A 288358-nucleotide genomic window follows, 5' to 3' on the forward strand; every position below is an offset into this window, starting at 1 on the left:
TTTGATATTTATAAAAAAGATATATTTAATATTAAATATTTTGATATTAAAAAAAAGATGTATTTACTATTAAATATTTTGATATTAAAAAAAAAAGATGTTTATTTTTTTATGTTATTTTAAAAATATTGTTACCAAATATTATTAAATATAATTTAGGTTCATTTAAGAATTAATTTGATTTTAAATATAATTAAAATTGGTTTATTTTAAAATTGAATTAATAGTAAAATAATTCTACTTTGGATTTCAAATATTATAAGGCACAAATTTTATATTATGTTTAAAATATTGAACGTTATCTTCAAAGGTTATATGTTCCCATTATCAAACCTAAATATCAATGAAATTTTTAGTAAAGGAATGAACGCCATTTTTGTATTCCAATGATTACATGAGTGTATTTGGAAAATGTGGAGTCATAAACTAGGAAGGCCTCACTTTATAACCAAACTAAACTTAGAAATTTTATCAACTTAGCAACTTTAGCAAAAGAAAACTCCAATTGAACTTTAGGGAAATATAATGGAAAATTACATGGCTAAATAACTACATGTGTTTTTAATCGTCTTTCATGATGTGTTTTATCTAATAATGGATTAGTTGGGGAACTTCCTAGTTGGCCAAAGAGGAATGTTAATAGGGGTAGGGAGTTGAGTTTTTCTTTCTACTGACTTATCTCAAGTGTGATTATTTTGATGTGATATCTATGATGAGATCTAGTTCTTTATGTAAGCTCATGTATTGTGATTTTTTTGATGTAACCTTCGAGGTTTGATTTACAATCTATTTGTAATTCTAGTTTCTCATATAGAACTATTGAGATTATGGTGATTCTATAAGTTGTACTTTTATGAGCTTAGGGTATGTAATCTATGTGTATGTTTGGAAGTGGCCTGCAATGGGGGTCAAATCCCTAAAGAGGATCCCTAGGTAACTCATTGTAATTTGTATTAATAAGTGATAACATTCTCATTAATGGGGTTAAAATGAATTAGCAAGAGTCCAGTTTGATACATTGGCCATGCCTCAAGCGCTAGTACAAGCTATGATGGGAGTAGAGAGGATGCTTGGTTGTGACCTTACTTTATTGGTATGCCTTGTTATTTCCACATATAGTCACTATGGGATCGATGTCCTACTTGTCTTGTTGCCTCTGGGAATAGATGTTACCTAGTGTACTTGTACCTTTGAGATAGAATTCTTTCAAGATCTTGAGACTTGGATTCTTGTTGTGACTTTTGGATTGATATTTTTTTGGGACTTGATATTATCTTCTCAACATGGTGGGAGTGGGGCCACTTAGGTTCTATGAGGTTGGGTGGTAATGAATCTTTTTCTATTCCAATCTATTAGCTGAACAATGATGTTGGATGTACCTTTGTTGTATATGTTTCATTATTTCTACCTAATGACTATGTTGTATATACATACTTTGATATTTTGTACTTTAGTTGTTGAAATCATACAGATGATGTATCTTATCATGATGTATATTCTTTTAGCATTTCATACCCTGTGACATGTGTGGTGTATGAGTATGCACCTTTTGTACTTATATCTTTTTGTGAGAATTGTTATTCCTATGACATGGACCTTTTTAATTATTAAATTTAAACTTAATAAAACTTACTTATGTGATTCAATATTAAGGAACCCTTGAGAGATGTAACTATATTACTTTTCTCATGCACGTATGTGATTTGTATTTGAGTTATTGCTTCTGCATTATTATCTCTTGTATGTTTTTAAACTTTAACAAAAAATGTTTAGCAAACTTAGCATCTTTATAGGTTAATTTCTCTTGGGTTCCCTAGCGGAGCGTTACACGTTTAATTTGAACATAATTGATCAATAAATTAATTCTATTTTCATTATTAATTTTTAAGGTATTTAGATATGCACTAGATAAATTTTCCTCTATTCCCTTTCCCTAATGAAATAAAATTTAATATGATGCATAGATATTATAATTCTTGTATATTTTAGATCTTAATATGAAGCAAGCCCATTCATTGCATACTTTCTTGTGGACTATTTTCATTGTTTTTACATATGATGTTGGTGTGAATATCTAATTTTCAGCTCTTACAAAAATAATTTTATATATTTCATGGAAAAATTTGTAATCATAGCACAATCTAAAGGAAAATAATAGGCATGCACACATTATAATACAAAATATAAGTTTATAGCCAATTTATATTAAATTTGATATGCACATAAAGATTGAAAAGTCATTATTTATAGCTAGTCACATTTTTTCATTTTGTTTTAAATCATATTACCCTTGTATGCACTCTTAAAATGCATTTATAACCTCCAAATTAAACCTTTTATTCTCATAAAATTGGGGACACTATTTTCCAAATCTTATAGACTCATGGTCCTCATTTTAAATCAAATAGGTAGGTAGGTATAACGTTGGAGCACTTATGCATTCTAAGGTTAAGAAAAAAAACTTTTCTTATAGCCATTTCAAGCTCTTAAGTTGTATTTGTTTACTTACCTTTTGAAACTTCTCTCTCTCTCTTCCCTCCCCCCACCCTATCTTACATTAAGTTTTATAACCTTAATTTATAGAAAGTTCAATGACTTTTCTTTCATAGCTATCTCCCCCTCTCTTTCACTCTCTCTAGAGTCCCAACATTGAGTTTTATGATCTTAAATTATGGAAAGTTCAATGTAACTATATTATAGTTTAGACACATTTTGAATTTCTTGGTCACCTTAGTTTAATGATGTCATGAATCTTGTAATGCCTCCCTAGAAACATGATTTAAGACATATTTTGGGATAGTAGGTTCTTATGCATTATGATTATGATAAGAGGTTAGATGATACTTTACATCACGTGTTTTATACTCCCACTGATACATTTTATATGTTTTCAAATATGGATTAGGAAGTATAGATTTTTGTATGGACTTCTAACCCCACTAACTCACCTAACACCTATATTATGGTTGATATGTTTCTATATGCATGTTGTGTTAGTTGGTGATGTGGGCATGTGTAGGAATATATATTAAAAGCCTCAAAAGTATCAATTGATTTAGAGATGGAATCATGATCCATTTAGGCACCCTAAACCTAGAAGCCCTACCAGGGAGTCAACTACCCAATTGAGGACTTAGGGACTTTTATTCTCATTTGGTTTAATGATGTTTTACTTATACCTTTATTGTGGATTTTTTTGTATCGGTAGCCTCATCATATATATAGGTTTAACCGAGCATATATGGGTGCACACATGTTGGTTGAGGGTGAGATTGAAAGGTGTATGGTTCAAAGTTTGAATCTATTAAACATTTTAATTCCTTTTATTTATCTTCTTTATTTACTCTTCCACTTTTTGTTAATAAGAAGTTGCAATATAATCATGCAAGAGAGCACATCCAACCAATAATCATAAACACATATACATATGTCTACACATATACATGTGTGCGTGCGTGTGTGTGTGTGTGTGTGTGTGTGTGTGTGTGTGTGTGTGTGTCTATGTATATATCTTCCACCTTTTGTTATTAAGAGGTTGCAATATAATCATGCAGGAAAGCGCATCCAACCAATAATCATAAACACATATACACACCTTTTGATCTCACCCTCAACCAACCCACCCATGTATCTCTTCATGAATCATAACATGTAAAGTAGATTTTAACCCATGTTTTATTAAAAACATGATATAGTAAAAGGTCTCTAGAATTGAATCTTTGACCTCTTGAGGAGGATCATAGAGACTTAACCATTGTGGCATGAGAATCCTTTGAATAATTACATCTTTACAATCTAGATAACCTAGTAATAGTTAGGAATTTACATTAAATAAAATTATTGATTAAGGTTTGATTTATTTAATCAAACATTAGCAAGACAACTACAATGGATGCAACCATTTGTAAACCAAAATTTCTCCCTATAAATGCAGGGCTTCCTAACAAATAGAGATATAGAATGACGAAGGCCAAAGCTATAGTCCAAACATATAGAAAGCAAAATAGGAAGAAAATTAGCACACATTTGGAGAAAACTAGAGAGAGAGGAAGGCTAAATCATAACAAAATAGGGAACATGGAAAGGCACAACCCAAACAACAAAAGTCACCACCCTGCACTTGCACCAGGGAATCAAGTAGGTATTATTACCCTATTTTATCTTGATTATGCTATAACAAAGGATAGGAAATATTAAATCTGTTGGTAATTTGGCTAAGTAGATAGGTTAGAGTTTTCATTTATGGAAACATATACCTTGTATGAAGAAGGTTTTATGTGCAGAAGAAGATTCTACAGTTAGACTTGAAAATTATCTAAGTACAAGATAGTTTATTTGGTAGAACAAAGAGAGTTTTGATATTTACAGATGATAGAAGCATTATTGGCACATGCACAATTAGGTATGAATAATATAGAGTGTCAAGATGACATGTGTAAGTGTACGAGTCATTATGGTTAGTGCGAAAGAAGATATGCTAGTTTTACCAATTGCAACAATATACAAACAAGAACATAGCATAACAAAAAATGGGTAATTATGAATTAAGGAAGTATTTTTTTTACAAAATAACTACTTGACTAATTAGGGATGACATTCTAGATGTTAATGTTGAGATATGATTGAAAAGATCATTTCTAAAAGAGATTATTGAAAGAGAGAGATTGTTGAATCAAAAAATGTGTTTCAATCATTATTTTGTCACTAATCTCAAACCTGCTATTTATTGGTAAGAAAATTGCTTATAAGATTCAAGTACTATCACTTAGTTGATTGATGAAGAGGATTTGATCAATAAAATGTAATAATAGCACCTAGAGGAAAGGTTGATTTATGATTATGTAATGAAGTACAAGGATCAATTTTTGAATTAATAGCAACCAAAATAAGGGGGCTGGCCCACAATAGAAATTGGTCAACTACCAATGGATTACCATCAAAACTAAACTAACCCCTATTGCTGCTAGAAACAAAAACAAGGTTTGCTACCATAATTAAGAGAGCATCAGCAGGCTTAAACGAAATACCTGCTATCAAACTTAAGAGTCTGAATAAAAATATTAACAAAGGCATAACAAACTTGCAAACTAATAAGTCTGGTAACGAGAAGATTAACAACATAAAAAGAAAAAGGAGGGTCCTCCCCAAGAGGATGTTCACCCAGTCTTACTAGGAAGTCAAATAGTATCTAAGAGTCCTCCTTAGGTAGGTCCAGATTAGCATCCTTGAGCAAGCACAGAGTGGTAGCCACTGCATGTGTCACTTTAACCGTGAACTTGGTCAATAAGCACATTCTCTACTCCAACACATGAATTCTCTCCCATGCCTCATTACCAACCTTAAGCAGACCACACAAATGGACATCAATACTAGTCTTTGTGGTATCATATACAAATAGGGGGTTTGTAGCATTTTCAGAAACAACCTTAATAGGGGAGGAGATCATTATGAGGGAAGGCATCCTATCCACTGTATCAGGGAACTGGTCCTTTTTTAGGTCCACATACTCCAACTCAACTATCACCAAAACATGTGACACATCCTTATTCTCCTTTCCATCACCCAAATCCAACCTAGAGGAGTCTAAACCTCCTCCTCCACCTTCTCCATACCTCCCACCCCAAAGTTAACCACTTTTTCTTTCATCCTCCACTTGGGTCAGCCTGAATCTTTTGAATCTAACTCCTCCTTTTGTGAGGCTCCCTCCTTCAACTTCCTCTTAGCATTAGATTTTGCTAACCTCCCTGACCTCCTCCTACCCCCTCTCCCCTCATTCTTTGACTCCACCACCACCTTCTCCTTCCCTTTATCCTACCTTTCTCTCTTCCCCATGGGGGAGGGATTCACTAGGGACCCACTAGGTGAAGGTTATGAGGTAGGGGCTTGGGGACCCGTAATCCTAAGGGGAACAATTTGGGGCTGGGGGTTTGAATGGATAGGAATATGAATTTCCACAATCCTAGGGGGGCTAGGCAAGGTGGAATTGGTACAACCTAAAAATTAAACCATGGTGTAAAACTATAAAATTAACCCCCTTTTTCATTTTTTCTTTCACATCAACAATAGTATCCTCTAATTCATGTAGCAGGAAGAAAGGAAGCGAAATAAAATCACAGTTGCAAAAATGATTAAGGAGAAGAAAGTGATAGTAGTAGAAAACTCCATACATTCCTTCTAGGGTAAGATATTTCATCAAAACCAAACAAACCTCATTCCATGGGTCAAGAAGCTTTTCCTATATAAAATCACCTCTATGCCGAATTGGTTCCTCACCGTCCACAAAGAAATGTTGCGGGCTTGCATCATCTGTCACCCTCATCACCTTCTGCCATTTCCTACCCCTCATGACCAATTCCATCACTAGAGAAATCACCTCCTTTGAAATATGAAATGAGATACTATTTATGGTAACTCTACAGTTCTCCTAGGAGTTAACAAATTGCATGGAGAAATTCTCATTGTGCCCATTAAGTGCCTCCGTAAACAAGACAAAATCACCTTCCTTATGTATGTACCACACTAGAGGCTTCCTCATATTTTCATTAGCTAAGACAATGATGACATGATGTAAAGATAATCTACTTAAGGTTACAGAAGAATAAGTTACATAAAGACTATCTGCTAAGCTTGACCGAGCTGTTAGTAGGTGCCAAGCAAAGTTAGTGCAAGCCAAGAAAAAAATTAGTTGGATCCAAGTAAAAGAAAATTCTAATGTATGTTGAGTAGAAAAATAGATATTGAGTAAAGTTTAATGGATGTCGAGCACCAGTAAACTTTAGTTGATGCCAAGTGATTACACAGTTGATGCTAAGCAACACAGTATGTGTTGAGCATTAGAAGATTGATAATGTCGATCTGCTACATTATTTAAAAGATCAAAGATTCAGTGAATTTGAGCTGACAAGTTATTTTTCTTAAAGCTTGCCAACTAGGTGGAAAATAAGGTTGATGAGCTAGTGGCACAGAATTTTAGGTAAACCATTTCTAGAAGAATTCAAATGGATTCTAGGAGAAGTTTCTAGAAGAAAGATGGAATATGAGGTAGACACATTGTATCCTACCTAATCAGTCTAAACCCTAAAATGGATTACGAAAAATAAAGTGGCAAAGTATCTTAATTTCATATAAAAAGGAATGTCTGGTCATGAAGTAAAGTGTGAGGTAAAAAGGGTCAGAGAAGATAAGGAAATAATAGAGTAAAGAAGGAAGATAGGAAGTCAAGGACTCTACTTCATCAAGTGATAAGAAAAAATCAAGGAATGGACTTCACAATACACTAAGGTGCGCAAGTGTGTATAACATGAAGGTGTGGCACATAACGTGCAAGTGCATAGATTATCATAGTGTCTTCATTATCAGCAACAATAGAGATCTCACCTAAGCTGGTAACCTTCACTTTCAAAGGAATCACACGTAAGTTTTGATTCATAAATTTTCATTGAAGATCAAACATACAAAGGTTGGACACATGAACCAGAACAGGTTCCTCAACTTATGCAACTATTAATGACAAGATTCAACACATGTACTTTGGGAGTTCAGATAGAAGAAGTAGAAGGAGTTCAAAGCTATGAAAATTATTGGCTATAAAGAGGGTTTAAATTATTTTTAAAAGGGAAAAATAAGTACACAAGAGTGCTCCTAGACGTCATCTAAGAAAAACCTAGAAATCATTTTCAAAATAGAGAACTTTGATTTTTTGGTGAATTGAGCACCTTGCACAATTCCTTGAAGGTGTGCAAGTGCACAATTTAAAGATTTGGTGAATGAATTGTCTCTTAAGGTGTGTAGGTGCACATATTTAAAACATCTAGAGCCCTCCTGAGGTCTCAAACATTACCATGGCTTCATTTTCTTCTGTAGTAGCTAAGATCACATTGAAACCCTTGAATTTCAAGTTCCAAGGAATGCCCAAGAAGTCACACTTCATGATTTCCATAGGGAAATGAGGGTAAAGTATGAAGATTTATACTTATTATATCCTCAATAAATCACCTCTACTATCCAAATGTTCAAAGGGAAACATCCACACATCATTTTGGTTGAAGGTCAACAAGACCCATATGATGGAAACTGGAAAATTGTAAAGTTACAAAAATTTCTAACTCTTGGAAAAATTGTGAAGTTAGAAAAAATTCTAACTCTGGAAAATTGTGAAATTAGAAAAATTTCTAACTCTAGAAAAATTGTGAAGTTAGAAAAAATTCCAACTCTGGAAAATAGTGAAGTTGAAAAAAAAATCTAACTCTCGAAAATTGACACTTAGAAGATTTTTTGGATTTTTGGGTCTTTTCACCAAGGTGTGCAAGGTGTGCTACTCCAAAGTTGTGCTAGAAATTTTGGAGAAGTCAAAGGTGCACTGATAGTAACTACCAATTCCAAATTTAGCACTTTCCATGCACTGAAAATTAATTTCGACTGTAGTTTAACTCCTAGAAACATTCAGAGAAGGTCAAGCTTCCATTTTAAAAACTTCTAGTGACTCCTAGATCCTCTTACACTTTCCCTCTTTTTATCTACTATTTCTTTCTTTATTTTTAAGACATGTAAAGGCTCATGCACCCATTAATTGATAAAAATAAGGGTGGAGTCCTAATTAGCACCATTTAGAGAGTCAGTTTGTACAAAATTAGATTTGTTTTATTAGTTTTAAGCATATATTTGCATGAATATCTCTCACTGAGAGCACAAATTGAGGAGATTATTTCTTATAAATTCAAGAATGTAACATGTATTCTGGGTCATTATTTTGATGCAATAATATATGCTTTTGGTGCTCTCATTTTAAGTGTAGTTATTCTTGTCGAAGTGTGTTATTTTTGTGAATTCTTTTTCATGATAATAATTGAGCCAATAGTTTGGTTGTGTTGATTTGATCATGTGATATTTTTAGTTCTGGTGTTTTTTGCATGTTGATGAATTCCACTAATGTATAGAGTTGGAGAAGGAATCACCCTATTGTTCCTACATAGCTTCTCATCTCACATGAGCGCACTTTCTATGGCCTTGCAATTTGATAAGAAGTGAAACATCTTTCAGTTTTACTAAGTTTCCATTGACAATTTCATTACTGGATTTGAGGAAGCATTTCTCCTACTTTCATTGGTTTCCTACTCGATATTTTCAATGATTTAACTTGTAGACGTGTTGTTACTGTGGTTTATGTCCATTAGGAATTTCCCTTTCGTGCTATTTATTTTCATCTCTTGTTAACTTATCTTCATTATTTTCTTTGCTAACCCTTGGTTAAATTAGGGATTCATATAGTTACATTGGTAGATTGCATTCATTAAAAAAAATAAAAAATACCAAAAGCATATCTTTTTTTTGTGGTTAATTTTGAAATAGAAAGCAGATTGATCATCCTATCCGAAATTGGTTTGAACCAACAAAGGACTCTTTGTGAACAAACACATTTATCCTCAATTGAACAGATTCTAGTAGGTTACAAGATCACCTAGAACCTTCGAGTTGATCCTAGATTAGCTTTTCAAGAGAGGAGTTTTAAAGGATTCCTATCATTAAGCATCATGCAAAATGACAACTCAACAAAGTTGAGTCACCCAAGGAAGTGAGGTATGGATTCAAAGGTAGATGTTTAGCATGTAATGAAGTTGGTCATATGATGAGAAAGTTTATATGTAAGCCATTCAAACTTATTTCTAATTTTTATTGTTATAATTGTCATGGTTTTGTTCATAGAGAAGTTGATTCTAAGAAACCTAAATTTGACAGTAATAATAGCAATAGTAGAATGTTTAGAGGTACTAACCCTATAGGAGAAAGAAGGAGATCAAATAAAAGAACTAATAGAAGAAGAGGAAACATTGTGTGTTAAAAATATAACAACCTTGGAAACATTACCAAAAATTGTAGAGCACCACTAAACCATCCTGGACCTAATTATAGAAATAGTGCACCAGCATGTCGACTATGCAACAACTTTGGTAATATAGCAAGATTTTGTAGAATGGATATGAAGAACATCAAGAGAATCCAAATTTCAGAAGGAACAACAATAGAAATGTTAGAAGGGATGATAGTAGCAACAATAATCAAAAAATGAGTTGAGAGAACATATGGAAGAATTCAAAGATAGATTTGTCAAAGCAAAAGATCTATCAAATTCAGACATATTATTGGAAGAATAGTCAGTTGATGTACCTAAAGGAAGACTAAAGTTAGTAATTATTTGTGATTCATCTTATTTAAATTGAGTATATTTAATAAATTAAATTAGCATCAAAAAGGCAAAAAAGATAGAAGACGAAGAGTTAACATTTGCACAGTTAGTATGAAGTAGTTAATGATGAGTTAAAGTTATGGTTAAAAGCACATGTCATTTGGAGATCATATGTGTATGTTCAAAAGAAAACTAGTTTACCAATAATCAATAACAAATTTTCATGAATTGTGTACTTGCAAAATAAATGTGGAGATCATTTTGGTAAGATTTAAGGATTGTGAATGAGGTCCTATGTATCATTCGATCATGTGAAGAGTTAAAGAGTGGTAAAGAGAGAATTGACAACAATTGAAAGGAACTTGAATTAGATTTGTAGTGTAAAGTGCAGAAAGACCTAGCTACATAAAATTGAGGTATTTATCATTTGCACAATTGAAATTCTAAGGTTTTAATTGAAAACATGGCTACACTAATAGTTTGTGATGTGAATGAATGCCCTACATACAAGTTTAAGAAACATCCTTATGTATCTTTGGAAGATGACCCATTAGGAGCATTTTCATGAGTTTCATCAAAAAATTTACACACAACTTCTAAGATATTAGAGCTTATATCCACTATAAGTTTGAGAGTATTAGTGACAATGATATCCACAAGGAATTGAGTTTGGTTTGTAATAATCACTCATCCCTAAAACAAGGTTATGAACACCTATATGAGATAGACATTATTAGCCATGTTTTTGCACTAAGTTTGACAACCATGAATGGACAAGGATGATTCTCAATCGTATTAATGAGAATATGTTTTGGGTAGGAGATATACTAGTAATGATAGACAATGATATGATTCATAAGTCGACGGGCCTTCACAATGAGGGTTGTAACCCTATGAATGAGAAGAATGTGTAAAAGTTAGTGGAAACTACATTGAAAACTAAATCTAATGGAAGAAACATGAGACTTGACCTAATTAAAGAAAGTTATGTCAGAGTGTTGAGTAAAATTATTGAGTAAAGATGAATTATAGTTATAGAATGAATTATGTGTCTGTTGGATTTATTCATGCAACTTACTATTGACACAAAAGTCTACCTTGCTTGATATATGAACCTCAAGCAACCTTTTGTAACATGAAAAAAAACCTCCAAGTGTCAAACTTGCTCTTTGAGGTTGAATCTTCGGAGAAGATCGACTTTTTTGCAATTAGGATGCATCTAAACTACTTCTTTGAAGGAAAGGGGAGAAGGATTGCATGAAATTAAATTGCTGAAAGCAAAAGGGGGTGATGTACTAGATTGAAACTTGGTTACAATCTCTACCTATAGATGTACATAACCTTAATAAAAGTCCCCAAACTACACAAATCTTAACTCTAAATCACCCTTCAAAGATTCATGTGCACATTAAAACAAATGAGACATTGCAAGGAAAGAGATATTCACAATGCAACACCCATGAGAAAAGTAAACAACATATATATTTAAAAGATAAAATAGAAACATTCAACACAAGGGAAAACATGCATAAGATAGTCAAATGGTAAGAAGAGGAAACATGGGTTTCTATTAATCCAAGGAAAAACAAGAAATTTACAATTATAGAGCACAATGCACCTATAAACGAACCAAAGAAGAACCCAAAAAAAAATTAAAAACTTTCCTTTATAGATCAAGCATAACTCAAATGAAGCATTCAAGTTATAACCCCAACAAGGCTAGAGTTAAGAGTTGTAGAGAAGAACCAATGAATATTAGAATAAATTTTGATCATGAAATGCAACTTATTGTTGGAAGTGAAAAGAAAGAATAAAAGAAAATGCACCTAGTTGTAAAGGATTAAATCTAATAAATCAGATCCTTCGAAGAAATAAGAGGCATGGTAATATATTGGCATTGTAGAACAAGGCCTGAGTAGTTTCTTAGCATTAAAGAACTAGCCTTCAAGATGTGTGTTGGACATAAGAGATCAAATCACACTACTGTCAAAAAATGTAGGAAGGGATAACCTATAGTATTAACCCACCTATGTAAACTATAGAGTTTACTTGTGTGGAAAAGATCAGATCTTTCCCAAAAGTGGTGGACCATTAACGTAGATTTTTTCAATTAAATTGGATGCCCCAGATGCTGGAAAAATATACCAATGAATTATTAATACATAATCGTTGATGAAGAAACCTTTTAATCTAACAATTGACATATTTCCCAATGCATAGTGGAAGAAACAAAAAACTCTTTTGTTATTTCATAGGCTGACCAAAATGACCTCAATGAAATAGTGCAATGGGATAACACACAACTTGGAAAAAGAAGAGACTGAGCTACTTGGCCAAAGAAGATACCAAGCCAACAACCAAGCTATCCAACAAAAGAATAGACCAAGCCACTCAACCAAAGAACACTATGGAAAATACTCAACTTAATTGCCAATTGATGTGTTAACCCACCAAAAAATCTAGCCCATTGAAGATCTCTCAGATCGATTATATGTGACGGGTTGAATGGGGGCAAAAATAGCCAACATTCTTGGCAACTCAAAGGGGATGCTTTCTTGCTAAGCATAGATTAGTGGCATTAAGAAATCCATTGAGAATGGAGTCACCAAAAGAGATCAATGCGCTATCCCATGTGTAACTTCACAAAATTTTGCAATGAGTAAAAAAGGTTATGAGGAAGAGAACAACTGTGCACATGCACGTCTTATAAAGCTAAAACACCTACTCTACTATATACGAGTATTTACAAATAATAAAATCAAATAAAACCATTAATTGGGTTGTTGACATAGTTTCCCTTTCTTACAAGATGATTTTTTGTTTCATGTGTATGGGCAACTAAGAAGATCAACAAGCATGACAAGAATATTGTTGTATTTTGGAACACTTTCCCAATGCTGAAAACATTGAAGCCCTCTAGAATTGGGGCATTATCTTGTTGAGCAATACTTACTCATTTTCTCTTGTGAAAATATTGCACATGCTCTTGAATGAACATGGTTGGGGGTAACATGCATTGTTGCAGAGCAAGATGCCTGATGGGGCATCCTCTTGATGGTACTAAGTCAAATTAATCAACCTTGAGTGTCTTGTTCTCTACAACACTTGTATAGGCCAACTAGGGTTGGATCTGATGATATGGTTGGTAGTGCGCTCTCCACTTCATGTTGCAAAAGGGGAGGAGTGCTCTTCCTGAGGCTAGCAATTTTTTTCTTTGGGGGCTCTTGCACTTCAATTTCTTGTAAATGGGAAAGCTTTAGCCTTATCTCTTATTCTTCTACAACAAGCTTTTTGTCAAGGTCCTCCTCAAATTGGGCCACCCTCACTTTCCACTGTGAAGAGTAGACATGGGGCATAAAATCACTTTTATTGTCATAATGCAAAGGACAAAAAAAGTCATCTCTATGAAGTGGGTCCATGCTGAAGCATTTAAACAAAAGACTTCATAGAAAGTTTGAAGAAACATAAAAGATCAAAAAGATCTTTAAACATATTAGCACTTGGTCTATTGAAACTATTACATGCATAAAGGTCACCATAGTGTTCGATGAATTCCTCCAAAGGTTGATTGCACCAAGAAAAACACCTAATTTCTCAATGAATAGAGATCAAATGACTAACCAATAGACTTATGTAGCTAAATCTATCTATCCCATGGGCATGCCAAAAACTATTGACACAAAATTCTTCACTCTTTTTTTGAAATATGACCCTCAAGAAACCTTGTGTAACATGGAAGCAACCTCCAATTATGGGACTTGTTCTCTGAGGTTGAATTTTCAGAGAAGGCTTGCTTCCTTACAATCAGGATGCATCTAAACTACTGCTTTGAGGAAAAAGGGAGAAGGATTGCATGAAATTAAATTGTTGAAAGGGAAAGGGGGTGATGCACTAGATTGAAACTTGGTTACAATCTCTACCTATAGATGCACATAACATTAATAAAAGGCTTCAAACTACATAGATCTTAACTCTAATTCACCCTTCAAAGATTCATATATAGGTTAGAACAAAATAGACATTACAAGGAAAGAGATATTCAAAATGCAACACCCATGAGAAGACTAGCACAAAATAAATCTTGTGACATGGATTTCTATTAATCTAAGGAAAAACAAGAAATTTACAATCATAGAGCACAATGCTACTGTAAAAGAACCAAAAAAACCTAGAAAAATAGTTATAAACTTTCTTTTATAGATCAAGCATAACTCAAATGAAGCATTGAAGTTCAAACCCCAACAAGACTGGTGTTAAGAGTTGCAGAGAAGCAATAATGAATATCATAATAAAATTGTTGGAAGTGACAAGAAAGAATAAAAGAAAATGCACCCACCTATAAAAGATCAAATTTGATAAATCAAATCCTTACAAGAAATAAAGGGGCATGGGAATACATTGGCATTGTAAAATAAGTCCCAAGAAGTCAGTCAGCATTAGAGAACTAGGCTTGAAGATGTGTGTTGGATGCAAGAGATAAAATTACACTACTATCAAAAAATGTGGGAAATGATAACATATAGTATTAACCCACTTGCATAAACTATAGAGTTCACTTGCATGGAAAAGATTAGATCTGCCCCAAAAGTGGTGGACCGTTGATCTAGATCTTTCCAGTTAAAATGGATGGACCAAATGCTATAAAATCTCCTAATAAATGATTAAATTAACACAATCATTGATGAAGAAACCTTTTAAGTTGATATTTGACACATTTCCCAATGCATAGTGGAAGAAACAACAAACAATTTTTCTATTTCATAGGCCAACTACAATGACCTCAACAAAATAGCACTATGGTATAACACACACCCTAGAAAAAGAAGAGACTAGCTACTCATCCAAAGAAGAGAAGGAGCCAATAACTGAGCTACTTGGAAGGATAATAGACCAAGCCACTCAACCAAAGAGAACTATGGAAAACATACAAGTTAACTACCAATCAACATTTTAACCTACCAAAAATTCTAGCCCATTGAAGATCTCTCTAATTGGTTATATATGATGGGTTAAATGAAGGCATAAATAGCCAACACTTACCTAATGGTAGTAAAGAGAGAGAAAGTAAATATGTGTTAAATCTTTAAGTAGAAAATCTTGGATAACAGTGAAAGGTTTAAGAAGACTAAGAATGCAACATTTAGATTTGAGTATTTAATTATATATCTATTCTTTCAAGTTATGAAGAATTTTCCTAGTATGCTTGATTATGAGTGGAATGGAAACAAATGCACCAAGAACATGACCACTCATCATTAGGGAAAATAATTAGAACAAAGGATAATAGAGGAAATCTCTACAATGATGAAAAATTTTCAAACTAAAATGAAGCATAGATATAGAATACCACCATCACTAGTTGAGAGATATAAGAATTACATTCGCTTCATGGTAGAGATAGATGTCACATGCATGTAAGTAGTTGAGCTAAGAGTCAAATTCATTGACCCTATGGGCTATGAAATAATTGAAGAATTAATATAAGGATATGCAAAGATAATCCTTAAGTCAGTAAAAGATGAAGCATATCCTAGATGGGGGACTTATTAAGTGAAAATGAAGGAAGTGCATATTGAGCTATATAGAAAGGATATCAAAAGGAAAGTTGATAAGAAAATTGAATCCATTATGAAGGAAACATGTATGACAATAGATAAAAATTCTTAGTTGTACCACCACTAGTAGTTGTAGGATCAATAGAGGGTGTTACAGTGGTAGGACCATCTACACAAATTCCTAGTGCACCATATGTCATAGTCTCACAAGTACAACCTACCATTGTACAAAAAAAAATGAAGAAGAGGATGTCAACATTGTGAAGGTAGAGACAACCACTCCTCCTAGCACCAAAAATCCTACAAGACTTAAAAAGGTTTAAAAGGAGAAAATAGAACCTCCAAAATAGCATAATAGAGTAAAGGAGATGACTACATGACTAGAAAAGAGAAGAAAAACTCTTGTTCAAAGAAGAAAAACACATTTAGTTGTATATGAATCAGAATCATCAGATGAGGAAATAGGGGAAAAGGAAGCTGGAGTGAAAAAGGTAGAAACAAGACACCTATAGGTAGGAAGGCCTAGAAGCCAATAATTGAGACATTAAATGAAGTAATCATCAACAAAGGAATTTTTGCACAAATTAACAAGTTTTATGATTTTTATAGAAGTTTTGAAAGATTTGAGTTAGAAAATTTTGTGATAAAGAATTTGATTATTAATGATAAAAAATTTGCATATATACAAGGTCTTATTCCAACAGATTTGTATAAAAGGCTTATCAACATAGAATAGAGAGTTGCAGAAGAAGACAAGAAGATAAGAGAGAATCATCTCAGAAAATTTTTTGAATTTAAAGATAACAATAATTTGTAAGGCTTGATGAGTAACCTTTCATCTTTCTTACAAAATAAGACAATGCCCATACTAGTCATGGGAGGAAATTGTGAAGAAGTCAATAAGGAAATAGAGGCAACAATTGTGAAAATGATGATAGATCAAGAAAAGGAGAAGGATACAGTCATGATAGAGGCATCTCTTACTCCACAAATAAAAATTTCTAAAGATACTACGCATATTGAAAACACTAAGGTAACTCTTGATACATCAGAAGATCCTTTTAAGGATTATGGTACAAATATTATGAACAATTTGGTTGATTATACCAGTTGTGACAAGGCAGAGGAAGATAGGAAGAAAGAAGAAGAAAAAAAAAGAATTAGAAGAAAAGAAATTGGAGGAAGAACAAAATAAGATATAAGAGAAATAAAAGAAAATGTCATAATATGAGAGGAGAAAAAGAGAAGAGGAAAATAGAAAGAGAGAAGAATAAAAGAAGAAAAAGAAAGACAAGGAAGAGAAGAAAGAGAAAGAGGAAGAAGAGAAGAAAAAGAAGGAAGAGGAAGAAAAGAAAGAGAAAAAGGAAGAAGAAAAGAAAAAGGAAGAGGAAGAGAAGAACAAGAAAGACTCTAACAAAAGTATTGGACAGAATGTAGAGTACAATTCCTTCACAAGTAACAGAATGGGATTTGTGGCTAAGAGCCAAGGGAGTAGTGAAATCCTTTGATAAAGAGTTCACTAATATTTTTGACAAAGCATCAATTCAAGCACAAGAAAAGCATGATGCACAAATTTTTGACACTATTTGTCAAAATATTAGAAATGATTTGGGAGCTCTTGATGAATGTAGCAAGGAGCTAAGGAAATGTGAGCAAGAAGGAAAGACATTATATGCAAAGTGTTCTTTGATATCCAAGATCACTCAAGATAGTGATGAGGAGTTGAAGAAGAAACACGAAGAGATCCAAGCTTTAGTTGATTGATTCAACAAACCAATCAAAAGATTGAAGATATTGAAGTCAAGATTGGCAAACATATGGTGAGATAAGGCTCATTGAGATGAACAAGGAAAAATTGCAAAAAGATTCTCACTTTTTAGAGAAAACTTATCTTTGAAAATAAAAACAATAGAGCAGAAAATTGAAGAATGTCTTAAGGCTAAGACATCATTTGAGAAATTTGTTTACTTAGACTTAAATGCAATTGAGATTGCAATCTATGGACTTTGTGCCCCTCTCATCATATCTGAAGGAGTCTGAGATTCATGGGGGGAAGAACTTCAAGAATCTAAAGGCAAGTTTTGATGCTTGTATGATATGACTATTAGCCTAATGTAGAGGTATACAACCAAAAATTTGACTTGTATATAAGTTTTGACACCTTTTTTATGTCAAAGGGGGGTTAATATAAGAATATTGTATAAAGTATAATGGAAGGGGGAGTAATAGAGAAACTAAATAATAGTATGATGTAGAGAATAGTAATCATGCAAAGTATTACAGTTAAAATGTAATAGAAGAAATAAGGAAAGATGGTTATAAAATATGATGATCCACAAATTTTGAAGTTTTGTGGATTTTGTAAAGGCCAAGTTTTTGTAAAGTTTTTTATCAACATTTTGGGACTTAGCCAATTTTCCCATATGTTGCCATCAATCCCAAAGGGGAAGATATTTGAAAATTTGAGTAAGTAGATAAGTTATATCTTTCATCTATGGAAACATATACCTTTTATGAAGAAGGCATTATGTGTAGTAGAAGATTCTATAGTTAGACTTGAAAATTGTCTAAGTATAAGATTGTTTATCTAGTAGAACATAGATAGTTTTGATATTTGTGAATGACAGAAACATTATTGGAACATGTGAAGTTAGGTATGGATAGTAAAGAGCACTAGGATGATATGTGTAAGTGTGCAAGTTAGTACAATCAGTATGGAAGAAAATATGACAATTATACTAGTTGTGGCAGTATGAAGACAGGAATGAAGCATAACAAAAAAAAAGGGGTAATTATGAGTCAAAGAATTATTTTATTTACAAAATAATTACTTGACTAATTAGGGATGATATCATAGATTTTAACCCTAAAAAAGCAAGAATTAATTTTGTATCTAGCCAAGCGTGTGAAATCTTGAAGGCTAACTTGACAATGTTTTGAGAATTACAAAGGTATAAAGGCATATTACAATATGTGAAGTAAAGTGTGCTTCTTAGGAAGACCATGTGAGATTTACGTAATGTGAATTATGATGTATGATTAGAGGATTATGAATTATGTGATGAGCAAAAGAGGAAAATGTAAGATATTAAAGATATTAGCATTGTAAAGAGGTTTTGTAATTATCTCTTGTATTGAAGAACTTTATTGAATATTGCATGTAAGCACAGTGGGCTCTTCTTGCATACATTTTTTATATGTACCAACTCCTAGCAAGGTTTAGGCTTATAACAAGGTAATGGAGAGCTCTCCCTCATGTAGGAAACTAGGTTATGGTGTGGCCTTATGGCTTCTTCAAGTACCCTAAGATGGAGTCAAGAGAGGGCTCTACACCTTTGTATGAAGTTCACTCAAAAACATGAACTAGGTACTCAAAAAAGCACAACTAGGTCTCTAAGCACAATACCACTAAACACTAGGGGTTTTCTTGAAATGGGAACCCATATGTTCAAAGGGGAATGGAAAGGTTCCTAAACATCTTAGAAACTCAACTTGATTGGTTAGAACAACCTAACTTATGCCCAATAGCCTCAAATAGAAAAGCTAGCTTTTAGGCCTAGAAGCCCCAATTAGCCCTACTAAAGAGGAAATGAGAACTTGATTTGAAATTGTCCCAAAAGACCTGGAAAAAAAATTGATATTCTGACACCCTTTTGGAAGGGGCTTCAGACTCCAAGGTTTTAGACTCCCAACTAACCAAATGACCACCAAACCAAAAACGTAGCAATTAGCCTTATTAGGCCTAATTGATTAGGTTTGTGAAGGAAGTGCAAATTAGGGTATTGATTAGGCTTAGCCACCAACTTAGGAACTAGGAGGGATCTATTAGAGATCATATTTCACCATTAGAAAGGTTTTATCCATCCCCTAAGTTCCTTTGACACTTCAATGTTTGTTGTCCTAAACTAAACACAAAGAGATGTTTGGCCTAGGGATGGTTTGTAAAGATAACTTTTTCCCCATCTCCCATCCTTCTCAAGTCTTATAGTACATCCTCCTAACTTTAATTTTCTTGAGTAGCATGAGATTCACATGGTGGAAATGGAAGTTAGGGCATTTTTTTCCAAAACTTGTCAATGAAACAAAGGTTTTGGTGCACCTAAGGAAGATGTTGAACATCTTTTGATATTGATAACTTCAATCCTTAAAACCACTTGCATTATTCTCCTAAGACATCCAAGATTCAAATTCAAATAATCATTTTCCTCTTCCAACCTGTACTAGTCTGGACACTCACGTGTTATAGAAAATTATAAGGAAAATGGGAGATTTTATTGATTTAAAATTGCAAAAGTACATATTATATTCCCTTTTATGTCTTCCACCTGCTTGAAAGGGCTATATGAAGACATTTCCCAACTAATTCAATCAATCTTCAAAGTTTTTGATTGTTGGGGAGTGATTAAGTGAAAGTTGTTAAATGTAATTAGAAATGGTCAAGCCTTTACCAAGTAGTCAGTGATTTTTTTTTGAGGTCACTCAAGCAGCAAAGATAGTTTCCCATATGTGTCAAGTGTTTAGTGATAACCAAGTTTAGAGATAGTATTGATTGAGTTGGGTCAGTTAGCATAGGAATGCCGACATAAACTTTGTACTAATAGAGTTGGATCTGTTAAAACAAATTGACCATCTATGTTAACCAAGTACACATGTTTGGAAGCCTAAGAACACACCTACCCTATCCTACGACTAAGATGTGCCTAATGACCATACAAAAAAACCCATGGTTTATAAAACACCAATGGTGACTAAGCCTTACAAGTAGGCTTATTTAAAACTAGAAAACTACTTATACTCATTACAAATGACTCTTAAGAATGAATGCCCTTGAGTGGAATTCATGAAGATTTTTTGAGTAGTAGATTCTTTGAGAGTGGAGGAATGGGTGATCTTGCACCATACTCCCTTGTTTTAAGAACTCAATTCCCACTTGAGGATAGTTGTTGAATAAAATTTTCATGCTTGGAAATGCATTCTTCACTTATCCATTTAGTATCTATATCAGAAAGACCCTTCCACTTGACCAAGTAGTCTATGTAGGTCTTCTTTCCTATGTTCTTGACCACCTTAGAATCAAAAATCTTCTCCAATTGTAGTGGTTAGATACGTGGCAAGTCTTTGATCCATTCTACCTACATCACATCATCAATATCTTGCATCACATCATTAGTTCCTATATCACTTTTGAAAGGGGTGAGATCACATACATTGAAAATAGGAGAAATTGAAATGGTTGGGGGCAATGAGATTTCATGTGCATTTTCCCCAAATTTATGCAATATCTGACAGGGTCCAATCTTTCTTATCTATAACTTGGTATGTACCTTGGGAAGCCTTTCTTTGTTGAGATATTCCCACACTTTATCTCATTCCTTGAAATAAATATCTCTTTTCTTTTTTTCTACTTGTTTTTTGTACCTTGTAGTATTCTGACTTAAAGTGTCTTTAACTTGATCATGAATCTACTCGATCAATACTGAGAATTCTTCACCTTGTGCACTAAATTTTAAGTCATTTGGTAAATCTCTTAATTCCATGACTCCTCTAGGATGAAGTTCATAGTTTACTTGGAATGGTGCCTCCCCTATTGACCTATTTGCTAAGTCATTGAAGGAAAATCCTACTTGAGGGACAATAGCAATCCATGTCTATCGATATTGTTTAGTTAGACACCTTAGAAGATTTCCTAAAAGTCTATTTACTACTTCAGTCTACCCATCTATTTGTGGACGGTAGGTAGAACTAAAAGGTAGATTTGTGCTCAACTTTTTATATAGGGTCCTCCAAAAATGACCTTGGAATTTAATATCTTTGTCTAAGATAATGGATGTTGACAATCCATGGATCCTGACCAATTCCTTGAAAAATAGGATAGAAAAATGTAAAGCATCATTAGATGTTTTTCAAGGAACAAAAGGAGTCATTCTACTAAATCTTTCCATAATAACAATAATGTTATCAAAACCTTGTCTAGTTCTTGGGAGACCTAAGCCAAAATTCATACTCACACTATCTCATGGCTTTGTTGGAACTGGTAAGGGTTGGTAAAGACCTTGGTTTTTTTTTTTACTCCCTTGGCTCTTTGGCAAATTGTGCAAGTTTCAACAAACTTTCTAACATTAGAAGGTAGTTTTGGCCAATGGTAGTTTCTCCTTAGGAATTCTGGAGTCTTGTCAATCCCAAAGTGACCTAATGTACCACAATGCTTCTCTATGATCATATTTTCCCTCATGGAGCATCTTGGATTGTAAAGTTGTCATCCTTTGAATAAGAGGCCATTCTAAAATAAATATTGAGAATATATAGTGTTATAGGAATCAAATAAAGTAGAGAAAACCTTATGGATGTCACCAAAATCTAGATCATCTTTGTATAGGTGTTTAAGGGCATTAATCCCCATGCTCACTTGTACTTCTTCCACCAAAGTGACTCTCCTGTTGAGAGCATCTACTACCTTGTTTGCAATGCCTTTCTTGTGTTTAATAGAGAATGTAAAGGTTTGGAGTTTCTCAACCCATTTCATATGTTTGCAACTCAACTTGTATTGGTTTTTTAGGAAGTGTAGTGCATGATTGTCTATATAGACAATGAACTCCTTAGGAAGCAAGTAGTGCCTCCATTTCTTAAGAGCCTGAAGCATAGCGTAAAGTTATATGTCATATATGTATTGTATTTATTCTTGACATCATTGAGTTTTTTAGAGAAGAAGGCCACTAGTCTTCTCTCTTGATTAAGGACTGCTCCTATTGCAAGGTTGTTAGCATCAGTCTCTACTATGAGCAACTTGTTGAAGGTAAGTAGTGCCAAGATTGGATATTGTGCTACTCTTCCCTTCAAATACTTAGAACTTTCATCTCCTTGTGTAGTCCATTGAAACCTTTTCTTCTTACCTCCTTTGATGGTATCCAATAAAGGTGTATAGATAGGATTGAAGATTTTGACAAATTTTTTGTAAAATGTTGCCAATCTATGGAAACTCCTAACTTCCCCTACTATCCTAGGTGTTGGCCAATTGATGATAGCTTCTACTTTTTCAGGATCCATTTTCAAAGCGCTCTTCAAGATGACAAAGCCCAAGAATGTCAATTATATCTGCATAAATGCACTTTTTCAAGATTTATTGCTAAATTATTTTCATGTAGCCTTTGAAGGACGTGTTCCAAATGCTTCATATGTTCTTCCTTCATTCTTTTGAAGATCAGTATGTCATCTATATAGACCACTACAAATTTAACTATGAATTCATGAAGCACTTCATTCATTAGCCTCACGAAGGTGCTAGGGGCATTGCTTAGACCAAATCACATGATAAGTCATTCATATAATCCTTCAATGGTTTTAAATGTTGTTTTCCACTCATCTCCAGGCTTGATCCTTATCTAATGATAGCCTAATTTAAGGTCTATTTTAGAAAAGTACCATGCTCCTCCAAGTTGGTCTAGTAGATATTCAATCCTGGGTATAGGGAACCTATACCTTAATGTTATTGTGTTTATTACCCTAGGTTTAATACAAAGTGTCCATTTTCCATCCTTTTTAGGGGTCAATATACTAGGGACTACACAAGGGCTTAGACTATTTTGTATGAGTCCTTTTTCCAACAAATCACTGATTCTTCTGGACACCTTTGCATTTTGATCAGGGGTGAGTTTGTATGTATCCTTTTTGGGGAGAGAAGAACTTGGTATGAAGTCTATTTGATGTGAGATGTCCCTCAATAGTGGGAGTTCATTTGGTGTGTCCCTTGCAAGTATTCCTTTATACTTCTATAGTAGACCATCTACTTCCTTAGGCACTTCTTTAGTGATTGCTTTCATCTTAGGTTTGAGAACTAGGGCATACCATATCTGAGAGTCTTGGATGGTGTTCATCATTTCTTGTTCTCCTTCCATAATGACTAACTTCTCTTTAGGTTTCTCTTGTTGAGGGCCAAGCTTAGGGAGAAGGTTGTATATATAACCATCTTTAGTGATTTTCTAGTTATTTTTGATACCATTATGTTTGGCCTTAAGGTCATACTATCACAAACAACCTAGCGAAAGGTGAAAAATTTCCATGTCTACAATATCACAAAGGATTCTATCCTTGTAGTCTTTTATTGAAAAATCTACCCAAGCCTATTCATTTATAAGGGATTTTTGGAGGGCGGGGGCCCTAGCTCGGTTGGCTAAATCTTCCCTATTACAGGGGGCTGGTTACGGGTTCTAGTCTCCCCCGTCCCTGTGGTATCTGTGGGCGTGTTGTGCCAACGCTATCGATCACATTAAAAAAAGTTTACCCGACGCACTGCAGTTTATAGGGGGGGTCGTGCTGCACCTGATTCCTGCAGTCTAATCAAAAAATAAATAAAAGGAATTTTTGTCCTTTTATCAACAAAGATATATAGGAGGGATGCGGGTGGGGTATTTTCTCTAGATCTAGTTTATCTACCATTTATTTAGATACAAGATTTTGAGTAGAACTAGAATCAATAACTACCTTGTATACCTTTCCATGGCTTTTTCAGTTGGTCTTGAAGAGAGTCTTTCTTTGAGGAGGCTCCACTAGCATGGGTGCTTTAATCAACATCCTCTTCATCATGAGAGTATCCCCTTCTTCACTAGAATAGTCTCTTACACTTTCATCATCATCATCTTCCTGGACAAAATTTTTTATTTTCTATCCTTGGTTATTTTGCTTCTCAAGACACTTGTTTGTATAGTGGCCCATCTATTTAAAATTATAGCATTTGATTTGCGTGTTGTTTCTTCCACCATTTTCACCTTTGCCATTACCTATCCTTCCTCTATATCTACCTCTTGAACTACTTTCTCCTTGGGTGTTCTCCTCATTGGAATCTCATTGTAGTCTATTGCTTTGTATTCCTCTTACTCCATAGTTTCCTCTTCCTATGTCATTCTTTCCTTTGTTTCTACCACTTTGTTCAGTCCTCCTTTTGAACTTCTCTTCAACCTTAAGTAGAAATTGGTAGCATTGGTTTACTATGGTAGGATTTGTAAAACTTAGTTCATCTTGAACGAAAATCCCTTGTCCTTGCATGTATCTAGTAAGTTTCACACTTTCAAGTTCAACCAGTTTAGGCTTCATTACTAACTTTTGAAATTCTTTGGTATAGTTAGAGATGTCCATCTCTTTCTATCTCAAACTCATTCCCTTCTTATGAAATTTAACTTCATAATCCTTAGGGACATAGGTCTCTCTGAGTAGGATCACCATCTTCTTCCATGTGGTGACTAGATTCTTGTTACTCCTCACCCTATCATCTTGAGTGAATTTTCACCATGTAAGTGTATAGCCTTTGAGCCTTGACTTGTAAATATTCACCCTTTGGTTCTCAAGGATGTCTTCATAGTCAAATAAATTGGTTAGGGCATCTACCTAATCCATTGCAGCCTTTGGGTCCATCTTCCCATTATATGTAGGCAAATAAAGCTTAGCATCTATGGTTCTCCTCTCCATAGATTTTAGAGTCCTCACAAGCAACCTCTAGTCAATAAGAAATTCTTCTTCCTCCTACTTAAGGGGTTCTTTGTCACTCCCTTGTCTAAATTCTTTAGAATTTTAACCACTATTGTTACGAAGCTCTTCCTTAAGATTATCCATCTCTTGCCTCATTAACTGCATCTCCTTGTTCCTTTGTGCATCTTGCCTCAATTTTTGGGTCTATAAGGTATTTCACTATCTCTGCATTGGTCATCCTTGTTGATAACACTCCTTCATGTTCTCCTTCCATAGTGTTAATAGATCTTTTACCTTAAGGGATCTTAGGTTGCTCTAATACCACTTGTTGCAGAGATCTCCCTTATGCAGGAAACTAGGATGTGGTATGGAATTATGGCTTCTTTAAGTACCCCAAGATGGATTCAAGAGAGGGTTCTACACCTTTGTATGAATTTCACTCAAAAACATGAACTAGGTACTCAAAAGACCAAAACTAGGTCTCTAAGCACAATACCACTCAACACTATGGATTTTCTTGAAATGGGAACCCATATGTTCAATGGGGAATGGAAAGGTTCCTAAACATCTAAGAAACTCAACTTGATGGGTTATAATAGCCTAACTTACACCCAATAGCCTCAAATAGCAAAACTAGATTTTAGGCCTAGGAGCTCCAATTAGCCCTACCAAAGAGGAAATGAGAAATTGGTTTGAAATTGTCCCAAAAGACCTAGAAAAAAAATTTGATATTTTTACACCCTTTTGGAAGTGACTTTAGACTCCAAGGTTTCAAAGTCCCAACTAACCTGATGACCACCAAACCAAAAATGCAGCAATTAGCCTTGTTGCGCCTAATTAATTGGGTTTGTGAAGGAAGTACAAATTGGGCTATCGATCAGGTTTAGCTACCAACTGCAAAACTAGGAGGGATCAATTAGAGATCATATTCCACCACTAGAAAGGTTTTATCCATCCCATGAGTGCATCTGACACTTCAATGCATGTTGTCCTCAACCAAACACATAGAGATGTTTGGCCTAGGGCTAGTTTGTAAAATTACATAACTTGTTCCCCATCTCCCATCCTTTTGAGATCTTATAGTACATCCTCCTAACTTTCATTTTTCTAAGTTGCATGAGATTCGTAGAATGGAAATGCAAGTTAGGGCATTTTTTTTCTGAAACTTGTCAATGAAACAAGGGTTTTGGTGCACTCGAGGAAGACTGTTGAATATCTTTTGATAATTATCACTTCAATCCTTCAAACCACTCCCATTCTTCTCCTAAGACATCGAAGATTTAGATTCAAATAATCATTTTCCTCTACCAATCTGTAGTAGTCCACACACTCACATGTTACAACAAATTATAAGGAAAAATGAGAGATTTTATTGATTTTAAATTGTAAAAGTACATATTATATTCCCTTCTATGTCTTCCACCTACCTGAAAGGGATATATGAAGACCTTTCCCAACTAATCCAACCAATTATCAAAGGTTGTGACCATTAAGGAGTGATTATGTGATTTTTTAAAATGTAATAAAAAACTATCAAGCCTTTAGTGAGTAGTTAGTGATAACTGAGATCATTTGGGCATTAAAGATAGTTTCCTATATGTGTCACACATTCAGTGATAACTGAGTTCAAAGATATTATTGACCAAGTTGGGTTAGTTAACAAAGGAACAACATAAACTCTATCCTAACCAAGTTGGGTCAATTTTTAAAAAAAAGGATCCTCTGTGTTAACCAAGTACACATGTTTAGAAGCCTAAGAACACACCTATCCTATTCTAAGACTAAGATGTGCCTAATGACCATAGTTAAAAACCCATGGTTTATAAAACACCAATGGTGACTAGGCTTTACAAGTAGGCTTATTTAAAACTAGAAAACTATTGCTACTCATTACAAATGACTCTTAGGAATGAATGCCCTTGAGTAAAACTCATGAAGAGTTTTGAGTAGTAGATGCTTTGGAGAGTGTAGGAATAGGTGCTCAAGCACCACAAGGTGTAAGTCCTCTAACAAAGATTGAGACACTATATGCATGTAATAGACTCCTAACAAGGTCAATATCTTTAACCTGATACTTTTGATTAGTGGATCATTCTGTGGGTTCCATCCCCATCAAGGTTTTCCCTTGGCCAAGGTTTCCCTGGTTAACAAAGTATGGTATTATGAGGTCTCTTATTGCATGGCTATGTTTATTGTTTCGTATAATTAGTTTGCTTTCATATGTAAGCTATAAGGAAATTATTAATATCCAATTTTGAGGTAAATTTTGTAGAGTATTGATTCATCCCCCCCACCCCCATCCTCAATATTCCCATTTTCTAACAAAATCAATATACTATTGTAGATAATGCAAATATATATCTTTGTATGTTGTGAATGAATTGTGCACAAGTGTTTCCATGGTTGTTTATGATGGAGTTTCGGGTATGGAATTCATGTTTAGAAAAGAATTCTAGGATTTGAATTCCTTGATTAGAAATGTTTGTGGGGTTTTCAACCTGGAATCTCATCCTAGATGGTATAGGAAAAATATCCTCTATCTTAAGTGGTCTCAGAATTAAATTCATAGCCTTCTTTTTATATATTTTTATTTCTTTAGAATGAATGCATAGGAAGACTGCACATATGCGTAGTTATACTAGGCATATGCATTGTAGTACCTTTCCCATTTGATTTCTATAATTCATCCCGATGGATGCAGCCTTGTTGATATTTCTTTGTGAAATGATCATGATTGGGACCATGAGTGGTCTACAACCTTGAGGTGATTAGATTTATGTTATTGTATCAATTTCTTTTATTATGCTTATGGATGATTTATGATATTATGATGTGTTAGATGGTTTCGCTGAGGTTTGTGTCAATGGTTACCTGGATTCGTGAGGTATCATGAGGTTGTTCCACGATTACCATGAGTTGTGTGCAAAGATTGCACTATGTATTATTATCCTGATACACTAGAGTAAATTCTTGTAGCAATGGTTAGTAATGTAATTGACCATGTTTTCTTATGTGTTTTAAGTGCCTTTTCATGTTGTTGAAACAACCATTATTAAATGCTTAAATAATTAGAAATGAATTGTCCATGTTATATTACTATGTTGTTCAATTGATCATATCTACATGATGATGCCTTTTGTTTGATATGCCAATATGTTTATGATGATATTTGGTTATATGGTATTTGGACTTATCCTCTTATTATGTTTATATGTTGGATTTAATGCTATGGTTATTTACTTAATTTTTTTTTTGTGATGGTTTATGTGAAAGTGAGTGATGTAAATGGATTATTTTAGTATAATTAAATAAATGGTTAAATTAGGTTATTTAATACATTTACCGCTTAGGCTATATTATTATATGCAATTGCACTTGATTGTGTGGCTTAGTGTGTAGGATTTATGTCCTTGGCAATGGCACATGGAATTAGTGATTCAACTATCCATATTTAACCAATGTCATCCATGTTTGGTCAATGTATCCTATTTAAATATTTAAATTAAATCCTCTAGTGATTTAATAAATCTAGACTCATTTGAATTATGTGATTAGACTTGTGAACATGTATGTGCATTTAGAGGTTCGTATCATCGTGAAAGTTATTAAGGAATTATACAGTTTTGGTTTAAGAGAATTTTGGGGTTTATCTTATTTAATTTAATTCCTAGCTACTTTTCCATAGTTGAATTCCAATTACATGGAATAGCCTATTTTTGTTTAGGTAGATTTAGGGTTTAACTAGATGAGCTAGTTATTTACCCTCTCAATAAGTGAATAAGTATCCAAAAAGGAATTTTATTTCTCACTTCTCACTTTTGAATTAGAATGTTTGAGAGTAAAACCAAAAATCCTCTTCATGAGAAATTACTCTTCTATTTCTTATGGGAGCTACAGGCATGGGATTGTCATGAGATTAGTCTCGTTGGATCTAGCTTAGGGAGACCTTGGAATGCCACGATTTTTTACTACTTCTATGGCATTTTTATTTTATGGTTCAAATTCTTGTTTTGCCCCTTTTGGTAACAAGGTAGGGCTCTCCCGTTTTAATGTTTTAGCTCCATTTCTACTTTTATTTTTGGTAGCAATTTGTTAGGAGGTTGAGAACTAGTGTTTCCCTCCATTTTTGTATGCTAGCTCTACCTAGTTGGGTGGGTATGAGCATTTCCCTATTTTTTGGGATGGGGATTTGGGGCTTTGCACCGTTATGCTAGCCATTTTTGCATACGGACTCCAAACCAAAATTTTATTTGATAGTTTTGGCTTTTATGCCCTAAAACCATATGGGTTTTAATTTCAAAGGTTTTTGAGTTTTGAGGTTTTTACCTTGATTTGTGTGTTGCCCAATTTTCTTAAATTTTCTTGACATGGTGTTGGTCATGGACTTAGATTATTCATAGGATGTCAATCTAACCATTGTTGCATTCTTTATGTTTGCATTAGGATGCATGTCACATATGTACTCCTGACTTTGTATTCAGTTGAGTGATTTTATACCTAGTGTTGTTGTTTTTGATCGAACCCTTGTTATTTTGTGGACACTAGGATTCATGTAGAATCCATAATCTTGGATTGAGGCTGGTTGATTGAGTTCATGATGTATGATTTTATTATTTATTGGGATTTGTGTAGAATTCATACTCTCGAGCTTGTATTTGTTTGAGTGTTATTTTGCTTGTGTTCTTATCCAGCCCTTATTTTATGATCTTCCTGATGGTGGTGCACCACATATGAACACGTGCATGTGCATTTTTCAAGTGACTTGCAAGGCTCGGTCTCTCATTTGTATTTTGCTAAGTATGTTCATTTGGGTTTGGGTTGGGAATATGCATGCCTATGGGCACTCATCATTGGATAAGTATGGGTAGGGTAGGGTAGCTTGGAGGAGGGGCTTCTCTCTTGTGGCCTAGTGACTATTACCTAGTGGGTTGGCATGAAGAAGTTCTAACTAGTGATAACTAAGTAAATTACTAGGTAATAAATTTAAGATAAAAAATGTGTAAGCACCTGATTAAGTTCAAAGATACAATGCAAGAACCTTTTGTTGGAAAGTTGAACTGCATGACATTTCGCTTGGGCTTCCTTATGTCAAGTGACTCCCCTCCCATGAGTCCCTACATAGTTACCCATTGAGTGTCTGACTAGGACCTATTGTATTTGCATGGTCTTGTGATCTTGGTTTCAGTCATCTTTACCGTCTGGCATGAGTGTTAGCCATGGATGTTGTTTTGTTGTGTTTGTGGTTGGATTATTATCTCCATCAACACAACAAGAGTGAACCTAAGGGTTTCACATGGTTGGGAGATATAGCTACCTATACCACTACCAGGGACTGGTTTACAGAGACAGTATATTTCTAGTTAAGACTCACTTGGTACTTTGGGTTTCCAAAGTATGTTTCCTTGTGATTTATGCTTTCATTGGAATGTTTGGATATCATGTTTAGATGATGTTATTTTCATTGGTGCATTCCTTTATTATGATGTTGTAGCATATGGTTAGATGATGTGATTCACTGCTAGTTGGAGTATCTATGCTTTATTGGATTAGCATGTTAGATCTTCTTGTTCTTATGATGTTAGTTACTTTTGTAGTAGTAATGCCCTCATAAGACATCTCCAACTATCTAGTTGACAATTTTGGATGTTACGCATGGGGGATGGCTAGGGCCTTTGAGGTCTCATAATGCTATTATGGTTGGGAGGAACTACACATGAGTTTTAGTTGTGTTGGTGCTTAGATGCATATGTTTTCCTTCTTATGATGTTTGGTTTATGAACCATATATGTAAATTGCAATGTTTTTTTTCACATGTTCTTTCATATGTTGTTATAGTTTGGATGGATAGACGTTTTCTCCTTCTTGTTGCATGGTGTCTTGCATTTCATGTGTTCAAGTCTCCAAGTCTTGATTATAGTGGATCTAGTACTCCCTGGTGTGGAGGTTCTAACTCTTTTTCTCTTTTGATTTTTCATCAAGTTATTTCTTTTCAATCCTAGATGATAGTGGTTTAGCATTGGGCAATCGTAGAAGAGTATCACATTCCTTAAGGAGAAAGATTGTATGACACTAGAAAGTATCACACCATAGTAGTGCAAAATATCATACAATACTAGTGAAGTATCGCATGGCCATATTGAGAAGTATCACCTAGCTATAGTGAAAAGTATCGCCTGGCTATAGTGATAAATATCGCCTAGCTATTATAATGTGTCACCTAGTTTTCTTACAAAAAAAATACTCAGGCAAATAGTAGGTATCTTTGGACTTTTTGGTTGAGAGTTGATTGGTGTTTTGAGTACCCTTTAGAGCTGCACTCCTTCCTAGTTTAGAAGATGTTCTATGGGGTTTAAAATATATCATTTAAGTATAAGATTCTAAGAAATTTTATGGCTTCAGGATTTTAGACTTAGCCAAATTTTAGGAGTCAGCATTTAACTTTCAGCATGGTGTCTAGTAGATGAGTGGATGTAAATTTGAACCATCATATTCTACATGATTATTGTTGGTCTCCATTTGTGATTCATGATTATGATATGTTTAGTGGATATGGACTTGTATGTCTAACCATGCTAGGAGCTTTTCCCTTGGGTTTGGAAGTGAACATTTCCTTAGTATATTCTCATGATTCGTGTGGTCTTGGTTTGTGAGTTGCAATTTAAAGCTTGGAGATCTTTGGAAGTACTAGTGTAGGTGAACATTTGAGTCTACCCATTTTCCCTATTCTCATCACCTTGTCCTAGTGTTTCATTATTGCACTTGGTTACTTTATGTTGTTTTTAAGTACTTTTCTTAAGAAAAAAATTATTTAGTGCATGTTTTATCCTTGTGTTCGAAGGATCTTCAGGTGGGGCATTACATGCGCATCCCTACATTAAACCCTTTATGTCCACCTGTCAGTATAAATGTGTCACTCTACCTGATGAATGCACAATTATATTGAACAAATGTGAAGTTATGCTTGATGTTGTTGGAAATGTAAGAGAGTAATTGAGAGGCTAGGGGTGAATCAGTTACCATGAAACTAAATCCTTATCCCTTAGATGTCAATAAAAACTTCCACTGATTATGCAATATTGGATAGTTTGGTTAACATTAGAATTTTAATGTTACTTGGTTAATAAAGTAATCTTAAGACTATTAATATTTTTTAACCTTTAGAAACATAGTAGCAAAAACATAAAGCATAAGAAAAAAACATGAACACAGATGACACCAAGATTTAACGTAGAAACCCAATTTGGGAAAAATCGCCTTGTAACTAGTCACAATGATTTTCACTCTTCTGAAGTAAGCCTTGTTAGGAGCCAACCCTATTAAAGGTTACAAAACATACAATTAAGTATGACCATGTTGGTGGATTTAGATCACCCTATTAGGAGTATCCTAGTTAGAGGTCTTCAAACACTTCAATCTTAAAATGTCGCCTTGTTAGAGGATTTACAAAATCATTATTGATTCAACTCTGTTAAGAGATTTCTTTACTGTTACAAATTTTAGAAAGAAACAACAATTTGACCTAATTTATGAAGCAACTTTCTTTGCAAATTCAGATATTTGTTCTAGCTTGACCTTTGGATCCTTCCTGGTCAAATGTTCTTTGCAGTTTATCTTCCACACTTTCTTTCTCTTCCTTTGCCTGCACTCACATATCCATCTTATTTCTTATTCCACTTGTTACATTCTATCTTCATAACTTGACCTTTCTTATATATCATAAGCTAGGAAAAGTTGGCTTGAATACCCTTTCAAAACATCAACAAACATCCAAATAATCAACCTCACTTAATAAAATATTTGATAATTACATTCTATTGTCAGTCGATCAATACTAGGATTGAATGTTTGGTTGAGACTGTGACTCCTTCAATGCCTAACCACTCGGCCATTACTGCAAGTAGGAATCCTTTCATTAACTGACTACTCAGTTAATACTAAGATATACAAAGTTAATACTAAAAACTCTATATTCTCTTGGTTAATACTAACATTTGTGTAAACATCAATGACAATATACAATTGAAGAATTGTTTCCAACAAACTCCCTCTTTGGCATTGATGGCAACACAACATGTCAACATAAATTGATAGAAGTATGAGCAATTGAATAATATCCTTAGTTTCATTTTGATTCTCATCCATGATAACTCCTCTAATATTCTTCTTGGATTTGTCTTTGTTGCTTTCTTGATAATACTTTTCTATATTTTCTCCCTCTTAGTTGTGCATTCCATTATATGAATATCAAGACTTTCCCTCTTTCTCATTAATACTGAACTTCTCACAATCTTCCGTGTTAACACTAAAATCTCCCTCTTTGAACTCAATTGCCAAAGGATTCAATCTTTAAAGTCACTATGTACCTTTTCTATTTATTCATATGCAATATGCTTTGTATTACACTGCATCAACTTGATTGATCTTCAGTTGAGCTTGGTTGATGCCTCACTAACTTTTTCTTTAGTGAGCATTAGATTGGGGAATGACCCCTAGTTTACCTCTTAGATACATAAATTCATCCTTAGGTAAAGCCTTAGTAAATACATCTACTATCTACTCCTTGTTGTTCACATATTCCAATCTCACCTCTTTTTCTTGAACCAATTCCCTTAGGAAATTATTTTTTATTGCAATGTGTTTTTTCTTTGTGTGCATCACTGGATCTTTTGATATATTGATTACACTTGTATTATCATAAAAGATAACCACTTGTTCCATGATTTCTTATTTCATTCTTGACATCAATTACTTGATCAACATTATTTTAGAGCAATTAATTGTTGCAACAACGTACTCTACTTCTGTCATTAATTGAAAAATACAATTTTGCTTCTTTCTTGTCCAAGACACTAGCCTCTTTCCAAGAAAAAATGCCCCTCCACTAGTAGTTTTCCTGTCATCAATACTTCCTTCCCAAACTACATTAGTAAAGACTCTCAATTCAATATTTCCTCCTTTCTTATACCATGACCCATATTATTTAATTCCTTATAGATATCTCAAAATTCTTTTGGCTGCCATCATGTGCTTTTCTTTGGGATTATCAAAAAGTCTTGCAACTATGCTAACTGCCAATGCAATATCAGGTCTGGTGTGAACCACATATTGAAGTTTACCAACCATTGATTTGTAAGTAATTTAATTTACCTCCTTTGAATCATCATTTTTTGAGAGCTTATGTCCAGTAGATATAAGTGTTCTAACTGATTTGAAATCTTCCATTCCAAATATTTTCAATGTTTCCCTAATGTATTTTGGTTGAGCGATGTATATTCCATCCTTCATCTAATGAACTTGTAGACCCACAAAGAATTTAATCTCTCCAAACATAGACATTTCAAATTCTTTCCTCATTCCTTCAACAAATTCCTTGCATAAAATTTCATATCCACCAAATATGATATCATCCAAAAATATTTTTGCAAGCAATATCTTGCTCAATGGTTCTTCCTTAATATAAAAATTTCTATTATTATTTGTCTTTTCAAAACCAATTTTTACCAAATATTCATGTAGTCTTTTATACCACGCTTCAGGAGCTTGCTTTAATCCATATAAAGCTTTATGAAGTCTACATACCATGTTTCTTTGGCTTGGATCAATGAGACCTTTAGGTTGTCCAATGTGCACTTCTTCTTCTATAGTGCCTACCCTAGTTTGCATTTTTGTTATCATTGTCGAACTCTTTTAGGCCAATTTTATGCTTGATTATTAGTAGTGTTGTTTTGAGATTATTAGATATTATTTTACATTTAGTTGATTATATGATGATATTACTTGGTACTCTATATTTCATGTATGCATGATGATTATTCAGTGATTTTAGTAATTGATGATGATTAGTTAGATGGATTATTATGTGTCTTCTTATGGATACTTACCCCATACTGCATGTGTATGGTGTGTGTGTGTGTGTGTGTGTGTGTGTGTGTGTGTGTGTGTGTGTTTTCTTTATGTATGGTGTTTCTGATGTGGTTAATGAAGGGAGTTGTAGTCACCTACTAGTCGGGATCTACATGATGCACCACTTCCTGCCATTGCCTGTTTAGCTTAGAATATTGTGTTTGTACATGTGTGAATTTTATGCAAGTTGTAGGTACTGGGTATCAACTTCCCTGAATTGCTAGGATGAGCATACCCTATTGCATTATCTCAAAGGTAAGAGAAAGGAGATAAATTCTTGAGTCCAAATCCTAAACCTTTAAGTCATTTGCCCTAGAAAATCAGGACAAGTATCTGAGTTGACTACCCTCTGAATGCATCGAATGATGTTAATTCGTGATTATAACCCTTTAGTTTGATTTTGTATGTAGTTTTCTATGATGGGTTTTCGTATTTTATTTTATGAGTCTTTGGTGAAATTTTTTATTAATTAAGTCTAATTAAAAAATTAAATTAATGATTTAATTTAATGGAAAATTACTATGATATTTTGATATTTAATTATATTTAATTATTTTGGAGAATTAATTAAATATAAAGATAAAAGTTATAAGTTTAAATTTTAGAACGTGATAATATTAATTTAATTTAATAATAATGTATTTAGAGTTCATTTTTAAATAAATGTTAAATACTATTATTATTTAAGTTTAAAAATATTTTATCTAGTAATGTTTCGAAAATAAATTAAAACATAAAAATGAATTAATTTATGAAAAAGTTTTAAGTTCGCATGGTGCGTACATGAGATTAAAATATTAAAAATTGATTTAAAAGATAAAAATAAGTGAATTTAATAAATATATTTAATTGCATAAAGTGCGCATGAGATTAAAATTGAATAAACTAATTAAAAAGAAGTCAAGTGAAAATTAAATAAAGTAATATAATAGTTCATTAAACATGCATGGAAAAGAAAGAGAAAAGATAAAGGAAAGATAAAGAAAAGTTAATAGGAGTTCGAGTCTAGTGAGCAAAGAGTTCTCTCGGGTGAACGCACAATTGGTGCCCCGATTTTAGGAGAGAACTCCATATCACAATTTGTAAGTTCATTTTTGAAGGACCGCAAATTTTGCAGAAGGAAGGAATTTTCGAAAAGGAGAAGATTTTGAGAGTAGGAATTTCCCAAAAATTTTCTTGGACATAACGACTAGCATCAGTGTCCAGGTAGACGCTTGTGATTTTCGCATATTTTAAATATGCTCTTTTCTTTCTTGTCTTCATTGTGCTTGTTAAATGAATTTTTGGATAATTCCTATGACAAATTTATCATATTATGATTTTCTAGTACGTGTGTTAAATCTTTTGTGCATGGGAAGTTTTAAATGATCAATATAATATGTCTTTCCATAGATTTTGAATTTGGAAAAAAGAACAGGGTAGGATTGTGCAATAAATTTGAAGATTTCATTCAAAAAATTTGACCGATTGGTCGTGTTACCTCTATCAGATCAAACAAGGATTTTGCATTTAAAAAATAAGCCGGGAAGGGTTGAAAGTCAAAGAGAAAATATTCTTTAAAAAAATTTGTGGTTTCTTGGTATTTACTCTATCAGATTTAATGCTAGATTTTGAATAAATAAATAAATAAATAATTTATTTTTTTAAAGATTGTTTTAATAAATTTTGATGTTTATCAAATTTTATTTGGAAATGTTTTTTTATAAATAAAAACACTATTAAAAAAAAAAATTCAAATAATATATAATAATTGGAGGATAGGGTTTTTAACCCCACCTCCCCCTACCTTCCATGTGCGGCCACTACTACTATTGCAGGACTACAATAGCGATAGTACTGCGTAGTGTCGTGGCCACAGGCCTACGACAAGTGTAGTAGGCTACGACCCTTTGTTTACAGTTGGTGGGCTATAAACATTTTATTTTTAAAAAAATTAAAAGTTTTAATTTTATTAAAATTAAATTTAAATAAAGTTTTAAATATTATTATTATAATTTTTTTAATATTATTTTTTATTTAAAAAATTTATTAAAAGTTTTTAATTTATAATAATTAATTAATGTTATTTAAATAGTTATTAATTTATTTAAAATAAATTTATAATAATTAATTAAATGTTATATAAATAGATATTAGATCATTTAAAATAAATTTAATTTAATTTATTATGAACATTAGTTAGATAGGAGATCTTTTTAAATTGGTAGAAGATTATTTAAATTTTGACTCTAGTAGAATTACCATTATTTTATCGAAAAACAATAAGAATTTATCTTAGCAAATTTAAATGAATATATATAATTTATGCTTAGAATATTTTAGAAAATTGATTTCAAATATTATGGGAGTAATTCTTTAATTTATTTGAACAATTACATGGGTTAACCTATAGGGTAAACGGAGAATCTTTGTTCTTGAAACATACTCTGAAATGAAAAATGAAACCTTATATTTAATCCAACCATGTACTTTTGTAACAAACCAAAACATGAAACTTACACTTTGTATTTGTATGTTGTCTGTTTTGGGGTTTTTGGGGTTTTTCCTAGAGTGTTGACCAGTTTAGGACGTTTACCAAAGGCTTGGAAGTTATGTGATTGTGATGTTATGATGTTTGATCTTGATCTTTTAAAACCCAACCATGGTAATGTGATGGTATGCTCTATGATATGTTTGTATTTACTATTTGTTATTGCTTTCCAGTGTTCTTGTGTGACACAGAGGTGAATGTATAACCTATTTGACTTAACCATTTTTGAGTCCTCAATCAATTATATTTGGGTTTCTTTCTAGTTGTTATAATAGGACTAAAGTGTTTGCTTTGTTCTTGGTGATGTCATGTTATGACTTGTTTGACTTAACCATTATGATTCTTCAATCAGTATTATTTTTGGGATGCTTTCCAATTGCTCATAGAGAACTGATGTGATTATTGTGAATTATTTTTTGATGTTTTCCAATCACTTGTATAGGATTGAGGTGATTTTATATGATTCTTTAATTTATACTTTTATGAGCCTAGGGTAGGTTATCTATATGTAATGTTGGGAAGTAGCTTGTAATGGGGATCGGGGCTCTAAGTGGTTCCCAGAGTAACCCATTGTAAATTGTTTAATAAGTGAAAACACTACACTAAATGGAAATAAAATGAACCTAATAACAGTCTTTGTATGTTCTTGCCCATGCCTTGAGTGCTAGTACAAACTAGGATGGGAGTAGAGAGAACGCTTGGTTGCAACCTTGCATCCGTAGTATGCCTTATCAGTACGAGAGGATATTAGTGGCCACATAGGGATCACTAGGGGCTCGACATTCTGAGAGACTACCAGGGTATCTCTAGAATGACTTGTGTGATGACACTTGCTCGCTTACATAGTAGGTTTCCTACATATTTTGTGTGCCTCTAGGTATAGATGTTGACCTATCTTGGAACCTTTGAGTTAGAATGCTTTAGGATTTCTTGGACTTAGAGAGTACTTTTGGTATTTCGTTTGATATCTTGTTTGGGACTTGAGACTATCTCCTCAGCACGGTGGGAGTGGGCCATTTAGGTTCCATGCGGTCGAGTGGTAGTGTTTTTTACTCTTACCATTGAGATCTATCTGTAGTCACCATGGCTGGAGTTTCCTTGTCTACATTTCCTTTCATTCTATGTTTATATCTTATGATGGATGTCATTTATGATGGATGGATATATCATGTATGGTGGATGATTTCATTTATTTTATTGTACTTTGTATCATGGATCCAAGAAAGATAATATAATCTATTTTTATAAATGTATATTCTTTTAGCCTTTCATACCCTGTGACATGTACAATGGATGATTGTGCATTCCGAATTTCATTTTCCAAGAGGTATTGGGAAAAAATGTATATTGTTTAAATGGACTTTGGACTTTTAATTATTCTTTCATGTGGATGTGGTATTTGTTAGACTTAGTAATAATTAAATTTAAATGTAACTCAACATCTTGGGATCCTTAAGGATTGTAACATGTTATGCATGTTTATAGTTGATTTTATGTTATTTCTTCTGCTACTATGTGTTTGATGTGTCTGATTTAACTTTCTTGTTTTAAGAAAAAATGTTTGGCAAACTTAGTAAAACTTTAAGTTAATTCTTTTGGATCCCTTGGCGAGGTGTTACATCTTCTAAGACTCTATTCAAGAAAGCTAATTTGACATCCATCTGATACACTTTGAATCCCTTTTGTACTCCATATTCTAGAAGTATTCTAACTCCTTCAAGTCTTTCAACAAGGGAAAATGTTTCTCCATAATCAATACCTCCTTCTTGAGCATAACATTTGCATACTAGTCTTGCCTTGTTCCTTGTCACTTCTCCTTTCTCATTCAACTTATTTCTTAATATCTATTTTGTATCAATCACATTGTTATCCTTGGGTCTAGGAACAAGAGACAAGGTTTTATTCTTTTGTATTTGCTCGATCTCTTCATTCATTTCTTCTATCCAATTTTAATTTTCTAGAGCATGTTTTAAAGATCTAGGCTCAAATTCACTATGTAAACATATACCTTTTAGATTTTTCCTTGTCAATATGCCTTATGTATCTCCTCCAATTATTTGATTAGGTGCATGATGCCTTCTTACATATTTGGAAATTCTTGTATCTTTCTTTCTTGATTCTGAACTTGGTTCACTTGGTTCTCCAAGATCTTCATCCTTTTGCTCGGACTCCTCTAGCTGATTTGGTTGTTGCTCGAGTGCTTCTATTTTTCACTCAAGTTACACTACTTGTGACTTGGGTTGCACTATCTATGGTTGCAACTTGGGTTGAACTATCTATGACTTGGGTGCCTTTGTTTGTGAGTCGAGCTAAACTGCCAATGAATTGTTAGGTGCACTTGGTTGCTAATTAGCTTCAACCTTCTATGATAAAGTGTCAGGTTCTTCTTCATATAGATAAAATTTCTATAATCTTCACGCTCTTTGCTACTCTGTTCTTCATTTCTTTCTACAAACTTGTTAATCTTTACATGGTCACTCTCTATGACTTTGTGAGTAGAAAGATTCAGACATTTGTATACCTTTCTTTTAATTGAGTATCCTAGGAATATCCCTTCATCACTTTTTGCATCAAACTTTCCTTTCCTTACATCTTTTAAGATATAATATTTCTTCCAAATACTCTGAGATAACCAACATTAGGTTTGTAACCATATCATAATTCATAAGGTGTTTTGTTTGTGCCTTTCTTCAATTGAACTTGGTTCAGTATATGAATTTTTGTGTTGATTTCTTCTCTCTAGTATTTTGGTGCAACATTATTTTCTATCATTAGGGTCCTTGTACATTCCATGATGGATCTATTCCTTCTTTTTTCTATTCCATTTTTCTCTAGAGTTCTAGGTGCAGATACATGTCTTTTGATTTCTCTTTCATTGCAGAACTCATTGAATTCATTTGAGATGAATTCTCTTCCTCTATCTGATCTTAGGCATTTCAGATTCTTTCTTGTTTCTTTCTCAACTCGATCCAAATACCATTTAAACTTTTGAAAAGCATCAGACTTATCCTTCAAAAACATTATAGTCATCATTCTAGAATAATCATCAACAAATAGAAAGAAATATATATCTCCACAGTAGCTTGCCACACCTATTGGCCCACAAAGATCTATGTGAACTAGTTGCAAAACTTCTTCAGAATTGTAGGACCTACTTTTGAAACTTATTTTATTCATTTTCCTAATTTAACATAGTTTTCACATGCCATCTTAGATTTCTTTAGGAAAGGTATGCCTCTTACTCTTTTGTTCTTTCTTATGGTGATCAAGTTATTAAAGTTAACATGACACATTCTTCTACGACATAATCAACTTTCTTCTATCTGAGCTAGCAATCATGTACTTTTAGTGAGATCTAGGTAATGCAAAATTCCTTTTGTCTGATTACTTGTTTCAACTAGTTTTCGTTTTCCATCTAATAGTTTACCTTTTCCATTCATTAATTCAAATTCGAATCCTATATTGTTCAATTGTGCTACACTGAGAAGATTATGTCTTAATCCTTAAACCTAATATGCATTCTCACATTTGATTCAATTATTAATGCTATGATTCCTTTTCCTTTAACATAACATGGTTCATTGTTTTCAAATATAACACTTTCACCATCACAGTGTTCCAAATATTCAAATTTAGCTTTGTCACTAGTCATGTGATGAGAACAACCACTATCTATGATCCATGTGTCATTTTTTCTAACATGAGAGATAAGTTCCATCTTTTCATTTTCCTCATCATCAAATTCGTCTTTAACAACAACATAAACTACTTCATTTTTGTCATTATCACTATCAAAATCTTTTACAATGTAACATGATTTCTTACCTATGCCTTGTTAGTCCTTGTAGCTTTCAAATTCTTTCTTGCCTTTGAAACTTTTCTCATCTTTATCTTCCTTGTTTGGACACCTTGCAGCAATGTGACCAACTCCTTCACATAAGAAACAAATTAATGGAATTTTACCTCTGAATTTTCCTTTTCCTTTTGCTGCTCTTTTTTCTAGAAGATCTTCAATGACTTCAAGATCCTCATCTGATTCTTCTTCTTCTTCACTGTTAATTTGTTTTCTTTTTGTGTTCCCTCCTTTTCTACCAAGGGTTAGTTTTTGATGCAGTGCAATGCAAGAGGATCCCTAATGTAGATGTAAATAATAAGACAAGATCTGATACCAATTCACAACTCTTTATTCATAAAATAGCTGATTACATGCAATGTGTCAGGTTGTAAGGCCTTCTCGATTATGGCCAAATATAAAGAAATTACAATAGTTATTCAAGATCCCTCAAGATCCAACTCAAATCCTAGCTAGCCCAGATCTATAACACAACAACAATCTAGTAGAAACCTCCAAGATCTCAACTTGTTCTCACAAGCCACCAAGCAACCTCCTTGTTTCTAAACTGCAATCACTAGCTCTTCTCATAATTCGTTATCTTAGCTACTCCTCTATGATGATATAGAATTCTCCAAAGAATGTTCCACAATAATCCTCCAATGATCCATACTTATCCCATCATCTCATCATAATTCCCACTAATTATTTCTAAATCAACATAAAATTCCTTATATAGCTAGCTAAGCCACAAGTCGACTAGTCGAGCAATTAATTACAATATAGGTCCACCTTGGAAGAGTAAACCAAAACTATAAAAAAAAATGAAAAAAACTAAATACAAAGTTATCTTTAGGTCCAGAAATAACCCAATAACATGTCCCTATCTTAACAAGATCCCATTCCTCATAAGAAATTGTGCAAGATGAAAACTCCACACGTTTCCACGAAAATTGTCTAAAAATTGGTGTTCAAGGATAACTATGATATCTCCTAGCTCAGATTGAATCAGAATGTGTGATTTAAACTAAAGGAATCAATTTAGGTCCTCTAAAACCCCATAATTTTGCAAACTCGTATTCACTAAGAATAAGTGCATATCCATCCCAAAAGTCACGTACAAAAACCTATTGTGAAAACTAACAAAAATTGATACTCTAGGAGAATTGTCATATCTCCTAATTCATAATGGCTCTTAACCAGAGATATTACTCTAGGCCCTCTTAAATCCCTGAAACTTTTATCATCTAACTCATTTCTCATAATTAGTTACCCAGCCTGCACCAGCCACCTAGAAACCAAAAAACATAGCTCCAACAGCAAGGTAAAATGGCTATAACTTTAACATGATAACTCCAGTCTCTATGCACACATAGGAAAAGGTTCCCCAATGTGTCTCCAACACATCTCTAACCATGAAAAGTATAACTCCACCAAAATCCAAGCTAGATGCTCCTGCATTAGTTTTGTTTTGAATGCAGATTCAAGATTGTTAGAAGAAGGAGCATAGTTATCAAAGTTATCCAACTCAAAAGAAACCAATCTTCCCACAAGAGTATATAGGACTAAATCATGTGTTGTATTAAATATCATTTCTTGAATAGCTAAAACTCTAATAGCATAAATAGGAAGAAGAGTTCTTAGTACCTTGTTGATTATTGTTTCATCATCAATTTTACCTCCTGCAGCTTTGATTGCAATTATACTTTCTTTTGTACCCTCTCATTGTATTGGGTAATGTTCTCACCTTCTTTTATTTTTAATTGATCAAATTTACCTCTTAAAATTTTTCCTTAGCTCTTTTCACATTTTTTTCACTTTCAAAGATTTTCTTCATATTTTTCCACATGTCAAATGCAGCAGGACAATTGTTGACTTCATCAAATTCAGAATAGTTCAAAGATGATGCAATATCCATCATCACAATATTGTGATCATTTGCTTCATTTATTTACTCCACAATCATAGACTTTGGTGGTGACACATATTTTTTCTCCAAGTAGAACACACCAACATCACTAATGCTTGATATATGTAGCTTCATCAATTCCTGCCATGCTAAAAGGTATTCCCTATTGAGCTTAGGGATCTCCCTTCTGTAAGACATCTTGATCTTTGGCTTAGGTCCTTAAAACATTTTTTTGTAAGCACCAACTACTCTAATACCAATTGTTACAAATGTAAGAGAGTAACTAAGAGGGGAGGGGTGAATAAGTTACCACCAAAACAAATCCTTGTTCGTTAGATGTCAATACAAACTTTCACTGATCATGCAATATTGGATAACTCGGTTAACAAAGAAATCTTAAGATTATTAATTTGCTTGTAATCTTTAGTAACTTAGTTGCAAAAACATAAAGCATAAGCAAATAACATGAACACAAATGACACCAATATTTAATGTGGAAACCCAATTTAGGAAAAACCACCTTGCAATTAGTCACAATAATTTTAACTCTTCTCAAGTGAGCCCTGTCAGGAGCCAACCCTATTAAAGGTTACAAAACATGTCTTAAAATGGAAGCACTTCCATGTTAAGAGTTTTTACCCCTCCAAGTAAGTGGTTTGGGGTCATGTCAAGTGCATTGAAAGAGTCTTTTCATGGTTCTGGTTGTTTCCCCCCTGTTATGCTTCACTCTCCTTGTTTCTAGCCTCTTTTTGACAACTTTCTCTGTTAAACTGATGACTTTGACTTTTTAGGTCAAGGATGATTTGAAGGGTCAAGGATGACCTCAACCCTAACCTAGGGTAGATTTAACCTTGTCCCTAATCCCAAGTCCAATCTTCAAGTTCCACGAGTTTTGGGATATTGGGCTTTGAAAAGTTTCATTTTCTAGCTTCTCAGTCAGTTGTTTAAGGTTTTGAAATGGTAGACTTTTTAATTTCATTTAATCTAGGTCCATTTCTAGGGGTTAAGCTTAATTGGGACTTAATGCTCCTATGTCATCCTTCTCTAGAAGTTTGTGCCTTAGATCTCTATATAAAGAAGTCTTCTTCCTTCAATTTGACATCTATCTACTATCCATAAGAACACATGAGAAGACAATATATTGGATGATCCATTATTTCAAGTAAGATCAAGAAAGCATTTTCAAGGAAGCATCTAAGCCTTTGTCTCTATTCAATTTTTCATTGAACATCAAGGATTGAAGCATTGGAGCCTTTGAAGGGATTTGGTTCAAGCATTCAAGATTCATAATTCAAAACCCTAGATCTAACCATCATGGTGGTGTGGCCTTCCTTCAAGATCCTTTTTTCATCTTCTAGATCTATTTATTCTTCTCTCAAGATGGATTCCAAGCATATAATCATGGAGGTTTTGATTCGCATCCATTAATGTTATGTTCAAGCTTTCATATCAATATACTTGTTTACATTTCAAATACAATTGTATATCTATTGACTATCATAGCTTCATTTTTAGATTTATTTCTACTTCTTGCTAGCATTCCTTATTTCAATTCCATTATTAACGTTGATTCCAAACTGAGGTTTAACCAAGGCAAACCCCTCATCCAAAAAACAAAACCCTTTTTTCTTGTAGGTACAGGTACAAGACAATAAATTAAAGTGCAAATTTGGATACCCTTTTCGCCAAACTTGCGGGATCCATGAACAAAAATTTTATCAGAGAAGTGAAAATCAAGGTCGACTTTTGCGGTATAATTGTGCCCCAATCCAAAACAGGTTGCAAAATTCCCCTAAACTATACACAAACATTAGAAATCAATATTTTCCAAATTCACCCTACTTTGAGGTTAGTATTTGTCTTTTATTTATTCAAGGATTCAAATACTTATTTTCTATAGTAGATTATAGGATTTTCTCCTTTATTCATATTCTCCATTATTTGATTAATTTGTGCATTGATCACTTCCTTGTGTTTAATCAATTTGGATCCTTCCTTTTGGGAATTTGGGTTAAGGATAGGTCCTATATTCCCCCTTCACACACATTTCTTTCTATCATCCATATTTTCCTCTATTCATTTAGGTGAATATCATTTTTCACCTTATTCAACTGTTAAGTATGACCCTATTAGAGGATTTAGATCACCCTGTTAGGAGTGGCCTAGTTGGAGGTCTTCAAACACTTCAATCTTGAAATGTCACCTTGTTAGAGGATTTACAAAATGATTGTTAAGTCAACTCTATTAAGAGATTTCCTTATTGCTACAATGGTTAGAAGGAAACAACAATTTGACCTAATCTATGAAGCAACTATCTTTGCAAATTCAGATCATTGTTCTGGCTTGACCTTTGGATCCTTCCTGATAAGATATTCTTTGAAATTTATCTTCCACACTTTCTTGCTTTGCCTTTGCCTTTGCTCACATATCCATCTTATTTCTTATTCCACTTGTTACATTCTATCTTCACAACTTGAACTTTCTTATATATCATAAGCTAGGAAAAGTCAGCTTGAATATCCTTTCAAAACATCAACAAACATCCAAATAGTCAACCTCAATTTATAAAATATTTGACAATTACATTCAGTTGTCACCTAGTCAATACTAGGATTGAACACTTGGTTGACACTATGACTCCTTTGATGCCCAACCACTCAATAAATACTACAAGCCTTCAATGCCTGACCACTCAGTCAATATTGCAAGCTTTCAATGTAGTTTGACCACTCGATCAATACTATAAGCCTTCGATGCCCGATCACTCAGTCAATATTGCAAACCTTTGATGCCCAACCACTTGGTCAATACTGCAAGACTTTGATGCACAACCACTCAGTCAATACTGCAAGTAGGAATCCTTTCATTAACCAACTGCTCGGTTAATACTAAGATATACAAGGCTAATACTAAAAACTCTATATTTCTTAGTTAATATTGACATTTGTGTAAACATCAATGACAATATACAATTGAAGAATTGTTTCCAATAGATGTGTGTGTGGAAAAATGGATTAGATGTGTGGTTATATGAAATAATGTGTAGTTATATTGAACAAATGTGTAGTTCTACTTGACAAATGCGCATTAGAATGGAATGGATGTGCGATTATAGTATATATATGCGCACTTTTACCATTTTCTTGGTTTTGTGGCCCACTGTTCGATATCTTGTAGTCAAATTTCCTTGTTGGTTGATGTTATTGGCTTTGTTCTGTTACGTGAATTTTTTGAGATGCCTTGACTTGTGTAACTCTACATGGCTTGTATATTGGATTTGGACTAGTGTAGGAAACCCTAGGTGAGTGGCTCACCATAGGTGCAAGGGCCCAAAAGTGGTTGTTGGAGGAATCTATGCCTAGAGACCAGTGCCCTATGCAAGTTGGCTCTACAAATGAGTTGGATAATAAATGATAACATAATAAATGAATGGAATGGGCATGGGTTTCACACATTAATCAAGATTAAGTTTGAGTATTGTTCAACTACTCGAAGAGGGGACAGTCTATGCAGATCATGGTTCCTAACTCAAGGTAAGGATCCCAATATTACTAGTCCATGCATATCCCATTGGAGTACTCGAGGAAAGGACATTTTGTGTGGTAGGATGGTCCTTGGCTCAGGGGGATGATCCCAACATTGTTGAAATGTATGATGACACTCATCTAGATGAAGTTAAACCCCTCACTCTACTCTTGTCTCTAGTTGTCCATTTTCTTGGTGATTTTTATTTTGGGTTGTATGCTTTGTGTGGCCTTATGTTACCTTGTACTTGATTTTGGGTATAAGACTTAGACTACCTTAGAGGCTAGGTGGATCATGGTTTTGTCTCCTAGCTCGGGAGAGTGGTTCCTTAGAGTTCCACACAGTTGGGTGGCAAAACTTTTGAGGTTTGCATGTGGTCCAGTATGGGAGTTTTATGAAGATGCTTAGGAAGATGTTTAGGAGGATGCTTATGATGTTTCTTTGAGGATGTCTTCAAATTAAAATGTACTTGATGTATTTTAATTGACAAAAAATGTAAATCTTAAAAAAAGTAATTTGTTATTGTATTTGAAAGCAATGTAAAAGGGTTGGGTAGATAGGAAAAAAGGGTTTTAATGGGAGTTATCGATATGGTTGTTGTCTCCTTTTCTTGGAAATTTTTTAATGATCTATGTGCACTTAATCTTTTGGAAAAGTTGGAAAGTGTTATGTGTCAAGTATTTATTAAGAAATGTGTTCCACTTTGTAATATGATCCTTCCTTTTCAAGTGTCATTTGTTATATAATTATGTTTTAGAGATAGGACATTCTTAGATTATTCAAACTTAAATACTTAAAGGAAAAGAATCTAGGAACTTATTTGTTAGGGAACCTGGTAGGGCTCTTACACTTATTATCAAAGTGAACTTACCAAGTAAAAGATGTTTAAAAAAATTATTAACCTAAACTTTGCCACATTAAGGCTTATCCTTTTAGGTTCCCTAGATGGGCATTACACATCAGCTAGTTTCAACTAAACCTGCATATATCTAGACATATTCTCAATACCCCTTCTCAATTTATATCTCTATTTCTCATCCTAGAACCTTTGTCTTTATTTTGTAGAGGTCCATGTTCACAAGTTATGGACTAGTTGACTAGGTTGTGCTATGGCTCCCAAGTCTCATGGATTCCACCTATTTGAACCATAGATCCTTCCTATTCTTCAGATGCAGCCATCCTCCATACATAATGCACTTTCAAAAATGTGGAAAACACTACATAATTTGGCAAAAAAAAAAAATGATCTTTCATGTTTTGTAACCCTTATAAATCCACACAAAAATCGTAAAAAACAAGAGCTCTAAAAGAGCTTGAGTTCCTACCTTGTGTAAGGATCATAATTTAAATGAAACACGTCTTAGTTGTAATTTAATAATCACAAATTATTTTTGAATATAGTAGGTTGTGTGCATGTGTAAATTGTGCCCTTACAAAATAATTTTTAAATTAAAAGAGATTATATCAATAATATATTAAAAATAAAATTATTTGTATAAATATATAATTTTTCTTTGTTAATATATTTTTGAGATTATAAATTTGATAAGAATTGCTAATGGTATGAAAATTACTTGTTGAATTCTTTGATTCTTGTGTGGAGGTTCAACATTCAAGTTTTTCTAATGATATTTTAGTATGGAAATATATGTTAAATAGAGCCTTGACATACATGTCATTTTGAACATTGTAAGAATATTAAAACTGTAGAATCATTACCTTATTTACAAAAAATAAACCTTAAAAATCAAAATAGAAATATGATTATATATAAATTTAATGATTGGTATAATCAACCCATTAGAAATAAATATATCCATAAGTTCAAGGACAACACTCTAAAGGAAGAATGTCAAGTTAAAAGATTGCAAATTAATTTAAAAATAAAATTGAGCTTGAATAATAAATTTTATTATGAGAATATTTAGACATAGACAAATGAAAACATGACTATCCTAGCAGGGCTTATTTTTTTTTGATAATTTGAATATAGTAAAAATAATTAAATAGATTAGTTTAAGAGAGTTAAAATTAAGATTTTAAATCATGTCTTATTATTACAATATACTGCTTATTTCAAGTATATTTGACTAACTTTTATTCAAATAAGTTTACCAAAATAAATCCAAATGCTAATTAAAATTTTACCAATATATATATATATATATATATATATATATATATATATATAGAGAGAGAGAGAGAGAGAGAGAGAGAGAGACCATTAACTTTATTGTTTTTATTATATATTGATATTAGTGATTCCATCCATAAATAACAAATTGTTTACATTTAATAAATATATAGCAATTTTCACAATTTCTATTATAATATATTTCTTGTCCATAAAATAGGAAAACAAAAAGGTTTGTTGCTTTCATTTTACTTGAGTCCATAATACTAGTGTCACAAAAAAAAAGAAATGTGTACATAATAATTAATATTTGTATATCACAATGTAAATGATAAAAGCAAATCTTAAATCTATTTCTCCCTAATTCAAGAGAGTTCTTTTTCATTCATCTACAAAAATCTCACCTTTACATGTATGTAAAATACAGTGAAAAAGAAATGAGTCCAAGAACTGGGGATTTCTCAAAAGAATAAATTACCAAAAAAATTGAAAGCCCAACACACATATATCTTTATATTGTAGGCATAAAAACAAATTTATCAATGCATCTTTTGTTGCTTTATTTGCTCCTCTCAAAATTTAACAGTTTTTTCCTAATTACAAATTAGGTTTGAAATGATATCATTAAGAAACTAGGAGAATATCATATAAGAACAAACCCAAATAAAAATAAAAATTCTGAGTAATTTCTAAATGACTTAACTTAAAAAATAGATCTTCAATTAAAAGTTCAAGGGTTGTTTTCTTTCAATTTTCTTCGCCCAATTAATTTAATTTTGTAATTCTATAGGTTGTAAGCTTGCTAGTTTGAGCATTAGAATTGGTCCCTGTGGAAAATTATTTATGGTTAGTCAAGGCACTCATTAGATTTGTTGTCATTGACGTGGCGGGAGGAATCTAACAGTGGTATTAGCACTTGTATGTGCACCTTTGATTTCAGAATATCTAGTTTTGTTCTGTTGCAAGTTTTGGTCATGGAGGGAGGATTCTACAAAATTTGTGCCAAGCTATTCTGTTATGCTTATGCAATGATGTTTCTGATTCGCTGAAGGAGTAAGACATGAATTTTAGATTTCTTCTCAAATTTCATTGCTAGTGTTGGGGGGGGGATTGAGAATGGCAAGTAGTGAATGGATTAACGGATATTTGGAGGCAATCCATAGTTGGATTTGCAGAGGAGAGTAAACTTACTCTAACGCTACTTGAGAGGGGATCTTTCAATCCTACTAAATACTTTGTCTAGGAAGAGTGGGTTTCGATTGCACAGAGTTATCTAGAAGTTGTGTCATTCTTTCTACTTGAAGCTTCTAGAACTTTGCACTTACAGGAATTTTGATATTTTTGAATTTAAAAATTGACAAAACCCCAACTAAATTGAAATCAACCAATGAGAAAATTGAAATATGTTCTATGAAATTAATTTTTGAATAAAAGAAGTTGAAACTTTAGATCTTAGTTTTTTCGCTTCTCACAAATTAATTGCACGTGCGAATTGGGAACATTAGTTCCCTACCTTCTATAAGACAGGGTCTAATAATATAATTTTTTACATTTCTTTATTTATCTTTAAAAAAAACATATTTATCTTTTAATACATTATGTATAGAAATTAGGTCACATTCTCCCATGAGCCTCACAAGAATTGATTCATTATATATCACAATTCCATTTGTAGTTGGCATGGCATCTTACTCAACACCTTTTAAGTCTAGCATCACAATGATCACTTGGAAACCCTAGGAGCCATGTATGATGCCGGGTGGGGGACACATGTTGCTTTCCTATCTACCCATGCCCAACTTTAAACACCCCTCAAGTTTATTGCCCGGATGGCCATCCAACTTGATGCCCTTTTCTGCAGGCCGTCGGATGACCGATCGAGTGAACCTATCGTTATCCTCCTTATTTTAATATGTCGTTGAACAAATGGGGAGCCGAACACCCCATTTGTTAAGCTGTCCATTTTGATCGTGGTGGTGACCGACTACCGGCTCGGTTGGCCTCCGGTAACCGACGCTATCGGTGGAATTAGGTGTATTAATACGCGAGCATCTTTGTTCGCCTAAGGGCAGAACTATCCGTAGATCTTAAAACTGCATCCCTAGACCGTCAGATTAGAGAATAAAAGGAACAATTGTTGTCGGGCTGTTTTGCTTTAGCCGGCCTTGATCTTCTACCTACAAATTATTTTTTGGTCGTTCATCAATCTTGGTCTCATGGTTGATTTAAAGCCTACGTTGAAGTTAAATTTGATGGACTATTCTATTGAGAGCAATATTTGAAGGCCCATCTATCATAGATTCTCGTAGGATGTATACTCTACAAGTCTTTCCATTATAAGGAAATCTTGAGGACATAACTCTATTAGAATACGTAGTAGTAAAGGGTCTAAATATCAAATTGAGCCTATATTGAACCATTGAATTTTTTTTAATGCAATAGGGAAAATATAGAAAATAGGGAAAATGTTATTTAAGTGATATTGTTATTTTAAAAAAAAATTAAAGTTTGATATATAAATTCTTTTTTCGAATATTTTAGATTAAATGTTATGATTCAACATTAGAATATAAAAGTGGGAGAAGAGGGGGAAAAAACATAGGTAAACAATCATATATAATATGTAGAAATTTATGAATTTATGACAATGAATAGTTAATTTGTTTTTGATAAAATAAAATAAAATCAAAAAACTAGGGGGTTGGCCTTTTACAACAGTGGTGGAACAACCATCAAAAACTTACAGACAACCAGCACAAAACCAACTGGCAACTAGCACATAACCAAATAGTCCCATAAACGGTTCATATCGAAAACATCATAAATAGTATACTAAAATATCGAGTTACTAGTATTCCTACTTTTCAAACCATCAGAGTTTAAGTTAACAAACTGCATGTAGGTGGTCATCACATCATACCACCTACAGCCCATAAACAAGTTCAACATAAAAAAAACAAAAACCATCAACAACAAATGGGGAGAGACTAGAAGAGTACTAAAAAAACAACAAAAACCAAAAAAGCCATTAACTAGCCTCCTTTTTCTTTCCCTTCCTAGCCATGAGAACCTTGACCTAGTCATCAGCGAGGAAGTTTTAAAGGAGCTTTGTGTCCTCCTTTCCAAGGTTCTCCTCCTCCGAGTTATTAGCTAACAGCTGAAGAGTGGCAGTCGCCGCATGCATCACTTTGAGAGTGAACTTGGAGAAAAGGTTGAATCCCTCTTCCACCGCCATGCACCTATCCATTAGAGCCTTGTGTTCCTTGAGGGTAACAAGTTCATTCTCCTTGGTTTCTAGCTTTAGGGTCTTGCTACAATTCTCTAGGGGGTTCCACTCAACATGCACATCAGAAATATTAGCATGGTCCTTCTGGCTCTCCTAGCCCTCTTTACCAACTGGGGAGGAAATAGTGTTAGGGGAGACATTGGTGATACTAGGGTGTTCCTAGTTAATAGTGGAGGGCAAGGTGACGATGGCAGAGACATGTGTGGGGTTGGGGGAGGGGTCCTTAGTAGTGTTGTTTTCCTGAAAGTCCCAGGTACCATCAATGGTATCATCCTATTTCTCGACATATTTTTATGTCTCCTCTTTCCTCTTATCCATACCATCCCCTGAATTCTTGTCACTCTCCTCATAGTTGGTATCATCCTCCTCCTCTTCTTAAGAGTGACTAGCCATTTGTTTGTACCAACTAGGGTCTTAGCAATTCTTCCTGACCTTCTTCTACCCCCACAAATTTCCTCATCAGAGTCACCAATTTCAACCTCCACCCTCTTGTCCATTTTAATTCTTTTAGTGGGCTCAGCTCAAGAGTCAAATTTAATTTTTTTCCTTCCCTTAGCAGGGATTTGGCTAGGCAAGGGTTGAGGTGTGGGGCCTTGGCTACCACTAGTAAATTCCAAATGGTAATCACATGAGGAGGGCAGAGGGCCAGGTGAACTTGGAAGAGGCAGAAATGAGCCCTTTGTGGAGAATGGTGAAATTTGCCCCTTTTTTCTTCTTTTCTCTAACATCAATGGCAATGTCCTCAATGACATGCAATAGGAAGAAAGGAATACTAACAAATTCCCTATAAAATGGTTAAGTAGGGGGAAACGATAAAATTAATACACTATGCCTACCCTGTAGTGTCAAATACTTCATTATCATCAAACAGACATCATCCTAGGGCTCCAGAAGTTTGTCTCTCCTAAATCCTCCCAGGTACCGGTCAAGTGCCTCATTCTCTCTGAAGAAATTGGACATGCTCACCTCATCCACCACCTTCGTAATTTTCTACCATTTCCTTCCCTTGATCTCTAAACTCATCGCCATAGCAATAGATTCTACGTTCACCTGAAAAGAAATGTCATTAATGGTCACCCACCTATCCTTCCAGGTAGCAACAAACCATTGCGAACAATTTTCATCGTACCCTGCCATGGCCTGCATGTAATCCAAGTGGCTTGCCTATTTGAGAAGTCATTCAATTTTGTGGGCTCCAACCTATTTAGGTCCCCACCCATGGCAGCTTTCCCCTCAACCAAATCTCCTTCCACAATCTTATCCATTTTCATTTGCACCCAAAAAATCACCAAGGTAGGCCTAAAAATAGAACAACCAGTGGATAAAAGCTTTCATTTTTTGTTCTTCATGAGCCTATGAATACAATGTACAAGCCAGTTGGTGGTATCATTAGGGGGAGTGTGAGGATTCCACATGTAATACCATAATGATCTAGCCCTGGTATTAATGTGAACTTTTCCCTTAATCATGCCATAACACCACACAATCATGGCATTAATTTTAAAGCCTGTATCATTTATTAATTCATCTTTTCTGTGCCTTTTCATGATGCAATCAATATTATTTCCCTTTGCGAGCCATTTTGTCAATATTATGGCAACCTTAGCTATAAAATTGTCCATTTTCCAAAGTTGGAGAGTCATTCAACCTGATTTAGCAGGGCCTTTTCCCTGCAAATGAGGGAACGCACATTCTTGGGTAGTGATTCCATACCCCTCTAGCTTTTAATGTTCATGAAATCAAAACCACACCTAGCCAAGGCATCTTCCATTGCATTGCCTTCCCTATAAGTGTGTTGTAAATCATAATGATCAAGTTTCATAAGATAATGTCATGTGTCCTCCAGGATGCGATTTAGTGTCCATCTAGGTTGAGCCCATTTTTGAACCAAATGAATGATGAGTTTAGAGCCCCCCTCAATGGAAAGTCTTTTGACTTTCATTTCCACTGCAATTTTTAGCCCCCATGGTAATGTGGTGGCTTCTGCCACATTGTTGGTTCCTTGACCCAAACTTCCTAAGTAGGCAACCAACACATCGCCATTTTTGTCTCGCAGCACACCTGCTGCAGCTGCAAGCCCCTTAAGTGTTGCCCCATCAAAGTTCAGTTTGGTAATGAGGCCAGTAGGGGGGTTCCAACACGTATTTCTTCTCGCAAGCATCTTTGAGTTGTCAAAATTATGAAAATTGGGAAGAATATTGCATCTCTCAGCAATATCCTCCTCTTTCCTACTCATGGGTTCCTATGGCCGCAATCTGACTTTAGCTACCATAACATTCTCAGTTATGATCTTTCCTAGAATCTCTCCCACTATCTCCTCACCCCTCTCCTCCTCACGAAAGATAATTTTTTAATTTTGTCTTGAAGAAAATGATACTTTGGTTTTCTCTACAAGGTTTCAAGATTGAAAATTGTTGCTAAATTTAAGTGGAAATTCCCCTTATCAATGTAGAGAATAATTGATAACTTAATGATTAGAAATAATATAAAAGAATTAATAAAAAAATGTTGAGGTTTGATGATGAGATTATTTGAATTCTTGAATTCCCATTGAAGGGAAGACATTGATTTTCATTAGAGTTTCAATATTAAAAAACGTTGCTTTATTTAAATAGAATTCCCTCTTATCAATGTAGAATATGGATAACTTGATGATTAGAAATAATAAGAAAGTATTTAAAAATGAAATGTCAAGGCTTTATAATGAGGGATTATTTAGATTCTCGAATTTTGACGAAGAGAAGGCATGCAAGAATATGTTTAATCATGTAATCAAGATTGAAAGTTAGAATCACATAATTAATATGGTTCGAAGAATATTCAAAAGGTCAATTTATTATTTGCGAAAATATAACTTGTTGAGAGATCATTAATATAGGACTTATGTAGTTCAAAGAAGGCTTCAAGGAATGTCAATTTAAACATCATAAAAATGACATATATAACTTTGAAGGTCAAATAATAATTATGATCTTGTTCTCAAAGAAATCCATGAGAGGCCTAATATGTGATATTTTAAACATTAAAAACTAAATGAATTTGCTTCTACATAAAGTTCTTTTTTTTTTTTAATTATAAATTATTATTTTTGTCTTTTGTTAGACTATTATGCAATAAATGATCATTGATTTAATGGGCCTTCAATGAATTCAAAACATTTTTCATAATTATTGATGAAATAAATCTAAATAGTTTTAGCATTAAATTGGATGAAATATTTTTTGTTGTAGATTTTTATAATAATTTTCCTCTCCACTCACACCTAAAAGAAGGCACCTATATGCTCTCTCTTTTGTAATTGATCAATTCATCTTATGGAGATGGTTATGTGATAGTGAGTCGAGCAAATGAGTAGTTTAAATTAGATCTGTCTCCTCGTCAAGTCAAATTTTCAAGATGCAATAAAAATTATTATATCACTTTGAAATTTGGGATTATGTTTTGGATTCACTTTGGTATCCATCTTCTCGATTGTATGGTTATTTCTCAAGTAGTTCTAAAGCATTTCTTTCTTGGTCCTTTTTTTTGTCAAATCAATGTCAACTATCTTAACCTTGTTCTTTTTGTTTTTTCTAAGATAAAACCACCTAGACTATTGGGATATGCAGCCCAACGATCAAACTAATTGTCAAGCTTCTCATGGCTCTTCACATAATGGTTGTTGTGAATGTATAAATAGATGTGTGCAGTCATGTATTGTATTAGATTGTTAATTACATTAATAGATTAAATCGTTGCTTGAGTGTTGACTCAGGTTAGATTTTCCAAACCATGATAAATATTTGTGTACTTTTATTTCATCTTCTTTATTTATTTTTATCTCATTTCTTTGCTCGCTTAAAATTAAAACTAGTATTAGAGACTAGGTGAGGCTAGAACAGAGATGGAAGAAGGTGAAGTTGATTTTATCATCAATGAATTTCTCGAGAATTTAGGCTTGATAGAGAGTGAGGTTGTGCTTCAAAGAGAAAAAAGGATCTTCCATGTGCATTGGTGAGATGATTGGGAAGACAAGTCAAAAGCTGAAGCAAAAGAAGATTTTAAAGCTCTTAAATATGAGCCTAATCATTCCTTGAGCGCATGGGTGATGGTGAATGCACAACATAAGAAACTTTTCATGAAAGAATTATGAAAGAGAGTAAAGGAGGGCAATATTAATGAATTTTTAAAACACTTGGTGTTGACCTTTTATGATATGGCTTCTTATGTCTAGCTTCAGAATAGATGTTCCAAATACTTTTGTATTCAAAGTACACAAGATGTTATAGTTGGAACATTGTACTTATGTATCTAGAGAATGAAAGTATCAAATAGATGAAAAGATCACTATAAAAGAAGGCAAAAGGAAAAAAAATACTCATTATAGAAGAAGGTGAAAGTGAAGGAAAAGAGGAAGGGGAAACTCATTGAAGGGGGAGACAATAACGATGCAACATGTTGGAATTCACATGGCTCATGATGGACCAAAGGTATCCCTTCCAAACATGGGATGTCTAAACAAACTCCCAGCCACACAAATGCAAATTATAGTGGATGAATCAATCTAGTTTGGAGATGACTTGGAATCCATGAATGTGGATAGTCTTCCACATGCTCTCATGTTTGAGAGTAACAAAGATCATTATCTCCTAGTAGGAGGGAAGCCTACAATTAAGTAATAGAGAATGACACCTTATATGGTTGCTAAAGAAGGTCAACACATTTGACTGTTGGACACATTGCCAAATGATGTTATGAACATAACTATGCAGGACATGAATGAAATAAAAACTATTATTTTACCACATCTTGTCTTGGTGGGGTTTGGCTTTTTCATTGGATGAGAAACCTTAGTAGAATTTTGTAGCTAAATTTGCAAAATAAATTGAGAATCTTGCTGAAAGAAAGTCATGTATAACTTTCCAATCATATTTCCATTGTCTATCAAGCAATATGTGACAACTACTTATGTTCACAATATCACACAACACTTGATCCACATACTTCCCTATTCAAAAATTAACAACACATTGATCCCTCACTTCTCAAGCATGTTCATCTTGTAATCAATTGATCCTATAAGGAAAATGATGTATCACTCTCATCAAACCAAGTTTATGAATTATCTCCCCAATAACTAGGTTATCATTACTACCACTATCCAAAATCACATTCTAGCATTTACCTTAATACTTGCATCAAGTCTTGAACAAATTTCTCCTCTGACAAGGTTCCAACACTTTCTTACCAGGCAATACTCGCTGAACCAACAATTTCTCCTCCACCTCGAGCTCTTGTATCGAGTTCTCATTCTCATTCACCATTGTAGTTCTTTTATCATCGACCTTCTTGCTAGGATAGGGAAATTCAAAAGCTCTATTCTCTTCTTCTCCATAATTATAGCAAGTACCCTTAAATCCACCTCTACCCATTCTTCTCCTTAGTTCAATAGGTTTCAATTCATCCTTAGCAATTGGTTTATCCTTTACTAAGTGTTCCTTCTAAACCTTCCCTTGGGAGGTACCTTGATGTCTTCCCTTCAACTTATCTTCTTCATTCAGAGCATACTAATAAGAATCCTCAACCAAATCAATCTTCAACATGTCAATCTCATCTTGAATATTAAATCAGAAACCATTAATATACCTAGCCACCTTTTCCTTAGAAATTTTTCTATGTCCAGATCAAGTTCCTAACTTGTAAAACTCCTTGGTATAATCCTTCATAGTCATATCCTTTTGTTTCATATTATGCACCCTCTTAAACAAATAAAGTTCATAATCATCAGGAATGAACTTAGCCTTCAATATTTTCACCATCAATCTCCATCAAGTGATCTTGATTTCACCTTCTTCTTCTCTATCTCTTTGCAATTCCTTCCACCATAAAAAAACATGTCCTTTTAGCTTAGTTTGTGCCAACCTCACTCTAAGTGGATCCCCAATATCCTTTGACTCAAAGTAGTCTTCCAACTCGCCAATCCAATCAATCAAGTCCTCGACATTTAGAGTACCTAAGAAATAAGAATCTTCCATCTTATGCTTTAGTTTCAACCAAGCTCCAAATCTATCTAACTGTCTAGTTCTTTCTTCCACATATCTCTCCACCTAATCATCTCTATCTTCACCTCTAGATCCTACAACCTCAAAGTCTTCAATAGCTTCTTCATAACCATCTTCTATTCCCAAGTTCCTCGATGCACTAGTTATAGCTCTCATGACCTCGACAACCATATCTTTCTTCATTAACTCCATCCCAAATCTAAAATCTACTCTAACCTTCTCTGAAATATTAGATTCTACTGCATCATACAGATCTCCAATTGCCCTAGGGTCTAATCTTCCTAGAGGCATATTCCAAGATCTTCAAAAATCCCTTTGCAATAAAAACAACTCGATCACCTTGTGACAAACCTGAGTTGTTTGCAAGTCAAATCGTAATCTGACACCTCAAATGAGAAACAAGGAAGAGTTTTGCAAGTCCATGAACATGGATCTATAATTATAATCCCATGGAATCTCTACAACCGCATGCTAAAAATCACCAACCAAATAAAACCTTGTTCTAATATGCCTAGCACAACACCCACTAGGTTGGAGGGTCTGAAAATAGACTTTCCAACCAAGTTGCTAAATAATCTTAGTGAAAGCACAACATAATATTTGACAAGAATTCAACTTTTATATTCATTAACAACTAATTACATATAATGTGTCATATTGTAAGGCCTTCCTAGTTACAGCCAAATACATAAGCAATTGTAGCAACAGTTCTACAAGATCTTGTTGAGTTGTTGTTTTGCATGATGCTTAACAACATGAATCCTTTCGAACTCCTCTCTTGAAAAGCTAATCTAGGATCAACTCCAAGGTTCCAAGTGATCTTGTGACCTACTAGAATCTGGTCAATTGAAGATAAATGTGTATGTTCATGAGGAGGCTTTTACTGGTTCAAATGATTTTGGATAAGATGTTTGATTTGATGTTAGAAAAGTAACCACAAAAGAGATATATTTTGGTTTTTTTTATGATGAATGAACTTTATGGATGGAACTAAATGAATTCCTATTTTAACCAAGTGTTATCAAAGCAAATAACAAAGATAAGGTAATGAGAGATTAAAGAAAACAACCTGAAAGGGAAATTCCTAACGAACATAAACCACAGTAACAACACATTTGTGAGTTAAATCATTGAAAAGATTGAGTAGGAAGCCAATGAAAATAGAAGAAATGCTTCCTCAATTCCATTGGTGTAATCGTCGATGGGAATCAATAATAACCAAAAGATTTTTCACTTCTCATCAAATAACAAGGCCATGGAAAGTGCGTTCATATGAGACAAGAAGCTATGCAGGAATAATAGGTGATCTTTTCTCCAACTCGGTACATCAATGGAATTTTTTAACATGAGGTAAACACTAGAACTAAAAGATCACACAATCATAACAACACAATAAAACCATTGGCTCCATTATTATTCATGAACATGCATTCACAAAAATAACACACTCCACCAAGAATAACTACACTCAGAATGAGAGCACCAACAACATATATTATTACATCAAAATAATAGCCTAGAGTATATATTACATCCATATAAATATAAGAAAACATCTTCTCCTTTTGTGTTGAGAATGAGAGCTCTTAAAATACAAACACATGCTAAAAACTAATAAAACAAATATAATTATATACAAATTGACTCTCTAAATGGTGCTAAGTAGGTCTCCACCCTTGTTTATATTAATTAATGGGTGCATGAGTCTTTACATGACTTAAAATAATAAAAGGAGAAGGTGATAAGAAGAAGGAAGCTGCAAGAGGATATGAGAGTCACTAGAAACTCTAGAAATGGAAGCTTGACCTTCTCTGGGTGTTTCTAGGAGTTTAACTATCATCAAAATGTGTATTTGGTGTATGAAATGCTCTAAATTAGGAATTGGTAGTTAACCATTAGTGCATTGTTACTTCTTCAAAATTATAGGCACACATCTATGAATAGTGCTCCTACACACTTGTACACCTACACACCTTGATGAAAAGTTCCAAAAATCTAAAAAAATTCCAAGAGTTAAAATTGAATTTCCAACATCTAGGTTTTCTTCCCCTTTATCCCACAATGATGTCTGGATGTTTTCTCTTGAATTTCTCTATGATCTCCATTACTTGGGTAGCTTCTAGAAAGTCCAAAGCTCCATATTTATCTTTAACTTTTTACCAATAATTGCTAACCTCCATACAAGTTTCTGCAAAATCCTCAAGTCTAATGTCCAGTTCCAACAATGCCTCTTCAGTATTAAATGCTTGCCTAATATCTTCATCTGGTGAACCATCCTTGAAAGTTATTTGGAATTGTTCAACTAATGATTGCACTGAATTGAGCTTGGTTTTTGACTCATCTTCAAAAATGTCAAGGCAGGCAATGTTGTAATACCTCTCAACTTCCAAAATTTGCTCTTGAGTCCAATCTCTTAATCTCTGAATATCCTCATGTAGTCCCTCCATGACTTTATTACCAATAGCTATCTTCTCCATCCAATCATCGAGCTTTTCAAGCTCTTCCACTATATATACATCCATGAGTGTATGATATCTTTGACCTTTTATTGATGTCAAAATCTATATGTCTTTTTCCTAGGTATGTACATCATCCATCAACCCAAAATACTAGTTCATTATGGACCCTAGTTTATCTACGCTTGACTAAATATAGTGTAATAGGTTCAAATTGCCCTGTATTATTTGTACACCCTTTTTCTTAAAATTTTCATGCCATTTTTGGCATGCTTCCCAATATGAATCCATCGATATAGTCCCCTTCTCTTTTCTCTCTAGTGTTGCAACAAGAGTGATCTCTAGATTATCCAGGTCTCATCTTAGTTCATGTGTCTGAACACCTCTTTTATGTCTGTAGTGATCAATAATTTGGTATTATCTACCATGGGCCTTGCTAATAGGACCTCCTTGATTTGATAATCATTAGGAGTCAAATCCTTAGTATCAACATGTGGAGGAGGGATGGCTATGTATGCAAGTAAGTCCTAATCTTGGCTCTTCATAATGAAGGCCAATGGTCATGAATGACCCGTAGGTAGCTCAGGCTTCTTGATGGCTTTTTTTAGCACATCCATTCCCTCCTCAACAATTACATCCACTTACCTCTTTTGTCAAACCATGACCTCCCTCTTCAACCAAGCAGGTGTAGTACCCATTGGAGATATATATTTGATTGAAGAGGGGGTTTGCACTATAGGTCCCTTTCCCTTATTAGTCCTCTCTAGAGTCTTTTCTTGTTGAGAGTGATCGCTAGTTTGAGTCTTTCTACCTACTTGGGCTAAAGTCCCAGCCTTAGTATCATGAGGAGTTTTTTGAGGTTAGTCATGTATTTTCCCCTCCTCCAATACTTCATCAGCTTGCAATTGTTGGGGTCTTCTTCCTCCATTGCCCATTCTTTTAAGACTGTAATGGGAGAAAGTGATGTTGTTGAGCTTTTATTTAGGAATGACAAATCCTGAGATGGTAGTGTTGGTAGGTCTAGAGGTTGTTGAGGTAGAGGTGGTAATTGGTTCCATTCCTCTCCTAGGGATTGACTCATAGGAGTATCCCATATCTTCTCTCCTACCATCTCAGTTCCCACCAACATGAAATCAAAATTAGAGAGGTCAAAGACATTTTTTTATTGACCCTCCATGTCTGTGATCCACTATTGTTGCTCATCCTATGAGGTAGTGACCTGAATAGGTTCTTTTGGAATAAATGGTAGCATTGTAGTGGAGCTTCTTCTTCTTGCCTCTTCTATGGCCCTAGTTTAGTGAGTCCTCTAACTCAAGGGGAAATATTCAATTTGTTCCCCTTATTCTTCTTCTACTTCAACTTTAGGAATAGTTTCAGGCACCTATCGGAGAGGAGTATTTTTTTTCTTCAATCTTCTATTAGGAATCCCTCCCATAGTGGGCTCAACCCTAGCCTATTTAGGATCTGAGGAGTAGGCTTCTTCCTCTTGAAATTCTAGTAGCACCCTCTATTCTTCCTCTTCTCCTTCCAATTCTTGTTCCTATCCTAGTGGATCCACTTGCTTAGTCTCTTGGACTTGAACTATTGGCTCATCTTGAGGCTCTGCTTGTTCAGGATTTTGTTGAGGTTGTTGAGGCAGTTGGGCCTGAGTTGTTTATTTCTTACCCTTTTCCCCTCTCTTTATTTTCACTCCTCTATCCACTTGAAAATACTTGATTTCCCACTCATGTTAATGAACCATTTTTGACCTCATTGGGGATTGAGCCAAGAAAGTTGGCACTGTAACTTTTACACCTTTGCCTTTGATAGGTTATGTTTTGGCTTGTAGAGAAACAACCTATGGAATTGGATCAAGTTTGAAAGGCTTCTTGATCCATTCCTTTGTTAGTTGGACTATGTAGCAAGCTCCATTATTAAAGTCTACATTATCATCCCTACCAATCTCTGCATTCATGATCAACTTGTTGTAGATTTTTTCATGATTGTATAAGGATTCAAGACATCTTCAGTGTCTTTCTTAAGAGCCTTGAGCAGGAACTTCATTTTCAAAGCCTTTTCTACCAGATATAGAGTCATTCTACAATTATCCCTTATTCAAATATTATAGTCATCTATTTTATTCATCTAGTGGTCCTCCAATGCATCTCCATGTATGAACTGCTTCCCTACCAAATGCATGACCATCCCTATGTTGTCAAAATAAGTGTGAGGGGAGTTGTACTCTTCTAAAAGATATCGATCTCATTTCGAATCAAAGATCATGATGTCTTGCCTATCCAATGGAAATCTTGGGAGCTTCTTTGGATTAACCATGGTACCAACAACCCTTAGGTAGGTGAATGTTTTAAACTAGATGTAGTAGGCATTGATCTCTATGATTCTGGTTGCTTCCTCTACTGATATCATTTTGGCATAATCACCCTCTATGAATTGGATGATTGTGAATATATAGTTGTCATTCACTATCATGTACTATTTGTTATGATCTGAGAGTTTCTTCTTCACCAGTTGAGGATATACCACATAGGGCCATGCATTAGCATCTTGCATGCTACCTTTTTTGTAAATTCCTAGGTAGTTGGCTATTTTGGCCACTAATAATTACACCAAATATGATGTCATGTAGAATTTGGGGTTGGCCTTAATAGTTACTAGTTGCTCATCTAGGTTATCACTCAACATTGTGGCCCAGTTAATTAGTATCTTAGTCATTCAGATGGTTTCTATGAAATGGATCATCTAGATATTGAGATGTCCAACTGTTGGTAGACCCATGACTTTGCTTAAAAGCATGATGGTGTATCCCACGTCATCCTTCATGTATCCCTAGGTCATGCCTACTTTCTCGACTCTATGGCCCATTGGTGTTCTATCAATAAAAAATGATGATTATATTATCTCTTTGGCTTCCTTCTCATGTTCCTGATACCATCTTTCTACTCCTTCATAAGATATATGTACATTGTAATCAACTCTAGGAAAGTGGAACACTTTCTCAATGTTTCAAGGTTAAAGGTCTAGGATTATCTCACCTGTGACACTCTTGACAACCTTCTCTTCAGTGACAATTTTCAGCAAGAGCCATGATGAGTTTTGAAGATTATATAGAAGTAGGATGTGACAATGCATTGACTAACCTTGATCGGATGAGTGCTGACACCATTGCAGATCTTTCTCTTGACTTGTTGCAGATGGTGAGGAAGGCATTCTAGTTAATGTATCCAAGCTTGGTGTCTCTAATGTTGGAATGTCCATCTTCTAAGCAAGATTTCCTTGGTGTACCTTGATATTTGAACACTACAGATTTGGGAGCAAGCTTTTTTGCAAGTGAGAATGATGAAGATGTTATTTTACCTACACAAGAACTTACACATTAGTCCAGAAAGCTAAAATTTAACCTAAACACAAACCCTAATCTATCAAAAGCCTAGCAAAATTGACCCAAAATAGTCATAAATGGTCAATTTTCCCCCAGAAATCCTTGGAATGAAAAATAGTGCACCTAGCGCACCTTGATAGGTGTTCTAAGTGCACAAGGGTGCACACATGCACACCTTTGATAGGTGTTCTAAGTGCACAAGGGTGCACACATGCACACCTTTATGGGGTGTCATGTGTGCACCTTATGATACATTGCAAAGTGTGAAAACATGTGTGCATGTGTGTACCTTGGGGAGGTGTGCATATGCGCACCTTTCCTTAAGTTTATCTTTGCTTTGATTAAGTTTAGGTCCAAAAGCTTGAAAAAAGGTGTGCACATGTGCACCTTGGATAGGTGTGTATGTGCACACCTTTTCAAGACTTAGTGTTCTTTTTAAGGTTTTGTTATGATTTTCTAAAGGTGACTAACACCTTCTTGGGTGTTCTAACCTTTGTGATAAAGGTACGCTCTAATACCACTTGATAAAGGTATGCTCTAACGAAGGGCCACACCACCCTACCAACTTATAACAAAAAATGCCACTAGCTCTTCTTCAACTTTATCCAAGATCCAAGTGTAAACTGCCTTACGTTCGATGCTTTGTCTACACACTCACAACTCCATCACAATCCTACTATAAACTGCCTCACATTTGGCTCTCTGTCCACAAACTCAGGAAAACTCACTCTTCACTTCCTCCTTCTCTTTCACACCTTCTAACTTTCCAAGCTTTCCAAGCTTCACCTTCCACAACTTTCACCTTTCCAAGCTTTCCTTCCAAAGCTTTCACCTTCCATAGCTTCTCCTTCTCGAGCTTTCACCTTCTTCTCAAGCTTCTACTTCTCAAGCTTCTCCTTCTTGAGCTTGATTAGAAATGCTCATATGCCTTGCTTAAATAGGCACTTACCACCCAAATGCATGACTTATCCACAACCTTCTAGAACTCCACCTACACAATATTCACAACCTTCTACAACTTCCATAACCTTCTAGAATTCTTCCCACACACCTCAATAAATGGAATGACAACCATTTTTTTTTTTCTATTATGCCACCTATGCACCTCGAAAATAGAAATCTGTTTTTCCTTTCTTTTCTCCTTTTTCCCCTTTTTTATTTTTTTAATGATTTCTCCTCTAATTTTCGTCACTTTCTCTCTCCTCTAGATTTTTTTATTTTTATTTTTTTTTCAATTTTTTTCAATAATTTTCCCATGCAAGATGCTCCTGCATCAAATTCCCCTGATAGATAGAAAAGTGTGTCCCACACTTTGATGCCAAAAAGAAAAATCTACAACCATCTTCATCTTCACCAAAGGCTTCCACCTCAATAGGGACAAGAAGACCACCATGCAAATCCTCCACATATGCATCACTCTATTAAACACCAGAATCTCAACCATCCAATCAACATGCTCATTCCCAGGAACAAACTAAACATAATGCTTCATCAACAAATCCTCATTCACATCAGCAACTAGTGAATCCATGCCAGCAATAACAAACTCTACATTAGTAGCCACATGTAGATCTCCATCAACACATGCCAAACTCTCAACACTAGCAACCTCATTGCTCACAACAAGATGCTCTGTAATACATAAATCACCTCCAACAACTGGATCATCCATGACCAAGTGCTCTACAACAGTCAAGTCACAACCAACATCAACTAGATCATCCACAACCAAATGCTCTGCAGTCTCCATGACAGACTCAACCAATTGATCATGAAAACCAACCTCTGTCCCAATATCAACAAGGTTATAAATATCTTTAGCAACAACCTCTAGTTGCTCTATAGGTTCTATATCAGACTCCACAAACTAATCAGCAAAACCAACCTCTTCCACCTTGACCTTCTTAGCTTGATCAGCCAATCTAGCATCCAATCGAGCAAACATCTTAGAAAAATTCTATATCATGGATTTTCGCAATCATCTTAGGGTCCAATCCTCTTGGAGCCATCTCCCAAGATCTTCATAAACCCTCTGCAACAAATCCTTCCCACGCTCCTTGTGACAACCTCAAATTGTTTGCAAGTTAGATTGCAACCTACCACCTTGCACGAACAATTAGGAACCACATCACAAGTCCAGGACAACAGATCTGCAATCCACAAGCCCTTTATGATCATACCTCTAAAAGATTAGTCTTCCATCTCTGCATCCATCGATCAATCTGCATGTCCTCCCAAGATCCTGGTGCAAACTGCCTCAGCTGGTGATCTGTTTACATGCTTAAGAACTCTTGCTCTAATAAACTTCACCCAACCAAGGTCCTGGTACAAACTGCCTCACACTTCAGCAATCTATTTGTACACTCAGGAACTCTTGCTCTGATACCACTTGATAAAGGTATGCTCTTATACCACTTGATAAAGGTACACTCTGATACCACTGACGAAGGGCCACACCACCCTACCAACTTATAACAAAAAATGCCACTAGCTCTTCTTCAACTTTATCCAAGATCCAACTGTAAACTGCCTCACATTTGACGCTCTGTCTACACACTCACAACTCCATCACAATCCTGTTGTAAATTGCCTCACATTCGGTGCTCTGTCCACAAACTCAAGAAAACTCACTCTTCACTTCCTCCTTCTCTTTCACACCTTCTAACTTTGCAAGCTTTCCAAGCTTCACCTTCCATAACTTTCACCTTTCCAAGCTTTCCTTCCAAAGCTTTCACCTTCCACAGCTTCTCCTTCTTGAGCTTTCACCTTCCTCTCAAGCTTCTACTTCTCAAGCTTCTCCTTCTCGAGCTTGATTAGAAATGCTCATATGCCTTGCTTAAATAGGCACTTACCACCCAAATGCATGACTTATCCACAACCTTCTAGAAGTCCACCTACACAATATCCACAATCTTCTACAACTTCCATAACCTTCTAGAATTCTTCCCACACACCTCGATAAATGGAATGACAACCATTTATTTTTATTTTTATTTTTTTTCTATTATGCCACCTATGCACCTCGAAAATAGAAATCCCCTTTTCCTTTATTTTCTCCTTTTTCCCCTTTTTTATTTTTTTTATGATTTCTCCTCTAATTTTCGTCACTTTCTCTCTCCTCCAAATTTTTTTGTTCTTTTTTTTTTCAATTTTTTCAATAATTTTCCCATGCAAGATGCTCCTACATCACTTTGTGTGCACCTTCTTGGGTGTTCTAACCTTTTTTTATGTGTTGGTTTGTGATTTGCAGGAAGTGGGAGCAAAATTGATGATATGTAGAGGTGTGGGAATTGATCAAGTGTAGAGGAGAATAGAGATAAGAGGAGAGCTCTGGGGGCTTATATAGACCCTGGACCCCTAGGTGCACACCTTCATAGGCATGCACCCTCTAGAGGTGCACACATGTGCACATCTCTGGAGGGAGATGAGTGTGCATTGGCACACTAAGCACACCTGCACACCTTGACTAGGCACACATGTGTGCTAGTACACTAGTGCACACTTTTTCACTAAAAACACTTAAAATCTCACTTTTCTCTCCAATTCTAACACTCTGGACTTGCCTAGTTAGAGACAAAGGCTTGACCTAGACTCTTAAAGAGTCCCAAAATGATTGAGGCCCCAGACTAGGGTTCTAGGAGACAAAAAATTACTAGGGGGTCCCCATTTCTAGGAGAAATGGGGTGTGCATTATGAAACCACAATAGATATCACAAGATTCAAACAAACCCTAGCTAGCCCATATATGTAACACCACATAAATCTAGAAGAAACTCCAAGAAATATCTGAACTTGCACTCGCAAGCCACCAAGAAACCTTCTTGTTTCCTAAGCCCACACTTAGCTACTACCTCTACTAAACTTTACTCCTCTTAGCTATTCATCTCTAGCTAACTCACTACCTTTCCTAACTTGACTCCCTACAACACTACCCCAAACCCTTCTTTATACTTACATGGCCACAATTTTTCCTATTGCAAATAGAAATTCCTAGAACTAAAAAAAAATGCCATATTCCTTAAGTTAGCTTACAACCATCATTAAATATACATAGGAGATAGAACCAAGACCACAATAGGTCCTCACATCCCATAATTGACCCACATCATGATCAAATACATCACAAATGAAATGCACAAGTTCTCTAGTCAAATAAGAAAGAACACCCAGTTGGTGAACCAAGACATTGAGCAACAACATAAACAACTGAGTATGTCCAGTATACACTGAGAACTAATGAGCATAACTCATCTACTAAGCAAAAAATTCATTGAGCATGAGTTCCACTGAGAAAAAAACCAAGGAAGCACTATCTGGATCATCGAGTCTATTTGGCCACCGACTTCATTGGTGAAGCCACATATTCTAACTAAGAACCATCACTAAGTGATCGAGCATCACCGAATTTCAATCAAATTCACCAACTCCAAGATCAAAAACCACTCTGACATACATGATTTCCAACTACCCCTAGATGCGCCTATATCAAGTGCTAAAAATTCTCTTGAACCATAGAAAATGGATGTGAAAGAGATGATTGTGAAAAAAGACTCATTGTCAGAAAGCCAATAGAGAGGGATTCAAGGATGAAATAGATTGATAGATAAAATAGGTGATAGGAACTTGCAATTATAATCATAAAATCAGAAGATAAAGAAAGAGAATGGAGATCTAAAAAATAATACGAAAAGTGAAAAGTGAATCCATGCAAGACTTATAAAACTTGAACAAAGCATGCAAAAAATTGATGAACAATTGAAGATTGAGAAAAATAGGTGACATTATCGGCTTAAGATATATCAACAACAAAAAAATGAAGAAAAGAGAATCTTCTAAACAATAAAGTTTTGAAGAATCAAGTGATATGAGAGGTAAGAAACCCAACAAGCCCACTTGCTACAATTGTGGGAAATATGGTCACATTGCAAATGTCTGTAAAAATAAAAAGGTGAGTACTCCTAGAAGCACATCATTCAATGGTTACTATTATAATTGAAAAAAATTTGGACATAAATCCTATGAGTGAATATCTAAAACTAATAGTAGAATATATGAGAAAACTTCATATGGATATTGTTACAAATGTAATCACTATGGACACAAAGATGAAGACTATAGAACCAAAACACTAGTAACTAGGAAATTGGTATAATATAGGAAGAAGGAAGATAATGATCTTGTTAAATGTTATCAATGTGGGAATTATGAAATTTGACTACTTAGTGTAGAATAGGATTGTGCAGCCTTGGAAACCATTTGGACTACCATCTTATATTTGTACAAAGTCTAGACATTTTGCCTACAACTGTAGATATCAATTTGCTACTAAAAATGCTTAAGATGTTAAAAGAAATAAAATTGTGAATCAACAAAAATTTTAAGAAGAAATGAAGAAGATATGGTAAAGAATGAAAATGATGCAACAGTAATGGAGGACCTTGTGTCAAATGGCATAGATAATTCATCTACCAACTAAGCAAGTAACTATATAGGGACATAAAATTACATTGAAGTATTAGACAAGTTCCTCTAATCAAATATGAATAGAAATATTTAAGAGCATAAATAGATACAATAATAATTAGCTCAAATCCTTCATAAACACTTGTCAAAAAATAGTCATACTGAGAAAAGAAACTACAAAGGACAAGTTTGAGTGAATTGCAAACCCTAGTTATGTGAAATCCTTCAATAAGAAAAAGAAAATACTAAGAAATTTTAGTAAGCAATAGATCAAAAGAGGATGAACCAGAATATCACCTAAGTTCTCTAAAATTGGCATATATAAACAAAGATGGAGCATTATCAAGAATACCAGGCAGAGTTATTTTAATAGAAGATGTCAAATCATTTATTCAATGCAAGAAGATTGAAAATTGACAATGAATAAACAAGAATATCCTATAAGGAAATATACAAAGAAGAAGGAATGTTGAGTGATGGGTTTGGGCATCTAAAAACAAAAGGATTGACACACATTGTATACATGCCTAAGAACTTTCAAGTTGAATGGATCAAATGTGTGTCGAGTAGAATACATGGAAACTTTATTTGGATAGAAGGATATAGAAAAATAGAGATCACCAATGAAACCATTCATGAAGTCATAGGTTTATTAGCTCATAAAAGAAAATGGATAAAAGAATTGTATTCTAAAATAGAAAGTGAAGGCCTAGGCAAATACACACAAGATTGATAGACTTTTGTTGTGACAACTATCTTGGATAGAGAGATAAAATTTGCATCGATGGTCATTGGTTACAAGGTCTACCAAGAAGATCAATTGGATAATATACCAGGTGGAGTAGTACAGGTTTCCTATGAAATTTTTACTGAAGGAGACATATATGATTTAGTGGAGATTCTCAAGAATCAACTGATGATGAATCTAAGGAAAATTAAGAAACAAGGACTAAGGTATGCAGCATTATTGGTATGTATATTATTCTATATAAAAAACTAATTTCTAGGTATTGGTAGAGTAAATTGGATAGCAGGTGAATCGGTCATTCATTGAATGAGCATGTATATTGAGCCATTAGGAAGAAGCTATGAGACAATAATTTGGTACTACTCCAAAGAATTTCAAGCTAGAATGTATGGAAGGTGTCATATACCACCTCATATAGTAGAAAAATATAAGAAAGATATATGTTTTCTGGTTAGCACATATTCATGCATAGTAAAAGTAGTCGTGCCACACACATCATGGTTACAAACATTTAGATATGAAGCTAAAGAGGATGAATTAATGACAAATATATAACAATTATTAGAAAAATCTAATGACACAAGAGCTAATTGGTATGGAACTTATGAAAGGATACATAAACGAATAATATCTAAGGAAAATAAATTAAATCAAGAAAGTTGTCATAGATAAAATCAACTACAATACTAAATACATATTCCAAGATTAATAATAAGTGATCAAAACAAAAGGGAGTTACCAATAAGGAAGAATAACAAGTATCAATAAGGTAGGCAAGATTCATAATAACACAATCATCAACAAGAAGATGAAAAAGAAGCCAAACCATAGAAGAAGAAAACACATGGGTATGAAGAAAGAAAGGTATTCTTGAACATGAACCTAAAAAGTCAAGACTAAATATTCCTATAAATAAAAATGACTTAGTAGAATTTATAAGAGAACATGGAACTATTGAGCACATACATGAAATCTAATATAAGAGATTGTTAGAAGAGGATACAAAAATCATTGAAGATGCAATTATGTTTTCTTTTCACAAATTTAAAATATTTCCAAGTCTAATACAATAGAATATCATCAAGGAAATATTTGACAAAATCAAAGAAGGATGGGATAAAGTTGCATAAAAAGAGAGACAAAGAAAATAGCGAACCTCAATCTTTACAAAGCCAAAATTGAATATAGAAGAAGTGGACTCACTAATGAAGAAGAAAAAGAACATATTTTCTATAAAGTATAGGGTAGAAAGGATAGTGGAAGGATTCCAAGAAGTGGAAAATGAAGGTTTGAAAATATGGAAAATAATTTTGATGCAAAGAAACAAGAATCAAATGAGTCAACATAAATTGGTGACATATATGAGTTAAATGAGTAGTTGGAACAAGGTGGGAATATTGACCTAACTTAAGAAGAAAGGCCTATAAGAATTGATAAAGAATTGAAAATCTAATGAGGATATTGGTGACAAGCAAGAGGAATAATCAAAAGAAAACTATACTCCATAAATTGTAACAAAAATAGAGTAGGAAAATTACGCTATTGATATGACATCTTCTATCAGTACAATATAGGAAATATTAGTAGTTGAAGAGTATACATGAAAGGATAAGGTACAAAATGTAGAATCTAAGGAAATGCAAGTTGTAAGAACTTTATATCATATGACAATAAGGACACCATCACATATCAAAAGGAAAAGAGATTTATATATTGAAGAAGGAGAAGAAAATACGAATGGAAAACTTGAATTTAAAATATTGAAGGAAGATATTACAAAGTTGGGTTATGATGATAAGATCATCTTAGCAAAAAGACTCAAAGAAAGAATAATAACAAAGAGATGATTGAAAGAGAAAAGGAGGAAGAAGATTGTGAAGAAGACTAGAAGAGCATTTTAAGCTTATTACTAGGAATCAAAATTGATGAGACAGAATCAAGTATAAAATAACTACAAACATATGTAGATACTATAAGAAATGATTATAATCTCAAAGAATAATTAAAGGAAAAGCTACAAAAAGAATCACATGCATATAGAAGGATGGAAGTGCTAGAAGATACTATAGGGACACTATTAGAGAAGTTGGAAGCAATAAAATGATTATTGATTGAAGCACCATGAATTACAAAGAAATTATTTATATAAGGAAGAAAATCTATTGAAGAATCATGTTTGATATCTATTAATATAGATTGATTCAAAGACAAATAGAATCTACAATAGGTTAGTTAAATACTTTGGAAAAAGATAATAATGAAGATATTACAAGAAATATTATTTTAGCAAAAATCTATATCACTGTCATTAGCAAATTAAAGGAGAAGTAGAATAAAATTTTAACAAACATCATGAGAAAACATTAGGCACTGAGAATTACAGTCATGATCACCTTTGGCATTTAAATCAAAGGGGGAGAAGTTGTGAGGAGTATAAAGGAAAAGAGAAACAAATAAGATGTAAATGATAGGGAATATACTCAAATACTTTCCCTGATCTCTATTAGGACCTCTCAAGGCTCCACTCTAGGCCTTCCTAGGGTTTAGCCCAAGACCCCACACTAGGAGAATTCTTACTCCACTCCTCCTTCCTATCCAAGGATCTCTCTACCAACTTACTACTTCAACCAACCTCTTCACTATTATGCAAAGACTAGTAGCATCAAGGCCTCATTCTACTCACCATGGCTTCACCATTGTTATGATAGGGAGGAGGAATTCTTGACAAGTCCATCATCTAACTAAGTAGGAAGTCTTTTTTTTCACAAATTCCATAAGTTTTTTTACCTATCTCTTTAGACCCTTGTTCTAGGTCTAGTAGCCTTTTTGCCCCCAATTAGGTCTCCTATTTGATCTTTTTGAAAATAACTCAAAAAAAATCCTTAACACAACTCCAAAAAAACTAGGGTTCTCGATACCCTTTTGGGAGAACTAAAATATTTTCAAGGTTTTAGGTGCCCAACCTATCTATACACCCTATTTCCACTACTAGGCCTATTTTTAAGGGTTTTACCCTTATATTGACTACCTATTCTTGTAAAGGTTAAAAGTATCCATAATAGGTTTCATCTTCTTCCCAAATCTTTCTCCTAGGACCTTTAGATAGTTTCATCCATGCTCAAGTTCTTGATTGGTACAAACCAATCAATATACTCCTCCATACAAGTTTTGTAATATTCAAAATACCTGGTCAGGTATGTCAACACTCACCTAGAGCTTGATACCAAAAATAGCCACCCACTTCATCTGGAATCTAAAATTTATATAAATAGTATTTATAGTACCCTACTTGATTCCAAAATATCGTAATGGTTCAACCAGTAGGAATCAAATAGGATCCATAATTTGTCTATCTACCTTGTACAAGATAATGAACTGGTCACTATGAAAGGAATTATTAAACGTCCATCAAAACTCAAGAAATTGTAAGAAAATTAAACACCTAGAAAATATATAACGAATCATATCTAACCATTCCTAAAAGAATCCCAACTCAATCCATTGTCATTATGGATTCCAAGGTTACAAGGTGACTATGACAATATTTACTATTAAAAATATTTGCTTCAAAAGCCAAATCTATACACAATGAACTCCAACCCTTAAATATGGTTTGAAATAAGCTTATATATCTCTAGTGCTCATATACCAAGTGTTTTTAGTGACCTCCAACCAATTCTAGGTGAGTTGCACAAATTATTGTCAATGTTGTCATGACAACTTTTGCAATTTTACATTTTGATGGATTTGAAACTCATGACCACTTCTATTGGGCCTAGTATTATCCTAGTAGTACTTTTTAGCTATTTTCAAGAACCCTCCTACTCCCATTGGATTCAATATCAACATTTGACCTATTTTGACCAACCTAAGCAACTATTGCGATAACATGTCAACCTTGACAACTTTTAGGTAAAACTTGTGCCTATGACTATTTGATCTCCTAATGACCTAATCACTCACACTTGGGACTATCTATTAGCCCTTATTAACTTGTGGTTTTGTGAGGCCACTACAATCAAAAATTTGACATAGGATCAAACCAAGACCCTATGTGCTCCTGCACAATTCTCCCCTAGCAACGAAGAAGTTAAGTCACTGTTGGAGTCAAGATTTCCATGCTTATTCCTAAATTCTTGAAGTCACCTTTTGTTACCCAAGTAGATTATGATTCAAGTTCGTGCTTCCATTTGATTAGGTGCTCCGTGTAGATACCATGTTTATCTTTTTCTTAACTCTGGAATCTATATCCTTTCAGCTTGAGGTTTGATTTGTGCTACCTTGAACTTCTTCACATCATCTTCTACCTCTATGTTATTCTCTCCTCCTTTTATCTTTCCTTTATATTTTATGATGTCTTTTACATTGAAAATATGGGAAATTGATAGTTCTTTTTGAAGGTCTATCTTGTAGGCATTATGCCCATATTTGGCTAGGACCTTGCATGGTCCCACTCTTCTCATTTGTAACTTACTTGGAAAGCCTTTTTGGAGTCTAGCTTTATTGAGGTGCACCATCACCCAATCACTTACTTCAAACTATAGTTCCTTCCTCCTTTCTTCTACCTTGGACTAAGCTTTTGGTTAGCTTCCATCAATGTTTTCTTGACTTGTTTGTGTACTTCCTTCATAGACTGTGAAAAGTCATCTGCATGTCCACTAATTCCTTATTGGTTCTTTGATTCTTCGAGCTCACAAACCCCTCTAGGATGGATGTCATATACCACTTCAAATGGGATTTTTCTAGTGGTCATATTCATATTATCATTGTAAGAAAACTCTACTTGATGGATTACTTGGTCACACACTTGACCATATTCTTTGGTCAAACACCTAAGAAGGTTCCAAATTACCCTATTTATTACCTTAGTTTGACCATTTGTTTGTAGATGGTAGGTTGAACCAAAAGCCAAGTTTGTCCCTAATCTTTTAAATAAGGTCTTGTAGAAATGACCATGAGATTTGGCATCCCTATTTGAGACTATAGCATTGGCAAGCCATGAATTTTGACTATTTCCTTGAAGAAGACGTGGGAAATATAGCTAGCATCTTGTGTTGTTTTGCAGGGTATAAAGTGACTTATTTTAATAAACCTTTCCACTACTATAGACACATTGTCAAAACAACTAGATGTCATTGTAAACCCACTATAAAATCCATACTTAAGCATTCTCATGGTCTAATAGGAATTTGTAAAGGTTGGTACAACCAAGCATTTGAGGATGCACCTTTAGCTTTTTGGAAAACCACATACTGGTCCACATACCTTCTAATTTCCTTTTGCATCTTGGGCCAATAATAGAACCTTTGAAAAATTTCTAATATTTTTTCAAACATAATTTCCACTTAGGCTCCCATTATTCTTCTCCTGAATGAGTTTTTCTCTCATGGAACCCTTGGGTACACACAACTAATTGTCCCTAAAAAAAAAACCATTCTACAAAGTATGATTAGCATAATCACTATGAAAATAATTCTTTAATTCAAGGCATACCTTATAGGCTTCTACAAAGTCCCCATCTCCTTCATCTCGTTCTTTGAATCCTTCAATCCCTATGCTTTGAAGTTGAATCCCTTAGAGAGTGAGTAGTATTCTACTAAGTGCATCTTCCACTTTGTTACTCTACCCCTTTTTGTGCTTAATGGTGAATGTGTATGGTTGGAGAGATTCCATCAATTTTATGTGTCTAAGACTCAAATTTTCTTGTGTTTTGATGAAGCTTAGGGCGTGGTTGTCTGTATAGACTAAAAAATCTTTTGGCAAGAGATAATGCCTCTAATTTATTGTAGGAGGAATACCTTGACTTGGCCTCATTAAATTTTTTGCTATAAAATTCTACTAGTTTTCCCTCTTGATTTAAGACTACCCCCACAACTATGTTATGAGCATCACATCCCATAATAAATAGTTTATCAAAACTAGGTAATAGAAAGATAGGTTGTGTAGCCACTTTGTGCTTCAACTTCTAAAAACCTTACTATCCTCTTTGTTCCATTTAAATTTACTATTATTTCTACCTTTTATAGTGTCCAAGATGGGTGGACATATCTCACTCAAATTCCTAATGATTTTTCTATAAAATTGAGCCAATCCATGGAAACTCCTTACTTGAGTCCCTATTTTAGAAGTTGGCCAGTTGATGATAGCTTCCACCTTACTTGGGTTCATCTTCAAATAATTTTGTGTTACAATAGAACCTAGATATCTTCAATAAGAATGAGATCACCTATAGGATCGAGTCCATAGTTGAATGAGATCACATGTTTTGTGGAATAGCCACAAAATATAACTTCTTCCCTTTTAGCATTAAGTTCACCATTAATGTTATCCTTAATAATGTAACACTTGCTTCCAAATACTTTAAAATATTTGACATTAAGTGAGTATCCATTCCATAATTCAAAAGGTGTGGAGTTTGTACCTTTCTTGACTTGTACTCAGTTCAAGGTATAGACAGCTACATTGGTAGCTTCTCTCCTATCTTTCAAAGCAACATTCTTCTCCAGCATCAATGTTCTAGCACAATCCATTTTATATATATATATATATATATATATATATATATATATATATATATATATATATATATTCCTCCTTTCAACAATCCCATTTTGTGGAGGGATCCTAGGTGTAGAAGTTTATCTCTTGATTCCTCTATCATTACAAAAAAAATCAATCTTGTTTGATGTAAAATCTCCACCTCTATTAGATCTTAGACATTTCAAGCTCTTGCCCATTTCCTTTTCAACTTTTTCTAGATGCCACTCAAACATTTGAAAAGCATCATATTTTTCTTTTAAAAACATCACTACATTCCTGAGTAATCACCAACAAATAGGATAATGTACTTGTCACTTTTGTAGCTTTGCACATTAATTGGTCCAGATAAATCAATATGAACTAATTCAATAATTTCTTTTGAAACATGAGTCTTACTTTGAAAACTATACTTTGGCATCTTGCCTAACTAACATCATTTGCAAATTATGTTATCAAGTTTCTTTAGTTTTGGCAAACATCTGACTCTTTTCATCTTATCAATACTAACCAAATTATCAAAATTTACATTACCTAACCTCTTATGCCATAGCTAGACAGCATCAAATTGTACAACAAGACAAGTAGCATCATTCATATCAAGATAAAATAGATTAACTCTAGTATAATCTCCATTTCCAATTAGATTTCCCTCAATTTCATAGATCTTATCTTTTATGTTATCAAATTCAACTTTACAAGCTGAACTATTCAATTGTGACACACTCAACAAATTATAGTTAAGTCCATCTACATAGTAACCATTTTCACACATGATCTTATCTATCAATCTTATTGATCATTTTCCTTTAATCAAATAGTGTACATCATTACCAAATCTAACAATATTTCCATTGTAATACTTAAGGGTAATGAACCTACTTTTGTCTTTAGTCATGTAATGTGAACATCCACTGTCAATGATCCATCTATCATTTTATTTCATATAAGATATCAATGCAATTGCATCATCTTCATCAGAATCATTATTCATAGTAACATAGACAACCACATCATCATGATCTTCAGATTCATCATTGGATTCTTCTTTAGAAATGTAACAAGCCTTATTTCCCTTATTTATTTGGTCTTTGTTATTGTCATCTTTTATACATCTACATTTTCCTTCATTCTTTTTGTTTGACTTATCAAGATATGTTGTTGCAATATGACCAACCTCATGACAATTAAAGCATATGATAGGTAACTTACCTTTGTATTTTCCTTTGTCTCTATGAAACTTCTTAGTCAACTATACTTCCAATTCTTCTAGCTCTTCATCATCTATATCACTATCATTAGCAATAGGTTTGACCTTTTTCTTTTTCTTATCTTTAGGCTCTTTTAGTGTTAGCTTAGATTTAAAAGTAGATTCAACATTTTTAGATTTGAAATTATCAAAATTTGAAAGTTCAAAAGCAGCGAGTCTACCAACTAGTCCTTTTGTGATCAAATTGCTACTAGGGGTACACCTTAATTTTTGTATAGAAGAGACTCTAATAGCATAGATAGGCAATAGGGTTCTCAATACTTTATTGATCATGATATCATCTTCAATCTTTCCATCTAATCCTAAATAGCATTAACAATATCTTTGATCCTTGCAGAATACTAGACTATAGTCTCACCCTCTTGCATTCTCATTTCATCAAAATTTCCTCTAAGGCTTTGAGCTTTAGCTCTCAACACATCATTTTCTCCTCCATAGATCACTTGTAGGGCATCCCACATATTTTTATCACTATCACATCCTTTGATGTCATTAAACTCTAAGTACCTTAGGGAAGATGCAATCTCTAACATTGCCTAATTGTGTTCTTTCTTTTGTTTCAATTAATCAGCAATTGGGGCTCTAGTTGGATCAACATACTCGGTGGTGATAGTTGACTGTATATAATCTCCAAGACCTCCTAGATGTAGCTTCATCAAAATTTTCTATGTCGGAAAGTTTTCCTTGTTCAACTTGGGCAACTCCTTTCTATACATCTTGATCTTTAGCTTTAAGTACCTTCAAACTTTCTGTTCATAAGCACTTGGTGCTCTAGTACCAATTGTTGAAATACTTTGGAATAACTAAGAGGGGGGTGAGGATGAAAATAATTAGATGGTGAGCATTGGAAAGGGAGGGAAGAGTGGTTTTCAAAATTCAAATCCTGAGAAGGACAAGATTCCTCTGGATTATTGGAATTGGATCCTTGGCTTGGAGCACGAGTCACAGAAGGAGGGATCTTTCAATACAAGTGATCAATCAGAGAAAGATGATGGGGACCCAGATGATCCCCCCAAGGTGGTGGTCAAGATTCTTTTAGGTCCCAAAGTGGGTCTACCTGGCCCTACTAAATGGTCGTCTCTTTTTGGGGTCAAGCCTATAGGTAAGTCCTCTTTTTTGACTATTAAGATTCTACCCAAGACAAAGAAAGGTTCTTGTGCCATTGCCATTTTGAATGAGCTCATGGATCATAGTATTAAATCCATGGCTTCCACCCTAGTTGGTAAATTCTTAGGGCCAAGGCCAAATATTGACATTATGAGATCATTCATCAAGAAGAAATGGGCCCTCAAAGGTCAAGTTTTAGTCATAGCCATGGCTAAGGGCTTTATGTCCTTTGATTTCACATGTTTAGAAGATCTTTCTAACATTTTGAGTGAGGGACCGTGGGTTGTTGGTCAATCCACTCTGGTTCTCCAGAAGTGGTCATCAAAGTTGAATCTGAACGACGCTTTCAATGTGCAAGCCCCTGTCTAGGTTAGGTTACTTGAGCAACTCCTAGAATTCTTGAATGAGGATGTCTTTGTGGGGATGGCCAGCTCTTTTGGGGAGCTTCTCTCCATAGATCCAATTACTACCTCTAAAATACATCTCACTTATGCCTGTATCTGCATTGAGGTAAGGGAAGGCATTGATATGCTAGAACCTGTGGCATTTCATTCCAAATTAGGAGTGCATGTTCAAAAACTGATCTATAAGACCATGCCATTCACATGTTTCCTTTGTTTAAAATTAGGGCATAAGGCAAATCAATGTCCTAGGGCAGAAAGAAAAAAAGTAATCCAACCAGTACTACTATCAAGGGGAAGAAAATGATCTAGAAATAGAAAGCTTCAAAGCTTTCTAAGAACTAGAATGACATTGTGGAAAAGAAAAAAGCCCTTTCAACAGGAAGGAGAGCAACATTGAAGGCAATAAAGGACCTATAGTCTCTGATAAGGAAAAGAGGAATGACTCTAGCTAGGAAGGAGACCAGAGAAAGGATAGAGATATAGGACCTAACCGATGTTCAGGGCCAAGCCACTGAGGCCATAGTTGAGGCTGGAAACTCCTTGTGGACTAAGGAAAAGCAGGATGTTAGCAGGTCAAAGACCCCCTGGATGGAGACTTTGTCGAATACTATTTCAAGAACCCTAATTTTTGGTGGCCCCCAAGGATGGAAAAACTCAATCTAAGTGATGGAATAATTGATGAGGGGATTAGTCGAGCCAGTAATGAACAAGCTCTACCTATTGTTCCCCTAGTGAATTTGTCTATCTCCAAAGGGGTGGGGATGAAGCTTTTAGAACTTATCAACAATTCTTCCCTAGAACAGATTTCAAAATAGGAGGAATGGATTAATAGTTTCTCTCAAGATGGTAAAGGTAACTAAAGTGTGGTTAAAAAGAAGAAGAATCAAAATCAAGAGCATCCTCCCCTGTCTCCAACGATGACCAGAAGCAGAGTCAAGGTTGATGTTGGGGTAAAGTTCAAGTCTCTAGGTAGGAGAAGCCTAGATCAATCATTGTAGGACAAGACCAAAAAGAACTTGGCAAATGGGAGCTAGAGAACCATCAAGGAATACTCTGGAAAAAAGAAATGAAGATCATATCTTGGAACATTAGGGGCCTAAATGGCACCCATAAGAAGGAGATATTTAGGAATATGATTAGAGACCAAAGACCTAATTTTTTACTAATCTAAGAAACTAAAATGTGAAAAGATGTGGCCGGTAAGTTGTCTTTTAGTAGAAACATGAGTAGTGAGGCTACAGATTCAGAGGGAGCTGTAGGGACGGTGTTGATGATCTACAATTACAAGGCTTTTTAGATTTCTTCTATTTATAATGAAGGTAGTGCCCTCCTTTGTAAGGTCTCCCATGTTCATAGTGGTGACTCTTGGTTTATTTTAAATCTATACACTCCCAATACTAAAAGAGATAGAAGGATTTTTTGGGCTAAGATCATTGATGTTATACAAAACTGCAACATAAAAAAGGGGTTATTATGGGGGATTTCAACTCCCCCGTTACTAATGATGAAAAAGCTAGAGGGTTGGCCCCAGATTAGGAAAGTAAATTATGCCTCTCAAATTTTATTAATAATCTGGCTTTCATGGATGTTGACCTCTCAGGGGTAGTTTCACTTGGTCTAACAGGAGAGTGGGTGGGGATTGCATCCAGGTCTAACTCGACAGAGCCCTAATTTCCCCTAATTAGCTACAAACCCACTCTTGTAGACTTTCCCTTCTCCCTAGGGTTGGTTCAAATCACTCGCCCATCTCACTTTCCTTTAGTTCCCTAATGGTCAAACATAATTTTCCTTTTCATTTTGAGAAGATGTGGACTTCCCATTTGGAGCTGGAAGCCAAGATTACTTCTTGGTGGAACATTGAAGTGGAAGGTACTGCAATGTTTAGGATAGCCCAAAAATTGAAGAATGTGAAAAGAAACATTAGAGTTTGGAATAAGTCAGACTTTAAGCATATATTCTAGGAGAAGGATGAGAAGTTAGACCAACTCTGTACTGTCCAGGAAGAGATTTAGTTGTAAGGATATAACGACCTGAATAGGTTTGAAGAAAGGTCAATTCTATTTTATCTACATAATATCATTAGTAGGGAAGAACATTTTTGGAAGCAAAGATCTAGAGTTAATTGGCTCAAAGATGGGGACCAAAATACCAAGTTTTTCCATTTATCCACCTTAAAGCACCAGGCTCATAACAGGATTTCAAGCATCAAAAGGGGGTAGACCTTGGTTACTAAGGACAATGAGATTGTAGATGAAGCTATGAATTTCTTCTCCTCCCTTCTTTCTAAGGATCATTCTCTCTGCTTGATAGATCAAGAGGACATCTTAAATGTTATTCCCTCGCTATTGTAGGATCATCATAATTCAATGCTAAAGGCTATTCCTTCTCTGTAAGAAATTTATCAAGCCCTTTCTTCTCTTCCTAGTGATAAAGCTCCTAGCCCAGATGGTTTTTCAACTTTCTTTTTCTAGATATACTGGGAGGTAGTCAAAAGGGATGTTGTGAAGGCTGTACAAGAATTTTTTGGAGCCAGGAACCTCTTGAAAGAACTCAATGTTACCTTTCTGGTGCTTGTTCTAAAAATCTTAGGGGCTAACTCAGACCCATCAGCCTTTGCAATTCTTTTTATAAAATCATCTTGAAAGTTTTGACTATTAGGCTCCTTAGTGTCTTTCATTTGATTATCTCCCCATAGCAAACTAGTTTTGTCCCAGGGAGATAGATTCTTGACTCTATTATTATGGTCCACAAGGTGATTCATTCTTTGGAAGCTGGGAAGAGAGAAGGATTTCTACTTAAATTGGACCTATCTAAAGCTCATGATAGGGTGGACTATAATTTCCTATTGTCTATCCTTTAGGCTTTTGCCTTTGATGCCCAAGTTTGTAAACTTATCCTTCAGCTTGTCTCAACCCCCTCTTTGTCTATTTTGGTCAATGGTTCCCCCTTGAATTTTTTTTTTCTCTCTAGAGGTTTGAGATAGGGCAACCCTTTATCTGCTATTCTTTTCATCATTATGGTGGAGTGCTTGGCGAGGTTAATTCTAAGGAAAAGATAGGATGGGAATCTACATGGCTTCAAGCCTTCTTTTGGGCAAACCTCTTTCACCCATTATCAATTTTTAGATGATACTATTCTAGGTCGAGATGCCTTGGTCTAGGAGGCCAAAGTGCTTAAAGGCTTGCTTAATTCTTGCATGAGTGGTTTAGGCTAGGCTATTAACTGGGATAAAAGCTTAGTCTACTTTATCAATACACCTTTGGAGAGATAGAGGAAAATTGCTCACATACTGGGATATGGTGTTGGGTCTTTTCTAGCAAACTATTTTGGTATGCCATTGGGGTCCAAACCTCCAGAATCCTTCTGGAATGGTATCATTGATAGATTCAACAAGAAGTTAGCTGTTTGGAAAGAAACCACCCTCAGTCAAGTAGGTATATGTACTTTTGTGAAATCTATTCTTCAAAATCTCCCTACTTATGCCTTCGACCTCTTTAGGATCTCGGTCAAGCATGCTAACAAAATGGAGAAGATTCAAAGAGACTTCTTATGGATAGGTGTTGAAGATAATAAGAGATATCATCTTGTTGCTTGGGATCATGTCTACCTTTCTAAATGCTATGGTGGTCTTGGCATTAGAAAAATCAAACATCTCAATAATGCCCTATTAGCCAAGTAGATATGGTGTATTTTTTAGAGCTTAGGAGAATGGAGGGACATAATAGTGAAGAAATATATAAGAAGGCAATCCCTCAATTTTTTGCTTAGTGAGGCTGAGATACCTCAAGGATCTTACATATGGAATCGAATTTTAAAGGAAATTTTTTGGGCCAAGTCTAAGGCAAAATGGAAAGTAGGCAATGGTGAAAACATCTTTTTAAGGTAGGATAATTGGCTATGCCAAGGACCTCTTCTTGACCACCCCAATTATGGGAGATGGGCAGAAATATGTATAAGAAGATTTGGTCTGAAAGTTAGCGACTACATAGCTGGTCAAGGATGGCAAGACCTATCCTTAGTCTCCTAGGATCTTAAACCTTTGATGATTACTCTGAATGCAATGATCCTTAATAACAAGAGAGATGAAGTCATTTGGGAAGATAACTCAAATGGGTAATACTCTATTACTTCAAGTTAATTCTCAATGTGGGACAGATTAGAGAAACCCATCTGGGCTAAGGCCTGGATTCCTAGTCTTACTCCAAAAATTAACATATTATTTTGGCTACTTCTCCAAGACAAAGTGCTTACCTTAGATAACTTGGTAAAGAGAGGTCAAATTATCCCTAACAGGTGTAGCCTTTGTAAACAAGATTCAAAAATAGTTAATTGCCTCTTTATTCATTGTCCCTACTCTTCTGAGGTCTGGAATCTTTTGACCAAGGACTATGGGGTCAATTGGTGCATCCTAGCTAACTTCCAAGAGTTCTTTAGACAATGGAGTAGTGTGCACATTGGAATGAAGACTTAGATGTTATGCTCCTGGTCTTTTCCACATTTATGTTAGGGAATATGGAAAGAGAAAAATAATCGTATCTTCAAAGACAGGGAATCCCTTGCTTTTATTATTGCCGAAAAAATAGAAGGATTAATGAAGGAGAATTTTGCAACCAAAAAGGGAGGAGATATAGAAGAAGGAGGAAACAACATAGAAAAGAAAAATGGCAAGGATAGGAAAAGATAAGAGGCTAGGTGGCTTCTTTCCCCTAAAGAATGGCATAAAGCCAACTTCGACGGGGTAGCCAAAGGGAATCTAGGTCCTATTAGCTATGGAGGAATCATAAGAAATAGTCATGGGGGTGGCATTGTGGCTTTTTCTTACCCTCTTGGGACTCAGTCAAATAATTTTACTGAGGCTAATGTAGCTTGTCACATTTTTAAATTGGCCCTAGCTTCTGGGATCGACAACCTTTGGCTAGAGGGGGATTCTTTAAATATTATCAATTATTTAACTAGTCAATCATTTCCCTCTTGGAATATTGTGAATGTGGTTGAGAAGACTAGAACTAACCTGGGAAAATTTAAAAAGGTTCATATAAGCCATGTGTATAGGGAGGCCAACTCAGCCATGGACTAGTTTGCAACCGAAGTGGTAATAAAAAACACAGTGATGATATGGCATAACGATGAAAGCTTTCTAGGGGCTGTGAAAGAATTAATATTTCTGGAATGTATCCAAGGAAGTATGAAGGGAATCAAATTATAATTTTGGAAATATTTTTAAGATTGCACATTAGACTAGGTGTAAATGAGAATCATGTGAAGTTATTAATTTTCCATCATAACAAGTACATGTGGCACACTTTATGGATCAATTTGCCTTCTACCATTTTATTCACTGAATGTAAAACTTTTTTTGGGGTTTGAAAATAGAAGGAAGCTGAAGTTTGTGAGAGAATAGGAAGCAGGTGCAATTTTTTCAAACCAGAGGACATTATGGTTGGGGAGAGAAGTAGGAAGGAGCCAATGGGGGAGGCAAAAAATTGGAAGAATAACTCAAAGGTATGGCATAAGCTGGAGAAGGGTAGCATTATGAGATTCATGAAAAAACTCCATGGTTTTGATAATTAGGTCACCAAGACAATGGTGAAATCCTAGAAGGAAAAACAAGTTAAAATCAATGGGGTTACACATCAAGTTAATGTGGAACTAATTGCCCAAGTTGTGGAGCTCTCCTTGGAGGGGATAAATTTCTTCAAAGACAAGAAAATATTGGCCAACATAGTCAAGGACTTTGTGAAGGATGAGAATGAAAGGAAGAAACTCATGAAGAATAAGATATACTATGAAATGGAGTCCATTAAAAAGCTTTGGAGGTATGCCTTAAGGGTTATTATCGAATATATATCCTTGGATACTAGATTCAATAGGGTCAAAACTCATCATTTTGTTTTGTTAAATCACTTTAGGCATGGAATAAAGATTTCTTTTTCTTTTTATCTTTTCACCTCCATGAGCAATGGCATTGAGGGTTTTCAAAAGAAACCCACTCCTAACCAATCCCTTCATGAGGGGTTGCTCCTTCTAGTATATGAGTACTTAAAGACTCAGACCAGGGTAAAATCCCTTGGCAAAGCTGGGAATACTTCTGAGGAAACTAAGAGCTCAGATTCTGAGGAAGTTTAGAGCATAAATTTAGAAGATGAGGAAACTTCCCCCTCTAAAGGCAAGAAATTTCTAGGAAGTTTCTAGGAAGGGGAGAAAGTCTCTCCCTCTGCTAGCATTGCTCCCAATAGAAAAAGCATAGGGGTTTTACCCCTAACACCCCCAAGATTGAGGAACAAGAGGAGGAGGAACATAGCGTTGAAGAAGAGGATATGGAATTGGAGAAAGAGGTGAAGGGGGAGGATAGTGAGAAGGTTGAGGAGGACATGATAGTTACATCAGGGAACCCCAAGAAAAGGAAGGCTGAGGAGGCTTCATTGTTGGAAGAAACAAAAGACTAGACTCCTTTGTTCTTAGGCCCTATCCCTTCTATTTCATCGCCACAGGGGAAGATAATTTCTCTGGTGGAAGATAGTGGGGAGGTGGTTTTGAAAGACAGAAGGGGGTCGTGGAGAAATTTTAACTCTAAATATGTGAAGATGGGGATAGTCAAAGAGATGATGAACCCCCAAGTAATGGAGGAAAAAGATGGTAAAGTCCATTTTGATGAACTTCTTGACTTAGCTCTTGTTGCAATCTTTGCCAATGCGAGAGAATATGGGCTCAACCTACTCAACAATGCTAAAAATAGCATGATAGATAATTTTCACTCTATCAAATGGCTATTTCATGAGATAGAAGAGCTCAAGGAGAAAATGAGCCAAAAGGATGGCCACATGAGAAGCAGCAACCAAGAACACCATGCTGACTAGGAGGATCATATCTCAATGTTTGAAAAAAAGAGTTCTAAGGATGGAGACTTCTAATTAGAACCTAGCTAATTAGGTGATTGCAACTTTGAACACCCTAAATGATAATATCAATGGTTTGGGTGATTCTCTAAAGGAAGTTGGCTTTGGCGAGGAAAAAGAAGATAAGGCTAGTATGGACTGTGGAAAAACTAAGGAAGAAAAGAAGGAGATTAGGGGATTGGCAAATGATCAGAACCAAGACCAAGTGGGTGTGGACAATCGGAGGGCCAATGAAGCTACAGAGACTCTGTAGGTTCTAGATAGGGAGAACTAATAGTATTAATTTTCATTTTTTGTTTCGTCCTTATCTAAGGTTACTAGTTTTTATTTCCTAGCTGCAGGCTTATCTTTTGGTTATAGCTTTTTGGAAGTAGATGCATACTAGCTGGACTTTACTTTTTATTTATATTTCTAATATTATGTAAAACATTTGGGTTTTAGGATCCCTATAAAACTTATTTTACTTAATCAAAAACTAAGAGGGGGGTGAATCAGTTATCCAAGGTCCAAATGTACAAATAAAACTTTTCAGTATTGCAAATTATCCTTATGCATGCATTGACCATTCAATACATTAAACATATACATATTCTTGTCATATGTCAAAATAAATTTGCAGAAATGTAAACATACAAAACCGCAAAATCAATCACACATTTTGAGATAAGGATTTTACATGGAAACCCAATTCAATAAAAACCACTAGTAATATGCTACCAAATTTCACTCTTTTGAAGTGAGTTCTATGAGGAGCCAACGTTGTTAAAGGTCACAAAACACACTATTAAATGTGACCTAGTTAAAGGATTTTAGTCACCCTATTAGGAGTGAGCCCCATTAGAGGACTTTAGAACATTCCATTAGAATGTCAACTTGTTAAAGAATTTACTAATGACTGCAACCTTAGTCCAAAAGATTTGTCTAGATTGATACAATGATTAGAAAGTAGCAGTAGGACTTGATCTAATAATAAAACACAACTCACTTGTAGATTATGATCTACAGTTTAGTCCTCCATTCTACTTAACATTCATATCCTTCATCTTTGATTTCTTGTTCACCTTTCAGGCATTCAACCTCTTAAGCCTTCTTGCTTTGCATGCCAATTGCAAATTCTTCTCTTTAGCCACCATATGAAGCAATACCCTAAACTTCTTGTCTTCCTTAGGTTCTTGCACATGATAACTGTTCCTTCTTGTTTTCTATCTCTATAAATAGAGAATTTAGGTCTTTTTTCACTTAACCACAATCGTCCCTTCTAGAAAATTCTTCTACAATCCTCTTTAAATTCACCTCAAACAATTTATCTTGAATTTTGTGCCACCAACTCATCATAGAAATCTTCCACATGGTTCACACAATTCAAGAAATAAACTTTGTTGGCTCAAATTTGTTAAATATTTGATTAAACTCTTTTTACTATCACTCAACATCCATACTACTCACTTAGCAATAACAGTCTTCTAATGATTAGCCAACACTGAGTTTCTCAGCATCAACTAAGTCTTCCTTGCTTGATCACTATTTTCATTTCCTTGATGCTCGACACTAACTATATTTTTATGATGCTTAGCACATACTAAATTTTGCTTGGGCTAAACTAAGTTTTCTCAGCCAGGCTTAACAAACACTTTTTATGAAAATACTTCTTCTAGGCTTAGCTAAAGTAACCATTCACTTTAGTCTTAAGTAGATCAACAATACATAATATCATCAATGTCTTGCTTCATCTTAGTGCACCTTTTATACACCAAATAACTCAATCTTTCTCTAAGTTCTCTTATTATCCTTTCTTTTCAAATCCTCTTCATCAATCAAATAAATGATAGCATTTAGCCCAAAGTAAGAAATTGTCTCACCAACAAGTAGTAGGTTTGACATCAGTGAAAAATAATGATTTTTCCATGACAGTTGTATCAATATTCTTCACTTAAAAAATCTAATTTCAGCAACCTAATTATACCAATTAATTCTCCAATTCTTTTATCTCTTAACTCACTAGTGTCCTAGCTATGCATTTCTAGCTTTCTTGCAAGGTAAGGAAAAAAATCCAATGAACCTTCCATAATCATCAGAGTGCTTGCCACAAGCTTGACATAAGCTTTCCTAGAAATTTTGGGCTTTGTTTCACAAACCCACTTCACTGAACTTCAAATTCCCTTTATTAGGCCTAGTAGCCCTAAGAGCCCCCAATTAGGCCTCCTATCAAGGTTTACAAGCAATAAACCTCAAAAATTGAAAACAACCTACCAACCTATGTAGTTAACTAGATACCCTTTTCAAAGAGATTTAAGATTTTGTGGATTTCAAACTGTCAACTTGTCCGTGTACATGACTTAATCAAGAAATACCCTATTTTTAAGGGTTTCTAAGGGTTTGCTTACAACATTGAAGAATTTGACTTCAATGGACTATCAAATGAACTTGTATGATCACCATAATAGACACAAGGTATCCTCATGCCTTTTTCTTCATCTCCATCACTTGGACTGGCACAAACCAATCCACACTCCTCTAGCCAAATCTCTACAACAACATGTGATTCCTAGTCGGGTACACCAGACTCACCTAGGACATGCTTGGAAATATAAAAAACCAACTTTTGTGCACCCCAAAATAAATATATATACTATATAAAGAGTTCTCTTCTTGATTCCAAAGGGCCATGGTGATTTGACTGGTGGAATTCTAGAAAGAGTCATTTCTCTTGTAGCTACTCAAAACAGGTTAGTAACTGTACACCAGCAAAATGATTTTGAAACACTTATCTACACAACACTTCAAGAATCCAAATTGATGCTAAGCAACCTACAATCCATACTCTAACTAATCACAAAGAAAATTAATTCCAATAACCTTTCTTCATTATGATTTGGTGGTAACCACTCTTAAGATCAATCTTGGAAAAATATTTAGCACCTCCTAGACAATCCATCAAATCTTTCGTTCTAGGGATATGAAACCTATACCTTATGGTTATCATATTGATGGCTCTAGAGCCTATACATAACCTTCATTTACCTCCCTTTTTAGGTGCTAACACTATTGGAACATCACATGTGTAAATACTCTTTTTAACCAAACCTTGATCTAACAACTCTTGGAGTTGCCTAGCAATCTCCTTTTTTAGTTCTAGAGCCATCTTGTACAGGGATAACTTTAAGAAACCCCTCACGAGAAAAATATGTAAAATGCTGGCGAATTCAACATTTTATATGCATGAAAAATTTCTAATTGATGGCAATTTTTTCATTCGAGGCAAGGGAGAAATTTATTTTCTATTGGCAAAATTTCCCTTTCCGTATCAAAATTTAATAATAACTATGGCAAATTTTTATTTTATTTTTTGGTAAGCAAATAAATGTAGGTGATTTTTTTTGTTGGTCATAAATATTTTTATAATGTAAAAGGCAAATTAATTATTTCATATAACACAAAATATTAATATAATTGGATAATATGTCAGTTTCCAAAGAGATATTATTTATTTTTTTGGTGAATTTATAGTCACAAGTGGTCCATGGCCCACATGCCAAGTGTACATTATACAATGTACTTGTAGTATGCTAATCCATTAAGATTCAATTAATAATGTGCCCTTTTTTATTGCCAACTTGGCCGTCATGACTTTTAATGTTGTCATTTTATGGTGAAAGGAATTAATTTGGACCATTGATGCAATATAGATCAATGGCTTTAGCTCTATTTTGGGCCCAATTTTAAATGGCATACCATAAAATCTAAATCTTCTCGAAATTAGGATGCGTGTCCCAAAGACCAAAACATAAAATAGTTGGCTAAACGGGGATAGTTAGAGACATATGTCAATAAAATGGTAGGTGATGCTCAACCCGAGGGAAAATATTATCTTATTTTAAGGGCGAAATAATATTGTCCAATAAGAAGACATTATGGAAACATTGGTGAAAATTTTAAAATATTTGTGTTTTAAATGTAAATTACATTGGCGATTGGGCCGGGATTAAGGACCAATTATGTGTAAACTAATAAGCGATTAGTGTTGGATTTTAACCCAAATTATTTAATATCTCGGTGACATGATTGACCCCATATGTAGGTTTTATTAGCCAAATCATGATTTCCCAAAGAGACAGAATAGCCAATTGGGGAAGATTCGCCACTAAAAAAATCACTGATCTTGTAAGAAACCTTGTTTGGTAATGAATCCCCTAGCACAAAGTCTATTCGATGACTAACTACCTTTTGTGGAGGAAGTGTATAATTTGTACCATCAGTGATGATGTCCTTGAACTGATCTATGCGTGTACCTCCTTCGGTAAGGTGGTTTGTTTCTTTGCTTCTTCCTCCTTAGGGTTTCAACATAATTGCAAACCCAACCTCTTGTTCCTCTTCAAAATAATTTAAAAACTATTCCTACTCATAAGTAGGAGGTTTTGATATGTGGTTATATCCATGCCTCCTTCAAGAAGTGATTGAATCTTATATATCACCCCGTCCTTCTTGAATATGTACAAACTATTCTTCCCATGATAGATAACACCCTTGTTGTATTTCCATGGTCTACCTAGAAGTAGATAAAAAGCATCCATGGATAACACATCATGAAGTATTTTTTCTCGATATTTTCCTATTGAAAAGTCTACCCAAACTTGTTCATTTACCAAAACATTGTGGCCTTTATTCAACCATGTAACTCTATAAGGATCAGCATGTGGAGCTCTTACCAATTAAATTTTTTGGGAAAATTCCTCTAATATGATATTATCAGTTGATCCTAAATCCACTATTACCTTAAAAACTTTACCTTTTATCTTTTGTTTGACTCTAAAAAGCACTCTCCTTTGTTTGGGTTCTTCTTTGCTTGGTTCCTTAAGCAAAACTCTTTTAAACATCAGGCTTTCCCCTTTCTCTAAATCAAGACACATCTTGACTAATGCTGCTATTCTAGTCCTCTTGAACATAGTTCATCTTTCATTCACCTTTTGAAGATGATACTTTCTTAGGACATATGTAAGTAGGATGCCCTAGTTATCCACAATGATAATATTTCATGCTAACATGAAACTCTATTGTAAGTGTTTGATCTGCCTTTATCTCTATCATTATAATTCCTTCCTCTACTGTAACTACCTCTATTACCACCATCATTGCTTGGTTCACTAGATTTTGTATCCCCTTGTGATCTAATGTCACTGGTTATACCTCCATATCCACCTCTATAGGTACCTCTAGCATCTCTTCCTTTGCCTTTGCCTTTAGTATGAGAATCTTGTTTCTTCTTATTCCTCTCTTCCACCTTGAGAGCTAGTTGGAAGCATCTTTGTATAGTAGTGTAGGTCCATAGACTTAGATCTTCTTGGATACCCCATCTCAATCCTCCTAGATACCTATCCACCTTGACTACTTCATCTTCTTATATCTTGGATCTTAGGAATAACTTCTATAATTCTTTAATATAAGAGGCTACATCCATATCCTTTTGTTTTAGACATTTTGTCTTCTTGTGTAGTGGGATTTCATAATCCTCTAGTAGATAGTTCTCCTTGAACTTGCTCACCATTTCCTTCCAATCAGTTATAGGTTTCTTGTTGTCTTTCTCCCTCTCTTCTTGGAGAAACTTCCACCAAGTTAGGGTTGGTCCCCTTAACCTAGATTTTGCAACTTTCACCTTCTATGCTTCAGTAATCCCTTCACAATCAAAGTGATTTTCCATGCCTTCTACCCATTACATCACTAAATAAAGATCCATCTTACCCATGAACAAGGGTACTCCTTTACAAGATTTTCCACTTAGAACTTTAATGGCTTTAAGAAAAGGTTCTTCCTAGATTGGAGGACTAGGTTTAGATTCTACATTTTCTTCAGCAACTTATTTGCCCTTGCCTTCACCAATGTCTAGTTTTTCCTTCATCTTGCTAGTTGTTTATACTAATTCATCAAGTTCACCCTTCGTATCCTCTAAGGCTTTCTCCAAGAGTCTATTCTTCTCCATTTGTTCTCTCCCTTATTTTTCCAACTGAACATTTTTCACCATGGTGGTTACTCCCACTGATTCACCTTCAAATTCAGACATAAACTATGCCTTATCCTAGACCTTTTTAAGGCTCTGATACCAATTTGATGTAACGGGTTCCAAGTCCCTTATTATAGGCCTCAGTGCCCAAACTATCCAAGGCTTCTTCCAAGCCTATAGGGTTACTACTTGACCTTGTTCCCAAGAGGATCTCCCTCAATTATCCCCTTCTAGAAGACCTAATTACACCAATTAATACTCCACTTCTTTTCTCTCTTAACTCACCTAGTTGCCTAGCTAGGAATTTCTTTCTTTCTTGAAAGGTAAGGCACAAACACCAATGAAACTTCCAATAACTATTAAGTTCTTCCACATGCTTGACATAAACTTCCCTAGCAATTTTGGGCTTTGTCTCACAAACCCACTTCACCAAACTTCAAATTCTTTTATTAAGCCTAGTAGCCCTAAGAGTCCCCAATTAGGTCTCACATCAAGGTTTACAAGAAATAAAATTTAAGAATTGAAAAAAACCTACTAACCTATCTAGTGAACTAGATATCCTTTTCAAAGAGCTTTAATATTTTGTGGGTTTTAGAATGTTATCGTATCCTTACATGACTTAAGCAGAAATACCCTATTTTTAAGGGTTTCTAAGGGTTTGCTTACAACATCAAAGAATTTAGCTTCAATTTCCTATCAAATGAACTTTTTTGATCACCAAAATAGACACAATGCATCCTTACACCTTGTTCTTCATCTCCATCACTTGGACTACACAAACTAATCCACACTCCTCTAGCCAAAGCTCTAAAACAACATGTAATTCCTATTCAGGTACACCAGAATCGCCTAGGGCATGCTTGGAAATATTTATTAAAATAATATTGTGCACCCAAAAATGAATACATACACTATATACAATGTGTTGTTCTTGATTCCAAAGGGCCATGGTTATTTGACAGGTAGAATTCAAGAAAGAGTCATTTCTCCTGTAGCAACTCAAAATAGGGCAATAACTATACACCAACAAAATGATTTTGAAACACTTATCTACACAACACTTCAAGAATCCAAATTTATATTGAACAAACTAAATTCCATACTCTAAATAATCATGAAGCAAAGTCAATCCAATCAATCCATTTATGTGGGATTTGTGGCCAAATAAGATGACTGTAATGTAAAATGCTCAAAAATTTCTAATCTCTCAACTTGAATTCATACAACTGGAACACCAATCCTTCTCCTAGGCATGTGATGGTGCTATATAGTGTTTGTGTACATTTGGAAACCTTCTGTATAGACCCAACAATATAAAAATGAAAGTTCATTCAGTTTTGGTAAAAAGTTGTCAAATGCAACTTTTGCAAATTGCAAAATTGCTTGAGCAACTTTTGCAACTTTTTCCTATGACCATGTATGGGTTCAAAAGCTCTACATGTGAGTTCCAAATGGTCCAAAACTAACTTCTAGGACCACTTTACAACATTAGAGTTTTTTATCAACTCTTGGTCAACCCTTGACCTATTCAAGCCATTTTAAGCAAAAATTAGCAACCTAAAGACTCTTCATTCACTCACCTATCTACTTACCCCTAATCACACCCTTGGAAATTTATATTTACCCTTATTTACTAATGGTTGGATAGAACCATCTACAAGCTAAAATGCTTTAGGACTTTAACCTAGATCTTGGGTGCTTCTGCACCAAATGCCCTTCTCTATTTGGCTTCCTCCTTATTAGGCTCCCTAATTAGCACTCTCCTAAACATAAGGTTCTCTCCACTCTCTGAATCAAGGTTCACTTCAGGAGACTTAAACTAATAGTTTCCTCTTGCACATAAGAAACCTTCTTGTCACCTTGTGAAGATGATGCTTTTTTAGGACATCTATAATATGCAGGGTAGCCAAATTAATTGATAACAATTATAGCATTTCATGTTTGCAAAATGTGAACCTCTTCCAAAGCCCACAAATCGACCTCTTCCCCCACTATTGGAGCTTCTATTCCTATTGTAGTTTCTTCTCCACTTGAATCACTACTCTATTCAATTAGTTTGGATTCTCCTTGGTTCCTATTTTCATTACCTTTGTCACCATATCCACCCTTATGACTTCCTCTTGAATCTCTTCCCCTGTCTTTACGTCTTGAGCTTGCATACTATTTATTTTTTCGCTTCTCCTCCACCTTAAGAGCCAATTAGAAAAAAATATGGATATTAGTAGGGACCCATAAACCAATCTCTTCTTGGATGCTCCATCTCAAACCACCCAAGTATTTTTCCACCACAATAGTCTCTTCTTCTTGAACTTTGGATCTCAAGCACAGCTTTTAAAATTCCTCTATTTAGAAGACAACATCCATGTCTTTATGTCTCGGGCTTCATCTCATTTTGTGTAATTGGATCCCAAAATCCTTTGGAAATTAATTATTCTTAATCTTAGCCAACATATCCTTCTAATTAGCTATTGGTCTCTTTTCTTCCTTTTCCCTTTCTTCTTGTAGAAAATTCCACCAAGTAAGGGTTGGTCCCATCAATTTGGCTTTGGCAACCTTGACCTTTTGAGCTTCAGTGACTCCTTCACACTCAAAATGGTTCTCCATTCCCTCTATCTATTCTATCTCCAACTCCAAATCCATCTTGCCATTAAATAAGGGTATCCCCTCAAGAGCTTTTCCACCCAATGCCTTGATTGTTGATCTTAGATTGGTTTTGAAAATTGAGTGTCAACACACTTAAGTCATTTACTTAGTTCATGTCAAACTAGTAATGCATGTCGAGTATAATATGTAAATACAAGACTATGTCAAGTTGCAATGAGTGTCGAGTCACTCATGTGTTGAGCAATTCAAGTGCCAAGTGAACAGTAGATGTTGAGCAGTTCAAGTGCTGAGTTAGAATCAGAATTACAATATGTGTCGAGCATCAGTAACTTCAAGTGCCAAGTAACATAGATTGGACATTTTTTTTGTGATTACACAAACAACTATGTAAACCATTTTCAAGCCAAACTAAGGTTAGATTTCAATTCTTTAAAGATAAGGATGAATCTATTTGTAGAATCCCTATGTATTTGCATGCAGCCAATCAAAAAATAGGAAGGATTAAGTGGAAAAAAAGGTTGAATCTCAGTCGTAGATTTATACCTAACCCTAATCCACCAAAGTCTTTATAAGGAAGATGAAGCCCCAACAATTATAAGGAATCGAAAGAGTGAAAGAGATCATGTTTTCGATTACAGTAAACGCAGGTTTTGAAGGGACCCTGAAACCCTTTCACATCCTCAAAAAGGAAAAAGCAATACAACCATCAAGAAAAGAGTCCTTAAACCTACTAGAAGCAATACCAAAATCAGGTTTTACAAGGACCTGAAACCACATACAAAGTTTAAATAAAGTACCCAAGTTTTACATGGACCTAGAACCTCCAATTTAGTTTAAAACTTAAAACCAGAAAATAGGACCAAACACAGGAACCAGATGTAACAACCAGCAAAAAGGACTAGAATAGGAACCCAACCAGAAAAGTAGACCCAAAGAAACTATTGTAGTTTTGTGATCATCTTAACTATCTCCTTACCAATCTTAGCCATATCCTGGATAGAGTTAGTAGCTAAAGAAGTAGCAACAATCAAACCTTTCTTCCTCAAACTTTGTCTTGTCCTCGTGCTAGGGCCCTTCGAAGATATGGTTCCTTCATTTTCTCTTTTTCCCAGGCTCGCTGCCATAGCACAGATGCTTGAAGTAACCTGCTCCATTTTTGTTCCACTTTCCTTGATAAGCATTCTAAGATTCTGCTCATAATCCTTAATTTTTTTTGGGATGTCTCCCATTTGCTCCTCCAAGTGTTTGATAGCCCAATCACCCTCCTGGTTATGTTGCAAGGTTTCAACTTTCTTCTTCAACCCCATTATTTCATTATAAATCCAAGAATCAACTTGGAGGAAAGAATCAGCTTAAGTTTGGCAAAATGTAGGAAGGAGAGCTTGGTTTCCCTTTCTGAGGAGTCACCCACATCTTTAGCAGTGGTATGTGGTAGGGACCCAACTTTATCAATTTGTTCTTCCCCATCCAACGACTCCTCCTCTCCAGTCTCCACAGGGTCATGTTGACTATGTACCTCCTTATCTTGTCCCTTAGTCTCCTTTGCAGGAGTAGAAGCCTTCCCCATGTTTTCCTCCTCACTCATAATGGAAAGACCATCAATTAAATTATCTTTATCTTTATCACCTCCCCTAAACACAGTCTTAGTACCCTCATTATCAAACTTGCTCTGTTCTGAGTTATCCACAGTTGTTTCTTCCTCTCTCCCTTTCTCATTTTTGCCTTTCATTTCTAGATAGCCTTCCAGCTTAGAGCTAAACTCCCCAACATCTATCCCTTCCTCTTCCTTTGGGACTTCCTTTTCTAAGCCTTCAGTACTCTCCACCTCAGTATTCTCTTCAACAATTTATCTTCCAGAGCTAGAGGGTTTTAGTTTGTCCTTATCTTTCCCTTTAACATTCTCATCAATTTTACATTTTATGGACTAAGAATCCTTATGTTTTCCAGTGGAGGGAGACGAAGCAATGGATTTATTTTTACAAAAACCCTCTATGAGCAATATCAGACCTTCATGTAAAATGGGTCATGACTCTTTCTTTCTATGGGCATGCAAGCTTTGAACCAAAGAGAAGTGCAAATAGAAAGGGAAGGAAATTTTGTCCTTATACCTAAAATGGTTAAGAAAGACAAAGTGGAATTTGTGCACCCTTTTATTCCTACCATCAAAGATAAAGTACTCATGAATATAGCCAAGCACATCACACCAAATACCTTTAATCTGTTGCACATCAAAGAAGTCTCCATCCTTCTCCAATTGCATCTCCTCTTCATCTGTCTTCAAGAATTTTTTGTCGGCCGCATTGGAGATACTGGTCTATTTCAAGAATTTAATACCTTTCATAGGGAGCCCAATAACCTCGGCTATGAATTCCTCATTAAGCTTCACAGTGACTTCATGGAGAGTAACTTTGTCATTGACCCAATTTTTGAAGAAGGTGATGGTGACATGGGGTTTGAATCCATGCAACCGCTCTAGAAAACTGACCACCTTACCTTTTTGGAGAATCTTCCAAACATCCTACCTAGCCTTCCAGTCATCACATTTTTTTCGCTCGTGGTTCCTTAGTACACCCCCCATTTTATAGAGCAAGCAAAAAACCAGAGACACCCAGATACTGATAGCAGAAAGGTTGAAATAAGACCAATTTTTTATGACTCGAGATTGAGGTCTCCTTTTCGATGATACGTGCAGAGAGCACATAACCTTCACATGAATGTACCTCCTCGAGGAAGGTAATCTAAAAATCGTAAGGCCACTCCCACAAATCATTAAATTTCTAATCCAAGCAAATATTTCCCACTTTGGAATGAATAGCATCATAATTAATAATCACTTTAAGATCCACATACTTGTTTAACTCACCAAGCCACCTCACCTTATGCCCCATTTGAACTGCATGATTGGCTATCCAATTAGCGGCCCCATTGGCTTCTCCATATGTATGGGAAATGACCACTTTTCAAATTTTTGAAATAAGGTTTTGATTTCCATAACCGTAGCCTCTATAGACCATGAGATAGAATTTTTATTATTTAGGGTATTAATAATATTTAGAGAATCACCTTCCAACCATAATTTGGAATACCCCAAATCAATAGCTAATTTAATGGTATAGAGGGTTGCAGTAGCTTCAGAAATATGGCTATTCGAGTGACCAATAGGGAATACTATAGCATCAATAACATTTCCCACGTGATCTCTAAGAACACTCCACATCCTGCTCTTCATGAGTTTCCCTTAGCAGCTACATCAAAGTTCCCTTTGATCCATCCATTAGGAGGAACAAACCATTTTATGATCGATCTAGGATTATCAATTTTCAACTTAGATCCTTGAGATCATAAAGGGTTATCAAGTTGGAAGGTTTGACCAGACTTCCTCTTGGATTTAAAATTCTTCTTGAAGGCTCTGATGATATTCTGACCTAGCACCCATCCTAGAAGATCTTTATTTCTGAATATCCTATTATTTATTTCTTTCTAGATGCCCCACCAAAGGTGAGGGAGGGTTAATTTCCAAAGAAATTGAGCATCAGGATCCTTTGAGGGGTAGCTCCAACTTTTGAAAGAAAGATCCACATTATTTTGATGGACCCATGTCATACCCCAAAAATTCAAAATCTTAGTCCAGACTTCCTAGGTATAGGAACAACTCAAAAATATATGATCTCTATCTTCAAGTCCATTTTTGCATAAAGTACACTTATTAACCACATTTATACCTCTTTTTTGCAAGTTGTCAAGGGTCAAAAAAAAATTTTGGAGAAGAATCCAAAAGAATATGTTAATTTTGGGTATGAGACCCTTAATCCAAACATGTGACCCAAAAGGTTGATTACCCTTATCCTTTGAAGCAAAGATAGAAGAGACTTTAAATTGACCACTAGGAAAGCATGCCAGATAATCTCATCCTCAAGATAAGGTTAAAGAGAGACAGCATTTAGGGATAGTTGGATGTTACTAAAACCTTGATCAACATCTATTAAATTCACCCAAGAATCATTCTGCCAATAATGACTTACTAGAAAGCCAAATCTTTGCTTGCATCGGTCAACTAAGGCCTTGTCATGAAAGTCTCCAATCAAAGGATGGTCCTTAAGCTAGATATCCTCCCAAAATTTCACCTTTAGCCCATTAGCAATTTTCCAAGAGCATCCTTTTTCTAAAGTTTTCTTGGTCCCAAGAACAGCTCCCCATATGGAGGAAGAATGGATAACATTAGGAGAGGTGAAGAAATCAGGAAGGGATTCAACATTGAAGAGATACTTATGTTTCCATATGGTACTCCACTCTTTTCCATCATGGTAAACTCTCCACCCCTGTTTGGCTAAAAGGGCTTTATTCATACTTCTGATTTTCCATATTCCCAATCCCCCTTCACTTCGAGGTTTACAAACTTGATCCCAAGTAATTAAAGGCATTCTCCTTTTTTCCTTAGAGCCAATCCAGAAGAAATTTCTTTGAATTTTATCAATTGACTCAACAAATTTAAAAGGAATTATGAAAAGACTTAGAGCATAAGTAGGTATGCTTTGGAGACAAGCTTTGAGAAGAGTTAACTTACCAGCCTGGCTTAAAAGATTTCCTTTCCATCCCGCTAGTTTCTTGCTGAATTTGTTTATAAGATCTTCCCAAAAAGCATCAGGGACCTTCAAGCCTAGGGGAAGCCCCAAGTAAGAGGATGGGAGAGATCCTATAGAACATCCCATGATCTTAGCAATTTTAAATTGTCTATGAAAGAGATCATGTTATAGGAGGTAACTAGGGGTGAATAATCAAATTTGTTCACAGAGCATTCAAGGTGACTTGGTAGTGAGAGTGAATTGCAGAATCAATTGGAGATGAAAAAATAATAGAAGGTTACAACAATTGTTATATCATATCAAAGAGGACCAATAAGGACACTATATGGATTTGATCTTTATTCGGGCAACCATAGCCAATCACAAGATCTATGTTGAAACATCCTAACAGGTGATTTTAGTTAAATCTCCTAGGTGGAGTAGTTCTAACAGGCTATAGTAAATCCTTTAACAAGGTGACATTCCAAGTGGATGTTCTCAACTCCTTTAACTAGGCACACTTCTAACAAGGTGTTGAAATCCTCTAACAAGGTGGGACTTAACAGTCTTTGTGAGCCTTTAACAAGGTAGGCCTTTCATAGGGCGGATCATGTTTCATGGTCAAACCATTGTAACCTTAATTGGCTACACTTTATTGCTACAGTAGTAAATATTTTTAGGTGTCATCACCACCCCAATTTTACCTTCTCATTTGGAGGGTTTCTGGGTAATCATATCCAGTGTTAAGTGTGTGTGTTTGTTTATATGTTTACATGATTTAGATGTATGTGCTCTACATGTTATTTTCAAGTTCATATATTACATGCATCTAATGAATGGTGAAAGTTTTAATAGCTTAAGTTTGAACTTTTGATTCACCCCCCCTCTTAGAAGTACATGTTTCCCATTTTTAATTCCAACATTGATAGCCTTAAGAAATGGTTCTTCTTGAAGAAGAGAGTTAGGTCTAAGGATTACATCATCTTCATCCACTGCCTTACACTTGTCCTTACCATCTTCTAATTTCTCCTTCACCTTGTCAGTTGTCTCTACAACTTCATCTAGTTTAGTCCTCATAGCTTCTAGGACTTCCTCTAAAAGTTTATTTCTCTCCTCTCTTTTTTTCACTTCCTTGGCTAGTTCTTCATTTGTCACCATGGTGGTTTCTCCCACTGATTCTGACATATACATATTTGATAAGCAAGATCCTCAAATACTTTCCATAATCTCTATTATAACCTCTTAAGGATCCCCTCTAGGCCTTCCTAGGGTTCACTCCAACACCCCACACTAGGAGGATTCTTACTCCACTCCTCCTTCCTCTCCAAGGATCTCTCTACCAACTTATGACTTCAAGGCTTTACCATTGTTTTAGATTAAGGTAAAAGCAGGTTTTGAAGGGGCCCCGAAACCCATTACATCAAAGAGAAAGATAAACCAATAAGCACAACCAAGTTTTAAAAGGACCTGAAACCAGCCAAACAACTAAACCAGGTTTTGCAGGGACCTGAAACCAGCAGATATGACCAGTAAAATTAACCAAAAACTATGGAATCTGAAAGAACAAACAGACTGGAGCAAAGCAGCTAGGAAGGCTATCCAAACCAGATACTAGAAAACTAGAGACAAGACCATAACACCAACCCAGAAGAACCAATCAGCATAAGGGAACAAAAGATTATCCTTTCAAAATGAGGTTACCCTTACGTGATTGAAGGGTCATATCTAAAGGGGGAGCAGAAGGATTAGTCTTCTTCCCTTTAACCGCAATCCAACCATCCTCAAACTTTGATGCCTCGGTCACCCAATCCTCAGAGGATAAAGACCCATGGAACCCAGGGGATGCAGAGGCCTTAGCAAACACCCTATGAGAGACAGATGACAACTGACCCCTAGGAGGGTCAACCGAAGCAGGGGGAGAGACCAAATCCTTAACCACTAGCTTGGAAAGAACACTGCCCACAGCCACAGAATCCATAGAATGACGCCAAAGAAACCTCCGCAACCACTAGCAAAAAAGGAACACTAGCCTCAACCTTTGAAACCGCAGGAGCAACTGAGGATTGTTTCACTGTATAATGCTCAGAGGAGGCCCTAGTCCACCAAGAGGGGGAACGCCTGGGTTTGGATTTCCCAGCTACACAACGAGCAGCAACGTGACCCGTCAAGTGGCATTTCCTGCAACGAAAATAGATTCCCTCAAAATCCAACATTTGAGACCAAGACCCCCTTGGGGAATCCAAATAGAACACCTCAGGAAGACCTTTAGAAACATCCAAGTCAAAAAGGAAGCGAGCACAGGTCGAGTGGAAAATATTCGAAGTGTCAGCATCCACATATAAGAAATCCCCAATAGCATTCCCAATAGATTCAAAATCTGAATCCTGCCAAAGATGAATCGGAAGATTAGGGAGCCGAACCCAGATAGGGTACTTATTAAAGGATTTCGAGAGAGGATCAAAATCCATATGCCACGGTTTGGCCATAAGTGGAAATCTGCCCTGCCAAGAGAAATTATTGTGACATAAAATAATCTTCTTGTCATTAGAATCTTGAAACTTAGCTATAAAAAAACCTTTAGCACACGGAAATATGTGAACATTATAATCAATCAGTGGCAACTAGTTCTTGGAGATCCAGCCATGTAGATCAGCAAGGGAGGGCCAATAGCCATGGAAGCAAAAAATTGCAGCAAAAGAAGAAAGGTCATCTACCGTTTGGAAAATGTCTTCAACTGAATCTGGATCCAAAGGGACCCTAATAGGCTTTAAAGACCATTGTTATTATAAGAGGGGGGCTTATTCACAAGTCCACCTAACCAAGTAGGAAGTATTTTTCTTCACAAAATCCATTAGTTTCTTATCAATCTCTTCAAACCCTTGTTTTAGAGCTAGTAGGCTTTTGCTTCCAACTAAGTCTCCTATTTGATCTTTTTGCAAATAACTCAAAAAAATATCCTTAAAAAAGCTCCAAACAAACTAGGGTTCATAATACCCTTTTGGGAGAACTAAAATATTTTTAAGGTTTTAGGTGCCCAACCTATCCATACACCCTATTTCCATTATTAAGCTTATCTTTATGTGTTTCACCCATATACTGACTACATGTTCTTGCAAGGGTTCAAAGTATCCATAATAGGTTTCATCTTTTGCTCAAATATTTCTCCTAATATCTTTAGATAATTTCCATGCTTAAGTTCTTGATTGACACAAACCAATCAATTTATTCCTCCATCCAAGCTCTGCAATAGTCAAAACACCTAGTCAACTATGTCAACACTCACCTAGGGCTTGATACCAAAAATAGCTAGACACTCCATATGGACTCTAAAATTCATATATACATAATATTTATAGTGTCCTACTTGATTCCAAAAGGCCATAATGGTTCAACTAATAGAAATCAAATAGGAGCCATAATTTGTCTATCTACCTTGTCTAGGATAGTGAGCTGGTCATTCTGAAGAGATTTATTGAATGTCTATCAAAATTCAAGTACTTATAAAACAATTACACATAAAGAGACTATATTAAAAACCCTATCTAATCATTCCAAAAATAATTCCACGTCAATCCATTATCATGTGGATGTTGGGGTTGCAAGGTGACTATGATAGTATTCACTGGTAAAATTATTTGCTTCAAAAGCCAAATTTGTACACAATGAACTCCAATCCTTCAATATGGTTTTAAATGAGTTTATATAGATCTAGTACCCATGGACCAACTATTTTCACTAACCTCCAACTAATTCTTGGTGAGTTGCACAAATTGTTGTCAATGTTGTCATGACAACTTTGCAAAGTTTGTAATTTTAAATTTTGATGGATTTGAAACTCATGACCACTTCTACTAGGCCTAGTTTGGTCCCAATAGTAAATTTTAACTATTTTTTAGCACCCTCCTACTACTAGAGTAAAATTCAATTTTTGATCCATTTTGACCTACCTGGGCAATTATTGCAATGACATGTCAACCTTGACAACTTTTAAGCAAAACTTGTGCTTAGGACTATTTGATCTCTTAATAACCTAATCTCACACACTTAGGAATATATAGTAGCCCTTATTCACTTGTGGTTTGACCAAGACCATTACAAGAGAAAATTTGACATAAGGTTAGACCAATACCCTGGGTACTCCTGCACCAATCAACAATGGGGAGGAATATAAAAGGAGAGAACTAGTTTTAAAAAAGTGAATAGATCAGTAAAGAGACATAAGGGAGAAGCTAGATTGGGGGAATAGTAAACATGATGATGAGGGCATCATGATTTGTATGAAAAATTAAGGTTTTTCCATCAAACCCAAAGGGGAAGATTGTTACTTAACAAAATCATTTTTAATCACAATTTGTTAGAGGCACTATGATTTTCATTCTAAGATTGTCATTGCTGGAAAATAATGCCAAGACATAATGAAGTCACTATAAAACACTACAATAATTACAAAAAAATAAAAGGAGTGATCAAAATGAAGGTAAGCAATCATGTAGGGGTAGGAAATAAAAGATAAATTAGAGGTATAATTGTCATAAGTAAGATTCATTGAATCAAGATAGATGACCAAGGAAAAGGAAACATATCATAAAATCATGAGAAGCAGTTTACAAAAATAAGTAAAAGAACTTAATTAAGCACTAAAGTCAAGGAGAAGTCAAAAATTGAGAATAAAGTTTTTTAGAGTTGATATGCAAAGTCAAAATGACCTATGGAATATTCATGAAGAAGCCTTATGGAACCCTAATTAGATCAATCACGAAATAAGCATGAAATCAAGTTGACAAAAATTACAAAAGAGATCATGGAATAGGACCATATATATGGTGATAAGAAAAAAAGTATCTATGTATGAGGAGAAGTGAACTATATGGTTATCAAAAGGGGGAAGAAGTCTATAAAGAATATAATGGTGTAGAGTAGAAAATGGTCATAAATGATCTGGTTTAAGAAATGAGTTAAAACACAATGTCTGGTGAGAATCAAGTACCTACGATATCAATATTCAATTTCTAGAAAAACTTGCAAAAACTCAAAAGAGTTGTATCCAAATCAAAATCCATCATATTATTCAAAAATGCAAGAATATATACAATGATGGAACATCAAAAGTAACCATAGCCATGAATTTGAAATGTATATGTGGCTATAATAAAAACAACAATATTTAACTAAAACTATTCAAAACCAAGTGTTTATTTACCCCCAACTTGTCGCAGTCATAACTTTTGACCTAGAGCTTGGAATTAAAAATTGTTTAAACTATTGGAAAGAAGAACTAAAAATCTAAATTCACTCCTTGGAACAGCAAGCCTTTGGCTACCCAATTCTAGGGACTAATGAAAGTTTCAACTTGATATTTTGAGCAGAAGACCTCTAAAAAAAGCTAGTTAAAAAGATCTAGAAAAACTTTTTTTTTAAATACAAAAAATTTTCAAACTATTATTCATTTTGGATAATCTGGATCAATAAAGGACCTATCAAGATTTAGAGGAAGATGAGTATAGGTCAATTTTTCTTTTTATCCTTAAAATTTTACCAACAAGATTGTGAATCCTTTAATTGGGTAGTCTTTGACATGACTTAGAATTTTCTTTAGGAACTTATTGTAGATCCCTTAAGCAGGTGAACATTGTATAAGTGGGATAAGATTAGTTAGCAAAGTAGTCTTTGATAGGACTTTCAATATTCTCAACAAGTTATTAGTCACTCCTAATAGAGTGAAGTCATTTAGGGGATGACATTAATGTGAGCTCCTAATTAGTCATGTTATTACTACAGTGTTGAGTTATTGGTATCATCACCACCACAATTTTTCCCTCTGACCAAGGGTTTTCCACAAACCAAATATTGTGTTATGTGATTTATGTGTTTGTTTTTGTTTGCAGGTTATTTGTTATTAGTTATCATCACAAATAACTATCGGTAAGACTATTGGTAAAATAAAGAATATAGACATAAGCAATTTAATAACTACTAGTTTATGTTAAGAAAGTTGAATAAATGTAAACATTGCATGGTACTGATTCACCTATCCCCATCCCCAATACCCTACTTGAATTTTTCCAACAATCTTTTTCTTGTGTGTGGATATTAGGAAGGACTTTACTTATTATAAGATAAAATCTATGATGAGCTAAATCACCTTTATACTAACTCTATGTGTGTGTGTGTGTGTGAATGATTCAAGTGTGAATGGGTTCCTATAGCCAAACTAGTTCCTTTCCTACAATAATGGATTAAATGCATAGTCATTTATATTAAAGATGAACTTATGAAATGTTATATGCAATAAATGAAATGTATGTTTGTGCTACTAACTCTTGATTGTAAGACCAAGTCAATCAAGCTCAAGGATAACCAATATTATAGAGATCCCTAGACTTGTTCATTAACCACGAAGAAGAGTGTAGAGTTGATCATCATAAATAAGTAAAGTTTGATCATTCCTTGTTGGGACTAAGTCAACAAAGGACTATTATGATGGAAATAAAATATATCTGGTGAAGACCTATACTTTGTGTAATGTATTTATTGAAGAAAACTTGTTCTTTTGGTTGATGAAATATCTCAATGTGATTATAATGGAGCCAACTATCATAACTTATCTAGTCATGGATGTGTAATAATTTAGGATTTAGTTAGGATTTTTTGTTATAAATAATTTTCTAAATAATTATCTTAGTTATCATGAAATAGACATAAGTTAATATATTGTGATGTTTCTAGAAATACAGTTGTGTAGTTTTAGTTTAGCATGTATGATATGAATTTTAGTTGTGAATAAAAAGGATATGTTTAAACTCCAGTAGCTTGCACGGATTATTTTGGTTTGCTCACACAAGGGGGATCACTTGTTGAGAAAATATCTGCATTCCTTACTTTTGTAGAAGTTATTTAGTCCTATGTTGTTCCTATAGCCATTAGGTAAAATCAACTACAATCATTCTCACAACCAAGGTAGATAGAGTAGATCCCTATCTAAATGTTGAAATTTATTTGGGTAACTTAGCAATGGTTTAGGATTTGAATTCTTGATAGATTAGATTTATTTCTAGTACTTTCTTCTAAAGAGTTATTTCTTTACTTTCAGTAGAATAGTGATGGAAACCATGGTAACTTAGTACATATACTTTGTTGTACCATTTCAAGACTACATCCCTTGGTTTGATATATAAATGAATCTATAAGTACAATTAATGACTTCTTAATGGATTTCCAATCTATAAGTATGGTAAAAATTATCCTAGTTATTAGTTTGATCAAGCGGGAAAGCATTTGTGTGTCTTTGTAGGGGATGGTGTCAATCTAGGTAACCATTTAAGTCATCTTCCAATTTTTAAACCATCTCTTATAAAAAATTAGTACATCCTCTATTTTTGAAAAAGATATTTCAAGCACCTCTATTTATTTCTATGAATAGAAGAGGAAGATTAAGAGATTCCTTTGAGAGCTTTGTTCATGAAGATAGTGATAACCAAGTAAAAATTGCTTATGCTCCCCAATTAGAAGAAGAGAATCCTTTTGTTGATGTTTCTCAAGATCTACCAACAACCCCATCCTCATGCTTAGAGGAAGACCCATTTGGTTTCCACATATTTGAAGAACCTCAAGACCTTGATCCATTTTCTAAAGTACTAGCAAAGTTAAATTTGGGCCAAAAATATCAACCTCCCAACTAGGGACAAGCTAACTATAACAAGGATTTAGTAGTATATAGGGGTCCCCCAAGAGGTCCACCTATGCATCCAATGGAATACCCACCTCCATTTTTTCCTTTTCCAATCATAGACCAACATGACAACAACAACCTCAAGAATATTCCAACTTCAACCCTTCCAAATTTCTATGGACTTGTCACATAGGACCCTAACACATTTTTGTTTGAGTTTGATATTCTCTATAGATGTTATGGCTATACCATTGATTTCCATAGGCTCAAATTGTTCCATGCCACTATTAAGGACTCATCCCTTCGGTGGTTCATGGAATTAGGAGGAGATAGTGTTCATAACTAGAATGAAATAAAGATAACCCTCTTAGGCCAATACAAAGAGTACTATTGAGGAAATTATTTAAGAGGAGATAATATTGTTAAGATGATACAAGGAGGATGAGATCCAAGAGGACTATGTTTCAAGGTTCTTGTTTAGTCTACAAAAAAAAATACACAGCATGAACTGAATGAGGAGTCCTAGAAGTTTTTATTTCATAGAGGAATTCATGAGGGGAGAGCTAAGGGACTAGACCTAATGGAAGGAAGGAATATTATGTAGATAGGATGGGATAACATTAAGAAAAAATGCCTAAAATATTGTAGGGTTGTTGTGAAGAAGGGTGGAGGGTAGAGAACTAATGCAACAAATACTAGTGGGTCAGAAGTATCTAGAACATAAATCATACACTTATTATCTGACTTCAAGCAAGAAATCATCAATAACATGGAAACTCAACTAGACACCATATAGGCAAAGAAGAAACATGATGAATTTGAATCCATGTTGGAAAAATTCTACTTATTCTACAAATGACAGAAGAGGTATTGCAAGTGCAAACAAGTGGCCAACTTGGAATCTTGCGAAATATCAACTGAATTCAATTAGTTTCAAGGGGATGATGACCAACTTTATTACATCACTCAAAGAAGTCCATGGCCACAAAGAAAAGGTATGCCTCAAATTTGTCTAGTCCATTTTATTTTGGTAATTAGTGGAAACCTCAATATAATCCTAATTATTAAAACTCGTCTTAGAACAATAACCCTACCCAATGGACTAACCAACAAAATCAATGACAACAATCCCAACCTAGTTGGAAGCAAGCACAATGAAATGGAAACTCCCTCAAAACCAATGGCAACAACCTCAAAAATAATGACAACAACCTCAAAATAAACAAAAATCTCCACAAGGTAACTAAAATAGTTAAAACAATGGAGGTTAGATTAGCATTGGCTTAACTAGTAGTTTGGCACCTTGCAACAACCTCAACAACAAGATTTATTTCCACCTAACCAACCTCCTCTAGCCAATACAACCCCACCTAAGTCAACTCAACTTTCGGCTCAACCTACTCCTAATTCTTATAATAAACCACTGTAACAATAAGTTTATTCCTCAGACATGAACCAATAGCCTACTTGTGTAATAAATGTCCATGACATTCACTTGAGCTCTGATACCACTTTACCTACTCCATCAAACCCCATTATAACCAAGATAACTAATGAAGAAGAACTAAATGAGGGTATACATGGGATAAGTGCACAAAGATGAGTCTCAATTCCATGGAAGTCCACGTACTGAGATCATGCTCTTCTAGAAACAAGCACCCATTTTTTAAAAATGGGCACCTATTTTTTTAAAATTGGGTGCCTATTTTTTATTTTCAAAAAATAGATGCCTGTTTTTGGGGAAAAAAAAAATTTGATTTTTTTTTAAAAATGGGCACACGTTTTTTATTTGGGTACTCATTTTTTTAAAAATAAAAAATTTAAATTTTTAAAAATAGGCACCCATTTTTTTAAAATAAAAAATGGGTATTGTTTTTTAAAAATTCAAAAAAAATAATTATTTGGGGATTTAAAATGTGTTTTAAACATTGAAAATACTTTTTCAAAATAGGTGTCCATTTCTTACAACATGCAGCGGAATTGTTTTCTCCTACCTCAGACTTTGGTTTAGTATAGGCTTGGTGAGACCAAGCCTATGCCTTAACCTCTCAAGATTTGGCTAAGGCATTGAACTGACAAATTCAAGCCTTGCCATGATTTTTGGAGGGTCTTCCTGATCAATTATTTTTACAAAACAAAAACCCATTAGAGTTCTCACTGTTCTGATTTTAGAAATATAAATTTTATAGTGTTATGATGTTATTTACTATTTTTACAATATTTCTTAATCAAAGATGTTACCTAAACATAAAATAGCGAAGTTCATTAAAACTTTAATAATTTTTTAATTTTATGGTTTTTGTTAAATTAATTTATATCTCATCAATCTACATACAATTCTTTTGAAGTTTAAAACAAAGATTTTTTTTTAAAGTAAAATAATGATCAAATAATGTTGTCTGTACATGAGAGGTTTTAAAATTTACCTTTATAGTCAATTAAAAATTAATAATAATAAAATTAAAAAATTAAAATTAAAAATTAAGGAAAAATGTTTTCATCAACCTTTGGTGTGTTAGGTAACTTCATTTAAAAGTATTTACAAAAAATCATTTATTTGTGTCAAATTATGGTGTTCGTACATGAGTGTGATATGGTACTGAAAAAGACATTTTGAAAAGATGGTTTTTAAATATCCATACCCAAAAAACTCTATCAGATGGGTACACATAAATTTCATATTCAAAAAGTAGATTCCAAGCACTACAATCTTTATTTCTAAATTTTTTTAATATTCAATCTCTAAATTCCTCAAATTTTGACATCAATTGACAAGAAATTTCAAAAAATAGGAAAAGCACTTCAACTTTTTGCTCAAAAGTGAGACCCAACTTCTTGCACTTACCCCATGTTGAACTCCCTCAAATCCCTACTTTATAAAACCTCCAACCACTACTCCACCATTCTCTCAAAGGCTTAATCAAGAGGTGGTTCAAACTCATGATGAATCTTCCACTAAACTACTTGACCAACTAAAACAAATATCTATCAATATTCCTCTATTTAAAAGCTATCAAAGAATTACCTATCTATATCAAATCCATTAGTGATGCATGCATTAATAAACCTGGTAGAAAGACAAAGGACCCCTAAACTATGCATGTCCTAGAACAATTGTTTGAACTCATACTTGAAAAAGTATCCACCCCTAAAAACTTTGAACCTAAAATTCAAATTTTCCATAGCCTTTATCAATGGGGTGTAAGTCAAAAATTATTTGATAGACTTGGGGGTAGTTATAAATGTAATCACTAAGAAGATAATGATACAATTGGACATTGGTAATCTAATATAAACTACCACCATCTTACAACTAGCAGTAGTTCAACAATAAAACCTAATGGAATGGTTGAGGATGTGGTTGTTACCTTAGAATCATGACAATAACCAATTGACTTTGTGATCCTTTCACAAAAATCTTTCTTAGGGGGATACCTAGTTATTTTGGGGAGATCGTGGTTAGCTATCATTGATGCCTTTATAGCTTGTAGATAAGGAAAGATGACAATATCATATGCATTTTCCATTAAAAAGTTAGCCTTGCATTCTCCTTCATAACCACAAGCCTTTTGGATAGACATTGTTGATGATGAAATCAAAGCCCACAAAATTAGCCATCTTATGATGATTAACAAAGATGCCTTTGTGGAAATCCAAGGAGAAGATGAGATCTTGAATGCCATACTTTCAAATGACTATGGTCAGAGTTTTTAAGCTTGTGATGAAACTCAATACCCTTTGCAAACTATATTACAACCCAGTTCCTCATACAATTTTCTTGCAGCCAAAGAATATCAACACACATTATTTCCACATGAGATTCAATCAAGCCCTTTTCTAATATAGCTATGATAGATCAAACTAAAAAGGTTGAGATTAAATTAAGTATAGAACTAAATATCAATAAGCACCTCACTCATTCCCAACAACTCAACCTACTTGACTTATTAAAGGAAAATCAAAAAGATTTTGCATTGCATTATACTAATATGAAAGGCTTGGATCCAAAACTATGTACCCATAGGATCTAGATCAGTCCAAATTATAAACCTATAAGATAGTCATAGAGAAGAATAAACCCTATGCTTAAATATATTATAGAACTACAAAAGCTCTTAAATGTTCACTTTATCTATCTTATTTCTAATGGTTAGTGAGTCTAACCCTTAGTTATAGTGCCCAAAAAAGGAGGAAAGTGGAGGGCTTGCATAAATTATAGGGAGATCAATGTTGCAACAAAAAAATCACTTTGTATTTCCCTTTATTGATCAAGTGTTGGAAAATCTAGCTGGAGAGAAATACTTCCCCTTTTCGGATGGATTCAATGGATACAACCAAATAAAGATTGCACTAGAAGACCAAGACAAACCAATATTCCCTTATCCATGGGGAACATTTTCTTATTCAATCCTCTCATTTGGTCTTTGTAATGCACTAACCATAGTTCAAAGGGTTATAATTAGTATCTTTTCAGACATATCTACTAATTGCACATAAATCTATATGGACAACTTCACTACTTATGGTACTACATTTTAAGAGGCACACAATAATCTAGAAAATATGTTGCAGATATGTCAAGAGCAAAAATTATCCCTCAATAGTAGATAATGTTACATGATGATGGAAGAAGAGGTGGTATTGGGTCATTTCATATCTGCACTAGGTATTCAAGTGGATCCTTCTAAGGTAAAAGTCATCACTACCCTGCCTACACTAGGAAAGAAAAAATATGTAGGAAGCTTCCTAGATCATGTAGGGTATTATAGAAGGTTTTTCAAAGATTTGAGTCAAATAGCATCTCCTTTGTAACCTTGCTCTAGAAAGAAGTAGAGTTCAATTGGACCACTAAGTGTGACCAATCTTTTATATAGGTGAAAGAGATTCTAACTAAGGCACTAGTATTGAGAGAGTTAAATTTGCCACTCGCATCCCACATACATAGAGATGCCTTAGCTTATGCTATTGGGGAAATACTAGGACAAAAAGAAGGGATAGTTTAGAACACAATCTACTTTATCAATAAAACCCTTCAAGGTTTTGAATTGAATTACATGGTCATAAAGAAAGAACTGCTTGCAGTCATCTATGCATTGAATAAATTTAGCACTATATCACTAGGTATGAAATATTTTTCCATATTGGTCATGCAACCATTAAGTACCTCATGGAAAAAATAATAATCACATGATGGTTAGCATGTTGGCTACTTCTCATGCAAGAATTTGACATCACTATAGTTAACAAACCAAGAAAAGAAAATGTTGTCCTTGAAGGTTGCAAGTACCTGATGATCTTATAACTATTGATGATAGCTTTCTAGATGAACATCACTTTTCTATATCAGTGCACAATCCATAGTATGGTGACATGGCTAACTATTTTCCTATTGGTAAAACTCCAATCTATTTATCTCCTAGAGAAAGAAGGTTTTTAACAAAGAAGAGTTTCAATGTCTCATGGATAATAGGTTGGATGTTTTACACATGACCATATTAGGTGATAATAAGGTGTGTCTAAGAGGATGAGACCTATGATATACTACATGCTTTCCATGATGAGCCTTGTGGTGGTCACTTTGCATCCAAAAGAACTGCACTCAAAATTCTTAATAATGGATATTACTAGCCAATATTACATAAAGATGCAGCTAGGTATACAAAAAAGTGAGATCGTTTTCAAATAATGGGGAAGCCTAAAAGGTCAGATTAGATGCCCCTATATCCTCAAGTAGCATGGTCACTCCTTTTGATAAATGAGACCTAGATTTGTAGGACCAATTGAACAATCCTCAAATGATGAGTCCTACATCTTTATTTGTACAAATTATGTTACTAAATGAGTAGAAGCTAGGCCTATGAAGAATGCAAGGGACAAAAAGGTAGAGGAAATTTTTTATGAATCAATCTTCACAAGATTTTACATTCCTAGGGAGATTGTGACTGACCAAGGAACCCAATTCACCTCCTCACTAATGGATTCACTAGTCAAAGAATACAACATTGGGCATGGTAGGTCATCACCACACCACCATGGAAAATCCAAAAGTGGCAATAGGGAAATTCAAGAAATTTGAACAAAAATAGTAGCCATTCACAAGAAGGATTGGGAAACTAGGCTTCCCAAAGCTATAAGGGCATATAGGATCACATGGAAAACTTCTACAAGGTTTAACCCATTTGAGTTATTTTTCATGCTAATTGAATTTGGACACAAAACTTTGAGGATGATACTTGAATTGAGTATTTATTTGAATCATACATAATGGGATAGGATCAAACAACTTAGTGGGTTGAACGAATACCAAAAATTAGCTTTGCATAATATAGAAATAATCTAAAAGAAGAGAAAGCATTAGCATGATAATTTCATTAAAGATAATAAAAATTAAAGTTGGTGACTAGGCGTTGCTCTATGATTTAAGATATTAGAACACCCCTAGAAAATTCCAAATACTATGGTTAAGCCCATATGAAGTAATATCATTATGACACAATGGTGTTGTACAACTTTTGACCATCAATCCAGTATGCTTCAATCTACGAGTGAATGTGAATCATCTAAAGTTATATAGAAAGCCATAAAGTTGTGTAGAGTTCTTACAATAATTCCAATCAACAAACTCTAGCATTCTTTATATAGCCAAAGATGCTAACCATCTATCCAATATTCATTCATCTAAAATTTATTTCCAAGTAATGCATAAGAAATCTTTCACATCATGTGAAAGATATTTTCTTGGCAATAAATTTTGATCACAATATTTTCTCTCTTTCACAATTCCACCTAATTGACGACCACTCCAACACATACAAGCACAAAAATAGTTTAATTACTCATATCTAATGACATTTGAGAAGTTTCACATAACATAACTCTTATTTATTACATGTATTGTTTTATAATTTTACTTTCATATGAATCATTGTGCATTTATTTTTTTCTTTCTTATTCGATAATTTGCACAATAGAGGATCCTATTGTCCTTTAAGTTGTTGGGGAGTGGGGGGTATGGGGGGTGTTCTCAGTCCATTCAAACTTCTTATTGATTATATGTCACAAGTTTGAAATCCTATGTGGATCATAAGTATTTGTTATGTATGTACCATCTTAAATTGGAAGCACCTCAATTTAATGATGATTTAGCACCCATTTAAGGTGAGGCCATCGTTCATTTGCATCTTTTTTCCTTTCTTCCCTCTTTTGTTCTTCCTCTTAGGTGAGATTGGGGTAAAACCTAATAGATCTTCTTTAAATCTAGTATTTTTATGGCATAAAGCTCGAGATAGGATCTTTCCTCCTAGGTCCTCCCTTTCCTTCAATTAATTACTTGGAATGTACTCTCTAGGATTTGAGGCCTATTTTGGGATCCTAAGGGAATCTTTTGGGTTCTAGACTCTAGTCATCAGGGACATAGTGCATCCTTGATTATGTCATACTCTAGGTCCTTTTCTTGGGTCTTGAGCTCAATGTAGTTTTGGGGTATTAATTCATAAGTGGGCTGGCCTATGAGAGTTAGTCAATCTTAAACCCTTTATAAACCCTTCCATTTTCTCCATTTCATCAGCATGATATCTCATCACTCACATTTTCAAGCATCCAAGCATTTTATGATTAAGCACTTGCACTCAAGCTCTTAAGCATTCTTCAAGCAATCAAGACATCAAAGCAATTTTTCCATTGAAGATTAAGGATTCATGCATCCAAGCTATTGAAATTTTTTATGCTTCATATTTTATTGCATTTTCAAGATTCAAGATCTCCCTTCATACATTCAAGATCATGTGTTTCATCTTTTACATTCATCTACATTCATAAGGTGGATTTTAAGCATATTCATTCATGAAGGTTTTAGTTTCACTTTGACTTTCTTTCTAGGGTTTTTGAAGTTGAGTCAAAGTTATTGCATTTGCATGCTTGATTACATTCCAAATTAAAGAGCATATTCATATATTTACATTGTTTCATGTTAGATCTATCACTACTACTTGGTAAAATTCTATATTTATTTCAATTCAAGGTTAATTCCTAAACTGGGGTTTGACTAAGGCAAACATCCCCAATAAAAAATTTAAAAACTCTTTATTTTGTAGGTCTTGGACCTTAGATTAGCAAATAGGTTGCAGATATGGATACCCTATTTGACTTTCTTTGGAATTACAAAATCAAAATCAACATCGCACTCATTCCTTCAAGGCTAACTAGGTCACCCATGATGCTTCAACAATGACAAAGTCACCCTTGATCATCCAAATTGGACCTGACATATCACCAAATGATTTTTAGGTTTCATTTGGAATGTTATTTTTAGCTTAGATCTTGGGTTACAACATCTTCTAACATTGTTTGACAATACATTTTCTAGTTTATATTTTGTAAGGTATATCATCTTCCCCTTTTTCATTTCAATGCTTTACATTTCAACATTACATTATTTATCATCTTTCTTAAACCTCTTAAGGTGGAGGTGAGAGGGATATAAACCCAAGTTATTCATCCTATTGCATTTAGGTTTGCATTTATACTTTCTTTTGTTTCAATCAAACTTAATCCAAGGGGTGGATCTTGGTCTTCCCCCTTCATTAATGTATTGGTTGATCTACTTCCATTTTCCAACCCTATAATGCCATGTGTGATAATTTTTTGAGTATCTTGAAATGATTGATGTGACATAATAAACGTTATGGATCTAGTGAATATAGTGTAAGAGATTTCCATGAATAAATGAGAATGGATTACCTTTTTAACATGTTGTGAGAATGGATTGACTTTTAACCTATTGTTTTTTTCAAAGCAAACTAGAAGAGACTTGTAGAGTGTCTTATCTACTAAATGTTCTTCACTATAATTAACACCCATTTATTATTAAAATATATTCTTGTTAATTTTTCCAAGTTTTGAGTTGGTTGTGAAGTGAATTTCTTAGAAACTGGAACTTTTTTTACCATAATAGGAGACGGCCTGATTCATCATGAGCCTAAAGTTCACAATGTGATACTAGTAGACCTAATACTAACCAAAGTTCAAAGAAAAGGGGTGGTTCAATTATTTATAGAACCTCAATGGATATGATGAGGAATTCTCTTTTTAATTCCTTAATACATTTTACAATGGAAGAGCAAAATAAAGGGATTAAGGGTGGAATTCAATGAAGAGATAATTTCAAAAGTTACAAGGCAGCCTTAGGAAGGGAAGGGTTTCCCTAAAGATCAAGATCATTTTACTACAAGAGCTTAATTTTTATTGCACAAGAGCTCAATTTTTATTGCACACAGACTTACCATTGGAGGTTGACAGAAAGTAGGGGCATGAATGAACCTCATTAATAGTACCCTAAATGAAATTTACCACCTACATTATCCAATATCTAAATTGTAAAGTTAGAATTAATTATTTTCATGCAGTACATTCAAACTTCTAAGTCATCTGAGGCACAATTAAAGGCTAGTGAATCTTCCAAATTTTCTACACAATTTGTTACTCAGGCAAGAAAATCAAGTAAAGAAACATACACCTAATTCTATGTCCCATAACTATTTAATAATTTTGTTGGTAGAAAGAGTTTTAAGGGATGAATTCATTTCTCTTGATCATTTTGTTCAAGAAAACATAGGTCCATGAGGGGTTGTCTTGGGTCAAAGGGTTTACACATCAGAGGGTGCTAAGAAAGTAATATAAGACTCTTCGCCCTTTACTAAACTTATGGAAAAAAATCCTGATGATACCTCTCCTCATATGATTAAAAAACCCAAAAATTAGTTTGCTAGCTTATCCTCTTCCAACAACAAAATAAATTTCCTATTGATGAAAAATAGAAAACCCCATAGCTAATGGTCAAAACTATGGCTTCTAGTATAAATGAGAAGGGAAAGTCTATGGCTAGAGAAGAACCTTTAGAGGAAATATATATTTTGAATACCAAAGCTCCTCTTGAAAGAAAAGAAATGCAAGAAAAATCTCTTATAACCTCACATGAGAAAAAGCACCCCACAAAAAGAACTAAGAAAGACCTTGCCTCCAAAACTAAAATTGTATAACCATACAACAAAGTGATAGAATTAATCAAAAGACTTCTAATGAAACTCCTGCTCAACAAGTACCATTTTTTGATGTTAAGTTGTTTGGGTCCATAGAAGAAAGAATGACAATAAGATGAAGAATTGAGAGAGAGAACAAGGGATGTTCCAATGGATGACAATGTTGTGCAGGATGGTCCATCTAGTCCTATGGGTGAAAAACAAGGAAGTGGGGATATATTCATGGAAGATAAATATGGAGAAAGGGATTTCTCTCATCCTAGAACTAAGGAGGAGGGAGGTTCAATATCTATTAATGACCATAATGTTGAAGAAAAGGAGGAAACCCTTTAGGAGGAATCCCCTAAAGTTGATTTTGTGAATATCATTGAAGAAGATATCCATGAAGTTGAAAGGGAACTATTGATAATGTTGAAAAAACATCCTAGATATAGCTAGATTAGATCAACTAGTTGAAGTTTCTTGGTGGCTAGGGGAAGTAAATATATAAACAACTATAATAATTTGGATAGGGGGACCATTTGATCAATGAAGGCATGATTAGGAGCCTTTAAATAATGATGAAGACATATAGGTGCCTATTGAAAATCAAGGTCATTTTCTAACACCTGAGTTATCTACCACTCTAACCACAAGATTAAGTCTTTATCAAGACATGTTATTGCATAAAGATTTCTTAGAAGCAAAGAAGAGATGATTTCAAAAGTTAATTGATGATCAATACAAGAATTGAGGGAGAAAGAGGAGGTAGTAGAAATTCTAAAGGAGAAGATCACACATATCACCTCTATTCTACCTGAGTTAATGAAATTTCAATCACTAGCAAGGGTATATACTTTATACTTAAGGGAACAATTTCTTAGTTTGAAAGTAATCAGTATACCATAAGGACTTAATCCTTCTTTTGAGACTTCCCATGAATTTTACATTGAACCCTTAAGGGAAGAAGCCTACATGAAATATGGACATATGGAAGTAAATGAAGGACAATATGTTTTGGGGGAAATAAAGAAGAGATGGAATCATTTAAGTGTCAACTTGAAAATATTTGAGCCACATTCCCCATAGAATTATATATTGACTTCTCACATACCTCCTTCATATGTCATCCTCAACAGATCTAGGCACTATTACTAGATACCCCTGAAGTTTCAACAATCACTCCTAATGTGGCATTTACTCAGCATGGAATATGATGAAAAAATTCTAACATGGAAGAAGAAGTTGAATGCTAGGAAAATCTATAGAAAAATAAGGGATATTGCTAAAGCTTGGCTAAAGGAGGGGCAAGGCAGAGTTCCACATCCAACTTCAAAATGAATGCCAAAATTAGGAATTTTTTAGTTGCTTGAGGAATATAAAGACACTAATTCAAGGGAAATGATGAGGCTATTTTATGGCCTAATATGGTAAAAAAAAAATTCAAATTTTGATGGTTTAGGACTAATTTTTTAACTATACTTTTTGTTGGAAGCTTTTTGGAAAATTGAGATACTAAAAGGGGGGTGAATCAAGATCTATAAAACTTTTGACCTAAAAATCAACTTGATTGTATTCACCATGTTTATTAAAAATCTCCTCCTTCCAATCTTTGGTATGAACTATTATCTAATATATCTTTATTCTTTCTTTCATTGCTTCATTATGTCACTAACTTTATTGCTTCACAAATTTTTCTTGTGGCCTCGAAAACCTAACTCCTTCGCACAATACTTCCCCTCCTTGCTCTTCTTATACATACACACTTCACATCTCTCATCTCATATGAAATAGGGTTTGGGTCTTCCTTTTTAAATATATTTGTAGAGTCTTCTAGATGTTTCTTTTTTTTCCTCTTCATCTCATTGGTTGTCCTCCCTTCATAGGGATCGTTGATCCATGTCAAAATGTGTGACAACCATTGTAACAAACTCTATGATCATTAAATGTTATTTACATGTTGGCTCAAAATGATTTACATCAAATTGTGTACTATTTAAAGCATTTTTGTTCACTTTTGTTTTACTCGACACATACTATCTCTAATGCTCGGGCGTAACTATTCTTCATGATGTTACTCAACCTTGACTAACTCAGATCCTTCTATATGACTTTCCATCTATATACTTTGTCTTCTTGACATTTACTGAACTCAACTTATATAGAAATACTCAGTGACTAAAGACTTTCTTGACTCTAATAGAGCTTGACATACACATGATTATTTACAAGTCTTTATGTAACTTAGCCTATATAGAGTAACTCGATCATAATGATGATTGACTGACTCTGCCTTATATATGACTAAGTGTTTGACACTAATAGATAAAAAAAACTTAGAGAGACTGAAAATCTCCCCCTTTGACATTAGTGGCAAAAAAACTTTGTCATGATAACATCTTTACATACCCTTATGCCTAAGACTCGGTCCTTATAGGACTTCAAATCCTTCTTTTACAACACAATATACAATACATATTTTACATGACTTAAAATAGTCTGATGTAGCTTGTTATACCTTTGTTCTAACTTCATTTTTATCCAATTGGTGCATTTGACCCCCCTTGATTATTTCTTGCTTATCTATCCCCTTTTCACTTTTCTTTCTTTCTTATCTATCCCCCTTGATTTTCACACTTATGTATGATGTTGGGGTTATGTAGGTGGAAACAAACCATATTTTTTAATGAATGATTTATGAGTTTAAATGATCATGGAAAGAGCATGATCCCATGTAGTTATTTTTTTATTCCAAAACATAAATCTTGATCTCCAAATTTGCAGCTAAGTCAATTAGGCTATCAACAATAGAAAGATTGTGATCTCTTTGAACTATATCCTTTTTTGAAGCCAACTCTCATTGCATAACCTCCAAGTGAGGTATCAACATTGACTGGATGGAGATAAGCTTCACCCGCATTCTGCTATTACCTTTTCATTTGCTTCAATATCCCCAATATTGAATTTTTCAACTATTTTCACTAACTAAGAGATAATGAGGGCCTATTCATCAATGTTATGTATATTAAAAGTATCGAAAAATATGTCCTTGATATCATGAAACACTTTCCTTTGTTGCTTCTCTCTCCTCATCTCTTCTTGATTTTTCTTTCTTGTGAGAATGTCATACAAGATGTCAATTTGCTCCAATGTGAGATTCTTTAAATCTAAATCTTGTATCTCAATAATTTCTTCCAAGGTAATAGTAGTACCTCAAGAACTTTCCTTCTTCTTCTTTCATTTTCCCTTCTTTGGAGTGTTGTTGCTCGACATAAGTAGAGTCAGAGTACGCGAGGGAGTTTCACCACTTGGTCTAACTTGTATTTCAGTGCAACAAACATCAATAATAGCACTCCACATGATTTTATCTAAAGGGTCTTGCACTTTTTGTGTAGAATTGGTCATTGTTGTGATTAGAGTGTTAGCTGGTACACTCAGCTTGAACTGTGAAACTACAATCTTTTTTTTCCTCCTCACCTTTTTGTACAGTCTCCTTATTTCACTCTTTTGGAGGGCCCAAGACATGTGTTCTTGCTTGATCCATAATATAATGTTCTAAATTTGATTCCTTTTCTTGTTCCTTCTCCTCTCTTGTCTCTTTGGTGTCTATAACCAAAGTTTTTGTTCGTGAGGCCTATTGGAGTTGTTGCCCAATCTTTTTTTTTTCAATAAAATCAACAACTTGGACTTGTGTTGTTTCTTCTATCTTAGGGTAGTTCTTTGTTTGTTGTATGATAGAAATGTCTAGTGTGGTAGCATGAATAGAAGATATATTTCCTTGTAGTCTTGACACACCTAAATCTTCTTCATCATTGTGATCATCTTCAATTGTTACAGTGCCCACTTCCTTCTTCTACTTATCTCTTGCTATTGTTAGTCCAAAAATTCCATAGTAATTCATTCTGTTGTACAACAACCTCAATTTTATTTTATAAAATCATGAATTTTCTATATTCAAGAACAAATCTATTCCTGTACTTCTCCAAAAATGTTGTCTTTTGCTTATTTTTTAGCTCAGGCATGATACTGACTATTCTCTTATTTTCTTTTCAATTATAGTTGCCTATTGCCACTTACCATCAATTCTACTATACAAATCACTGGGAATCTTTCTTCCTATCTCTAAAGCTATCAACTTGAACTTAGCGATCATGTCTAATATGGCTTCCTCTACTCTCGACTTATCTATGACACTCATTGTATCATACTTTACGAATCTAAAGTTTGACAATCCTACAGAGTTTATGATATTGTTACATACCTCATCAATAATTTTAGGATGTGTATGCACAATGACTCGATGGTGACCAGGTTCATTAGATTCAGTTCTCTTTGCATCTTCCTCTTCAACATCTTTCATCTTTCTTCTCTTTGGCTATTCTTTAGTGGCTAGCAACTTTATCTTGAATGCAATTGTACCACTTGAACCTTTACTAGGCTTGATAATCTTTACAACACCTTTCTTTTTCTATGGCTCGGCACTAATTATTGTCGTTGCTCTGGTTCTCAATCTCAATGGTGCAGGAGGAGAGAGGGGCTTAGATGCTACCTTGTTTTCTTCTTTATTCACCTTAGGCTCAATGATTTTTATTATTTTGGTCTTCTTTACTAGTGGGGTGACAAGTTCTAGGGCTCTGCCCTATTTCTTTTCACTTTCTTCCTCTTCCTCTTCATCAATATCATTGTCTTGATCCTCTCCAAGACCTTGTGTTAGCATTAAAGGTTCTTTACATTTCATTTGTGTGCCTATTTTTCCTTCTAGATCTTCAATAATTTTCTTTCTCTTTTTATCAATACAAGAAATTTTAATATCTATAGTTATTCTAGCTTTTGCTTTGACCCTTGCATCAACTTCTTCATTAAGTAGTGTAGTAATCGTTATACTTGCATAATCAATTTCATAACCAAAAGGTTTAAGCCAAGCTACCCTTAGCTTAACTACCTATACATATTGATATGTGTAATTAGTATCAACTAGAAAATATACGTCATTATAAAGATTTTCAACTAAAGATGTTGGAATCCTTAATCTCTTTCTCATTATCTACTTGAATTCTTCAAAATATCCATCTAGAACATTCTCAAAAATTTATCCCAAATTTGTAATATACCCATTGATTTGCCTAGTAGTAAGTTTGGCTTGTTCCTATACAACATTTTCAATAGTAGGAAAGTAATTATGAACATAAAAGAAAGTACAAATGATCAATAATCCAAACTTAGACATTGAATTCTTTTCTTTCCTATTTGATACCAAGTTATCTACTAGTTGTTGTAATGCCCCAAAATTGGCTCATTGCCATGATCACCAATTCTGGTCTATTCTGATAAGTTCCAAAGTTGTATTCTACTAGGCAACTCTTATTTTGATTTTTGCTACTTGACCTAAGTATTAAATGCAGAAAACCCTAAATCTACATTAATTAGGCTATTTATTTAATTCCTAAGTATTGACTCGAATTAGTCACATTAAACTTATTTGATTAATATTTGATTTAATTTGAAGTGTTTTTACTTTAATTAAACTAAAGTATATCCTAAGGCTAATTTACTAAGGAATTAAAAATGTTTAATTTAATAATTATGCTCACTTTAATTAATTGAATGAGATAATTCAATTAAATGAAAGAGGCATTTATGAGGTCATATCTCACTTTATTAAATTAAATAATATCTTCAAAATCTTCTCTTCAATTTTAAAATGGAAACTCTAAGCGAACTACCTCTTGAATTGGAAGCAATCTGGTTAAGAAAAATGTTAACTTATCTGAAATGCTTCATGGTATGTCATTATTGCGGATGACTTGTTTAGGAGAGGCCTTAAACAAATACTTCTTAGGTGTTTAGAACCTAAAGAGTCCAAATGTGCATTAATTGACATTCATGAGGGCATTTGCTAATCCCAATCAAATGACTTGACACTAGCTTGCAAACTCATTAGAGCTAGTTGCTATTGACCTAAAATGGAGCAAGAAGCAATCAAGTATGCCAAGTCCTACATTGTGGCCATTTCAACAATGGGCCTTTGACTCAGTGGGTCAAATTCACCCAACTTCTTCTAATGGACATAAGTTCATTATTATAGCTACAAACTACTTCACAAAGTGGGTAGAGGCAGTACCTCTCACAATAGAAAATGGAAAAATTGTAGCTCTTTTTACCACAAACTACATCATATGCAGGTATGGTGTACCATCCTCCATCATTACTGACAATAGAGGATAGTTCAAAAACAAAGACCTCAAGGAACTATGCTAAAGATTCAAAATCACACAACATTGGTCTTCTATCTATTACCCCCAAGGTAATGGTTAGGCAGAGACATCTAATAAGGTGATCCTCAAGATCCTCCATCACACAATCAACAAATCTGGGAGGGACTGGCACCTCCAGATTAATCCAACTTTATGGGCATACAGAACAAGCATCATAACTCCAATGGGTACAACACCCTTTGCTTTGGTTTATGGAGCAGATGTTGTGCTTCCAATAGAGGTTGAGATTCCTACCTTGAGAATCTCTATGAAAGGCCTTATTATTGATGAAGATTATAGAATAGCTTGGCTTTAAGAGCTAGTGCTACTAGATGAACGTCGATGAGTGGCATGTGATCATTTGTGAGCTTATAGTAGCGAATGTCAAGAAGCTACAATAGAAAAGTTAGGCCACATGACTTCCAACTGGGTGATCTCATCCTAAGAGAGAATCCTAAGAGTCAACAACAACGAGTCCAAAAAGGAAAGTTTGAACCAAACTGGCTTAGTCCTTACATAATCACTACAGTGTATAGATCTGGTGCTTACCAGCTTTCTAGGGAGAAGTGCTCAAAGGACCTATCAACACTCTCCACCTAAAGTGGTTTTATAGTTGATTTGATCTCACAAGCTCTTTATACATATCTAAAAGTCCTGAAAAAAATCATTACCATGGTGAAAACCTAGAAATAGGCACCTTGGTAATACAAAAAAAATTGAAAAATAAGAAAAGTGTTATTGGTGAAAACCTAGAAACGGGCATCATGGTAGCAAAAAAAAATGAAAGCCCTGACAAAAGGTGAAAACCTGGCAAATAGGTGCCTCTTATTCCCAATGCTCCATCTTGTAGCGCATCTTATGGCTCCCTATACAATTGCTTTCCTGCTTTTCCTACTTTTTTCTCATGTATCCATGGATTGAGTCTTATCATAACTCAAGGGCACCTCCCTTTAGTGTCAATAGAATCTCTTATATTAGTCACCAGTCATTCTGGCTCTTTCTGCCTACTATCACTAGTGTCACTCTTTTTGAGATCCTCCTCATAGAATCTCTTTCGTGACAATCACCAGTTGTTTTGACTATGTCTGCCTACTGTTGCTAGTGTCACTCTTATCGAGATTCTCCTCATAGAATCTCTTGCGTTAGGCACCATTCATTCTAAATGTGTTTGCCTACTCTCACCAGTGTCACTCTTTTCGAGATTCTCCTCATAGAATCTCTTTTGTGATAGTCACCAATTGTTTTAACTATGTCTACCTACCATCGCTAGTGTCACTCTTTTTGAGATTCTCTTGATAGAATCTTTTTTGCGATAGTCACTAGTTGTTTCAACTATGTTTGCCTCCTATCGCTAGTGTCACTCTTTTTGAGATTCTCATCATAGAATTTCTTTCATGACAATCGCTAGTTGTTTCAACTACATCTGCCTACAATTGCTTGTGTCATGTTTCAAGATCCCTTTATGGAAGATCTCTCTTGCATTAGTCACTAGTCATTCTGGCTGTGTCTATCTACTGTTGCTCAGTCCTCTTTAGGTTCATCTTGAAGATTCCTCTCTGACCTTAGTCACCATTCATTCTAACTGTGTTTGCTTACTGTTGTCACCCTATTGAAGAGATTTCTTTCATCTATATTCTAGACATTGACACTTGACATCAATCCCAAAAACATTGAACTCAAAATGATATGCCTGTCTGGATATGTTGAGCATTTTCTTTGTTTGTTTTGTTTTCACTTTATCATGTCTCCTCCAAAAACTCGATGATGTCATTTCTAACTAGAGACGTAATGAATGGGGGCATGATCTTTTCTTTTCTTTCTATTTGTGGTTTAGTTCCAATAAGTTGAAACATTCATTTAAAAGGAGTGTCCACTATAAGAGCCTCCATCTTGTATTGGATGGTCAGGTGTACCTCGACTACTTTTATATGGATACATCAATAACATTGGTTCTTCTCCTTGTTTGTTGGAGTGAACTCTTCATGCTATAGTAACTATTGATACTTGTCCTGTTAAGTGAACGTATGGGTCACTGTGAGTATGTCTAGCACACTTTTGTCTCAGGTTACCAATGCAAGGGTCGTTGTAGATAGAATACTCCTTGATTAATTAGCATAAGAGGGATCTCTTTTGTGTTTGGTGTGTTTGCCATGCAAGAAACATTCTAGTCATCCTAGTGTTTATGTTTTGATGCTTATGTTAACTTGCTACATTAAAAGGGACAAATGTTTTGGTCATTCTAACTTCTTGTGCCTCGAATGCTTACATTTCATCCTGACAAAACTAGAATAGAAGTCCTAGTCATATTCTCATGATTGCAATTTCAATGAGACTTGTATGACATCTAGGGTTTTTTGGCTATACGCTCAGTGATGATAATTGTCGAGGCTTGGTAACCAAACCTAGGGTTACATCTAGTTTAAGGTTGCATTTAGCATAGGATTGCATTACTTGGTTCATCATATGATTTAATTGCAAATCTAATTTCATCTCCTGTGATGAGGGATTGTTGGACTCTTCAACGTATTATGATTCTTCATGGCTACACAAGCATTTGATTCTTTGGTTCATCCTCTTGCACTCCTTGATGAGATACTTGTCACTGTCAAACAAAACATGAAATGCTACGTGAGGTGTCAATCTATTTACCTATGCATTTCATTCATGAATCCATAAAGTCATTTCATCTACATAAATAACTCAAATGAAACATGCACTCATACATCAACATCATATTTTGCATATCACAATCACAACATAAAAACATCTCATGTAAATCAAATTAAAAGACAGACACTGACAATGACATGAACACAATAATACTCAGCTCAAAATCTCATATATATATTGGTGTCAAAAGAATATGTCAGTACAAAAATGAGTGCTACTCAAGTGCTATCAATCAAAATGGTACAAAATGGTGCTGACACACCAATCAATACATAGCTAGGATCACAAAAATTAGAGGCAAGAGCATCAAATCTAACTTTTTCTAGCACCCTCACCTCCTGAAGGAGGAGTTGGTGGCAGCATATCTAGTCTCATTGGTGGATGAGCACCCCTAGATGCTCGAGCATACTGAGAAAATTGTGACACTTGCTGAGCCTCATCAGGCACCACTGTGGAGTATGTTGTGAAATAGTAGGCTGCTCAAGTTGCCTAAAGTCTAACCTCATCCTACAACATCTCTACCCTTCGCTCCGCTGCTTGCACTTGCTCTCATAGCCTCTGGATCTCATGATCTCACTCAGTAATTTGTGTGTCCCTCACCACCACTTGTATCTACAACTCTCCCAACTGTTAGGAGGCATGTCTAATATACTCTCTCACCCTCCTTAAGGCATCCTAGGGCCCAGTAGTAGGCTACTCCTACATCTCCTCATCTAACATCTATGGCTACTGCTCTGTAGGTGTTTGCTCCTCTGTCTGCTGTCTCTTTCGCTGACCCTGCTCCACACCACTACCACTAGCACCTGGATCAAATCCCATCTGGCATGGGGGAATTTGCACCTATCACACTCTATGCCACACCTACTCTAGTGGACCTTGTGTTGGCTGTTGTTATGCTGGTTGCTAAACTGGAGCCTATACAGGTGCCTACTGTGGTCCCTAGGGCATCAGAGGTGCCATCCCCAATGGATCCATGAACCATGGGAAGGAATGGCTAATAAAATATGCCTGGTACGCAAGCGTCATCCCTACATTTTCTATGTTTGGGAGGTAGTCCCACTATGTTGCAACTAAGTTGCTCACATCAATCATAGATCTCTCGAGATCTAACCTCGTTGACCATCCTCTCCCCAAGTCCTAGGCTAACCTGGCATAGGAGCAATACTCCTATGAAATGTTATGCGACCACTTGTATTGTCACCACACCCGAGTGATAGGAAACCTCTCTATAATATGTGTGGCTTGGCCTAATAGTGGTCGCGAGGAAAACATCCAACTAAGCTCTCGAGGAGCGTCATCCCAATCCTTTGTCTCTCTCTAGAGTCACCATACAATGGAGAATAGGTCATCAAGACACATCCTCCAATACTCCATCACTCAAGCCTGGCTAGGTAAGTTTCCCCTTGTATCTACATATATAGGGCTCCATTGGCTCATGTTCATCCTCAAAAATGGGTCGTGTAAATGGCAAGTGCTCCCATGCCCAGTTTTGTAAAACATATACCCCAATGGCCATACTCTTTCGCTTGTGGTATACTATCTCATGCATCTCGTAGAATATGTGGGTGAGCATGCATTGGCCCCATCCAAATCGTTTAGGAGAGTCGAGCATCCTGTGCAACATAATACCCCACTCGCACTCTAATCTGTGATGTCCTCTATCAGGTACTAGGAAGCAACTGATGAATATGGCCAACACCGATACCAACCTATGAGTGGTCCCGTATGTATGGATGAGCTCATCCCATGTGATGGCTCGCCCTATTGCTAAATCCCTCTAGAATATGGCCCTCAATGACTCTATACTAGCTCAGGGCACTATGTCGTACACCACTCGCGATCCATGGAAAGGCATCCACAGTATCCTATAAATGTACTTAGGGGTGATAGTCATCTCTCCCTATTACAGGTGGAAGGTGTTTGTCTCTGAATGGAAATGCTCCAACAATGTCATCAAAAGGCCATGATTCACTAGCACTACTGGGATCCGACATAGATATGCTAAACCCAATTTGTCAATGTGGGTCATGCCTACATCATCGAGACTCCACAACAGAACTTCGTAAGCTGGATAATGTGACCTAAATGTGATGTCATCGAAGACAACTTGTACACACGAGCAACAACAACATGTAAATAGTTAGTAGTTTCTTGACAAGTCAGAAAGACAAAAAAACAAATGTAAATTTTGGATAAAAAAATGAAAAATGCAACTTTTAAATTCATTTCATAGACTAGAATTTTGTGCAGACATTCATGTTCTCACACGAGAAAACAAGTCCTCACACGAGAGAACAAGATCTCGCACGAGAAGCGACGAGCACCCAATAATCCCATGCATCTCACACAAAAGGTGGGTATCTCCCATGTGAGATTCCCCCCGATGTGTGTGAAGAAACACTGGACTAGTGGATCTTTGTGTAGAGAGAGACCCGTCTCACACAAGGACCAAAACCCCTACGTGAGAACTGATTGACCTACTCTAAAAAATATGCAAAAAAATCCTAAAAACACCTCAAAATGCATGCAAAATTAAATGTGAAGCAAGTTTGTTGACTACTCACCAAAGGTCCATAGTTCACCAACCGGTTGTGTCGTTGGGAATGTGCAAAATAATGTGTACACACAGGAACTACCATCTCTCTCTCTCTCTCTCAGAGCTCCCTTCTCCACTAAAGACAAAATGCACAAATGATTTGAAAATGACCCTTTGGGCCCTTATATAGGTTTTGACCTAATTTTTCAAAGTGCTCCAATTTGCACAAAAATCACCCCTAGCTAATTTGACCATTCTGAATCCATTTTCGGGATCAAATTCAAAATCTGACACACCTAAGCAGCTAAAAAATGTATTTTAAAATATTAGGACTGACATAATCAAATGCTTGTGTAGTCCAAATTCTTTTGATACTTTGTGAATCTTGGAACCCTTTCAACTTATAATTTCTTCAAATTTTTATTACCAATTTCAAAAAAGTCAACTTTGGTAAAATTTGATCAACTTTTGGTCAAACTTGGTCTTCTAGACCTCAAAATCATGCTGAATTGACTCCAAATTTTCTTCTGATCATTTTGCTCTCTTTTATATTCTACTGACTCTTCACATCCTTCAGTATCTCTCTATACTGCTTTACATCATATTTCTAGTTTGTCGTCTTTTGATTTCGCTCCCGAGGGGGCAAGATAATTACATCATTGAATCTAAATTTTGACTCAATCTAAATCTTCATTGCTTGGGGCATCTTGTTCCCATCTTATGTCCCTATCACTCAGGGGATCTCATCACTAAGGGCATTTTGTTCCCCTCTATCTGATATCATCTTTTCATCAGCAAATCACACCTTATAGCAGTTCTTATTAAAGTTCAATGGACAAGTATCGAGATAGTCTAAACCTCGACTCTTGATGATCAAGCCTTGTTCTGAGGATGGTTCTATGACTCATGATTGGATCCTACTATCAGCTTAGGTATCTAGGTGTTCTATCTGGATCCTTAAAGGTTAGGCTTCATTCTAGAGAAAAAAATTTAAATGCTTATCGATTCAAGTATCTAGATGTTCCATCTGGATCCCTTAGGATTAAGCTATGTTCTAGAGATAATCCTTAAAAGCTTATCAATCTTAGGTATCTAAGTGTTCTATCTGAATCCTTAAATGTTAGGCTTCATTCTAGAGAAAACCTTTTAAATGCTTATCAATTTAGGTATCTAGGTGTTCTGATTGGATTCCTTAAGATTAAACTCTATTATGGAGATAATCTTTAAAAGCTTATCAATTGGTCTCTGTGTCATCAAGTTTGGAACCAATCTCATTTCTTGATCTTTGCATCATGCTTTCTGATTTTCTTTAAATTCAATGTGTTGCTCACACATTCATTCAAAGAGGGGAAAAATGTAATACCCCAAAATTGGCTCATTTCCATGATCACCAATTTTGGTCTATTCTGATAAGTTCCAAAGTCCTATTCTACTAGGTAACTCTTATTCTAATTTTCACTACTTGACCTAAGTATCAAATACAAAAAACCCTAAATCTACATTAATAAGGCTATCTATTTAATTCCTAAGTATTGACGTGAATTAGTCACATTAAACCTATTTGATTAATATTTGATTTAATTTGAAGTGTTTGTACTTTAATTAAATTAAATTATATCCTAAGGCTAATGTACTAAGGAATTAAAAATATTTAATTTAATAATTATGCTCACTTTAATTGATTGAATGAGATTATTCAATAAAATGAAAAAGGCATTTATGAGGTCATATCTCACTTTATTAAATTAAATAATATCTTCAAAATCTTCTCTTCAGTTTTAAAATGGAAACTCTGAGTGAACTACCTCTTGAATTGGAAGCAATCTAGTTAACTTGTTCTCACACCCATAAAAAGTTCAGTTAACTACTCGTCACACTCAAATCTGAAATAGTTAACTTCACTTGCACAAGGAAGTTTCCATTTTAACTAAATCTTCTTTCCAATCTTAACTATTCATCCAAATTGATCCTGACCGTCGATCAATTCCTAGATTCTATTTAAGGGGCTCTCAAACCCTCATTACAAAGGTTAGATTTTGATGATATTGAATTGTTGTCGAACTAAATACTATTTTCATAGCTCTCATATGTGCTTTTGCTTAGTATTTTAATGGCATCTAGATTAATAATGTATACATCTAGCTTAGTTTATTTTATTGTTTAATAGAATAAATTGCACATCATATAGGTTACTTGCATATTCATACTTTGCAAAAATCCTTCATTCTAGAAAGGTTTGGTTGCCTGCATCTCGTTCTAAGAGCACATAGGCAAAATCCTTCTAGTTAGAAGGCAACAGGTCGTATTGTCAGGCCTCTTGGATAAACAACTCCATGTTTATTCCAAGACAAATCCACATGCAATGACCATGTTGAAGTGTAGGTGAAAGATCTGAGGCCTCATTTTCACATATACAGTTGCAACCTTTGTAGCTCGACAAGATCATATTCATGATCTTTCATCATAATTTTCCATGTCTAATCAATAGCCATGCACGACACACTATTCAGTCGACTTGAGTGATAAAATATATGAGAGATTATTCTCACTGTGAACTCAATTAATGAATTAGTGATGTTTGAAATAGACAAGCCATGTCCATTCCATTCTTCTTTTATGTTTGCCTCAATTTCATCTTTGCTTTGGCAATGCATGGTCTTCTTGCCAAATGTTGGGTATCTAGTGACATCATGAATCATCTTCTTTGTAATTGTGGTCATCCCTTTCTCTAGCCACAACTCCATATCATGAATTTAGCTAGACACAACCTTGATCCATTCAATTTTGAAATTTCTTAGAAAATATAGGGCACACATCAACCCTCTTTTCTAAAAAATCTTGTACTCATCCTTTAGTACTCCTTCATCACAACATTTATTATATGCCACATGAATTTCATAATCTCTAACTTCACCAATTTTACACATATAAAAACTTTGTACATCATGAATCATAATAACCATAGGTGGTATCGACGATGACATGCCCATTAAATCTCCTTTCATAGCAATTTCAAGTATAGCATAGTATTTAGGTGGAGGACAAGTGTCACTCTTTACCAACTAAGCATTGCTTACCTCTTCTCCTTAATTCTTCATTGCTAATGGTGATGATGCCATTTTCATGTTTAGGGTGTTTTTTCTTTCTGAACAACTTGACACAATTGAAAATCAATACTCAATCACACTTCCACTACTGATTCACTTTCAATTGGCTTAAAAACTACTTTAAAAGTTTCTCAAGTTGCTCTGTGCTCTTGAAATACAGATGCAAAGTGTATAAAATGCCTTCAAATTCTCAATATATACCTTCATTCATTCAAATTAAGGTCCTCATAAATGTTGTATCCTTTGTTAGGTGGAATCCATCTATCTCGGTTGTTGCTACATTTTAAACTCGATATCCTTTATATAATTTGGTCAATATCATCTAAATTAGCCTATAGACTAGTTTGGTTCTTGGGGTCATTGGTCCATATTGCAATGATCGGTCAGTACAAACAAATTTATTGATGCTCTACACTTAGTAATGTGAATGATTCCATTGTTCTCTTCTTTCCATAAATCTATTCTAATGCATCTTTTCTCATGTAGATATGAACTTTGGCACATTTTATGCTAGGAACCGATGTTAAATAAGTCATTAAATATATAGTTCCTTACATACCTTTCTTAATTAGTTTGAAGTGATGTGATCACCTTCTCCATTGGATTGGGTGATCTTAACTTCGTTTATTCCGTTGCTTCTAGCTTTAACCTTTTTCTTCAAAGTTTGATTCATCACCTTCTTTATTTGTTCAACTTCCACTTTGGCTTTACCTTTGATGTGTCCATTGTTTGGTACTAGTGCTTGGGTTCTGTAGTTCTTGCTCACATATCCAACCTTGTGATAACTAAAACAAACTTTCTAAGGTACATTGTCTTGGTTTTTGGTTGTCCAGTTAGACTTTTCCTTTGATCTGCATTCATATGCTCTATGTCCATACTTTTGACAATTGTAGAAATATCCCTTGAATTTAGGCACAGTATATGTATTTCTCATCTTTGATCTACATTCATGTAGTTGTTGACCTTGCTTCTTGTAATAAAAATGATTACCAATAAACTTAGGTTTAGGGTTTTGCATACCATTCTTGTTTCTACAAATGTTTCTAGTACGTCCAAGTTTACCACAATAATAACATGTAGTTTTACTTTTGATTTTGCATTCCTTGGCTCTCCACTCTTGGATGATTCTACTTCTTCAGTAGCTGAATGTTTCTTTGTTTTACCTAATCCATGGGTATTACTAGATGACCTAGGTGATCTTATCAATTCTTCAAAATAATTTATTTCTTTACCGAGCATGTTCATCCTTTCCATAAGTTCTTTCTTAGATCTTAATTCATTCCTTAGTTGGTCACACTATGATCTCATGTTTTTTATCTCCATGTCTTTCATGTTCAGTTCCTAATTTGCAAGCATAAGTTGATTCATCATGTCTAGCTGAGTGTTTGTAATCTTTTGTACATCATATGACCTTTCTTTAAGTCTAATGGCCATTTTTCTTTTGTCTTCTTTGACCATAATGTTGTGTTCTTCAACTTTCTTCTTCTGCTCAGTCACTTCACATATTCTTACTGACTGGATTTCATGTTCTCTTTTCAATTCTCTAACTTCTTCATTCAAAATATTGTTCTTCTCCAATAGATTTGCAATGGATACATCACTTTCACTAGAACTTCCATCATCAAGCAATCTTTGTGTATCAACTTCTTGATAAAGTGTATCATTATGTTGAATGGCCATATCCTTTCTCTTTCTTAGGGATTTACCTAGTTCTTCTCTTGCTTCTTCAAGTTGTTATAGTATGAGCTAGATATCAATAATTTGATTGTCCATAATCTTTCCCAATTTGTAAGCCACCTTCTCCAAGATTTGAACTCTTAAGCTGTTAGACTTCTTGAAGAGAACTAAGCTCTGATACCAATTGTTGAAAGTTTATTGGGAAACTAAGATACTAAGAGGGGAGTGAATCAAAATCTATAAAACTTTTGACCTTTGAAACAACTTGACTATATTCACCATGTTACCCATATCATATCTAGATTATGAATAACATAACTTGAAGTATCAAACATTAAAATTAATCTAACTATGTATCACATCCATGAAATGTAAACACATAACACAAAATATTTTGGTAATCCAAAAAACCTCCAAGGTGAAGATAAAACTAGGGTGGGGATGACACCCACAAACCTTCACTACTGTAGTAACAACATTAGCCTATTAGGACTATAAATTTGATCATTTTTTATGATCTACCCTATGAGGGGTCTGGCTTGTTAAGAGCTTTATAAGACTATTATGTATACCTTGATTAAAGGATTTAACACTCACAATGAAGTAAGGACTTTGTTAAGAGATTTACAAAGGCCTATTAGGATCACTTTGTTAAGAGATTTACCCTGATTCAATTTGCCAAAACTGATTTAGTACCTGATCCTTCTGTTTGTACTTACAATGTTGATTACATATCTCCTCCTTCCAATCTTTGATTTGATCTCTTATATGATATATCTTTATTATGTCCTTTGTTGCTTCATGATGTCACCAACTCTATTGCTTCACAACTTTCTCTTGCAACCTCCAAAACCTATCTTCTTCGCATAATACTTCGCTTCCTTGCTCTTCTTTTGCATACACACTTCACATCTTTCATCTCATATGGAATAGGGTTTGGGTCTGCCTTTTTAAAGACATATGTAGAATCTTCTAAATGTTTCCCTTTTTGCCTCTTCATCCGATTAGTTGTCCTCACTTCATATGTATCGGTGATTGATGTCAAAATGCTAGACAACCATTGTAACAAACTCTATGATCATTAAATGTTATTTGCATGTCAGCTCAAAATGATTTACCTCAAAATTTATACCATTTTAGACATTTTTTTTCACTCTGTGTTACTCAGTACAAATTGTCTCTAATGCTTGGTTATAACTCTTCTTCCTACTATTACTCAACCTTGACTAACTTGACTCCTTCTATATGACTCGACATCGATATACTTTGTTTGCTTGACATTTACTAAACTCGACTTATATGGAAATACTTGGCAACCAAAGACTTGCTTTGCTCCTATAGAACTCGACATGCACATGATTATTTACAAGTCTTTACATGAATCAACCTATATAGAGTAATTCAGTTAAAGTGATGACTGACTGACTCTACCTTATATATGACTAAGAATTTGATAGAAATAGACAACAAAACTTAGAGAGACCAACAACTTTCATAAGACTCTCTTAAAGATATTATAGGTCAAAAATATTAAGTATATGTTTTTTTTTGTATGGATATTAGGAATAACTTTACTTATTATAAGATAGAATCTTTGATGAACAAATCACCTTTATAGTATACTTGTGTTTGAGAATGATTGAAGTGCGAATGGTTTCTTGCAACCAAATATGTTCCTTTCCTACAAGAATGGTTTGAATCCATAGTCGTTTATATTAAAGACAAACTTATGGAATATTATGTGTCATAAATGAGATGTGTACTTGTGCTACTAACTCTCAATTGTCATGGAGATCCTTGGACTTATTCAATAACTTCCAAGAAGAGTCGCTAATTGAATACCATGAATAAGATAAGTTTGATCATTAGTTGTTGTGAATAAGTTGGAAAAGGGCTATTACAATGGAGATAAAATCTAGTTGGTGAAGACCTATATTTATTGTCATGTATTTAATGAAATCTTGTTCTTTTGGTTAATGAAATGTCTCAACATGGTTGTAATAGAACCAACTATTGTAACTTATCTAGTTGTGGATGTCTAGTAGTTTAGGAGTGAGAATTTTTTTGTTATGAATAAGTTTCTAAAGACTTCTTTTAGTAATAGTGAAATAGAAAGAAGTCAATGAAATAGGATTTTACAACAACAAAAATGTGTAATTTTAGTTTAACATGTATGATCTTAATTTTAGTTGTGAATAAAAAGGATATGTTTGAACTCCAATAGTTTGCATAGTTTATTTAGGTTCGATCACTCAAGGGGGCCCAATTAGTGAGTGAATATTCTCATTCCTCACTTTTGTAGATGTTATTCAGTCCTCTATTATTCCTATAGGCAAAGCAAGAAAAGTAGATCCCAATCTAAATGCTGTTGGGGTAACTTATAATAGTTTAGGCTTTGAATGCCTAATAGAGTAGAGTTATTTTCCAGAACTTTGTTATAAATATTTATTTGTTTATTTTTAGTAGAATATTGATGGAAACCATGGTAACTCAGTGCATATACTTTGTTGTACTATTTCTACATCCTTGGTTTTGATGGATAAATGAACTTATAAGTCCAGTTAATGATTGCTTAATAGATGTCCAATCTATCAGTATGGAAGAAATTATCCTAGTTATTAGATTGATTAAGTAGGCGAGTAGTTAGAAATAGTTCTTGGGAGGGTGGGTAAAATTACATCCTAGATCCCACTAAGGAGACACAAGAAACCAATTCAACCTAACTTGGATTAAGTGTTGGAATTTTCTATTATTGGACTTGGTAAAGGGGTCACCTTGGAGACCTAGGTCTAAAAGGTCATTTCTATTAATAAATTCAAAGAGATAATTCATGCTTTCATCATAATCTAAAAACCCGCCTTGCTAATTTGAAGAGTATAAAGGGGAAATAAATATCTAGAAATCATATAGAGAGAGCACTGTCATTCTCTGATATAAGGGAATAAATTTTCTCCCAAACGTGAGCATAACCTTCTTTAGAATTTGGGGCATACATGTTAAATAAATGCTAGGAAAATGTGTTCATATTTTACACAAAATGACTAGAAAGTTGTGTGAAAAAATAAATAACCTTGCCCTCCAAAATTCCTAGATTCCATAGCATGGCTGCTCTCCTTGAAGCACCATTAGCTTAAATGTAGTAGAAAGAAACCTCTAGCCATAATCTATGCACCTCTCTCTCAAAATTTTGGAACATCATTATAACCTCATGAATCAACAAGATATCCACCTTAAGGTCTTTTATGAACTATTTTAAAGAAAATTTCTTGTGGGAACTATTTAAGCCCCTCAAGTTCCATGAGAGGAACTTCATTTTTAACTATGTTAAGAAGCCTCTAGCTTTAATTGTCTACCATTAGAAATTTCTCTTACCATTACTTTCATCTTGAGAGTCCTCTCTAACGACATCACAATCAATTCCCACATACACCCTTTACCTCCTCTAATTTTCATCTTTGAGATTGTCACCCCCTTGTTAGTATCCATAGGAGATGATGGGGTAGATTTGAAGCCTTGTAAAAGAATGATAGAATTTGTTGCCTTCATGGCTAGGTCATCAATGGTGAAGGTGATTGATTAGTAGGCCTAGCATGAGTGTTCTTCTTGAGGTAGAAAAAGTGTCGTCTCCCCATATTTTTAATTGTTGTCCCTATAAGGATTTCCTCCATTGGTACCTTAACAAATTCCTTGATCATTAAAGGGGGAGGTCCCCAAAACCAGAAGTGGGTAATTATAATTCCTTTTGTATCATCTTCTATTATGTAGAATCTCGCTATCTTCCAAAGTCACCTCATCACTACAAGTGGAGGCAACCTAGGGAATTGTCTTTTCCTTCGGTTTAGGGATTTTCATAATATTTAATATTCCCTCTATAAACTTGTAGTCTTCATGTACCATATCATTCTGGAAATGAGCAACCATCAAACTATTGTCAACCATTATCCCTTAGTTTTCTTGAGACATATCTCATGGAATAGTATTTATTGAGGTGGTCATTCCATTTTTTGAATCCTCCTCCTTACCTGTTGTAGGGCAATCAACTTTTCCCTTTTACTTTGGGTCCTTTGGAGGTGGAAATTTACTGTTAAAGACCATATTACCATGTTTAGCACATCTCTAGAAATATAAAGAATCATTCTCATACATAATGGCCTGAGTCCATTTGGCCCACTTGGATTTAAGAGAAATGAAACATAGGAGGGTTTTATTAACAACCACATTAACACAAAAGCACACATAAATTAACCTAGACTTTTGTAGCATGACATTGTCAATAGAGACATAGTGTCCAAAGGAGTTGCCAATCCACCTAGAGATCGACTAATCTTAAAATTCCAAAGGGAGACCAGGAAGGTGAACACAAACTGGTGCTAGGCAGTTGAGTTTAGCACTAGGGTTAAAAACCAATTTTCACTTAGATAACACCAAAGAGTGCTTCCCATAGCTCTCAGTTCCCAGGATAACATAAATGAAGTCCTCTTCTATGGTGAAATTAAATAAAAATAGTCCTCCATGCATTGCTAAAATGTTGATACTACCTTTAAGTTTCCATCTAGATTTCACCTAGCATCTCACCATGTCAATAGTAGTCTTATAAACCAAGAACCTCCAAAATAAGGATAAATGCAGGAAGGCAACAATTTTATCCATAACCCTATTCAGTAAGTTAATTTTTAATCCTTCCTCACCTTGATACACTCGAGGCTGAATGAACTCCAACATATTGGTGGGTTGGCCTATCAATGCATTTTTCCAAGCTTAATTTTGGGATTTTGGGTTATGATGCATATGATTCTTAACTCCTTCAATGGGGTTACCTTCATTAGTAATTGTGGGCACCTATGCAATCATTGCTACACTTTCCCCATTTTGACGAGGAATACAAGGATCTTGGGCATAAGCACTTGTGCCCAAGACAAACACTAAATCAAAGCAAATAGTTACCACTGATGCTGGAGGAGGGTCGGGATGAGATCAACCCTCCCCTAGTGATCCCACCATGTTTAACAATAGAAATTTGATTTTTTTTGGAAGGAAGAGAGTTGAAGAGCTTGTTATTTAATGCCTTGAAGATAAATATTGATTTCTATAGGTAATTATTTACAAAATGTAGATGGTAACAATTCTTTCATGTGCTCAAGATAAATATTTATATGCACAGGTAATGTTTCTTTGACTTGAACTAAAAAATGTTTTGTTGGAAGATGAAATAAAAGATAGTTTGTGGCTAATAACACATGAATTTTTTTGATTTTCATAATATGTTAACCCAAAGAAAACTTTTCTTGTAGATTGTTGTTTGATAAAAATGCAAATGATTGTAATGAATGAAGCATGTTGGTGAAATTAAAGCAACAACATACCGAGGCACTTCAATAAAATCATAGTAAGATATGTCCAATTAAATTGAGGCCCTAACATGCAATCTTGATGTTAAAATTAAAAGTGCGATAAAGTGACACAACCCAAAGTTAACTTTCTCAAACAAAAATTAGAAGTTAAAATAGAAAATGAAAAAGATATTTTCAATTTTAAAATATTAGGGATATGTTGTAAAGGCCATAAAAAATGTATTGGGTATGATAAATAATGTTTTCATCTTCATTATGTTCCATGTTGATAAAAGATTGTAATCTTGTTATAAGTGGAACTTGTTCAATATATTTAGTATCATTGACCATGTGAAGAGAAGAAAAAGAATGGATACATTCTCACATGGTCCAAGTTTCAAGAGGATCTTAGACAATATTACAATAATTTGTATGGACAACTACTTCAACTATATCAATAGACTTATCTAGATAGGTGTTAGTGAAGGAGGAGAAGGAGAAAAGATTGAAGAGGAAGAGGAAGGCGAAGTAGTAGTAGATGAAGTGCCCAAGACAATAACATATTGGTGCGTACTATCAATATTTGGAGAGATGAAAAACTTTTTACTATCCAAAATAATTTGAGATTAGGTCGTTCATTTAGTATCTAAGAACCAACCTCCATTCATCACCTCTTCTTGAAGGTATACCAACATATTATTAGGGAAAAAGAACAACATCAACAAATTGTACTCTCTAGTTTTAAGGAGAACAATGAAAAGACAAAATAGAATGAGGCAACAAGTTGATTAGTGCATACTTTTTCAACACAGACAAAGTTACACGAGATTGAAAGGAGGACATACTCATTTAGAAAAAGCATTGAAAGGTTGTGGATGATGATAACCACAAAGTATTGAATCACACGAAAGAATGCCACTAGTGAAGATGTAACATAATGATTCAAAAACATTCCTTCATAATTATCCAAATACTATCATCATTGGAGATAATGCTAGTTTTAAGGGGCAGTGCACACTACATAATTAACCTATATTATGTATAAGGATATGTGTAGTTGACTTGTGACTAACGTAACCCTTAAGTTACATGCTCACTTATATAGTTTTATATAGTTAGTAATGTCACTTTGAGTGACATCCATATGTACGAGATACTGCATATTTGAATCCTAAAAACAATATCACGACTCGTGGAAAATATCTCCTACTTATCAAATTTAAAGGTTTGTTATGTTAAAGTAAGTTATTATTCTCAAGTGTAACTAAAGGCCTATTATATTCTTCTATTATACACTGAAAAATCACCTAGAGTAAATGACCACTATTATGAATTACAACCTAAAAGACAAAAAGTCATTGACTCAAAATTCAAGGAGGGGAGTGTGTGTGATAGATGCTAGAGATTGATTTGCCAATGCATTAGAAGTTTAATACACACTCAGATGAAGTCTTTGGCCCGTAGATTGACTATTTATGCTCATGTGCTCCTAATATTTACTAGTAGGGTCTAAGCTTGCATACAATAACTCATTGAACTAATTAGGTAGTCCATGAATTGGTAGAATTCACTTGTATTTTGTGAGTGTGAAGTTCTCCTTGGTTAGATCCGTAACATGACGACTTCATAGTTATAAGTGAAGGATAAAAAACATTTAACCTTGTGATGACATGTGCTATGTAATTGTCCTAGATTCCTTTTATCCTTTTTTTACAAATTGAATTTGAGATGTGCTTACTGAATCCTAGGTTATTTCAAATAAAAGAATAGATGTCTTCCACCACAAGAACCAAGCACACAACTGTGCACTAGCTTGACTCACAACAACAAACGAGGAATTGACAAGATTTGTTTATAATTAAAATTTCAAACTTGAAAGGATTTAGACTTGCGAGTATGTAAGTAGCTTGCATCAAATCTACACTCACAAGTCTAATTGGTCTAAATATGAAAATTAATAATAAAATGTTTAACATGTTATCTTTGACCTATGTTTCATGAGCACTGTTTCACAAGAATCTGTCTCCCCAGAGAATAAATGGTACACTTAATGTATCTAGGCAATGTCCATGGATTTGAGTCTTCTCACAAGATCGCCCATTCTAGTGCCACTCCAACTCAATTGTACTTAACCATAAGTTTCCTCCAAAATTAAACCGAATATATGATAATAACATAAACCAAAACCATATTAAAATATATTAATTAATTAATTATTATATTTAAAATACCAATCAGAACAAACCCATAAACAAAAATTAAAAAATGCTATAAATATATAATTATCACAATTACCTAACCCAGGAAAATCAAGGATCCCTACGTACATGTTAAATGGTGCAATTCTGCAATTATTTGTTGTAATTATTATTTTACTTATTGTCATTTATGTGAACAACAATACAATTAGCATAAAATATTACAAAATCTCAAGCTCATTGGACAAAAAGGGACGAGCAGGAACAAAAATATATTTTCTTCCTCGCGGATTTGAAAGAGCACTTCAAATTAAAATACTGTCCACTTTTTAACTTGCCCCTATTACAAACCATACACGTTGTAGTTTTGCTTTGTTCTCTCTGCTTGGACTGATTATCATGATACAAATGTAGTGGATGGGTACTTTATGTATCCTTTCTTTGAGAAGTTTGAATGTGAAGAAGTAAAATCTTCGGTTTTCTTTTTACTAATGCATTTGTAGGATCAATTTTTCTTGCAGAAGCTTCTTTCATGACGTTCCAATTGGCTTGTATGAAAGAAATCTTTCAAGAAGAAATTTCCAAGTAACCGTTGATTTGTTGGTGTGCGAAGATTGTCAAGTGGAAAGACATTGACATCTGGAGCGTTATCATTTCCAGTTGCAGCATGCGAACAGGGCTGATCTGCTATGTGTATAAAGAATCTGCTGCACATTTCATAGGAGTAAAAAAAAATGCAGATTTTGCTATGAAAATGCTGTTCAAAATAGAGTGCAGATTGTTTAAGCCCGTGGGTTTTTAGCATTCTCCATTTTTTTCCCTTTTTGATTCAAAGTGAAATCCCATTATCCCAGTAGGAGGAGGCGGGATGGGGGCGTCTAACAATACTGCTAGCAGCACCACAAGCTTTCTGAATGATCAGCTGTCTAAGAAGACATCTATATTTGGACTGAGATTGTGGGTTCTGATTGGGATTGGCGTTGGAGCATTCATAGTTCTGATTCTGTTTGTGCTGTCCTTGTGGCTGACATCAAGGAAGAAGTCATCCAAGAGGCTACCGGAAAAGCTCCCATCTGCATTGATCCCCATGATTTCTAAAGAGATTCAGGAGGTGAGGATTGTTCCTTTGGGTGCAAGAGGAGGAGGAGGTGCTGTTGCCTCTTGTGGGAGGAATGATTCAAGTGATAGAGACATGGAGAAGGCTGTTCTCATTGGATATGGACACCATTCAAAGGCTTCCTCTCACAGCTCTGAGACTGAGTTGGGGGCTAATGGCGGAAAACCTATTGAAAAACAGTCGCTGTTAGATGAGAGAAATGCCAACAGGCCACAAATGGGAGTTGAAGGAGCAATGCATGAAATAGGGTTTGCTACGGAGAGGGACCAACAACAACAACATCATCATCATCATCGTAATGGGGCTACACCATTTAGGGGTATGCATAATGAAGGAGATAGACATGGGTTGATGTTATCGGATAAGGGTTCTAATGCCAGTGGGGAGACTGCTAGATCAGCTGAATCACCTGCTACTTCTAGTTCTGTGCCTGAAGTATCACATCTTGGCTGGGGTCACTGGTACACCCTCAGAGACCTCGAGATTGCAACAAATTGTTTTCAAGATGAGAATGTTATTGGGGAAGGAGGTTATGGGATTGTCTACAAAGGCACATTGCCAAATGGAAACAGCATAGCTGTTAAAAACCTTCTGAATAACAAGTAAGTGGGATTTTCAGGAACACAACGGTATAGGTTTGAATGCTAGATCTTACTATTTGTTCTGAAATAGAGTAGTATTGTCATTCTTTTGGCAGGGGTCAGGCTGAAAAGGAGTTCAGAGTGGAAGTTGAAGCAATTGGACGAGTCAGGCACAAAAATCTTGTTCGTCTAAATGGGTATTGTGCTGAGGGTGCTCACAGGTATGGTGGGTCTGTAATGTGAAGCATTTACTGATTAGATACATTTCATTTTAGAATCGAGATTTCTAGATGTTAGGTACAATGAATGACCTTTGCAGTATGCATTTGAGTTTTCTGGTGTTATATGAGGAATGTGATTTGACAAAAACTCACAGGATGCTTGTGTACGAGTTCGTTGACAATGGCAACTTGGAACAGTGGCTTCACGGAGATGTAGGGCCTTCCAGTCCTCTCACATGGGAGATCCGACTGAAAATTATTCTTGGAACAGCCAAAGGGTAACCAATCATAATTGTTCTCTCTTAACTTACTAGTTAGTAGTATTAGCTACTATTATGCACGTCAGCATTAGGCTTCCTTTATGTAGCAGTGCATGTTGACAAGAAGGTGGGAATCTAGCTGATTTTGGATCATGAATGTTGTTGCAGGCTAGCATATTTACACGAGGGGTTAGAGCCCAAGGTTGTTCATAGAGACGTTAAATCAAGCAATATTCTTCTGGACAGGCAATGGAATGCCAAGGTATCTGACTTTGGACTGGCCAAGCTTTTGGGATCTGAGAAGAGCTATGTCACAACAAGGGTAATGGGGACCTTTGGGTGAGTAGTACTAGTGTTTACAATCCTGCTTTGTGGCTAATTTTAGAGTCAAAAGTCATGTCTTTGCAATTGGGTTCTAAAATCATGAAGAATACTTTCATTCGGAAGATTTGAAACATAGAAAATCAAGTGCCCTTTCAAAAAGGAATCATGCCCTCAGACCAATGGAAAAACTTCGATTGAGATGTTGATCGTATGAGATGTCTATTGTTAGCTTCCCTTATATGCTACAGGTAGTTTTGAGGAATTTGATACTATTGGTAGAAAATTCATGGAGGTTTGTCTATTTTTTTCAGGTATGTGGCACCTGAGTATGCCAGCACAGGAATGCTGAATGAGAGAAGCGATGTGTACAGTTTTGGGGTACTCATCATGGAGATCATATCTGGAAGAAGCCCTGTTGATTATGGGAGACCTGCTGGGGAGGTAACAAAATTGACAATGCCCATTTGCTCCTCTGTTTCTGACTTTTTTCCATTTTCTGAATTTGCATCAGCAAGTGTTCTCAGTTAGCAGAATGAATGATTTTAATGACGTCCACAAGACCACACAGTCTAAGGGACCAATGGAACGCAGGACTAAGCAATTTTCACAATCCTTTCCATTTCCAATCTTCTGCTATGTATCTTAATCTAAAATCTACCAGTTTGGTTGATCTTGTCAAACTTCAAATAAGCTATGTATGCTGTCCACTTTTAGGATGACATCAAAGAGAGAGCATATATATTAAATAAATACTACTTCAAAATTAAAAACTCTACTCTTCTTTATACTCCTTTTAGATATTTTCACATGTTCACCACGTTGGGTTCTATATGTCATTGAAATCGTCCCATGTTTTTAATGGTTCATTGTACCCATGCTAGCTGTTTTTGCAGTACCAGTCAGCAATATTGATTGTTAATAGATGTCTAATGTTTATTTCATTCTTTCTATTTTTACAGGTAAATCTGGTAGAGTGGTTGAAAATGATGGTGGGAAGCAGAAGGTCAGAGGAAGTAGTAGATCCATTAATGGAAGAAAAGCCCTCAGCCAGGGCTTTGAAACGGGCGTTACTGGTATCCCTCCGCTGTGTGGATCCTGATGCTAACAAGAGGCCCAAGATGGGTCATGTTATCCACATGCTAGAGGCAGATGAGTTCCCCTTTCGAGATGTATGTATACATTTCTGTCTTATGTTGCTGGTTAAAAAGTCACCTACTGTCAAATATAAATTACAAATTTTTCAATGATGGACCATAGAGTGTGATCTAAAACGTCTATGAAACAGTCTTGAAACAATTGCAATAACACAAATTTTGTACTTTGTATGGCCAGGATCGGCGAATTGGACGTGAGGCTGCTGCAAAGGCTCGTCGTGAGAATGTGGCTGCAAACTCAAAACCAAATGGCAAAGGCACAGATGAAAGTGATGGTGAATCAGGCAGCCCCAGTCACAAGACTAGGTGGAGATAGTTTTATCAGGATCCATGGGATTTTCATTGTCTTGTGTACTTCAGTGTGGTAGATAACTACTATATATACAAGCATATATACGATTTTTCTTGTTAGATTGGCAAGACCTGTAATATATGACTGACCTCCATTGGGGTTCATTTTGATGTTATTTCCTGGCAGAGATTTTTATGCCTTCGTTTTATCCACAAGAATATATTCATTTTTTTCTCTCACAAATGTCAGAGATCGTGTTGCATTGTTGAGCACTACAAACATTATGTTTTCTGAACGGTGTTACACTTTTCCTTTTGAGAGGAAGACCTCATAATGGTTATTTCTGCAACAGATAATCAAGGCTGTAAAATAGGCCTTTTTAAAAAAAAATTCCGTGGTGCGCTTTCTGTGGGACAAATTAATTTGTCTCCGGAATGGGTTCCTTGAGAAGTGGTTTCATTGAAATTCAATAATGTCACCAGGTCTGATATATTGGGATAATTATGACTGTTTACTTTTTAAATTTTAGTTGGTAACAAGCATTTTGAATTTGCTTTACGGATTGCTCTATATTACGATAGAAATGAGCCACTTATCCAGGAAACTTTTAATGGCCCTTTTTACTGTCTTTCCCAACCATTCAGAGTACAAGTTATTAATATAAGTGGGACTTTTGCATGTGAGGAATAATTCGTAGCCATTATATATTGTCCTTTGGCAAATACCAATGCGAAAGAGGGCTATTCCATGATCAGGAATGGGCCCCTGAATTTAGGAATTGAGCTCCCACCTGTGTCGCGCCCCTGAAACCAAATAAAAGCTTTTCAGAGAGTAAACAACTCTTATCCCAGGCTCAACGGCTAGGCAATATCAATGAGCAAAATATCTTGATCATGGTGGTTGTCTTATGAATATGCAAGCTCGTTCAGAAGCTGATGTGGATCTGGGCTGTGCTGTCTAAGTTACTTTTTTGTTTTAATTTGATGTTGGATAAGGAAGTCTGATTGAAAATTTTAACAAAATAATGATATTGTAATTGTATCAGGAGAGGGTTTTAAAGTCAAAAAAAAATGATCCATCTTTATGAGTAGAGGTTGACATAAATCCAGAAACTAATGTGAAACGGGTTAAGCTTATGTTTTTAACTTAACATGAATAATGGATAAGGGAGTGTGATTGGAAATTTATCAAAATAATGATATTGTATCAGGATTCAGTTGGGAGGGTTTTTACTTTAAATGAATCAGGAAACTGATATGAAATGGATTAAGCTGTTAAGATTTATATGATGGATGTGATTGAAAATGTATTCAGTTGAGAGGGTTTCAAAGTCAATATGAATTGATCCATATCTCATGAATAGAGGCTAACATGAAAACTATAAGATTGAAACCTGATTCTCTCTAGCACAAAAAATTAAATCTTGAATGTGTATTAAAAATCTATATTAAAACCTAGGCCGCTTAAAAATATCTCTTTTTCCTAATTTACAAAACCAAAGCTCACTTGGATCAAGAATCTCAAAATCTCTCCCCCGAACTAATCAATTTACCAGAACCCTTGAGCCTCACTTGCATCGATCATTACAAAATTTTCACATATAACTATTTTATATACGCTGTGAAGATAAATTCTCGATTTTCTTCAAGAACGCTCCGAAATCAACTCATAAATGAATCCCAAAAAGAAATATATTTTTCACATCTTTCCAGCAGAGGGGCCATAAATGATTTTGTCATGTGCCGAGCTCAGGTAAACAAAGCTGGCGCACGCATTGATCATTTCCCCTGCTTTATTTTCTTTAAGTTACACTGGGGTTAGGGTTTGCAGACATTTGCATTGAGAAATAGGAAAACAGATTCATTAGCTCCTGACAAGATCATTTTACAAAATCTCTCCAACGGTTCTCGGAGACCTGAAACGCCGTTTGTCTCTCGGCATTCACTCGCCCATTAAAGCTCAAAATCTATCAGCATATTTTATTGGATTCCCAACGTCTTTCAGCTTCACTCCATTTTTCATCATAATTGGGTTTACACATTTGCTCCGCTTTTTCTTTAAAAAAACAGAAGCTTTCAGACTGTTGTAGTATGTATTGAATGATTAGTGTCACCATGCACGAAAATCTTGAGAATCTTTTGACTGGTAAGTGGGGCAATTGAGCGGGACCAGGGCCCGCTTTTGCACCTCATCCGATGAACCCAAATGGTGGAAAAAAACCCCCGATTCGTTGGAGAATGCCGATTACCTAAATCAGCGGTGATGTATTCCCAAGTCAAAAGCCTGAAATACATGACGATGAATTGACTCCCTTTACTAGCCGTTGTGCAGTACAGCTGTAAATGAGGCAGAATCACAGACAAAAATGGAATTTTTAAGTTTTTGTCTGTATGGTAGATTGTAACAAGACGAGCAGATTATAGATACACATCAAAATTAACAGTTGTCGTAGATTGAATAATCATAAATCTCATCTCAGTTAACAGTCTTCATAGATTAAACAATTATGAACCTCATCAGTCAAAATCATCTAGCATCAAACCTGCCCCAAATGCTAAGTACTCTAGAATCCGACGGTTCTAGAAAAAAAATTTGATATGTTTTTGGCCAATTTTTCAAGATTCCAGTTGGATCTTGCCGTCAAAACTACGAAGAGTTTATCGTGTACAGACAATCGAGAGCTGTTTAGGACGGCATTCGACTTGAGAGGCAATTCATTAAAGCTTGATTCCGTCATCGTCGGGGACTGTACTTAATTTCTTGTTTTTCATTTTGTCGAAGTTAAAGGTAGGTTTTTTTTGGGGTGATAACGAAGTTTGACATTTAGACAAACATTGGGTTATAAGTCAATGGGATCTCAAATATTCTATTAAGGAAATAGTTCTTTTTGCATATTTTAATATATAAATAATAATAATAGTTATTAGTATATTAGAGAGAGGGATTGAAGTGAAGTGGATATGTAGGATTATGTTGATTGGATATTGTATAAGTGTATGTTAAAGGAGTTGATTTCTAAGGATTGTTGCAAATGTTATGTACTAAGTATTGTCATGTGTTTTCTAAATGATTATATATATATATATATATATATATATAATTTTACACACATCAGATATATGTAACTTCAATTTAGTCTAATGAGTTTATTCAACTAAAGCTAACAAACATCAACACTCCCTCTTAGTCAAGGGAGGATAAACACAAGACATATTACATCATTGGTAATATTAGGAATGACAAATTTTAAGGATATCTTTGGTCAGAAGATATGCATCATTGTGATATAACGTTTGATATCATGAGTATTGGCCTACAAAACATTAACATATAATATTCACCAATTACTGTGAGTAATGGTCTATAGAATATCAACACATGATATTCACCATTTTGAAATCATGAGTATTGACCTCTAAAATATCAACATATAATATTCACCATGTACTCAATAAGGTTTGATATCACATATGATATTATGATATTGGCCTCTAGAATATCAACATATGATATTCACCAAATACTCTTTGAGTAATGACCTCAAAATGTCGAGATGTGAGATATTCACCAAGTATTGTGAGTAATGACTTTATCTAGAACATAAAGTCGTGTTCAATATTCACCAAGTATTTTGTGTAATGGTCCTCCAAAACATCAATTTGCATAACATTCACCATGTGCTCAAAATGTTTATAAGGTATGTGCACACACATTCTCATAATGTGTACCATATAAACAACCATCATGCAAAGTATAATCTATCATGATCTACATAGACATCACAAGATATCGATCATAATAGAAAATAAATTTATTGTAAGATTGTCACCTTTCAATAAATTTTGTAAATACAAGTGATAATCATTTGGAATCGTCACTTCCTCATGATATACACAAGGGGTAGGCCCATTAAATTATGTTGTCATGCACATGATACCAAATGTTTACATGAAGTCAAAACTCCCATATGATTCTGATATGATCAAGATCTTCAAAGATCAACTAAAACATATCTTCTATCCTCTCCTTTAGACGAATATGTCAAACTCCCTTTGAACATCAATCTTTTGAGCTCCTTTACCTTTGAAGAATTGTCAGACTCTCTCTAAATCGATCTTCCTTTTCTTACAAAAACATCCTTAGAGGAAAAAATCAAGGCAAATAGCTCTTATAGTATGCATTGAAAATAAAAAAGTGTGTATGTGAGTGTGTGTGTGCGTGAGAGAGAGAAAAAGAGAGTACAATAATACTCAAGTATCATAAGTAGTTTTGCATAATTATATAAGATCATTAAAATACAAATAAATATCTAATTTAAATATATACCTTAATCATAATGCATTTATTCAATCCTTTATATATATATATATATATATATATATATATATATATATATATATATATATATATATATATATCATCTTCTGGATATTTTCTTCAATCTATATTTTAATTTACATCTTATCGTATATATAATGACACTTAATATTTATATAAGAAAAAGCTATATATATATATATATATATATATATATATATATACATATATATATACATATATATATATATATATATACATATATATATATATACATATATATATATATATACATATATATATATATATATACATATATACATATACATATATATATATATATACATATATACATATATATATATACATATGTATATATACATATACATGTATATATACATACATACATGTATACATACATGTATATATATATATATATGTATATGTATATGTATATGTATATGTATATGTATATATATATGTATATATATATATATATATATATATATATATATATATATATATATATATATATATATATATATATCCTCGTGAAAGAATCTCATATATTGTAAAATAATGTGAACAAATAGAACTCAAAATATACTCACATTAGTGCATCAATGTATTCATCTATTTGTTACCTTGGGACCTTGGGTCTCACCCTCACTTATACATTGAGTATGTGTCGCTCTTTTGTCTACTCAACATTATTTGTAAATGGTATTTGTTCGTCAAAATTTCTTTGCCACTAATGTTCGGTCCTTGTTCATTGCTCCATAGCAATCCATGTGCTATATAAACCTTGGACCTTAAAAGTGGATTGTATTATTATTTGCCAATGGATATACTTCTCATTCACCTTTTAATCGGTTCTAATGTGTGTCCAAATCTTCAATCTTTTGCACAATTCTACCCTTGACTTTTGTATTTGGGCCCTGTAATTAAGATAGTTGTATCCTTTTATAATACTTGTCTAGTCTGTCCTTTTCGATTTGTCCTACTAGGAATTAATGTTCAACTATTATAGTATTATAATTGGGATGAGAAGTATATCCACTAACAAACATAATGAGTATTATAAAAGGGTGGCTTCGACGACATTAAAGATACCTCTCCCATGACTACAACCTCCCCCCTAGCTTTGTGACCAAGGATACTTCTACTTCCTCTCCTCTTAATTCCCTTCCAAAGGAAAACATATTGTGGATGAATTTTCTATCCCCCCTTTTGTGCAGGATAATGTAGCTCATAAACGACTTTTAAATGCAATGATTGCCACCCTTGGGCATAAGACTTGAAGTTCCTTAAAAAGGAAGTAGAAAATTTGAATAGTATGGTTGTTAAATTAGATGAAATTTTTAACATCCTTGGATATCCGTTAATGTGATACACTCTATTGCTACTACTTTGCAACTTCTCTAGTTGAAGAATGAGAAAGCTCTGGGAAAAAGTAATAATGGTAGCTCCAAATATAGGTTTCTGGGTGATTATTGGCTGTAGGTGTTGCTATCGAAACCACTGTCATCCAAATGCAAGGGGAAATGAGGCTTTATCCCATGATCTTTTTAGTTTCTACTTTTATATATTATGTCTTATTGTCCTTTGTGGCATTGAAAACTTTCTACTTTATGGCGACCTTGAACTCTCTTAGTAGTAGTAGTAGTAGTAGTTTTTTTATCATTTTTAGTAGTATGATGAACTTAGCAACTCTTTGGTTATACTTTATTTTCATGGTTTATAGTTTGTTAAAGTTGTTTCTAATGGTTGTTAGGGTGGGGTATTTTATATTAAAAAAGGGAATAGGTTGATGTGTTATTTTTTTGTATTTTTTGTTTGTTTGTTGACAAAGGCTCTACCTTTTGTTGTACTATTGGGCCAACCCCTATTTTGGCTGCTTTTAATATAAAAAACAATAACTATAGGTACATTTGAAAACTCCCAAAATATTGGCATATCTTGTACCAAATAATCTTGTTTATTCAAGAAAAAGGTTTTTACCCTTCCATGATCTTAATTAATTCATCATCTCCTTCATTTTATGCCACCCTTTCAAATCATCTTGGAATCCATACTTGTATTTCTTGCAAAACAACAAAATTATTTTATTTCAAATAATATCTTTAGTTTCTCTAAGGTGGGAAGAGATCAAAATTTACCTTTCCTATGAAACATGTATAGCCATTAGCATTGTAAGTACAAAGTTACCAATAATATACCCTTTACCACCTTAATAAATTCAATGCTTACCCTTTTTATCTTCTTGTGGCACTTGTCGGAAATATCATTTGATTTTAGTCGTTGACAATCCCAAGAATGATGTCAATAATTATGAAATTTCCTATATTTGAAAGAAATAACATTATAATCAAGGGTTTGATTGTTAGTCAAGGTGGATGGTTTTCATTGATGTCAACATACTTATCTCAACCTTTGGTTTGTTGGTGGCTATATATTGACAACTTTGTACTTATGTGGTGTATCCGTTGGTTGCATATTGGATATCTTACTTCATTGATTACTTGTATCTGGCGATGTAGGTTACCATTGGAAGAGCATTAATTATTTTACCATTTTGTGCCTTAGTGATGGTTTACATCATTCTAGTGGATCGTATTTTTTGATCGATCCTTTATGATGCATTGATCCAGGGGATAAAAATTACTAAAAAATAAAATGTCCCCAATGCTCCAAGAATCAACATCATTACAAAGTGTTCACAATTTTGACTCCAACATAACTTGAACGAGAAAAATTGGAGTTTAGGTGCAAAATTTATAATTAGTCAAGGTTTGGTCAAATCGGAACCAAAGGTCATAAAAGGGTGAAAAAGTAATCATCTAAAAATTATTTGACAATGGATTTCAAATGGAAGAGCTCGTCAAAAGCTTTCCAATGGCGTTCATTTCATCAAGAACAAAGATCGGATATAAAAGTTATGATAGTTTCAAATTCAAGCAAAAGTATGGATTTTGATGACGTCAGCATGACATCACGAAATCATAAAGAGAGGGAAAATATTCAAATTGAAATTAAAATGGCTATTTAATTTGAATTAAAGGAATGAGATAATGGGAGTTGAACTCCTAACCATTGGCCTCCTAAGATCAAGGCCAACCAATGGGCTATTTATGGCATATGTAATATTAAGGGAAGAGTTGTTATCTATGCATAACAAATCCGTCCAAGCTTATTTAATTAAGGGTATTTGTTGAAAACAAACCCTTAATTTTGGTGGGAGATCATAACAAAATAATGGTAAAAGAGGCAAATTCAAAAATATGTAATCAAAATAGGGGATTATGTTTGTTAATTGTTTTAGCTCATTTTTGGCTAAATTTGATGTATAAAATGGGGGTAGTAGGCTTTGGAAAGGCATCCAGGTGGTGAGAAGGAGATTATGATCTTGGAGACTTGATGATTATTCCTGCACATTGGAGAGTAATGCTGCAATTGTGCTTAAAGGGAAGATCTTGAACACTTGTAATTGATTTTGGAGCAAATCGGATCGGTCCCCCTATTGGAGTTGGACCCGGAGATGTAGTCCTTCTCGAACAAACTCCGTTATCAATTATGTTTTGTTCCATGTCTCTCTGCTCTCTTTCTTTCAGTCATTACATTTTTATGCTTTGTTCATTTAAGCATTTAAGTTGTGTTAATTTGCTAATTAACGCTTTGAAATTTTACTTTATGAAATAATGTTAAGCATTCCTCTGTAATAGTCCTAGATCCTAATCAGATCATGCATGTAGTTTAATTTTGGTCCCAATGGTTTTTCTTAGCATGTTCAATCATAATAGTTAGTATTGGTGATTTTTGTGGTGTGTTATTGTGCTCAAGAATTGTTGTATTTCTCAAGGTGTTGTGTCATATCTTAAATCTATTTTAGTTGATAGATTTATGATGTGCTTCCAATGTATATAGTATATCATTTCAAGAGGGATGTATAGAATTCTGTGAATTCGAGTTTGTATATTTGATTCACATGATCTTATTATTTATATGAGAGCTATATGTGGTGGCACTACGAGCATACTCTGTTAGCCTATTCAAGGAGATGTAGACAATTATAAACTAGAATGGAAAAGGCTCAACAAATTTATCTTGTTATAGTTCTTTTTTCATGTATCATATATTATCTATAAGCTTGTTGGTAGTGAGACTTATTCTTTTAACAAGGAGCCTTTTATGTATTTATGAGATATAGCCATCTTGGCAGCTAAGCCTGCTAACATAACCCTTTAATATTATAGTGATCATTTCACAAAATTTAGCCTTACTGCACAAAATCACTCATGAGAATTAGTTACTCTATGGTATTTCCTAGTTTGGGATTTCTGTGTAAATCCTGACATTGATTGTGTTGGTGCTTTTGTTCTTTCATATTTATATTTACATTGGTGAGTTACTACGCTATAAATGATAGATCTTCAATGGTGATTATTGATTGTTATATGTTAATTGATAGATTAAAAGTTTTAATAAATGCATATAAATAATTGATTCACCCCCTCAAAATTATTTAGTATGTTCTACAATTGGTATGAGATCTTGGTTCCTTGGTGTTTAACCTAACCACTTGAGTCAGATCTGATGGAACACAAATTGAATATCCATACATCTTATGTGTTGGAAATATAGAAGGAGTAACTGAGAGTGGGGGTGAATTAGTTACCACTAAAATATTTCACAGATCCCTCAAATGTCAAATAAAATTGATTGTTGTTGTTATTTGGTATACACACAAAAATGATGTAACTCGGGAAATGCAAATTGATTTACTTTTAGTTGATCTTAAACATTCACAGTGATTAATTCACAAGCATAAGAGAAATAACATGAACACATGAGACACCAGGATTTAATGTGGAAACCCAATATGGGAAAAATCACCAATGTAACTAATTACTGTTTTCACTCTTCTAAAGTGAGCCCTATTAGGAGCCAACCTAGTTAAAGGTTACAAAATACACTGTTAGGTGTGACCTTGTTAGAGAATTTAATCACCTTATAAGGAGTGGCCTTGCAAGAGGTCTTAAAAAAATTCAATGAAGCTGTCACCTTGTTAGAGGATTTACAACTGGCTGTTAAACCAACTCTGTTAAGAAATTTAGATCACTGCTACAATGGTTAGATAGTAACAATGAAATGACCTGATTGTCATGCAACTAGATTTGTTGATTATAGATCTCTATTCTGATTCATACTTGATCCTTCTTGATTGAATAACACTTTTCTACTCCACAAGGATACCTACTTATACTTTAAGTTCGCTCTTACTCTTTGTTTCTCAATTCAATCAGCACATTTTTGCACACACACTAAAATCTCAACTTGACATTTTATTTATACCATCCAGATTGTCAAGTCGGCTCAATTACAAATTACAATAACCAATAATCATCACCATAGTCAGCTAAAAATAATAAATAAGCTTCTTATGCCAGAACAAAAAAATCCTTCATTAGCTGACCCTCCTCGATAAATATTGGTTCTAAGACGATTTCTAGTGTTAACCAATAGAAGCTTGGTTAACACTACGAACTTGCAAATACCCTTTGGCAACTGAGTGAACTCAGTGAACACTAACTTTGTCCAATTTCCTTCGCTAACCATGAGAACTCGGTTAACACTATTTCCTACCTGAATTTCTTTGATGCCCGAGTGAGATCAGTAGACAGTGTCTTCGCAGAGTAATCTTCAGGAATGCTTGGTAGACAAAGAAAAATGTCTAGCTGACCAAGTGAGCTTAGTAAGTACCAAATAACAACTAATATGACATTTGTGTAACATCAAAGACAACACACAATTAGGAAATTATATCCAACAATCTCCCTCTTTGGCATTGATGGCAACATAACATGTCATAGCAGAATGAAATTTGAAAACAAGACTTTCTCTGATAGAAAGTTTCTCCCTCTTAGATTTTTACTTGAAACTTCTTCTCTTTCATGTAGTAATCTCCCTCTGTGAAGGAATTACATAACTTCTAAGATAGTGTACTTATTTTCTCAAAAGATATAAAAAAATTTCAGAAAGATATGATAGTAATCTTCTCCCTCTTTGACAACACATGCCAAAGACAACACATACCAAATTAGTATCAATGTACCCTAAGTACTGATTCATATGCAATATTTTCTTTGACTATGCTACATCAACTGATTGATCTTAAACTTGGTTCCTGTTGATGCATTACTAAAACTTTATTTAGTGAGCTTCAGATAGGGGAATGACCCCTAACTTACCTCTTAGATACATGAATGCATCCTTAGGTAATGGCTTGGTGAATATATCTACAATCTATTCTTTTGTGTAATTATATTCCAATCTGATTTCTTTATGCTGCACCAATTCTCAAACAAGATGATATTTTATGGCAATGTGTTTAGTTTTGGAATGCATCACTGGGTTCTTTGATATGTTAATTGTGTTGGTGTTATCACAATACATGACAACTAGTTCTTTGATCTCAACCTTCATGCCTTCCAACAACTGCTTAAACCAAACAATATTAGCATAATTCACCGCTACTGCAACATATTCTACTTCTGCTATAGATTGGGATGTGCAGTTTTTCTTCTTGCTTGTCCAAGATACCAATCTTTTACCAAGAAAGAATGCTCCACCACTTGTACTCTTTCTGTCATCAAGATTTCCTGCCCAATTAGCATCAGTGAATACCTTTAGGTCTAAGCTTCCTCCAAGTTTTTACCATAAACCACAATCTTCAGTACCTTTCAGATATCTCAAAATTCTTTTGATTGCCATCATATGATTTTATTTGGGTTTAGCTGAGAATCTTGCCACTATCCCAATTGCTAAAGCAATATTAAGCCTTGTATGAACTACATACTATAATTTTCTAATCATTGATCTATATAAGGTCTGATCTACCTCTTTTGAATCATCATATTTGGTAAGCTTTAGTCCAATACACATGGGGGTTCCAACTGGTTTAGAATCTTCCATTCCAAATTTCTTGAGTATTTCTTTGATATACTTAGATTGAGTAATGTAGATACCATTCTTACTTTGCTATATCTAAAGTCCAACAAAGAATTTTATCTCACCAAACATGGACATTTCAAACTCTTTGTTCTTTTGTTCTAAAAATTCCTTGCATAGATCATCATTCCCTGTAAATAGAGTGTCATCCACAAATATTGCTGCCAATACAATCTTATTATCTGGTCCTTCCTTGATGTACAAACTATTTTTATCATTAGTTCTCTGAAAACCAATCTATATAAGGTAGTTGTGCAACCTCTCATACCATGCTCTAGGAGCTTGTTTTAGACCATACAATGCTTTGTGTAATTTTCATACCATGTCCTTTTTGTATGGATCAACAAATCCTCCCGGTTTCTCAATGTAGACTTATTCATCAAGAATACCATTGAGAAATGTAGATTTAACATCCATTTGATATACTTTGAATCCTCTATGAGCAACATACACAAGTAGAGTCCTAACACCTTCTAATCTTGCAATAGGAGCAAAAGTATTACCATAATCCATTCCTTCTTCTTGAGAATATCCTTTACACACCAATCTTGCTTTATTTCTTGATACTTGTCCATCTTCATTCAGCTTATTTTTGAATACCCATTTTGTTCAAATCACATTTTTATATTTGGGCCTAGGAACAAGGGTCCAAGTTTTGTTCTTCTCTATTTTCTCTATTTCCTCATTCATAGCCTTAATCCAACTTTCATTTTCCAATGCATCTTTAACATTTCTAGGTTCAAAATCAGCAAGTAAACATGTATCTTTTAGCTTACTTCTTGTCATAGTACCTTCTGATTTATCTCCAATAATATGATCAAGTGTATGATACCTTCTAACATACTTGGCCAATATAGGTTCTTTGCCTTTTGAATGAATTGTATTGTCTTCATTTTGAATTTCATCTTCTGGCTTAGTTTGCTCAGACTCAGTAGACATTGGCTCGATAGCTTCAGAATGTGACTCGGGTCCTTGTGACTCGGTTTGAACTTCTTACAACTCGGTAATTGAGGAAGACTTGGGAGTTGAAGTCTCCTTATTGATAGATGTGTCTGGAAATGTATCAAGTTCAAAGTAAACAAATCTCCTGTAATCTTTTGGTTCCTTTTTTGCTTTCTTCTTCAATTCTTTCTACAAACTCATCAATTCTCACATGTGCACTTTCTATGATTTTATGAGTAGAAAAATTCAAACATCTATATACCTTACTTCTACAAGAATATCCTAAGAATATACCTTCATCACCTTTTACATCAAACTTGCCTTTTCTAGACTCTTTTAAGATATAGCATTTACTTCCAAATACTTACAGGTAACTTACTTTGGGTTTATAGCCATACTATAATTCATAGGGAGTTTTATATGAGTCCTTCTTCAACTATACTCGGTTCAAAGTATGAACTATAGTGTTGATAGCTTCCTTCCAATATTTGATAGCAACATTCTTTTCAACCATTAGAGTCCTTGCACAATCCATAATGTATCTATTTTTTCTTTCAGCTATTCCATTCTACTCGAGAGTACTAGGGGCTGATACCTGTCTTCTAATTCTTCTTTCAATGCAAAAGTTACTGAATTCATTGGAGATGAATTCACCACCTTTGTTTGATCTTAAGAATTTCAATCTTTTCCTTGTTTCTGTCTCTATTCCTGCTAGATACCATTTGAATTTCTCAAATGCTTTTGACTTTTCTCTAAGACACATAACGTTCATCATTCTTGAATAGTCATCAACAAAAAGAATAAAGAATTTTTCTCCACTATAGCTTTCTATTCCAATGGATCCGCATAGGTCAGTATGCACAATTTTCAAGACATCTTTAGACTGATAGTTTTTGCTTTTAAAACTAGTCTTTCCCATTTTGCCAATTTGACAATTCTTGCATAAACTAACATCTAGTTTCTTCAAACTAGGAATACCTCTCACTTTTCTAAATTTTCTTATCTTGGCCATATTATCAAAGTTTACATGACATAATCTTTGGTGCCATAACCAACTTTCTTCTATTTGAGTAATAAAACATGAACAATCACCAAGATCAAGATAAAATAGGTTACCTCTTGTTTGTTTGCCTGATCCAATCAGATTACCTTTGTCATCCAACAATCTTGCCTTGCTATGCATGAATTCTACCTTAAATCCAATGTTGATTAGCTATGCCACACTCAGCAAATTATGTTTTTGTCCTTCAACCCAATAAGCATTGTCACATACAAGTTCTTTGGTTAATGAGATTCAACCTTTCCCTTTTATGCAACAAGGTTCATTGTTTCCAAACCTTACACTGCCACCATCATAGTCTTCAAAGTGTTCAAACTTTGTTTTGTCTCCAGTCATATGATGTGAACATCCACTGTCTATGATCCATGTGTCATTTTTATTGACATGAGAGATAAGTGCCATCTTATCTTCTTCTTCATTAATTTCATCTTTCACATCAATGTATACTATCTCATCTTCATTATTATCAAAATATTTAGCCATAAAACAAGTCTTCTTACCTTTCTCCTTGAATGATTTGTAATTTTTGAAATCCTTCTTGTCATTGCACTTGTGACTTTTCTTCTCATCCTTGCTTTCTTTGTTTGGGGATCAGGCAACAATATGACCAATTCCTTCACATGAAAAATAGATTAAGGGAACTTTACCTTTGTATTTTCCTCTACCTCTAGAATATTTCCTTGCAAGTAAAGCTTCAACAAATTCAAGATCACTATCAGAACTTTCCTCTGATTCTTCTTCACTTTCTGACTAAATGTCCTTTGTTTTCTTGCCTTTCCCTTTAAGTGAAAGTTTGGCTTCAAATGCAAATTCAATATTCTTTGAAGTTGGAACATAATTGTCATAGTTGTCTAGCTCAAAAGTTGTCAATCTTCCTACTAAGGTATCCAAAGTTATCTTATGATTTGGCTCACACCTCTTTTCTTGAATAACAGATACTCTAATTGCATAGATAGGAAATAATGTTCTGAGAACTTTACTTACAACAGTTTCATACTTTATTTCTCCTCCAGATGCTCTGATTGCACTGATATTGACTTTGATTCTTTCCACATATTTGGTAACATTTTCATCTTTTCTCATTCTCATTTGATCAAACTGTCCTCGAAGGCTTTCTTCTTTAGCTCTCCTCACATTGTCATCACCACCATAGATTTCCTTTAGCTTGTTCCACATACCAAACGCAATTTTGCAGTTTTTGATATCATCAAATTCATCATAGCTAAGAGTAGATGCCATATCAATCATCATAGTGTTGTGGTTTTTTTTCTCAGCAATGTTTCCAACAAATAATGTACTAGTGGGAGTTGTGTATTCTTCATCAAGGTATTTCAAGCTTGAATCACTAATGGAGGCCAGATGAAGTCTCATGAGTCCTTGCCATGTTGAAAATTTGTCTCTATTTAGCTTTGGAATTTCTCTCTTGCAAGACATCCTGATCTTTAGCTTAGGTCCTTGAAACCTTCCTGCAAGAACCAAAAGCTCTGATACCAACTGTTGGAAATGTAGGAGTAATTCAGAGGGGGTGTGAATCAGTTGCCACTAAAATATTTCCTAGATCCCTCATACGTCAAATAAAATTGATTACTGCTATTATTCGGTATACACACAAAAATGTTGTAACTTGGTAAATGTAAAATGATTTACTTTTAGTTGATCTTAAACATTCATAGTGATTAATTTGCAAGCATAAGAGAAATAGCATGAACACATGAGACACCGAGATTTAACGTGGAAACCCAATATGGAAAAAACCACCAATGTAACTAGTTACTATTTTCACTCTTCTAAAGTGAGCCATGTTAGGAGCCAACTCAGTTAAAGGTTAAAAAACACACTATTAGGTGTGACCTTGTTAGAGGATTTAATCACCTTGTAAGGAGTGGCCTTGCAAGAGGTCTTAAAACAATTCAATAGAACTGTCACCTTGTTAGAGGATTTACAACTAGCTGTTAAACCAACTCTGTTAAGAGATTTAGATCACTGATACAATGGTCAAACAGTAATAATGAAATGACTTCATTGTGATGGAACTAGATTTGCTAATTACAGATCTCTATTCTAATTCATACTTGATCCTTCTTAATCAAATACCACTTTTCTACTCCACAAGGATACCTACTTATCCTTTAAGTTTTCTCTTGCTCTTTCTTTCTCAATTCAATTAGCACTTTTTTGCGCAGACACTAAAATCTCAACTTGACCTTTCATTTATACCATCCAGATTATCAAGTCGGCTCAATTATAAATTACAATAACCAATGATCATCACCATAGTCAGCTAGAAACAATAAATAAGCTTTTTAAGCCAAAACAACAAAATCCTTCATTGGCTGACCCTGCTTGGTAAATACTAGTTCTGAGACGATTTCCTGTGTTAACCAACAGAAGCTTGGTTAACACTGTGAACTTGCAAATACCCTTTGGCAACCAAAATAACCTGGTGAATGTTGACTCTATCCAATTTCCTTCACTAACCATGAGAACTTGATTAACACTATTTTCTACCTAAATTTCTTTGACACCCAAGTGAAATTGGTAGACACTATCTTCGTAGAGTAATCTTCAGGAACGCTCGATAGACAAAGAAAATTGTCCAGTTGACCAAGTGAGCTCAATAAGCACTGACTGACAACTAATATGACATTTATGTAACATCAAAGACAACACAAAATTAGGCAATTGTATCCAACATTATGGACTAGACTATAGTTCATGGAATGTTCAAATGAAAGGTTATTTGGTATTGGTTGGTAGTTATAAGAATTGCAAGCATGTGGATACTATGTATGTGTTCCCTTAAAATGCCTTACAAACCATATATGACATCAAAGCATATATGGAGAATGGGAAGGTAAGGTATGCAACGACTAGCTCTTTATCTAAATGAGAACTTGCTAGAGTTATTTCTTTGAAGACTGCTTATGAGTTTTGGCAAAAAAATGAAATGAACCTATGAAGAAAATGATAAGGTGAAGCTTTCTAAGAAATTGACTACAAAGAGAGGTTATGATAATCTTAGAATGGAAGATAGTACAGGTATCAAGAGTTACTTTCAAGGAGTTTAAAGTTTAGTGCATGAAATCAATTATCAAGGAGGAAACATAACTGATGAAGACTTTATGAAGAATATTTTGATGACATTACTTGATAATATCAGTGATAGAGTGTTGTCTATTAAAGAAGTAACTTATGATCTAAAGAAGTTTACCAAGGAGAAATTTGTTTGGCACTTTGATAGCATTTAAGTTGAGAAAGATTGATACTGACGAGAGGAGATTGGTAATGAATTTTAAAGAAAGGTAATCATAAACCACATCTCTGCCTCTATAGAATACACTTCCACCTCCATACGATTAAAGAAATAGGGAAAAGAAAACAAAATGTGTCAAACCCCCATTATAGCTAATAGAACAACCCCAAGGTCAAATGTAAACTTAAATAAAATCCATAGACCAAAACAAGCCCTTGAATTTTTTTAGCAAATGAATGACCAATGAAGAAATAAAACCATTGACCATATCATTTAAAATGGACACTTCCAACAAGATGACAAAAGGAAATTAATGTAAGAAAACCATCACAAATTAGTCAGTAACCATCAATCTCCATACTACCATCTGGAAAACTAAATGTCAACCCACTAAAATAAACATTAAAAGAAGCAACTTCAATAGGTATAAAATCAACTAGTGTTTTTATCATAAGCAACAATTGAGGGATAAGAAAACACACTTTGCACATAAAGGAAAACTTCCATTGTAAAAGGTTCCCAAAAATTTGAAACCTCCTTCATTAACCACAACTACCATTTGTCAAGGGAAAATAGGAAGCCAAACCCCATGATTATTTTGTAAAATTTAACAATCCTCCTCACAACCTTGTCAATCTCAATTAGAAATAAAGGCATAAAGAAAGCCCTAGCCATAAGGCCCACTAGTCTAGAGACTTCTTAACACTTCAATAGAGCGATGTGCCATTATACCTGTGTTTTTACCAAAGCAAAGAGGAACCTCCAAAGAAAGGAGAGACCCAAATCCACACATTAAGAATAGATGCACAAAAAGGTAAATCAAAGCCAAAATCAAGATAGGGATCAAACTAATCCCCCATAAAAAGAACACCACCAATAAGCATGTTTAATAGAAGAGAATGAACCTTGATAATTTAAGCTTGAACAAGCCAAAAAGGTCAGTTCAAGCTAGAAACAACCATCAAACCCATCCACATATGAGACCAAAGTGGAGAGCTTTCAAAATGGGGAAAGTATTGGAAAAAAACCTAAAACCTAGGCATGAAAACTGCAAAGATAAACAAACATGCCAAAGTAGAGGCACACCTCAATTCTTGTGAATCCTATTAGAATGGAAAGTTGAAACATCTGCTTAATTGAGAAGGGACAACATTCACAACTGGAACCATGGAAGAGAGAAATAATGTCCCCTAATGCCCATTGACCCAAAACACCAAAACAATTAGTGTAGTCACCATAAACCACAAGGTTTATAGATGGAAAGGGTGCTAGAACCCCAATAAGGAGATAAGTTCCACCAACAATAATTCCATTTACAAACTAAAGCTTCTATAGAGAATAGTGAGCATAAGCCTAAATATGGTAAAAAAGAATGAAAAAATAATCTCATAGGGGCCAAAAATGTCCCAACCTCACATACCTCACCAACAACCACAAATAGCATCCTCGCAGGGATATACATGCCACCTCCATAGTATAGTCCTTCCCATAGCCATTTGGATCATTCATCATCTATGTCCTCCCCTTCTGCGAGTTTAGAGTTTGAGATCCACCCCTACTTATCTTCCTACTTAGACCCATTTGTTAACTATTTCATTCTACAACATCTAATTTTAAAATGGCATGTTCAACTTGTATACTATCCATTTTATTATTATTATAAGGTTTAATGTTGACATGACAACTTTATAAAGAAAATAACTAAATATCTTTTCAAGAAAATATGAACAACAAAACTCAATATTTAACATTTATAATAAATTTCATTTATCTCATTTGATAATAAAAGATATCTTTTTAAAAGAAATTGGTAATCGATCGAAGGCTAGATTATTTATTATTCATTAATTATTATTATATGTTAATTTCAAATAGATTCGAACCTAAGATTTACCAATGCATTGTAGATTCTTGCCCAAAATAAAATATATCTTTGCTCTAATCTCTTCAATAAAATAAAGTGCCACCTGATATCTCAAAATAAATATTAACAATTAACTTAAAAAATAAAAAATAAAATAACTTTTAACTATTTGAAAAATGATAATGCCCCTTTAAACTACCTAAAGAAATCCAAACCACTACAAAAATCCCTTTCAACTACCCAAGAGAAATCATTATCTAAACTAGTCATATAATGACAACACCCATTTTTTATAATAGAAAGGTAAGGTAAAATGTCATTTCAAGAAGAAAAGTCCATGGAACATAATAATAAACAAATGAGGAAATATTCCTAAAAAGGATAAAGCTTAACTTTTAATACCCATATTTGAACACATTATAATTATTTCCTCTTTTTAAATAGACCATGCACCATTATAACTCACTTGACTATGCATTAAAAGACAAAATCAAAACTATATATGAATGTAATAGGTTTTTCAAATCTATATGTGCATTAGAGAACTTCTATAGATTGTTAGGATTTTACATTGAAAGGAGGGTATAATTTAAGTTTGCAAGAGTGAAAACTTTATAATGTGTATAATTAGTTAAAATTAAGAAAATTGGGAGGTTTGGTTTGGAGTAGTTTGATTTTTGTTTTGGTTGAATTTATTTGTGTAAAAATAGGAATCTAAAATATAGATTAAATTGAATGAGAAATATTTAAGGGAGTTGTATAAAAGAATAAATTCTAATTTACTTTAGGCATTTGTATCTTATTTGATCATCATGTAATTACTTAGAAAACATTACACAGTTAAAAAAATCAATTAGCAGCAACATTTACATGAATATTGATAGATTATATAAAATATTGTAAAAAGAGAAATGAAAACAAAAATGAAATTATTAACTACTCATTTTGTTTATCTATATTATACCACTATGTAACAATTTACTTGATTAATGTTGTATCCTTTCATTTTTTTTCTTTCATAGTAATACTTATAAAATATCCTAATCTAAATGCTATTTAAAATTAAATGTTAAACCCCCTCTTTGAACGTCTCAATATTAGATGAGTTTGGACTTGGCTTCCAAAACTCTCTTTGGTTGTAGGAATATTCCAACTATTACCTCCACTGCTAATGCAATTTATGACTTGCCAACATTGACATGTTGGGTATGATGTCCCCCATTTACAGCTTCACGAATTCACAGCTCCAAGTCAAGCATTTCCCACTCTAAAAAAATGCAATTTGTGACTTATTTTATATACTGTAATGCCTACCCCTACTTGACTTTTCTAATTGTATTGTTAGTTTATTTTAGGTCAATTTTCTTATTGTGTTTTATGATTGTCAATACTTGTCACCGTATTTGATTATATGTCATTTCATACTTAGTTGATTATATGTTAAGTTACCTAGTTATTTCATGTATGCATGATTGTTTGATGATGATATATATGTTCATGTAGTGACTTTCAGTTATTTAATGATATTAGTTAGATGAATGATTTTTATACACTTTCTATGGATACTTACCCCATACTTGCATGTGTATGGTGTGCGTGTATGTTTTCTTTATGTTTGACATTTCTGATGTGGTTAAGGAAGGGAGTCATAGTCACTTGCTAGTCGGGATCTGCACGATGCACCACTTCCTGCCATTGCCTATTTAGTTTAGAATAGTGTGTTTGCACATGCATGAATTTTATGCAGATTGCAAGTTTTGGGTATCGACTTCCTTGAATTGCTAGGATGAGCGTACCTTATCATAGTATTTCAATGGTATAAGTGGGGAGATAACTCTTGAGTCCAAATCCTAAACCCTAAGTGAATTGTAATAGAAAGTAAGACAAGTACCTGAGTTAGTGTACTTATTTGAATTCGTCAAGTGACTTGAATTTATGATTTTAACCCTGTAGTTTGATTATGTTCTTTGTCTTTAGTTGAGTTGTAATTTTTGGGTTTGTGGATATGTAGTGATTTTTTGTTATAATTGAATCAAATTAAAAGCCAATTTAATGGAAATTTTATAAAGAAATTTGATATTCCATTATATTTAACTAATTAAGTAAAAGAATTAAATTTAAAGATTTTATTAAAGTTCTATTTTGACATATTTATATTTATTTAATTTAATGATAATTATTTAGAAATTTTATTTTAATAATAAACTCTAAATAATGTTATTAATTAAGTTAATAAATATATTATTAAAAATGTCTAATGAATTACTTAAATAAATGAATAAAATTTAAAGATAATGTTATAGTTCTAATTTTGACATATTTATAATTCTTTAATTTAATAATTATTTATTTAGAATTTTTATTTTAATTAATAAACTCTAAATATTATTATTAGTTAAATTAATAAATATGATATTAAAAACATCTCATGATTAATTAAAGTGAGAAAGAAAATTAATTTAATAAAGATATTTAAATTTAAATTGATTAAAATAGTTGCATGAAAATTGTATATAGAAAATTTAATATTTAATTATATTTAATTAATTTAAAAATTAATTAAATAAAATAATTAAATTTAAAAGATTAAATTAAAGTTATGATTTTAGCATATTTATATTTATTTAATTTAATAATAATTATTTAAGATATATATTAGATTGAATGAGAAATATTTAAGGGGTTGTATAAAAGAATAAATTCTAATTTGTTTTGAACATTTATATCTTATTTGATCATCATATAATTACTTAAAATATATTACATAGTAAAAAAAATCAATTAGCAGTAATATTTACATGAGTATTGATAGATTATATAAAATATGGTAAAAAGAGAAATGAAAACAAAAATAAAATTATTAACTACTCATATTGTTTATCTATATTATACCACCATGTTGTTAGATTGTGGTGACTGATCAGGAAAGTACTGTACATACTTCATAATTAGTGGGGTGAAAAAAAAAAATGGTACTATTCGCCATTCGTAGATTCGCCACTAAAGTTATGGCTAATTATGGTCGACATGTTATAACCCTAAAGCGGTTTAATACTTGTATAAAAGGGTTTAGGGTTGGGTATTTTTCATGATGTTGTGATGCAAAATTGGTTCTTGCGGCGATATTGAGCTGTAAGGGATTACGGATTGTAATCAGGTTGTAATCACTGGATTGTAATAAGATCGAACTTTCTGTTTGGTGGACGTAGCCCAGGGATTGGGTGAAGCACGTTAAATCTTGGTGCCTTGTGTTCATTTCTGTGTGATCTATTATTTTCTATTATTGGTTATATTTGCATGTAGTTTTTATTTCTGTCCGTGGTTTATCTGAACATATGTAACAATTTACTTGATTAATGTTGTATTCTTTCATTTTTCTTCTCTCATAGTAATACTTATAAAATATCCTAATGTGAAGTGTTATTTAAAAATAAATGTTGAACCCCTCTTTGAACCTCTCAATATTAGATAAGTTTGGGCTTGGCTTCCAAAGCTCTCTTTGGTTCTAGGAATATTTCAACTATTACACCATTGATAATGCAATTTATGACTTGCCAACATTGACATGTTGTGATGATTAAGTTGCGTTGTTGTTGAAATCAAGGTTCAAATCTCATTGGGTTTGATGTCCCCCATTTGCGGCTTCACCAATTCACAACTCCAAGTCAAGCATTTCCCACTCTAAAAATGCAATTTGTGACTTATTTTATGTACACCATGTTAGTATTTAATGTAATATTGAAGCCTTCTAGAGATAAGATAAGATAAATTTATTAATGTCCAATAGGAGACCAACGAGGGTCTAAGGGAATGGAAACTGTACAAAGGGAAAACACCAGTAGGGGGGAGCACCAAATGGTGCCACAGAAAGAACGTGAAAGAAAAACATAAAAACAACCAAGAACAGGAATAAAAACAACTAAGAACTCATAGGCTAGAAGTAGTCCATAATGGAAAGGTGGGCATTAGAGTAATTAGATAATTAGGAAGGTTGTTGCCGAGTGTGGTTTCTACAGGGTCTCACAAATCTGGCATGACCTAAGAGAGTATAGGGAGGCCACTTCATTCCTTAGGTAGGGACTATAGGACTGAAGAAAGAGGTGATGAGTTGCATAGGGGTTGATGTCGAGCAAAGTTGGAGCTGTATAGTGTGCTCGCAAAGTTGCATTGTCTCCTAAAGGTAGAGTGCAAGACAATGCTGGTCAATATATTTGAAGAATGAGGGAAGAGATTGACACTCTTTGAACAAACAATAGAATCTCCCTTGGATCTCATAGTAAATGGGACAAAAAAGAAAAAGTGAGACTCGATCTCAACCTCCCCGAGGTGACAAAGCTGATAGATCATGTCCTCCCTGATGATTTGGTGATCAGTTTGAATACATCACTGGTAAGATCCCACTCTAAAATATTCCAAGGAGCTATGAAGAGTGTGAGTCCAATGATGAGTGAGGTACCAAGGGTTTAAGATGATCTCGTTCTAGATATCAAGGAAGTGCTCAACATAGAAGGCCATATGTAGATAGAGCCTACCTGGGAGATTCTTCTAGGTCATGATAACATACTATCTATAGATGTCAAGTCTAACATGCTCATTCAACTCCTACTGAGGTGGAAGAAGATGGGATGGAGCCTTCAAAGAAAACTAAAATGGGGAAGATGATCCAAACTAATACCAATCAAGCCCAAGAGGGTAGATACCTAGGTGTACCAGCAACGAGACCTGTGTCTAGAGTTTGAACTTGCAACCTCCATAGAGTAATAGTAAGCCAAGTAGAAATATTGGTGATAACCATCAGAGGAATCAGCAAAGCTCTAGAGCCAGTGAAGAAGCTAAACTAAATCAAAGATGGTCCCCAATCTGAAAGAGTGAGCACCAAACTCTACAAGAACGATGTTGTACAGTGTGGACCGGTGACATCTAATAATGTGCCAAAGGAAAAGAGTTTGGACTTTCTCAATAGAGGCCAAGTCAGACTCCAAGAGGCAGGGGGGGGGCACAAATAGTAGAGCCATAGAGGATGATTGGTTTGATCAGGGATTTAAGAAGGGACATCTTAGTCGTGGTGTCTTGGAAGTCGTGTCAAAAACACTATCCCTCAAGAATAGTGAGGGAGCCAAGTCCCTTATTGACTCTAGGTTGCATGGCTAGTCTCAAGTTGAATTGAGGTCCAAAAAATTAACCCCCAAGTAAGTATATGAAGATGGAATCTTGATCTCGGTACCCTAGAAGTAAAAATGTAGGTGTGATGCCCTCAAACAATTGAAGAACATAACCCGAGTCTTGCCCAAATTTACAACAAGCTCATGTGAGACGCAAAAAGAGGCCAAGCCATCAAGGAACCACTAAAGATCATCAGGGGAAAATGCTAAGAGAATCACATCATCAACAAATAGGAGAATAGAGATCAACACTTGATGCAAGTAACAACCATCACCAGGGAGTGGAAAATCATAGATAAATACCTCAAGCTCATCAATGTAGATGCCAAGGAGAGTGGGGGAGAGAGGGTAGCCTTGTTTCACCCCAATAGTGCTCTGGATAGAGTCAAAGATGCCTTATGGAGTCCTAAATCTACCTACAACACACTTGTATAACCTTATAATAGCTGTAAGGAGAATCTTTGAGATCTTGATGTCCCTAAGACGCTAAAAGAGAGCCACCCAAGGAACAGAGTTGAAGGCTTTGCGAAAGTCAAAAAACAACATTAAATTTTTTCCAAACGGTGGCGAACCTCCTTAATGATAGCCCATAAGGTCAAAATGTGATCATTTGTCTAAAAATCTAAATGAAACCTAGCTTGACCTCTAGCTCAGCAATATTGTTGATTGAGCTCTTTAGACAGGTTACCATTCAACATAGTTGCATAGAGTTTGGTGAAAGTATGCTAACCATGATGGTTCTATAGTTCTCGGGGTCAAAAGCTAGCCCAAATTTATGGATCAGATAGATAATATGTCATGACCAAGAGTCAAGAAAGTTGACACAAACCACTCAATTAAAGAGAATTGTAAGAAAGGGACCCAGGATAGAGATACCCAACTTGAAGAATTCAGCTTGGAATCCTTCCTCATCTGGAGTTCTGATACTATTCATAACTCTAACTACCTTGACAATGTGGGAAAAGGAGAAGAGGTGACAACAAGTTGGGGGGAGGATGAGATGGAGAGGGGGCTGGCTAGGAATATCATAGAGGGTACAGGTGTGGGAGGAAAGGGAGTGAAAGTCCAAAGTGGAGGGATGGGGGGGGGGGGGGGGGGGCGGGGGTGGCGGCGAGAAAACATGGTGCACCAAAAGAGCTTTGGAGATTGGAAGAACGTGGCACAAAGAGATCTACACTACAACAAAGTGAACTTTTGTTTCTTATGGCGAAGAAAGTGGCAGTAGTCAAGCCTCAACTGAGAGGAAGAGGAACATGGAGGTGATGTGCCCAGAGTTGAAGAAGGGGTCCTGGGGGAGAAATTTTCTAAGGTGATGGATGAAGAGCTTTGTGTTGCCATCGATGAAGTGAAAAGAAGTGTGAGCATGGGGGGGAGGTCGCTAGAAGATGAGGGGCAAGAAGAAGCAAATAAGCAAGGGAGAGGAGATGTCAGGGGTCACCGAAGGGTGATGCTAAGGAGGGCATGGTCAGCTAGAGGAAGGTGAGAGATGGTAAAGCGACAAATGAGAGGGATGAAGGAGGCCGTAGAGATAACATAGTCCACAATGCTAGCACCACCACCATCTGGCCAACAAGTGAAGAGTTATATAGATGTGTGATGGATGCTCTTTAGCTCTAAATAATTAATAATATTTTAAAGATGTCATTAAAGAAGTCATCATAAAATTTAAAGGAAGAGCACCAATTATCATCCATGTTCCAATTACCACACACTAGATTTTGCAAATTAAAAGCTACTAAAAAATCATCTATGAACCAACACCCTCCACTTTTGGGGGGAGAAGTTACTAATTAAATTAGTTGTGCAAATTTAGTGCAGAATTATTGGGGCATTTGTACATAATAATTAAATGACTTGTGCAATTTTTTAAGTTATCAAAGCAAACAAGTATTGGGGCAATAGAAAATATATTTTAGTTGGCACTTTGAATGACCACTCTTTGACCCTCGCAAGCATAAAATATCCCACATTATTGTTATTACTACCCATAAGTTAAAATAATTGTTATAAGAAGTTAAGTTAAAAAATATTAAAGCTTGATCCTGTCATCGTCAAGGACTGTTCTTAATTTCTTGTTTTTTATTTTGTCAAAGTTAAAAGTAGGTTTGTTTTGAGTCATAACGAAGTTTGACATTTAGACAAACATTGGCTTATAAGTCAATGAGATCTCAAATATTCTATTAAGGGAATAGTTTTTTTTGCATATTTTAATATATAAATAATAATGATAATAATAGTAGAGAGAGGGATTGAAGTGAAGTGGATATGAAGGATTATGTTGATTGGATATTGTATAGGTGTATGTTAAAGGTGTTGATTTCCAAGGACCGTTGCAAATGTACTAAGCAGTGTCATGTATTTTGGTATGTATTTCCTAAATGGTAGCGACCTCTTATTTAACAAGATTATATTAAGAAGAGACATGTTTATTCATTAAAATGATATATATATATATATATATATATATTTATTTTACTACACACACATATCACATATAAGTAACTTCAGTTTAGTCTAATGAGTGTATCCAGTTGAAGCTACTAAACATCAACACTCCCTCTTAGCTAACACAAGACATATATTACATCATTGGTAATATTAGGAATGACAAATTTTAAGGATATATTTGTTCAAAAGATATCCACCATTTTGATATAACGTTTGATATCATGAGTATTGGCCTACAAAATATTAACATATAATATTCACCAAGTACCATGAGTAATGGTTTGCAAAATATCAACACATGATATTCACCATTTTGAAATCACGAGTATTGACTTCCAAAATATCAACATATGATATTGACCAAATACTCTGAGTAATGAAATGTAGAATATCAACATATGATATTAAACAAGTACTCTTTGAGTAATGGCCTCAGAATGTCAAGATGCAAGATATTCACCAAGTACTATGAGTAATGGCCTTCTAGAACATCACATCACGTGATATTCACCAAGTATTCTGTGTAATGGCCCTTGAAAACATCAATATGCATAACATTCACCATGTGCTCAAAATGTTTATAAGGCATGTGCACACACATTCTCATAATGTGTACAACATAAACAACCATCATGCAAAGTATAATCTATCATGATCTACATAGACATTACAAGATATCCATCATAATAGAAAATACAGTTATTGTAAGATCCTCACCTTTCAATAACTTTTGCAAATACAAGTGATAATCATTTGGAATCATCGCTTCCTCATGGTGTACACAGGGGGCAGGCCCATTAAATCATATGTTGTCATACAAATGATACCAAATGTTTACATGAAGACAGAACTCATATCTGATTTTGATATGATCAAGATCTTCAAAGATCAACTGAAACATATCCTCTATCCACTCCTTTAGACTAATATGTCAAACTCTCTTTGAACATCAATCTTCTGAGCCCCTTTACCTTTGAAGAAGTGTCAGTCTCTCTTTGAATCAATCTTCCTTTAAGCTGAGAAAGCTTGATACTGACAAGAGTGGATTGGAAATGAATTTTAAAGAAAGGCAATCATAAACCACATTTGTGCCTCTATAGAACACACTTCCACCTCCATAAAAATAATGAAATAGGAAAAATAAAATAAAATGTGCCAAACCCCCATTATAGCTAATAGAACAACCCCAAGGTCAACTACAAACTTAAATAAAATCATAGACCAACACAATCCCTTGAAAAATTTTAGCAAATGAATGACCAATGAAGAAATAAAACCATTGACCATATCATCTAAAATGGACACTCCCAACAAGATGACAAAAGGAAATTAATGTAAGAAAACCATCATAACTCAATCAGTAACCATCAATCTCCATACTAGCATCTAGAAAACTAAATGTCAACCCACTAAAAAAAACATTAAAAGAAGTAACTTCAATAGGTATAAAATCAACTAGTGTCTTCATCATAGGCAACAATCGAGGGATAAGGAAACACACTTTGCACATAAAGGAAAATTTCCATTGTAAAAGGTTCCCAAAATTTGAAACCTCCTTCATTAATCACAACTACAATTTGTCAGGAAAAAAAGTAAGCCAAACCCCATGATTTTTTGTAAAATTTAACAATCCTCCTCACAACCTTGTCAATCTCAATTAGAAATAAAGGCATAAAGAAAGCCCTAGCCATAATGCCCACTAGTCTAGAGACCTCTTCAACACTCCAATAGAGTGAGGTGCCATTGTAGCTTTACTTTTATCAAAGCAAAGAGGAACCTCCAAAGAAGGGAGAAACCCAAATCCACGCAACAAGAATAGATGCACAAAAAGGTAAATCAAAGCCAAAATCAAGATAGGGATCAAACTAATGCCCCAGAAAAAGAACACCACCAATAAAAGAGAATGAACCTTGATAAAAGCTTGAACAAGCCAAAAATGCCAATCCAAGGTAGAAACAACCATCAAATCCATCCACATATGAGACCAAAATGGAAAGCCTTTGTAAAGAGAGTTCAAAATGGGGAAAGAGTTGCAAAATAACTTAAAACCTAGGCATGAACACTGCAGAGAGAAACAAACACACCAAAGTGGAGATCCACCCCAATTATTTTGAATCATGTTACAATATAAAGTTGCAAAATCTACTTAATTGATAAGGGACAACATTCACAACTGGAACCATGGAAGAGAGAAATATTGTCCCCTAATACCCATTGACCCAAAACACCAACACAATTAGTGTAGTCACCATAAAACACAAGGTTTACAAATGGAAAGGGTATTATAACCCTAATAAGGAGATAAGTTCCACCAACAATAATTCCATTTACAAACTAAAGTCTCCATGAAGAACAATGACCATGAGCCTAAATATGGTAAAAAAGAATGACAAAAGAATCCCATAGGGGCAAAAAAGGTCCCAACCTCACATACCCCACCAACAACCACAAATAGCATTGTCACATGGACATAACATGCCACCTCCATAGTATAGTCCTTCCTATAGCCCTTTAGATCATTCATCATCTATACCCCCCCTTCTATGAGTTTAGAGTTTGAGATCTGCCCCCACTTCTCTTCCTACTTAAAGTCATTTGTTCTATTTCATTCTACAACATCTAATTTTAAAATGGCATGTTCAATTCGTATCCTATGATTTTTTTAATAAGGTTTAATGTTGACATGACAACCTTATAAAGAAAATAACTAAATACCTCTCAAGAAAATATGAGTAACAAAACTCAATATTTAACATTTATAATAAATTTCATGTATCTCATTTGAAAATAAAATAAATATTTTTTTATTATTGGTAATCAATTGAAGACTATATTGTTTTTTGGGAAAACTTTATATTTAGATTATTTATTGTTCATTATTCATTAATTATTACCATATGTTAATTTCAAGTAGATTCAAATCTAAGACCTCTCCAAGAAGAAGCTCGCAATTTACCCATGCATTGTAGGCTCTTGCCTAAAATAAAATATATCTTTACTTTAATCTCTTCAATAAACTAAAGTGCCACCTAATTTTTCAAAATAATTATTAACAATTTGACTTAAAAAATTATAAATAAAATAACTTTTAACTATTTGAAAAATGGAAATTCCCCTTTAAACTACCTAACGAAATCCAAATCACTATAAAATATCCTTTTAACTACCCAAGAGAAATCATTATCTAAATTAGTCATATAATGACTACACCCATTTTTTTTGGTAACAGAAAGATAAGGTAAAATGTCATTTCAAGAAGAAAAGTCCATGGAACATAATAATAATAAAAAACAAATGAGGAAATATTCCTAGAAGATAATACCCATATTTGAAAAAGTTATAATTATTTTCTCCTTTTTCAATAGACCATGCACCATAATAACTTTATGATCTGAAATAATTAGTTAAAATTAAGAAAATCGGGAGGGTTGGTTTGGAGTAGTTTGATTTTTGTTTTAGTTAAATTTATTTGTGTAAAGATATGAATCTAAAATATACATTGAATTGAATGAAATATGTTTAACAGAGTTCTATAAAAGAATAAATTCTAATTTGTTTTAGACATTTATATCTTATTTCATTATCATATAATTAGTTAGAAAATATTACACAATTAAAAAAATATCAATTAGCAACAACATTTACATGAGTATTAATAGATTATATAAAATATTGTAAAAAGAAAAATGAAAACAAAAATGAAATTATTAACTATTCATTTTGTTTATCTATATTATACCACCATGTAACAATTTACTTAATTAATGTTGCATTCTTTCATTTTTCTTCTCTCATAGTAATACTTATAAAATATTGTAATGTGAAGTGTTATTTAAAATTAAATGTTGAACCCCCTCTTTGAACTTGTCAATACTAGACGAGTTTGGGCTTGGCTTCCAAAACTCTCTTTGGTTCTAGGAATATTCCAACTATTACGCCATTGATAGTGCAATTTATGACTTGCCAACATTGACATGTTGTGATGATTAAGTTGTGTTGTTGTTGCCATCAAGGTTCAAATCTCATTAGGTATGATGTCCCCCATTTGCGACTTCACCAATTCACAACTCCAAGTCAAGTGTTTCCCACTCTAAAAAAATGCAATTTATGACCTATTTTATATACACAATGTTAGCAAAAGATGTGAAGCTTTCTAGATGCCTCTATATAGATGTGCTATGAATGCTCTTTAGCTCTAAATAATTAATAATATTTTTAAGATGTCATTAAAGAAGTCATCATAACATTTAAAGGAAGAGCACCAGTTATCATCCATGTTCCAATTATGAAATGTTCCTTTTCTGATTTCATATGATATTTCAAGCCTCTAATCAAATCTTTAAGATCAAACAACCAATATTTCAAAGATCCACCAATTTCTCAATAAACCCCAAATCGGGTATGCCAGAATAGTGCCAAAAACTTCACACCTTCACATATTATTAATAAATCTGAAAGTGGACATTTTTTATAGAAATTTCAGCAGCATAACAGCCTACAAAATGATATCTCTAGATCTGTATAACATTTACACAACAGCTCCCAAACGGAGGATAAAAACAATGCTCATCGGGCTCCCGAAAACAACACAGAATAGCCCGAAAACACCACAAAAATACCAATAATCTATCATAGAAGTATAATCACGACCAAATACATATATTCAGCTCTATTTTAACATCTAAAAGTTTGAAATACAACAGCAACCCAAACTGATATGAAAAACTCAACCGGAAACACTAAACTCTTACAAAAAACACACCCGAAAACTCACAAATCTGCACTGTTCAGCACAAAAGAAAACTCTACATGAGCATGCACATGGAATGGCTTTAAACTCCCATCCTTAGCCTTCCTGGAAACCTGCAAACTCCCGTTCTTGGGTCTCCTTCTCCACAGATTTGGCAGCCTCTGAAGAACAACAAAGAAATGAGCAAAATCAAGTTCTGGAATGAGCCCAAAATGCCTCCAAACCCCTTAAAAGAGGGCATAACCCTAACTCACGTCCAAGAGGGGTTAATAAAACATATTTTAATAATAATTTTCATTTATTAGTCCATTAGCTTCCAAAGATTATCCCCTTTTTCCGAAACTTCACCTTTTTGGGCCTGCCTACCTTAGAAAAGATTATTATTTTTAATTATTTGAAAAGGGGACATGACATATTACCACACGCTAGATTTTATAAATTAAAAGCTACTGAAAAATCATCTATAAACCAACACCATCCATTTTTGGTGGGAGAAGTTACTAGTTAAATTAATTGTGCAAATTTAGTGCACAATTATTGGGGCATTTTTACATAATAATAAAATGACTTGTGCAATTTTTTAAGTTGTCAAAGCAAACAAGTAATGGGGATATAGAAAATATATTTTAGTTGGCACTTTGAATGACCACTCTTTGACCCCCACAAGCATAAAATACCCCACATTATCGGTTTTACTAGCCATAAGCTAAAATAATTGTTATAGGAAGTTAAGTTACACATGAAGACAATTTTAAAAATCTTTAAAATGCAACTTAATGTTTAGGATCTATAGGTGCGGGGTAATATGACTTAATTTAGTATTTAAATTTTAGTTTAGAATTCAAATTTCTTTGTGAGAATACTTTAATCATTTTAACACTTAAAAAATTTAACCAAGACGACTACAATTAGTGAAGATTATAAATAAAATTTAATCCTTAGCAATGGGTAGACATGGAGTGATGTAAGAATAATAACATTTTCCAACTTATACATTAATCTTCATAAAAAAATGATGACGATGATAACTCATTTGATTCATCCTCATGCTCTTCATTTTCATAATGATCTCTGCTTCCTGAATTCAGATCAGTGAAACATTAGATTTATATATTTAATAGAATTAATGGAAAAACAATTATATATAACAAACTCTGCTTGATGATTCAGACCAGTGTAGCATTAGAACTATAACAAATTCTCTAGTTATAAACATTATGGCTTAAACGAACTCTAAAGAACAATTCCATCTTCAAATACAAAACATTTTCTCAATTGATAAATCGCTGAGTAATCTTTTATAAATTTCAATGCAACCCCCTGCAGGACATACTCAATTTTAGTTTGTGTTTATCTAAGATGAATAAACAGCTGTAGATGTTGAAGACAAAATAGTTAGAAAAAATCTGTTGAACGGAATGTTCCTGTTTTTTCATTCAGATTATTTGAATTGGAATCAATAAAGTCAAATTATGATATTACTATCAGGATCTCACAGTATAATTTTGAGTCAAATTCATTGGCCTATATTTTATAAATAGATATTTATAAGAACTCATCTCTCATATAAACTTAACATTATTGAGTCTAGGTGATGCTCATAGAGATGGTGCATTGATCTTTTGAAAAGATCACCCATCCCAATACTACTCTGATTCAAACATTTATAATAATAGAATCTCTCCAAGATTAAGTACTCGCTACCCTATTTGTATTATCAGAATATCTTCGGTACAATTAATGAAGACAGAAGAATTGCATTAAAAATGATGCAAGAAGTACTAAACAAAAACTGAATACCTCGAAAATCTGTATCTGAACTATCCCAATGGTTAGGAAAGGCACCAGCTACATTCACATCAGCAAATACCTCAGCTGGGGATGAAGAAGAAGGTTCACAATTTTCCCACTTTGAATGTCTCACTTGCTCTCCAATTTTACTTTTACCAGACACCTTTCCATTAGAACTATGATCACAGGGGATTTTCATCCTAACAACATGCCTCTTATTTTGCTTAGACTCTTTCTTAATGCTTTTTCCTAATCCTGTAAGAAAAATCTTTCTTTGGATCTGAAAATTTTCAACCTCGTTCTCATCCATTGTGTGCGACTCGTTAGAACGCTCATCCTCTTCTTCATCCTCTTCCTCTTCCTCTTTCATTGCATGGCACTCGTCATTAGGGCCATTCTCATTCTCATCCATGATATGATATTCATTAGAAGGCCCATCCTCATCCTCATTTTCATCCATGGTGTGAGACTCATCAGAAAGCTCATCCTCATCCTCATCTTCATCCTCATCCTCGATATGACACTCATCAGAAGGCTCATTCTCAGTTTCATCCATGATATGATACTCATTAAAAGGCTCATCCTCCTCTTCATCCATGGTATGATAATCATCATAAGTTTCATTCTCATTCTCATCTTCTGACTGCCCTAAACTATGCAATTTCTGCCCATTTTCTATTTTCTCATTCATGTCTGAATTGGGTTTTTTGAGCTTATACTCTCTTTCCTCATTCATGTCTGAATTGGGTTTTTTGAGATTATACTCTCTTTCCTCATTCATGTTTGAATTGGGTTTTGTGAACCTACACTCTCTGTCCTCATTCATGTCTGAATTGGGTTTTTGGTGCTCTTCTTCTACTTCCTCATTCATGTCTGAATTGGGGTTTTCACATACAAATTTCAGGGCTTTTGGCTTCACGACATTGCTGAAACCCTGTGTGGTCTGATTTACCGTTTTAGCAATTTCTAATCCAATGGGTTTCCACTGAGTATAGAACCAGTTTTGCAGGTTCTTGGCCATCTCATGATAAACACTAGTTGCAGGATTATATCTCATTGAATTGTCAAAAGTAAGATTTATATCACGAACAAATTCCATGGGATGTGAGTAGAGATTGTTTTGTAGCCTTGATCTTACGGTGGAGAGATCCATTAGCTCTTTGATGACATTTCTATACCTTGGAGCATCCCATTCATCAAGATCCAAAGCTTCTCTGAAAGGCCAAGCATGAGGATCAATGATCAAACTTTCGATTATATTCATGCACTTGAATTTTACTCCAGGCCCAAATCTGTCAAAGTTATGGAGGCCATTAAAAGATCTTTTTTTGTTCTGTTTTCCGTCGTTTGAATTCCTCTGCATTCTCGAGTCACCAAGCAGTGATTGCATTGCAGAGAAATTTTCGCCAATTGAGTCTGAATTGCTCATATATAGAAAATCGATACCGCTTCCAGAAATTGTCATTGTTATTTTATTTTATGGAGATTCTTATATATATATTTTTCAATGTGTAAGAGAGTTCATCGAGGAAAAGCTGAATTCATAGGAATTTTGTAACGGGTACATAGATTTATGAGAATTGAACCGACACCTTTTTTTCGATTTTAATAATTGTTGGGATAATGTAGTTAGTTGCCCTTCATTTCAGGCCGGTTTGGTTGCTGGAATAGGAATGGAAAAGTTGGAATACATTTTCTATTTTCTGTTTGGTTCGTCACTTGGAATAGGGAATAGGAATACGTATTCCCATTTTACTTCTAAAATGAGCTTATACCTATTCCAAAAAATGGTGTTAATGGAATAGTCATTCCTATTCCCAATATTACATGCCTATTCTCCATTCCTATGCCCGCTGTCAAACCCAAAGTATCCAAATTTGAGGTCGAACCCACTAAAATATTTTTAAAACATGAGATTTGGTCTAATGAGCTTTATAAAATAATTATATTTTATTTTCTAAATTTTTTATCAATAAAATATTTATTTTTAAAATTATGTACTTTATTTAATGGTCAATATATTTAGTCTTTATAAAACTATAAAGTAGATGATTAGTGTTCTTAGGATTATTATTATTATATATTATTAGAATATTTTAGTTTTTCTTTAATTTGGAGGTGTCCAAATTTGATATCAAAGATTGATGTGTTGAATTTTAGTGTATTATTGTATGCAAATTTTTATAATATTTTAGATCATGTTTTATAATTTATTATTAAGAATATAAAATTGGTACGATTAATGACATTTATCTAAAGACACATTGAATTGTTTTAATTTTCTTAATATTTTTTATTTGACATTAAATTATATTTACAATATAAAAATATTTAAATTGTGTTGTAAGTATATTATTTTATCATTATACAAATTTTTATTTTATTTCTAATCTCATTTAATGTTTAATTTAATTTTCAACTTTTTCATTTTCTCTAAATAAACCATCAAAATAAACATTTATGAATATATTATATTTTTCAACTTGAATTAATAATTTTCAATACGTATTTATACATATTTTAAATGTTTACTATAATAGATCACTTTAAAATATCTTTGCTTTTATTTAATATGTATACTTTTATCTAAGCTTATACATATGATGGGAATATATTTTATCTTTTACAAGGTGGTTATTTTCAAAATATTATGTTTATATTAATAATAATGTTAGTATTTTGATTATGAATAGTCACTAAATTTAAGAAAAAAGCAAAGAGCTTTTGTTAACACTATCATTGTAGAATGTCTCTTGGCATTAAACACTCTATCTCATTGTCATTTTAGAATGCTCATTTACATTAATTATTGATCATGAAGAGTAATATGACATGCCAATACAAAAAAATTGCTAGAAATCTTACTAACATGTCTATATTTAAAAAAAAAAGTAAAGAATATATTAAGAGATATTTGTTGTTATAAGAGTGAACTTCTTATGTCAATGCTAACAAAAAAATTTCAACCCTAATTATCAATTTTAAATCAAGGTTTTAAAGTAAGGAATAAGTACCCATGTCAAATATTAACGTTTAACTAGACATAAAATTAGAATTACTATTAATTAGAATGTGACAAGTGCTCCCACATAAAGCTTTTGGATCATAGTGTTGCTGATTGGGCTGCTAATTATGGTATGGGTGTGTTCTCTCGTGTGAGCAAGAACACAATAGTTTGGTAGTCTAATTTCCCTTTTGATATATGCAGATTGGTTCAAGAAGATGTCAAGCCTCACCCCTGGGATAGTTAGATGGATCCATTTGAATTGATCTTTGGTAGTGTTGGTTGTGTTCATGATGTTTGGGATGTATAATTCTTGTATAAATGGCCATTAGCTAGTTTGTTTGTTTGTTGTTTATTTGTTTTTTTTGTTGGTTGATGGAGCCTATTACTAGGTTATATAAAGCAAAAAAACAAGACTATTAATCAACAATTATTATTACCATCTTTATCTGAAAAATACTAACTAAAATAGCAAATTTTTATTAGAAAAATAAAATGGCCATCTAAAATATGTTATTGTCGAATTTAGTAAGAAGCCCAACATTTATTTTAGCTTTAAATTAGATGTTTCACAAAATTGCCAATAAAAATGACAATTGAAGAAATAATTGTTGAAAATAGATTGATACAAGTATGATAATGTGTTTCAATCATTGTTTTGTCACTGATGTCAAACCTGCTACTTGCTGGTAAGACAATTGCTTAGATGATTTGAGTACTATCATTTGTTTGATCAATAAGGAGGTTTTGATCAAATGAGATAACAATAACACCTAGAGGAAAGGTTGAGTTATGGTATGAAAAAGGAGTACAAGGATCAGTTAAGACAGTGATGTTATAGTGCATTGATAATATACTTAAGGTTGCAAAGGATGTATCCACTGACAAAGTCTAGAAGAACAAGTAAGAAGAATTGAGTATGCCAAGCTTGACTGAGTGGATAGTAGGTGCTGAGAAAAGTTAGTGCAAGACAAGAAAAAAATCAGTTGGAGCTGAGCAAAGTCAAAGCTCAATGTATGCCAATTAATATAGTGTAAGCCGAATAAAGTTTAGTTGATGTTGAGCACCAGTAAACTTTAGTTTGTGCCGAGTGATTTGATAGTGGATGTCGAACAATGTAGTATGTGCTAAGCATCAGAAGAAAGTTAATGCCAAGTGACAACATTATGAGAAAGATCATTAATTTGATGAATTTGAGTTGACAAGTTAGATTTCTTAGACTGTGCGAACTGTGTGGAAGATAAGCTTGATGAGTCGATGGCACATAATTCAAGATGAACTATTTTGAGGTGAATTCAAAGGGGATTGAAGGAGAAGTTTCTAGAAGGGAATAAAATAAAAAGATGGGTAGATTCATTGAATTCTACATAATCATACCTAACCCTAAAAAGGATGATAGAGGATGAACGAGAAAAGATCCTAATTTTTTATTTATAGAGATGGTTGGTCAAAAGAAAAGTTTGTCATGTGCGAGAACCTAAGGAAGACAAGGAGTCTAAGGCATTGCTTCATTTAGTGACCAAATAGAAGATATTGTTATTGGAAAGAAAAGCAAAAATTCTTAAGGGTATGGATGCTTGAAGGGTAAACAAGCTATCAGAGCTAAAGTGTGTGAAAACCAAGCATAATGGATGACTGAAACAAAGATAAGTAATTTGCAAAGTGAGTTGTAAGTTGTTATCATATCAAGCCTTACTGTTACTTTCTAATCATTGTAGCAGTCTAGGGTAAATCCTTTGTATTAAGGTTGACCTAATAGTCATTTGTAAATCCTTTAACCGGGTGACATTCTAAGTAAAAGTTCTAAAGTCCTCTAACAAGGCCCACTCCTAACAGGGTGATTGAAATCATCTAACCAGGTCAAATTTAACAGTGTGTATTGTAACCTTTAACAAGGTTGGCCTTTCACAGGGCATCACTTCAGAAGAGTGAGAATGAGTAGCATGTTATTGGTGATTTTTCCCAAATTGGGTTTCCACGTAAAGTCATTGTGTTAAATGTATTATTAAATGTATTATGTTTCATGCTTACATTTCTACAAAGTTGTTTTGGCATTAACCTACAAGTTTAAGTGATCGTGTGACTTAATGGATGCATATATGATGAATATGTTTTATGGCTATGGGTTCACTAAGATGTGAAAAGTTCTATTTGTACGTCTAGACCTTGAATAGTCAATTCACCCCCCTCTTAGTTATTCTAAAGAATTCCAACAATTGGTATCAGAGCCATCTACTTAAGATGGTGAAAAGAGAGGTACCCAAGCTTAATAGAGATAACTTTCCTGCATGGAAAAGTCTAATGAAGCTACACCTAGGAGGTCTTGGAGATCATGCACAATCTACCATCATCACTAAGCATGTCAATCCTATTGGAGCCCTAACCACTAAAGAACTGAGAAAAAAGAAAGAACACAACCAAATAATGTTGGAGATTGCCTTTGCCCTAAGCTATGTCAAGTTTGATGATATCAAGGGTTGTCATAATGCAAAGAAAATACAGGGTGCTCTTCATACCATTTATGGAGGAGACACAAATGTTCTAAGAGCCAAATCTGAAAGTCTTAGAGGTAAGTTCGATGATATGAGAATGCAAAAAGGTGAGAATGTTGCTCAATATTGCTCTAGGATAAAAGATGTTGTTAATGCAATAAGAGGATCTACTGGTAAGATAGATGATGAGACTATACTAAGCAAATTTTTGAGAGAACTATTTCCCATCTATGCTATTATAGTTTCTGCAATACAAAAACTTAGATGTATATCAGGTTCTAATCCGACTCTTGAAGGTCTAGTAGGTAGGCTCACTGCTTTGGAGCTATCTAATTTTGATAACGTCAAATCTAACAATGTTGAATCTTCTTTCAAAGCTAAGTTGTCATTGAAGGAACCTAATGAGAAGAAGAAATAGGTAAAATATGTTTCCAGTGACAGTGATACAAATGAGGAGGATGTAGAACAACTTGAAGCACTACTAGCAAGGAGATTTCACAGAGGTGAAGGAAAATTCAAAGGTAAGTTACCTATCATGTGTTTTACTTGCAATGAGGTTGGTCATATTACTACTAGATGTCCAAAAAAGAAGAACTATAGAGGTGGAGACAAGTACAAAAGTAGAAGAGATGAAGACAACAAAGATTACAAAGACAAAGGAAAGAAGTCTTGCTACATTGCAGAAGAGGAAACTAAAGATGGATTTGACAATCATGATAATGAACTGGTGTATGTTGCAATGAAGGATGAATCTGATGAGGATGAGGCAACTACACTAGTGTCTTGTGTGAAGAAGAATGATAGGTGGATCATTGATAGTTGGTGCTCACATCACATGATTGGAGATAAAATTAAGTGCATTACCTTGAATTATTATGATGGAAATAGTGTAAGGTTTGGTAATGATGCACCCTGTCTAATAAAAGGAAAAGGTTCTATCAAACTCACAGAAAAGATTTTATATGACAATGCTTATTATGTTGAAGGACTTAACTATAATTTGTTAAGTGTGACACAACTAAATAGTTCAGGTTGTAAGGTTGAGTTTGAGAACAAGATTGCTAAGATATATGATACCGATGAAAAACTAATGGGAAACAGTGATCAAACTAGAGGTAATCTATTCTATCTTGATATGGATAATGCTAATTGTCTAATTATAGAATTTGATGATGTGTGGCTATGGCACAAGAGGTTATGTTATGTTAATTTTGATAACTTGGTTAGTATTAGTAATATGAGAAGAGTAAGAGATTTGCCTAAGTTGAAGAAACCTGACAATATAATTTGCAAATAATGCTAGTTAGGTAAGATGACTAAGTCAAGTTTTAAGAGGAAGACTCATACCTCTAAAGGAATTTTGGAGATTGTTCATACTGACTTGTGTGGACCAATTGATGTGCAAAGCTACAAAGGTGATAAGTACATTATGCTATTTTTTGATGATTATACTAGGATGATGACAGTTATGTTTCTAAAACAAAAATTTGATGCTTTCCAAATGTTTAAGTGGTACTTAACAAGAGTTGAGAAGGAAATAAGTAAAAATTTGAAATGTTTGAGATCTAATAGAGGAGGAGAATTTACATCAATTGAGTTTGAGATATTTTTTAATGATAGAGGAATCAAAAGACAAACATTTGCCCCTAGAACCCCTCCAAAAAATGGAATTGCTAAAAGGAGGAACATATCTATAATGGACTATGCTAGGACACTCATGATGGAGAAGAATGTTGGTTTGAAATACTGTAGAGAGGTTTTAAGTAATTTTCTATACCTTGAATCATGTGCATGTCAAGAAAGGTACTCACTCAACACCTTTTGAACTATGGTATGGATATTCATCTAATGTAAAATATTTTAAGGTATTTGGAAGAAAGTGTTATATTCTGAAGGATTTTAGGAATGGTAAACTAGATTCAAAAAGTGAAGAAGGTATATTCCTTGGCTATTCCACAAGAAGTAAAGCTTATAAGTGTTTAAATACTAACACTAACAAAGTTGTGGAAAGTATAAATGTGAAATTTGATGAATATATAGAAGTGCGTGAGGCTAAACCTATGAAGGAACTAGATGAATATAAATTATTTGTATACTTTTATGAAGGTATGCCTATTGATGAAGATGTTATAAGTCAAGTTGCAAATCAACAACAAGTTTCAGTGACTATCAAGTTACATATAATGAATGTTGAGTTGCATTTAGAAATCGAGCCACAATCAGGTGCTGAGTTACAAAATGAAGTTGAGGCACATTCTGATTCTAAGATTTGTGTACATAAAAGAGATGTTGAATTACCTGATAGAGAAGTACATAGTGATTCAGATGTTGATAGATCAAATGAGGAAAATAGAGCAGAACCAAGATTGTCAAAGTATGTCAAAAGACATCACCTTGCTGCACAAATTATTGGAGATAAAGATGCAATACTAATGAAAAGGAATAAGTTGAGAAATGATTCATGTTTTCTTAGCATGCATGAACTTGAAACAATGAAAGATTCCTTAGAAGATGTGGACTAGAGTAAATCCATGAAGAAGAGATTGAGCATAATAAGAAAAATAAGACATGGACTCTAATTCCTAGACCAGAAGATAAAAATCTGATTGGCACCAAGTGGGTGTACAAAAACAAGTTAGATGAAAATGGTGAAGTCATAAGAAATAAGGCAAGATTAGTTTGCAAGAGATATGCAAAAGAGCAAGGGATAGACTATGGAGAAACATTCACTCCTGTTGCAAGACTGGAAGTTCTAGTAAGAACTCTGCTTGCTTACTCTACATACAAAGGTTTCAAAGTTTATCAAATGAATGTTAAATCTACATTTTTGAATGGCATATTGGAAGAAGAGGTTTATATAGAACAATTATAAGGATTTGTTGATACTAATAACAAAAACATGGTATGTAGACTACACACAGATTTATATGGTTTGAAAGAAGCACCAAGAGCATGGTATGAAAGGCTTCACAATTATCTTATGAAAATTGGATTTGAGAGGATTGATGATAACAACAATTTGTACTTGAAGATAGAGAAAGGCAAAGGTATTTTACTATCTAAATTTTTTGTTGATGATATCATATTTGGAGGTCAAGATACTTTGTGTAAAGCTTTTGCAAATGAAACGAAGAAAGAATTTGAGATGTCTATTTTTGGAGAGATCAAGTTCTTTGTAGCTTAACAAGTACATCAGATGAAATGTGGTATATACATCACTCGGTCAAAATATGTAAAGGAAATACTAATTTTTTTTGGATTGGAAGATTCCAAGCCAATAAGCACACCTATGATGATAGGACATAAATTGTCAAAGAATGATGATTCAACTAAGGTGAATCAAACATTGTACAGGTCTATGATTGGAAAATTATAATATGTAGTACACAAAAAACTTGATATTGTTGACATTATGGTCAAAGTTTATTTATTCGTGACTCACACTTAGTCAATTGGTTAAGCTACTACTGAGCTTATCTTGTAGTATACAATGTTAACCAAGTAATTTGGGTTCTACCGAGTTCCATAATCAGTATGCAATTTATGCTGAGTAGTATTTACCATGTTGATCAATGACAATATTAATCGAGCTTCATAGCATTAATCGAGTTGCACAGTGTCAACCATGGTCTCTAGTGTCTATCAAGCTCCCAGTGTTAGTAATGTAAATCTAGTGTTGACCGAGCCAAGGAGTGTCAACCAAGTGATTCAATTTATATTGACCTCACAATATTAGTATTGACTGAGCCATGCAGGGTCAATCAAGTGTTTCAGTTTATATGTTTAATTTCATAGTGTTCACTGAGTCACTAGTGTTGATCGAGTTTAGACTACTTGGAAGTGATTAGTATGAACTGAGCTTCTACATATACTGAGTGCATGATGCTGCTGACTATTGACAAAGTTTGTCATGTATTAGAACCTCACCGAGTTTATCTTTAGAACCTAAGTGCCAGTAGTTGAGCCAACTTTGTGATCTTAATGGAAACCTATATTATAGTTGACTTTGATGAGTTATGATTTGGATTGGTATGTATGTAATGTATTGTATCACATCCAAATATGATATATCAAAGATGATATGATGCGAATATAGAGAGCTAAAGTGTAAAGTAAAAAGGCTACAAGTAGTATAAGGGACAACAAAGATTTATATATCACAACAAGGTGATTCTTACATATCAAAGGAATCTCAACAAAAAAATCAAAGTTGTAGATTAGAGATCAGCCACTAGTTCATCCTAATAGGTGTATTAGCTAAATCCTTTAACCAGGTAGAATTAAAAATCTTTGAAAAATCTCTTTATCGAGTGCATACTTCATTGTATGTTTTGTAAATCCTTTCATAAGACCCAGTAGTCCTCATTGCTCCTAATAGGGAAGATCATCAAAAGTGATCAATTGTAAGCCTTAACTGACCAACTTTATACTACAGTACTAAAGCTTGTGGGTATCATGCCCACCCCAGTTTTACTTTCTATTTTGGAAGGTTTCTGGGTCACCATATCTTGTGTCAAAGTGTTATGAATGTTTTAATACTTTCATTCTTTCATGCATGCAATTAGATCAGAATATTTTATGAAGGATTAATTGGTGAAATAAGTTAAAATTTTATTGGTTCCTAATTCAAGCCCCCCTCTCAGTAACCTTGCCTACCTCACATTTCCAATGATTGGTGTAGACGCTCAAAAATGGTTCGCATCTACAACCTCATCACTTCTTCATACTAACTTGTCCCATTTTCTCACTCTACTAACTTTGATCTTTTGGCGAGATTGACCATATTTTTTCATTTGTATCCCCTTTCGCATCAATTTCATATCAACTCAGAATCATATCAAATCAACTCGGAATCACCCCAAATCAACCCAGAATCACTCAGAATCAGTGCTAATCAACCTGAAACATATCAAACATCTCAAATCAATCATCATTTATCTACTCCTAGGCATTGTTGTGGCTTTCAGTGCCTTGTAAACCTATCAACTTATCAATCTTATCAATTTGACCTTAGTACTATCATGGCTCTCAGTGCTAGGTCAAGCTATCATTCATGTCATTCAATCTTTGACATTGTTGAGGCTTTCAATGTCAGATCATGGCATCATCAACCATTTTAATAATATTGACAATGTTTGTTAGTGTTATTATGATCAAACTTTATCAATCAATTTCAATCCTGTAGCATTTACAATGTCGGTTAAATGTTACATATCAACCAATTCATGTCATGTGTCCTTGGCATGTTATTAACTTCCATCAATCAATCTGATAATGGCTTTGATCTATTGGTCATCATCTTATTCGATCTATATCCATCATCGTCACATTTTCATCAAAGGATACGGTCGCATTCATTTAATCAATTTGGCCAATCATCTACTAATTTTCTCTATAGGATTAAATAACCCATAATTTAATTCTATTATTCTCACTAATTATTCTTCCTGATTATCATCCTCAATTAATTAATTTTATTAATTAATTGATTCATTATCTGCAAACCTTGGAAATTTATAATTTCCTAAGTTCCATTTTCCATCATTAATTCCATTTTCTACTAATTCTTATTTTGTGGAATAAAATGATTTTTAATTCAAATATTCCATAAAATATTTCATCATCATGACACTTGGATGTGACACCTCATGGATTCTCCTTTGACACTTGGCTGAGATTTTTCATAATCAAATATTCTTATCTCTTACGCATGTCCCTATTTGGCTTATTCGTCATAGATTCTTGGCTTTAAGTGGGTTAAGGAATCTTATGACGCGTCATAGATTCTCTTCCAAATTTGACTCTCGTGTGTCATAGAATCTTACTTTTGGCATATTCTGTCATATGCGTCATTAGAATTATTATTACCTCTTATGCATGTCCCTATTTGGCTTATTCGTCATAGATTCTTGGCTTTAAGTGGGTTGAGGAATCTTATGACACGTCATAGATTCTCTTCCACATTTAGCCAAATTTGACTCTCATGTGTCATAAAATCCTACTTTTGGCATATTCCATCATATGCGTCATAGGAATCTCTTGCCACATCGCATGTTTGTGGGTGACAAATCCAATGCTCTCACCCTACATGAAAATTATAAAATGAACACTCTTTCTCTCATTTTTGGGCCCTTGAAGCTAGAATGCTTAAGTCTTGAATCCTTGAATCTTTGAGTTTTTGAGTCTTTACTAATTTGCATTTTGCATTCTCTCTCTCACATAAAATCACACTTCAAGTATTCTCATGGCATTAACACTATCATAGGCTTTTGCTTCAATTTTGTGTGCACTATAGGCAACTTTGGAGCTACAATCATTTGGAGAAGAAAGAAGGACATGGGAGCTACAAACGAAAAAGGGAGTTTTTGATTATGTTTGCTTTCTTTTTTTAAGTTTGGCTTTCATGGTAGACTAGTGGGTGCTAACGTATGATTATTGAGTTTGTGATTTTCTCATAGTATGTTATGCTTTTAGCCTGCTTTTCTGGTCCTACATTTGGTGAACCCGACGTGAACATGCATATCTAACTTGGGTTTTCTTGTTTGTGCTTGTAGGTGCAAGGAAGGAGCTCACTTGGAAGGGTATAACGACTATCTGCTCTTCCTTTTCACACATAGATTAATCAGGAGGTCCAGTAAAATGCTTATATGTTGTTGTTTCATACATTCTATTAGCTTGCTATCCTAGGGTGCACTCTGCTCTGTTAGGGCACACTTGGGACCCCTAGGAGCAGTTTTAGGAGCCTAGAAGACACCAAAGCCTCTTTCTATTGTTTTCAGCTTACCAACTGTGCCCATCTGGGCCCCAACTACATCATTGATGCAGTCTACACTGTTTGGGTGCACTTGGGAGTGTAGCTCTAAAATTTTCAATTTCTGGGTCTTGACTAGGCACCCATTTCCCCACACCCTGCACCTGACTTCCCAACTGCGCCCTAAAAATACCAACTACGCCCAACTAGGCCCCAACTATGTCATTGACATAGTCTAAACTATCTGGGCACACTTGGGGATGTTCAGAGCCATTTTGGCCTTCTGGGGAGCAATTTGCACTGTCGGAGCACACCTAGGTTCACAGTAAGCACATGCACCAATCAAAATCTACATTTCAAGTTCTTATCACTCTCTAGGACATAGATTAGGTGATTTTTGTGTTATTGATGGTCTATTTGCAGCATGTGGCAATCATGGGATGAAGACATGATCATAAACTACTAATACTTTGTTTGCAGGACGTTGTCGAAGACTTTGTGTGTCTTTCAAAACTATGTGTGTGGATTTCCTAGATTAGATAACATTTTTTTTGGTGCTTAAAAAGAACCTTTTTCTTTTCTACCTGGTGTGTCTACGGTGTTAGATCCCTAGGAGTTGCATTGGACGTATCCTCTCCCCTCGCCATTCATGGATCTTGGGTGTAAGAGAAATCCATGTAACTTCTATAGGAGGCCTTCCTTGGACCAAGATACTCGATATTGGGTATGCCAGGGGACGACCTCAGAGCGGTAATAGGCCAAAGCCAGGTCAACGTTCCAGCCACTATATAAAATTTGATTACGGTGAAAGCTATGTCGGCGGTATTGCTATGTGATAGCTCTCCTCCAGTACCCTTCTGGTGCGTCAAACCCCGATTCTCGGGGCTAGGAGACCTTCTGTGGAAGTTTATCATTCACTTACCGAGTGGAATGCCCTTACTAAAAACCATGTTTTAGTGGTCAAAATCCTTTCTATCCATTGGCTCAAGGGGTCACCCATGCCCGTGAAGACATCCTACATTCTCGTGGTCCTTAGTAGAGGCAACAGTCCCTTGGGAAGTCATGCCCCTTGGGAAGCAGATCTTGGTAGCCCCGAGAAGTGAGTGCGCTATAAGGGGGAGCCTGTGGTGCCAAGATCCTAGGTTGTCTGCTCTAGATAAGTGTGGCTGAACTTCGGTTCAAGTAGGAATTCAGTGGATACAGTCCTAAAAGCCTAGGTTGTGGTGTGTTTGTTAACTTTTTACAACAACTATTCTTGTCTTAATGTGTCTTGCGTGTGTGTAAAACATAATCAAGATAAAAGCCAAACTGTTAAATTTACACCTTGGATATCATTTGAACTTGTCAAAACCTCACACATTGCCAAAACATTTCAACCTTATCAAACTTTGCAAACTTTGGTTCAACACACTCAAACCTTGGAAAACATGTTGACTTGTGCTCCTAAATGTGCTTGGCAAAACGTAGATCTCACACTTGCATAGACTTCACTTGCATTCACCCTAGCATAGGCCTCATTCATGCATCATATAGACTTCATATTGCACCTTTTCGCTCTCATTTAGTATCTATTACCTTTCATATTGCATCCATTTAGGTTCAGTTTACTTTCCTTAGTTTTTACATTCCCATCTCAAAATCAACACTTTGCACTCATCACCTTGCATCCTTGCATACCTATTCATCATATTGACCACTTTATCCATCATTTTAGGTGTCCTAATCATCATTTTGAGCATCCAAACTGGCCCTAACACTATCCTCTACCATTTACCTCTCTGTGACATCAATCCTGAAACCATAGCTTCTAGAATTGCCTCAGTTTTAGCCCAGCTTACCAACTGCGCCCAAAAACTACCAACTGCACCCAACTGGGCCCCAATTGCATCATTGATGTAGTCTGAACTGTCTAGGCACACTTGGTGGTCCTGAGATCTAGTTTTGGGTTCCAGATAACATTTTGGGGCTTCAATAGTGTCCTTAGGTGCCTGGTTAGCTCCCCTTGCACTAGCTTGCCCAGATCTACATCCTACAGCACCTAATCGTCATCACCTTCACTTAAGACATCATTATATACATCATAAACTTCATTTTGCATCTCCCAACCCATCCTAACATCAACTCCAGCATCCTGGCTTCCTGGCATGTCAGTTTGGTAACCATACCCTTCAGAATCAGCAAACATTTTTCCTAGCTTACCAACTATGCCCAGAAACTACCAACTGCACCCAAACTGGCTCCAAGTGCATCAATGATGCATTTTTTACTGTAAGGGTGCACTTTTCACTGTTAGGGCACACTTGGGTACCTGCATGACCTTTTTGGGCCTCCGAACTACACTTTAGGACCCCAAAACTACATCTAGGAGCCTCTAGACCTCCCTGTTTAGCATTTGACACAAAACCATATCTTGCACCCAAAATCCCCTTTTTCATCATAGGTATTTTCCATATCACATATCCACTTAGCATCACCATCATTTTGAGTTCTCAAAACATCATTTTGAACCCCCAAAACCTTTGAATTTAGTCAAAAATCTAGACAAAGTATGAGTCTTAGAGTATCTCCTAGTGTTGACGGATAATGGATCTTGACTAGTCCTTTTATCTTTGCTTATCATTTTCTTTGGTCAAAATTTATCTATCTTGATATATTTGACCTTTTTCATCTTTTATCAATTTGATCTTTTCGTCTTTTATCAGTTTTTGGTCAAGATCCAAAGTCCTTTATCACAAGGTTAAACTCTTAGGCAAAATACTTTCAAAAGGTTTTATCTAAGTTCAAAACTTTCCATATACCCCTGTCATAGCATAATCATATCCCTAGCATCCCCAAACATCATTTTGACTTACCCTAGTGGTATATCCCCTTCATGTTGCATTGATCAAAATCCTTAGCATCATTTTCACTACCAAACCCTATCAAATTGTCCATCAACCAAATTACCTTCTTGAGCATTTACCCTCATTTTGCATGTCCCAAACGTCATTACGAACCCTAGAACATCATACTTTGCATGATATACCTTGCATACATCAACCTTTAGTTCCCTTAACAAGTCCAAAACATAACCCTAATTGTCATTTTGCATACCTTAGAGTCATTTTCATCCCCTCTAGTCAAACTTCAAAACATCACCTTGCATTTGCATTTGCATAACATCCCTAGGACATTTGCACTTTGCACATCAAAAACATAATTCATCTAGCATTTCCTCACATTTCATAACATTCCTAAACACTTAAAAATCCCAAAAAAACTCATATCTTTCATACCCACCACTCTAAATCACCCAAAACACTCAAAAATTCCATTGCATTTGCACTCTTAGGTATCATGCCAGCACTTACTAGGACACAATCAGCTCAGAGACCGGAGGAACTCTATCAACCTTTGTTTTCTGAGGCACAAGCACAACCAAAACCTTGTCCAAGACAAAGAAAGAGCAAGAAAATCCAACAAACCTTTGACGAAGACCAAATCGAGGCATCACAACCATTACTAGCAGACCCCTTGAACATGTATCTGCAAGATCCTCATAATCAAGCTATGACACAACAAACCTTGAACAATGCACCTACCATGATATTTCCTCCAAACACTTCCCCCACACATGGGATGGTTCAATGGAGTCCTGACTTTAACCTATATTCGTGCCAATGCCACCAGGAGGAGGAAGTGTACCAACCTCACCTGAAGATGAACAATCACATTCCTTTGAATTCAGCCAACCTAACACATCAAACATACAACAAGGTACTGTACACCTAAGTGATGACTCTGACACTGATTATGGCATCACTAATGAAGAAATGGCTAGGGCATGTCAAGACAAAAGTTTTCGCAAGAACTTCAAATGTTTGGCAGCCCAAGAAATTGTCAAATTTAACCCAAACTTGGAAGGTCCTAGGTCCAAACATCAAACCAACACAACTATTGAAAACATCCAACCCATGATAAATTTGGACTTAGACAAGGGAAAAAAACCTTTGGAGTTTTCAAACACAATAATGGCACCTATAAGGTCCCATTAAGAACCAACAATTGAAATCCTCCAAAGTACATTTGAACATATCAACGTTAACCCCTTGTTTGATGAAATACCACCAATCCTTAAACACCCCAAAAGAACATTAAGACTTGATTTTAGTCACATGATGCAACAAAAAGATGCACCTAAAGGGACTTGTGCTCTAGGAATGCAAAACATACCTTCTTTGGAGGCAAATCAACAAAGTACACCTTTGCTCCTAACTTTACCAAGTGCTACGACATCAAACACTATAGAACCTCTCATAAGTACAACATGTGAAACATCAAGCAAAACCATCCCTATGGACACATAAAGGAAAAGTCTTATTGACATTACACCCATTCCCACTAGAAATGTATCTCATAGTCAAGTCAATATGATGTCGCAAGCAGGAACATCTAAAACATAAAGGTACCAAAACAACAATACAAACATGACGTTCAATTCTCAAGGACTTAGTCAACCCCCACAACAACAACAACCTGCAATGGTACAAGGACTCAACACTTCCAAGGCACAACCAAGTCTACATCCGCTTAACACACATCCCCCATATCAACAACAACATCAAACACAACAACAACAACCACAAGTGGGGCAAACATCCAACATTCCTAACACACAATCCCATGTGGACCTACTTGACTTACACACAATTTATCAAAAACAATTCCAACAACAACAAATGATGTTTGCTAAACAACAAGAGCAACTCAAGCAACAGTTGGAATACCAAAAATGCCTTGAGCAAAAAATCACATACCAGCAACATTTGTTACAACATGTGCCACAAAAACCTCAATAGATACCTCTAGAACAACAAGCACACACATGGTCTCACATACATCCAACAGAGGTATCCCAACAACAACCACAACACATGGGACAACAACAACACATGGTACAAAAATCACAGTCAATCCCACAACAAGTGCCACATCAAATACCACAACAAGTACCCCAACAACAAGGACCTTTCTATCTTCGAGGTGCCAACTTACCTCCAGCACCTAGTGACACTTCATCAGACTCATCAGACACAGAAATGTCAGAACCAAGTAGACATAGTTCTTGCCACAGCAAGCGGTCTACTCATAGACATAGAAGACTTGAAGGAAAGACCATCATGCAAAACCCCAATGAAGAACTACTACAACAATTCAAACAACTTTCCAAACAAGTCGAGGCATTGGGAGTCCAAAAGAAATAGGCTCTATATACGAAAAGGGACCTATGTCCTAACCCATTCGATAAAATTTTGTATATGCCTCCATTCCCAAAACACTTTGAAGCTCCAAGGTTTGAAAAATATCGAGGAAAAGGCAACCCTATTGACCACATCAGAGAATTTTGTGCTTCATGTATTGAACTCATTAATGAACCCACTTACCTTATGAGATTGTTCCCTCGTTCTCTAGGGGGGCCCGCACTTGAATGGTACTCCAAACTTCCTAGTAATATCAAATCTTGGTCAGAGCTAGCAGACAAGTTTATCTCCCACTTTGCCTTTAACATTACAAATGAGGTAACACTTTTTGATTTGTGCTCAACTAATCAAAAGATGGGAGAATCATTCATCACATTCTTACTACATTGCATAAGCTTAGTTAGTCAATGCTCACTAGACATTCCTGAAGAACAACAAGTAAACTTGTGCATTGAAAACTTAGTCCCGGACTTAATGTATGAACTTAAAATAAAGAGTCCAAGCACCATTTCTAAACTGATGAAAAAAGGGGCTAGTATTGAAGATGCTCTTATCCGTAAGGGAATCCTCAAGATAAACAAAGATAACACAAATACCAACTCGTCTAATGACAAGGAAATTTTTTTCTCTAAAAACAAGAATGTGACTAATGATGGCATTGTAGATGCCCGCACGATTAGCACAACAAAACCTCAACTAAATTTGAAAGGTGTAAACCCTACAAATTCACAAACTCCTAATCAAACAACACCTCAACAATAGAAAACTGAGACTTCCACACAAGACAAAAGGCATCCTAGAACCAAAGATAGGAAATTCACACCATTGGGAATACCACTTGAGACTGCATTACAACAGTTACTGAGTAATAAATTCCTGCAACTACCCCCAATCAAAGATGAACCACTGACTAAAGCAGATTGGTGGGATGACAAAAAGTATTGTGATTACCATCGCACCAAAGGACACAAGAATTCATCATGCTTCCAATTGAAACATGCAATACAAGACCTTATTGATGATGGTGTCATCACAGTTGATCCATCACTATTAGCATCCAACTCTGATCACACTATTTTCAAAGATCCTTTGGGTAATCATGAAAAATAGAAACCCTCAAGTTCAAACTCAAACTCACAAGTTAATGTGAATTACACACATATCGGCTATGAATACACCATCAATTGCTTTAATGAGTCAGACTTTCGCATATCCACATTCATATTAAAGGCTGAAAACCCTCGTTGTGCTGTCACTACACATCGTAGCAAGATCACCCTACCTGGAGCCCTAGCTAGACCTACTGCTAGACCTGTACCCCCACCTAGACCTACTGCTCCTACTTCAGCTGATTATAGCTTTGTTGAACAACTTGGCAAAACCTCTGCACAAATATCCATTTTGGACCTCCTGCATGCATCTCCCCAACATCAAAAGATCTTGGAGCAAGCCCTTAAAGAGTCAATAGTCCCAGATAACATGGAGGTTGCCCAATTCCAAGCCATGGTTGGGAACCTATCTACGTCACAACATATCACATTTTCACCCCGAGATATTCCTAAGGAAAAATCTAATCACAATGATCCCCTCCACCTTGAAGTCTTTGTCCGCAGTGTTAGAGTCAGACGTGTCTTGATAGATGGAGGAGCGGGGCTGAATATCTGTACACTTAAAGTAGTCAAAGGTTTGGGGTATTCTGAAAATGATGTGGATCCCTCTTGAAGGATCACAATCAAAGCCTATGATGATGGTGAGCATTTCTCTACAGGGGTTATCATCTTACCTATCAGAGTTGGTCTAGCTACAAAGAACACTTTATTCCAAGTCCTAGATATAGAAATGAACTACAACATGATACTAGGCCGCCCATGGATCCATGCTATGAAAGCGGTTCCTTCTACATATCACCAATGCCTAAAGTTCTCCTATAATAATATAGAGGTAACCATCCCTGGTGATCCAGATCCCTTCCAGTTCTGTGCCAATCTTAGAGGAACCACTGCATACCAAGTCCCAAGAAACCATGCAGTAAATCCACTAGAGTCCTCCAAGTATGTTGATCCTTCCACACTCACACCCACATCCAAAGGAAAGCTTAAAATACAAGACCAAGGTTGCGGTGAGTACTCCATGTCTCATGCCTTTCACATTGGGAAACTTCCTTTATCCCCCAAGTCATATGGTAAACCTCAGCTTATACAAAACAAGCCTAAGTTTTCACTTCAAAACATACCTTCTATAGCATTCACTAGTGGAGGCGAGCTACATGAAGAACACGTCTATGAAAATACCTCTACATGGATGAAAAAGGCCAAAGCAGAACAAGAAATTACTCCTATATCCCCCAACAAGTATGGACCTGGATTCACCATCATGTAGAAAAAGGGATATGATGGATGTAGTGGCCTAGGACTCCAAAAACAAGGCATTGTTCAACCTATCACTGCATCAGGACAACCTCATAGTGTGGGACTTGGATTCAAACCATTTGTTTTGGGTCTTCCTAATACTGAGTCATCCTCATCTGAGGAGGTGAATGCTTCAAATGATGACAAGGCATCTGAGGATAACCAACCCAAACCCACCCAATCTATATCCAACGTCGACAATCTTGATACCTCCCTTGGTCTTGACCATATGTTTGCAGACCCAGATAACTTACCCATGAAAGATAAATATGTTAATCCACTTGTCACTCAAACCAGCTCTTCACCTTGGATCGAAACATTTTGGGATCCAAGCCCACCTGCTTCTGAACATGATCCCGATGACATCACTTAAGCAAATATCCATATATATGCCTTGGACCAAAGCTTATTCAACATCGATGATGGCATTTCCTTAGTTTTCCCTGAACTTATTGATTGGGACCAACAAGGACGACCAATGTTTGATCAGTTTGAAAATGATGATGCCATCGTAGAATTCTTTGAACTCCGTGAAGATGTACTAGAAGGTGATCACAAGTCTGGATTTTCCATTAATCTAAACATCTTGGCATATTTTGGGGAGTCAACTCCATCTTCCAGTCGCAAAATTGAGAAAATAACCAAAAAAGACACAAATAGGTCTCTTGGTGAAAACTGAAAAGCACCATTAGACCATGAAAAAGTAAAAATAAAGGACGTATCCGAAGGTGAAAACCTCTCTAAGGCGCCTAAGGATGGAAGATTGGACACACTCCCATTAAAAAAAAAAATAGCATTACTTGTGGAAATGACAGAAGAGATTAATCTGGGAACTCCTAACAACCCCAAAATCATACACTTTGCGGCCTCATTATCACTAGAAGAGAAGGATGAATTTAGTAGATTTTTTCTAGAGAGGCAGATCAACTTTGCTTGGTCTTACACAGATATGCCCGAATTAGATCCTGAACTAGTCCTTCATCACTTACCACTAAAACCAGGAATGAAACCAGTAAAGTAAAAGTTGAGGAAAATGCATCCTCAAGTGGCTCTACTTGTCAAAGCTGAATTAAAGAAACTATTGGATGCCGGCTTCATAAGACCCATTGATTATGCAGAGTGGATATCTAATCTAGTACCAGTAAGCAAACACTCTGGGGGCATCCGAATATGTACCAATTTTCGTGATCTTAACAAGGCATGTCCCAAGGATGATTTTCCTCTACCAAACATAGATATCATTGTAGACATGACAGCTAGGTATGAGATGTTATCACTAATGGATGGCTTTTCTAGCTATAATCAAATAAGAATCGCCCCTAAAGATCAACACAAGACAACTTTCACATGTCCTTGGGGAACATACTACTGGAATGTCATGCCATTTGGTCTTAAAAATGTTGGGGCAACATATCAAAGAGCAATGACTACTATCTTCCATGATTTCATGCACATCCTCATGGAAGACTATGTTGATGACTTACTTTGCCAATCCTATAAAAGGAAAGAACACTTGGGCATCCTTTATCAGATATTCACCAAAATGGAAAGCTGTAAGCTTCATCTAAATCCAAAAAAGTGTGTATTTGGAGTTGTCTCTGGAAAGCTCCTAGGCTACATTATTTCTCAACGAGGCATTGAAGTGGATCCTGAGAAAGTAAAAGCAATACTTGACATGCCTCCTCCAACAAATCTAAAAACCCTAAGAGGACTACAAGGAATATTGTAGTCTATCCACATATTCATTGCACAATTGGCCGATAAGTGTCACTCCTTTCAACACCTCTTACGTAAAGGAGTATCCTTTCAATGGAATAAGCAGTACCAAGAATCTTTCCAACAACTCAAGGATTATCTTCTACATCCACCAATTTTAATGGCTCCTATTCCAAGAAAACCATTTATCTTATATATATCTGCTACAGATACAACATTAGGGGCTCTCCTAGCACAAAATGATGAACAAGGAAGAGAGTGAACCATACACTTGTGGGCTATGAGCTAAATTATTCACTAATTGAACGAGCATGCCTTGTTGTTGTCTTTGCAACTCAAAAGCTTAGACATTACATGCTCCATCAGAAAATAATGCTCATCTCTAAGATTGACCCACTAAAATATCTCCTTAGTAAGGCTTCTCTCACAAGACGCTTAGCCAAATGGGTCATGGTTCTTAGTGAATTTGACATAGAATATGTAGACAGAAAAGCAATCAAAGGGAAAGTGATAGCAGATCAATTAGCAGAAGCGCCTATGTCAGATGATCATCCCATGTTAATAGACTTTCCAGATGAAGCCATATTTCACATGGATGTAGCTAACAAATGGAAGCTCTATTTTGATGGATCACATACACGAAATGGTTCAGGAGCTGGCATTATGTTTATCACTCCTCAAGGAGACATAATCCCCAAATCATATAGGATTACATTTCACTGTACAAACAACATAGCAGAATATGAGGCACTGATCACAAGGCTCAAGATAGCTATCCAATGGAACATTCAACATTTACAAGTCTTTGGGGACTCCCAGTTGGTCATCCACCAAGTCAATGATGACTATGAAACTAAAGATGATAAACTAATGCCCTACAAGCAGATGACAGACTTCCTTAAGTCTAAATTTGTTACTATATCTTTTCATCAGCTACCAAGAATAACCAACAAGCAAGCTGATGCTATGGCTACCATCGCTTCTATGATTGATATGCCTCAAAACGTGGAACGTTGTGAATTCCTTGTTGAGCAACTTTTAATTCTAGCATTCGAACTCTCCCAATCTGAGTTTGTGTGTGAACTTGTTGGTCCCAACTCTCCTTGGTATCAAGACATTTATGATTACCTCCATGCCCAAATCCTACCACTCAACTTATCCAAAAATGATCGATGAGCCTTTATCCGTCAAGCCGCTAGATATGTCATCATCGGTGACACCCTTTACAAAAGATCTTTTAACCAAACCCTTCTCAGATGCCTTGACTCGCAAGAAGCTGAAATTTCCTTGCATGAGGTTCACGAAGGTATATGTGGAGGCCATTTCAATGGACTAAGTCTAGCCAAGAAGCTTGTCAGAGCTGGGTATTATTGGCCCACCATGGAACATGATGCCCATGACTTTGCCAAAACATGCCATAAGTGTCAAATACATAGCAATCTAATCCATGCACCAGCACAAGAATTGCAACCAGTCATATCACCATGGCCCTTTTCACAATGGGCATTTGATCTCATCAGAGCTATTTCTCCTCCATCCTCTGATGGGCATAAGTTCATTATCACGGCAATAGAATATTTTACCAAGCGAGTTGAAGCTATCCCCTTGACCTTCACCACCGGCAAGAAAATCTCCAGGTTTATTCTAAACTATATCATATGTCGGTATGGAGTCCCCTTGGCTATTATTAGTGACCATGGTACTCCATTTCAAAACAAAGATGTAGACAAGCTTTGCGAGAAGTACAACATATACCATGGGTATTCTAGTATTTACCATCCACAAGGCAATGGCCAAGTAGAAGCATCTAACAAGACCATCATTAAGATTCTCCAAAAGACTGTCAATGATTCAGGCCGAGACTGGCACCTCCAGCTAAATCCAGCTCTTTGGGCATATCGAACAAGTGTTCGTGCTCCTATTGGTGCAACACCATACTCTCTTGTCTATGGCACTAAGGCCATACTTCCCATTGAAGTTGAAATTCCATCATTAAGATTATCCCTACAAGATGTTGTTGATGATGAAAACTACTGAATATCTAGGCTTCATGAGCTGGAAATGCTTTATGAACGAAGATGAGCTACCTTGACACACTTACAAGCTTACCAAAATTGACTCAAATGGAGCTATAACAAGAAAGTATGAGGTCGTCATTTTGAGGTAGGTGATCTGGTCCTAAAGATGAATTACAAGACACAACAACACAAAGAAAAACAAGGCAAATTTGAGCCAAATTGGGAAGGACCTTACATAGTTACTGCATCTTTTGGATCTGGATTATATCAGCTTGCAACTCCAGAAGGTGAACCATTGCCCATGTCCATCAATAGCATGCATCTTCACAAATACTACACTTGATTCTATCTAAAAGTCCTAAAAAAATACCAAAAAAAAAATTGACAAATGTCATGAAAAAAAATAGAAAAAGAGGATGCCTTGATGAAAACCTGGCAAACAGGCATCCTGGCATGAAAATTTGAGTCAAGAGAAAAATTTTGTCCAAAAGTGAAAACCTGGCAAACAGGCGCTTTGGACAAGTACCATGGTGAAAACTTGGCAAACAGGTGCCATGTGTAATTAGTTATTGCTCCTCCATCTATCAGGATTCCATATGGTAAACCCTCTATCATTCCTTGATCATATCCTTCATCTTGCAAGACATCCTTGGTTCCTTATCATGGCTCACGAACTAGTTAATGTCCTTTGTTATCTTACCAAGCATTACCAGTCTATACACACTCTATCATTGGCCTTTGTACATAGTTTGCGTCTTGTCTGGGGGCATATTACCTACATGGTGCATGAGTTTGAATTTGAACTGGGGGCATATCCCTAGGTGCTTTTTATCCATTAGACTTATCGCATAACAAATTGGAGCTAACACTTGTTTATGCTTATACGATCCTGAAAAAATCCCTAAAAATCATAAAATGTCCTGAAAAAAATCACTAAAAATCATAAAATGTCCTGAAAAAAATCACTAAAAATCTCATAATGTCTTGAAAAAATCACTAAAAATCACATAATGTCCTGAAAAAATCCTAAAAAATTCAAGTATGATCCTGAAAAAAACACTAAAAATCACATAATGTCCTAAAAAAAATATTAAAAATTCAAATATGATCCTAAAAAAATCCCTAAAAATCATAAAATGTCCTGAAAAAAATCACTAAAAATCACATAATGTCCTGGAAAAATCCTTTAAAAAAATTCAAATACGATCCTGAAAAAAGCACTAAAAATCATAAAATGTCCTGAGATAAACCCTAAAAATCGTAAAATGACTTGAAGAAATCAGTCACACAAAAAAATCAAATATCCCCAAAAACCCTAAAAATCACAAAACCTGTCAAAAATTTGCAATAAACCTTGTACATATTCACTGTGGATAACCACCCCTTTTGCGTTCACACTTGCACTTTGCAGACTGAAAATCAAAGCACTACGGTTCAATGCCAATCCCAATATCTGAGCAACATGAACCAACAATCAATCCAACATGTCACTATGAACTTATCAACTGAATCCACAACCAGAACTATCACATTATCAACATGTCAAACACTATCTATAGACCTAAAACATTAACAGGAACGTAATAATGGACAAGAATAGCTGTTGGCTCACATTGTTTAGTGAGTGATTTATTTTTGCTTTATTTTTTGATCATGTCCCTATGCTACTCGATGATATAAATTGATCTATGAGGGTAGCCGAGATGGTTCATGGTCATCTTTTTCTATTTCTATCTGTTACAATGTACTTTTGAGAGTCTGGGGCATGTACATATGCTTTAGGAAGGACAAGGTCATTCTCTGTTCATCGTGCTTGTTTACACAAAAGGCTTGCATTTGCGCTTTGGCCCTTTATGCCATGATGCATTGCATTTTGTTTGCCATATCAAAATAAAGCTCCATCTGACATATAGTGCACTTTCTAGAAGCAAAAGTCTTTCCATCATACTCGTCTCATCTTTCTTCTTCATCTCATTTTCCATCACCATAATCATGTCTTTTGATTCACCAAATCATCTTCATCTTGCATTCATGCATTCCTACATCATCTTGTATTGTCAATCAACTTTATGTGGCTTTCCACCTAGTTCAACCTTAGTCTGACATTTGTCTCCTCATATTTGACCAAATACAACCTTTTTTGATGATTTCCCTCATGTTAGGACATCTTTCCATCATTTTGGGCATGCCCGCACAGTTTTGGGTCATTCCGTCAGTTGCTATGGCTTTGTCTTGTTGTTGTTGATAAATTGACTTATCATATTCTTATCTTAGTCAATTTCTCAAGGGGGCACCCATATATATCATCCCTACTGGGGCATGTTGTGGCTTTCTCATCAGTTATTCTTTGATACAACACTCTAAATCACATTGTATCAAAGAGGGGCAAAATGTAGACGCTCAAAAATGGTTTGCATCTACAACCTCATCACTCCTTCATACTAACTTGTCCCATTTTCTCATTCTACTAACTTTGATCTTTTGGCCAAATTGACCATATTTTGTCATTTGTATCCCCTTTCGCATCAATTTCATATCAACTCAGAATCATATCAAATCAACTCGGAATCATATCAAATCAACTTGAAATCACCCCAAATCAACCTAGAATCACTCAGAATCAGTCCTAGTCAACCTGAAACATATCAAACATCTCAAATCAATCATCATTTATCCACTCCTAGGCATTGTTCTGGCTTTCAGTGCCTTGGAAACCTATCAACTTATCAATCTTATCAATTTGACCTTAGTACTTTCATGGCTCTCAGTGCTAGGTCAAGCTATCATTCATGTCATTCAATCTTTGACATTGTTGAGGCTTTCAATGTTAGATCATGGCATCATCAACCATTTTAATAATATTGACAATGTTCGTCAATGTTATTATGATCAAACCTTATCAATCAATTTCAATCCTGTAGCATTTACAATGTCAGTTAAATGTTACATATCAACCAATTCATGTCATGTGTCCTTGGCATGTTATTAACTTCCATCAATCAATCTAATCATGGCTTTGATCTATTGGTCATCATCTTATTCGATCTATATCCATCATCGTCACATTTTCATCAAAGGATACGGTCGCATTCATTTAATCAATTTGGCCAATCATCTACTAATTTTCTCTATAGGATTAAATAACCCATAATTTAATTCTATTATTCTCACTAATTATTCTTCATGATTATCATCCTCAATTAATTAATTTTATTAATTAATTGATTCATTATTTGCAAACCTTGGAAATTTATAATTTCCTAAGTTCCATTTTCCATCATTAATTCCATTTTCTACTAATTCTTATTTTGTGGAATAAAATGATTTTTAATTCAAATATTCCATAAAATATTTCATCATCATGACACTTGGATGTGACACCTCGTGGATTCTCCTTTGACACTTGGCTGAGATTTTTCATAATCAAATATTCTTATCTCTTACGCATGTCCCTATTTGGCTTATTCATCATAGATTCTTGGCTTTAAGTGGGTTAAGGAATCTTATGACACGTCATAGATTCTCTTCCAAATTTGACTCTCGTGTGTCATAGAATCTTACTTTTGGCATATTTTGTCATATGCGTCATTGGAATTATTATTACCTCTTACACATGTCCCTATTTGGCTTATTCGTCATAGATTCTTGGCTTTAAGTGGGTTGAGGAATCTTATGATGCGTCATAGATTCTCTTCCACATTTAGCCAAATTTGACTCTCATGTGTCATAGAATCTTACTTTTGGCATATTCTGTCATATGCGTCATAGTAATCTCTTGCCACATCGCATGTTTGTGGGTGACAAATCCAATGCTCTCACCCTACATGAAAATTATAAAATGAACACTCTTTCTCTCATTTTTGGGCCCTTGAAGCTAGAATGCTTAAGTCTTGAATCCTTGAATCTTTGAGTTTTTGAGTCTTTACTAATTTGCATTATGCATTCTCTCTCTCACATAAAATCACACTTCAAGTATTCTCATGGCATTATCACTATCATAGGCTTTTGCTTCAATTTTGTGTGCACTATAGGCAACTTTGGAGCCACAATCATTTGGAGAAGAAAGAAGGACATGGGAGCTACAAACGGAAAAGGGAGTTTTTTATTATGTTTGCTTTCTTTTGTTTAGTTTGGCTTTCATGGTAGACTAGTGGGTGCTAATGTATGATTATTAAGTTTGTGATTTGCTCATAGTATGTTATGCTTTTAGCCCATTTTTCTGGTCCTACAATTGGTATAAGAGCATTGTGGTTCTTAGAAAAGAATTTTAGCAGCTTGAGCAAAGATCAAAGGCAATGGAGGTGTCAAAGTTAGATAAAGCTATTGACAATTAAAAGTTGGATCTTGAATTGGCTATTAGAAAACTAAAGAAAGCAAAGGAGAAACTCTCTTAATCATTGAAAAGAAGAAAAGATCTTGCAGTACAAATGAATGATAATCTATAAATCGAACAAAGAATTGAAGATATATGTCCTAAAAGAAACTTAGATGAAGCTAATGAAGAAATTAAAGATCTAATTGAAAAGAATTCCAATCTTCAAGAAGAAGTGAGAAAGCTAAAAAGGGAACAAGAAATCCAATCCGTAAGATTATGTGAAGTCATGGAACAAAAAGACAAAGCCAAATAAGAGATAGAAGAAAAGAACAATGAAATTCAACATCTATCCCTTCAACAAGAAGACTTCATTGATTAGCCCACTAATGCAAATGAAGAAATTGTGAATCTAAGATCAAAAAATCAAATATTTTAGAATGATCTAAAAACTGAGAAGCAAACCAATGAAAGGATGATGAAATCTCAAGAAAGCATGAATCAATTGAATGAACAAAGTCAGGACAGAAAAAAAGGCAAAGAAGGAATAGGATACATAGAAGAAGGTAAATCATCCAAGAAAAGAGCTCAAAGGAATCAAAGACCTACTTGCAATCATTGTGGTAAGTTAGGTCATACATCAAACAAATGTTGGAGTAATGGCAAAGCAAAATTTGATGAAAAGTGTTACAGTTTCAATAAGCATGGTCATAGAGCAAGTGAATGCAGGAGAAACCTAAGTTTTAAGGTAAATGTCACAATTGCAAGACACAAGGACACAAATCTTCTAAATGAAAAACTAAGATATTGAATCCAACAATATAGATTATGAAAGCTATATTTAGTTGGGACTACAACACATGGTGTAGATGCCATTACTGTGGAGAATTTGGGCACATTGGAGCAAATTGTGTGAAACATCACATGAGGAAAAGAGACACCACTAGAAGATGTTTTATTTGTACAAAACTTGGACATCTTTCCAAGAATTGTATGAATACTAGAAGAGTTGATGATGAAAAGAAAGCCAGAGATGACAATATTAGAAAGTAGATGAGGTAGCAATGAATTCCTAAATCTTCTTAGAAAACAAGTCTAAGTCATGAAGGAGATGTCCCTCAAGAGTTGTGTGACTCAAGCATCTCAAATTGAATTCCTTATGGAATGACTGGAACTAAGACTCTAAAATAGATATCTCACATCAATTTCAGACAAAAAGAAGAAGAGATCCATATCAATATTCAAGATGTAAAGGGATCACTAAGTGATTGCATAAATTCAAGTCCTTACTGAGCTAGGTCAAGTTGCAAGACCCTGCCGAGCAAGGTCAGGATACACCAAAGAATTTTGTGGACACCAAGCTATAGTTCTGCTCACTACTTAAAGGTTAGATTTTTGAAAAATTTGCAAGAAGAGTTATTAAGGGAAGAAGCCAGGATCAGGGCCACACTTGTAGACATCCAAGGCATGATTCTTCCAAATATGGATGCATTGCAAAAACACATTGCACATGCCAAAACTCTCATCCATGAATATAACTTCTCCATAGTTGATCACATGATGGAGTTATCAGCAGAAGTACAAATTGCATGTCATGCAAGAAAGGTGTTACAAGAAAATTGGGACAAGACAATTGCATTGATTTTGAAGGTACATTATGATTTCTTGTCACATTTTGGCATTTATGTCAAAAAGGGGAGAAGTATAGTATAATATAAGATTTATATAGAAATGAGGAGAAGTATATAGATGTATGTATAATATGAGATATATGTATGGGGGAGCAACATAGTGTTATACAAATGCATGTACAAGTAATCAGAAAACATCCTTTACAAAAGAAATCTTGAAAATCTCAAAAACAAAGTATGTTACCAAGTTGTAGATACAAAAAGGAGATAAAGAATGTTTTGGACTTGAAATTTGAGAATTCAGTTTTGGATTGATAAGTTTTTTGTCACTAATGCCAAAGGGGGAGATTGTTGACATTATGGTCAAAGTTTGTTTATTAGTAACTCGCACTTAATCAATTGGTTAAGTTGCTACCAAGCTTATCTTGTAGTTTGCAATGTTAACCGAGTAATCCAGGTTCTACCAAGTTCTATAGTTGCCACCAAGTACTAGAATTTTTATGCAATTCATGTCGAGCAGTATTTATCATGTTGATTAGTGATAGTGCTAACCGAGCTTCATAGTATTAACCAAGTTGCACAGTGTCAACCATGGTCTCCAATGTCTACCAAGCTCACAGTATTAGTAATGTGAATCTAGTGTTGACCGAGCCAAGGAGTGTCAACCAAGTGATTCAATTTATATCGAGATCACTATGTTAGTATTGACCAATCCATGTAGGGTCAATCAAGTGATTCAGTTTATATGCTGAGTTTTGTAGTGTTCATCGAGTCACTGGTGTTGATTGAGTTCAAACTACTTGGAAGTGATTAGTATGAATCGAGCTTCTATGTCTACCGAGTGCATAATGATACCAAGTATTGACAATGGTTGTCAAGTATCATAACCTCATTGAGTTTCTCTTCAGAACCCAAGTGCTAGCAGTTGGGCCGACTTTTTGATCTTAATAGAAACCTATGTTGTAGCTGAATTTGATGAGTTATGATTTGGATTGGTATATATGTAATGTATTGTATCACATCTAAATATGATAGATAGAAGATGATATGATGCAAATATAGAGAGTTGAAGTGTGAAGTAAAAAGGCTACAAGTAGTATAAGGGATAAAAAAGATTTATCTATCACAGCAAGGTGATCGTTATATTTCAAAGGAATCTCAACTAGCAAATCAGAGTTGTAGATTAGAGATTAGCCACTGGTTCATCCTAATAGGTGTATCAGCTAAATCCTTTAACTGGGTAGACTTAATAGTATTTGACAAATCTCTTTACCGAGTGCATACTTCATTGTATGTTTTGTAAATCCTTTCACAAGGTGGACCTAGTAGCCATCATTGCTCCTAATAGGACAGATCATCAAAAGTGATCAATTGTAAGCCTTAACTAGCCAACTTTATATTGTAGTACTAAAGCTTGTGGGTATCATCCCCACCTTAGTTTTACTTTCTATTTTGGAAGGTTTCTGGGTCACCATATCTTGTGTCAAAATGTTACGAATGTTTTAATGCTTTCATTCTTTCATGCATGCAATTAGATCATAATATTTTATGAAGCATTAATTGGTGAAATAAGTTAAAGTTTTATTGGTTCTTGATTCACCCCCCCAGTAACCTTACCTACCACACATTTTCAATAGATATTGCATTATCTATTGGGATAGTTACAAGGTTCTTTGCTAATCCCAGGGAGAATCATTTGATAGCTATTAAGAGAATAATGAGATATCTAAAAGGAACAAAAGACTATGGTCTATATTATAAGAAAAATGAGAAATTTGAATTGAGATCCTACACTAATATTGATTGGGCTAGAAATATTGATGACAGAAAGAGCACTAGTGGAGGAGCATTTTTATTAGGAAAAAGACTGGTTACATGGACTAGCAAGAAACAAAATTCCATATCTCAATCTACTATTGAAGCTAAATATGTTGTTTTTGCAGTAAATCGTACAAATATTGTATGGATCAAACAACTACTCAAAGGTATGAAGGAGATAATCATTGAACCTTTGATACTTTATTGTGATAATACAAGTGATATAAATATATCAAAGAATCTTATGATACACACAAAGACTAAGCCCATTGCAATTAAGTATAATTACTTGAGAGAGTTAGTTCAAGATAAAGAGGTGAAGATGGAATATGTGAATAAAAAAGAGCAAATAGCTGATATCTTCACAAAAGCATTACCTAAGGATGCTCATAAGTATCAAAGAGGCAAACTAGGGGTGATACCCCTATCCAAGGCTATATAAGAAGCATAAGAAGTGTCCTCCATCAATTGAGATGATTGACATATGTTACACATTGATGCAGTGGATCTTACTTTAGGAGCTACCTAAAGTAATAAAAAAGATAGAGTTACAGACCAATCACAAGCTAGGTGATAGAGGAAGAAATTGAAAATGTTCATATCTACATATTAAGATGACAAGTCTTTAGCATTATTGTAAAAGAGGGAGAAATACAACAAAGGGAGAAATCAAATAGAAGAAATATGGAATATCTACTCAAAGGGAGCTAGTGTACCTACTGATTACTACAAAGTAAGAAATAATTACATCTACCTAATAAGAGATAGATAGTGTTGAGGGGGATATAAAAAGTGATCAAGAGGAAGTCTTAAGGACGAGTTGATTGTCTATTGTTCAAAATAGAATTTTTTAACCTATCTAGAAGATAAAAGCTACTAATAGAGGGAGAGATTTCAATACAAGGAATTATTTTCTTTTTGGTATTATTGCTGGTTGTATTGGTTGAACTAGTTTTCCATCAATGCCAAAGACAAAGATTACTGCAAATAGATTGATACAAGTATGAGAATGTGTTTCAATCATTATTTTGTCACTGATGTCAAAATTGCTACTTGTTGGTAAGGCAATTGCTTAGATGATTTGAATACTATCACTTATCTAATCAAATGAGATAAAAATAGCACCTAGAGGAAAGGTTGAGTTTTGGTATGAAAAAGGAGTACAAGGATTAGTTAAGATAGTGATATTATAGTGCATTGATTATATACTTAAGGTTGCAAAGGATAGATACACTAAAAAAGTCTAGAAGAACAAGTTAGAAGAATTGAATTTGCCAAGCTTGACTGAGTAGCAATAGGTGTCAAGCAAAATTAGTGCAAGCCAAGCAGAAAATTAGTTGGAGCTGAGTAAAGTCAAAGCTCAGTGTATGCCAAGTAATACAGCATAAGCTAAGTAAAGTTTAGTTGATGCCAAGCACCAATAAACTTTATTTCATGCCAAGTGATTTGATAGTGGATGTCAAGCAACATAGTATGTGTCGAGCATAAGAAGCAAGTTAATGCCAAGTGACAAAACTACGAGAAAGATCATAAATTTAATGAATATGAGCTGAAAAGTTTGATTTCTTGGATTGTGTGAACTGTGTGGAAGATAAGCTTGATGAACTGGTGGTATAGAATTCAAGATGAACCATTTTGACATGAATTCAAAGAGGATTGAAGGAGAATTTTCTAGAAGGGAATAAAATAAAAAGATGGGTAGATTCATTGAATCCTACCATATCTCACCTAACCCAAAATTGGACGATAGAGGATGAATGAAAAAATATCTTAATTTTTTATTTATAGAGATGGTTGGTCAGAAGCAAAGGTTTTCATGCATGAGAAACTAAGGAAGACAAGGAGTCTAAGATATTGCTTCATTCAATGACCAAACATAAGAGACTGCTAGTGGAAAGTAAAGTAAGAAGGCTTAAGGGTATGAATACTTGAAGGGTGAATAAACTATCAAAACTGAAGTGTGTGAAAGCCAAGCAGAATGGAGGACTAAAACAAAGATTTGTAATTTGCAAAGTGAGTTGTAAGTTGTTATCAGATCAAGCCTTACTATTACTTTCTAACCATTATACCAATCTAGGGTAAATCATTTGGATTAAGGTTGACCTAACAATCATTTGTAAATCCTTTAATTAGGTGACATTCTAAGTGAATGATGTAAAGTTCTCTAACAAGGCTCACTCTTAATAGGGTGATTGAAATCTTCTAACCATGTCACACTTAACAATGTGTATTGTAACCTTTAACAAAGTTGGCCTTTCATAGGGCATCACTTTAGAAGAGTGAGAATGAGTAGCATGTTACTGGTGGTTTTTCCCAAATTGGATTTCCATGTAAAATCATTGTGTCAAATGTGTTATTGAATCTATTATATTTCATGCTTACATTTTTGCAAAGTTGATTTGACAACCTACAAGTTTAAGTGATTGTATGACTTAATGGATGCATACATGATGAATATGTTTTATGGATATGGGTTCACTAACCTATGAAAAAAATTATTTGTACATTTAGACCTTGGATAACTGATTCATCCCCCTCTCAGTTATTCTAAAGAATTCCAACAATAATTGTGTCACATTTTTATGTATTGTAATTTGACGCTGTGAAATCTTTACAAAATAAGAAAAAAAATGGAATCCAAGATCTAGGAAACATAAATTAAAAGAATATAATGTTAAAAATTTAACTTCCAAAAGACAACCTCATTAGATTTTGTAAAATCTATATATTGTAACTTAATTGAGTTATGCTTTATCAATAAGATAACATGGATAGAATGAATGTCACCGAGAATTAAAATAGATATGATTACTTCATGTTAGAGCTTAAATTCCCAAAATACAAGACTTGAACTTAAAATCTATGAAATTTACAAGTAGTTTGAGAAATGAATTTTAAGATTTCAAGTTTTAATCTAGTCCATGAGTAGTAGATGGTGATAAAAGACTTCCCTTCTCTCCACGGTAATAGTAGACAAATATTGGTGAATTGTTTTTGGTACTTATAGAAACCAAATGTAAGTATATAAGAAAAAACTTCATTTCTCATGCAAACATGAAGTTATTGTTGTTGATGAATCATTCACAATCACCCAAAGGTAGTGCAAAAATAAAAATGATTAGTTTTTCCCATGTGTTAGAGAAACATAATAATATTTGCAATTTTACATTGTATTGAGAAAATGCAATAAAGATTTTTGGTACTTTTTCCTTGTTTTAATGTGAATGGTTGATCTTTTTGGTGATTTACACTATTGTAGACAGTCAATTAATTCATTCTACTAGTGATATTTTCTTTGTATACAAAACTAATTTTTGAGGGTAAATTATACTTTTAAATATGAAAACTAATAAAATCATTGTACTAAAAAATTATAAAAATAATTATTGTGTGACATTTTTATTGGTTGATAAAGTTTACATAATATTACAAAAAACAAAGTACTTTTGCAATAACCAATTTCCCCACTTCGATCCCACAACTAACCAACACGTCAAAACACAAATAAGAATCTTGTAGAAATACAATTTACATGTTGCCTTTACCTTTTTTCTTCACTTTAAATGGCCTCATCAAGGTTTAGGCTCTCTTTTTTTAGAGGTAATTGTTAATGGCATTGAGGCCTATAATCGCAATTATCTTGTACGCTATAGGATTCTAATACACACTGCAAATAATAAAGGAATGAATAGAGGGGTCACCTTCACCAATTTGGAATCAATCCTCATCACAGGCCAAAAAATCCATTTACATTTGTGCCCTAACCAAGATATTATCCAGGTGGGCTCTCCATTGTTCTTCACCAACACTATAAGTGATGATTCACCTCATCTCTAACACCATGGTAAGATGAGTGATGCAACTTCCACATACCTGTAATGGCTCTCCATCACAAGATAGTCATGACCCAAAATAAATGAAACATCATGAATGAAGTCATCATCCTTAAAAAATTATTTTTTTATCAATTTATAAGGATTGACCTTCCACTAAAAAGGTTCCATTTTTTGTAGTGAAAAGGGAGAAGTTGGTCAACATTTTTCCTTATAGAAGAAATCTACCAATCTCCATCATACCAATCTATTTTTACTTGATTTGGAAATTGAAATCATTAAAGGTTTTATAGCCAAAAACTATTAAGTTCACATATGAGTAATCTAGAGTCTAGAGTCAAATATTTTGTATTAATTAAAGTTTTACTTATGAGTAAATGGTATAAAAATTTAATTGTATGACTATTTTATTCATTGGTATGAGGACAAATTTTCCTAGTTCACAATTTCACAATATTATAGTTGTCATGAGAGTTTATTTTATTTGACTAATGTGGACACATGTTCCAAATTCATGATTTCACAAAATCAACCCACAACAAAAGTGTGTAAAGAAAATCACCTTCAACATAATCAATAGTTCACTTTGATTTTAGTTTTTGAGTTTCAGAGAAAATATTTGTAGGATCTGATATCCTTCTCAAATTCATAGGAATTAGGATATGTATTATTTTTAATGCCTAATGTCTTAAATGTTGTTATTATCCCTAGAGATATCCTCCTTACATGTAACTTAACCCTTGAATTTTGCATGTGTGCAAAATGACTTTTAAGTAGTATGTGCATCATCTTTCTAGTAGGTCAAAATGTCTTTTTTATCTCAACATGTTGGTGCATAGTTGTTCTTGTGTGGTGTGTTGACTATTGAGTCAACATATACCATTCTTTCATAACACTTAATTTTTATGATAAGTTGAGCACTCATGGGTTGGAAGGCTTTTTTGTTCCAAAGCACTAGCTGGTGTAACATGGCATGTACAATGTCTCTTGCATCTAATTTCCTTTTCAAAGTCACTATAATTGAGACATATGTTAGTGAATTATTTTATTACCTAATACATTTATATTTTTATGTTTAATACCCCTAAATACTAGCGATGATTTGTTCACATGTAACTTATCCCTTGAATGTTTCGTGTGCATGAAGTTTCTTTGAATGTTTAGTGCAGATGTCTGACAAAACCAACTTTCTTCTCACAGTCACCAAAATTGAGACACGTTTTACCTTTTTTATGATCGGGTATATAAACAAAGATGGTGTGCAAAAAAGTGGACACAATAAAAAAAGGTGAAAAGTACACATAACACAATTGTGTTATGTGTACTTTTGATCAAATTTCAAAATGGATCTTGGCTCAGTAAAAAATATTGAGATTTTTTAAAATTTAAAATAATGTGATTGCATTATGATTAACCAAACGTGATCATGTTATTAAGAACTAGAAGCATTTATTCTCATTCTCCACAACCCCATCAGGTTATGAAGAACTAGAAGTATTTCCTCTAGTTCTCCATAACCTCATCGAGTTATGAAGAACCCAAAGCAATGAGAGAGAGAGATATATAGAGAGGGGGGTAAAGGAGATACAAGATAGGAGTGAGTGAGTGAGTGAGTGAGTGAGTGAGTGAGTGAGTGAGTGTGTGTGTGTGTGTGTGTGTGTGTGTGTGTGTGTGTGTGTGTGTGTGTGTGTGTGTGTGTGTGGGTGTGTGTGTGTGTGTGTGTGTGTGTGTGTGTGTGTGTGTGTGTGTGTGTGTGTGAGAGAGAGAGAGAGAGAGAGAGAGAGAGAGAGAGAGAGAGAGAGTTCACATTGTTTTATGGATATTTCCACAACACTTGTCACTTCTCTATCTGAAGATTTTGTTTTTGAGTGCATGTGCACTGAAGACCTTCTATCACTACTTGAGATACTAGTAGATGGTGAGTATTCATTGTCATCGTCATTTGACATAGGCTCACATGCATATCTTACTTCTTTCCTTTCCTCCTTTCCCTTTTCTATCTCTTTAGATCCTTATCTATAAGTTTTTTTATGGGTCCAAGAAGCTCTTCCCACTCTTTTCCATTAACTAAGTGGGCCTTATCTCTTATTCCTAAGTAATTATTTAATAGTTTCATTCTTAATAGAATTCATAACCATAATCTCTGTAGCTAGTTTTCTTCTTGACTGATGCAATATTTTATCCTCAGCTAAACATTTTGTAATAAGTTTATATACAATCATAGTTTTCTCTTGGACAATCCTTTAGGCATGTGATTCAACCTATAGATCCACAAAAGAGTTAAAATCTAAATCTAGTAGAAGAATAGTATTAGATCTATTAAGTGTGCCCTAAGGGGATGTAAGACCCCTTAAGGAACACTTGATGGTTGTAAAGTGTCCCAAGGGGTCATATGGGGTCATAAGGGGTGAGATAATGTCCCTTTTGAGAAGTTATAGGATCCCTTATGGCTCCTTTTGACACATTATAGCCATCAAGTGTGCCTTGAGTGGATCTAATACTATTCTTCTACCAAATCTAGATTTGAACCCTTTTGTGGATCTATGGTCTCAATTACATGCCTAAAGGATTGGCCAAGAGAAAACAATGATTATATATCAACTGACTACAAAATATTCAGTTAAGGAGAAAATATTGCAACGATCAAGAAGAAAACTAGCTATGGAGAATCTAGTTATGAATTATGTTAAGAAAGGGGAAAGAAACAAAGGAAAGAAGTAAAATATGCATGTGAGCCTATGTCAGATGATGATGATGATGACAAATACTCTCCATCTACTAGTAGCTCAAGTAGTGATAGATGGTCTTCATTGTACATGAACTCAAAAATAAAATTTTAAGGGATCTTAAGAGATCTTAGGGGCTCCTAATGTCCCTTTTGACACACTAGGACCCCTCATAGCCCCTTTCAATACAGAGCCAAAAATTCTATGGAAGCACTTATATTTGTCAATGGAGGATATACACCCATTGGATCTATAATAGTCTTAGATATGTCAATTGATGTCACTAGTTTTAAAGCTTTATCCCAACTATACCTCCTTGTCCTTTTATAGTACCTACATGAAAACATAAATATAAAGTTCAATGATAATCTATAGACCTTATAGGAGGGATGGCAATATATTAATCATTCTAGTTATCAAAAACCATATCAAACCCAACTTGATTCAGAAATGTTATTTGTATCTTGACTTGATATTGTTGTTCGTCTCTAGGTCAATTTGTTCTTGTTCTCACTCTTGTCGTTCTCAAGAATTTTGTAAATTAGGATTCAATGGTTGTACATAATCTTCATGAGAAATCCAAAATAAATATTTATTTCATAAAAATAATGGTATTCACAAAAAACTAACACTAATGACAAAACTACATACCCCATTAACATGAAAAATGACATACTTAAACCCAAATACTTATACACATATTTGTTACAATGGAAAGAGATCATGTCTACAAGTGAAAAAATGATTTCAACATGTGAATTTAAGTGTACCACATAGGATAATGATGCTTTCATTTTCATGCCCTCTAAATCTGGTGGTGGTGGCATATTGATAGGATCTAATGATTCTTGAGATTGTTGAGACTAGGAAAACCTAATTAACATTCACCTTGGTTGCACTTAACACATGATATGCATGTAAGCTTAGATGTATGATGATGATGATGATGATGAATACTCACCTTCTACTAGTAGCTCAATTAGTGATAAAAGGTTTGTGTGCACATGTACTTAGAAACAATATTTTAAGGGATATTATATAATTCATGAGATTTTTGAGACTAGGAAGACCTAGTTAACATTCACCTTGGTTGCACTTAACACATGATACCTGATACATGTAGTAATATACACAATATGGATTCCAAGGATTGCCTACCTTAAAAATCCCACCATAGAAATAGCATACAGACCTATCCAATGATCATATTATGTTGAAGATGGCTTTTGATGTTGTTGCAACAACTAAAGATTGTGATAAAAAATTTACTTCATTAACCAAACTTGCAATGAAGATGACACCTACAACTACTAGATTGTCATGTATACAAGTGACAAAATCATTGTAACATATTAAACTAGCAGTTGCAAATTTATGTACGTACAACGATTAGTCAATAGGTACAATTTTTCTAATTGAATGCAAGGAAAAGAAGATGTTTTATGTGGCTATGGAGAAGAGCTATCAATTTAATCTTAAATGATGATTATAGTAATGTAAATCTGATATATTGTGCTAAGGTGACATATTTAGAAAGATTTAAAGTAAAAAAACATAAGAAATATTATAAGTAAACATAGATACTTGTTGATTAAGTGTGAACATAACCATTGTGTGCAATGTGACATTTTAGTATAATGTTTAAGAGAGAACATATGTAACTTGCCAACTAAATAAGTTAAAAAAGAAAAACAAAGAAATTTAATATTTTTAATCAATATTTCTTTCAATAAATTTCATTTATTGTACTTAAAATCTATGGCATTTGAGCTTATATTTGACATACATTTGAAGAAAATAAAGTATTCTTCACATTGCAAGTATCTTATTTTAGAAGTACAATTAGAAATCATATTGTTAAATGACCTCAAACATAATAGTAAAGAGTGTAAATCTAGTTAAGTGTTGTAATTAATAGTGTTAAAAATTGTATGTTGAAAGTGGTATACTATAACCTACAAAAGAACATTAGAATCGTTTTAAGTTAGCTCAATGAAATTTAATAATTCTCATGTAAATAATTCATATTTTATCTTAATTTATTTAATATTTGTAAATATATAAAATATAAGATATTGTACACATAAGAAGAAAAAAAAAATGATTAAAATGTATTGAACTTCTAAATTAAAAAATCTACTTAAAATTATAATATAACATAAATTGGATTTACAAAAAGATAAATCATATTGAAATTATATAAACATATTTTCTTTGGATTTAATAAAATGGAAAATCAAACTCAAATCTATAAACTTACAATAACTTTACAAAGAAAAATAAAATCAAAATTAAATAAACATATATTTTAACGCTCACATAAAATTATATGCATTTTAACTTTACAAAGGAAAAATCAAAATAAACTTAGATATAACATGTATATAACATATTTAATATATAAAAATCTAAAATCTTATGTAACATGCATTCAACTTTAACTTCTAAATAAAAAATCAAATATAAATTCTTTATTACATAAATTAAATTTCACAAAAGATAAATCATATTAAATTTATATAAATATATTTTCTTTAAATTTGGAAAAATCTCAAGATTTTTTTTTATGATTAATGTATATTTGACTTCCAAATAAAAATCAAATTAGAGTTATATAAAATGTACATTGAATTTTAGAAATGAACAATTAAACTATAATTATATAAAATTTGAGATAACTTTTAAAACATCCAAACCAAAATTAAATATAGTAAAATTATAAGAGATACATTTAACTCTAGAAAAAGGAAAAATCAATCTAAACTTAAATATAGCATGCATTTAACATACTTTTAATATAAAAAATCTCAAATGATATGTAGCATTTATTTAATTTCAAAAGAGAATTTTCAAATCTTTGACCTCTCCACTATTTTGCATTCAATTACTACATGTTCTTTGAGTTTTCATCTAATGATAATATTTTTTATGATTGACATGCATTTAACTTGTAAATAAAAATCAATTACATATAAATTATATATGATATAAGTGGAATTTCACAAATGATGAACCACATTAAAATTATATAAATATATTTTCTTTAAATTTGACAAAATATATTTAATGGAAAAGGTCTATTCATCAAAAAGAAATTGTCAAAATTTCAACAAAAATATTATGATTAGCATATATTTGACTTCAAAATAAAAATCAAATTGAAATTATATAAAATATACATTGAATTTTTTAAAATAAAAAATCAAACTACAATTACATAAACTTACCGATAACTTTACAAAGACAAATAAACATGTATTGAACCTTCACAAAGATACTCACACTAAAATTATATAATCATCTGTAATAATCATTTAAATTCAAACCATCCCATGGTATTTTGCATGCAATTAATACATGTCCCTTCAAGACTTCATCCTCCATCTTCTATCCTCTAACTGTAAACTAAACCTATAGTTTTGAAGAATAATAAAGGAAATTTAATTACAACCTTCTTCAATTCTAATAATTTGAATAAGAGAATATTATTCTACAAATTAAGAGGTCTTTTAGCATTCCTGCAAACTAAAAGATCTAGAGATAGTTCTTGTTGTTTTGAAAACTACAAGGTTTTCAGATTTTACATTATTTCAACATAAATTATTTTAAAGATTTTATAGAAATAGTGAAAAAATTAGAAACTTATCCAATAGAATAGAAAATAGGAAACTTTCTAGTAGGGTTGACAAATAGTAAAAGGAAAGTTAAATCTATAATAGATTTTTCACATCATAAAAATAGAAAAGTTAAATTTCTAATCATTTATTTTTTTACATGATCGAAAAATCATAAAACCAAGGTGGTCTTACAAATTTTTTGGCAAAAAACTAAATTCTAGGAGCAAAGCTCCCACACTAAGCCTATCAGCTAAATTAAGTGTATCACATGATAATGATGGTTGAATTTCCATGCCCTCCAAATCTTGTGGTGGTGGTATATTGAATCGATGTACCTTAGAGCCTTCATTGGAAGTTTTATTTCTTTAGAAGATTTCTTGTCTTTTGGTTCAACCAAAAGAATCTCTCTCATGTATCCTAACCTTACATTGTATTGTTGCATTGCAATTAGGTCTACCCTAGGTAAGGGTCACCATTTGGATGAACAACAAACTGTCATGGAAAACTTGTGATGAAGATGGCACCAAACTAATGGACTATGATGGAAAACTTGTGATGAATATGGAACCTACAACTAGTGGACTACCACGAAAAACTTGTGATGAAGATGGCACCTACATCTATTGGACTATCATGGAAAAATTGTGTTGAAGATGAAACCTGCAACTACTAGACTATCATAAAAAACTTTTGATGAAGATGGTACCTCCAACTACTAGAATGTCATGGAAAATTTCTCTCTTGTTTCAAATTTTGGGAGAGAGAGAGACAGAGAGTGCAAAAATTTGGTTACCTTTATAATTATATACATACATTCACCAGAGCACTTAACGACATGTTTCATTATTTCAAGAGCTACACTAAATTGGCTATCAATGTTGAGCATCAAATTTTCTTTCGTCTCGGCAAGAGCTCTAATAGTTTGTTTGGCCATGTTCAAGAAGAATATTATTATAGCTTTCCTTGTTTGTCATGGTGATGCAACCTTGGCCTAATTTCAAACTCTTCTTCCTCCTATTCTTGACATACACACAAAAACCCATCACTGAATTTTCCAACAAGATAAAAATCAAAGAGAAAGTTGAGTAAAATGAATTGACATGCCTCAGAGCCTTCACATCAAGTCTCTTTCATTTCTTCAAAAGATGATTTATCTTTTGGTTCAACCAAAAGAATCTCTCTTATATCTCAACCTTACATTGTATTGTTGCATTGTAATTGGGTCTGCCCTGTAAGGATCACCATTTGGATGGACAAAAAATTGAATAATTCCAAGATCCACAGTTTGAGTTCTAGAAGCTAAACTTTCCTTGATAGAATTGGCATTTGAATCTTTTTATAAAACCCATGGTGCATCATCCCTCCACTACACTCTTTCTATGGTGGGATTTGGGCAGTCTTTGGTAATTCACATGTTTTCCTTACAATGTTTTTTAATTACTCTCACAATATTCTAAACCAGATGATGAAACGATTGAAAAATGTAATGGTTCTAATGTGTCCCATGCATGGCTCATTCAAAGTGCCCTAGTTGAATTATTTTTTTTATAGTGCCCTAGTTGATCCAACCATTTATTTGATGAAATTAATCCATTTTTAAGTAGTCGCTTGACTAACTTGGCCTCATTAGGTCTATTAGGCCTCTAAAAAATTGACTATATTTTCGCATAGACATAACACAATCATGTTATGTCTAGTAAAACCATACTAGATATAATAAAATCATGTTATGTCTTATGTCTAGTATAGTCATACTAGACATAACTCAATCATGCTATGTCTATTATGACAATTTAGTCATACATAGCATAATGCAATCATGTTTTGTTAACAAAAGAACATGATCACATTTAGGCTTGGCAATAGACATGTTTAACTACCCAAAGGCTTGGGTTGATGTTTTCCATCTATTTTTCATTGTTTTCAACATTTTTTCATCTTCTAAGATCAATTCTCTAAAATTACCACTATATCTCACATGTTTTCTTACCTTTCTAACCATATAAATGTTTTTATTTTTGGACAAGATTATCATTGTGAAGTTGATCTTTATATATCAGTGTCTTCAGAATCCTCTTAGATATATGTCTACCATTTTTTTTAATAACTTTTGATCTACTTAACCAAATGAAAAATAAATTAGATATTATTTTTCTACATTTGATTCTATATACTTTTTTAAAAAGTGTTGATTTTAGATTATTTTGATGCAAGTACCAGAATTTCAGGATGGAATCACTTCAAAAAATCATAGAAAATAAACTACTTGTCAAAAAATTATGAATAAATACACAAATTCTAGATCTCACTCTTACCTATCATCCTACTAAAGGGTTTTTTTAAATATTAAATTTAACTATACATTTTGTTGAGTGTAAGAAAATAACTATGTTATGTTTTTCAACAAAAATATGAATAATTTTTCGTGCACTTGGGGTTTGACCCTCTTAATCTTATCCATTTTTTTAAAAAAACTTAGTATTTTAGAAAATACATTTAGAGTACTAAATTTTTTTAGGTTTTACACATTTTCTTATTTTGAGTACATGACCCTCAAATGGGTCTTCCAAGATCAAATTTACCTGATTTTAGAAAAATGGTGTCCACTTATACCCCCCTTTTGTATGCCATCTTGGCCCACATACTTGATAGGTTGGCTACTTAGTGGATGATGTCATATCATGAGATTGCGGCTCATCAATACATTGGAAGGTTTCATTTATTATAATATTTTGGTGCATATTAGGTAGCTTCTACCTTGGATAACCATGAAAATATATCTTGTTGTTACATTCAAAGGTTTCTTTTGTCCAATGTGTTTATGAGTCTAAAATGGAAATTATTTTATAATCTTATTGTATTTTTATAAAGACAATTTTGAATCTCAACACACATTGTTGAGCTTATAATTAGAGATTAAACAAGAGTTGAATGAGCCATTTGTGTTATTTAATTTTGGAAAAATATAGAGGAATAAAAGGGATTGTAGATTAGGAAAAAGTCTACAACACATTGATAACTTGTGAGCCTCTCATGTGGAAGGTAGTGGGTTTGAATTTACCTGATCTTAACATGTAATAATAATTAATTCCAACAAATAAAAATAATAATTAATTGAGGCTTTAGTCATTTATCAATAATAAAAAGAGAGATTGTAGATTAATCACTCATCATTTTGAGGAGTTGAAATGAATTACAAAAGTAGAGTGTTGGAATTATAATAGGAAAGGTAAACTTCTAAGAGGGGGAGGGGGGGAAGCAGTGCTCTAAAATTTGACCCATAAAACATTCACCACACATCCATCTCATACATTCAATAAGTAAACTGAAATACCATGTAAAGTATGTACATCTAAATCATGTAAACAAGCAAGGATTCACACATATATGACACTAGATATGATTACCCAAAAACCCTCCAATAAGAAGGTAAAATTAGGGTGGGGATGACACTCACAAATATTCACTATTGTAGTAATAAAGTCTATCGATCATGAGACATGATCTACCCTGTGAAAGGTTTGCTCCGTTAAAGGCTTAGAAAGATTGTTAGGTCTTACCCTGTTAAAGGATTTCAACACCCTATTAGAAGTGTGCCTTGTTAAAGGACTTCAACTCACAATTAAGTAAGCATATTTTTAGAGGATGTCAAAACAACTTGTTAGGACTACTTTGTTAAGAGATTTAACTGATTCACCTATTAGAATGTCTCAGCATTGATCATGCGATTAGCACTTTGTTACTTGATAACAGATCACCTCTAAACTAATGTATTCTTGATCCTTCTTGATCAGATGTCTCTCTTTTGTTCCCTATTTCCTTCCATTGTTCTCCTTTAACTAATTCTACAATGCAATTTCAATTCACAACTCCTTAACCACCATGAATACTCTATTTGCACATGCAAACTTCTCTCTTTGCTTTTTCCACATACTATAGAAAGTTTAGGGTTTGTCCTCTATAAGAAGACCTAGGTGACTTAGGGTTAGGTATGAATCAACGGTTGTGATTCATCCATTCTTCCACTTAAACTTTCCTTTACCTAGTTGGATGCATGTACTTCATAGGGATTCCAACTCAAGATTCATCCTTATCACCAAAATATGTAATTCAATCTGTAAGTTGGCTCAAAAGGGGTTTGCATAGTAGTTTGTGCCAATACAAACAATTGTGAAAAAACTTTGTTACTCAGCATATACTAATTTCTATATTATGACTCGGCATCTAAATGACTCGGCATGCACTTCTTACTTAGCTCCTAAATCACTTGGCATACACTTTCTGCTCGGCACATGAGTGACTTAGTACTCACTATGGACTCAGCATGCTCTATCTTATACATGTTGTGCTTGGCATATACTACTTTTTCAACATGAACTAAGTAAATGACTTAAGTGTATGAACACTCACTAGTCAAAACCAATCTAAGATCAACAATCTCTCCCTTTGACATGAGTGTCAAAAACACTTGTCCATGCATTAATACTTTTATTCTTATGAGCATAACATATCTCTTATTCAGCTTCTATACAAAATTTCAAAATAGCAAAATTTTGCAACAACTTATACCTCAAAATCTTATAACTCTCCTACTCAAAATGTTACTCCTACTGAGTAGATGTTAAACTGATACTCTTTTACTACTTGTTGTTCTTTGCTTGCTCTCTCATGCTCTTACTCTGCCTTAGCTGATACTCTTTCTCCCCTTTGCTTAAGCTAACTTTCTCCCCCTTTTTGACACTGATGTCAATGGGTTATACACTAATATGTGTTTGTCGAAGAAAGATTTATGGACCTCAAGAATAATCTTAACAGCTGCATACCAATTGTCACAAGCTACCTCCAAAGACTTAATTTGGATGGGCAGCTTGGTAGCAAGGTGAACTAGGTCATCTAATGTAGAAATATTGGGGTCTTTCTTCATAAGAGTTTCTGCATAGCCTAACTCCTTGTGCAAAATCTCCATGTGAGGAGTCAATGTAGTTTGGATGCTTATCAATTAGGCCCTTATGTTGGCTTCATCTATAGATAACACTGCTAACTGACTCTAGGTTTTTAATAAAGTCTTGAAATGCTTCTCACTATGAGATGGAGTCACGGGAAATTTAGCTTCTAATGACTATATGTTACTCTCCAAGTTCAGGATGTGATTCCTTGTTTCTTGTGTGAAGAGTGTGTGATTGCATAGTTTGGTGTACAGAGAGAAAATATTCTCAAGTACCTTCTTCACACTTTCTATCTTAGTTGCCAATGCAACTTGTGTAAGTGTTATAGCATTGAATTTTTTCTCATTCACTTTACTTTAAAATTTCTTTTTAGACCATTCTAATAATTTTGCATTATTATCAAGGTCTACATCACTTACCTTTTCCACTATATTTGTCAATTGTTTAATAACTGGCTTTATTTCATCTGGAGTAGGCAGACTAACTGCATCTAGGAGGATGTCTTCAATATCAAGAAAAGCTTACTTCTACCTATGCTCCCTTCTAAGTAGTTCTTGATGTTTCTTTCTAGCTAGGGCTTCTTGAAGTATACCCATCTACTCTATTGTCATTATGACATAATCATATTTTGGTAAAAAAATTCTTTATCTAGGCTTACTGTAGACACCTAAATCTGATTATACCACTTCGGTAATCCTATTTAGCTATCTATAAAGGCATCATTAATTAAATTCCTATTTAATTAATCCTTTGACATCCCCTAGCTGATTAATTTAATTAATCATCTATAGTCCTAATTGATAAATCAAATAACCCATTATTTATCAATTAATCCTATTCTCCTATCTAATTCCAAATCCCAAATTTATTAAAAACACTTTGATAAATAAAACCCTCAAATCTAATAGCCCCTAAAGCCTATCTTAAAACCCTCATTTAGCCTAATCCACCTCATCCACCCATGCTAACCAAGCTTAGCCCCTAACTCACCCCCCCTCATAAATGCCATCCACTTGCACATCTCTAACATCCCTAAGCTAATTCTAACCCAAGCCTAACCCATCCCCTAATCATTTGCACAATCCTAAATGAGATTAAGACTTTCCTAAACCAAGCCAAAGTCTCCCCTCAAAATATCCCAACCACCAAGCCATAAATTGCTCTTACAAGCCCATTCATTGCTCTTACAAGAACTTATGAGGGCCATTTAAAGCCTTGAGCCTCTTTTGTTGACTCATCCATGCCCTTTCCTCCACCCACTCTCCCTGTGACATGTGTCACTCTTTGATTGGTGCTAAACAAGCACAATCTATGTGCTCCCCTTTGAGTGCATCTTAGCCTTCCCTCACCATCTTGCCATCGTTGCATCTTGGCCCTCCATTCCTTAAACCCTTTGCCTATTTAAGGAATCCCCTCCCGAGTCATTTTAATGACAATCTTTAAGCTAAAGTTACCATGTCAATTTGAGAAGCCAAATCCATACTTTTACATATACCCACACCAAAAATCCCAAATCCACCTCCATTGAAGCATTTTGAAGCTTGAGCATACATCCCAAATCCATATCAAAGGATGCCTCTACAAATCAAGTGATCATCCTCATTGAGAGAGCCTATCCATGACTCATATTCTCATTTGAGGATCTCACTTTGTCTCATCTAAAGTTTATATTAATTTTGTTAGTTAATGCTTTGGTTTTTAAATAGAATAGTGTTTCTTGCTAACATATTAGTGTATACACTTACATCACCATATGTTATTACCTATTTTTCCTTTGATGAACTTGGACTCGACACTGAGAATTGCAAAGGTGTTGCATCTATGCTCGGCCTATGAAGAGTGTGACTGGAAGGAGTGCCAGATTCTAGTAAAGTTACTAGTGCTTGAATTGCTACTAGCTCCTTTGGCTTTGGTGTCAACTTAGTCTCTTCAAGCTTGTCCAATTCTACCACATTACCTTGAATTACACCTTGAACTTGTGTTGGAGATGCAGATGAATCTATTGACCTATTTGACTCAATATTTCATTAGTGCCTTGAGTTTCCACTTTATCCTCTCCAATTGTATCAGTCTTTTCTGGTGTAACTTCTGATATTTTATCTGAAGATTGTACATTAGTGACTTGAGGGGTAACTGTAGGTGATTCTTGTAACTTAGGGGCAAGCATTACATCCACCCCCCCCAGACTTAGGCTTACTCCTGGAAGCCTAAAAGAAGGTAAAGCTAAGGAATCACTGTGTGGGTCCCATTGGACCCTTTCCCCCTGTAGGAGGATAAGACTCCACTGAGTACACTCTTTGGGCTCTACCCATGTCACCAACTGTAGGTTTAGAAGTTGCGGATCCTTGGCCTGAGAACTGTGGTTTCCTTTGAGTACAATGAGATGATTTGTGTCCACGTTGTCCACATGTGAAACACTCTCCATCAAAGCTCCTCTAAACTCTAGGTGCACTAGACTGGTGGAAACTACCCCCACTAGGATAAGACTGAACACTCTAAGATGGCTAATCATACTGGTTGTGCTTGTTGCGTTGAGTGTTGTGATAGTTGCTAGCATTGGAATCAATGCCACCACTCTGTGCTAGAGGATAAGTTCCTTCCTGCCACTGACTACCCCCAAAAGGAGGTTTCCTACTGCCACCTACTCCCTGACCACCCTTCAACCCTGATGCTAAAGGTGCTCCTACAAAACCCCCATGTCCTAGGTTGACACTCTGCTCTACAAGGATGGCTTGATGTACCGCATCTTTGAGAGTTTTAGGTTCAAATACCTTAACACCCCCAATTAAGTGGTTGTTCAAACCTCTAATGAAATGTTGTGCCAACTGTGCTGGGTTGTCACTGAATCTCGAAAACGGCATGAGCTCAAAGAACTTGCCCTCATACTCTATAACGGTCATAGTGTACTGTCTCAGGTTATGGAACTCATCTACTCTATGATGCTTCCATTCCTCTGGTACGAATTGCTCATGGAAGCTCTCTAAGAATAACTCCCATGTGACACTATTCATGGTTAAGCCCAACTTCTTTTTTTTGATTGTCCACCAAGTGGCCCCAAAGAACTCCAAGTTGGTGATAGAAAACCTCGCTTTAACATTTCTGTCAAAGTCCTGCATAGAAAAAATCCTATCAAGGGCAATAAGCCACTACTCAGCTACATATCCAGAACCCTGCCCATTAAAGGGCTTGACCTTGTACCTTTGAAGGTCCTTCATCTGAGTGGATACTATGGCTCTCTATTGATCCCTTGGAGGGCTCCTAGATGTAGGTCTATGCTCATGTCCTGCCTGATGTGCTCTATCTTGATCTTGAATAGGAGGTAGGTGATCAATGATGGTTTGCATCATTTGCCTTAGACCAACCTCCTCTGAGTCAGCATGCTCCTATCTATGGTTCTCTTCTTGATGCTCACTGACATGCTCTTCCCTATTGTCTTCATGGAAAAAATCATAGACACTAATAGCTCTACCTCATCCATGGCCCCTACCATGACCTCTAATGGAAGACCTCATCCCAGATACCATCCTACAAAAAGATACAAGAGACTATAATAACCACAAAACATACTATTGAAAAGCATAGATAAAAGACACATGTTTTGCAAACAAAATAGTTTCAATTTTCAGTTTGCCTATAATTTTGGTTTAAGTATAATTTCAGTTTTGAAGTCTAAGTGTTGAAGTATGAAAAATATATAACTAAAAGTTTAGGTTATGTTTCAGTTCAACTAGTTTAACACTAGTGGCGTTCCAATATACCCAGAGCTCCCAATGTAGAAACTCGGGCTCTGATACCAGATGTAACGCCCCGCCAAGGGATCCAAAAGAATTAACCTAAAGTTTTACTAAGTTTGCTAAACATTTTTTTTTTTAAAGTATAACATGCACATCAAACACATAGTAGCGGAAGCAATAACATGTAATCATCAACAAACATACATAACAGGTTACATTCCTTAAGGATCCCAAGACATTGAGCCACATTTAAATCTAATCTAAAACTAAGTCTATCAACTACCATATCCATATGAAAGAATAACTAGAAAGTCCAAAGTCCATTTAATATACATTTGTTCCAAATGCCTCTTGGAAAATTAATTCGAATGCTCATTCATCCACTGTACATGTGACAGGGTATGAAAAGCTCAAAAGAATATACATATGTAAAAATAGAAATACATCATCCTCTTCGGATCCATGATATGTACAATAAAATAAATGAAATCATTCACCATACATGATACATCCATACATCCATAATGATAAAACATCCATCATAAAATCTAACCATGGATCATAATAATCCATGACCAAAATGAAGGTAAATGCCAACCAAGAAAGCTCCAGCCACGGTGACCATAGATAGATCTCAATGGTAAGAGTAAAAAGCACTACCACCCAACCGCATGGAACCTAAATGGCCCACTCCCACCACACTAAGGAGATAGTCTCAAGTCCCAAACAAGATATCAAAACACAAAACACAAGTACTCTCTAAGTCTGAGAAATCCTAAAAGTACACTAACTCAAAGGTTCCAACATAGATCGGCATCTAGACCCAGAGGCACCACAAAGACACGTAGGGAACCTACTATGCAAGCAGGAAAGTGTCATCACAAAAGTCATGTTGGAAGTTACCCAATCAATCCCTTAGGAATCTCGGGTCCCCTATAATCCTACGGCCACTAGTATCCTCTCGTACTGACAAGGCATACTAAGGAATGCAAGGTCGCAACCAAGCATTCTCTCTACCCCATCCTAGTCTGTACTAGCACTCAAGGCATGGGAGAGAACATATACTTATCTTATTAGGTTCATTTAAGTCAGTATTTAGTGTAATGTTATCACTTATTAAAAAAAATTTTTTACAATGAGTCATCCCCAGAGCCACTTAGGATCTCCTGTCCCCCATTGCAAGCCACTTCCCAACACTACACATAGATAACCTACCCTAGGCTCAAGAAATCACAAATCACAAAATCACCTCAGTCCTATACAAGTGACTGGAAAGCATCAAAAGATAAGCCACAATAATCACATTAGTTCTCCACGAGAAACTAGAAAGCATTGAATGATAATCATAATAATCACAACAGTTCTCTATCAGCAACTGAAGGCATCAATGATTAGTCACAATATCCAATGGTTCTCAATGAGCAACCAAGAAATATCCCAAAATAAATCACAATATTGATCGAAGACTCCATAATGGTCAAGTCAAAACATGTCACAACATGACATCATCAAGAACAAATCACTCAAAAACATCTCATAAATATACACCTCAGCTTCACCCAAGAAAACTGGAAAGCAATAACAACTAATAAATACATCAATCATAGAGCATATCACACATCACCATGGTTGGGATTAGATAGATCGAGAACAAATCATCATATCATCACATTTGCATAACCCCTAAGCCTCTGGTAACAACCTAAACTAGTCAACGCTAAAACAACCCCGAAACCTCAAAACACAAAGAACACATAGAAAACATCAAAGTCTCACAGATTGGATTTGAAAGTATATTACCAAGTTAAAAGTAAAGGATTCAATTTGCAGATTAACGTATGTTTCAAATAACTAAGTTTGATAGTTTACCCCAACGAATTAACCCATTCTTATAATTAATCATAATACAGCTTAAAAGTAATAATAATCATTTATTAAATTATTAAAATAATAACAATAATTGATTATAAAAATAAACCCAAACCCATTAAAAATTGAATTTCTAAATGATAAATATACTTAACATTATTAAATGTTATTTATCATTAGCTCAAATCAATTCCAATATTCATTTACATTTTCAAATTAATAATTATTAATTATTTAATAATTATTAATTAATTAATCAACAATCATTAACAAATTTCTTAATAAATAATATATATATTTATATCGTTAATTAATTAATTAATAACTAAAATTTTGATTTTAGTCCTTTTAATAGTTATTATAAAACTTATTATTAGAATAATAATAAAGTTATTATAATAAAATTTATTAATAAAATTATAATTAATATTAAAATTTATATAAAATAAATATAAATTTATATTATAAAAAAAAACTTATAACAAAAAATTGAATTATACTGCTTTGAAAACAACATGATATTTTTTAAAGTTTTTAAAAAAGAATTGCAAGTGATTTCAAATATCATTGCCTGCAGTTTTAATAACTACAGCGCACGACTGCTGTCGCAGTCAACCTGCCTTTTAATATAAAGGGCGTGGGTGGGCGTATTCCCCCCACCAATTATTATTTTTTTAATATATTTTTTTAAAATTTATTTTTATACTTTTAATTGTATTAAATTTCATAAAAATTGTTTTAACAATTTCATTTAAATATATATATATAATTAAAAAATTAATTATTATGTTTTTTCTTTTTAAATTAATATTTTTTAAATTAAATAATATTTAATCCAATTAAATACACTCTCCACATAAAATTTTCAATGTGTTTTTTTAAAATTTGATTTCCACTTTATTTTGATAGAGGAAATATTATCAACCATCCAAATTTTTTAATTTAGAATTTCATCTTTAAATTCAACCCCTTTTCGATTAAATCCTATTTTCTTTAATCTAGAAAATGAGGGTTTTTCTAATGACAATCATTTAATAATTCACAATATGAAATGTTTAAGCTTCCATGACAGAGAATTCGAATTTGAGATCCACAAGCACGAAGAAGACAGGAAAAGATAATTGTGTAATCAATTAGCGATCAAAACACTAGACCCTACTTGAGCCTGATGCTAATACGCAATCCCCAAAAACTATGAGAGAATTCACTCCTCTTCAAGAACCTTCCTCTAAAAACTTTTCCTAGAATTCTCCTTCTAAAATTCGCTTCCAAATCTTGCAATCAAAATTCATCTCCCAAAATTCGTGTCTCCAAAATTTGTTCCCCAAAATTTGTGGTGAATTGAAAATGAACCCTCAAGTGATAATAAGTAGTTCTCTCCTCAAATCGGGGCTCTAATTTTGCATTTACCTGAGAGGACTCCTTGTTCACCTAAGTTAACTCTAAAATTAACTTTTATTAATCTTTCTTTTATATTTTTATGCACATTAAGTGAATTATTAAATTACTTTATTTAATTTTCACTTGACTTCTATTTTTAATTACTTTATTACTTTTAATCCCATGTGCACTTTATGAAATTAAAATAACATTATTATTTTTAGTTATTTTATCTTTTAATTAATTTCTTTTTATTTAATCTCATGCACACATCATGCGATCTAGAATCCTTTTAATAATTTAATATCTTTTTGACATTTAATTTATTTTAGAAACTTAATTGATAAAATATTTATTAACTTAAATATCAATAATATTTAGCATTTATTTAAAAATGAACTCTAAATATATTATTATTAAATTAAATAAATATTATCACGTTCTAAATTTATACTTAAAACTTTTATCTCCAAAATTAATTATTTTTATATAATTAATTTCTCAATTAATTAAATAAAATTAAATATTAAAGATATCATACTAATTTTCTATTAGATTAAATCATTAATTTAATCTTTTTAATTAGACTTAATTAATGGAAAATACACCAAGGACTCATAAAGAAACATATGAAAACCCATCATAGAAGAACACATACACAATCAAACCAAAGGGTTATAATCATGAATTAATGTCATTCGACACATTCAGAGGGTACTCAACTCGGATACTTGTCCTAATTATCAATTAGGGCAAATGGCTAAAGGGTTTAGGATTTGGAATTAAGATTTATCTCCCCTCTCCTACCATTGAGATAATGAGATAGGGTATGCTCATCCTAGCAATTTAGGAAAGTCGATACCCGGTACCTGCAACCTACATAAAAGTCATGCATGTATAGACTCAATATTCTAAGCTAAACAAGAAATGGCAGGAAGTGGTGCATTGTGTAGATCCTGACTAGCAAGTGACTATGACTCCCTTCCTTAACCACATCAGAACACCATACATAAAGAAAACAAACACGCACACCATACACATGCAGTATGGGGTAAGTATCCATAAGAAAACTCATGTGATAATAAACCATCTAACTAATCATCATTAGTAACTAAAAACACTGAATAATCATCATACATACATGAAATATAGAGTACCAAGTAATCTCATCATATAATAAACTGAGTGTAAAAAAATATCTAATAATCTCCAAAATAATAGTACTAATCATCAAACATAAAACTGGCCTAAAAGAGTTTGGCAATGATAGCAAAAATGTAACTTAGGGGCAAGCACTACACTAATGGCCTTAGCCATCTTACTCTTGGAGTTATTTCTTGAACAAATTTATAATCAACATTAACTAGGAAACAAACATCATCATAATGTTTTTCCACTAATGATACTGGAACCCTCAATCTCTTTTTCATGAATTGCTTGAAGTCTTCAAAGTAACTCGTCATTACTGACTCAAAATTTTCACCTAACTATTCAATGAAATATCCTATTTGAAGTGCAACAGACCTATTTGTCTTCCATGCCACAGTGCCAAATGTAGGAAATGTGTTCTGAATATTAAATAAGATACATATCAAAATAGATCCAAATTTGCAATAAGAACTCTTTGTTTTCCTTATTGCTCCTAGGTTTTCAATCAATTGTTGTAGCTACAACTCAGCAAGATCATATGTATGATCCTTCTTCATAATCTTGTAACCCGCATCCACCGCAATATAGGGTACACCATTCAGTCTTCTTGATTGGTAGAACTGATGTGCAATTATCCTTACCGCAAAACCAGTTAGAGGATCTATGATGGTGTTTATGGTCATTCCCCTCTTATTCCACACAGCCTCTATGTTCTTTTCAATAACTTGTTTGGACTCACTCCTCATAATCTTTGGCTGATCTAGGTTTGGATACCATGTTACCCTATGGATTATTCTCTTTGATATTTTGATTGGCCCATTATCTAACCATAGTGAACTATCATGAATCCTACTCACAACAATCCTGATCCATTCAATTTTAAAAACATTAGGGAAATCTAGGGCACAAGTTAACCCTTTCTTTTCTACAATCTTGAATTCTTCCCCTAACACACCATTTTCACATAGTTTATCATATGCTACTTTAATTTCCATGTTACTAATACTCCCAAAATTTTACAATTGTTGCATTTTTTGACATCCTGAATCATTAAAACTTGTAGTGGTATCATAGATAACACATCGGAGGGATTTTTTTTGTATGTTATGTCTAGTATGGCTTTGAATATAGGTTGTTTTACTTCATTGCTAACCAACAAAACATTCAAAACCTCTTTTCCTTCTACACCTTTTTCCTTCGAACAACTAGATGCCATTTTACAAAACTAGGGTCTACAAAATTAGAAATAGTGTAGCTCAGCACATGATAAATACCTTGTAAAATTTGATGAAATGATGTTGAATAGTTGTTCAAATATCCTACAATCACTTCAAATGAATTTCTAGATCACCTTATCTCATTTTTCTCTCTCTCAATTTCTAATGATGTTAAATGAGCATAAATCAATCAAATACCCCTTTGAAATAATACAATAAATGTTGAGTGCTTACACAGCTATAAGCTTGACATCAACTAATTTCTAGCTCACTTTGCATCCACTAGTCCTTTCATTTGTTTGGCAACCATTACGAGGTCAACAACAACTAGCCAATCTATTAGCTCGACATCCTCTAGCATTTCACTTGACAATCATAGGATATTTTTCATGGTCAACAGTAACATGAAAAACTTAAATATTTTTCTTTGATTCCTAATAATGCTTTGCATCTTTATTCATGTTTATGTAAAATTTTTAGAACTAAATTCTTTGGAACTGATGTATGATATGTCTTTTGAATATCAGTCCCACATACCTCTTGATTGCTTAGTTTGATGAGGTGTGATCACCTAACCCATTGGGTGAAGTGATCCCTTCTCCACTTGATGTGCTTCAATCCTCCTTTTTCTTCCATATCAAGAGTTCATTTCATTTCTGACATTTTCAATATCTACCTTGCCTTTGCCTTTATTGAACTCACAACTTGGTGCCTTTGACCTTGTTGAACAATATCAACTGATGTGACCAATCTTCAAACAACTAAAACCTGTAGTTTGACACAACCACCTTTTGTAGTCACTTCTAAAGTGTGTTCTAATACAATTCTTAGGAACATGTCTATATTCTTGACAATAATGAAAACTATACCTTGTATTATAATTCTAGTTATAAGAGTTGTCGTTGTTGTTTACCTTTGTTTGTCTGTTTGAAGATCACATGGGTTTAGATCTACACTCAAAAGCTTTATGTCCATACTTCTGACTGTTATAACAATAGCCTTCAAATCTTTGAGTGTGCATGGTCTTTGTTATGCATTCATGTGCTTAATGACCTTGTTTGTTGCACTTATGAAAGTGAATCATGCTCTTATGCTTGACATTCTAATTTATAGTCTTGTTGCTACACACATTAGCAGTATGTCCTTTCTTACCACAATTATGACAAGTAGGTTTGGAATTCTTACCTTTTTTACTCCTTTCTACAACACTTTTGGATGACTCTCCTTCTTCAGTACTTGTGTATCCCAACCCAGATGTATCATTGTTGGATCTAGGGGATCTCAGTAATTGCTCAAAGTATTTTATGGCTTCATTAGGTTTATTACAACTTTTAGCAAATTCCTTTTCCCTTCTTTAGGTCATTATTCAATTGCTCATTCTGCAACTTCAATGTTGTTATCTCAATGTCCTTGACATTCAATTCATAGTTGGCATTCATCATTTGACTCAGAGTATCCAATTGCATTTAGCAATCCTATTTAGCTATGATGATTTATCTTCTAGTCTACTAGTCAAAACTCTTTTGTCATCTTCAATCATGGCTTTGTCTTCCATAGCTTTCTTTTTTTGTTCAGTCACCTCACATAGTATTATGGCTTGTGATTCTTGCTCTAACTTGAGATTTTTGATTTCTTCAGCTTGGGCTTTGTTCTTTTCCATTAAATCTGCAACTGCTGCATCAAATTCATTGGAGTCTCCATTAGCAAATAGCTTGGTAGTGTCCATCTCTTTGTATTGTGTGTCATCCTACTCAATAGAAATTTTCTTCCTTCTCTTTAAAGATTTCTTTAAATATTCTCATGCTTCATTCAGTTGATGTAGAATGAGTTGTATTTCAATTCCTTGATTCTCAATGATCTTTCCCAACTTGTAGAATTCCATTTTTAATATCTTTCCTCAAATTTGTAAAGCTTCTCTTTCAAAGAACTAAGCTCTGATACTAATTGTTGGAATTACAATAGGAAAGGTAAACTTCTGAGAGTGACAGGGTGAATCATTGCTTTAAACTTTGACCCATAAGGCATTCACCACACATCCATCTCATACATTCAATAAGTAAACTAACATACCATGTAAAGCATGTACATCTAAATCATGTAAACAAGTAAGCATTCACACATATACGACACCAGATATTATTACCCAAAAACCCTCCAATGAGAAGGTAAAACTGGGGTGGGGATGACACCCACAAATCTTCACCACTGTAGTAATAAAGTGTATCCAATGAAGGTTACAATGTTTGATCATGAGACATGATCTACCCTATGGAAGATCTTCCTTGTTAAAGGCTTAGAAAGATTGTTAGGTCTTACCCCGTTAAAGGATTTCAAAACCCTACTAGAAGTATGCCTTGTTAAAGGACTTCAACTCACAACTAAGTAAGCACCTTGTTTGATGATTTCAATATAGCCTATTAGGACTACTCTATTAAGAGATTTAACTAATTCACCTATTTTAATATCTCAACATTAATCCTATGGTTAGCACTTTGTGGCTTGATAATAGATAACCTCTAAACTGATGTATTCTTAATTCTTCTTGATCAGATGTCTCTTTGTTGTTCCCTATTTCCTTCCTTTGTTCTCCTTTAACTGATTCTACAATGCAATTTCAATTCACAACTCCTTAGCCACCATGAATACTTTGTTTGTGCATGCAAACTTCTCTCTTCACTCCTTCCACATGATTCATCCATTTTGTCGCTTAAACCTTCCCTTTACCTGATTAGATGCATGTACTTCATAGGGATTCCAACTTAAGGTTCATCCTTATCACCAAAATATCGTTATTCAATCTGTAAGTTAGATAAAAAAAAATTTACATAGTAGTTTGTGCCAATACAAAAAACTATGACAAAACTGTGTTACTCAGCATATACTAATTTCTATACTATGACTCGGCATCTGAATGTCTTAGCATGCATTACTTATTCAGCTCCTAAATTAATCGACATACACTATCTGCTCAACACTTGAGTGACTCGGCACTCATTGTGGACTTGGCATGCTCTATCTTATACATGTTGTGCTCAACATATACTACTTGTTTGACATGAACTAAGTAAATGACTTAAAGTGTATGGACACTCACTAGTCAAAACCAATCTGAGATCAATAGAGTGATGGATTACCAATGAACTTGTAACCAATTATAGAGAATTTCAAATCAATCAACTCTTTCATATTACAATTAGTAAGTAAAATAAAAACTCTCATAAAATTTTAATTTCTTAAACAAACATCAATTTGAAAGGATTGAAAGGTGAAGGTTCAATTTTATAATTAGTCTACTATGGTTTTGGTTTGTTTACAATAATGACTAGTTCATCAAAGAGATAAAATCTTATAGAGAATGAACCTTCTCATAAGAGTCAAACAAGGTGGAATTAGTGTCAACGTGATTGCACTACTTCATAACTCTAGAGAGAGGCAAAAGAATACAATTAATTTATTGAAAATAGTTTAAAAAGTTACTAGTTAAACCCATATGAAGGTTAAGTGTTATAATACTTTTTTGTATTTCTAGGCTAGATCAGTAAACTCCAAGTTGAGTCAAATCCATGGAGTTTGGGAATGTCAGTATTAATTGTCCCTAAAAAAATTCAATTTATTTTAATTAATGTTTTAGCCACCTATTTGATGATTTCAATAGGTGCATCAAGAAAAAAGGAGCTCTACTACAGATAAATAAAGAAACAGTTTGTGAATTATTTGACATGAAGGACAATACCCATTTTAACATTAACATAAACTGTCAAAGGTTAAAGGAAGGATAATATAACATAAAATAGATGTATAGAAGATGGTTTCCTATGCGTAAGGCTAGGGTTGATATGAATCTGCAAAGATTTGTAACCTCTATGTTTTCTCGATACAATGTTAATTTTCTTTGTAAGTATTTATAAATGACCTATTATGGGGATATTTGGTGATAAGCTATAATGAAGATGGAATGATGCCAAACAAAATGACTAACCTATTTTATGACATTTAAGATCCCAACAACAAAAGACTCTTTGATTATGCAAAGTTTTTTATAGATAATATCCACAAGGTATTATATAAGATTAAAGTGAATAGGTTTGTAGGGATTTTCAAATGATATTCACCAGTATTTCATATGTTATTGTGGAAAGGGAATATGAACAATGTATTGAATCCAAAATATATATTGAGCTAATGGACAAGTCTTGAAATCCTAAGTTGGTTCAATTATCAACCAATATTTGTGATAAGGAATATAAGTACACTCAATATTGACTCCTTGAAGAACTATTTGTCAAAAGAATGTTTCAAATTCTAGGTCATAATCTATCAAGATTACTGTACCATCTTAAAATGGATGCACTTTCCTTTTTAAGACCACTTAGTCCCCTCTCCATAATTCCCTGTTTGGACCATGGATGTTTTCATATTTGATATATTTTTCTCCTCCTTTATTCCTCTTTCCACCCTATTTCTCCTAGTATCTACCCGAGCTTCTTGTGGCTCCCATGACCTGACTTCTGGGACCATGTTGACCTAGTCCTCGTAGGTCAACCTCATCCTTGGTGGCTTTGAGACTCTTGGCTTGAAAGCCTCAGGGGTTTAATTAGTTTTATTTTTCTCTCATGTCAACTTCTATTGTTTTCCCACCTAAAAAATTACATATAAGGAGGCTTAGAGGCTTCATTTTCATATCATATCTTATTCATCCAAGATCTTTCTCTTAGGTGAATATTTCTACCTTTTGCATTCAAGGAGTTCAAGAATTCAATATTTTTAAGCATTCAAGCAAGGATATTTCTATCTAGCATTGAAAGATATTTTGTGAGGATTTCCACTTCAAGATCTAGCTTATTGTTGGCCATCAAGGGAGGAGATCTACATTGAAGCATACATAATCTTCTTTATTGATGTAGATTTACATCCATGACACCATGATGGGATTACGGTAGATTTTTTGCAAAGTGTATATGCACCCTACATTCCTATTTCAAGATGTACAACACATTTACATCCAAAATCCTTATTGATAAGGGTTTCAAGCAAGGTGAATTCTAAAATTTATCATGTCTTCCAGTCATCTACATTTAAATTTCTCAATTAAATTTAATTCCTTAACCTAGGGCTTGACTAAGGAAAGCCCTCATCAAACCCCAACCAAAAAAATCTTCTTTTTTGTATTTATCTATAGAATATTAGTTGGAGCTTACAGATATGGAACCTACTTTTTAGGAGATTTATGGAGAAGTCAATTTTAGGTCACTAGACTATATCAACCTAGTTTTAGTGTTACCTTCCAAGTTTACCTAGACCATCAATGTCCTTTTTGAAGGAGATTTATGAGTTTTGTTCCTTTTGTCATTTCATTCTAAGATGTGCGATAGAATATTCAAAAATAGTTTAGATCTATGAGTTTCAAAACTAAACTACATCTTCCTCTACACATTTCAAGGTGAATCTTTTATATTTTATTTCCTTTTGTATCTTTACCCTAGATCTATATCTTAATTGGGCTAATTATATACACATATCATCTAGATTTACATTATTCAAACAATTGGTTCAATTTTACATCTATATTATCCTATTAAGGGCTAAAGAGTATATTTCCTTGTATTCCATTCCCATTTATAATCTAAATTTAGTATTGGAATCCTTCTTCCTTTGAGTTATATCTAATATACTTTAGATCATAAGTGGAATCATATTTGGAAATTCTCCTCTTCCCCTTTCATGCATATTTGAATGGCTTAGTGGCTAGGAAAGGAGGAGATCTACAATCCTCTTAAAGTGACTCCCTTTTCCCCCTAAACAATTATCTCCCATGATTACAATATTTTTGAGACCACAAGGGTTGGAGAAGTATATTAAGGTCACAATTGATCATAATTGGGTTAGTTGTTATATTTTAAAAGAGTGTCTATACATTAGATTATATGGATGTGAAGGAAGACCTTATGTTTTACCATTCTTTTTTCTAGATAGATTAGTTATTTTGGAGATTATTTGGAAAATATTTGAGACCAAAATAATTTTCAAGAGAAACCATAATGGTTTTTCTATGCCTACGTATCTATTCTTCAGAGATCAAATATTGGGAGGATTATCAAGTTACAATATTCATTTACAAACTTATATATTAATGTCAATGTGATTAAAAGTGAGAAAACTAGATCTTGAGAAATATGTAGGCATGAGATCTTATCAATGCATCTTTTGATAGATTGCAATTTTTTGGAGAAATTTATTTTCTTATGAGGAGGGGAGAAGAAGAGCATTGACATATAACAGGGTAAAAGAACTAGAAAGGAGAAGAGAAAAAAGAAAATCCTAATTATGCAAGTTCATTTTTAAATTAATCAAATAGGGTTAGGAGGATAGAATTGTTGATTCAAAGTCAGAGGTTTATTCTACATGAGTTTCACATGGATGCCCCACCCAATCGTACTACTTTTATAAGTGTTATTGGTGCACCAATTCAAGTTGTTCCCTTTGACAAAAATTCACCAACACCATCAATTTCCATGGATATTTCCTAAGAGGTTGGTATCTCTATATATCAAAAAGAAGATATGGAATAAATAGCTTAGAAATCAACTTGATTCCTATCAACCAATGGCAAGGGATAGTGATGATATTATACAAATTGTTGAGTATAGAAGAAGTAAGGAAAGTTGGTGAGAAGTCTATTGGTGATGACAAATTTATTTAAAAAATTGAATTCAATATTTTTTATCATATGGGAGAAAATTATTTAATGAAGAATATTGACATAATTGATAAGGATAAAAGGGTTGGACTTGTGAATGTTTTATGGCAAGAGGTTAGAACATAGATACAAACAATGACCACAGAAAAGGGAAGGAAAATATTAAGTGATGTTGGTTTCTTATTATTTCCAGATGTGGATATATCCACATCATTTTTATTTATAATTTAAGGAGATGCCAAGATATTGGTTACAAAATTAGTGAAGTAATGAATAATGTCATGGGACCAAGTTTAACCTAAATGGTAACACATTTGCATTATGGTTCTTGGAAATGTAAGAGGACAATCACAATAGAGAACCCTTAGGAAATACTCATTTAATTTATGATGTACCTATTAAAGAATGTCACTTCAAAGAAACTAGCAACTTTAATATTAAACAATACAATGTTAATAAAGAAAAAATTGATGGTAAATCCCAATTAATAAAGGGGTTAAATGGGAGAATTAGTGAGTTGAAAAGGCATCTGGATACATTTTTTGGATAGGGATTATTATTGGAGATTAATGTTTCAAAATTAAAAGCTGATATTTATTTGAAAAATAAGAGAAGGAATAAGGCTGATAAATAACTTTTGATATCCTAGTAAGAAAATATAGCCATGTTGAGTGAATTGTCAAAATGCAAAATGGTTAGGGAAATAATTGAATCTAAATACCAACAAATGATATCCCATTTACATACCTTTTGGGATAGATTCCAAGATGTGGTCAAAGTGCAAAATAAATAAAGGAAGATAAAGTTTGATCTAATTGAAAAATAATGATGTGACCATAAAGAAAATTGCTACAAAGATTAACAAACTATACTAAGGATGAATCATCTAAAGTGCTAAAAGAGACAAGCACCAATTTTGTAGTGGTTGATACTCTACTAGATTAAAAAAGAATTCATCATCAGAGGCTAATAAAGGCATATAGAAAACTTAATAGATTGTGTGACATATTTCCTCCCCCATTCTAGAAGGACATCTTAGAAGGAAAGAAAATGGATGAATGAAAACCATAATTTCCATAATGTCTTTTGAACCCTATTGTAGATAAGGCCATTGATGATGTGGATAATATGGTAAAGAATTTTCACATTCATCTTGATGCATTTATCTTGTAGAATTGTAAACTAAGGTAATTAACATGTTGAATGCAACTTTAGAAATGTATACAAATATAAACATTTGTCCAAATTTTTTTATAGAAATGTATAATTTGATGAAACCAATAATAACTGCATTGATTTTATGCAAAAATAAAATGTGACCATGGAGAAGGAAGAGAAAAAGGAAATTTTAAGTGGTTCCATGTTTCTTCCTTTTAATTTTTGGAGATATTTCACGACTTGGTCAAATAAAATATTCATTTTATTATCATTTTTAGGAGATAATTGATTTAGGTAGTTTCTCATTTACATGTAATTATTAAAAATCTTAACAACATTTGTTTCCTATTTCATTCTATTTCTATTATATGATATGGGTTTTTAATGTTGTTACTATGAGTTTATCATAATTGTGCAATGTACATATTTGGTTCTTTTCTAAGAAAGGATCAAATAATATCAAATAGTGAATTATGATTGAGTATATATTTATTTATTCTCTTGATTACATTTATTTGATTAATAAAAATTAATAAATGTACATGTTGATATAAGATATTTCCATCTACAGAATGGTGTACTCAAACTTCCTTAGCCTTTCTCTCTTTTTCCTTCATGTTTTTAAGATGCATGCATGTTCCAAGTGTCATTAGAGTGGGTGCCTAAGGACCCTTGCATCTCTTTTATATTTAGATCCTTCTTTGAGTGTTGTCTGTCCTTCATGTCATTACAATATTTTTTACTTGTGAGCCTAAATCCCCAATCAGATTGGATGTGCATTAGCCTGACAGAGTGTTTTGTGAAGAGGTAAATTTTGTATAGCTTTCAACACTTCTCTACCATGTGTTGCTGACATCCCAGTCTCGATGAAGCATTTACATGAATTGGTTCTAGTTTTCACTCATATCTAACATGGTATACGTGTTTGACCACCAACATCTCTAGAATCTATTTCTTTAAGCAACAATCACTCTGTTGAATTATTGTATCTATCCACAACTACTTCCTTCCCCACAATACTCTATGCTAGAATTGTTTTCACCCTAACCATCAAAGTGGGTCATTATCTTTTCTTTCAGGGTTGATTGAAAAAGTGATATTTCATTCCCTTCAAGTGCATAGTGTCATGATCTATTAGATATTACTTTCTTGTTCAAATCCCTGGGTGTTATCCTACCCAAGTTATGAAAGGAAGAAATTTATATGAAAAAGGATTTTGTCTTTTTAGTTTTTTCTGAATGCTTATGTTTTAAGGAGACCCTCAGCCTTAATTTGTGAATATTTTTGAAAATTTACCATCATCAATCATGCCTTAAACCCTTTCATCTTACTTGGTATTTCTTATTATATTTATTGAGATTATATGAAATTTACAACTTTAGTTTGGTTTTTTTTGGTGGTTATTTAGTTAGACTACACCATTTTCTGTCTATTTGTTCATTTTATACACTTATGGATGAGCTTACTTTATGTTTTTAGATAATCATTAAAATCATAAATTTAGATACTACTTAGGTGGTTTCATATTTTATCCTTGATATTGCAATTTGGATAACATCTAGATTGTTTATTCATCCTAAGTTTTTGGAAAATCACCTTTACTTTTATGCATTTAACCCTTTCCTCTATAAATATATGAAAACTTATCTTCTTAATCATGGAGCTTTCTCATAGAAAAGAAATGGTGGTCCACACTCACTAAAGCTTCCCATAGAAATAGTTTTATTCCCCTAAGAGTAATTTTAGGAGTAAAAGGTTTTCTTCATTTATGGAATGCCCTATTGGACACGGACCTATCCCACAACTAGTAGAAAGCCTAATAGGCGTATGAGTCATAACCTAATTAATATGACTCAATCCACTAGAAATCCCCATTTACTAATTCAATCATTGGTCTTTGGCACTTATAGAAGTCATAACCATTAGGAAAGGGTCTTAAAAACTTAATCCCAAGTTACCAATATAAACCCTAACCTAGGCCAACTACAACATATAATGTAAATAAATATTGTGGCCTAGAATATTGGAAGTCCTTTGACTCCCTTGATGCCCTCGCTGCAATGGGGATAGATTCTCACTTATTCCTTGAAGAAATTATTGAAGTCCTCAAGTGAAGATTTGAAGACCCCTGTGGAACATCTTCAGGATGTAGTGGAGGTATGCATGGTGTACAAAATCATTGTGAAGGGTGTTTCCTTCCAATTTTTGTCAACATCAGTTTAAGGTAAAGTTCAAGACTAGTATTGATCTTTCCCAACTGTTTCTATAGAAACATGGGATAAGTGGGTAGACCTATTCTTTAGACACTTCTTGAATAAAGGAGATACTTCATCACTTTTTAAGAAAATGATCATGATCAAACATGCCTCTAAGGAGACTATCACATATGCTAACACTAGATTCAACAAAATTTTGCATAAAACATGCATGATTGTTACGACATCAAGTGGTATGGTATTCATTTTCTATCTCAAATAATTTTATCCCTATATCTCCATCATGATACAATCTATGGGAGGGGTAACATTATTGGATGCATACAAGGTTGTTGTAAAAGTAGAAAATAACCTCATTAATGTGAAGATCTCCCACCTAGACCCATCATGATTGTGTTTTCAGACCTACAAACCATTCCTATTCCCATGGACAACCCTCCAAGTGCACATTCTATCCCATAGTCGCATTACAATTATCCAAAAGCATAGACAACTTTGTCTAGAGATACCCAAAATACCTCAATTTCTCCAACCACTCTAGTTATAGATGTAAGTGACATGAAAAACCTACTCTATACCTTCTTTAATGAGATCATCAACCTAAAGAGACAACAAGTTTGCACCATAATACCACCTTACTAGAATAACTTCTTTGGGAATCCTAGGTGGAAATCCACCTAGCATCAAGGAGGAATTGAATACAACTAGCCCTAAGAAAATAATTAGTTGGTCATTATTCCTTCCCCCATACAATTTTTCCTTCTTAGCCAATGTAGAGAAATGAACTCTAGATTATGATAACTCATGGTATTTTCCATATAATGACTAATACATCTCGAGGGAGTTCCCAAAAGGGAATTTACAATAATAGATAGTTGAGAAGTAAGCACAAGTAGTGACTATTAATTTAGGTGTATATGCCTCACCTCATATAGAGAATGTGGTGCTGACAACATAGTTTCACATGTGTAGAAAAGGAGAGGTCAATATTTATCACAAGAATGTTTTGTTCTCTTAGATGGAAGATGAAGAGTTAGTATTAGAAAACCTATTCAAGCAAGGTGACTCCTCAAGAAACAAGCACCTACAAATATAATTTTAATATCACCTTCATTCCAAATGTTAGAATACTAGCGAACCCATAATTTCATGGAATAGAGAAAGTAAAAGTAAAGAAAATATCAAACCTATTTATGCATGTGCATACTAAAGAGCCAAGGAAATAATGTACAATTAAAAATACACCAAGTAAGTTGTGTCAACTAACCTCAATGTAGTCAAGAAGTTAAAGAAATATATTGTCAACATTTCCCTATGGGATATCTTTATGATTCCTAAGAAGTAATCATTTTTTATGGAGATGCTCACTACAATTGACACAAAAACAATAGTCCCAAGAAATCCCCTATTACAAGAAAAGGAAGGATCCACCTAGTAGAGCTATAGATCTAGGAAACCAAGAAAATACTCATACTATCCGAGTTAACTAGGGGATAGTAGGGTCAAGCATCAAGGTAGAGCATCCCAAACCTTCTCCTTTATACATGAACTTGATTGTGAATGGGAGGCTCCTACATAACTTGATGATTGACGAAAAAGTGAGTACCATAGTTATGCCAAATAAAATCACAAACACACTAGGAATTTGTGTAATGCCTCACTCGAAGATCCTTCAAACACCTTCAAACAAGCACAGATAAAATCCAAACAACTTTTTTTCGGAACAAGTATGAAAACACAAGGCAACCATCATACACAGATCAAGGAGATTACAATGGAGGACTAAACAAACAACGAAAGATCTCGAAGCATCATCATTGACCAAAAAATAAGCAAGAAAACAACAAAGAACATCCATGGTCTCATGTACGTCAAGGACATAAGGGTAGCACAACTCATCTACTGAATACCATGCTAAAAGACAAAATCTAACTCCTGAAAAATTGGCTAAGTTTGAAATCTTGAAGCCCTAAAAATTCCTAGCATCTTTATCTTAGCTCACAGAGGTTTGGAACCTATCTAAAAAGACTCATTGCATATATTAAAATATATCTTTATAAGGAAGTATACTCAAATGATATATTTTAAACCCCATAGGAAATATATTTTGAACTAGGAAGGTGTAAAACATAACAGGGTGTCCAAAACCAACTTCCAAAATTTCCCTAGCCAAGCCTAGACACCCTCTGTTTTTCACACGAGGATAATAGACTAATAATTCTTGCATGAGGAAGTGCAATATGCCACACAAGAAACTACCATCAGTGCAAGGAAGTGCACCAAACAACATGAGAATATACTTGGCCCAACAACCAAGACACCTTAAACTAGTGTTGGGTTTCATGCAAGAAAGTGCCAAAAGCAGCACAAGAAACCCCAACACACCATGTGAGACATTGCATTCTCGAGCAAGAAAATACAATTTCGTGTGAGAATCCAAAACAATAAGCCAAAAACAGTAAGAAAAGAAAGATAGAAAATGAACTACTCCATACTAGGGAGTACTAGATCCACATATCAAGGAAAAGACACTTGAACAAATAACTAAAAGATAGAAGCTAAATCTAACCATCTATCAAATAGTGAAGGAACAAATAACTAAAAGCAACATCACAGTAAATAGAAGCAACATCGCCATGAACAAAACAACCAAACTAAGTACGTGGTTCCTCCCAAATATAATAGCATCATGAGACCTTGAAGGCCCTAGCCATCCCCTGTACATAACATCCCACGCTACCAGTTGGATCATCAGAGCTATCTTATAAGGATGTCACTACTAAAACATACAACATAAGAATAAGGAAATATAACATGCTAAATAGTAAAGCATAAGATAATCTTGCAATTCAACTCATCATCTAACATATGCCATCCCCTGTACATAACATCCCACGCTACCAGTTGGATCATCAGAGCTATCTTATAAGGATGTCACTACTAAAACATACAACATAAGAATAAGGAAATATAACATGCTAAATAGTAAAGCATAAGATAATCTTGCAATTCAACTCATCATCTAACATATGCCAAATATCATAGTACAAGAATACATCAATAAAACTTACATCATCTAACATGATATCCAAGTATTCCAATGAAAGAATAAAATAGAAGATAACATACTCTGGAACGACAAGTACCAAGTGTAGCACAAGCAATGGTTGTACTGGAATAAAGAACTATCTCTGTACACTAGTCCCCAGTAGTGGTGAAGGTAGCTTCACCTCCCAACCACGTGGAACTTGTAGGTCCATTCCCATCATGTTGATTGAGATAATGATCCAACCACAACCACACATAAATAAAATGCCCATGGCTAACACTCACACCAAACAGTATGATGACTGAAACCAAGAACATAGACAATGCATAAACTACAGGTTCTCATTAGACACTTAATGGGATAGTATTTATGGGTTAACATCATAGAGAATCTTTTGACATCCAAAATCCCAAGCCAATATTGGCAATTGAACTCTCCAATGGGAAACACACACTCTGAGTGACAACTCTTCCCAACAGAAGATGCACAAGCCCAACTTTTTAATTATCTTATATTTATTACCACCCAGTATTTTAATTTAGTTATCACTTATATTAAAATTCCTCTACCAACCAATGGTAAATAGTCACCAAGTTGTGAGATAGAAGCCCCTCCATGTGCTACCCTACCCTATCTATTTTCATCCAATGATGAGTGCCCCTAGGCATGCATATTCCCAACCCGACCCTAATGGTCATAACTTCTAGAAATACCATGGACGATCAGGACTCGCAAGTCACTTGACAAATGTATGCACATGTATTCATGTGTGGCACACCACCATTACAAAGATCATAACACAAGGACTAGATGAGAACACAATGCAGAAATACTTCAACCGAAAATAAACTCAGAAGGAAAGATGAAACATGCATTCCAATGTAACATAAAAGTGCAACAATGGTTTGAGTGACATCCAAACAGATGATCCAAGTCCACAACCAACATCATACCAAGAAAGAAAATAAGGTGGCACACAAAATCAGGTAAAAACCCTAAAAAATAGAAATTTTCAAAATTAAAACACATTTGGTCTTAGGACACAAAATCTTTAAAAATATAATAATATTTGGGTTCAGACACCATATGCACAAATGGCCAACATAACAATGAGAAACCCCAAACCCCCATCCCGAAAATAGGGAAAATAGGGAAAATAGGGAAACCCCCATAACCATATAGGGATGACATTGGTAAAATATGAATACTTGAATCACTAACTCCATGTGCCACTGCCAAGGATATAAATCTTGCACACTAAAACACACAATCAAGTGCAATTGCATATAATATCATAGTTGAAGCAATAAATGCATTAAATAACTAATTTAACCATTAATTGAATTATACCTAAATAATCCATTTACATCACTCACATTCACATAAAGCATAAAGAGACAAGAATGAAGTAATTCACCATAGCATAAAATCCATTAGATAAAAGAATTAAAGATATGTCCAAATACTAGATAACCAGATATCATCATAAACCAACTATCATCTCAAAATGGCATCAACATGCAAATATGATAAACTAAACAACATAGCAGTATAACATTTAATGATACTATAATCAAAGTATAAATTTGACCCTCAAGTCATCTCAAAATACAAAATAATAAGAGTATCAAGTATCTTTGAAAACAAAATATAACAAAGTAAAAATTGCAAACACAAGAGGCACTACATCCTCCCCTAGTAGCATAGGCTTACTCCTAGAAGCCAACAAAAAGATAGGGATACAATTTTCTCAATTGTGTAGCATCCTCCCAAGTCACATAACTCTCATCACTTGGGTCCCATTGGACCCTCACCTGCTCGATGTCCCAACCTCGCAAGGTCAGCCTTCGTTTTTGTAGGATACAAATGGGCTCCAAAGTAAGTTGCCCATTTTCTACCTACAAAGCATACCAATCAAGAACATGGGTTACATCGGGAATAAACTACCTCAAAATGGATGCACAATAGGCTAGGTGGCAATGCTAGTCAATAAGCATCAGGACCAATCCTCTGAAGGATCTCAAATGGTCTAACAAAATATGGTGCCAACTTAGAGCCATTCCCATAACGAATGGGGATCTTCCTCGGTTGTACTCTCAAAAACACTTTGTCACCAATAAAAAAGTGACAATCCAACCTATGGGAATCTACATACTTCTTCTACCTATCCTAAGCAAAACCAAATGCTCCCTAATCTGAACAACCTACTAGTCCATATCTTGAAGCATCTGTAGACCAAAAGAACTTGATCCTCTAAATGATCCCAACTCAAAGGGGTATGACACAGTCTACCATACAAGGCCTAAAAAAGTGACATTCCAAGAGAACTATGATACCTGTTGTTGTATGAAAACTCAACAAGGTATAGATAATCCTCCCACTTTTCCTACTTGTCTATCACATACATGTGAAGCATATCCTCTAGAACTTGATTCACTCTCTCAGTCTGACAATCGGTCTCTGGGTGATAACCTGAACTAAAATTGGGGTGTGGACCCAAAGCATGCTAGAGAGACATCCATAGTTTAGAAGTAAACGCTAGATCTCTATCTAAAATTATTTGATGAGGGATCCCATGCAAACAAACAATATCCTCCAACTTGGGTGAAAAATATGTTACCTTGGAAAACTTGTCCACTATCACCATGATACAATCATGCCTTTGTGATGACATAGGAAACCCTATGATAAAATCAATAGATATCATGTCCCACTTCCACTCGGGAATGGTATGTGGCTGCAAAAGACCTACTAGATGTTGATGCTCTACCTTCACTCTTTGGCACTCAAGACATCGAGCAAAAAAATTGGAAACATTGCATCTCATCTCTACCCAAAAGTATAGTTGTTTAAGATTAGCATGCATCTTCTTGACATTGAGAAGTGCAGAATATGGTGTACAATATGCTTTTAACAAAATTGAAGCACAAAGATCACCTGAAATAGGTACATAGATATGCCCCAAGTGCCACAGTAGTCCACTAGACTCAAGCATATAACCTAAAAATCTCCCCTCAAGGGTATATCTAGACTCAATCTCTACCCTCACCTTTTGATACCAAGTGTCACTAGGCATAGCCTCCAAGATACGGCCTCGCAAATCAACTCCCAATGACAACACTAATACCTCATGTCACCTCCTACTCAAGGTATCTGCAACAATAATATCCTTTCCTTTAATGTAATGAACATCAAAGTCATATTCACAAAAGAACTCCATTTAGCAATGTTGTTGTGCATTCAGGTTTGGTTGAATAAAGATATACTGCAAGCTCTTATGATCGCTATGCAACTCAAACCTAAGTCCCAAAAGAAAATGCCTCCAACAAACTAGAGCATGCACTATGGCTACAAATTCCAAATCATGAGTGGGGTAGTTGAGCTCTTGGTCCTTGATTTTTCTAGGCTCATATGCAATCACTTGACCATCCTGCATCAACACTGCATGCACACCTTCCAATAAAGCATCTGTGCAAACCATGAAATCACCTATAGGATTAGGCACTGCAAGGAGTAGTGCACTAGTAAAACACTCCTTAAGAGCATTAAATGTTGCCTCACACTGATCTGATCAAACATACTTCTTCCCTTTCCATTGAAGAGAAAAGATGGGATGAGCCACTTGTGAGAAATCCTTCATGAAGCGATGGTAGTAACCCAACAATCCCATGAAACTACGAACTTCTGAGACATTAGTGGGTACCAACCAATCAATGATAGCATGAATCTTCTCAGGACCCACTGCAATACCATCACTAGTGATGATGTGTCCCAAATACTTCACCTTTGACTGGAAGAACCCACATTTAATCAAGTTGACATACAATTGATGGTCTCTTAAGCACTGTAATGCTTGATGTAAATGGACTTCATGCTCCTCAATAGTCTTCAAATAGATCAATATGTCATCCAAGAATACAATAACATACTAATTGAGGTAAGTACAAAATACTCCATTCCTCAAACTCATAAAAACTGATGGCACAATGGCTAACCCAAAGAGTACAATTGTGAACTCATAATGTCCATGTCATGTACAAAAATTTGTTTGATAAATGTCAACCTCCTGGATACAAAGCTAATAGCATCTTGACTTAAGATCAATCTTCAAGAACACTCATGCTCCCTTCATCTAATCGAACAAGTCATCAATCCTTGGCAAAGGATATCAGTTTTTAACTATCACCTTATTCAATTATTGATAGTCAATGCACAAATGAAAAGATCCATCCTTCTTCTTCATGAAGCTAACTAGTGCAGCCCATAGGGATACACTAGGATGAATATGGCCCTTGGCCAACAATTCCTCCAACTACAATCTGAGCTCACTCAACTCCTGAGTAGTCATGCAATAAGGAGGCCATGAAATTGGCTCCACTATTAGTACAAGATCGATCCAAAAATTAATGTCATGTTGTAGTGGCATACCGAGAATCTCATCAAGAAACACATATGCATATTCATGAAGGAGTGAGTGATCATCAAGTGTCACCGTATGACTCTTAGCTTCTTCAAGATCACTGATAGAAACAAGAAACAACTAACAACCCTTCCATACACTCTGCTTCAGCTAATTAACTAAGATCATTTGAAGTGAGACTAGTCTCTCAACCCCTACAAGTTCCACCGACCCACCTGTATCATCAACACACTATACTGACTTATAGTGACAATCTATATTCTCTTGGTGGGTGACTAACCAATCCAAGCCCAACACAATGCCATATAATCCTAGGTGTAGGATACAAAGATCCACTATGGTGGTGAGGGTACCCAAATTCAAAATACAACCTCTGACTAACGAGTCTACAACCACTTTAGAACTTGTGGCTAACTCAATCTACCACCTATCGACCTAACATACTACCACTAGCCCACATTGTTGAACAAGAGATGGTGAAATGAAAGAATCTAAAACACCAGAGTCAAATAACACTGAAGAGGAAATATCAAGCAACATACCTAGATAGCCTCGACTACTATACCTTAATTCTTAGCTTGACAATTGCCAACTACCACAAAGACTCAATGATTCCTACTAGCATCACCCACTATAGGCTCAAATCTAGCTACACTCTTACCAGGTCCTGTAGATGGTTTGATAGAACACTCAAAAGATCTATGGCTAGGCTGACCACAAGAAGAATAGTTCCCTGCAAAGCTGAAACCTATCCCACAACCACCCTAAGTAGCACTAGGGTAAGGTGCACTACCCTTGCTAGAGTTTTGTTGAACACTCTAGGGAGGGTGATCCTAATGAGATTTATGTCCATGACTCTAGTTATCTCCTTTCTTCCCAGAGTCACCTGCATACTACCCACCTTTAGGCCATTTTCCCCTTGGTCGAAAACAATGACTACCACCTTGTGAGGGTCATGATTGGACTTGGCCCTTCCTTAAGGACAAGTAATACTAAGTATCCTGCCTTAACTTATGTGCACTTTAGTTCTAAGAACCTACCTTGTTTTTGAACCCTCTAGTCACATTACTCTCTAGAATCCTTGCCTTCTCTATGGCAAGTGCAAGTGTCACCAGTTGGTGAGCATGAACATCCCCAATGATAGAGTCCATAAGGCCCCTAAAAAAATGTTGAGTGATGAGTGCCTCATCATGCTTGTAGCTCAAGTAATATCTCAACCCAAGGAACTTCTTTTCATATTGATCTAGTGTCATGAAGCCTTGCTTAAGTTCATGGAATTCATTAATGCGAGCCTCATGGTACTATGGTGATAGGAATTTCTCCCTAAACCTATCCTCAAAGATCTCCCAAGTGAGATCCACTGCATCGATATGAAGCCTATCTCTCTTTGTATCCCACTGAATGGAACCATGTTCCCTCAATTGCGTGATGGTACAATGGCCCTTCACATTGCTCCCATAAGGTAGTAAGGAGAAATAGTACCCCATATCAAGTAATCAAGTCTCAAATTTGAGTCTTGTCCCATAGTCATCAAACTACAATGGTTTGGACTTCTAAAGTTCCTATATCATTTCAATCTGAGTGAAATTATCATTGCCATTAGGACCACGACCTCTCCATTGGTTCTTTCTACCATCAGGTGGCATACAGAATGTTCCCTTTCATGCTCTTCCTCTCTATGCTCTGACTGATGGGAATCTCCATGATGAAATCCCTCTTCTTGATTATGTTCCTACTAGTGCTCCACTACATGAGGGCCCAACTAAGCAAGAATCTCCTATAGCATTGACATCAATGCCCCCATTCCATTCGAGTTATTATTACCATGTTATCCCCCACCATCCTATTATTCCTCCTCATGGTGTTCTCCCTCTTGAACAACTCGTCGATTACCACCTCGACCACTAGACCAATGTGTAGGAGGCATAACTAAGGAAGCAACAAGATAAAGTCAGAACATCCATCACAAACATAAGAGATGCAAACATGAACCAACAAGATACCACAATATCAAACATATAACAACAATACACAACAGAAAACAAAAACATAGTAGAAGAATAAAACAAAGATCCCAATGTTGCAACATGGGCTCTAATAATAGATGTAATGCCCTACTTAGAGATCCTTGGAACAAGGATAGATAAAAGCCAAACAACCTTTTTTTTTAACAAGTATGAAAGCACAAGACAACCATCATACACAGATCAAGGAGATCACAACAGAAGACTAACCAAACAACCAAATATGTCCAAGCATCACCACTAACCAAAACATAAACAAGTAAACAACAAAGACCAACCATGGTCTCATGCACATTGAGGACACAAAGGTAGCACAACTCATCTACTAAACACCATGTTGAAAGACAAAAGATGACTCCTAAAAAATTGGCTAAGTCTGAAATCCTGAAGCCTTGAAATTTCCTATAATCTTTATCTTAGCTTGCAGAGGTCTAGAACCTATCTCAAAAGACTTGTCACATATATTAAAATATATCTTAAGTATAAGGAATTATACTTTAAAAATATATTTTAAACCCTATAGGAAATTTTTTTTGAACTAGCAAGGTGTAAAACATAATAGAGTGTTGGAATTGTGATATTGCTATCAAGATTTTACTGTGTGATTTTGAGTCAACCTCATTAACCCATGTTTCATGAGCAGTGATTCAACATGAATCCATCTCTCATGATAATAAATGGAACACTTAGCACTCATTTGATCTAGGTGATGCTCTCAAGGGTGAAGCACCGAGACTTTTTGGGAGGTCACCCATCCCAATACTACTCCAGCCTGAGTGTGCTTAACTATGAAGTTACCTCCATGGTTAAACCCAAAGCTTGCAACCCCATTTGAAAAACCTTCACCAAGGGTTTCAAAAACCAAATTCTAAAATTTCCCTAGCAAAGCCTAGATACCCCCTATTTTTCATGTGAGGACAATAGACTGATAGATTCTCACATGAGGAAGTGCAACACACCATGCGATAAACTGCCATCCATGCGAGGAAGTGCACCAAACGACACGAGAATGTACTTGTCCCAATATCAAGACACCTTAAACTGGTGTTGGGTTTCATGAGAGAAAGTTCTAGAAGCCATGTGAGAAAGCCCAAAACACCACGTGAGAACTTGCATTCTTGCACGAGAAACTATAATTTTGTTAAAGAATCCAAAACAACAAGCCAGAAAACATCAAGGGAAGAAATCTAGATAATGAATTCCTCCACATTGGGGAGTATTGGATCCACATATCGAGAAAAAAATACTCAAATTAATAATTGAAAGATGGAAGCTAAATCTAACCATCTATCAAACAATGAAGGGAAAAATAACTGAAAGCAACATTGTAGTGAACAAAAGCAACATTGCAATGAATAGAACAACCAAACTATGTGATTCCTCCCAACCATAATATCATCATGAGAGCTTGAAGGCCTTCACAATCCCCCACATGTAACATCCCAAACTAATGACCTGATTGTGGAAGTTGTCTTATGAGGATGTCACTACTAAAACATACAACAACATAAGAATAATGAGATCTAATATGCTAAATAGTAAAGCATAAGATAATCCTGTAAATCAAATCATCATCTAAAATATGCCAAACACCATAATACAAGAATATGTCAATAAAAATAACATCATCTAACATGATATCCAAGCATTCCAATGAAAGCATAAAATACAAGATAACATACTCTGGAACTTGAAGTACCAAGTGTAACACAAGCAATGGTTGTACTGGAATAAAGAATTGTCTTTGTACACCATTCCCAGCAGTGGTGGAGGTAGCTATTCCTCCAGACTACATGGAACCTATAGGTCCACTTTCATCATGCTAATGGAGATAATGATACAACCACAACCACACATAAAGAAAATTTCCATGGCTAAGAGTCACACTAAACAATATGATGATTGAAAACAAGAACATAGACAATGCATAAACTACAGGTCCTAGTTAGACACTTAATGGGATACTATGTAGGGGTTGACATCATGGAGAGTTGCTTTGCATCCAAAATCCCAAGCCAGTATTGGTGGTTGAACTCCCCAATGGGAAACACACACTCCAATCAGCATATCTTCCCAATGGAACGCACACAAGCCCAACTTTTTAATCTTATATTTATTACCACCCAGTATTTTAGTTTAGTTATCACTTATATAAAATTTCCTCTACCAATCGATGGGAAATAGTCACTAGGTTGTGAGATAGAAGCCCCACCATGTGCTACCCTACCCTACCCATGCTTATCCAATGATGAGTGCCCATAGGCATGCATATTCCCAATCCAACCCCAATGATCATAACTTTTGAAAATACCACATAAGATCAGGACACAAAAGTGACTTGAAAAATGTACGCACATGTACTTGTGTGTGGAACACCACCATCATGAAGATCATAAGGACTAGATGAGAACACAATGCATAAATACACTTGATCAAAAACAAACTTGAGAGGAAAGATGTGACATGCATCCCAATGCAACACATAAAGCATAAAGAGACAAGAATAAAGTAAATCACCATAGCATAAAATCCATCACATAACAGAATCAGAGATATGTCCAAATACTAGATAATAAGATATCATCATACACCTATTGACATCTCAAAATAGCATCAACATGCAAATATGATAAACTGAACAACACAACAATATTACATCTATGATATTGAAATCAAAGTATAACATCCAACCCTCAAGTCATCTCAAAGCAAAAAATAAGAAGAGTAGCAACTATCTCTCGCAATAAAATATACCAAGGTACATATTGCAAACACGAGAGGAACTACAACTTGAGTATGAATTATTGGGCAAAGGACTAATACAACTAGATGGAAACAAAGTTTAGACTCTGTGCATCATTATGAAATTATCACTCACTTTATATGCATGTCCCAAAATCATTTTACTTCAAGTGTTGGTAATTATTTTTACTCTTTCCATCTTCAATATCTATCTCTAATGAGATTTTATAGCCACGATTAGCAAATACCTTCCTTTGGATTGGTCTCATTCTGGAGAGTACACATGAGGCTAAGTTCAAAATTGTGGGAAAATATTTATGTTTGTAACATGTTATCTTTGAGGCTTTGGTTAATACTAAGTTTATGAAAGAAGAAGATGTAGAATAGCTACCAGAAGGTGGGGTTATCCCCCAATTAGAGCCTATAGAATACCTTTCCCCTTAAAGAAGCAACTCTAGGGATAATTTCAAATATTATTATACCAGCCTAGGAACATATATGATATATATTAAGAATATCAACCTCTACGAAGGATTAAAAAAGATGATGCTATGAAATCTATGGAAATTGAGAGTAGAAGTTCCATTATTTAGACCCTACATTTTGATCGTGGAGGAAGCAAGAAAGGTTCTGATGGAGGAGTGTTGCTGACATCCCATAAGGGTGAAATAACTCTAAAACCTTTTCATTTATAGTTCCCTTATTCAAATAATCAAGTAGAATATGAAGGGTTGGTCCATGGACTAAAACTAGAAATATATATCGGTATCAAGAAGCTAAGAGTATTGGGAGGATTTGATCTTGTAGTACACCAAGAGTATTAGGATGATTGAGCTTGTAGTACACCAAGTGTAGAACCAAGAATCCATAAAATATGTTTATATGTAGTCTTACTAGCACAAGATATGAGATCTCATTAAAATATATGATACTTTCAACATTCAAGTTATACTAACAAATTTGAACATTAAAGAAAGTAGTCTGGCCATAGTGGGCTCCCATTTTAACCCAATTACAAACCTAATTGAAAATAAGCATGCATTCAATGTAATTGTGAGGCCTATTATCCTTGACAATGATCCAAACTGATAATTATTTTAAAGTGATGATAAAATAATCATATTCATGTAACAATCTCTAAAGTTTCAAGAAAAATTGCATCCCAAGGTCATTAGAGCATTTAGGGACATATTAGTTCTACTAAAGGGAATCAAACTCCCTAGAGGTCTAATAACCTTAGGAAACATCTTTGATTTTGATGATGTGATCACCAAGTAAATAAATTTTAAAGAAAATGAACAAGATTATAATTCTACAAGTTAACAAAGGCTAAGTGAAAAATGTAGGTAATATTGTTCATCAACTTAACCAAGATCACTTGATTTATCTATGTGAAAAATATATGAGTCGTTTCTTAGATGTACAAGTACTTAAAGGGGTATGACCCATAAATAGTATAAAACACCATAAAGTGGGTAGAAGGTACCAAGACCATCAAATAAAAATAAAGATCCATGAATCTAAGGATTGATCCACTCATGGTGAAGGAGCTGAGCAAGTTGGTGGATTCCTAGATGGTCTTACCAATCAAACATAGTATATGGGTTTCAAAATTTGTACTTATACAAAAGAGGAATGGAGATATCCACCTCTATGTTTATTTTTTTTATTTATCTCTAAGCCTATGTTGCCGATTAGTGTCCAAAAACTTATTAATTTGCAAGTCATTTATTAGTCAAGATTATAAGGTCATCATTGTGACCAAATTATCTAGTAAAGTTTGAACATACAACAATTATACCAAGCAAAATAGTGATTTCTGCACATTCAATAGAGACTGAGCAAAGATATAAGCTAAGAAATATAGTATGAGCCAAGAAATACAATGAAGACCGAGCATACTAATAAGTTATAGAAGTTGAGTAATAACATGAAGTTTAAAGCATGACCGAGTGTCAAAGCATTCAAGTTCTGAGTAGTTCAATTTTTTTAATGAGTCTATAATGACACAAACTCATATCTATACTATTTTTGGCTGAATTTTCTATTTGAAGAGCCAACTAAGATGTTGGTTACATATTATTGCAGAAGGTCATGATCCCTAGGTGAACAATTCAACCAATTAGAAAAAGGGATGTAAACAAAAATATATGGTGAAGTGTAAATCATTGATCAAGATCTATAACCTTTATAGATTGTCCATTTAAGGAGGATTCTAACCCTAGAATCATAAAGGAATATGAGAGAGAGATTGTGAGAATATGTAGAAGGTGAAGTCTAAGTGTAGAGCAGACAAAGAGCAATAAGAGCAATGAAGGACTAAATAGAGTTATCATATTAGGAGAATTAGATCAGTGATACAGCAAGGTGGAGACCCAATATCATCATCTTGTAGAGTATATCGAGGAGGGTACTAAATTATAAATGTCTTAACAGATTGGCCCTAACAGGGCTATATAAATCTCCTAAAAGAGTTCTGACTTTATTATGAGTGTAAAATCCTTTAACAAGGTGAGACCTAATAGTCTCTTAATCTTTTAAAAGGGTAGATCCCTCATAAAGTAGATCATATTTTATGATCAAATATTGTAACCCTATTAGGTTAACATTATTGTTGCAACAATGAAGATTTTTGGATTTCATCCCCACCCCAGTTTTACCTTCATCTTGAAGTGTTTTTTGGTTACCAAATCATCGTATTATGTGTTGAACTCCTAATTTATATTATTGGTTTTGAAGCTAAAAGTTTAAGATCCTAATTCATCCCCCCCCACCCACCTCTCTTAGTATCTTGTTTCCCACATACATATTCCAACAATTGGTATTAGAGCTCAATTCTCTTGTCAAGAAGCCTAACAACTTGAGATGGAAAGATCATGGAGATGGAAGTGTAGAAGATGGAAAAGATCATTGATAATAAGATGATTGAAATCCAGATTGGGTTGCAACAATTAAAGACAACAAAAGAAGAGTTAAGGAGAACCCTAAAGAGAAGAAGAAAGATAGCTATTCAGCTAAATGGAACTCAATACACAAAAGTTGATACTAAAGGACTATTGGGTAGTGAAAAGATTGCTAACAATAATGAAGCAATGACAAAATTGCTAGAAAATAATAGTGCCCTAGTGAAAGAAGTGAAAGATCTCAAGAAAAAATAAGAAATTCAATCAGTTACACTCTATCACGCAATTGAACAAAAGAAGAAAGCAATGGAAGACAAGCTCATGGCTAAAGAAGACAAAAGGAAGATGACTAGACGACTTGAAAAAAGATCATTTAAAGTAAAGAATCTTACAAACAACCATTTGGACATGATAAATTAGTTAATAATTGCAAATCAGGATGTAAATAGAAAGGATGTGGAGATCACAAATCTAAAGCTACAAAATGAGCAATTGAAAAGTGATTTAAGTCATGAAAAGAAACTCATGAAAAGAATGAACAAACCAAATGAAGAAATCAAGCACTTTGAAGACATGATGAAGTCACCTAGAACAAAAGACACCACTGGACTTGGATACAACAAGAAATCTTCATCTACTAAAGAAGGAGAATCATCTAAAAGTGGAGAACAAATAAATTCAAAGTCAAAAGAAAAATTTACATGTCATTTCCTATGGAAATATTGGTCAAATGACCAACATTTGCAGAAGCAAAAATGGTAAGCAAATTCCTAAAACTAAACCAAGTGGTAATTTTTTTAGTTACAAGAAAGTAGGACATCAAGCACATGAATGTAGATCAAAGAACAATGACTCAATAATTAAAATATCTAAATTCCAAAGCCACCACTATAACTATCAAAAGTATGGACATAGATATCATGAATGTAGACTCAAGAAGAAGTCAAATTGGTCACTTGAAAAAAAAACTCAAACAATAAAGAAAGGAAATCTTACAACTGGGATTATAATACATGGTATGATTATCACTATTATGGAGAATATGGACACATTCCAAATAATTTCATCAAAACACATTTAAGAGGAAATTACAAGAAATGGTTAAATGGAGAAATAGTATGTTTCAGTGGTCTCAAGGTTGGACACATTAGCAAGAACTGCAAAACTAGAACACTAGCACCAACACTGAGCAATGGAAATGACAAACCTGAAGGAAAGAAAACATGGATAGAGATAGTAAGAGATGGAAGTAGTAAAGTAGAAGAGACAATGATCACCCAATCTGATGGATGAGGTGATCACAACACATCTCACTAAACCAAAGGAGGTATGTAGGAACTATATACTCAATGTTATATTTTACATTAGTTCCTAGCATAGAAGTGATCAAATAAAGATGTATTAAGAATTATTAGAAATTGAAAATTATAAAGTATTGAGCACCGGTAGTACTGTATATATTGATCGAGCCTTGTAATTTTGACCAAGTCATCAAGGAAGATAACATATTAATCGAGTGAATTGGTTATGACTGACTGAATAACCTTGACCAAGTCTGATGAGACTACCAATATTCTAGTAGTGAACAAACTCCCTCCAATGAATTTTGATAAGGTATGTACAAAACTAATAGAATTTGCATGCATTCTAGGATTCAAGGACATTCAATATGATTCTTTGAGCATTGATGATCAAGTTAAGATTGAAGGTGTAATTATTGATATGATGATCAAATTTAGGTGCACACCATTGTAATTGGAAACCAATTTTCCAATGGGATCATACAATAGAGTGGATGCTAAGTGGAAATTGGCATTGTCCACTAAAAAAAAAATAAGAGAAATGACATTGGCACAAGTTATGCCAAACTTAGGGAAGACGCATATGTCTATATCCCTTAAAGTTTTTGTTAAGAAGTTTATGCCAAGGGATAGGGCATATAAAATTTTGAAGTATAAAGCTCATGAAGTTGAGCAGATGGCATAAGAGTATGGAAAGAAGCATTTGGAGTGCTTATTCCAATAGTAGAGGTGAGGGAAGGATGAGATGCTATTGAATTTGAAGATGACTATAAGAAGGAAATGGCTAAGTTGACATAGGAGATTCAACAACTTGTGAGTGGATATGGACAAAAATATATAGTAACAAATGAAGATGACACTTACACCCTTCTCCCTAATCCAAATATACTGACTGAAGAGGAAATTGAAAGTTTAAAGATGAAATCAAGCAAACTTTGTACAAACCCAATTTTTGTTACAGATAATTGAATATCCAATGCTCGAAGTCAAGATGATTGATGATTTTATAGCCGCACTAGTTGTAGAGGCTACAAGTGCCAAGCAACTTGGTAAGACAATAATTGTATATACGCCACCAACCTATATGCTAATTTTTCAAAAGGTTGCAAATTTTGATTAAGATTTATGCAATCAATTAGTAGAAGACAAATTAAAATAGAAATATGAAGAGGCTAATCGAGCTCTTATTCAATTGTTGAGTGTAAAGGCTAAAAAATGAACAAATGTGACACCTATGCAATAGGTGATATCTACACCTATGTAGCAACCAAAGGAGAGATCAAGTGACAAGGGGAAGCAATTGCAACTATCACTACCAAGTGATACACCCTCTAGATCTCAGGATGTGACTCATGCAGACAAGGAAGGTGATGGATCATTGAACCTTACTGAGGTAATTACATTACCTATGTATGATTTGAATAATCTTATGCTAGAGCAAATGCAAGAATTGCAAAGCTTTTTGAGCCATAAGGCAAAACAAGAACAACTTAGAAGGGAGAATAAGAGATGACAGGTACTTCATACTGTCAAAAATATTTTTACAAATGCATTTGAAATCTCAGATGTAAATAATCAACATACAATTTTGGATCAACTACTGTATGTAGTTGACATAATTCAAATAGATGATATCAAGACAAATGAGAAGTTATTACAATGGTTTGAAAGAAGAATGGAGCATAAAGTATTACAGAAAGTTTCACAGGAACTTGTACAGGGACAAGTTGAGCTTTCTACATCTATTACATAGTTGGAAACAATTTTGAAGACCATCAATTCTTTATATTTAAAATTGTGTGATATAGATTTCTTTACAGTAGATACTACACGCTCATTAGAGCTATTGCATGCATACATAAGAGCTAATGTTATTACATTAGGCAAGAATGCAAGTTCAAGATCAACCTCTGATAGTGAACTGACATTCAATCACAAGAAATTAGCCAAGCTTATGGATAAAGGTATGGAGATAAGGGATAATTTGCATTGCTTCAACTTCATTTTATGCCACGTATTGAGGTAATTTAGAAGGTAATCTTTGTTGCTAGAGATATTTTGAAGAAAGAGACACATTTTTTCGATCTTATAGGATTCATTGATCTAGATGACAAGCTAGAAATTCAATTTTAGATTTTGGAATAGGTATAACAAAGATGGAACCAAGGCTATACCAATAATGTGGCAAGTCATCAACTATTCTTTGGTAAGTATCAGCTAACCCCAAGTTCCATCAGTGACAAAAATAAGGGGGATAAGGATAAGAAAGGGGAATGAAGAAAGAAGTAATAAGATAAGATAAGAGGAGATAAGAAATAAAGGAGAAGATTAAGGTATTGAACAGATGTACACATCAAATATCATATATCATACTTTTACAAGATTACATTATGGTTTCAGGGGGAGTATACATTTTTGGAATGAAATGATTTCATGAGAAAGTGTTTTTTTTCACTAATGTCAAAGGGGGAGATTGTTGATATCTAAGCCTATGTTGTTGATTAGTGTCCAAACACTTAGTCATTTGTAAGTCATTTACTAGGCAAGATTACAAGGTCACAACTACAACCAAGTTATCTAGTAAAGCTGGAGCATACAACAACTATACCAAGTAGAATAGTGATTGCCGAGCATTCTATAGAGGCTGAGTAGAGATATGAGCTGAGCAATATAGTATGAGTCAAGAAATACAATGAAGACCAAGCATACTGATAAGTTATAGATGTTGAGTAATAGCATGAAGGTTTATGGATGACTGAGCAGTAGAGCATTCAAGTGTTGAGTAGTTCAGTTCTATAATGGAACAAACTCATATGTATACCATTTTTGGTCAAATTTTCTACTTGAAGAGCCAACTAATGTGTTGATTACGCATCATTGCAAAAGGTCATAATCCATAGGCAAATGATTCAACCAATTTAAAAAGGTATGTAAATGGAAAAATATGGTGAAGTGTAAACCATTGAGCAAGATCTAGAACCTTTATAGGTCATCTATTTAAGGAGAATTATAACCTTAGAATCAAAGAGGAGTATGAGAGAGATATTATGAGCTTATGAAGAAGGTAAAGTTTGAGAGAAGAGATCACAGAGAGAAATCAGAGCAGTGAAGGACTGGATACAGTTATCAAATTAGGATAATCAGATCAGTGATATAGCAAGGAGGAGACCCAATATCATCTTGCAGAACAGACCAAGGGTCAGGTAATGAATTTTTCATTGTTAATTGAGACAAGGTAAATCTCTTAACACAGTTCCTAAAAGGCCTATATAAATCTCCTAATAGAGTCCTTACTTTATTGTCACTGTAAAATCCTTTAACAATGTGAAACCTAATAGTGTCTTAAGATTTTAATAAGCAAAACCCCTCATGGGGTAGATCATATTTTATGATCAAATATTGTAACCCTAATAGGTTAACTTTATTGTTGTGACAGTGAAGATTTATGGGTGTTGATGAGCCTCTAAAAGGCCATTATTTTGAGAACCTTTTATCTTATTTTTAAACAATTATCTTAGAAGAAACATTTTATAACTATCTAGTTTAAGCAAAAGAACTTATGTTTTATGAATATACTATCTATATGTTAAGACATGAAGATTGAAGTATAGATTGTTCAGATATGTTTTGTTTTCTTGAATCTATGGCTTTCTATGGTTTAATGAAGGAATATTACATGTTGATAAATAGTTCCTCATCTATGCTATGTTTGGGTAGGTTCCTTCCTGTAGTTGTAGGATTTGCAAGAGTGATAATTCGAACATTATAGTTTTTCTAACATTGATGATGAATTGAATACATGTATTAGAAGTTGTTGCGTTTAATGTTTTGTAGGTTTTTTTTGTACATATTGAAGATAACATGTTGGGCATTCATTTTGCATGAGGTCAATGGCAGGAATCCATTGCATAATTCCTCTCTTGAAAAGCAAATCTTTTTAAGGATTCCCTCCAAGGTTTAGTATTTGTCTTGCGACATACCAAAATTTGCTCAATAGAAGATAAATGTGAGTGTTCACAAGGAGGCCTTTTTTGGTACCAAAGACTCTTTTGTCTTGAAATCAAAGTAAATCTATTCGTTATCTCAAAATATAACAGCAAAAGAACAATATTTTTGTATTTTTTCAATGAGTACAATTCTAATTACTATGACACCCTATTCTATCAGGGGGTTAGTAAAGGAAATAATGAAACTAAAAGCAAATAACATGAAATCAAATAACTTGAAATTGAAATTCCTAAATGGACATAAGCTACAAAACACAACACCTTGCGAGTTAAACCTTCGAAGAAATCTTTAAAAAACCAATGAAAACAAGAGTAGCGCTTCCTAGAATCCACTAATGCAATCATCGGTGAGAATCTTTAACAAATTGAATGATGTTTCACTCTTCATCAAATCGCAAGGCCATGGAAAGTGCACTCATGCGAGATGAAAAGCTATGTAGACACAATCAAGTGATCTCTTCTCAAGCTCGTTACATCAATAGAATTCATATATCTGTAGCAAACACCAGTACTAAAAGATCGCACAACCAAAAACAATGCAATAAACCTTTGGCTCAATCACAATCTCATGAATAAAATTCATAAAACAATGACACATTCAGGCAAGAATGACTACACTCTAAATGCTAGCACCAAAAGCATAATTTTATCGCATAATAATTGCGGCCCTTGTTACATTTTACAATAAGGTATTTATAAGAAATAATCTCCTCAATTTGTGTTGAGAGTGAGAGATATCTTCGTTCAATAAAATGATTTTAAAATATTAAAACAAACTAAATATATAAAAACTAATAATCTAACTAGTGCTTAGAGGGACTCCATCCATATTTTATTCATTAATTGGATGCATGAGCTCTTTAAATGTCAAAAACAATGAAAGCATGAGAGAGAAAGTAGGAGAAAGCCATCAGTCGAAGTGGAAGTGCACAGAGGTGTCAAAATGGAAACTGGCCCTTCACATGATGTGTGTCAGAGTTAACTTGCCATCAAAATGCATTTCCAATGCATAGAAACTGCTATTTTTGGAACTGGCAGTCAACTGTCAGTGCCACTCTAAATTGCGGAGCTACGGACCTTGATTGGGTCAAAATCTCAAAATTTTACTAAGTGTCAAAATTGTAATTCTGGCATCTGGGTTTTGTTCATCTTCATCCTAAACTATGTTTGGATATTTGCCCTTGAATTTCTCTATCATCTCAGTAATCTTAGCAACATTTGGAAGATCCAAAGCCTCATACTTATCCTTAACCTTTTGCATGTAGTTGTCTACCTCAATTCAAGTCTCTACAAAATCTTTGAGTTTGGTGTCCAACTATAATAGTGCTTCCTTTGTCCTAAAGGCTTGTCTGATGTCTTCATCATTGGAATGGTCTCAAGAATAGATGGACTAGGCACTAATATTTTATGAACTCTTTGCCTCCTATTCATTCTAACCTTGATCGTCTTTTGTTTCTACAAAACCACAAGAGAAGCGAGCTCTTCGTGCACCTGAGAAATGGAGGTCTCTGGAATTTCTCCCTCTTCTCATTGACTTGACAAAATAGGAGGCAATGGAAATTCAACCTAGATATAAGAAGCTCCACCATCTAAGGGCTCTTGCATACTCGATTCCTGTTGTTGGGAGGAGACTTGTTCTTCAACATGCTCCATCTAAATCCTCTAAGGAGAGGTTCTCTTCCTCTTTCCCTTCCTTTTGGGAAGGGGATAATATCCCACTGAATGATCGAGTTGGTAGACTATCTCTGGCCTAATAGGAAACTGGAGCACAAAGATAGGAACTGTGACTTTCCTTCCCTTACCCCTTTATGGGCGAGCATGTACATGGAAAACCACTATATCCAAAATTGGATCAAGAGGAAAGGGTTTCTTAATCCAACTCTTTGTCATTCGAATGACATGTCTCACTCGATGATTAATATCATCTCCTTCCTCTCTATCAACTTTTGCATTCAAAATGGGTCTCTCACCAATTTTATCTATATTGGATAAAGGATCTAGTAGTTCCTTGGAGTCCATTAGCTTTATCTCACTAGGGATGGTCAAATGGAGAGCCTTTTCTGCTAGATACAAAGTCATCCTACAATAGTCTCTGATGCAAACATCGTAGTCATTTGTGGCATTCATCTAATGATCTTCAATGGCATCCTCATGATAGAACTCCTTTCCTACTAGTTTTTCCACTTTACCAACATTATCGAAGAATGGCTGAGGAGAGTTATACTCTTCAAGAGGGTAGCTCTCCCATTCCCACTCGAAAGTCAAGATATCTTACTTTCTCTTCACCTGATATGCTCCTATTACAAAAGGCCAATCCCAACAACGTCTCTCTTTTCTTTTGATCCTCTCATAAACTGACTCAATCTGCCAAGATATTTCTATTAGGACCAACTTGTCACTAGGGTACCTTGGGAGTTTCTTTAGATTGATAAATGCACCACCTACCCAAATGTATGTAAATGTCTAGAACTGGATGAAATATGCTCTGAGAGCTATGATCTATGCCTTGGCTTCCTCGAACAATCTCTTCCCATAGTCCCCCTCTATGAATTGAATGATGGAAAAGATGAAGGCGTCGTTTACAATCTTGTACTCTTTTCTCTGTGGCGAGAGCTTCTTCTTCACCAACTGAGGATAGACTATATATGGCCATATAGTAGGGTCCTACATACTCCCTTTCTTGTATAACTCGGGATAGCTTGTCGCCCTCGCTACAAGTAAGTACACCACATAAGAAGTCATATACAACTTCTTATTATTCTTTACTATCCTCAACTGATCACACAAGTTCTCGATAAGTGTGGTAGCCCAATCCAATGGTATCTTTGTGTGTTTGATGATCTCGATGAAGTTGACCATGAATGGAGCAAGATGACCTGTTGCAAGAAAACCCATGACTCTGCTTAGGAGAATGATTGAATATCCGATGTCATCCTTCATGTATCCTCAAGTCATATCCACTTTTTTTATTGTCTTTCCTTGAGGTGGATTATCAATGAAGTACAAGGAATGTATGATGTCTATGGCCTCTTGGTGATGATCCTTATACCATCTTTTAGCTACTTCGTAAGAGATTCGAATGAAATGATCGGCTCTAGGTAGGTGAAAAAATCTCTTGATGTTGTCAAGTCATAGATCCAAAACCACTTCTCTGGTGACACTCTTAACTACCCTCTCATCAGGAACAAAATGTCGAGATAGGGTCATGATCAACTCAGCTGATTGTATTGACACAGGATGTGACACTGCATTCACTAATCTAGATTGAATTAATGCAGACCTCAAGGATGACCTTTCTATTGGACTATTGCAAACTCTCAGGAATTCTCCCAAGTTCATGTGTCTGAGGTCCGTGTCTTTGATCTCAGCATAGTCATCATATAATCTTGATTTTGGGGTCACGCCTTGAAATTTGTAAATAACTAGTTTTGCTGCTAATCTAGATATGGATGCCATTTGATTGTGTTACCTATGCATCACAAGAAAGAAAATATGATCAGTCATTAGATAGCGAGAAAAATGTAAGTGAAAAAAAAAAAAAAAAAAGGTCCCCCTTGGGGACTTATTCATTTTTTATTCAAAAACCTTTATTATTATTTTTTATATTTATTATTATTTTATTATTATTATTATTATTTTTTAAATTTTTTATTTTTTTCTTTTCTTTTTTGTGTTTTAACTTATTTTAAAAAAAAGTGAAAGAACAATGAAAGTGCGGCTAGTGTGGGCACACGTGCCAAGGTGTGCAGTGCAGGCCAAGGTGCGGGCTGCAGTGCCCATGCGCAGCGGCACCCAACACTCAATGGGGGTTGCAGCGCCCACACATGTGGCATCTAGCACCAAGGCATGGGCTACAACGCCCACGTACGAGGCACACACAGCAGGGCCCAGTGCGAGCTGCATGACAAAATTGGGGGGGGGGGGGGGGGGAGGGTGTAGTAAAACTCACCTCTCCCTCCTCTTCGACCTCCCTTGCAAAATGAAAAATAAACAAGAGGGGGGGGAGGGTTTTATAGCCCTCTACCCCCTCATGCACAAACATAAGTGTTGTGCCTCGACGCGCGTGCATGGATAAGGGGAGAAAAAAAATTAGTTTTTGATTTTTTGATTTATTTATTTATTTATTGAAATTTTTTCAACCTTTTTTTTTTGTGATTTTCTTAGAATTTTGATGCAACTTTAACCAAATTTTCTTCTTCTGACTCTCAAACTATGAGTCCTAGAGTCGAAAAAAGTAGGGGGTCAGCATTCCTGGTAAAGAATGGGGCGTCTGTTATGAATACCACGATACAACATTTCAACACTGAGTCAAAGTCGACTAGATGATTGATGAATCACCGCATAAGCAGATTATGGTGTGAATTCTATTATGGTAGCACACGAAGATAGCTTCCTCAACCTACTATATTCTTGGAGGAGTTAAAACATAGTTAATAGTGTTTCTGTTGTAAATTTATGATCTATAATTGATCCTCATTGATGGAGTGATCATAGGAGTAGGAAGTTGTTATAGCTTTCCTTTAAATAATTTCTAATGTAACCTTGAAAGGGGATTTTGATTTTTCCTAGTTTTGACCAGAAGGAAGATAGAATAGATTGTTCTGTTTAGCAATGTATAATCTTGTTTTCAAATGTAATCTCTTATTATGAATGAATAGAATACAGAGTTCAAAGCTTCCACCTTCAAACTTGATTATTATTTTTTCACTCATCCAAGGGGGCCCACTTGGTGAGTAAACTGCTTCATTAGAATAGATTTTATTTCTTTGTTTATTTCTTTGTAAAGTAGACTTATGTTGTTCCTGCAACCATTGATAATAGAATTATTGAACTATTCCTATAGCATAGGTGCATAAATATATTTACTATTTGCATCATTACTCTAAGCTTTAAGGAAAATGTTGTTTCAATTCCTATTTTAGTTTCCTTTACCATTTCTTTCTCATTGTAGTTGTAATGACTTAAAGAGGAATCAAAGCATATACTTTGTGGCCACCCTCTCAATCTTGCACTTTCGAGTTCACAAATAAATTGAAGTTAGTATGTTATTCTTAGGAAAATACATGATTCTGTCTAAACATGGAGTCAATGTAGAAGGATGTCCAATTCTTTATTACTAAGGTATTTAGCTAACTGGCCAGGTTTCATCCCCACCCCAATTTTACCTTCATCTTGAAGTGTTTCTGGGTTACCAAATCATTGTGTTATGTGTTGAACTATTTATGGGTGTGATGTATTTCATTTATGTTACAAAATTTTAGTTTTAATGGTAGATCTATGAGATGAATTAGAAGTGAATTTATATAATTGTTTTGAAGCTAAAAGTTTAAGATCCTAATACACCCCACTCTTGATATCTTGTTTCCCATATACTTATTCCAATATTTTGTAACATAAATAATGAATCCTTGAAGGACCGTCACTCTTTTCCATTAATGAAATTGATCCTACAGTAAGTAGAAGGGCTAGAAGCCTTTGCTTTGCTTGAAGACTTTTTAGGATACAACCAAGTGTTGGTAAGGGGGGAAGATCGACAAAAAATAGAATTCATCACAAAGTGGGACATGTTCTCCTATAAAAATCCCTTTTTTCTTATCTAATAAAAGTGCAACCTTATATATGGCCTTGTACATAGCTACTGTCACAAAAGTATGCACCCTTGTCCAAAGTTTTTACCTAAGGACAACCTTGTGAAACATGGAACTAACCTCCATGATGTGTGACTTGAACTATGAGGTTGAGTCTTTAGAGAAGGCTAGCTTCCTTTGCTATCAGGATGCACCTAACTACACTTGGAGAGGAAAAGGGAGAAGGAATGCATGAAAGAAAATCTACCTACTCTAACATAAGGGGTAATGCACCAAAATAGAGTGTTTAATCTTATCTCTTCCCATAAATGTACACTTAACCAGTTATAACTTCAAAGAATAAAGATTTAGACCTTGCTTAATTCAACAACCACATGTAGATCAGAAAACAAAAGAATGCTATAGGAAGAGTCTTTACTTAATATCATTCAAATGTCAAAAGTAGATACAATCATGCAAATTGCAGAATATAGACAAGAATATTAACCAGAGGGAAAAGGTGTGTTAATGGCTAAAAGTGACTCAACAGGGGATTATAATTACTAAGAGGCATGAGAAATCATAGTAGTATGCATAGAAGTAATATTAGAGAATCAGAGAAAGATCAACCCTTCCAAAAATTAAAAAATTTACCTTTATAGCTTAGGCATAACTGAGATATTTCTAACTCAAGTTACCCCACAACCACTGCCATTAAGATGATCCAAATAGTATATTTGATTTAGCACACTTGGAGAGGCATGAAAATAATGGAAACCCTAACTGGAGCAAACCCTAGAGTGATGGAAATGGCACCAATCAATGCTAAAACTCCTTAAAATGGATGATTAGATAGTGGGAAGAGTGTCCTTTGCATTCTTTAAAACCTAGCATGAACTCTGGAGTGGTTGAAAATGATTGAAAAGATCAGATCGTGCAAGAAACCCTATCTTTCCTTCATTTCTAGCTTACAAATCAAGAAGGTTAGTAGTCAAACAAAGTCCTACAACCAAGATGAGCCATGTGGGCCAATAGTCTTTTATCTTTCTACCACCTCACAAGGTCTTCAAAAGTTTGATTGCCCCATTGGCTAACTAACTGTGCCACCTTTTTAATGTAACTGCCAACTATTCATAGAACTATGACCTAACTATGACATGATTGCAGAGTTTATTTCCTTTACTAGGCCTACTAGGACACATGGTCATTTGGTGCTTGCCCACATTGCTTAATTTTTGAGCAAGTCCTTAATGTAGGCAAGTGATGATTATCGATCACCAAATGATCGATGGTCACAAAAGACCCTAGTTATTATTGCACTTGCTCTAAAACTTTTAAGTCCACTAAACACTCGGCATCCACCTCTGCAAACATGTAAACCCTTGACCAATTAGGATGAAGCAATTGACACATATTTTCCACTTGTCAACTACCTAGCATTCCTTTTCAACCCTAGAGGCCCAATGGAAGAATGGACCTGCCAATCCACATGTTAAAAATTTGCTTCCCGCATTGTCAAAAACTCTAACAAAATACAGAATGCTATAAAGTGATGACCAATCAAAATGCCAATGAACACCAACATGTTAGCACAGTCAAAAGATAACCCACAAATAAGAAGCAAGGTCCCACCCTAGACGCGTGGCAAAAGGTTGCTTCCTCACATTCATTAAACACTGGGCAATTCCAAAATACGAGAAAGTGACTACCATAGATTCGTGGGAGATCTGACGGTAGTAGAAAGTTGTGGGGCCAAAAAAATAACTTAGCAAAACACAAAAATATTATAAGGTTTTTATTCAATTTATTTCATATTTCCATGGCATTGTTTAGTATTAATGGTGGGACATGACTGTTTAACATTTGAATTTAGATATTTGCAATTTTGGTGGGAAGAAAAATTTGGCCAACAATTATGGTGACTCAGGGGGGATGCAAGCCAAGTATGCATAGACTAGTAGCCTATGCATCCATTGGGCAATAGAATCATAGAAGTCATTAAGATCCACCTAGTAAAAACCCTAAAATCACATAAAACATGCCCAGGAACCTCAAAACTACTTCTCTGTAACTAAAACCAGAAACCAAAATCCTTTGCAACCTCTGCAAAAGACACATGTGCCCATGCACTTCTTGGAAAATAGGAAACCACTGGAAGGAAACTACTCTAACTATTTACATGAAATAATAGGTTAAATAAGTCAAACAAAGCCGTTGACTGGCTTGTTGAAATAACTCCCTTTCTTCCTGAATTTGGAATGTTTGACATGTCCAAACATCATTCCTCTGCCATCGAGTGGCTAATTGTAATACCATACCCCACCAAGATCAAATGCAAAAGGTGGCTCATCTTTATACTCATACCTATCATCCTAATAATTAGAACCCTTCTTTGCATGCTTGTAGACAAATATGTCCTCATCAAACCCTTGATAAGACCATGAATCATCTAGTTGCTCTAATTGTTCTTGATGCTCAAACCATCCAGATGGTGATGACTTGGGTAGGATCTACTCATGTTCAACATGAATCAGATTTGGGATGATAGTATTCAGCTTGTGCATAACATAGACCCCAGGTTCAACCCCATCTTCATGCCCAAAAAGACTATAGTGACCCTCCTCCCTATCAAAGATAGTGCAATTCATATTTGAAGGGTCAACCATTTAGGGATCTACATGCCTATTATTGAATGTCTCTACCATGATAAAGGTCTTTGTGTCATTCCTATCTTTGAAAAAAATCTAGGACCAATCAGTCATAATACATCTGCAACTAATCTTGGCAGCAAAATCTCTAGATAAGCAAATGGCAGAGTGTGTAGGGAGATCTATAATAGTTATATACTGCAACATAGTATAGCTAGGACATATTTGTAGGGTCACCTCTAAATCTTTGAATATGTCTAAAATCCTACAAGAACTGTCATCCAGATGAATAATCCCATTAGTCAAAGGCTCATAATTTATGCCTAGTTGATCAACAATCCTCTTAGGCATGATTGAGGTGCAAGCACTAGAGTCTATCATGCAATTATGAACTATTTTATCTCCTATGACTAAACATATATAAAAAGGAGGTGGCTTCATTTTCTTACTTTGATTTCCTTCCTTGTGGGGTTGTGTGTGGGTTGTTGATCCTGAAGATTCACCTTGTACTGATATAGAAATAGCCTTAGGCTTTTCCTTCCTCTTGCAATTATGTCCCTTATTCTAATCTTGAACTAGTGTGGTTTCCCCTCCTACTATCCTTGGGTCCATGGCATGCATGGTTACATTGCAATAATTTTTCTAGCCTCTATTACCAAAATCTTCTTTCCGAAAAATGGCATAAGAAGCATTCCCTTGCACTTGGGCTTGATATCCAACAATGGACTGACTCGCATGGCATTGTTGTCCTGAAGTTGTTGGCATATCTTATATAGTTAAGGCTTGAGGAAATGAACCTTGATTATTAGATGGGCAACCATAACTGTATCCTTGTTGTTCTTGAGCTAGATTATTCTAATGAAAAATTACCCTTGACTAGTCTGGAGCTACATAAGGCATACCATTGAAAGAATTATTTTGTGCCCCTGGGGTCGGTCCTTGATGTGTTGGCCCATATGACTGTAAGGGTCGAGGGACCTAATGATCTAGGATTTTTGTCCTTTGAGGGTTTTTACCTCATTTCCAAGGTTCTGAATCAATGATTGTTGCTAAACAATAGCCTGCTTAATAGATTGTGTTTCTAAGCTTTGATCTCGGAATCTCTTACCCATGTTAGAGCTATGGTCTTGGAGTCTTTTATCTATACTCTACATCAACATTTGTATCATGACCTCAATCTTATCTATCTCATTAGAGGGTGTAGAGGCCTAAGGGGCTAGAGCAAAGGGCTGACTTGTACACATGGTAGGGATGGGGGCTATAGTAGGTTGATGATTAGGCATATCAGGGAAGAAGGGCATTGGAGTCCTTGGAGACAATTTTCCTCCCTATATCAAAATATTCTCTACCTTTATGGAAATCTCATAAGCATTAGGTAAGGTGTCTCCTTCCATGAATTGCATAGTGGTAGCAATATCACTGTTGAAAGCTCTGAGATAATACAAGAAAGCATTACCAGGAGAAGGCTTAATTACAATGGGTATTCTATCCCATGTCTTCTAAAATTTGTAGTTAAAATCAGTCACGTATTTATGGGGGACTCTTTTGATAGTTATTAATTGTTCCAAAACTGATAGGTGATCAATTTTATCCTCAAAATGTTTACATAGTCTTGCTCCTAATCCATCCCAATCAGCTATTGAGTTATGAGCTAAACCCCTATCCCATTGTAATGTTTTCCCTTTCAAAGATGAGGCTAGAATCCTAACTGCAACATCATCCTCAGATATTCCATGTATATTACAAACATTTGCAACCTCTTGAATGTGTTCTAAGGGAGAGATGGAAGTTTCACCAGTAAATTCATGTATATTTTTAAGTGCAGTTACTGGTATGTCATGTCTTTGGGCCAATAAAAGAGGACTTCCACCACTAAAGGGGGCAAAAGCATGAGCTCTAGCCATATAAGCAAATAATCTATTAATATGAGCTGATGGCTTTCTAGGTCGAGATCTCACAAGAGGAGGAGTGGAGATTGATCTTGCAAGGGTATGTATTTCCTTTGTACTCCTAACTAGTGATAGAGACAATCTATACTTTCTTCTTCTAGGATTTGAAATTGAAAGCTCTTGATACTAAAATTTACCTCTAGAAGATGCCCTTGTTTCAGCTTCAAGCATGAATCACATCAACTTTGGTTTTGAACCAAATATGAAGGGTGTAGAGTTGCCAAGTGCTTTGTAGAAATGAGCCTCTTGAAGGCTTAGAATACTAAGAGTAGCACTATCTTCTCAGCATCAACCTTAAATTCTTCTCTTTTGACATCAGTGATGAGGCATATTAATGTCTCAATTTTGGTATTGTTTTTATAGTTTGGACTTACTCTTTGTGCTTTGTCTAAAAATAATACAAAACATTTGTGTAAATTCTTGTGAACTTATGCCAGAGACAACTAGAACTTACTAAACCTATGGGTAGTGTGTATGACATATTTTGCTTAATATTTTACATAGAATGTAGTATTTCATATAAATATATTTTAAGCTATGTTCTAATATCTGAATAACAATAAAATTGTTATCTTGCATATGTGTTCCGGATGTTTCTAACTTTCAGGAAATGAAGAGCAACACAAAGGGTGGTAATTACTGCATTGAAGGAAGAGGAATGATGGAGACAGATCATGGCAAGGAAAGTGCAGTTCAGTTTCTAAGGATAAGTCATGCTTGTAGAGGAGTTACTATTCTAGAAAATCTAGGAAGACCCAACTTGCTATATTTCCTTTGAGTTGTTATTTTGTTGCTTAATAATAATTGTACTATGTCATGGTTGATCTTTCGCCTTCTTTTTTGGCAATGTTTGTTCAAAACTTTTTATGTAATATTTTTAATAAGTATCCAATTGTCTATATAATGGATTTGGATCATCTTAGTAAGAAAAAATAATGAGAAAATAGACAAAGTTGGTTTAAGATTCAGATGTTACTCTTTTCCTATTCTTCATGAATTATTCAATCGATGTAATCAAAGAAGGATTTTAATGAAAGAGTGATTTTGGAATACTTGTTGTGCTCTTAGTTAGTTGAAACCAACCAAGGGGGTCCACTTGGGAGGTGGAGTAGATTTAGGTAGAGTAGATTCATTCCTTGCAATTTCCTATTTTCAAGATAGATTTACTATATTCATCCTACAACATTGTTACTGTAAAAGTTCCTGCAACACTTGTAGAAAATGATCATGGTGGATGTTTTGAGTTGTTAACTAGTTTAGATTCATTTTCCAAAGCTTTCTATAGTTATCTATTGTTAGTCTAAGTGTGCTTACTATTTTGTCACAATAGTATAGATTCCTTTCATGTATTTTACTTTCCTACAACATAGGTGTTAAGACTCAAAGGAACTTAGTGCATATACTGTGCTAACCCATTTCAAGTCCTACATCCCTAGGTTGAAAATTCAAGTGTATTTCATGATGGAATAGGTAGTCTTCATAATAGATATAGTATCCTTGAGAAAGACAATGGTGTGGTTATCTTCATCTATTATGAAACCCTTACATTTTTGGCAATGTTGGTTATTTGGATTTGGTTGAGGTTGTGCAGGCAACTGAGTCTTCTTTTGAGGTTTAGAACTTGCAAGTGGTGGCATTAATGTAGGTTGTTGGATTGGAGGTGGTAGTTGTGGATTAACAAGATTTTTATTAGGCCATTGTTGAGGTCCTCTCCATTGGTTTTTAGACTACCAATTCCCTTGGAGTGGTTGCGATTGGTTCTATTGATTTTGTTGGTTAGGGCACTAGTTATTTTGCTAGTTTAGCTAGGAAGATTGGGAGTTTTGAGGTCGTTGAGGCTGTTGTGGATTATTTTTCCAAGCATTATTCCAATTAGGTTGACTATATTATGGAGGACCTTGGGCACTACAATTTTTCCATTGATTACCATATGAATTTGAATTTTGTAAAGGGTCTTGAGGTATACCTTGTCGTGAGGCCCATAACTGGAGTTGAGCAACAAAGAATACTTTCTTATCCTGTCCTTCTATATTGATGTACTTAGTTGGAAGATGTCGGTTCTCTACACTAGCAACAAATTTGCATTGACAATATTTCTTCTACTTCTGACAATGTGGATAGTACTCGGCTAACTTCACCTAAGCCTCTACATGCTTCTTCTTTGTAGTCATCGTGTTGAGATGTGTAGCAACATCATTTATGATGTCCTACTTGAAATCTAAGAGTAGATTAGATATCTCAAGATTTGAAATACCCTGATTGATCCCTTTAGTGGCTATGGACTAGTGTCCTCTTCCTTTCTTCATAGTTGACCTTGAGTAGTTAAGGCATATTTTCTTGAGGTCATCCCAAGAAGATTGATATACATCACCACCAGCCATCAGGTCTAGTGCTTCCAGACAATTATCATTCACCCCTCTCAAGAAGACTAGTTTCTGTGAATCCTCTACCAATACATTTTGGGGGTTCTTTTGCATTGTATACAAGAAACGTGAAACATAGTATTCCAATGTTCCATCCTCTTTTTGTGATATTATAAAGATATCATCTCCTCTTGAATCATTCCCCTTGCAATACTATTTGTATTTCTCCAAAAACAAAGTTTGTATTTCATCCCAAGTACCTACTGCATTGGCTCCTAAGCCCATGAACCATCGTAAGGCTAATTCTTTCAGTGCTAGAAACAACTTGAGCTTATGGACATTAGTTTTATAGTCAAAGCTATGATAGAGTATGTCAAAATCAAACAAGAAAGTAATAAGATCCTTAGTTGCAAGGCCATAGAACTTTCGAAGAGCAGCTGCGGGCATATTTTTGAAATTAGCATTGGTTATGAGGCTTTGGAGAGGAAATGGAAAAGTAGGTTGTGCCATTATTGGAGGTATTTTATTATGGGGTTGCTACTAGAAAGGAACGTTGGCTACAAGATTGTTAACAACAGGTGGATTTGGACTAGAACTATCAAGAAAGCTGGCCAAAATTTTAGCAAAAGGGGACCACTTGTATCCAAGGGTTCTGCTCTAGAGGAAGATCCTATACGAAAATCAGGGCTTGTGTCCTCAAAAGGCAACTTGGTTTCTTCCTGAATTTCTTTGTTCAAATTAATAGACTCCTGTGGAAGAAATCTCCCATATTCATCTCGTTGTCTTCCTCTTTGATATGAAATTGAATTGGTGACTTGTTAATCAAGCCCAAAACTTTGTGGTTTTTAGCTAACAAACTAATCTAAAAATAAAGGACTCATGAAGGTTCATAGTTTGACACCATCTATGGAAACAATGCCAAAAATGTAAGGGTTTCAACTGGCATACTTAAAATCTTCTTAATATAGTTCCACTAGGCATGCCAAAAACTATTGTCACAAAAGTTTTCACCCTTGTCCAAAGTTTTTAACCTAAGGACAACCTTGTGAAACATGGAAACAACCTCCAATCTATGGGACTTGAACTATGAGATTGAGTCTTCAGAGAAGGTTGACTTCCTTTGCTATCAAGATGCACCTAACTACACTTGGAGAGGAAAAGGGAGAAGGAATGCAGGAAAGCAAATCTACCTACTCTAACCTAAGGGGTGATGCACCAAAACAGAGTGTTTGATCTTATCTCTACCCCAAAATACACAATTAACCAGTTATAACTTCAAAGAATAAAGATTTGGACCTTGCTTAATTCAACAACCACATGTAGATCAGGCAAGAAAAGAATTCTATAGGAAGATTCTTCACTTAATATCATTCAAATGTCAAAAGTAGATAAAATCATACAAATTGCAGAATATAGAAAAGAATATTAACTAGAAGCAAAGAAATCTTGCATAGTGTTTTGATGGCTAAAAGAGACTCAGTAGAGGATTACAATGGCTCAAAGGCATGAGAAATTATAGTAGTATGCATAGAAGCAGTACTGAAGAATTAGAGAAAGATCAAACCTTTAAAAAATTACAAAATCTACCTTTATATCTTAGGCATAATTGAGATATTTCTAACTCAAGTTACCCCACAACCACTACCATTAAGATGATCCAAATACTAGATTTGATTTGGTACACTTGTAGAGGCATGAAAATAATGGAAACCTTGACTAGAGAAAACTCTAAAGTGATGGAAATGGCACCAATCAATGCTAAAAATCCTCAAAATGGATGATTAGATAGTGGAAAGAGTGTCCTTTGCATTGTTTAAAACCTAGCATTAAGTCTGGAGTGGTTGAAAATGATTGAAAAGATTGAATCGTGCAAGGAACCCTATCTTTCCTTCATTCTTTGCTTACAAATCAGCAAGGTCAGTAATAAAAAAAAGTCCTACAACCAAGATGAGCCACATGGGCCAATAGTATTTTATCTTTCTTCCACCTCGCAAGGTCTTCACAAGTTTGATTGCCCCATTGGCTAACTGACCATGCCACCTTTTTAATTTAACTGTCGACTACTCATGGACCTGTGACCTAACTGCAACATGACTATGGTATTTATTTCCTTTAATGATCCCACCAAGACACATGGCCAATTGGTGCTTGCCTACATTGCCTAATTTTTGAGCAAGTCCATAATGTAGGCAAGTGATGATCATCGATCACCAAATGATCAACGATCATGAAAGACCCTAGTTATTATTGCACTTGGTCTAAAACTTTTGGGCCCACTGAACACTCAACATCCACCTCCATAGACATGTAAACCCTTGACTAATTAGGACAAAGAAACTACCACATATTTTCCACCTACCATTCCTTTTCAACCCTGGCAGCCCACTGGAAGAATGGACCCGCTAGTCCACATGTCAAAAAGTCACTTCCTTGCATTGTCAAAAACTCTGACAAAATACAGAATGTGGGAAAGTGATAGCCAATCAAAATACCAATGAACACCAACATGTCAACATAGTCAAAAGATGGCCCACAAAAAAGAAACAAGGCCCCTCCCTGGATGTGTGGCAAAAGGTTGCTTCCCCACATTCATTAAACATTGGGCAATTCTAGAATGTAGGAAAGCGACTACCATAGATCCATGGGAGATCTAACGGTAGTAGAAAGTTATGGGGGATGAAAAAATAACTTAAGAGAATACAAAAATATTATAAGTTTTTATTTGATTTATTTCATATTTCCTTGGCATTGTTTAATATTAAAGGTGGGACATGACCGTTTAACATTTGAATTCAAATATTGGCAATTTTGGCAGGAAGACAAATTTGGCCAACAATAACCTTTAAGGACCTAATCAATAAGATCATCCTTGTGTGCCTAGATGATCTCAAAATGTTTTCAAAACTTGTTGCCATCCATTTTGACCTTTTCGAAGTTTTTTTAAGAGATGTAAAGAGTTTGGAATAAATCTAAACCTAAATAAATGTATCTTTGGTGCTCCTCAAGAGAAGTGCTTACTCAAAAGATGGCATGTAGTCTTTCCTAGGAAAGACCTTCTTTGTAAGTAATTTAATCACAACTTTTTGGACTTGTGAGACCTATAACATTGATGCTTAAATATGCTCTATAATTCTAGTGGATTAAAAAAGTGTACGAATTTTGAAAAGATTAAGACATGCATTACTAAAGCTCCTATACTTGTAAACTTAGATAAGTACTAAGTTATCATCCTGTATGTGTATATAAGCCATTTTAAAGTGGCTATGGTATTAGCTCAAAAGGACATAGAATGTAAGGGAGAACATTTTATTGCTGTTTTCTCTAAAACACTTCAAGATCATGAAATCAAATATAATTGTGTTGAGAAGTGGGAATTTTTTATAGTATAAGGGTTGAAGAAGTTCAAACACTTATTAGCATTCAACTAAACTACTATATTCATCACACATCCTAATGTGCAAGAATATATTATGGAAGAAGAAATGAGATAAATGACAAAAAATTGGTTCACCAATATCATGGAATATGACATTGAGGTCAAACCCTCTAAGGTAATTAGAGGTAAGGGTCTATGTGAATACATCACTCAAGAGATAGACTCAACATGAGAAAAAGAGAAGCAAACTAATGTTTTCTAGTCATATTCTTAGGAATCTAGCTGGGTAACTGACCAAGGTGCATAAAATGAAGGATTTGAGCAATACAAATCCATAGAGCCCAAAGGATACCTACATGCAAGAACCTACCACAAAGAAGAAAAAGAAAAGAAGAGGCAAGGGTTTTTCTCTGAGAATATGAAAATTATGTTATTAGACTTGAAAGAAATGGGAGATATTTACAATAGATCAATCCTTATAGAAGGAGATTGAAAAACCTAAAAGGGAAACCCTAAGAGGTAAATGACATTTAATAGTTACTAATTAATTATTAAATGAAAATGTAAAGTGCATAAAGTAAAAATCTTAAGAAGGGAGTAAAGATAATTTAAGAAATTAAATTAAATTAACACTTTACTCTAACACCCCCTCTCTTAAGATGACCAACAATGTAGCTACAAACAATGCAAAAAGAGCCAGGAAACTACAATGCAATACTGAAAGAAAACTTGGGTCTCAGAAACAAGGCCTAATGAGGTACCCAATCACAACCAAATCTCTATGAAACTGAGAAATAAAGAAAATTTAGTGGGAAAAAACCTGCTCCAAAAAGAGATAGCAAGAAAAGAAGGAAGAAATGACTCATCACTGAGACCCCCCAAGGACAACTTCTTCACCCCAAGCATAGAACATACTTGAAGATACTGTGGGGATGCAAAAGATTTAGTGAAGATGTATGCAACCTACTTAGCAATGGGAATTTACTCCAAGTTCATAGCACCATCCTGAATCAGATGCCTGATGAAGTGCATGCAAAGCTCAATGTGCTTGGTCTACTAATGCTCAACTAGATTATAGGAAATGTGTATAGTACTCTAATTGTCACACCATAGAAAGGTGGGACTATCAGGAGGAAATCCAAACTTCTTCGTCAACTATCAAAGCCACAAAACCTATTGACTAGCTAGCACAACTGCCCTATACTAGTACTAGTACAACAACATAGTCTACCTATGTAGATGATAATGCATGAGCATACTACTTCTTGCAAGACCATGTGATAGGACTAGAACTAAGATAGGAGAAAAATCCAGAAGTAGACTTGTGATCATCAATATCACTAGCCCAATCTGATTCTATTTGACCAACAATGTGAGGATCCCCTTATGTATAGTGAATTCCATAGTATGTATTACCTCGAATGTACCTCAAGATGCATTTGGAAGCTTGCTAATGACTCTCATGTTGATTATATAAGAATTGAGTGACAAGACCAACCACAAAGAAATATCAAGGCATGTGTGTGTCAGGTAAAAAAAAACTACCCACAACTTGTTTGTATAAAGTGGAACCCACTATACGAGTATTGCAAGTGGTAGATAAAAAACAGCCAACTGAAAAGGTGTGGGAGTAGGCTTGCAATCAAGCATGTTGAATCTCTGAAACATATCAAGAGCATAGTTCTACTGGAGTATGGCTATCTCATCCAAAGATTGAACAACCTCTAGGCCCAAAAAATAGTGTAGAAGTCCAAGGTCTATCATCTCAATATCCTCTCTCAAGACTTGTTGAACACTTTGTATGATGGAGGGTGAGCTACCTATAATGATGAGATCATCTACATAAATCAGAAGTATCAATAAGTCAACCCCTTGATACTGAATGTAAACTATAGGATTAAAATGACACTGAGTGAATTATGAAGCAAGAAAGAAGGAATCCATCTTCTCATACCAAGCCCGAGGGACCTATTTGAGACCATATAAAGACCTCTGAAGCCTACATACCAATGAAGAGTCCTACACAAAACCATGAGGCTGGTCCATATAGATCTCCTCATGAAGGTCTCCATGCAAAAAGGCACTCTTCACATCCATATGAAAAACCATCCATCCCTGTGAAGCTGAAAGAGAGAGTACAAGGTGAATAGAATTCATCTTGGCAACAAAAGAAAAGGTTTTGGAGTAATAAATTTCCTCAACCTATGAAAACCCCTTTGCAACAAGATGTACCTTGTACCTATCAATAGAACTATCTACAACATACTTGGTATGTGCTAGTTGTTGGTTTGAACCCCAATTTTAAACTTGAAAATCCAGTCTTCCTAATGGCCTTTCCTTGGTTTTCTTTGATTCTCCTCTAAATTGTATTGAAAATGTTGTGTAAATTTATATTGCAAAAGGTAGGTTTTAGATGAAATTTCATGACAACAAACCAAAATATTCAATCCCAAGGTTCAAGTATTTCCTTTGTAATGTTGGGAACATATTGAGCTAGGTTCAAAGTGGTTCTGATCCACTTTGTACTAATTAAACAAGGTTCGATGGTTTAGAGGTTCAACAAGTTCAGTGCTTCCATGTTGCGGTTTCAAATTGTAATTTCTAGTCTAGAATCGATCCATAAGTGGTTGTTTGTCTAAGGGTTAACTTTCCATGATCTGAGTATTGTAGTTCAAGCCCATGTTCAAGAGTTTGAAGGTTTATGATGTACAACTTCAAGTTGACAATTTCAAAAAGTTTAGTTATAACAATAGTAATAGATTTCCTAAAATTTGAAAAATTAGTCATATTTTGAGGGACATATCTCTCACTCTGACTATTGGATCAAGATAAATTTTGGATATGTTATGGAAAACCTAATTATCTAAAACCTCTCCAAACATTTTGGTGATATTTATTACGGATCAAAAGTTACACATGTCTGAGTACAACATTTTTCATGACAGTCATAAAATGCAGATCACATAAAATCAATCATATTTAGGGGGACGCAAATCACAATCCAACCATTGGATCAAGATAATTTTTGGATATGTTTTGGAAAACATAATTATCCAAATTCTCTCCAAACATTTTGGTGAGATTCTCTTCAGATAAAAAGTTATGTGTGAATGAGTGAGACAAAATTAAAAAAATGCCAGCGATAGTAATAAAATGATGACAACACTTTGTAACCAGCAAGTGCAACCTATCCAAATAAATATATATCCATATTTTAAATGAAGAAGTATCTTAATTATTACTATTCTAAATTAATATTTACAAAACATTAAAAACTATGCATCAATGAATGAAGAAAATATAATAATGAATGGATGACATAGGGAATGAAGTGGGAGATTAATATCAAATTTGTTAGAAAAACTTTCTTTGCAAGATCAAATTTTAACAACTAAATAGAATCCTCTTGAAAAGCTATTTATTGGGAAATTTTGGGCTTTTTTTCTGAAGGAGATAGACTATGTGTTGCATATGAGGGGAAATGTAGAATTTATGGGGATGAGCAATTTTTGATTGTGATTGAACCCAATAGTTTTAACTTAGATGTCTTTTTCAGTTCTCTACAAGTATTTTGAATGTTCAACAGTGTAACTTGTTCAAATTTATTTTGGATGAATGAAAAGCTCCATATCTTATTCAAAGGTTTCATACTTTGAATCCTCTTCTGTGGGTTATATTTGAATCAAGATTGGATTATGGGGTCATCTTGTATTGTTGGGTCTATAAAATGGGTAAATTTCTTGTTCGTTTCGTCATTTCTTAACCTTTTTGAAAGCATATGCAAGTGGAGGGACTGTGTGTTTCCATTGTCATATATGTAGGTTCCTTTTCATTTATATTATAGTTATTTACCCCCTATCTAAGAATAGTGAGGGTAGCCTTCACTTTTAGGTTAAAAGTGTTTATTAATCTCATTCTTTGTATATCTAATTGGGGAGCTATATGCTATAAAATTCAAAGGGTCCTTGCACAATCCAATGGCAAAGTGACCCAACTGTTGATATCTTTTTGTGTCTTCATTATTGGGAAAATAAAGGTTACTTTAGAATTTTTGTGTGAAGACAAATCTGTTTACCAACAGTACAGTACACTTACTATCACTGAACCAACTTTCTTCCTTTTAGAAGAGGATAAAGATCCCATCTATGGTTCTTCATCAAAAAAGAGTGCTCCTCATTCATATACCTATCCCACTCTAAGTATTGTGTCACCTATGAAAAATTTGTGGATCATCTAAAATGGCATGACCTAGCAGGCCAGTACCAAAAGTTTAAGCATCAGTGCGATGAGAATCTATAGAATCACCTGTCATAGGTCCTACTGCATCAACAGTATCACGAGCCTACTTGGGCACTCATAGAGAAACAGGTGGAGGTGGTGAAGGGGGATCAATTTCAATATATTCCTCAGAGGATGCATAATCTGATGGATGAGTAGAGAAAGTACTAGGTAGTGAGGAGAAGTTGGTGATGGTGGCTTCATTTGAGGATAACACTCATTAAACTAAACTTGTTGCTGAAACAAGACATCTCTAGAATTAGGATCAAACAACCTGTATGCCTTCACATCCTCACACTAGCCAAAAAAGATGAGTGATTGGATCTTCTTCTTCATGTCTTTCCAATAAGAATTTGTAATAAATGCCCAAGCCTCACTACCAAAAATGTGGAAAGTAGAAAAATCAAGCTTAACATGAGTCCAAGCCTCCTTGGGAGTCATGTGTCACAATACCTTGTGAGGCATTTGATTCTAAATATAATTGGCACAATTGTTAGCCTCAGCCAAAAATGAAGAACTCATAGCTGGAGACTGTATCATACAATTGGTCATCTCCCATAATGTCTTGTTCTTTCTCTCTGTAACCTCATTCTACTGAGGGGAATGAGGAACTATGAACTAATGCTACAAACCATGCTCAATGCAAAAATCTCTAAAATACTAATTCACATATTCCCCCCATTATTAGTTCATATACATCTAATAGAAAGACCAAACTACTTCTCCAAAAATGTCTTAAAGATTTGAAATGAATCAAAGACACCAAACTTGTACTTCAAAAAGTACACCCATGTGCATCTAGAGAAATCATCTATGAAGGTAAGCAAATATCGAGCACTTGAAAAGGATGGAGTGGGGAATAACATAAGATCATTGTGTACCAACTCCAATCGTGCCTTAGCATGCATCAATCTACTTGATGGAAATGGATCTCTGTGATGTTTTCCAAGTGCACAAAATCAACAAACACCACTAGTACAAGAGATCTAAGCTAGCCCAATCACTAGCTCTTGTGTACTCATCTGCTATAGATATCTGTAGTTGACATGGCTAAAATTCTCATGCCAAAGTTTTCTCACTATGTCTACATGAGAAATAAGAGAAACACCTATAGAATTAGAGCTCTCAAAGCCATCAAATTGATATAAATAAGACTAAATATCAATACTCCTAGTAGCAACAACCAAGTCAAAATCATGGAGGTCTGGAATAACTACATCATGTGGGGAGAACTCAATTGTCTTTCTAGAGCTAGAATAACAAATATGAAAGATAGACATGAGGTTTGTAGAAATGTCAGGAACCAAGAGAACAGCCTATAATGAACCACCTTCTAAAGAGATAGTTCCTAAACCTGTGCCTAAAAACTATGTAGAATAACCAACTGCAATCTATGTAGTTACACTCAAAGAAAGTAAGGTAACCAACTCAGGTGAGTGTGTCATATGGTGTGAAGCCCCTGAATCAAGATTCCAAGTAGTTGTAGGAGATAATGCTCATGCAGAAAGAGCATGTCCTTACCCTAAAGAAGGAGGTGGTGGCTTCAGAGAAGCAATACTGCACTATTGCATAGCCTCCTCTAAAGCCTCAAGACATTTCAAACACATGGAAATTAGATGTCCTTCCTAGCCACAAAAACTACATGTATCACCTATGTACTTCTTAGTCTTAAAGGAAGACTCACCAAAATTAGAATTTTTACCTTCAAAGAGGGTTTCCAAGCATCTAATTTAGGAGTAGACTTGGAGGAACTCTCACTACCTGTTGAATCTATCTTGTGCTTTGGTTTTTGCTTCAGCTTCCCTATAGATGTTTGAGCAACCAATGCCTATGTCTTTGAGTCAATGATAGTTTCCAACTACTTAACTTGAATTGCTCTCTAGTCAAGTAATCACAAAAGACCTCAAAAGTAAGCATGCCAAATCTAGGACCCAAGACATCCATAGTGGAATGGAAGGTAGAAGAGAAAATCTAAAAGTTTCCTTGAAGCTTTGGTAGAATCAAATAGATGCACTCCTTATCTATCTTCTCTTTTATGCATCCTTGTAAAAAAGTTCTCTATTATTTGAACCTCATAAGAAAGTCCTCAGTAGAGGGGAAAACATCAGGCACAAGTGAAGTAAGCTATGTCTCAATCTAAAGTTCTCTAAACTTGTTGATGGTGCCAAACAAGTCATTAAGCTTAGCCCACATTTCTTAAGGAGTGGAACACTCATCAAAATAAAATTGTAAGCTCTCTGAAACACTCAAAGAAATCAAACCCATGGATTCATCCATCTTATTTTTGTGCTACAAAGTCTAAAATTGACTCTAAAATAGTGGTTGTATTGTATCTAAACAAGGTGACAAACCCTTGATATGGAGAAGCTACTCTATATGTGACTTCCATGTGTGATAGTTGTGTGGGTTTAGAAGTACTAGACAAGAAGAGGCCTCAACCATTGTTTTAAGAAGGGGTTTTAAAGTTTTTTGATATGCTTCTCTTGTAATAGAAAGTAATAAAAAAAACCCCACCACAATGCAAAAAATTGAACCCTAGCTTGTAGAAGGAATGTATATACAAGAAAAGAGAAAAAAGCTTCATATGTGTATCAAAAATTCTTGGCCTAAAATAATGGTTAAATTATAGAGAATCTAAATAATTCTCAAGAAGATCATTCTGGTGCTTTTTTCAGATTAAAAAATGGAGCTATAACGAAGAAGTTATGCCCCTTGAAAGATTGAAGACATCATCAGATTTCAAGAGCAAAATGAGATACCAAATTAGAAAAAAAATCCAAAAAATACCTATACCATTGTTTGTATCTCTAAATCATCTTTCTGACACTTCTTTTGGATCAAAAAAAGACCCCTGTATGCTCAAGTTATAGCCAAACAACTGACAAGGCCTTTAGAATGATTAAAAAAATTCAAACCCCAAAAAATTTTCTTAGGGGCTAAAACTTTGGCCTTCAACCCTCCACATGATCATAGGTTGGGTGGAGATAGGTAGAGTGGCCCAATGGTGGAGCTTGGCTGGAGTCACTAGTGGAGGTGAGGTTGTGGTGGTAGCCAAGCGAAGGCTATGAAGAGGAGGAGCGAGTGGAGGCTGAACATGGGCCGCATTTTGTGGTGGAGTAGAGGTGCGCAGGCAGCTGAGCAGTGGCTGCTCCACCCTCAATGGTGGTGCAAATTTTTTAATACCACAAGTTTTATTTTTAAAATGCTTATTTACTTATTTATTTATTTTATAAAAATTGCATTGAAATGCATTCTAGAGGTCGTACGACACTAGTATGCAAAAAAAAATTGCCTCCCCCATCAACGTTGTCCAGAATTGACAAAATTTATATGAAAATGAGGATTTTGATGCCTTCTAATCCAATCGTGAGCTCTATTTGGCCTCAAAGTGCTATGAAAATCATAGGCCCCCTATTTTCACAAAAAACTTGAAAAATACCAATTTTGTTCTATCAAACCCTCGTTCTTATTTTTCTCCAAATATTGAAAAAGCTACAATAGATCTAATTATGATACCATGAAAGATTTGAGCAATACAAATCCACAAAGCCTGAAGAATACCTACATGCAAGAACCTATTACAGAGAAGAAAAAGCAAAGAAGAGGCAAGGGTTTTGCTCTAAGAATATGCAAATTATATTATCAGACTTGAAAGAAATGAGAGATATTTACAAAAGATCAATCCTTATAGAAGGAGACTAAAAAACCTAAAAGGGAAACCTAAGAGGTAAATAACATTTAATAATTACTAATTAATTATTAAATGGAAATGCAAAGTGCATAAAGTGAAATCTTGAGAAGGGAGCAAAGGAAATTTAATAAGTTAAATTAAATTAATGCTTTACTCTAACATAAAGACCTATAGATACTCTCTCATCCTTCCATTCTACAAGAAAATATATTATCAGTTGAAACATGTTGGCTTTTGATTGATAGATGAAGTATTATTCAACAGAAACCTTAATCTCATACTCCTTTGTTATATTGGAGAAGATGATGTTGTTATACTTTTTTAAAAAT

At 34.4% G+C, this 288358-nt stretch overlaps 1 protein-coding gene across 2 annotated transcripts; it reads left to right on the forward strand.

The window, feature by feature from the left end:
- The first annotated feature begins 141593 nt into the window (after positions 1-141593).
- On the forward strand, positions 141594-145427 carry LOC149551790 (putative serine/threonine-protein kinase At1g01540). 2 transcript variants are annotated; one of them, XM_089787280.1, is made up of 8 exons: positions 141615-141656; positions 141757-142954; positions 143050-143154; positions 143310-143432; positions 143583-143753; positions 144050-144179; positions 144698-144907; positions 145071-145427. In XM_089787280.1, the coding sequence occupies exons 2-8, from the start codon at positions 142104-142106 to the stop codon at positions 145206-145208; spliced, it is 1728 nt and encodes a 575-aa protein (XP_089643406.1). In that variant the 5' UTR covers positions 141615-141656; positions 141757-142103; the 3' UTR covers positions 145209-145427. The 2 variants fall into 2 exon arrangements, with proteins under 2 accessions (XP_089643404.1, XP_089643406.1); XM_089787278.1 differs by having other exon boundaries at positions 141594-142954.
- Positions 145428-288358: the final 142931 nt, after the last annotated feature.

The sequence above is a fragment of the Cupressus sempervirens genome, chromosome 6 (assembly GCF_028749045.1).
Source record: "Cupressus sempervirens isolate cs-2001-9-10 chromosome 6, ASM2874904v1, whole genome shotgun sequence".
In the NCBI taxonomy this organism is placed as follows: Eukaryota; Viridiplantae; Streptophyta; class Pinopsida; order Cupressales; family Cupressaceae; genus Cupressus; species Cupressus sempervirens.

Excerpts from the sequence above, each read along its gene's own strand:
- LOC149551790 (XM_089787278.1), top strand. The coding sequence starts at position 142,104 with ATGGGGGCGTCTAACAATACTGCTAGCAGCACCACAAGCTTTCTGAAT. Across the intron at positions 142,955-143,049 it reads AAAAACCTTCTGAATAACAA|GGGTCAGGCTGAAAAGGAGT; the intron begins GTAAGTGGGATT and ends TTCTTTTGGCAG. Across the intron at positions 144,908-145,070 it reads ATGAGTTCCCCTTTCGAGAT|GATCGGCGAATTGGACGTGA; the intron begins GTATGTATACAT and ends TTGTATGGCCAG.